Genomic DNA, 286,074 nt, shown 5'->3' with positions numbered 1-286,074 from the left:
ATATCTACCACGGTAGATCTGACCCAAGGTGCAGGCTATGTAAAGAAGCCCCAGAATCAGTCCAGCATGTGGTAGCAGGGTGTAAGATGCTCGCCAGCTCAGCATACATGGAAAGGCACAGCCAAGTAGCTGTGATAGTGTACAGGAACATCTGTACCCAGTATGGACTAGGAGTACCCAAATCCCAATGGGACATACCACCAAAGGTGGTTGAGAACGACAAGGTAAGATCCTGTGGGACGTCAGCTTCCAGACCGACAAACAGCTGCTGGCTAACAAACCGGACATAGTGGTGATGGACAAAGAACAGAAGAGAGCAGTGGTGATAGATGTGGCGATTCCAGCTGACGCCAACATCAGGAAGAAGGAACACGAAAAGATTGAGAAGTACCAAGGGTTGAAAGAACAGGTGGAGCAGATGTGGAAGGTCAAGGTTAATGTGGTCCCCGTGTTAGTAGGAGCACTAGGGGCAGTGACCCCCAAACTGGAAGAGTGGCTCCAGCAGATTCGTGGAACAACATCTGAAGCCTCAGCTAAGATACTGCGCAGAACCCTCAGACTCCCAGGCCTCTGGTAGAGGACCCGAGCTTGAGGATGACACACAGATACCACCCCACAAGGGTGAGAGGGACTCTTTTTTTTAATATATATCACGGCTGCCACGATTAGTCGACTAGTCACGATTATGTCGACTATTAAAATTGTCGACAACTAATTTAATAGTCCACGCGTCGTTTTTTTTTTTTTTTTAAATTGTTTTTCTCTCAAAACTGCTGCGGCACCTCTACGGCCGCGCCTGCCTTTCTGTCCTTGACACACCTGCACAGTAGAGGTAATCGGGGCCAGTCGTGATGTCACTGGAAGTTATACCAGAGGGGCTCTGGTGTCATGGCTACCCGGCGGCACCGGACCTCAAAAGTGTGGGAGCATTTTACGAAAACAAAAGAGAAAAGTGTGAAATGCAATATCTGCAAGATAGAAGTTGCCTTCCACGGCAGCACAACTGCGGTGCACGAGCACCTGAAAAGCAAGCAAGTTGTGGCAACGATGAAGAGGGACCATCGTCTCGGTAAGCTAACTGGGTAGTTAGCGGCTAATATTAGCGTAAACAGAGAGCTAACTTAGTACTTACTCATATAGCTGTAAATGTTAACATTAGCGATGATGATTTGATTTATTAGCCGCCCTTAGCACACATATTTCATGTGTTTTCTGTAACGCTACAACAGTGATGTGTTTGAATAGGAAATGTGGTAACGCTAGTGTTTTCTAACGTTATGTTTCAGTGCTAAAAAAGTACGTTCTACTTATATGGACGGCTTTGTTACAAAGCCAGCTACATGCACACCTCAGCAAGCAAACGTTCTGACTGAGTCCATACTGAACATGCTGGTGACGGACAGCATCGGAGCAGATTTTCTCTGCAGCAGGGAACATCTGCTCTCCAAAGAGAGCAAGCCTTTCTCCAAGACATGTAGAAATGCTAACTTTCCTGGCTATGAAAAAGACCCTTGTGCAGTTTGGGATTGCATAGAGTCAGATTGTAGTAAAATTGAATACAGTTGTGAGCACTGAGCACAAAATGCACTTTTGTTATATTTGAGTCAGTGAGACCAAAACTTTAATAATTCCTTAGTTACAGGTGCCTACCTCATTGTTGCTATATTTGATGCCAAAGACAAATTAAGGAAAGAAAAAAACTAAAAAATAAACCTGAAGTATTTATTTTTGTGTTGCTTAGGCAAGTGCCTTCTCCTTATTTCACTCAGCTGTTTGCACTTTATGCTACACAATTAAACAATTGTTTGTTGATACAAGCATATTTCATTAAGGTTTAATGAACTATCATCTTAATTGTCTTTATTTTGAGTTAGCATATGCCTTGAACACTTAAAGCTGAAAAGTATTGATGGTTATATAAGAGCAGCTTCATGCTGGTGCGATAAGCTGTGTGTTTTACATTCAATTTACCTATGATGTGATTAGTCGACTAATTGAAAAAAAATCAGTGATTAGTCGACTATCAAAATAATCGTTTGTGGCAGCCCTAATATATATATATATATATATATATATATATATATATATATATATATATATATATATATATATATATATATATATATATATATATATATATATATATATATATATATATATATATATATATATATTCTGTTCATATATACAGTATATATATGAACAGGACTGGATGTAGTTACTCAAAGACCGTTTTTGTCGAATGCCTGAGGAGGATTTTGGATACTACATCGATTGTCCCATTCCAAATGGAAACTATAGCTGGACAGACTGTTTGTGCTAGCCAGCTAGTTTCACTCAGAAATCATTGCCGTTTTCTGTGTGGTTCCTGCAGTTTGGACTCTCAGCTCAAAAACATGAAAACTGTTATGACACTCTAAAATTATTGTAGCCAGGAAGACCCTGTATAGTTATTTCTTCTCCTCAAAACTTGTGTTGGAAGACTGATGGTCTCAAATATCTCGGTGTGTACCTGGGAAATGAGACAACAACCAGGAAGAACTGGGAGGGCATCATTGAAAAAATAAAAGGGAAACTTAAGGAATGGAAATGGTTGCTCCCCAGAATGTCGTACAGAGGTTGAGTTTTAGTGATAAACAACCTGGTAGCCTCACAGCTGTGGCACCGCTTGGCCTGTATGGACCCTCCATCAGGGTTTCTAGCCCAAATCCAGACCAAACTTGTTAACTTTTTCTGGGATGGGCTGCATTGGGTGCCTCAAGGAGTGTTGTTTTTATCAAGAGAGGAGGGGGGACAGGGCCTCATCCACCTGGCTAGTAGAACAGCCACGTTCAGATTACAGTTCATCCAGCGGTTTCTGACCAGACCAGCAGATCTGACGTGGAGAGAGGTGGCCAGCTGCATGTTCAAACGTGTGAGTAACTTGGACCTGGATGCTGCACTGTTTTTAATGGACTCTAAGTTTCTAAAGTTTAACGGTTTGCCTCCGTTTTATCATGGTGTTTTTAAGTCATGGGCCCTTTTTAAAAGCAGCCCAGGCAAAAGCTCCGACTCTCTGTTCTGGTTACTGAAGGAACCATTAGTGCATGGAGCCAGGTTGGATGTCTGCAGTGGTGCCACACCTGGGCTGTCTGCAGCGCTTCGCTGAACCGGGACCATGACCCTCCAGCAGCTGGTGGACAACGCCGGGCCTGCATTGGCGGATGCCCAGGCTGTGAGCTCCCTGCTGAACATCCAGTCCACCAGGGTGGCTCAGAGGGTGCTACAACTGTGGAGGCAAAGACTCCGGGAAGGAGAGAAGCCTCCTCCTGGACTATAGTACAGGGACTGTGCCGGACAGCAAAGATCCTTTCCCTGAGGTACACATCAGTCCCCTGTTTGGAGAACTGGAGGGTCCTCTCCTCGGAGATGAACGACAAATCGGCCTGCACATGGCCAACAAAAAAATACTGTACAAACAATGTGTAAAAGTAATCAACAAGAGAAGCCTGTGTGACAGAGCACCCACTACCTGGGCCAACAGGATGACGGGAAATGGGCCTGACCCACAGTGGCGACTTCTATACAAACCTCCCCTCAAGAAAAAGACAGCCGACCTCCAGTGGAGGATTTTCATGGTGCCATCGGTTCCAATGCTTTTATCTCTGTTTTCACCCCTGCGGTGTCCAGTCAGTGTCCCTTCTGTCCCCTTCGTGAAACAGTCTTTCATGCTTTCAGTGAGTGTGGGAGACTTGCAGTGCTCTTCACTCTTCTAACGAATGTTTTTAATTTGTTCAGTGAAAATTTTACTATGGCAGCTTTTAAATTTTATCTCTGGAGAGGCAAAACTCGCAATTTATGTGACCAGGAAGAGGAGAATTGAAAACAATACTCTTTTAGAAGCAGCTACTGTTTTTTGCTGTAACATCAGATGTCGCTTAAAACTAGAATTTGGTTTCTATAAAATGACAATAGACCTGAATAACTAGGAACATCTGGTGTTACAAAAATGTCCTATGCACTTTAGTTGATGACCACCTCACTTTTGCAAACTTCCTATTATAATGCACTAAGTTTTATATTGTATTTCCTTTTGTTAATTGGTGTTTAGTGTTTTTGAGTGTTTAGTGTTTTTGAAGTTTCATCTAATGAAAAATTGTAAAATGTTCTAAATGTTCTGAATGTGATTGAAGTTTTTTTTTTTTAAATCTTCTTCTTCTTCTGAAGCACTTTAGTGCTTTCGTCTAATGTAAAATTGTAAAATGTTTGAATGTGATTAAACTGTTTCTGCAAAAATCAAATCTTCTCCTAAAAGCAGATACCTTCCGCCATATTGTTCACGTGATTTATTCGGCCAGATGCACCGTGATTGGCTGGGCGCCGTGATTGGTTTGGCGCTTGATTGACAGGTAGTGGGTGGAGTTGGTGACACCGTGATACTTTTCAAGTGAGCTAATCCAGATATATAGGTGGGGATATGTTCATGATAAGAATTAAAAGTGTCTTTCTTGAGAAAAAAATTCTCAATTCAGAAAGAAAGGGAAGTGACGTCATAGAAGGCGGGACTAACGCCTTGTCATTTCAACCAATAGCATGCTTTCTAAGCAAAATATGAAAATGGCGGCTCTCTGTAGTGAGTATGGAGATCTGGTACAAATTAAAAAACAACTTATATCAGTAATAACGCTTTGTAAAGAGAGAGGACTTCTACACAGCGCAAAGTGGTGAGACAGACTCTGACTGATATCCTGTAAATTCTTATTTTCCTGTGGCTGTCAGCCCGGTAGAAAATTATTAACGCAAGTTTCTAATGTATTAGCTAGATTAGCAATAAGTACAGTTACAAGTCTGAGGAAACATTTATGGAACACTACTAATGCAGTTTAAATAATATTGATATGAGATGCGATTCCAGCGTTAGCTGGACTCACGTCTCATATCTATATTAGATGATGTTAGTTAGGTGATGCTTCTGTTATGGAGTACTGTAATCAATAACCTGATAACAAAGCGTAATATCAGATCATGATTTGATATGATACGATAGATATCTCTTAATGAAGTTCCTTCAGCCCCGCAGTGTTTCGGTCTCAGGCTACACTCGACTCTATACAAAACCTAAATCTACCATCCTTTTTAAATGCATTTGATATTTTTATCTATTATACAACTGGAGTCAGATTCTCTTAATTGTTGATTGCTGCCAATTACAGTTATGAATTATTCACTAAACTGAAAACAAAATATTCACGCATTTATTGTACCTCGTAATAAATATTTGCTGTGAATGAATGAATGTTATCTGAACCATACAGGTATGTCACTTCTTGTGTTTACATTTTAGGGCTTCTGAATTGGCATTTGCTTTGGTACCCCTCCACAAGGATGAATTACCCCCATCTCCTTCCTTTACTGAGGTCTGTACGTTATGAGGCTTTGAGACTTCTTGACTTAATTAAAATTAATTGTATATATTTTTTGTACCTACCACACAGCTATCACCGGATTCACCTTTCTCTAGTATTGTTTATACTGTGTCGTAATACATATTTTCTGTTTGTAATAAAGTAATGACTTACACAGTTTTGTTTTGTTTTTTAATGTGATCTCTGTCACAGATTAGATTGGATTAATTAGAAACAATTTCATAATTACTTTGGTCATTTTTTAAAATTTGTAGATCATGAGAAAAAACAATATCACTAGGCTTGTAACTTTACATGTTAAAAACAAGCAAAATATTAAATTGTGTATTATGTACCTGCAAATACAAAAGAACCTTTGACTGGTGAGAAGCTTCAACGCATCATTCTTGTGCTGAGCAATTTCAGTTGAGTTTGTGTTCCTCTGGGTAAGGGAAACATTATACTGACCCTCCGTTGACAGTGTTAATATAAACGGCTAAACTGCCTGTTGTAGTTTGGAGTGGCTCTCAAAGTTATTAGTGTTTGAGAGCCAATTGTGTTTTTACCTAAATTGATTGTTTGTTATTTTAGCAGTGATAAACTTTACCTGCTGAAATAAAGATGACTGGAATAATTTCTCTGCTTAAAACATAGGAAGATGCACAAGACCTGGATGCACTTACTTTGGCCAAATCTTACTTTGACCTTAAAGAGTATGATCGTGCTGCTTACTTCCTGAAAGGCTGCTGCAGTCAGAAGGCTTATTTCCTCTATATGTATTCTCGCTATCTGGTAAGAATCTGTAAATGTCAAATATGTTAATTTTGTAACAAGAACCGTTTTAATTTGATCATAAGCATTTTTTTTACCATTTTGAATATGTCCTGTGTTTTCTTCAGTCGGGGGAGAAAAAGAAGGACGATGAGACTGTAGACAGCCTGGGTAAAAAAATTTTCTGCTTGAACATTTTCAAATCTGACTGTAATTTTGTTACACTGTTAAGTCTGTGCTTTTTTTGGGATGATTCTAGGTCCACTGGAGAAGGGACAGGTGCGCAATGAAGCTTTGCGAGAACTGAGGGTGGAGCTGAGTAAGAAGCATTTAACAGGAGAGTTGGATGGGTTTGCCCTGTACTTGTAAGTTTTTCCTCTTCACACAACACACTGTCATCAGATTACATAAAGGATATTTTTTAAAAATTGCGTGTGGGATCACAGGTATGGAGTCGTTTTACGGAAGCTGGATCTCCTGAAAGAGGCGGTGGAGGTATTTGTTGAGGCAATTCATGCATTGCCACTTCACTGGGGAGCCTGGCTGGAGCTTAGTAACCTTATCACCAACATTGAAATGGTAAATAGTTTCGTGTTTATACATGTGCAAACTGTCATTCTCTTCATTTAAGCCAAAGATAAGATAATCTAATATATACTTTGCATCTCAGAAAACAAAAAAGCTTACAAATAAAAACAAATATCAGGCAGTTGTAGGCTCTGAAATTCTTTTTCTTCTCATCTTTCTCCTCAGTTGAAGTCATTGTCTCTGCCAGATTGCTGGATTAAAGACTTCTTCATGGCCCACATGTACACAGAGCTTCAGATGATCACAGAGGCCTTGCAGAAATACCAGAACCTCATTGACGCTGGGTTTTCCAAGAGCACCTACATAATCTCACAGATTGCTGTTGCCTACCACAACATCAGAGGTGTTTTTTCTACCTTTTTCATCACAGTTTTTCTGGTCATACTGTTATTGTGTTAACAGCTTTAGTTTTAAAACACACACTCTTTTCATTCTAGATATTGACAAAGCTTTGTCACTATTCAATGAGCTGAGGGATCAGGATCCGTATCGCATCGATAACATGGACACTTTTTCCAATCTGCTCTATGTCAAAGTGAGTTCACCACTTGTGATTTGATACTTAATTGTTTGGCAGCGAAGAAAAGTGATAGGACTTTTTCACATCTGTGTCTAAATGATAATACACCTAATAATGCATCCAAAATATTGAAAACGGTTTAAGTTTGCTGATGGTCATGAATTTTTCCACAGAGCATGAAACCAGAGTTGAGCTACTTGGCCCACAACCTGGTGGAGATTGACAAGTACAGAGTGGAAACATGTTGCGTTATTGGTATGTGTTGAGCCAAATGGATTAAAATGAATGTTAATGAAAACACAGAAGCAAAGTTATTCAATATGGGGCACACATAACCTCTTAAAAACATTACATTTTAAATTATCATAAATTATTCACAATTTATCAATGATGTGTTTGTCACAATTTCCCACAATTTTGTCAGACACATTACTAAATACTGTTTTTTGTAAAAGGCATTAGAAGCACTAGATGGGGCTGTAGGAGATTTGAGTTTCTTCACAGACTATCCGTCTCATGTTGGAATGTGAGGATGTGTTGTAGAGACAAACACTTTTTATAAATGACTTGATTCCGCTTTCCGTTCGCTCGAAGAAAGAGAAGAGGAACACCAAGAGTATAGGACTAAGAGTAGGGACGTTGAATGTTGGAACTATGACAGGAAAAGGTAGAGAGTTGGTTGGGTTCAAGTTGTTCTATCATGGTATAGATGGGAAGAGAAATGGAGTAGGAGTTATCTTGAAGGAGGAGTTTGTTAGGAATGTCCTGGAGGTAAAGAGAGTGTCGGATAGAGTGATGAGTCTGAAGCTAGAAATAGAAGGTGTGATGTTCAATGTCGTTAGCGGGTATGCTCCACAGGTAGGATGTGAGCTGGAGGAGAAGAATAAATTCTGGTCGGACTTTGATGAAGTGATGCAGAGCATGCCTAGAAGTGAGAGAGTTGTCATTGGAGCAGACTTCAATGGACATGTTGGTGCAGGAAACAGAGGGGATGAGGATGTGATGGGCAGGTTTGGTATCCAGGAGAGGAACGCAGAAGGACAGATAGTAGTTGACTTTGCAAAAAGGATGGAAATGGCTGTAGTTAATACTTCCTTCCAGAAGAGGCAGGAACATAGGCTGACCTATAAGAGTGGAGGTAGGAGCACACAGGTAGACTACATCTTGTGTAGACGGTGTAACCTGAAGGAGATCAGTGACTGTAAAGTAGTGGTAGGCGAGAGTGTGGCCAAACAGCATAGGATAGTGGTGTGTAGGATGACTCTGGTGGTGAGGAAGATGAAGAGGACAAAGGCAGAGCAGAGGACGAAATGGTGGAAGCTGAAAAAGGAAGAGTGTTGCATGACTTTTAGGAAGGAGTTAAGACAGGCTCTGGGTGGTCAGGGGGTGCTTCCAGGTGACTGGACAACTACAGCTAATGTGATCAGGGAGACAGGTAGGAGAGTACTTGGTGTGTCATCTGGAAGGAAAGTAGATAAGGAGACTTGGTGGTGGAATGAGGAGGTACAGGAGTGTATACAGAGAAAGAGGTTAGCTAAGAAGAAGTGGGACACTGAGAGGACTGAGGAGAGTAGACAGGAGTACAGGGAGAGGTAGCGTAAGGTGAAGGTAGAGGTAGCAAAGGCCAAACAAGAAGCTTAGGATGACTTGTATGCTAGGTTGGACAGTAAGGAGGGAGAGACTGATCTATACCGGTTGGCAAGACAGAGAGATAGAGATGGGAAGGACGTGCAGCAGGTAAGGGTGATTAAGGATAGAGATGGAAGTCTATTGACAGGGGCCAGTAGTGTGATGGGAAGATGGAAAGAGTACTTTGAAGAGTTGATGAACGTGGAAAATGAGAGAGAACAAAGACTAGAAGAGGTGACTGTTTTGGACCAGGATGTAGCAAAGATTAGTCAGGATGAAGTGAGGAGGGCATTGAACAGGATGAAGAGTGGAAAGGCAGTCGGTCCTGATGATATACCTGTAGAGGTATGGAAGTGTCTAGGAGAGGTGGCAGTAGAGTTTCTGACTGGGTTGTTCAACAGGATCTTAGATAGTGAGAAGATGCCTGAGGAATGGAGGAGAAGTGTGCTGGTGCCCATTTTTAAGAACAAGGGAGATGTGCAGAGTTGTGACAACTACAGAGGAATAAAGCTGATGAGCCATACGATGAAGTTATGGGAAAAAGTAGTGGAAGCTAGACTAAGGGCAGAAGTGAACATTTGTGAGCAACAGTATGGTTTCATGCCAAAAAAAGAGTACTACAGATGCAGTATTTGCTTTGAGGATGTTGATAGAGAAGTACAGAGAAGGCCAGAGGGAGCTGTTTTTGTAGATCTGGAGAAAGCTTATGACAGGGTGCCCAGAGAGGAACTGTGGTATTGTATGAGGAAGTCTGGAGTGGCAGAGAAGTATGTTAGAGCAGTGCAGGACATGTATGAGGACTGTAAGACAGTGGTGAGGTGTGCTGTAGGTGTGACAGAGGAATTCAAGGTGGAGGTGGGACTGCATCAGGGATCAGCTCTGAGCCCCTTCTTGTTCGCTATGGTGATGGACAGGCTGACATACGAGGTTAGACAGGAATCTCCATGGACTATGATGTTTGCAGATGACATTGTGATCTGTAGTGAGAGCAGGGAACAGGTGGAGGAGAAGCTAGAGAGGTGGAGGTTTGTCCTGGAAAGGAGAGGAATGAAGGTTAGCCGCAGTAAGACAGAGTACATGTGTGTGAATGAGAGGGACCCAAGTGGAAGAGTGAGGTCACAGGGAGAAGAGATCAAGAAGGTGGAGGATTTTAAGTCCAGAGCAATGGAGAGTGTGGAAAAGAGGTGAAGAAGCGTGTACAGGCAGGATGGTACGGGTGGAGAAAAGTGTCAGGTCTGATGTGTGACAGAAGAGTTTCAGCTAAAATGAAAGGAAAGGTAAACAAAACTGTGGTGAGACCAGCGATGTTATTTGGTCTAGAGACAGTGTCACTGAAGAAAAGACAGGAGACAGAGCTGGAGGTAGCAGAGATGAAGATGCTGAGGTTCTCTCTGGGAGTGACCAGGGAGGATAGGATCAGGAATGAGTTCATCAGAGGGACAGCACATGTTAGAGGTTTTGCAGATAAAGTCAGAGACGCCAGACTGAGATGGTTTGGACATGTCCAGAGGAGAGATAGTGAATATATTGGTAGAAGGATGCTGAGTTTTGAACTGCCAGGCAGGAGGCCTAGAGGAAGACCAAAGAGGAGGTTTATGGATGTAATGAGGGAGGACATGAAGGTAGTTGGTGAGAGAAGAGGATTCAAAGGACAGGGCTAGATGGAGGCAATTGATTCGCTGTGGCGACCCCTGAAGGGAAAAGCCGAAAGGAAAAGAAGAAGAAGACTTGATTCCGCTTTAAAATATCCAAATAGTAACTCACATTTACTCAATTTTGTGTTGAGTTGTGTTGTTACTTGAACCCAAATGCTTCCAAGTTTGGAATATTACCTAAACTATTAACAGATAAGACATACAGTATATTTTATCAGCTGTGGTTGTTCAACAGTGAACACAAAAACTTCCATTGTCGCACGTCTGTTATTTTGTTGTTATTTATTGAGTAGTTGATACCTTCTGTTAACATTTTTCACCCTAGCTATGATTTAAAAACCTCTTTGAGTTCAAAATGTTGAATGGTTAAAGTTTAATCTTTTAAATCTCTGTGTTTAATGAAATCACTTGAACTTGTAGGAAAAGGTTGAAGACATTTCGCCTCTCATCCTAAAGGCTTCTTCAGTTCTGTATGACTATTGTTCTGTATGACTCATGTTAACGCTAATGAGAATTGTTGAAAACCAATCATATAGGTTTCACCTCTGGACTGTTGGCCCCCATCTACACAGACGTCTTAATCCGATAAAATTGTCTCCTCTACAGGGAACTATTATAGTTTGCGCTCGCAGCATGAGAAGGCTGCTCTCTACTTCCAGCGTGCCCTCAAACTAAACCCTCGTTGTCTTGGCGCCTGGACACTGATGGGACACGAGTACATGGAAATGAAGAACACTTCAGCTGCCATTCAGGCTTACAGGTCAGCCGGATGATGCGTTAGGTCATCCTTTATGGTTTTAACTAACTGACGTTCCAAACCACACCACAGCAGTATGAAAGATTCTGTCTTTGCTTTACACTCTGGTTTTTAGGCATGCCATTGAAGTAAACAAGCGTGATTACCGTGCTTGGTATGGCTTGGGCCAAACATATGAGATCCTCAAGATGCCTTTTTATTGTTTGTACTACTATCGAAAGGCTCACCAGCTCAGGTATGGACAATAAAAAAAGTGTGTCACACTGATGTTTCAAAGAATAAAAATAAAAATTTCACATCAAAATATGTTAAAATACAAAACAGCCAGAACCTAAATGTGGTGCATTAGATTTGACACATGGTGATGTATTTTTGTAGGCCCAATGACTCTCGCATGTTGGTTGCACTGGGGGAAAGTTATGAAAAACTGTCACAGCAAGTGGAAGCTAAGAAGGTATGTAGCAGCTGTCAGTGAGTCATATTTCACCAGGTTTCTGGATTTTTTTTGGTTTAACACATTCTGTTTTGTTTTGTTCTAGTGTTACTGGAGGGCATACTCTGTCGGAGATGTAGAGAAAATGGCTTTACTCAAACTGGCTAAGTAAGTTTCTGTCACTGTCAAGAGTGGAAATGTAAATCATACTAGAACTACCACAACAGAACTGTGTCTCTACTCACCAGCAGAGCTGCACTTTTTCGTTGTAGTGATAATGAACAGATTTATCTCATGAAAACCAGTGAATTTATGGGTAAATAAAATGGTGTGTCACAGCGTCACCATTCCAGTATCCAGCCAGTGTCACAATTTTCTATTCTGGTCCTGAGTTATGATTTTGAATATTGACTAGAAAGGTTTTTTCCGGAACATTTGATTACAGAGGGTTTGAAATTTTGGATATCAAAGGTCACAATTTCCACCTTTTATCTTACAAAATATTCTGGTTCTGTCCGTCACTTTGACTGAAATGAGTTCTGTGTCCTTCCTTCAACCACCACAATCTATTATATATGGTGAAAAGAGAGTGACTGCATAATAGATACTCAGTTTAACAAAGGCCAATGATGCTCAAGGAAATGATGCTCAAATCAGTTAGACAGCTGCAGAGGCATAAATGATTTTTTTTCAGAACTAGAAAAATATCACACATCTTTTCACTGTCTGATCTTTTTCAGAATTCTTTATCATTGTAGATCCTTTAGAGGAGTTATGACGTAGTTACAACTTGATTTTATTGCGATATATTAATCCTTTAGTACTTACCGGTATTTGCTTTCATGTGGGGGTGGATTTTCTGTCTAACCACATTCCTCCACCTTAGGCACCATTTGTCCTCTCTGCCTTTCCTTGGGGGCTTTTTAAGCCTAGTCGTTTGACAGCATTTCTTGAGTGTAGGCTCCAGGCATGCTTCTCCTGTTTTACCACGTTCACATGTTTTCTTTTACCAGGTATTGGTATTGGTCTATCAAATAGTCTTGAGAAATTATTGCTAAGTCTTTTTTGCTTGAAGTGCACATCACTAGCCATTACCTTTGGTGATTCCGTTTCTTGGATCCAAAACAATCTGTATGTCGGTGCTGATGGGCTTAAACACCTGTTCAGCAGGACCAACCGTGTGATGATGTGAGACCAATCCGTGTAACAGGTCCGGACAGTTAGTTGCAATTCTTTTGTTCAGTGTGTTTTACTCCATTTCAATTATGTTAGTATGTCAGAGATGCACTGTGAAAATCCTTAAAGACATTTATCTGCCTCTCTTTGACAGTTCCACCAAAATTCAGTTACACAAGTTGTATAGATTAGTCTGAGTAAAGCTGGGAAAAATTTCAGGTAGAGATCTTGAAATGAACCAGAATGAGACAGATGACACCCCAAAGACACAATACGTCTGACCACGGCTACACACAACACATCTTAGGGCTGAACAAAACATGTTTCCAACAAATCTTGACTTTGAAACACCAAACAAATATGTGAACTGCAGCTTTATTTTTTATTCTTTGTCATGATGTTATTTGCGTCGCCCAGGATTAGTGGCTGAACGTTAATCCTTGCTTCTTTTCTAGGCTCCATGAACAGCTGAATGAGTCTGATGATGCTGCCCAGTGTTACATGCGTTACAGCCAAGACATTTTCTCCTGTGGGGTAAGAATTCTACAGGCTCTGAACATCCACATTTTTTACATCAGTGTCTGTTGGAAACCCTTTAGATACAGCCAGAAACAGCTTTAATACAACAGCAGATGCTTTTACATGAATTTATTGATTCAGTTGATGAATAAAACTTCACAGGAACAACTGGAGCATGCTGAGGTGAGTACAGCCCTGCGCTACCTGGGTCAGTATTATTTCAAGAACAAGCTGTATGACGAGGCGTCCCTCTGCGCCCAGCGCTGTTGTGACTACAATGATGTAAGTGTGCCTTCATAATCTGAGCGCAGTGTTACAATATAGCGCTGTAATAAACTAACATGCTAACTGGATGTCCTTTTGCAGGCTCGCGAAGAGGGAAAGGCCCTGTTGAGGCAGATCTCACAGGTCAGAGATCAGATCGAGACGCCGTCAGCGGATCTGTTTGCTCCGCTCTCAAACAACAACACTCCTGTTAGGAGGGTGTCGCCACTGAACCTCATCTCTTTTACACCCTGACACCCACCCTCCCATTCAATCTACATGGACAGTTCTTGAACCCTTTGACTGGACACTGGTGGTTTGTATTGTTAGAATTTGCTTGACACATTGAATTGTTGATGGCAATGAAATGTACTTGCAAGACATCTGTTTTTGCCCAGGACAATTTGTGTCCTAAAGGTGAAAACAAGGAAGATATTCACTGTAAGGTTTTTGAATAGGTTTATATAAATACATGCTACAGTGTGAAATAGATCAACCAAAAACATCTTGAACTATTTCTATAAATGTAAAAACTTGTTTGGTTTACATTCATAAGTTTTGCTTCATTGATGCTGCATATGTTATTTGCAAATAAAGCATGCCTGCTATGCGAATCCTGTCTTTATTTGTATTTTTCATTTTGTCACATACACAAAAACTTAAATGTAGTTATTAGAAGGAGAAAAATGTGAAATGCATTTTCTATTCTATTATACTTGATTTAAGGTTTTTACAGATTTTATTGTGGAAACAAAAATTCATATAGCGAACGCATGTGACCAAAGGCAGGTAGTTACAAACACACACTTCTCCCAGCAATACAGTCTAGAAGTGGACACATAAGCCTTAATAGAGCTCTGCAATATTGTAACCATATTTAAAATACAAGTTTTTTTGTATGTCTTTGGGATGATAACAGTTTAACCACACAAGTGTATATACAGAACAATATAAAATATAAAGTTGACCGCAAATATAACTTTCTCTTTGCATAGCATCTAAATCTGCCCACTGAATCTTAGTACTTCCCTCTGAGAACACGAGGGGTGAGAGAGGGGCTTGGCAATGGAGATGGCTGGCGAGACCGCAAGATCCGTGAAGAAGGAGTTTCTTTCGCTTCTTCAGCAGCGCGACTGTTGTATTTACGTGTTGGAGTACGTGTCGGGAACAGAGAGGTGAAAAAGGGACGTTTTGGTGGGGGCCGGTTCTCGTGGTCACTTGGTGGCACACAGCCCCTTTTCTTGCAGGAACCAGGTGTGGCAGTGGAGCCTGAGTGGGGTGGCTGAGGCTGGCCAGCATGCGCCTGGGCTTTTCGCCTTAGATCAGCTTTTACAAGAGTCAAGCCATTCTGGAGCTCCACCAGGATCTGGTCCTAAGAACAAGTCAGTTGACAGGGTTAGACACAGCCATGGAGGGGGCGGTGAAATGAATTAGGTGGGAGGTTGAGTGCAAAAGCAAAGAGGCTGTACTAAAAATCTGAATCATGCTTTTGCAGCCATCCCCCCTGTGCAGTGATTAGAAATCTAGATATACAGTGAGCCCTCTTTGCGGTCAATGCGTTCCAGGAACCAAACACGATTGAGGAATCCGCGATCAAGATTGCGATCTATTTATCTTATTTTTTACAGTAATTTTAACCCTTAATAACCCTCCCCATACTGATATTAAACCACCTTCTATGTATATTACCTTTTTCCAAACTGGACTGTTTAAAGCACTTTTGTGTCTCACGAAAGTCAGAGACTGACGGAACGTCGCACATCCGGATGCTGTCAGCCAATAGAATGCGCGTACAGTATCACGTGACTGGCAACCAAAAATCCGCGATGAGGTGGAGTCGCAATCTTTGATGTGCGATCGCGCGAGGGCGCACTGTAGTTCAAAAGCTGGTTGTTAGTGAAAAGAAGAGGGAGAGAAAAACGATTTTAAAATCAAATGGTGCTTTGAAAATACCAATAACTGCTGCTTGTGTAAAATTTAGAGCATTTTTACCAAGCATCAATGTGTGAAGAAATAATAGTTGTAATTATTGTTGCTGAAATGAACTTTTTACAGAGATGCTCCAGACTTAGCAGTATCTGGGCTTGTGCTAGCCATTTGCCACTTCGCCATAGGGGAAGAGATTCCAGATTGGCTACAAGTTTTTTATACTGTGTAGCCACAGTGGCGTTCTTATTTTTACGGAAAAAAGGCTAAAACTTTCAACTTTGTCGCTTGCTAGCGGCGCTCGCTATTTCCGTTAGGCTACTGCCGCTAGCGAACGGCGCTAGCGCCGCTACTTCCGCTAGCGAACGGCGCTAGCGCCGCTACTTCCGCTAGCGAACGGCGCTAGCGCCTGTACTTCTGCTAGCGCCGTTCGCTAGCGAAAATAGTGACGCTATTTCCGCATGCCGACGGAATTTAGCCGAAGCATGCCAACGGAAATAGCCGAAGTGACTGGAACGCTCCCGATCATTAAATATGCACTCGGGTCATGACCTCCTTTCGTCCAATAAAAAACACAAATATCGTTTTTTTACAAACTGAACCCGCGAATTGGTGTAAGACAATGCGAGGACGATCGATCAAAAGAATCCAGTGTTTTATAGTAGAGTTTGTGTTGAAGTCCTCATTAATAAACAAATGGTGAATGCTGAGAGGGGGTAGGAGTGACGACAGACCGATCAGAAGGTAAATGAAAGATATTATCAATACTTGTTTGTAGTCTTAGGCCCCGTCCACACGATAACGGATATTTTAAAAACTCAACTTTTTTGTTGCGTTTACGCCTTCCGTCCACACGACAACGCAGATATCCAGAACGAAAATGCAACTTTTTAAAAAACGCTTGCCGAGGTGGATTTTTTAAAAAAACGCTGGGTCCGCATTGTCGTGTGGACGGCGTATCCGCGACTTTTTAAAAACGCTGACTTCTTGCCTGCGATGAAAATCGCGGTGGCGTCATATTTATGGGCCCGTGTGTTGTGATAACAAAACACGGAGGATTCCTATTGGATAAAATTTGACTCAATACTGCCATCACATGGTTTGGCATGCTTTTAGCAGTCTTCGAAAACGCACTGCTGCGTTTACGTGTGGATGGAGATTTTTTTAAAAACGATGTCGTGTGGACGGGAATCGTTTTCGATGCGTATTTAAAAAGTTCCGTTTTTAAAAAAATCTGTTATCGTGTGGACGGGGCGTTAGACTTTTGTTCCCTATGACCGGCAGGAATAACCAGCAATGCATGTAAATATTTATTCACCTCGCTTGCTATTTTTCATGCCCTTTTAAATCGAAATGAAAAATCATGTTATTGAATTTAAAAAAATCAAATAAAAAAACTATGGCATACCAATGGTGTTGGTGGTGGTCAAAGTTGAAATGTCTTCTAGTCTAAGTAAAACTTACAAGTAAACATTGAGTAATATTTTGTTTGACTATCTTCACATAGTGAATGGAAGCTTTCAATTGTTGAATCTCACAGTCATACCTGCATAAAGTAGGATAGAAATAAAGATAGTTCAGCTTGAACTGTTGACTTTAGTGTATTTTTGTAGGTGAACTGAACAGAAGATTTTGCCCTCAGAATGCAGGAAAAAAACCCATTTTCTAAAAAATTTCCCAGGGGAGGCCCCCCGGACCCTCCCCCGCGATGAGCATTGGTCGTCCGCCCGTGCGCCACTGCCTCGGACACTGAGTGTGGCTTTTTGTGGCTTGCTCAATTCTTTTACACTGAGCCACAGTGGCTTAGTCATACTGGCTCCTAGTGCAAGCCCAGAGTATGTTTGGGCCTTGACTTGGTTCAATAATTTTTTACTAAGTGTCAGTTACTTTACTTTCGCATTCCGAGAAAAGAGCAAAAGCTTTCATTTCTACTGGTTTAATGTAACAAAAATCTTAATGATTTATTCTTTTCCAGTCTGCAGCATCTTAACTGTTTAAACGACAGGTAAAGGAAAGTCAGCTTAACAGCTACAGTATATTACTTAAAGGGTTCTTATTCTGAAAATCACACTCTTTCAAGTCTCTACATGTATATAGTGGTCCTCCCTAACCCGACAAACTCCTAGAATCTGGTAAATAAACGCTTCCTGGATCATGGCCTGGTCCGAATCAAAACGATCAGATTTTGCTGGAGTGTATTCGTTACGTCACAAATCCGCTCTGTGATTGGACAGAATGATTGACGATATTGATTGGTTGACATGCCTAAGTGCGTGGCCATCCCCGAGGAGGGAGGTCGTTCAGGCTATGGTAGCATTGTGCGGTATTGTCCTAGCTCAGAGCTACACACTGAAAGTTCCTCACAAGCTGTTGAAGTCAGTTAGAATTTGGCTTACTAGTTATGTCCACTTCAGTAGTGTGTGTGTGTGTGTGTGTGTGTGTGTGTGTGTGTGTGTGTGTGTGTGTGTGTGTGTGTGTGTGTGTGTGTGTGCGTGCAAGTGTGTGTGGTTCGTGATCAGGCTACGTAGCAGTGTGTGGTAATGACCTCATTGCTACACAGTGAAAGTTCCTCACAAGCTGTGAATTCAGTTAACATTTGGCTAACTAGTTAACGCTGCTTCAGTCAGGTGTTTCAGGTGTGTATGTGTGTGTGTGTCCGCCTGCGGCTATCCCCAGCATCACAGCGACCACATAACCAGTTGCAAATTATTAGTTCAGAACAATTGTCTCTTTTTTGGTGAATGAAAGCAGCTTTAGCTTTTCTAAGTGATTGGAGAGCTGCGTGTATCCACACACACATGCACGCATACGAGAATACAAGAGAAAAACTTGGTCTTAACGGTAAGATCCCATTTTTCATTAGTTTGCGCTCGCTTAGCTCCCGTGTTATCCACAATCTGTCATTGTCCATGACGATTTCCGGAAAACACAGCTTTAACTATCACAATACATCACCGCTTTGAAGCGGGATGTAATTATTTCACCAGCCAGTCTCATCATGTTTAAACAATGAGCCATGAGTCTTTGTTCAGCAAAGACTCAGAAAGCAGGTCCAGGCTTCAACCATTATACCATGAAAATCAACCATTATACCATGAAAAACAATAGTGGAAAACACGTAGCAGCGAAGTTACTGAAAGTAACTAAAAGTTCCACAGTATAGCGATCGATCGATCTGTAATGCAGGCGCGTTCGAGTGGCGCAAGTAAACAAACGCATGTGAACGCATGGGGGAGGGCAGTGTTGATTGGTCAGCTCATAGGGGAGAGGGAGATAGGGAAGGCTCAGAGGGGGGAGGGGTGGAGATAGGGAGCTGAGAGCTACGCCCCAGTAAAACAGACCTTTAGAGAGAGGAAATGGATTTGCCAATATTCAGTCAAAGATATTGAGGACCAGGGATCACTTTGGGAAAGAAATTTCAAATACAGTGTACTTGGACATCTGGCAGCTGAATGACATGAATTAAAAAAAAGCATAATATGGGGCTTTTAAACAAATTAGGTTTCTCACATGCAGTAATTTATACCAATCACCTTACCTTTTTCAATCATTTCTGAAAAAGCTCAGTTTACAATATGATGGCAGCACAATCTTAGGGTCTTGTTAAGGTATGTGTGGTCGTACCTGTTTGGCCAGTGTCTCATCCGCCGACATTAACGCCTGCCGCAGCCTTTCCCCTCCTGTGTTGCGACAGCAGGCTCGTTCACCAGACTGCAGGCCCGCCCCAAGCTTTTGCAGATCCAGGCGCAGTTGGCGCAGATTCTGTTAAAAAAAAAAAATAGAAAACTGAAATCTTTCTGACAACGTAGGGACAGTTTCACAGCGTTTAATTAGGTATAACAGTAAACTGACCCGTTGACCCTCCTCCAGCTTCCGATCAGCAGCATTCGTGAGGGTTCCTGTAGAACCTTGGAGGTTCAGCTGCATATTCAGGTTTGTCAGCTCTGAACAGGTAAGCAGAACTAGACAGTCAGAGCAAACTGAGGACATTCTAATATCAAATTTAAAATCCGAGCAGTGGTTAAGTCACCTTGTTACGTACCTTGCGTTTTGGCGAGCAGCTCAGAGCGACACTGAGTGAGCTCAGTGTGCAGTTTGCTTTCATCTGATTGAGTCATGAGGCGCTGAGACCGGCGAGGGCCTACAGAGTCTCGCTGTGGTACAGCTGCAGGCACCAATCCCACCTCTGTCTTTTTGTCAAGCTCTGCAGATAAAGCTTCAATCTCCTGATCTCGCTCCTAAATGAAAGAATATAAAGAAAAATGATCAGTGTCTGTTTATAGCACATCAATTCAAACACAAATGGAACATTACAAATATAACTTGAATGTAGAACATGGCATGCTGTTTTATTATTTATTGAGTGGCAGTAATAACAAATGTGGATATCAATGAATCAATTCAACAGATGATTCTGAACTGAAGAAATCCAGTTGACTTCATTTAACACATAATCAGGTCACGTCATTTTTCATCACAAGTCCCTTTGTTAATTCAACAAGTCAGTTCTAACTAAACATCGAGAATTTACATTTATGTTATAAAATAAAGCATCTCTGATGAAAGGACGTAAATAAAAATGATCAGTGGCTATTTATAGCGCCTCGATTCATCAAACACAAATATTCTATTTGTGTTTGAATGCTTCTGAAAATTATCTTCCCGAGTAAATTTATCTTGCATTAAAATCATCATTGTAAATACAATAAGTAAAACATTTACCAGTCATGTATGGTACAGGTTGAAGATTTTTCTCTCACCTTCAGCTGCAGACTGTAGAAATTCTTCAGATGTTTCTGAATGTTATTTATCTTGTCTTCATACCTCTCTTCAATGAGAGTCCGCTCTGCCTCCAACGTGTCTCTGTAGAGTCAAATAATACAGCTCTGTATCATTTTAAATTCGACAATGTTCTTGTTAACTTTATGTTAGCCAGTCTGTTCAAGAAGAATGTCAAAGAAACTGAAATACCTGAAGCCATCCTGCATCTCTGTGATGACCTCCATCATCTCAGACACCACCTGCTCTCTCACATTTGCTTCAAGAACACCCCTCTCTTCCCGCTGGCGCTGCACCTCCTTCTTCAGGACATCGATGGCCTGCAGCAATGCCTTAATGAAGAATAATTCATCATTAGGAACAGGCTGGTGGCCATGAATCGTTAGAAATGCTGGTGAAAAAGTACTTCTTGTATACATACTACACTGACCATAACCGGTTTCCTCTGCCAAGGAGATAATTTTTCATACATAAAATACATTGCCATAGGGGCCATAGGGGTCGGGTGCATTGTGAGCTGGGCGGTGGCCGAAGGCAGGGACCTTGGTGATCCGATCCCCGGCTACAGAAGCTGGCTCTTGGGACGTAGAATGTCGCCTCTCTGGCAGGGAAGGAGCCTGAGCTGGTGTGTGAGGTCGAGAAGTTCCGACTAGATATAGTCGGGCTCACCTCCACACACAGCTTGGGCTCTGGTACCAATCCTCTCGAGAGGGGTTGGACTCTCTTCCACTCTGGAGTTGCCCATGGTGAGAGACGCCGAGCAGGTGTGGGTATACTTATAGCCCCCCGGCTTGGCGCCTGTACATTGGGGTTCACCCCGGTGGACGAGAGGGTAGCCTCCCTCCGCCTTCGGGTGGGGGGACGGGTCCTGACTGTTGTTTGTGCGTATGCACCAAACAGCAGTTCAGAGTACCCACCCTTTTTGGAGTCCTTGGAGGGGGTGCTGGAGAGCGCTCCCACTGGGAACTCCATCGTTCTGCTGGGGGATTTCAATGCTCACGTGGGCAATGACAGTGAGACCTGGAAGGGTGTGATTGGGAGGAACGGCCCCCCCGATCAGAACCCGAGTGGTGTTCAGTTATTGGACTTCTGTGCTTGTCACGGACTGTCCATAACGAACACCATGTTCGGACATAAGGGTGTCCATATGTGCACTTGGCACCAGGACACCATAGGCCGCAGTTCGATGATCGACTTTGTGGTCATGTCATCGGACTTGCGGCCGCATGTCTTGGACACTCGGGTGAAGAGAGGGGCGGAGCTGTCAACTGATCACCACCTGGTGGTGTGTTGGCTCTGATGGTGGGGGAAGATGCCGGTCCGACCTGGCAGACCCAAACGTATTGCGAAGGTCTGCTGGGAACGCCAAGCGGAATCCCCTGTCAGAAGGAGTTTCAACTCCCACCTCCGGCAGAACTTCACTCACGTTCCGGGGGAGGCTGGGGACATTGAGTCTGAGTGGACCATGTTCCGCGCCTCCATTGTAGTGGCGGCCGACCGCAGCTGTGGCCGTAAGGTGGTCGGTGCCTGTCGTGGCGGCAAGCTGAAGAAGGAGTCCTATTAGGCCTTTTTGGCCTTTGGGACTCCTGAAGCAGCTGATAGGTACCGGCTGAGCAAGCGGAATGCGGCTTTGGTGGTTGCTGAGGCAAAAACTCGGGCGTGGGAGGAGTTCGGTGAGGCCTTGGAGGACGACTTCCAGACGGCTTCGAAGAAATTCTGGTCCACCATCAGGCGTCTCAGGAGGGGGAAGCAGTGCAGCATCCACACTGTATATAGTGTGGATGGGGCACTGCTGACCTCAACTCGGGACGTTGTGACTCGGTGGGGAGAATACTTGGAAGACCTCCTCAATCCCGCAGACACGCCTTCCCATGAGGAAGCAGAGTCTGGGTTCTCTGAGGCGGGCTCTCCCATCTCTGGGGTTGAGGTCACCGAGGTAGTTAAAAAGCTCCTCGATGGCAGGGCCCCGGGGGTGGATGAGATCCGCCCGGAGTTCCTAAAGGCTCTGGATGTTGTGAGGCTGTCCTGGTTGACACGCCTCTGCAACATCGCGTGGACATCGGGGACAGTGCCTCTGGATTGGCAGACTGGAGTGGTGGTCCCCTTCTTTAAGAAGGGGGACAGGAGGGTGTGCTCCAACTACAGGGGGATCACACTCCTCAGCCTCCCTGGCAAGGTCTATTCCGGGGTTCTGGAGAGGAGGGTCCGTCGGGAAGTCGAATCTCGGATTCAGGAGGAGCAGTGTGGTTTTCGTCCTGGCCGTGGAACAGTGGACCAGCTCTACACCCGCCGCAGGGTCCTTGAGGGGGCATGGGAGTTCGCCCAACCAGTCTACATGTGTTTGTGGACTTGGAGAAGGCGTTTGACCGTGTTCCTCTGGGGGTTCTGTGGGGGGTGCTTCAGGAGTATGGGGTACCGAACCCCTTGATAAGGGCTGTTCAGTCCCTGTACGACCAATGTCAGAGTTTGGTCCGCATTGCCGGCAGTAAGTTGGATTCGTTTCCAGTGAGGGTTGGACTCCGCCAAGGCTGCCCTTTGTCACCAATTCTGTTCATAACTTTTATGGACAGAATTTCTAGGCGCAGCCAAGGCGTTGAGGGTGTCCGGTTTGGTGGCCTCAGTATTGCGTCTCTGCTTTTTGCAGATGACGTGGTGCTGTTAGCTTCATCAAGCCATGATCTCCAACTCTCACTGGAGCGGTTCACAGCCGAGTGTGAAGCGGTTGGGATGAGAATCAGCACCTCCAAATCTGAGACCTTGGTCCTCAGTTGGAAAAGGGTGGAGTGCCCTCTCCAGGTTGGGGATGAGATCCTGCCCCAAGTGGAGGAGTTCAAGTATCTCGGGGTCTCATTCACGAATGAGGGTGCAATGGAACGGGAGATCGACAGGCGGGTCAGTGCAGCGTCTGCAGTGATGTGGACTCTATATTGGTCCGTCGTGGTGAAGAAGGAGCTGATCTGAAAGGCAAAGCTCTCGATTTATCGGTCGATCTACGTTCCTGCCCTCACCTATGGTCATGAGCTGTGGGTCGTGACCGAAAGAACGAGATCCCGGATACAAGCGGCCAAAATGAGTTTCCTCCGCAGGGTGTCCGGGCTCTCCCTTAGAGATAGGGTGAGAAATTCGGTCATCCGGGAGGGAGTCGGAGTCGAGCCGCTGCTCCTCCGCATCGAGAGGAGCCAGATGAGGTGGCTCGGGCATCTGGTCAGGATGCCTCCTGGACGCCTCCCTGGTGAGGTGTTCCGGGCACGTCCTACCGGGAGGAGGCCCTGGGGAAAACCCAGGACACGCTGGAGAGACTATGTCTCCCGGCTGGCCTGGGAACGCCTTGGGATTCTCCCGGAGGAACTGGACGAAGTGGCTAGGGAGAGGGAAGTCTGGGCTTCCCTGCTTAAGCTGCTGCCCCCGCGACCCGAACCCGGATAAGCGGAAGAGAATGGATGGGTGGATGAAAATAATTTAGTTGGCTCTAAACAGATTTAAAGTGTGGTACTGTCAGAATGCTCTTCTAATTTCAGTTATTTTTCATCATCATCTCTCTCACACACACACACACACAGGTATGAAAAAGTTTGGGCACCCCTGAGACTTTTGCAGATTTTCCTCTATAAATTACTGGTTGTTTGGATCAACAATTCCAGTTAAATATATCATATAGCAGACAGTGTTGTTTAAGAAGTGAAATGAAGTTTATAGGATTTACCAAAAGTGTGCAATAACTATGGCAGGATGGAACGGGTGGAGGAAAGTGTCAGGTGTGATGTGTGATAGAAGAGTTTCAGCTAAAATGAAAGGAAAGGTGTACAAAACTGTGGTGAGACCAGCGATGTTGTTTGGTCTAGAGACAGTGTCACTGAAGAAAAGACAGGAGACAGAGCTGGAGGTAGCAGAGATGAAGATGCTGAGGTTCTCTCTGGGAGTGACCAGGAAGGATAGGATCAGGAATAGGTACATCAGAGGGACAGCACATGTTAGAGGTTTTGGAGATAAAGTCAGAGAGGCCAGACTGAGATGGTTTGGACATGTCCAGAGGAGAGATAGTGAATATATTGGTAGAAGGATGCTGAGTTTTGAACTGCCAGGCAGCAGGCCTAGAGGAAGACCAAAGAGGAGGTTTATGGATGTAATGAGGGAAGACATGAAGGTAGTTGGTGTGAGAGAAGAGGATTCAAAGGACAGGGCTAGATGGAGGAAATTGATTCGCTGTGGCGACCCCTGAAGGGAAAAGCCGAAAGGAAAAGAAGAAGAAGAAGAAGAAGTGCAATAACTATTTAAACAAAAGTAAGCAAGACAAAAATTATGTCAATATTTAGTAGAGCCTGTTTTTTCAGAAATAATAGTCTCTAAATGCTTTCTATAGCATTTAGAGGGTCTAAATATTAGTTGAAAGTATTTTTGACGATTGGTTTTCACAACACTTCTCCAGTTCAGTTGGTTTGATGGGTTTCAGCATGTTCAGCCTGCTTTAAATCACACCAAAATTTTTTGACAATATTCAGGTCCAGGAGTGAGATGGCTAATCCAGAACATTGTACTTGTTCCTTTGCATGAATGCTTTAGTAGAATTTGAACAGCGTTTAAGGTCGATGTCCTCTTGACGTATCCAGCCCCGGTGTAACTTCCAACTTTGTCTCTGATTCTTAAACATTGTTTGCAAGAATCTGCTGATACAGACTGGAATCCATGCAACCTTCAATTTTAAAAGCATTGCCAGTACCTGCCCTGGACATGCAGTCCCACAGCATGATGGAACCACCACCAAATTTTACTGTGGGCAGCGAGTGATTGTTGTGGAACGCTGTTTTTGTCATCTGCCATGCCCCTTGTTATGTCCAAATAACTCAATTTTAGTTCAATCAGTCCAGAGCATTTCATTCCAAAATGAAGCTGGCTTGTCCAAATGTGCTTTGGAATTCCCCAAGTAAATCTGTTTGTGGCATGTGCGCAGACAAAGCTTCTTCCGCATCACTCTTCCATAGAGCATCCCTTTGTGGAAAGTGTGTTGAATAGTTGAACGATAGTGACATCATCTGCAGCAAGATGATGTTGTAGGTCTTTGGAGCTGGTCTGTGGGATGACTTTGACTGTTCTCACCATCTGTCGCCTCAGCTTATCTGACATTTTTCTTGGCTTGCCACTCCAGGCCCTACCTATAACTATGCCTGTGTTCTTATATTTCCTCACTGCGTTGCTTGCAGTGGAAACTGACAGCTGAAATCTTCGAGATAGCTTTTTGCATCCTTCCCCTAAACCATGATGATGAACAATCTTTGTTTTCAGGTCATTTGAGAGTTGTTTTGAGATTCCCCTGTTGCCACTCTTCGTAGAAAATGCAAATGGGACAACTTACAATTGGCCACCGTAAATACCCTTTCTCGGGATTGACTTCACCTTTGTATGGAGGTCAAGGGTCAACGAGCTTCATAAACAAATTTTGTGTTTCTTTAATTAGTGCTTAAATTGTTCAAATCAATAAAACAACAAGGGTGCCCAAATTTATGCACCTGCCTACTTTTGCTTGATTATTGCACACTTTTTGTAATTCCTATAAACCTTCATTTCACTTCTCGAACACCACTGTGCTTGTCTGCTATATGATACATTTAACTGAAATTTGCTCGACCGATAACAACATCTCCACCACCTTACACTCGACCCTCACCCAGACTCATACACCAGAAAATCTCCTGCCACCTTTCCTTGACTCTTCCATAACTGCAGGTATATCATCAGGACTGACTGACTTTCCACTCTTCATCCTCTTCAATGCCCCCCTCACTTCATCCTGGCTAATCTTTGTTACTTCCTGATCCACAACAACCACCTCTTCTGGTCTTTGTTCTCTCTCATTTTCCACGTTGATCAACTCTTCAAAGTACTATTTCCATCTTCCCGTCACACTACTGGCACCTGTCAATAGACTTCCATCCCTATCCTTAATCACCCTAACCTGCTGCACATCCTTCCCATCTGTCTTGCCAACCTGTATTGATCAGTCTCTCCCCCCTTACTATGTGATCTTGCATACATGTCATCATAAGCCCCTTGTTTGGCCTTTGCTACCTCTACCTTCACCTTACGCTGCATCTCCCTGTACTCCTGTCTGCTCTCCTCAGTCCTCTCAGTGTTCCACTTCTGCTTAGCTAACCTCTTGCTCTGTATACACTCCTGTACCTCCTCATTCCATCAACAAGTCTCCTTATCTACTTTCTTTCCAGATGACACACCAAGTACTCTCCTACCTGTCTCCCTGATCACATTAGCTGTAGTTGTCCAATCATCTGGAAGCACCTCCTGACCACCCAGAGCCTGTCTTAACACCTTCCTAAAAGTCATGCAACACTCTTCCTTTCTCAGCTACCATTTTGTCCTCTGCTCTGCCTTCTTCATCTTCCTCACCACAAGAGTCATCCTACACACCACCATCCTATATTTGGCTACACTCTCGCCTGTACTTCTCAGTCACTGATCTCCTTCAGGTTACACCGTCTACACAAGATGTAGTCTACCTGTGTGCTCATACCTCCACCCTTATAGGTCACCCTATGTTCCTGCCTCTTCTGGAAGAAAGTATTCACTATAGCCATTTCCATCCTTTTTGCAAAGTCGACCGCCATCTGTCTTTCTGCATTCCTCTCCTGCATACCAAACATGCCTATCACCTCCTCATCACCTGTTTCCTGCACCAACATGTCCATTGAAGTCTGCTCCAATGACAACTCTCACTTCCAGGTATGCTCTGCATCACTTCATCAAAGTCCAACCAGAATTTCTCTTTCTCCTCCAGCTCACATCCTACCTGTGAAGCATACCCACTAATAACATTGAACATCACACCTTCCATTTCTAGCTTCAGGCTCATCACTCTACCCGACACTCTTTTTATGTCCAGGACATTCCTAACAAACTCCTCCTTCAAGATAACTCCTACTCCACTTCTCTTCCTATCTACACCATGATAAAACAAAATTGAACTCTGCTCCTAAACTTCTAGCCTTGCTACCTTTCTACCTGGTCTCCTGGACACACAATATGTCAACCTTCCTCCTCTGCATCATGTCAACCAACTCTACCTTTTCCTGTCATAGTTCCAAAATTCAATGTCCCTACTCTCAGTAATATCCTCTTGGAGTTCCTCTTCTCTCTTCTTAGGGGCACAATTTCCTCTTCTCCTTCTTCAACCAACAGGGGTCCAATTTCGACCGGCACCCTGTAGGTCAACAGCGTCGATGGCGGTCGCTGTTAACCCGGGCCTCGACCCATCCGGTACGGAAGTCATAGGTTTGATTCACACGTTTGATTTAGCAAAAGTTTTACGCCAGATGCCTTCCTAACACTACCCTCTGTATTTATCCGGGCTTTGGACCAGCAAAAAGACACTGGCTTGTGCCCTCTTGCGGCTACATATATATACAGTATACATTGGACCCTCATTTAACACGGGGGTTACGTTCCAAAAAGTACCCGTGCTAAATGAAATCTGTGAAGTGGTCCGCTTTATTTTTTAGTTATTATACAATACTGAACTAGGTATACAATAAAATCAAAGACCAAAACCTGTTTTCAGGCCCAAGCATTAAAAAATAAAAACAAACGTTTTCAACAAATAACTATGATAGTTTTTACTGTAAAATAATATTTTTAATAGTCAGTATGAGGTTGGCCACATGGTGATTCACGCGTTTTCGCCGTTCCTCTTGGCGTCTTCCTCACTCCGCTCCTCTGTAGCGTCTTTTTCTGCTGAAGGCTGTGATGAAGGTGTCTTTTTCCGACAGAAAAACTTAGTCATGGGTAATTGTTTGCACTCTTTTTTCTTCTAGACAAGAAGATTTTTATAAACAGACATGCCAGCTTTGATTATATTTCAGACTATCCCTACAATGGTCTTGTTGAGGACAGTTACAACCCTTTTTGCATCCTTCTTAAAACTTATTGCTGCTGTCCTCCTTAGGTTATCTTCCTCCTTTTTTATGCAACGAACCAAAGATTCATTTATTCCGTAACAGCGCCCGGCAGCCGCATAGCTTCTACCTTCCTTCAGCATGTCCACAAGTTTAATTTTTCCGGCGATATTTAGCATCTTTCTCTGCTTTCTGGGCGCATAGAGTCAGGTGCTTTTGCTGATGCAGAACGTTTCTTTGACATTGTGGGTTTTGTCATGGAGTAAATTTGCAAACTTAAATTTGGCAAGCTGTGCAGAGACGAGGCACCAAGGCTGTTCCTGTTGGTCAGTCCTTTAGCCAATCAGGATGCAGAACACAACGCACTGCATTAAAAAACTGCTCTAAAAAAATCTGTGAAACAGCTCCGTAAGTTGAACCGTGTTATAGTGAGGGTCCACTGTATATATATATATATATATATATATATATATATAAATGTCCCTCTTACCCTTTCAGGGTGGTATCTGTGTGTCATCCTCAAGCTCGGGTCCTCTACCAGAGGCCTGGGAGTCTGAGGGTTCTGCGCAATATCTTAGCTGTTCCTAGGACTGCGCTCTTCTAGATTGAGGCTTCAGATGTTGTTCCACGAATCTGCTGGAGTCACTCTTCCAGTTTGGGGGTCACTGCCCCAAGTGCTCCTACTACCACAGGGGCCACATTAACCTTGACCTTCCACATCTGTTACAGCTGTTCTTTCAACCCTTGATACATCTCAATCTTTTTGTGTTCCTTCTTCCTGATGTTGGCATCAGCTGGAATCGCCACATCTATCACCACTGCTCTCTTCTTTGTTTGTTAGCCCGCAGCTGTTTTTCAGTCTGGAAGCTGAAGTCCCACAGGATCTTAGCCTTGTTGTTCTCAACCACCTTCGGTGGTATGTCCCATTGGGATTTGGGTACTTCTAGTCCATACTGGGTACAGATGTTCCTGTACACTATCACAGCTACTTGGTTGTGCCTTTCCATGTATGCTGAGCTGGCCAGCATCTTGCACCCTGCTACCACATGCTGGACTGACTCTGGGGCTTCTTTACATAGCCTGCACCTTGGGTCAGATCTACTGTGTTAGATATTGGCCTCTATTGCCCTTGTACTTAGGGCCTGTTCTTGTGTTGCCATGATCAGTGCCTCTGTGCTGTCTGTCAGTCCAGCTTTATTCAGCCATTGGTAGGTCTTCTTGATATCAGCCACTTCCTCTATCTGACGGTGGTACATGCCGTGTAGGGGCTTGTCCCTCCATGTTTTCTCTTCCTCTTCCTCTTCCTCCTCAGGTTTCTGCTGTCTAAGGCATTCACTGAGCAGTTCATCTGTTGGGGCCATCTTCCTGATGTACTCTTGGATTTTTGATGTCTCACCCTGGACAGTGGCCCTGATGCTCACTAGTCCTCGGCCTTCCTCTTTCCAGTTAAGTGTACAGCCTCAGGGTGCTGGACCTGGGGTGAAACCCTCCATGCATGGTGAGGAGCTTTCTAGTCTTGGTATCTGTGGCTTCTCTCTCCTCCTTTGGCCAGCTTATGATCCCAGCAGGGTATCTGATGACCGGCAGTGCATACATTTTGATGGCTAGGACCTTGTTCTTGCCATTCAGCTGACTTCTAAGGACTTGCCTTACTCTCTGGAGGTATTTGGCTGTGGATGACTTCCTTGCGGCCTCCTCGTTACTGCCATTAGCCTGTGGGATTCCGTTTAGCTCAATACTAACATAATATGGACAATTTTTCTATTTTTCATGATGATGAAAAACATACTGTATATGTCACTTAAAACTAACTTTACTGTCCCTTCAAATGCAAAACACATCCGGACAAGTTCCACTTCTACAGCTGCCACTGCTAGTGCGACAGTGAGCTCACTCCGCCAACCCACACTTACTGAGTTTTGTAAACGAATGAGCAAAGCCACGACAAACTGACTAACTCAATCGCAAAGTGGGTTGCTGCTGATTGCCGACCAATTTCAATCGTGGAAGACGAGGGTCTAAAGGAGGCGTTTCAGATAGCGTCATCAGACTCTAATTTCCAGCTACCGTTGAGAACTACGGTGATGAAAAAATTCACCAGCTGTACAGTGAAAAGAGGACCGCAAAAGAACAATTATTGGCAGGGGCCTGTCATGTCGCCCTAACGGGTGATCACTGGATGTACGGTGGAAACTCAAGTCTTTTGCATTAACTGAGAAAAACTGACCCGCCATTATGCCAATGCATGCGCCGATCAGTTTGATGCTGTGACAAAGGAATGGGAGATAGAAAACAAAGTGACACCGATAGGAACCGATAGTGCAAGAAACATGGTTGCAGCAGCACGTCACCTGCCTTTCGAGCACATTCCATGTGCTGCACACATGCTGCAAAGAACCATCATATTCTGCCTTGAGGACGGCAGCTTTGACACCGCCCTGGCAAAGTGCTGCAAAATAGTCGGGCACTTCAAGCATAGCCCTGCCAGTATGGAAGAACTGCACCTGCAGCAGACAGCCCTCGGACAAGCCAGAGAGCCCCTGGTTCAGGACGTATCCACAAGGTGAGACTGTTTACTATCTATTGGGGTAATTGATTCTGGAGTTTTCTTGCTTCTGGCGTGTGTGAGGGTGTGTATGTTTGGTTCAGTGCAACTTCTGTATGTACAGCACGCTCCTCAAAACTTACAGGCCCCCTGCAGAATTAATGCAGTTTTTGTTTTATATTATTGAAAGATGGAATTCAACGCTCTCTATGATCTCACAGTACCTGAGGAACCACGAGGCTGTGAATGCCACTTTGGCCACACAGAAGCACAAACTGGCCACACTGATCAACCTAGAGTGTGAGACTACAGAAGCTGGAGGTCGTTCTTGAACCCTGCAAGTATATCCCTCTCTCGCACACACATTCCACACTCTCACTTGCTCACATACACACACACAAACCTCAGTTTGCCTCACCTCTCATTCTCTCCCCCTTCATACACTCACCTCTCCCTCCCGCCCTCCCATACACCACTGTCTCTCATTCACTCACACACACAAACACACACGTCAGTAATGATGTGAGAACATTATTGCCATATTTTTGTCCCACTGCAGATATGTGACAGAGCTGCTTGGAGGTGAGAGCTATGTTTCATGCTCTGTGTTGCTCCCTGCACTCGCCATCTCAACCGGGTCATGGATCCTACTGATGAGGATCCGGCCTACATGATAAAGTACAAGACCACCTCTAAAAAGGACATAGGCGCACGCACGGCCAACATCAACAACAGATGGCTGAAGGTGGCTACAGCCCTCGACCCGCGATTCAAGGACTTGAAGAACATACACAGAAAAGAGAGGGTTATGAGGTATGTGTGTGACTGGGAAAACCAGTGTTTTGCGAGTGCTTTGGTTAGAAAGTCCTATGCAACAAATTAATATTACCTCTTTTAAGGTGTGGACCTGGATTGAGGAGATGCTGCAAGGATCAGAAGCGGGAGCTGTTGCCCCTCAACCCACAAAGGACGAGCCAGCAGCAAAGAAGATCCTCCTCCTGCTGTTTTCAGACTCTGACTCAGAGGAGAAGCAGGGGCCTCTGGCCCGCTACAAAGCTGAGCCGTGCAATGTCCTCTCTTGCACGCAAATACCTGGCTACCCCTGACACGTCTGTATCATGTGAGAGGTAACATCACATGATTTTGAATGATGTTACTCACAGGTAACATTCAAAAGAGGGCAGCCTTACACTCAATGTAAAAAAGCTTGTTTGTCTGAGCAACTGGCTATAGGACACATATAGTTGTCTGTTGTCAATTACTTATTTTATTTAACTGTATTTGTATTGCATTTTTCACCTTTTTTCTTTTGAATTTCATTTATAAAGCACACTTAAACCAATAAACCAATAAAAATGTGGATTTCAAATCTTCTCTTCTTGGTGTATTCTATTGATTAGTCATGCACTTCAATTTTGTAATGTCCTAGAATTCAAATTCTTTATTTGGGGCCTGTAGCAGGTATGAGATTAAAATGTGATCAGTTAGATTAATCCTGTAATTAATTTTATTTTAATTAAATAAATTAAAAAAAAATTTTAATCACCTGACAGCACTATATACATATACAGTATATGTGTGTGTTTGTGTGTGTGTGTGTGTGTGTGTATACTGTAAATATGGATATAAACATATACTACATACAGTGTGTATATCTTAATATGCAGGATTCACTAAATGCTTTCAAAGATAAGCATGTTTTGTTACGTTAAAAAAAAAAAAAGGTCTTGCCTATGATGGCAGCAGATGTTACCTCATTATCTAACATGGTCATATCTCCGTCTTCCATATCAGTCTCATCTTCTTCCATCACCGTGCTCTCATTACCATTCCCTGCTGGCTGGTGCAGCAGCGACAGGATGTAGGCCACTCTTGTCTTTGTGGAAGGACCATGGATGAGCTGAAATAATGTGAGGAATATTATCTCTCCCTTGTTTCTCATCTCTACATGCTAAACCAAGTCTAGTCTTGATGACAGAGCGGTACAGTGGATGTATAGTATAATACCAGGACCATTGCATCTTACTTGAGTGGCGATAGCTGAGAACTTGAGAGCTTGGAGCGTCTCATCATAGACGGAAGCACATGGAGTGATATTGACCACCATGCTAGAGGTTCCTCGGCCACAGAAGAAACCCTGCAGGACCCGAGTCAGTTTGCTGTCCCTGAAGGGCACCACCTGGGGGGGTCGTGTCCTTTGGATACACCAGAAAGTTTTTAGAACTCCTTCAAAGATGATTTACTACCACAGATGTTTAAGTTCACAGAAGAGCTGAACATTAAAGTTTAGTCTAGACTTTAAATTGCTTAAGAGAAGTTAAAGTCAGATTTAGTTCCTGCATTACAACAGAAACACACCAACTCTTCAAAAAAGCAGTCACCAATGGGATTCTCCTCACTTAATATGATGGGTAAATACTACGCACTTATTGTTCTGGTTGTGCCTCAGAGCAGCAATACAGCGCCCCAGCGTTAGAAGGGAGGTGTTGATGTTGTTGGCCTCCTTCATCCTTTCACCGCTCTGCTGGTCTTTGCAACGTTCAGACCCAGCCAAATCACAGACAGTCAGTCTAAAGAGGACAGAGTTAGAACACAGCCTTGGTTTATCATTTGTACAAAATTATACAATGCCAAGATTTAAAGGTCCCATATTATGTTTTTTTTAATTCATGTCATTCAGCTGCCAGATGTCCAAGTACACTGTATTTGAAATGTCTTGCCTCAAAGTGATCCATGGTCTTCAATATCTTTTATTGAATATTGGTAAATTTTCTTTGCTCTGTGAAGGTCTGTTTTAATGGGACGTAGCTCTTAGCTCCCTCTCCTCCCCCCTCTGAGCCTTCACTATCTCCCACCCCCTCTGAGCTGACTAATCAACACTGCCGTCCCTTGCGCGTTCACATACGTTTGTTTACTCTAACGCTCCTGCAATACAGATCAGTTCGATTGCCATTGTCTGCAACTTTTTTAACTTTAAGTAACTTCACAGGTACATATATTTCGCTCTAATTCTTCTCGTTTTTCATGATGTAACGGTTGATTTTTCGGCACTAAGCGTGGACCTGCTTACTCAGTCTGCTGAACAAAGACTTGTGGCTCATTGTGTAAACATGATCAGACCGGCTGGTGAGATAATTTCACTGTTTTCTGAAAATCGTTATGGACAATGAGATCTTGTGGATAACAAGGGAGCTAAGCTAACGCAAACCAATGACAAATGGGATTTTAAGACCAAGTTTTTCTCTTGTATTCTCGCACGCATGTGTATTTGTGTGTGTGTGTGTGTGTGTGTGTGTGTGTGTGTGTGTGTGTGTGTGTGTGTGTGTGTGTGTGTGGATACACGCAGCTCTCCGATCACTTAGAAGAGCTAAAGCTGCTTTCAATCACCAAAACACAGACAATTGTTCTGAATTAGTAATTAATATGTAACTAGTTATGTGTTCGCTGTGAAGCTGGGGATAGCCTCCGGCGGACACACAGACACACCGACTGCTAACTAGCTAGCCAAATGCTAGCTGAATTCAGTGTGTAGCTCTGATCCAGGTCGTTACCACACACTGCTACCATAACCTGATCACAAACCACACATGCGCGCCCGCAGACGCGCGCACACACGCTCACACACATGACTGAACTGGACCTCTAACTAGTTAGCCAAATGCTAACTGTGTTCAACAGCTTGTCAGCGTGTAGGTCTGAGCTAGGACATTACCACACAATGCTACCGTAGCCTGAACGAACTCCCCTTTCAGGGATTGCCATGCCCCTGGGGCATGTCAACCAATCAATATCGTCAATCACAGAGGGCAGTCTGTGACGTAAATTATGTCACAAAATGAAAATTACGTCACAAACTGTATTCTAGCAAAATCCGGGCCATGAATTCCTAAAACTCCAAATATCTATTGATGTGGGAAGCGTTTGTTTACCAGATTCTAGGAGTTGGTCAGGTTAGGGAGGACCACTATGAAAATGTAGAGACCGGAAAAAGTGTGATTTTCATAATAAGACCCCTTTAAATAAACAACGCCAATAGTAGAGTAGGAAACAAAAAGATCACTTACTCACTGATGCGTATGACTGGGAATGCATTTGTCTCTGGGCAGATGTGCAGGACACGGATGGAGAAAATGCTGTGGCTGCGTGGTGATGAATGTATGTTCAGAGATGCAATAAGTTTTATTAAATAAATGGCTTTAAATTTTTCATTTGCTCCTACCTGCGGCTGGAGTTTTGGTTGAGATGTGTGCTGGCAAAGCTCTGATTACGACGACCAGCCCTCACAATCCTCCAGGCTTCCTCGGCACTGCGGACCTGGATCCATGCAAGGTCTGAAGAAACAATACATTATGCTCTTACAAAACAAAGCAACAGCAGCAACAAGAATTATTCAATTATCCAGTGTAGAGGCGGTACCCTGACTTGAAAAAAAAAGTGAAATGATAGCAGGAAGCACTTTAATATGTTTCAAGTCTTTATATAAAAGAAAATCTAAATATACCAGGTTCATACAGTATATCTTACTATAAATTCTGTGAATTAGTTGTGTTACCTTTCACGTAGGGGTTGCCCTGCTTGTCATCGCTCAGCCGCAGTGTTATCCTTTTTCTGGGATTCACTGAGGGCGAAGCATCCAGCAGATCATACAGGAACTCATTGTAAATCTCATAAAAGGACACCCAGACAGAAAACTGCACCCCTTCCTCCAGCTGATCTCCTCCGCTGTTTGAGAGACTGTCAGGCTCCAGAAACATGATGTCAGTATCTGCATGGACACAATCATGAGATAAAACATAGAACATGATGCATGACCAGAAAAGGGCTTCTAAACAGGTAGTAAGCACAAGCATATGCGTCTTTTTAACCACATTTATACCATATTTGAACAGTGCTGTACAACACAGCATTCATATCCTCCTCACCTTCAAGTTGGGTTGGTATGTTACTCGTGGAAGAGAGTCCTCCGATTCCACTGTCCCAGACAGTTGTAGTACCTCCCCGGCGACAATTCAGATTCTCCTCCTGTAACAAAAGGGAGGTATATGTCAACTCATACCGTTATACAAGAAGGCTTTCCAGCACCTTGTAAGTGTAGTTAACAAGGTTGTAAGACAAAGTGCATAACATTTGCTGAATGATTTTTATTTGAGAGGCCAAACCTTGGTGGCACAAATGGATAAAAAGCATTATATTCAAAAGTGGTAATTAGCCATCTCACCCTTTACTCACATACAAACTATGAAATCATCCGACACTACTTCCTTGGTAGTCAACATTTTTGGTTTTTGATTGAAAGAAACAGACAGCTATTTGGAGACGAGGACATCCCTTTATATTTTTGTCATTGCTTAAAAAAATTGTGTGAAAAACTTGTTTGTTTGTTTTTAAACTGGAGGAATCAATAGATGAATAGTTGATTAAAATTCAAGTTGAGTATGCGATAAAATATGGCCTTTGTGGAACAGAAATACTGTATACAAGAGCACATTACTGACATACTTAGAAACAATAGACACTGGTACATGCCGGTACACGAAGAAATGACATTTTTCAATGTCAACACCTTTGAATGTTTCTTCTCTGTATACCTCTTTCAGCAGAGAATTTCTGCGGATTTCCTCAACTCTGATCTCACTGGCATCAAGCTGCCTCACATCCCGGTACATGACGGGCTTGAGGTCCATAGGTCCATGGAGACGACTTTCCAGTTTCCTGAACAGGGTCACCAATGCCCGGGGTAGGAGGCCTGCCTCTTGACTACTGCCTGCAGGCCAATATTTTTAAATGAATGGAGCAGTAAACATGATCAAAGTTGGACTTTTTACATGCTTGTCCAATAAACACAATTGTAAGACAGAAAAAAATCCTCACCATGAATTGTGTAAGTCTTTCCAGAATTGGTGACACCGTAAGTGTACAGGAGTCTGTTTTCACCTTGAAGCACTTCATTTACCATCTTCTTCATTGTGTACTCATACACCTGTTGCTGTGTGGTTTCAGGCCTAAAAATCTAACAAGGACAGGTGATGAAAAAACATTGGTGGATTTTAATGAAACTTTTCAGACACACGCCAAGTAATGAAAAACATGTTTGGGATATTAGGTACCGCTGTGTGGCTATCACCATAGTTTTTCTTCAAGGAGTTTTTTTTTTTTGTTTGTTTAAATTGCCTCAAGTTGGGTTTAACATTGTTAACCAATTTCATGCATGCATGTGCACAGCATGTCAACTCTAATTTAACACCAGACACTTATGTGATCCTCCTACCTTCGAGAAAATGAACTTGTGCATGCTGTGGGTAACGCCCCTCTCTGCAGTCCTCATGTTCTGCGAGTCTTTCGGAGCTTTGAGCAGCAGAGTCTCTTCATCTTGAACAGCCACACAGCCCTGAAAGATTAATTACGCTTGAGCAATGAGGACAGCGAGCAAATGTTCCAAAAGCAACAAATGCACATATCTACTGAGAGGGAAAACACAAATCCTAGTCTTGATACTTGATAGTCGCACCTGCTCTTCTCCCTTTCCTCTCTCTGCTTCAGTGAGTGGTCTGACACGCAGAAAAACCTTCACCCTTTCTGTGTTTGTTTCATCACAGCTCCCGCGTGTCATGAGTCCAGGTTTAACAAGATGCTTCTACAAATAGAAAAAAACTGTAAAATGTTCTGCTCACACAGATCTTTTCTTTTTACCATGTCAAAAACACACACAAGCATGCATATGTTTAATAGCATTTGGATATGTTTTAATCAGCAATATTGAACGTAAACATAATTTCTTTACAATGAAAGCTTAACAAAGTACAACACAAACATAACATTATTGTCAACTCTCACCTGCTCCATTACGGAGTTGCGGATGTCAAGGCCAGGGGAAATTACAGATATCTCAGGCATGCATGGTCTCGCTGAGCCTCCATGCTCCGCTACCGTGGACTCAAACACAGCTCTTTCTTCATCCTCGTCATACGTATATCCAGACGGGGAGGACAAAGACAGTGCCATGCTTGTCTGTGGAGAATATAATATTCATGATTATTAAGTAACAAAATGTTTCAAACATACCCAGAAACTGGATTTAATAATAACATAATCTAAACCTCAATACACAAATGTGAATGTGTTTCTAACTCAAAGATAAGCCTGAAAGAAGGCTCAGGCCATCACTGGAGAATAAGGACAGGACTCTCTTGACATTACGTGGTCCTCAGGCAGCATCTCAGTACTGTATTGTTATCCCTCCCAAAATTCAGGGAGGGTTTCAGTTTTTATTCATTTCATCCATTACATTTTCTTTTCTTTTTTTCTAAAAAACTGCCCCGTTTGTAACATCCTGCGAAGAGATTATGTAATTGTCAGTGTTTGTGAGTTTGTCGTCCATCAGTCCACCAAATATCTTCACAACCGTTGCAGATAGAAAGTAGAAAGAAAAAGCACATTACTCGGGCGGCAGGGGATGAAAATGAGATGATGATCTAGATCTTGAGAAAAGTTGGTCAAGGTCAAATTTCAACTTTTGTACACTCAGGAACCGGATAAGGTTCCTAAGAAGAGGGAGAAGGCCAGTGTGAGTAAGACCATAGATCAAAGCACTAGCACCCTGACATATGAAAGTAGGTCAGGGATGTCACGGGATGTTGCAGTCTCTGACTGCCTTGTTGGATCTGTGAATCACAAATGCAAAGATGACTTGAATAACTTCTGACTTTAACGCTTTGATCCTGAATATTTAATCCTTTACTAAATAAATAAAGGTGTGTCATGAGACAAAACACCAAAATACACGTTAAGCAGGATAAAGCCTGCCTTGCCCAAACACAAGCAACAAATCTCAAGCTTATTGTAGTAGTTTATTTCCTGTATTGATAATTTTAATATTGCTTGAGAAGAATGACATAATTTAAATCAAATTAAATGAAAACCTTCTACTTGCACATGGCTTCTATTTTGACTACCTGTGTGGGTATCACCGCCACATCTTGGTAGCATTACTGCCAGTAGCAGGTCAAAACAAGGGAAGACATGTTTACGATACAAAGACAGGCTCTTACACAAGTAAAACGAGTTTACTTTAACAAAAACTTTTGGGGATAACCTTTTAACTACACATCTTGAACGGGGAGTGACATTTAACAGTAGAGTGCTAATTATTAGATTAGAGTAATAATTATTTTTGAAACATGAATGTAACTGCTTTAAGTTTTGTTTTTTTACAAATTATGTAGTACTTAAAACCATACTGTACAGATTTGATAGTCCATGAGACATATAACACACTAATGTTAATAGTAAATCAATGCTACCGAGACAATTATCTCCCCTTCATATCAGTCTGAATTTTAATAGGACTATTTTTCAGCATGCAGTGAGTGGGTGCTCCCCAGAGTGGGAAAAAAAAGGTCCACCATTATTCAGAAAAGTGACTTAACATCACTGAACTCTCACTCACTTAACTAAATTTAACAAGAATACCAACGTTGTGGTTTTTTGTGTTTAAATGCTAAGAAATATTTCTTTCAGCTGAGCCGAAACATCACCCGATTGATAACTATCAGGTTTTATGGCGGGGTATCGATTAAGCCCCCTAAAAGCAAACATCACATCTACTTACCTCGAATGTCGAATGTTGTTTTTTTTTTTATTCAGTCAAATCCTCGATAAAAAGGGAAGCTACTGATAGAAAATTATACCAGTTGAGCCTGAAACTAGCTGACACGAAAGTCTCGTTTCCTCTCGATTTCGAAATGCAGTACTCTCAGACCTCCTATAAAATATTTTACCCGACCTGCGTTTCGGTTTTGAACAATGCGCCTCCTCTTTAGTGCGAGTCGCTGATTGGTTTGAAGTTTTTGCCGTTACGCTCAAAACGCGAGCTTCCCGCATTCTGATTGGATGACATCGGTGCACCAGTTAAAAATGATCGGTGCACCAGTTAAATGTTCCGCCAGAAACATGAAGTTCTTACATGTTGCAGGGGGAGGGAGAAAGAAAGAGAGAGGGGGAAACACAGACAGACAGACGCTTATAAAATAAAATCGTACACCTTCTTTCCTCCCGAATGTTCAGTATGAATGGAAAAAAGGGTCACATTTCATGATATGTATTTATTCACATTGTTTTTATTGTTGTACTGTTATAAATGTCGCACTTCAACACTGATATAAAGTCCTGACTATAACAGACATTTCTGAGCAGTAGAATTTTCCCAAAGAAAATTGCTCTTTTCTCTGTAAAATATGTGATTATAAATAGACTGAAATAAGAAAGAATAATTATTATTAAAATTATTATTTAGAAAATGTAAGTAATGAAATGTACACAAATCATTCAGGGATCTTCAACGGCAATCACTATCAAGATATCTACAGAAATGCATAATACACATTTTGACTAAAATAAAATAATTCAGCATCAAAATGTTCATATTTGTAAATCAATCATGTCGCATTGTTCATCCATTTAAATCTTGACCAGGTTCAAAGTTTTGCTCCAGAGCGACGACGATGCTGTGAATGCTGACTTGATTGTGAGAATTTTGGAGTTTTTATTTCTGCACACTGTGCTGAACACCATAACAGAAATAGATGATTAAACCTGTTAAAAGAAAACTCACAATTCTTACATGGTCTTTTTTTTATTCATTGTTTTTGCATACTCTGTTGAGTGAACATATGTAGGTCACAGCTTTCTTGTTCACATACCTACTGCCATCCATACTGCATAGCGAATCCATGTGTGTGATCCAAGTTGCACCATTAGATATACATTAACAAAGGTGCTGACAATGGGAAGCAATGGCACAAAAGGAACCTGAAATGGTAGATCGAAGTTAAAAACATACACACACACACACACGCACACACGCACACGCACACGCACACACACACACACACACACACACACTCCAATATATATGACATGTTACTGGGTGGACAATCTTCTTTGTTGCGTATTTTTACGACACTTTGAGTGTATAAATGGAGTTATGCATTTTGACAGATTGAAATAAATATTACATTATATCATTAAATGTGCAGAAAAATAGCACAAATGATATACGTATATGAGGGATACCATGAAAACAGCTTTGGTTTTACTCTGTGGTTGTCTCCAGATGACCAAGGTGATGAAGACCAGCATTAATACGATTACAGTAACACAAAGTAAACTCCACCAAACAAGGCAATGTAGGGACTCCACAGCCAAAGATATGAAGAGGCTCAGGAGTATAGCTAAAAAGACTGAGGAGATAATTATCAGTGGAAATCATCACATGCAGAATAGTGATTGAAGATGTTTAGATTTATCACTTACTCATAAAAGCAGACAACACAGACACATTTTTCGATGTCCGTGTGGTGGCGTGTGAAGGAGGACATAATACTCCACTGACTGTAAAGGGTTCTGGTTTGTTGACACGTGAATCCTCACTGATATCTGCTTGGTATCTATAAAAGATGGGAAATATAGATCTCAATTGAATCAGTCATTAATAGGTATTACTATAATTTATTTATTATATCCATGGAAAATTTAAATCTTAATTCCACACTTTTAAATCATGTTTGAGCAGTTTTTCTTAGCACTTCTTGCTGACGTAAAACTGCTGTTTGCTTTCATTATGTTCTGTGAGATTTTGTCTACTTGCAAAATGTCGGCAATGTGTTTTTGAGTGTGTGGGTACTCTGGCCTATATCTGTAAAGCAAAACTGGAGTGTAAAAGTTCATTTCCTCATCGGGAAAAAGGTCCTGTAATAAAATTTAAAAACTAAAATAGCAATGTGTCATAATACGTAATACGTAGCATTACTGTCCTGTGAGAAACATGTTACACTAATTTTCTTTTGATGTCATTCTTCAACTTTAAATTTCTGCAGTATTAAGACTAAGGAAATAATAATTTTTTTCCTTACTGTGAGTAGCTTTGATAAGTCATACCTTAAAATGAGGATACATACGGCAACAAGTGTGTAGGCAAAGAGAGTGCCAATTGACATCATGTCAACCAGAGCCTTCAAGTCAAACAATAACGCCATGATAGCTAAAAAAAAAAAAAAAAAGATCAAAACTTCTGTTTACATTCATTTGAAAAGGTCAAATTATTTGTTTTCCTCATGGATGATTAGATTAGAATTTTTAATCAAACATTTAACGCATTAGTGTTTTTCAACATTATATAGTTATAGAACCTAACTATTCCAAAATTGTTGTAGACAAAACAACTCAAGACTGGGGTCACAATGGGACAAAATGTTCCAATATCACTGACAGGTAAATATGAACCATTTGGCAAATACTGTCAGTCAAACAAATACTGGTAATTACATTTAGACTTTTGAAATGTGGTGTGCATGATCCATTTTCATAGAATGAATAGGGAAAACACTGATTAGGAGAATTTTTACCTGCTACAACCCCTGAAGCCAAGGTTGCTATGACAGGACTTTGTCTTTTGCTCATTTTACTGAAAGGCTTGAACAGAAGTCCGTCTCTGGCCATAGCAAACAGAACACGAGGCATCGGGAACATCGATCCTAACAGACTGACACACCAATAATCCATTATTAAACGTAGTTTTGAGCATTGTTTATTTCTGTGTCAATTTGGAACAGCCACTACACGGATCGTCATTTACATCTGCATGCTGCATGCTAGCCAAGTTAAAGAATAAAATCTAAATACTGTGGAATAAATTAAAGTGAATCCAAGGAAAATATGTGCAATTTTCTATGTGCCGTAAAGTTGGGTTGTGCTTCTTACCTTGTTGACAGAGCACAGAGGGATCCCACAGCCACAGCATACTTTGCAGGCTCCCAACCCACATATGTAAAGGCTGCAGGCAGTGGGCTGTGAACACTCAACAAATAATACGGCATCATGAGAGTCAGAGCAGCAGACACACCAAAATATGCCAGGAAGCAGATGAGGAGTGATGCCACAATGCCAAGTGGGATTGACTTCTGAGGGTTTTGAACCTCCTCTCCTGGAGAAAAAAAACCACTACACATTATCATCTACTCTTTGCCATGCTGATGCATCCTTTTTACATTTGGTAGTATGTACTCATTTACCTGTTGTGGCAATACAGTCAAATCCAACAAATGCATAAAAACATGTGGCTGCCCCTGCTAATGTTCCCTCGAATCCAAACGGGAAAAATCCTCCTTTGCCATAGTTGGTGGTGTCATTTAGTGATGTGTTGTTTCTGTGAACAGACACACTAACACCAGGTCATTGGATAATCAGCAATGTTGATAGATACATAATTCTCATGTATATGAAACAGCTGAGCTTTCTTGTTCACTGCATACTGAAATGAAAACAAACAAACAAACAAACAAACAAGCAACAACAACCCATACTGTTCTCTTGGAAGAGAATCTTCACCAGTGTACCAGTTGGTGATGTCACCTTTGATGGCTCCACAGAGAATAACAAACAGCAACACCAGAATGTTAACTGTTGTAAAAACCTTGTTTAAAATGGCCGACTCTTTAACACCGAATGCAAGAAACGCTGGAAAGGAAACACACAAAAAATATAAAACTGATTATTGCTGTGAAATCAAATGGGAAATTTGTTGTAAATAGTACTAAAAAAAAGGTAAAAAGTACTAGAACAGTGTTTTAGTAACTTTTCCCCCTCAATTACAATAATGAATTCTTATATTTAGTTGGAATTTCCAAGAGGTGAGATCAAGTTACTTGCCTGCCAAGAGCATTATAAGAGTAGCAGCAAAGAAGTCCGGATAAGGACTAAACCCAGGTAAATCCATCCCAGCGTATTTGCCCAGTGTGTTGGCAATGACATTTCCAATGAGATCATCAAAAGTCCCACTCCAAGCTCTAGCAACACTTGATGTCCCTTAAACGCAGACACAAAAAGGCATATCACAGGTACATTACTGATGTAACCATCTTTTCCCAACCAATCATTTTAAATAATTTCATCAATTAAAGATTGCTCATACAAAGTCCACACATACAGTATGATCTTACCTATGACATAAGACAGCAGCAAGTTCCAGCCAGTGATAAAACCCCATATCTCTCCTACAGTCACATAGCTGTAGAGATAAGCAGAGCCAGTCCTGGGAACACGAGCTCCAAATTCAGCGTAACATAGTCCTGCAAATATGGAGGCAACCGCCGCTATCAGGAAGGCAATGATGATGCTAGGCCCAGCCACAGTCCTCGCCACTTCCCCTGACAGCACATATACACCGGCCCCAAGAGTGCTGCCGACCCCTAGGGCCACCAGGTCAAGGGTGGTGAGGCATCGCAGAAAGCTGGAATCCTCCCCTTCAGGCTCTAGAGGTTTTCTTCGGGACAAGCTCTGCAGGAGCATAGCGACTTTTGACCCAGACATCCTATCAAAACAAAACAACACTGAAAATAGAAGTGTTGACTCCAACACACAAACCATGTTATTTGTATGGTTTCAAAGATTACATGATCAAAGAAAAAAAAATCTCCAGCAGTAGTTAAATGTTTGTTTCTAAATCAAAAGTCATTCATCTAAATGTTAGTTGTAAAATAAATGTATTTAAAACAAATATTATATCTTAAGATCAGTAAATTTCATTAAATGTGTTAAACTGACCAGGTGTCAGATGTACAGTACATATAGGAGCTAAACATTTCACTTAGTTTGTTAAGTGTTTGTGATGTAAAGTAAATGTACGGAAGTTTTCCAGCTGAGCGGCATAAAGGAAAGAAAACTGTTTACAAGACAAGACGTAAATAACAAGCACACATATGTACATGTCCTTTATCCACCATTAGTGGTATTTATACAGTATACCTTACTGTATAAAACAAAGAATTCGTTCAGGGGAAGCACCGTGTTCTACTCGTAGACAGTAATAATTACTGTATATTAATCCATCCATATGTCATCAGTGGGTCTTTTTAACTATGAATATCTGTTTTTACAAAAAAAGAAATTTATGAAGGGAAATAAGAAGCATAATAATACATATTTTTTCTTATGTTTTCATTATAGATCAGCTATTCTTCTCTGAAATGAAATGAATATTTAAGTAATAACATCTTGTTGATCCAAATTTTTAGAAATTAAAAAAGGGTTATCAAATTAACAGCTAAACTAAGCTCCTATCCAAAAGACAACAGACTCATCATCACAGGGAGCTCCTTACCTTCTCGGTTGAATCCTGCTCTGATGTGTGTTGATCTTGAACCAGACCTCACCATTTGTGAACTGCGGACTGTTCACATCTCGCATTTTTGACACATTATGTTACATTTCAGACGTATGTGTGATTTCTGAAAAACACTGCTATAGAAATATTTTGTTTGAGGGTGCTTCAGACATGCCAGGCAATAGTCTGTTGTAAAACACGTTTCTCCACGGATCTATACGTGATGGACCATCAGAGGTTGTTTGGTCACGTGGCATCATGTCAGTCTCAGCCCTTCTTGTTGTGTCTGTCAGTGTCTGCTCCAGGACGTGGTTGGCACTTCCGATGTTTTGCGCTCCACTTTCTTCTCCTTTGCACACCTGACGCTCATCCTTCCAGCTGCGCCTGTGGTATAAATCATCAAGATTCATGAACTTGCTCTCAGAAGCCTGATGTGTTTTTGTGATACACTTGTTCCGGATCTCTTTTCCAGGATCAGTCCTGACGTGGTCCTTGTGTTATTGTTCACTTTCTTTTCTGAAAAATCTTTTATTAAACTTTTGTTCAGTAGTTTTGCCTCCTGTCTTGTCCGAGCTAACCTCTCTGACTTAACAAAGATATTTATTGTATTAAACAAATGAAAATTATACACAAGAACAAATCTGTAAAGAACAAAAACATGCAGCATACATCCAAAAATATATTATTTGCTGTCATTTAAGCAATTCATATTTAACCTAACATTATATGTAAAAACAATTATTTCAGTCCAACCTTTTCCCAGGTAACCTAAAATTTGTAACTCTCACTTTTGGGTTAAAAATTAGTATAGCAAAAAAAAAACACAAAAAAAACTTAACAGTAAATGTCAACAAAGATGATAATTTCTGTCGGATTTAACTTTTCCCTTTTTACATAGATTAATAATAATTTTCAGTTAGTCACACTTTCTAAATAAAGGTATTTTACACACTAGTTGCTCAGAACCCAAATGATAATCTGGTGTCACATGAATCTGGGAAAACAGTCTTTCCTTTTCTGTGACACCGGAAAAAGCACGGCAACTTAAATGTAAATGCTCTTCACAATAATTTTGACAATATGTAACAAGAGCATGAACATTTAATTATTTGACAATTTCTTAACCAGTTTTACCAACACATCTAACCCATTGTACAAATCAGAACCACAATCAAACACCAAAAATGTTAAATATCTGTGATAGAGGAGGAGAATTACAGTAATCATCCGAAAAATCATCATCATCCAGTAGGTGACTGTGGAAATTAAGCTGTGCATAACTGAAGTGAAGTTGTCTAAATCTAGAGGAGTAGATTTATACATTGATTAAAAAATAAACGGTGGTATTCATAAGCAGTAATTTCTATTAAAGGGGTCAGTCATTTTTTTCCAGTTCCCTATCAGTCTGTTAAACTCTTTGAAAAACAAAAAAAGACTTTCAACATTTTACAGACCTTTTTGTACACTACTCTAAACATTCCTTTATATTTATCTACTGTTGATTGATATGTTTGTCAATACTTGCCTCGCCCCAGTACAGCTTTCACAGTGTTGGCTCTGCAATAGATGCGACAGCTCTGCTCTCATACTTGCAGCATTCAATGGTTTTAATCTTTCTAAATTTTTTATTGAAGGAGAGGGAGATTACTTACCCTCAGTGGTAAAGAATAAGAAATATTCAAGTGAATTTATACTGCTGTCTTTTCAGCCATTATCTTTAAGGATGCCCTGCCTGATGTCTGAATAGCACAGTGTTGCTTGAGTCTCAGATAAGTCAACATGTTGTAAACAGACTTTTTTTTCACTGGAGACATCTGCTTGGCAACAAATTGAAGACTAGATCATTAGAGCATAAGCATTCATCTAATTGTTTGAGGAACATCATGGTGCAATCCACTGCTCCTAGGCTTGGAGGGTTCCTGGTATCATGCTGCTGCCCCTCTGGCAAATACATTAAGCAAAGATTAAACCTGCCTAAAGGCCGATCAGCCAGCGCTATTTACTTATAAGATACATACTGTATAAGCCCCAGCAGATATAAGAATCCATTATAATTTGTAGGTCCCAAATGTACCGAGGAAAACGTTTTTTGTCAATTAAGTTTAAAAAAAAGCCCTCATAAAAATGTGCTGGAAGAAGAAATCCACTGAAAACAGCTAGAAATACACATTAATGAAGGTTGCACACAAACATAAGGTTTTCTAATTATATATCATACATGATAATCTTCCTGCAATACTGACTGCAGTGAATAACTACAAAATAAAGTCATCTTCCCAACTCTTTCTTAACACAAAAGGATGTGATGACTTCAACATAAGAGGAGTGAGTGAACTTCATTAACTGAAGGAAATGGACTGCCCCTCTCTCTGTTAATGATTCATCTGCAGAAACAGGTTCAAAAAGCACCAGTGAATTCATTCATCACACTGGACATTTTGGGAAAAGGCTTTAAAATCTGTGTATAGCTGTCCATTAACTCCTTCAGCTAAATACTGTATATCTCACTCACAGGAGTTTAGAAGGTGAGTTTGACTTTAGATTATTTCTTAACATTTGGTGTTGCAGTTATCAATATGATCTTTCTTAGCTCAAAGACATTTACGTCCTTCTTTTTCTATCTGTTTTTTTTTACCAGCCTGCAACAGGATGGCGTGTTATGTATTTGATAGTATGGTAAAGTTCATTGGGTAATTATAATTATAATCTTATATAAATTATTTATTTTGAATAAATAGTCGTGGTAATAAATTAAAATAAGTTTTACATGGTTATACATGGAACTGCTCTTGATATTAGTAAGTATGGCAAAAGGCGGCTCTTACAGCTGTCAGCTCCTTGATTATTGGGACTATCTTCAGGCATTTTTCCAGCAGCATTTGCCAGAGGCAATGGGCTTTTCTCCATGGTGACGGGGTTCTGTGGCCACAGCACAAGGAAGGAAAGAAGGTCATTAGAGTGTGACTTCAATCTCAGCTCATGTAAATCCTGCATCTATTTGGGCTCCGAAGGGTATTTTAAGCAACGTGACTCCAATGTTAGTTAGGAGAGAGACGTTAACATTATTCTTACTTCAGAAAGAATAATGAGTTGAGTGGAGTCAACTCATTAAAAAATGCAAACTCTTAAAAATGTATGTCACTGCCCAGTCCTGCTTGAGTGGGCAATAATAGGTCTCCAACATCATTCTCCACTGTGCTCTGTACTGTACTGATATGGGGGCTCAGTGTCAGTTCATTGGGTGGTCTAATGCTCAATTTAAAAAAATTATGCTTTCATCTTGCTGAGTTATTTAAAACAATGCATAAATTATTGATATGGTTGTAGCTTGTTTGACAACCCAAATAAATTTATAGTATTTTTTCCCCTTTTTTCCTCCAGTCTGATCATCGTCAATATGGGCAATATGAAGCAGTGCATACAGCAGATTGACGAGAGTAGATAATATTGACAATACCTTCACTTTAAGAATAGGAAATAATATATTCCATACAAGGAAAGATGAGACTGGCTCTGTCTTACGTGATACTGCTGGGATCTGGTTGTGTCATTTCAACTTACGGTCCACAGCAGAGAGCACAAATGACTGGTGATATTTTGCTTGGAGGTCTTTTCCCCATACACTTCGGTGTTGCCTCAAAAGACCAAGACCTTGCAGCCCGGCCTGAATCCACACAGTGTGTTGGGTAATATTTTTACTTTTTTTTTTTTAAATGAGTCAATCTAAACAATATACAACCACATGTGTACACAAAACTCACTAACATTTATGCTTTGCTTGCCTCTGCAGGTTTAATTTCCGTGGCTTCCGTTGGCTCCAGGCCATGATTTTTGCCATTGATGAGATAAATAACAGCAGTGCCCTCCTGCCAAACATCACCTTGGGCTACAGGATCTTTGACACATGCAACACAGTATCAAAAGCCCTGGAGGCTACACTTAGTTTTGTGGCCCAAAATAAGATTGACTCCCTGAATTTAGATGAATTTTGTAACTGTACTGATCACATCCCTGCTACCATTGCAGTAGTTGGAGCTGCAGGATCTGCAGTCTCTACAGCAGTCGCAAACCTACTGGGTCTTTTTTATATTCCTCAGGTGAGTGATATCTGTATAACAATACTTCACTTCAACCCTTGTCCTTCAAGCTGAGCAACGCAATATAGCAAAATGGTTACATCCCACTTCAAAGCGGTGATGTATCGTAATTGTCAGCGTTTGTGTGTTCGTCCATTCGTTGGTTAGTCTGTTCGTCCGTCTGTCCACCCGTTAGTTAGTCCACTACATATCTTTGCAACAGTTGCCGATAGAAAGATGAAACAAAAAGCACATTACTCAGGCGGTAACTTTGGTACACTCAGGAACCGGATAAGATAGGAAGATGAGGGAGAAGGCCAGTGTGAGTAAGACCATAGATCAAAGCTACTGCTCTGACCTCTGACAGAAGGTCAGAGCGCTAGCTTTGATATTTGACCTATGCAAGTAGGTCAGGGTAAAATTTTGAATTCAGGGGTGTCGTGGGATGTTGCAGTCTGTGACAACATTGGTTCTTGTTTCATTCTGAAAATGATCATTAGGGTACATGCAAATAATTTGCTGCAATACCTTACATGGGGAAATGAAATAAAGATCATTTACAGCTATAAATAGACTAAAAAATAAATTGCCTGAAATCTTTCTCATTTCAGATCAGCTATGCCTCATCTAGTCGCTTACTGAGCAACAAGAATCAGTATAAATCCTTCATGAGAACCATTCCCACGGATGAACACCAGGCCACAGCCATGGCAGACATCATCGAGTATTTCCAATGGAACTGGGTCATCGCTGTAGCCTCAGATGATGACTATGGACGGCCAGGGATTGAAAAATTTGAAAAGGAGATGGAAGAGCGAGATATCTGCATACATCTAAATGAACTTATTTCTCAGTACTTTGAAGATCATGAAATCCAAGCTTTGGCTGACAGGATTGAGAACTCCACAGCTAAAGTGATAGTGGCATTTGCCAGTGGACCAGATATTGAGCCTTTAATCAAAGAGATAGTCAGGAGAAACATTACAGATCGGATCTGGATTGCCAGCGAAGCATGGGCGAGCTCATCTCTTGTGGCCAAACCAGAATATCTTGATGTTGTGGCTGGGACTATTGGCTTTGCTCTAAAGGCAGGGAAAATACCTGGGTTGAGGGAGTTATTGCAACAAGTTCAACCAAAGAAAGACAGTCAGAATGAATTTGTCAGGGAGTTTTGGGAAGAAACCTTCAATTGTTATCTGGAAGACAGTCCTAGACTGCAAGAAATTGAGAATGGCAGCACCAATTTCAGGCCTTTGTGTAGTGGTGAGGAAGACATCACAAGTGTTGAGACCCCATACCTGGACTACACACACCTTCGTATTTCCTATAATGTATATGTTGCAGTCTATTCCATAGCAGAGGCTCTACAGGACATCCTCACCTGTACTCCTGGACAAGGACTTTTTGCCAACAATTCTTGTGCAGATATAAAGAAAATGGAGGCATGGCAGGTAAAATTTGGGATATTTACCAAAAACTAAAGCAGCTGAATACCTAATAATGTACTTAGAATCATGTAAATGTTTGATTCTACTTCACAGGTCCTGAAGCAGCTCAGACATTTAAATTACACCAACAGTATGGGGGAAAAGATGTACTTTGATGAAAATGCAGATCAGGCAGCAAACTACACCATCTTAAACTGGCAGAGGTCTGCAGAAGATGGCTCTGTGGTGTTTGAGGAAGTCGGATACTACAATATACATGCAAAGAGAGATGCCAAACTGTTCATTGACAAGACAAAGATTCTGTGGAATGGACTCAGTTCTGAGGTCAGCAGGTTTTCTGGAGGATGTGATTCCCTTTGTTCAGACATTTCTCCTCATTCTCGTGAGATAATCTGCTTGGAACTATAAATATGTAATTACAACGAGAATGTGATGTAATGAATCTAGCTGCAAGTATAACATACTATTACAATACTATATATTATAAGAGCCCTTTCACGTAAGAGAAGATGCATTGAAAACAAAGTGGAAAGAAATTTTGGTTTCCAACATCTTCTGACAAATATAACCAGTGAAAATTACTTCACTGTTGGTCATTAGCTAATCATTAACTCGTCATCATCTTAGTAGTCATTCAGTGGGTTTGAGGGTCTGTTTGCACAATAACTGTTTTTTCCAATCCACTTCAAAGAACAGATGGGCTGATACTGCAAACGGGCCCCAGAGTGGAAATGTTTCAAAACGCAACCATAATGTCGAATGCAGAAGGTTTTGAAAAGGAAAAGTAACTTCTCATAAATGTGGCTACCTCAGCGATATGTGATTTAAAATACTACACCAAGTACAGTTGAGCACACATTTCTAAGTGTATTTGTTTTTTATGCAATTTCTCTGTGTTGATATCCTTCAGGTACCATTTTCCAACTGCAGTGAGGATTGTGAACCTGGTAGAAGAAAGGGGATCATAGACAGTATGCCCACATGCTGCTTTGAGTGCACTGAGTGCTCAGATGGAGAATACAGTACTCAAAGAGGTATTAAGTAACCAAGCCTCTGCAATCTCATGTTGACTACACTTTACTTTGTGTTGCCTGCTCTGACACAGATTATTTTTATGCACACAGATGCCAGTGTTTGCACAAAATGTCCAAATGACTCATGGTCTGATGGGAACCACACATTCTGCTTCCTGAAGGAAATTGAGTTTCTCTCCTGGACAGAACCATTTGGGATAGCACTAGCCATATGTGCAGTATTGGGTGTTGTTTTGACAGCTTTTGTGATGACAGTGTTTGTCAGATTTCGTAATACTCCAATAGTGAAGGCCACAAACCGAGAATTGTCCTATGTTCTCTTGTTGTCACTTATCTGTTGCTTTTCCAGCTCCCTCATTTTTATCGGAGAGCCACAGGATTGGACATGTCGATTACGCCAACCTGCCTTTGGGATCAGTTTTGTTCTCTGTATTTCTTGCATTCTTGTGAAAACTAACCGGGTGCTATTGGTATTTGAAGCCAAGATTCCAACAAGCCTCCACCGTAAATGGTGGGGACTGAACCTGCAGTTCCTATTGGTGTTTCTGTGTACTTTTGTTCAGGTCATGATTTGTGTGGTTTGGCTTTATAACGCCCCACCTTCCAGCTACAGGAATCATGATATTGATGAAATCATTTTCATCACTTGCAATGAGGGCTCTGTGATGGCTCTAGGATTTCTTATTGGCTACACGTGCCTCCTGGCAGCTATATGTTTCTTCTTTGCTTTTAAATCACGGAAACTTCCTGAAAACTTTACAGAGGCAAAGTTCATCACTTTCAGCATGCTTATATTCTTCATCGTTTGGATTTCTTTTATCCCTGCATACTTTAGTACTTATGGTAAGTTTGTTTCAGCTGTGGAGGTCATTGCTATATTGGCATCGAGCTTTGGGATGCTGGCTTGTATCTTCCTGAACAAGGTCTACATCATCCTCTTCAAACCCTCCAGGAACACCATAGAGGAAGTACGGTGCAGCACTGCAGCTCATGCTTTCAAAGTGGCTGCCAAAGCTACACTCAAACACAGCACAAATGCCAGAAGAAAGACCAGTAGCATTGATGCATCTTCTTCCTCATCTCCATCCTCATCCATCAGCCTGAAGACCAACAGCAAGGAATGTGATGTTACGTCAGAAAAGCATAAGCCAAGATTGAGCTTTGGTAGTGGAACTGTTACTCTCTCCTTGAGTTTTGACGAGCGAAGGAGGAGTTCTTTGATGTAACGGTTTACGTGTTTAAAGCTGTGATTTCATTGACTTCCACTTATAGTATGTAATTTGGACTTTAATTTTCAATTCAGTCACAAATAAATGTTTTCTCTTCTGTAAAATTTTGTCAGAAAGATTTTCACTTGAGGAAAACCATGTCAGATCGACTAATACACTCTAGTAAATAACCGCAATGTACACTGCTTATAATAAAATGTTTTGTACAGTTAAAATGATACTAGGAGGAACCCATGGCAACTCCACGATAAAACAATAATACCAGACTTCATACCAAACATATGAAAAGAATAAATAGCTACCTTGTTCTATGGAGCAAGATAGATAGTAAATAGAAATAGTGAAATGCTTATTGGTTGATAGGATTTAACCCACTGAAGTATAGCATACTTTTTGTATACCCCACCTTTCTTTTTCTTGGTGATTTTCCTTTTGTGCTTGGCATTCATTTGCTCTGGCTAAGTGCTACTTCTCTTTCCTCTCTTTCAGTCGGAATTTCACTCAGAAATCGTTGCTGCTTTCTGTGTCGTTACTACTTTTTGGACTCTGCTCAAAAACATGAAAATTGTTGGAACAGTTATGACACTCTAAAATTATGTTAACTGGGAAGTCCGTGTATAGTTATGTCTTCTCCTAACATAGCAAATGCCTTATTCCATATTGTTCATGTGATTCCTTCTGGCAAATGCGACGTGATTGGTTGGGCGCCGTGATTGGTTGGGCACTTGATTTGACAGGTAGTGGGTGGAGCTGGTGACAGCATGACAGCGTGACAGCGTGAGAGTTTTTCAAGTGAGCTTATTCAAATATACAGTATAGGTGGGGAGATTACATTGTTATCTGTCTATCTGTCTTTTTATCAACATGTACTGCTCTCTCTCTCTCTCTTTCTCTCTCTCTCTCTCTCTCCCTCTGTGTGTGTATGTGTATGTGTGTGTGTGTGTGTGTGTGTGTGTGTGTGTGTGTGTGTGTGTGTGTGTGCATGTGTGTTTTTTTAAGGTATAAGATTCTATAGTTTAGACAAACTTACTGATTTTAAGAGTCCTCCAAAATTAACATCTGAGTTAAAAATAAAATAAAACTAAAGCTGTTTAAAACTTGAACACTATTTGACATTCAGGAAACATGACAGTTCAATCATGCATCTCCCTTCAGATCTAGTTTCACTGGAAATTCTTTACTGAAGTACAAAATACATCAGAGGTATAGGTTCCATGTTGGTATAAATACTTTGTGTCTAGCATGATGAAAAGTTGTCAAGAAGACATTAATTACTTGATTAAATACCATTCCTTTTAAGTAATAAGCTATGAATCACCTGTAGTTTTATGTACATTCATTCACCTACGGCTGAGTTTAAACCTGATAATACAGTCGGTAACTCCAGTCTGTCCCAAACCAAAAATGGATTTAGAACACAATCAATCGGTGTGTTATGCGGCTGGTTAATGTACTTTGTCCCTATCAGCAAATAAATAAAAAGCCAATAAACTAACAAATGAATAGATCAGTTGTGAAACATCTATTGACACCACAGAAGTCTGTCTGATACAACCAGATTCAAGCAGAGTATCCGTTCTTCAACATTTCTGCCTGAGCATTTGAATGTGATGAACTGAGTTGTCTACAGGTTCTACTGCTTTCAGGTTTGTATAGGTGTTTGAAAGAACAATATAGATGTACGTCCCGCTATGCGCTGATGATGTGGTCAGGGTGTACCCTGCCTCTCCCTGTAGCCAGCTGAGATAGGCTCCAGCGATACGTATGACACGCTTCAAGATCATCGATGGATGGATGGATGGATGGATGGATGGATAGATGGATGGATGGATGGATGGATGGATGGATGGATGGATGGATGGATGGATGGATGGACGGATGGTTGGACGGATGGTTGGACGGATGGATGGGGGCGGCAGTGGCTTAGGGGGCAGCAGTGGCTCAGTGGTAAAGCCGTCCCCCTTTACAAGTTGCTCAATTGAGGCGCACCAAGAAGGAGCTGCCTGCCACTCTACCTCCCTTAAATGCCTACAGGCCCCCTTGTGTGTGTGTGCTACAGGGGCCTGTATACAGTAATATATATATATATATATATATATATATATATATATATATATATATATATATATATATATATATATATATATATATATGTATGCATGCGTTTTACGTTTTAATCATTAGCTAGAGTGTGCATTCTTAATTTCCCTTCGGGGATCAAAACAGTATATTAAATTAAATTAAAAATGGATGGATGGATGGATGGGTAGAGGTGTAGGAGCAGCAGATGATAGGGACAGTCCAGAATCAGACTCAGTCACTACATGTGTACCACATGCCACATGTGTCAAACTCAAGGCCCGGGGGCAAAATGTGGCCCGCCACATCATTTTATGTGGCCCACGAGAGCATAAAAGGTCAGAGTGTGCTTTGACCAAAACTGCATTCCCCACAATGCAGTAATTAAGCTCATTTTAACATTTATGAAAAACCTTTAGACAAAGTTAATGTCTTAACTTGTGTTTGATGTTATTTTTCTTTATTCACTTGGATAGTTTGATCCTTGATTGATGGATTTATGTGGGTTTCATAATCTGACAAATTAAAAGAATTTCTGTTATGATAGAGCAACAAGCAAACATATTCTTTCTGTGGAACTGTAATGTTTTTAACTTGAATAGGTAATAAATTCAGAGTTATTTAACATTAAGGAGTAGTTACATTTATTTTACATTTACTTTACATTACACTGGGTTACATTTATAAGTTACATCTGGCCCTTTGAGTTTGACAAGCTTGCACTATACTGACAGTGTTTTCCGTAGAAGTTTCTGTTGTTTCTATTTCAAAGGTGTTGAAGAGACGTCCACGTGCAGCCAGTCACATTGCACTGTGTTAAAGAGAACAGCAGCCATTAATGGCCTCTAATGGTCAAAGCTGCGCATATTGAACGCCTCAGATGCCACCGTTTTGTGATGTTGTGCGTCATTACGTTTCGAGGAAACCGGATCTCCCGCCACAGTCACTGTTTTCCTTGAACATCCTTGCGTTTAGTTTGTTGAGAACTACATGTTTGAAAGCCAGCATTTAGTTTGTTGAGAACTACATGTTAGAAAGAGTTGTCTGAGTCATGCAGTTGCCTATATTGTACAAAAATTGCTACAGGCGTTATCAAATTCAGTCGTACACGACAAGCTGGAATGCTGTAAAGCTTGACTGTTGACTCTGAAAGTACCGGTATAAAGATTAGGAGGAGTGCTGACACACAGCAGATAGCTCTCCCGCTGGTTCATCCATTTAAGATTTCTTGCATCAGGACTGACATCCACGAAAGAAGGAGCAATTGCTGGATCTTTCCCATTCAGGTAAATCTCTAGAGTGTTATTTGTAATATTTAAAGTACCAATACACTGACTCTTTTGTCATTGTGAGTGAAAACATTGACAAAAGGGGCCAATGTGTTTCTCACAGAAAAAGGAACAGACAAATGTTTGATCGAGATAAAATGTTTTTGTTTTGTTTTTTTGTTTTTTTATTTAAATACAGTGGTATGAAAAAGTTTGGCACCCCTCATAATTTCCCAGATTTTCCTTTATAAATCACTGTTTGTTTCGTTCAACAATTTCAGTTACATATATCATATGGCAGATGAACACAGTGGTGTTTTAAGTTGAAATTAAGTTTATAGGATTTACCAAGAGTGTGCAATAACTATTTAAATATTATTTAAATTGTTTAAATAATTAATTCACAGTTTCTCTAAATCCTATAAGCTTCATTTCACTTCTCAAATATTTCTCTGTCTGCTATATCATATATTTAACTGAAATTGTTGATCTGAACGACTAGTGATTATTAACGGAAAATCTGGAAAATTATCAGATGTGCCCAAACCTTTTCATACCAATTTATGTATATGTGGCTTAAAATATATAACTAATAGAAATATGTATTTGCTAAATTTCCCAGTCGAAGATGAATAAATCTTATCATATCTCTTTTTGATAGTAAAAAATTATTTGCCCAAAACAAATAATGCACACGCTGAAGGAAGTCTATGGGCATTTGGTGCACAGCTTTCAGAAAACGGCTGGCAGAACATTTGTGTCAAGACTCTGACATCTACAAGCAGATGTGTTGTTACACAATAGGCTCACATCGCACAATCATGCCGTCAATGTGTGGAGAATATATAGAAAGGATGGAGGAGAATCTTGCAGATAGTGGTATTTATTCTAATCTACACTGATCATTCATTCAAAAAATATGAAAAATAGATTTCTGTGCACAGCATGTTCTGCTGAAAATAGTTGAATTAAAAGCTAGTTTTATTACACACACAACTTGTGTGTAGGTAAAAGAAACTACACAAAAGTCTCACGTATACAAGAAACGAGTTAGCATACTTTAGGCCTTTGAGATCTTTTGTTTTGATGGAATTTTCCTAAAGGAAAACCACGGCTTGGATATTAATTTTTAGATACCACCACTGTGAGATCTCCACCTCAAAGTCGTTGATAGCCTGGAATGAAATGAGGGTGAATAAGCCATGATTATTCAGGCATACAGTAACCCAAAAAATTAAGAGCAATTAGAAGTTATTAAGGTTAGGTTCATTAATCGCAGTAAATACAAGAACCAATGCAGTCAGACACTGCAACATCCCGCGACATCCTTGAATTCAAAATTTTACCCTGACCTACTTGCATAGGTCAAAGATCACATCTAGTGCTCTGACCAACTTTCATAGATCAAAGCTGTAGGTTTGATCTATGGTCTTACTCACACTGGCCTTCTTCCTCATCTTTCTATGTTATCCAGTTCCTGAGTGTACAAAAGTTCAAATTTGACCTTGACCTAGTTTTCTCAAGGTCAAGGTCATCATCTCTTTTTGTCCCCTTTGCCACCTGAGTAATGTGTTTTCATTTCATCTTTCTATCAGCAACAGTTGCGAAGATATTTGATGGACTGATGGACGGACTAACACACAAACGCCGACAATTACAATACATCACCGCTTTAAAGCGGGATGTAACAAGAACCAATGCAGTCAGAGATTGCAACATCCCGCGACACCCCTGAATTCAAAATTTATCCTGACCTACTTTCATAGGTCAAAGTTCAAAGCCAAAAATGCTATATTACAAAATAATGGAACGTCAACAGAGACAAGAACAGTGAATAATTGTGATTTATATCATGCAGATTTTTTTTCATTCATTAAACTTTAAAGAAAGCTGCTAAATTTGGCAAAAGTCTGTTTGAGGACGTGCCACATTCTGACCTGACCTGACAGGGGACAAGGAGCAGCTGGACAGCCACATCCTGTGTGTGCAGCAGAAAAAATGCTGTATTCTCAATGTTGCTCAGCGTGTTGTCACAGAGTGATCTGAGGCGAGGTGGCGCAAATAATGAACAAAGTGACTGGAGATATCTGCAAGATGGACGTTTGTAACAGACGTGAGAGCACACAGCACAGCGCTCTCTAACTCCTTTGTCAAATACAACGAATTCAAAGTAAATCCAATTGTAAACAGACTTTATTCAGAGGACTACGTACAAAACAGAGGACGAACGTCATCGATTGAACTACGTTAAGCTAAATAATAAAAAGTACAACTTCCTGTCTGCGGTTCTGCCTTCAAAATGAAAGTACTTTTTACGTGAAGTGTTAATTGCATAAAATTAGTGTTCACAGTCATGCAGATGTAACAAGAACCAATGTTTAAAACCGTTCGTAGAAATACTGAATCTTTTTAACAATGGTATGCTGACAATTATCAGGGCTAAACGCAAAATTGTTGCCAATGTGACTGAATAATTTGTCAAGAAATATGACGTACTTCTTTATATCACGAGATATTTTCTCAGTAAATAATTACAAGTAAATGGGAAGAAACATATTTCGGGCGATAGTTTCACTAAAAAGAGGGTTTTCCCCATCTATACACTCTTTACAAACCTATCGTTTTACTGAGACTTTTATTGTGAAATACATCCATCACCTTCATATTGGTTCGGCATCCGGTGGTAATGTGCTTGATAATCTGAAGCAGGTAAGGAATGCTGTCTGACTTGACAACCCGTACCTGTAGGATAACATTTGATTGGTTTGGATCCTGTTGTTCCATGATGAAATTGCCAGCGCTAATATGTCATTTAAAAACCGTTCGTAGCTGAACAATAGCGTTTCCATGACAGCTAGCTCGCTAATGTTAGGGGAACTCTGTGAGGGGTCTGTGGGCACAGCTAAAATCGCTGCAGATGCGGGACTACGATCGAGCGTTTTTCTCCTTCATAGCATGAACAGTAATCACGGTTAGAAGCAGCAGCAAGTGAGGTAAAAACAAAACGTACTTTTCCTTTAGTGTTCCAAGAATAATAGCTGATGGTTATCATGGTAATGTTTCGAGCCAGCCTGCTAGCTTGGCTGTCACTCCCCAAAATGAAGACAGGGGAGTTGGTGTGAAATAAAGCATTAAAAAATGTAAGAGCTTTCTTTAACTTTCCAGCTGGCGGTGGATTAGGTTTTTATTGTTTTTGTTGTTGTTTTCTACTTAAGTGTACAGAATCTAGAATGTGCTCAAAAGTGTAATCCTGAAAAACGAGAGAACATTGATACCATACCCTTTCATCGTGGTTGAATTTCTTGCATGTATTTAATGTCTGGTTCGAATTTCCATGTGTTTCACATCTGTTGAGCAGTAACAAAAAAGAGCCTGTTTAGAAAATCTCAGAAGAATTACTACTTTTTATTCCCCCGTTTTATGGCATTTATCCCTTGATAGTTTGACCCTCATATGGTGAAAAAACGGATTTAATTCCCAACTGAAGCATCAGTCCAGCTTGAGTCATGCTTTTAAGTCTGATGCATCATTATTTGTTGTTCAATAGCAAATTCTCTGTGAGCCAAATAAAGTTAAAGATTCTGGATCACCAGATTTAGAATGCTATTTGGTTCCAGATCATACTTTGTGTTGGTACTCAGTGCTTGTGAGTGCTTGTTTCCTCAGAAACGCAATACCTTTTGCTGTTATATTAAAACGAAAAGTGTTTTTTTTATTTCATGACCAGCCAATTTTATGTTTTATGTGATTTTCACACAGACACTCGTATTTTTTTCTGTAATAACATGTTTTCTCTTGTAACTTGCAGTTGCTGGAGAGCTTGGGTTTTTGGTCTCACCCTGAAGATGGATTTTGTGAATTAAGCAACTTTGCCAGTGACTTTTCTATATATCACAGAGATCATATGAATCATAATATTTGCCAGTTTTTTCATATTGCTTATTAATGTTGTTGATCCCCATGGGACTATGGGTCAGCAACATCTTTAGGAAACAGTGTTTTTATTGAAAATCCTGCAACAAAGAAAGTTCCAGTTAACATCTTCAGTTGCCATATTCGCCATCTGAAATGAGCACAATAGCCATGAGGTTCTGTATGCCTGCATTCAAGATTTTGTGGAAAGCCAGATATGTTTTAGTTATCTTTGTTTCCCTCTCGGTGCTCGCATGGCTTGCAACATTTTCAAGAGAGGAAGTTAAATCCTTAGATGATTCCTCTATTTTGACTCAAGCGGAAGAAAGTGAAGATAACCAAGTGGATGAACTCCAGCCTGGGACAGTGGTGTTCACTCCCTCAGCTCCATTTATCCCTAAAACAAAAGGCCCGTGCCCTCTGGAGTCGCCACTGCTACGTAAGTATATGCTGATGCAGATTAAAGAGATGACAATCTTTTAATCCTGATTATGCCCAGTCTGGTTATGAATGATTAGAAATGAACAATAATTGAGTGCATCACATCTTATGGCAACCAGCTGCACGCCCCTCGTCTTGCCCCTCATTATTTTGGCTGTTAAAAATATCTCCTAAGGTAGTATCCAGTTTTTAGGCAGATGACTGTGCAACATAGTGGACTTGATGGAATGGAGCCTGGTCTTTTTCAAGATAGTGTAAAAGGCTCATTCTAAAATAATGACGTTAGTCACCCTGGTTTCAGTAGATTTTGTGCTCATGACTACAGGTGAAAGTGTTTGCTTCTAAATGACCTTATTCATTCATACTTCATATCAAACAAGAGGAAAACTTTAAAATATTTATTTTAATTATGTAATCAAAGTTTTTATTTATTTTGTATGTGAACCTACAAATCAGGGATTTATGATCATCACTTCTTTACAGGTGCACGTAACAAGAGAAAATGCTTTGTGTAGTATTCTAATACTGTCACAAGTTGTTTTATTGAGGTTTTTATTTGTTACTTTTTATAGAGGGCATTCTTAAGCTGTCCTTTGACTCCTCGCTGACAATGGAGGATGTCCAGAAGGAGAACCAAGAGGTGAACGAAGGTGTCTACGAGCCCACAGACTGCACAGCTAGGCAGAGTGTAGCCATCCTCATCCCCCATCGCAAAAGAGAGAAACACCTCCTCTACCTCCTGCACCACCTGCTCCCCTTTCTGGAGCGCCAGCAGTTACACTTTGGCATTTATGTAATCCATCAGGTACCCTTCAGCTCACACACTGCCGTGTTAGTTTCCAGATAAAATCACTTATTGTAGTGACAGTATGGGACAGTAAAATAAAACTTAAAGACTTCCTGCTTAACTGCACTGTACTGGCACTGGTCAGGATGTCTGACCTTTGAAATTGATAAGATAAAAGGAGGTTTAACAATTCCACTGATTTGTTAGTATTTGTATTTGGTTGAGGTACAGTAGTTGATATTCCAGCCAACAACTATAATTGTTTGCTCGTATCTTTTTCAAAAATCTTCCAGCACCAGTTTAACTAAAAAAAAATCCTGTGTTTGTTTTTAAATGTAATGTTTGCTCATTACACATTATCTACTCAAACAAAAACATTTCAAGCCGGTGAAACATGAACCGCAGAAAAACCAAAGATTGGCCTGAGGCCAAGTCTTCTGCATTGAGTCATCGAGCAGGTTCCTTATCACATACCTGGGAAGAAAAACCTGTTGGACTGTAAACGTCAAGCACTTCATGCAATACATCATACTGAGTTTCCCACAGATGTCAGTCAAGTTACAAAGAAAAGTGAAACACTGAACCAGCACTGGTTCAAATTACTGGTTTGTAATTTTAAAAAAATTCTGCATGTGTTTGTAAAACCATGTGTATCCAGAAGAGTTACTTTTTTAAAATCTTATTAACTATATACTATATGTTGAAGACTTTATAAAATTTACCTCATCTATTTGGACATTTGATCACAAAGCATTTTAAACCCATTCAAATTCACTTTGTAAATATTTGTCAATATTTTCTTCTTCCTGAAGGCTGGTGATAAAACTTTTAACCGTGCAAAGTTACTAAATGTTGGGTATCTGGAGGCACTGAAGGACTACCAATGGGATTGTTTCATCTTCCACGATGTTGACCTGATTCCTGAGAACGACTTCAATTTATACGTCTGTGAAAACGATCCCAAACACTTAGTGGTTGGACGGAATGTCACAGGATACGTGTAAGTGTATGACTTGGGATTAAAATTTCAGATCATCATGAATCAGTTTGAAAATTGTTGTATCTGCTTACTAAACAGTGCAGTGTTAACATGTATCTTCTCAAGCTTGATGATGCCTAAAAACAGTGACATAATGGTCGGTCACAGATGTGTTCTATTCCTTTCTCAGTCTGCGTTACCAAGGGTACTTTGGAGGAGTTACAGCCCTAAGCAGAGAACAATTTCTACGAGTGAACGGATTTTCAAACGAGTACTGGGGTTGGGGTGGAGAAGATGACGATATTCGTGTGAGGTGGGCCAAACACAAATGGAAACAGTTTTAAGAATTATTTTTTCTTTTCGTATTTGGAGTAAATCATTCATTCATTTGTTCATTCATTCATTCATTCATTCACTAATATGTGTGTTCTGCTTTCTCATTCAGGGTTACCCTGCAGAAAATGCAGATTTTGAGGCCACCTGCTGATATAGCTCGTTATACCATGGTGTTTCATGAAAGGGACAGTGGAAATGAAATAAATGAAAATAGGTTAGTGAATGTAGAGATAAAGAATAATGTCTTTTACTGGGTGAAGCATGCAGTTGGGTCAGTTAAATGCATTCATCCTGATTTATGCAGCAAATGATTGATACAGAAACTTCTTTGTTGTTTCTAGGATGAAGTTGTTAGCAAAAGCCCCTCTGGTATGGAGACACGATGGACTCAACACCTGCTCATATCAGACATTGTCAGTGGAGAGGCACCCTCTTTATATTAATGTCACTGTGGACATTGGTGAGCCGCAGAGCTGAGGTTCCAAACAGGGAATCTGCTGTTACCAAAAATGAACATCTCCTATATTTTACACAAAATGTTACACGCCACTGCAGGCAAGCTGCTTGATGTATACAGGTCACACATATGAAACGCAGAATGCACATTGTCCATTTTAGTTTGTACATTAAAGTTACGTTTAGCTTACAGCGTGCACCTTTGACCATACAATGTGGCCTTTTTACATTTTTCATTACCAGCCAGCAAAAATCAAATCTCATTCAGGCAGTAAAACTACTGGCTGGCCTCAAAATAGACTTGTTTTTTTACTTTGTTGTGTAAATCATAAATGTTGGGACGGTGCGTGATTTGATTTGATGTTAAGGGAATATTTGATCAGCTGTGATGGAGGGTAATGTGCATTATTTCTTTTAAACAATTTTTTATGCAGTAGATGGTAGAAAGACAAAGTGCGGACAACAAAGCCTTGACATACGAATAAACATAATGCATTTTTAGTTAAGTTATTTAAATCTTCAAGCATAAAATACTCAGGACTCCATGGGTACAAAATGCTTCATTTCACTCCTTGATTGTTGAGGGCAGAAAGTTCTGTTAGATATGAAACAGTTACACTCCAGAAACAACTGATGGAAGGAATTCCTGTATCATCTTTGTCACTTTGTTCATGGTGGCAGAGAATCTCTATCTTGAGGTCTTCCTCAGCTGTTACAGACTTTTATGTGAAAGCAGGAGCTCTTTTACCTTGTGTATCGAATGTCTTTGCATCAATATGAAATACAACCTGCTGAAGAGCAATAATGTATGGAGAGCCGATCATATCAAACTCTGTTCTACTGAAAGATGTTACTGATAATAGTGATCAGTTGTGAGACACTGAAACTGGGTCACATGAAATGATGCCTTGTTAAAATTATTAACTATATTGGTGCATTTCCTGGTATTGTGTCAATTTCTCTGCTGTGAAGAGGTATGTTAATACATAGTTGGTTCTATTTCCCTTATGTAGGCACTAAAAACCTCTAGTCTCTAGTTTATCTGATATTATTACTGTTTTATAGGATTTGTTAGTGTTACATGCAAAAGCCTTGGGCTGTTTTGGACCAAATCACTTGATTTTACAGTTTTTTTCAGATGAAGGGTGTTTTATCTTTTTAATAAGATGATTTAATAAGATGATTTCATGACATGTTTTTCTTTAATGTTACTTAAGAAGGAATGACTGGGTAATGGGTTATTTTCTTTTGTGGTGTGTTACAAGGGAGTTTACGTTACAAATTAATATTTTTCTTGTATGTGAAGACGTTTTAGTCAAACAATCTGCATACTTTTGATTCCAGCATGTTGCTTATACATTCTTGTCTTATTTAGGATTTATTGGTGGTACTAATCAGTACAATAAAATGTTTGTTAAATACCTCTGCATACTTGTGACCTATTTTATTTCTGGCTTCCTCACATTTCATGTTCCAAATTGAAATCATAATTAGGTGCCTTGCAGTGCCTGTAATACTGTTCTTGGCATTTCCATTCCCAGGAATGGCCTTTAAATTGAATTAATTTCATTTTTATTTGTAACACCATATTTAAATTATACAGTATGCAAGTAATGGTACTTAAAATTTGTTACATCCACGCATAGCCAGACTTCCGTCCGTCCGTCCGTCCGTCCGTCCGTCCATCTATCCATCCATCCATCTATCTATCCATCCATCTATCTATCCATCTATCCATCTATCCATCTATCTATCTATCTATCTATCTATCTATCTATCTATCTATCTATCTATCTATCTATCACTGACCTGACCACAGGGGAGCACTATAGAGCTAAATATCCCTTGCTGGATGGTTGAGTGAAATGAATGAAGACTTTTGTCCTCAGTTCCTCAAAGATTTTCTTTTACGCACTAGCAGCCTTCATAAATGGATGATGATGATAACAACTTCAACTGTTATTTTGGTGTAATGTTGGAAAATATCCCACGCAGCACAAACGAGGATCATATGACGAATTCTTACTGTGATTGACATATTTTTAACTTAGAAAACCATTAACGAGCTATTACTTGAAAATGTAAGTTATTTTGTTCTCTGGCCATAAATGCTCACAGCCATGACAACAGAAATTTTTGAGATGAGTTAAGCTGGTTTGATTGAGCCTCTTGTGCTTTTTTATATAGATATTTGTTTACAAAAATGAAAGTTCTTATTTACCTGTATCTCAGTGAGTAAAATGTATGATATGTAATATCTTCACCTTCTTTTACAGTGGTTCATCACTGATTTCTTATATTTTTGTCTATTCAAAGAAAGTAAAAGAAATAATATGATTGAATCAAAAATACTGTTAAAGTATTATATAACTACTTGTTAAGTAAGAAATTTTATGCTATACATATATGAATGTAAGAGTCTTTAATACCACTGAACTTCATAATTTTTAGGAACAATGACTACAACCAAACCTTTCTGATAACTGGAGCTCAGTCTCTGACATCACTGTGGTGGAATTTTGCCCTTCTTTTCTTTGCGCGCTGTTTTAGTGCAACCATAGTGGAGGATTGTGCACATGTACTCTCCTCTTCAGGTCCCACAACAACTTCTCAACGGAGTTCAGGCACAGACTTTGATATAACTGCTCAAAATTTGTATGTTACTTCTTCTGAGGCATTATGGGGTGGACTTATTCTTATATTTGGGATTGTTGTCTTACTGCATGACCCAGTTGTCATGGTGTTTTTGTTGAAGGCAAATCAACAGGCTATGCTGCCCTGGTCGGCCAAACGTAATAACACAGAGAAAAAAGGACCTAACCTTCTACAGCAGAAAAAGACCATCGGCAGTCATTATAGGCCAGTAGATACCAAACTAACAAACCATAATCTGAGGTATGAGAAACTTTCAACCTGTTGACCTAATAGGCTGTGCTGACAAGAAGTCACAGCCAGGACTGTGCCCAGTGTAAGGACCGTAATGACAGCCAGACGACCAGCAATATAAGCTTAAACCTCATTGTGATGTTTAGCTGAGGAGGATAATTACTGCTGTAATCAATGTGGAAGCGGGGGTACACTAATAACCAACTGTGTGAAATGTTACATACTTCTTTTGCGTTACTTGGCCTCTCTGAGTATGGATTACATCAAGGTAATCATTGAAAGTTAACAAAGACCAAATTTTTCTTTCATTCAATACAAACTACAAATTTTATATTAAACATTGGTGTATTTTTATCAGTTTCCCTATTTCAACTACGGTATTTCACGCTGACATTTAGCACAAGCTCAATTTTACTGCAGAACTGCCAAGACATTACGGACATGAAGGACTACAAGTAAGAACAATAACAACCATTTATTATTCAGATACAATGAAATGTTGTCTTCTTGATAGCAAGCTGTATTCTCAACCAGCACAGGGAAAGAGAGAGATGTCTGAGGCTTTGTATGGACAACATGATGTCATCTCCTCTTCCTATGGTGCAGAAAGACAGCATTGTCTTTTGGAGGCCAGGCCTGGTCATGTAGAGCACATGTCACATTCACCAGACACGTTTAACACAAAAATACCACCTCTTCAAGCCAGAACAATATGATCTACACCATAAATAAGTCCAGTCAGTCATGTTAAAAGTGTGTGTGTGTGTGTGTGTGTGTGTGTGTGTGTGTGTGTGTGTGTGTGTGTGTGTGTGTGTGTGTGTGTGTGTGTGTGTGTGTGTGTGTGTGTGTGTGTGTGTGTGTGTGTGTGTGTGTGTGTGTGTGTGTGTGTGTGTGTGTGTGTGTGTGTGTGTTTGTGTGTATGCTCTAAATGTCAGTGGTGCCTGCTGGTGAACTGTGTCATTTCTGCCTGTGAGCATGGGAACACTCTTCAGGTGTTAGAGTTCACTTGTGTGATTTTTATTCTTATTCACAACTTTATTTACTATTGTAACAAGTTAGATTAAAGAATGCTACAGTACTTTGAATTGACTATAAAATCTACATATTGTGATTAGTTTAAAAAAGTTCTTAAAAGACAAAAGAATCTAAGAGTGAGAAATGTTCCAGTCCTGATTTAAATGGCGGCACAGTGGGTAGCACTGATGCTAGACAATCAGAAGGTTCAGGGTTCCAGCCCCCCTGAAGACCTGAGAGTTTCCATCATCTCCTCACGTCTGCACCAGTTTCTTTCTCTCAGTCACACCATTCAACGTCGGTGAATTGGTGACTCTAATCGTCTATAAGCAGGAATGTGAGTGTGACTGGTTGTTTGTCCTTTGTGGTGTGATGAACTGGAGACTTGTCCAGGATGAGCCCTGCCTCTTACACCATGTCAGCTGCGATAAGCATCAGCCCGACCCCGACTCTGAACTGGATGAGTGGCTTCGGGAAATGGATGGATGATTTAAATCCTGTAAATTTCAATGGATCGGATTGGATCACAATTGAATTGAATTGATTGGATACAAACAAATTGTGTGTGTGTGTGTGTGTGTGTGTGCGTGCGTGCGTGCGTGCGTGCGTGCGTGCATGTGCATGGGTACTCCGCGTGTATGCATGGGATCTCTCCAGGTTCTCCGGCTTCTTCCCACCTCCAAAGACATGCAACAGATGTTAACTGGTCACTACATTGACCATAGGTCTGACTGGGCGTCTGTCTTTCTATGCAGTCCTGTGATAATCTGGTGAGTTATCCAGGGTGTACCCAGCCTCCACACCGAGGGTGGGTAAACCCTGGATAGGCTCCAGCGTGAAACCCACGTCTGAGATCTGGAGATGTGGCTGAAGATGAGACGATTCCTAATTGTCTCGTTCCAGGAAAAAAGAATGAATGAAATGTAGCTAATCACGTCTAGTTAGGCCACTTGAGGTCACGTGACTACTATTAGAAGGATTGTTTGCAGTGAAGAATTCAGATTGAATTACAGCTTAACGGCAGTTTAAGGTGTCTTTACCTGTTAGCTCATTGTTTTCGTTTGGTGGAAGGCACTGTTTTGCAGGCTCAGGTTCACCGTATGACGGCTTCACAAGCAGATATTTCCCCAAGGAGTTGGTGAAGAAAACAAAATTGCAGAGTAAGAGTGTCTAGCTGGATTCCAGTCTTCAGGTGGACTGAAACACAACCCTTATAATGCGCCTCCATATTTTGTGGAGTTGTAAATTTCCAGCTGTTGAGGTTGCCCTATCAACACAGAGCAGTTTTATAAAGCTGGAATCCTTCTGGAAAAACCAACTTGTTATGCACAACTAGTTGCCATGACAGTTTTTATTGGACATATGATATCAATAACATGAAAGAACAACTGGCTTTCACATCAGTGGGGAAAGAAAAGCTTTGGACTGCACTTACAAGAGGCTGTGATGATGGAAACATTATTTATGAATCACTGTTTTGTTTTGTATACTCAAAGTATAATAATTAGATATCAAGATACGTCTTCAGGGTCAGTTTGGTATTTTATTTTAAAGCTTTATTTATAGGATTTAAATTGAAAGGGGTGTAAAAAGGAGAAACACATCACCACCTTGTTGGGAGCTTTTCACTGTATTTCACAAGTGAATGCAGGGATATAATTGGATCACATGTTCTTGATACAGGAAGTGGCGGGGGTATGTGAGCTACTGTATGTAAACATTTAATGCTGTCAATGACTGCGTATTTATGATAAAGCCGCCACCTGGTTTGAAAACGTGAAACATGGAATGCATAGCAGAAAGTAAGAAGAGCCGTATGTGGTTCATCTAACCCCCACTCACCCCCCACGCCCCCATCCCCCCATTTCCCATCTGTGCCCTTCAGGCCCTCACTTTAGTCACCTCCCACTTCCCTCTTCCTTCTTAGTCCGTCTGTTTTTGTTTTCCAGCCCGGGCTCTTTGCACAGGAAATTGTACACATTGGAAGCATTCAGGAAGGCAGAGAGAAGTTTTCCCGTTAGCTTGGAGTTTTGGCACAAGGGGAAAGAATGGATTGAAGAGGTCAGTAAATTCTGAACCAGGAGAGACACAGAAGTCAGCTGTTCTCCTCCCTTCACTTCCCTCCCCTTTACGCACACTGAACATTTAAAAAATCCCTGGTACACCACTGCCACGGGTTAAGGACTAAACATAGAATCTCTGAAGAAACACAGAGCGGGAAGTTAGATTAAAAATGCAAACTAACTTTTCTGATGGAATGTTACCGCTCTTGACACATGTATATGCTTCTTTAGCTACAGAGTGTTCAGTGAAAAGGGGAGACTGTGTGGAATGAAAGAAAAGAGGAGGAGATAAAAAGTAGCAGAGGGAGAGAGAGAGAGAGAGAGAGAGAGAGAGAGGGAGAGAGAGAGAGAGAGAGAGAGAGAGAGAGAGAGAGAGAGAGAGAGAGAGAGAGAGAGAGAGGGAGAGAGAGACTCACTGGGGGTTACAAAAAAAAAGAACAACAGGAAACCAACTGATTCTGAGGCTGTTTCTGCAAACCCTTCAGAGATAAAGCAGTCATCTCTGGTGTCCCTGTGAAGCAGCAGCCTCAACGTGTATTCTCCTTGATAGTGGCTGAAGTTGTGATTATTTAATGGACTTCAGAATGACCAAGACTTGACGTCACCTCTGCTCTCAGCTTCCTACAGTGTGGTTACTCAGAATGTGAGCGGATGCAAACTTTTGGGAGCTGATTGCTGCGATTTCTATGTGTCGGCTTTTTTAACCCACAAACTCAACCTTTTCTGGGGGTCATATGGATCGTTTGCCACACTTCCAAGGATCTGTTTGCTGCGATCATTCAGACTACTAACTGGAACCACATGAAGAATAAAAGCACTAAGAATAAGTCCAAAAAGAGAGGAAGTGAGAATGCGTTCGGCTGTGACCTGATAGAACATCTACAGAACTCAGGACAGGATGGTAAATATCTAATGTTGCTTTTTTCTAATATCTAACTCTCCTTACCAGCAGCTCATCATCAAGGTACAAACTACTTCTTTCAACAGTAACTTGTATTACATATAGAAAAGTGTACGTATTCTAAAACGAAATTATGATTTAATAATTTTTTTATATAAAAGTTGTTTTCACCTTTTAATTCATATTATTTGTTGAAATTCAAACAGAAAGGGCAGTCATGTGAAAAATAAAGTTTTGTTTAAAGTTTATTAATCAGAAGTGTGTATGAGTTTAAAATATAACAATGCCAGTCATACAACCGGGTACTGTGTTAAATTTGTGACTTTTGGGTGTGGCTCTAACATTTTTCGTATATTTCTTACTGTGACTATGGCTCCTATGACTGGGCTAATGTCTGACAAAAGACTGGGTGGTTCTGCTGCCTGTGGATGAGAGGAAATAATGTGCAAGGAAAAAAAGTGGTAAAAGAAACTGTCATTAAATATTCAAATGTGTAGTCAGGCTTGTCAGAGCAGCTTACTTTATTTTATCCATTGTCTTTCTTCCAATCATATACCCTGCTCTTTTTTTCTTCTTCTCGACAATCATCATTTTTTTCGTTGCTTTTGGGGGTGGGGGTGTAGGAGCGCCACCATGATTTGTCATACAATGAGCAGCTAGAGCTCTCACATGTGCAAAGGCATAAGAATAGTTGGGTTGAGATCACTTTAAGGAGGACCTTTTGGAATAGACACTCTGTAAGGAGGGGCGATCAAGTCAGGAAGTGAGGAGGGACGATTGGATTGTACCCCTCTGTGAGCAGACATATTTTGTTTTAAGATTGTGAGTACATCATGTTATTGTTGTTTGTTTCTTCTAAAACAAGCATGAAATACTCTGATTCTCCTCAAAGGATTTAATTTAATTGTTAAACACAGAAAAAGGGATTTATTCAAGATGTCCCTGTTAGTTGCACTTCTAGAAAACTGTAAATCTTGGACAACATGTCATTTTCAAAGCAAAAAGAGCATATTGGCCATTCTGAAGTTGTCCCCCTGAAAGTATCACATGAGATAAAGACTACTCTAGAATGAACCAGAATTCAATTTGTAACAACTCATATGAAAAGTTGCTCAATAGAAAGGCACCATTGTTTGTTGTGTGTGGAACATTTTGTGACATACAGATGGATGAAGAAAAGTCATTACTATACCGCCTCCTCACACTGTTTATAATTATGGGTGGAAGCCATGACAAATTAAGAGAAGCCAAACGTTGATTTCATGATAACACAAATTAACCTTGAAGTGTTTTATTTTGAAATATGTGTCAGCACACACACTGATTTTTCAGTGTGTCTAATGTACTCATGGTTCCTGCTAAGAAACGCTGACACGTTCATTTGATTTTCTATTTTTTACCCAACTTTCACAAATGAAAACATTTCGGATACAGGATTTTTTAAAACTTTTTTTTGGTGTCCTCAGATATTGGTCTTGGCAAAGTCTTCTAGTTTCAAAAAAGCAAATAGGCTGATGACCAAACATTTTGTCGCTTTTGTCACAGGGTTTTGTCAGCCTGGCCTGAGACCTTTAAAGTCAACAAACTGCAGCACTGCCATAAACCTGGTGTTTAAAACCTGCCAGAAAGAGATTGTTAAGGTTCACTGTAAGGCCGACTCCTGAGCAGCAGCTATAATTTAAAACAAATAACTCACATCTGTTAATGTAAATGAGCCAAACCTTAACTTGAAATCTTAGCACATGTCATGCATCGCTGTGTTTCATGTGGGTTTTTTTTTAGAGTGTCTTTAAATCAGTCAAAATCAGACGTGATTTGTTTGTTAGTCTACAAAATGCAGTTACTGCATGATTCACTCAGTTCAGAGACTCAGACGCACCAAAGGCTTCATTGTAGTTTATCTTCCAACTTATGTCACTGAAAGGTCAACAGGTGAGAAAGTAAATGTCAGGTTCACAGAGGGAATTCTGACAACTGAGAATTCTGCTGATAATAAATTTTTGTTGCATGATTAGTTTCGGATTTACCAAAAAGAGATGTGGAAATACTACTGGACTATATGATATCACTGTACAACCAGCTGGCCAATTAAATGTCAGGACATCATGGGGAAAATTTTTGATTTTCATTTATACGGTCTAATGCTCTGTGATTGATTCAACATATGGAAGCCACACTCTAAACATTTGGTTGATGGACAATTTTGACATATTAACTGTTAAATTCCATACATGGATATGCTGTATCTGGTTTTGAGCTCCAAACATAATCAATTATTCATCACAGCTTACAAGTTAAAAATCAGTTTGTTGGTCCATGTTAAAGTAAAAATTAAGGTAAATTATGAAACACTATGAAAATATATTTGATCTTAATAGAAGACATAGAATATCTTCTACAGAATAGAAGATAAATAGCTGTTTATATTTGAAATAGCTCCTCTGCTATTTCACAATAGTTTAATCAACACTGAATCTGATCTTGTCGGTCTGTCTAAAAAATAATAAAATGCATTAAGTCTTTAAGTTTTTGTTTCCTCATGTAAACTGTGAACCTGGCATTTACTTTCATGTTCACTTGTGATTCAGCTCAGAGCCACAGTCCAATCTGCTGGTATTTTTTAATGGTGCGGTCAAATGCTGCTGAGCACAGATGGTTATGCTCTGTTCAGTACTGCAGGTCACTGGTAACATTTCAAAAGCCGTTTTCTATTAGAGGAAATGTCGTAAGTAATACCATCTACAAGGATTGGGTGTGTCAACCTTCCTCTGAAACAAACAAACCATTTTTAACTTCCTGCCAAAGTCCACCTACAATCAGCGGCCCTGAGGAATACAGACCACAGTGGAACAACCCCTATAGCTTGATGGCAAACTTAGGTGCATTGTTATCACCGAAAAATTATATTTACACTTGTGTCCTTCTCATGGTTTCAATTTATATTGAGATCATATCTAGTATGCAGATATATGTAAAAGAGCTATAACAGGACATCATATGTGACATGGTTATTAAACAACATATGATTAACATGGTTTCTAAACTTCAGTTCCTCAGGTTCTGATAAAATGTGCAGAATTTATTGAGGAACATGGGATTGTGGACGGGATCTACAGGCTGTCAGGGGTCACCTCAAATATCCAGCGTCTCAGGTACCCGTATCTCGTACTGGTAACACTGATGTACCTGAAATGATAGTCCTTTAAGTCTTAGTGTCAATATTTAGAATGTCAGAAATAGAATGTTACTGAAATTTACACAAGTACTGTGTGAGACTGTTTGGCTTCTTTATTTTCTCTCTTGTATATTTTGATCACACACAACCGGTCTACTCCACTACATTTGTTTTATTAGATGCTGGTTTGGAAACAATTATTTAGTGGTCAAGGGCAGGATGTTTCATCAATCAGAAAGTGTTGTGTAGGGTGGGATGCTGGCTCAGAGCCAAATAAATCAATGCATTTTCTAATCAATGCATTATGTAAGGAATTAGTCAAGTAAAAGCATTCAGATATTGATAGTCCCATAAATTGTGGATATTTCAGATAAGATAAGGTAAGCCTTTATTTGCCCCACAGAAGGAAAATTTCCAAATTCCAATCTCCAATTTGATCTGATAATTGGGCTTCAATTAGGGCATTAAAAAAACAGGTCATAGAAATTATTACACAGTAATTAATAACAAAACCAAACAGGGTTTTATTTTAGTGTGATTGTTTGAATTTTAGTATATACTTTATATCAACTCTATACACTCAACAGACACTCAGACACTGTTTGAGGCTGTAATTATTAAAGCTGTTATCCAAAGCTGGATAAGCAGCTTTGGATAACCATAACTGAGAACCTACACAGACATCAGTTAAAGCTGTTAATGTCACAAATCAAATTTTTAGCTATATGTGATCTAATAGCTATTATTTTGTATTACATTTAAGTTCAAACAACATTGTGCTAAAGTCGGACTTCAATCCAACAATGTTACATAAGTGTAGCTACCTCAAATGTGTATTAAACAATTAAAGCATTCAACTAACTCTGTTTGTGTGTGCCTGTGTGTGTTTGTGTGTGTGTGTGTGTGTGTGTGTGTGTGTGTGTGTGTGTGTGTGTGTGTGTGTGTGTGTGTGTGTGTGTGTGTGTTGTGTGTGTGTGTGTGTGTGTGTGTGTGTGTGTGTGTGTGTGTGTGTGTGTGTGTGTGTGTGTGTGTGTGTGTGTGTGTATATGTGTGTGTGTGTGTGTGTGTGTGTGTGTGTGTGTGTGTGTGTGTAGGCAGGAATTTAGTTCTGAGGCATGCCCTGACCTTACGAAGGAAGTGTACCTCCAGGACATCCACTGTGTGGGTTCCTTATGTAAGCTGTACTTCAGGGAGCTACCCAATCCACTACTCACTTACGAGCTATACAGCAAATTCACTGTGAGTACATTCAAATCCCATTTACGGGTTTTCCTTGGTCAAAGAGACTTTAGAGGGGAGCAGGAGAGAAGGGAACAGAAAACAAACCTGGCTCATGCTTTCGTTGTACCTTGATAAACTATTCACATACTTTGGCATTTATACGTGTTGAGCTGCCTGAATGCCCAAGTACTTCATCATTCTGGGAAAAGTTGGCACATGTATCGTATAATAAATACCAGACCCGAGAACATTTTCTCCCCAAGTTGCTTTAAGAGGAATGAACTCATGGATACAGAAACAGATTCCATACATTTTTACATCAATATTTTCTATTTTATTGAAGAAAAATCTACATTTCCAAATAAATTTTTGTAGTTATCAATCAGGGATGTGATGTTATTTTGACATGTATACTTTGTGTTTTACATCCAGGAAGTGGTCAAGGTCCAGGGAGATCACGAGAGGCTTCTATATATTCAAAGGGTTGTCAGAGAACTGCCAACACCTCACATGAGGTGAAACTCTGCTTTATTTTATTTTATTTTATTTTATTTTCATTCACTCATTCATTTTCATGTACCACCGCTGTATCCGCTGTAGCGGGTCATGGGGAGCTGGAGCCTATCCCAGCTGGCATAGGGCGTGAGGCGGGGGACACTCCAGGCACGACGCCAGAGCACCACAGAGCCACATACAAAGACATACAAACACGCACACACACTCAAAATGGGCAATTTGGGACGGGCCAATCAACCTGACGCACATGCTTTTGGAGGTGGGAGGAAGCCGGAGAACCCGGAGAGAACCCATGCGGACATGGGGAGAGCATGCGAACTCCGCACAGAGCAGGACTCGAACCCGGACCCGCCATGTTGTGAGGCAACAGTGCTAACCACTGCGCCACTGTGCCGCCCTTTATTTTATTTTATTTTATTTTATTTTATTTTATTTTATTTTATTTTATTTTATTTTATTTTATTTTATTTTATTTCACAAATAATGCAGTAATAAATTTAACAAGCTGTGTTTGCTGACTCTCCTCAGGACTCTGGAGTACCTCACTAAACATTTGGCCCACCTTGCCACTTTAAGTGCCCAGACAAACATGCATACTCGAAACCTGGCCCTGGTTTGGGCTCCAAATCTGTTAAGGTGAGCTGACCGTTCTCTTGTGTACTTGAAACTTAATTCAAAAATACACATAAATAAAAATTATTTTCAGTTAATGCAGAAGGACATGTGTGCATTAATAAGGAAGTATTCTTACATTATCTTTTATTTTCTCAGATCCAAAGACATAGAGGAATCCTCGGGTAATGGAGACATGGCTTTTCAGGCGGTGCGGATACAACAGTCAGTGGTGGAGTTCATTCTAAACCACACAGAGCAGATCTTCAGCAGTGAATCTGTGCAGATCAAACCCAGAGAAGGTGATATTTATAAACTATAAGCAGATTACTTGGAAGGAGATCTATAAGGTTAAAGTACGTGTTCGTATCTATTTAAAAATGAGTTGCTTTGCTTCTCCAGGTTTGACTTTGAAGTGTGGGGAGAAGTATGCAACACTCCCCATCAGTGGTCAGTGTGGGCCAATGAAACTGATGAGCCTGGAAGAAGCCCAGGCTCGCTCCTTAAGTCCAAACCATCCTGTGCATAAAGAACGCCAGCGGGAGAACAGTCTGCCTGATACCAGCACCGCCGCCCTCTATCACACAGTCATAGACATATCAGACAGCAAGTGCGACAGATCTGGCTTCAGTGTCTGAAGCATGCATGATTATTACATTTTGTGTGTATTCTTTTCTAACTGTCAGATCAATCTGTGCTTAATAATGTATATTAATCTGTTAGGAGAAAGTTTTCTGGAAAATCAAAGAAGTGGAGGTCCATATTCAACCTGGGTCGGTCCATGGACTCAAAGGGAAAACTGAGCCGAAATGGTAGCGTCTTCATACGAGCACCAGGGCTAACAGGTAGAGTGGAAAACCATGAATGACTCACTGTCAAAGCCGAAGAGGGAAACAAACGTGCAGCTTTATTGTGTATGAAGAGAACAGGTTTCATGACAGAACAATGAGGAGCTGTAAACAAGTGGATCTTTGTGTCACCAGAATGTGAACTGCTGACCCGTCATGTACCAATGGCAACTGGGATAGGCCCCAGTCCTCACTGTAATCAGCCAAAAAAAAGTTGTAGAAAATTGGTCCTGTTATAAATATTCCTAGATGTGTTCTTTTACACCCTCCAAATGTTTTGTAAAGTTGTGAACATATATTTTCCACAGAGAAAACAGCTCTTCGTCCATCTCGGAGTATGGAGTCCTTGTGCTCCTTGCCAACAGGTGGGGCTAAACCTTCATATGGTGATTTAAATATAAACTAAATTAATATAATAGTGTAATATTTGTGAATTTTAATTTCTTAAACGTGTGGTACTGTTCCTGCAGATGATGACCGAACAGGAAGCAGTCCTTCTAGTGGCATTTATGTTCCAGATGTGAAATCCAGAACACTGGGATCTGACTCGCTGTACGATCTGAGTGAACATGATCAGAACGCTGGGTTTAAGGGCAATAAGGCAGGAGGGGCGACAGGTGGCTGGAGCACTAGCCCAAACCAGAAGGCGTCACCAGGTGCCTCTGCACCTCCACAAAAAACTCTGCCGGAACAACTGAAAGTATATAAAAGTGATGAACTCACTGGCTACAAACCCACCTCTCCAAAAAACAGGAGGATGCTGTACTCGGGCTCCTCCAACAGCTCCTCTCGGCCATCCTTCCCAGGAAGCTTCTTCCCACTGGAATCCTCACCGAGGCATCAACGTAGAGCAGTCAACATATCTGAGCCATTTGCTGTATCTGTACCCCTGCGTGTGTCAGCCGTTATCAGCTCCAATAGCATGCCATGCAGGGGACACGCAAAGGATAAAGCAGCGACTCTGAAACCCTGCAAAGAGACGTCAGAGCAGAGCAGTGGAAAAAGCAACACGTTCCACCAAGTGGAAGCGAACAAAGAGGAAGGAACAGAGAAGAAAAACACAGAGGAACCGACTGCTAGAGTCCTGCCAGAAGGTAAGGACAGCTTCCTTTATCACATTCCATTTATATACTGGACATATTTTATTTTTCAAGTGAATATGAAGGTCTGGCTAGATTCTAGGCTGGTATTTTATCACTTTATGTACAACAAGCATGTAGTAAAAAATAACTTTTTCATTCAGATGCAATTAAAGAAGTGGTGCAAAAACCTCAAAGGGAGATGGACACTTCTGAATTGGAATCATCATGTTATACACTTACAACAGAAAATGACTTAGCTCAGTCTCCAGGGGAACAACTGCACAACCGGACCATAGCACCACAAACGGTAAGTGAAGTTAGAACAGAACTACACATGTTTTTTTCTATTCCTCAATCTTCTTGAATGATGATGTGAGGGATTCTTATATCTTGTTTCAACCTTTTATCTTTGCTTTAATTTATATGTTTCCAGGGCAAGAGATCTTCCACTGTAACAGAGTTGTGGTCTGACCTCCATCAAGAACTGAAGATAGTTGAACCTGAATTTGACCTCCTACATGAGACTTTTGAACCTGTTTTCAGCTCCAAGAGCACCTGTAAGGTCAAAAATTTAACAATGGACATTAATTCCAAATGGAGTCGCAGCTCTCCGTCTCTTTCTTTGTTATTTAGCGAGCAGTCTTCAAACACATCTCTGAGTAATCATAGAATTGCTACCGGATCAACTTCTGCAAAGAAACAACCCTCAGAGTCGGACATCTCATTTTTTCTTGACAAAAACAGGGAAAAGTCACAACCTGCTGCCATGAAGACTGAAAAAGAGGAGATGCTGCATCAAAAAATCAAATCATTAAACAAAGATGACTCGTTTCCAAGTGAACAGTGCCAGCTTCCGCTAGGGGAAACCTGTTCAGAAAAAGAGGTGATGGCTTTGACGATAGAAGATCCTCCAGTATCAGACGAAATCGACAAAAAAACAGAAACACACTTAATTCCTCCTGGAGAAACAAATGGCTCCTCTAATGGAGAGAAGGAGACGATGATTCCTGAGTTGGAAGTCATTCAAAGGCTGTCGGTGTGTTTGGAGGAGAAACGCAACACTTTGATGCTACCGCACCTCGACCATGAGGAGAGATGCGGTTGCAGCTCGGAAGATCTGGACTTGGTGGAGCCTTGGGAGGATCTCAGCTTCACCAAGCAGTGGGTTACGAGTCCTCTCCACTCACCGGACGTAGAGGAGCTGTTCAACCAGCTGTCACCCTTCCACCCTTGTAGGGAAACGCTTTCCTCTGAGGGGACCTCAGAGGAAAGGAAGACGTCGCCTCCTCCAGTTGAAAATATCAAACCATCTCTCATTAAATCCACTGAACGCATCTCAGGAAACATTACTCAGACCAAACCAAAAACTAACTGGACGAATGTGCCATCAATAATGACACGTGTCACTGTAAATAGCAACAATGGAGCACAACTTCATTCAGGAAAATCCAGCACAACCAAACAGAAGACTACGGCATCATCTCAGGGGTTTCACCGACAGATGTCTCATGATGGAACTGTTTCAGGAAGAAGAGAGGAAAATGTCTTTTCTAAACACAGGCCTTATTCTCTTAATTTGGACATGGGGCATCGATACATCAGAGACATTTCAAATCAGCAAAATTGTAATTCGTCAGAGTTTTCATCTTGTCTAAGGGGATCTCTGACCACATCTGGGACCCCAAACAATGGGTTTCCCTCTGAACTGGACTTGTTTCTCAGCGATCGACAGGCGCCTTTACGCAGGAATTCAGCCCCGGTCAGCGTGTCGTCCGTTCGAACAGCCTTCATGATCAAAACGTGCCAAGCCAAAGCTGTTCCTGTCATCCCCCCAAGGGTGCAATACAGTCAGATACCTCATTCCAGATATGATAATGATTTGGATGCAAGAGATCAAGAGAAGGTGTATCCTAAAATGAGCGCAGAGAAACACGACGCTGCACCTCCTGTGATTATGTCCAATCTGAAGGAGGAGCTGGAGAATAAAGAACCTGCACCCAAACCTCCAAACGCTGAGAAATACATGGAGAATGTAATGACCACATCTACTCCAGAGCTGCCAGTAATAACAAGGAGACACACACCCACTCTGGATGTCTTTATGGACTGTCCCAGGCTCAGCAGAGGGAACCTCTTACAGAAATCATCCTTCAGGAACAGACAGAGACCTCAAAGTCTTATCCTGCTCAGCCCTCCTTTCCCCATCATGGACTACCCACCTCCAGGAGATGATGGCAAGCTTCTCTCATCCATCAAGAGCCTGAATGACACATCAGTGGGTAATGTCTTTCCTAAGGAGATGGCAGAGAACGTCAGAGCGCCAGACGTTATTACGCTTCAAAATAAAATGACTATTCCTAAAAGCGGACAGAGACTGGAAACCTCAACCAGCTGCTTCTACCAGCCACAGAGGAGGTCAATGATATTTGACAGCAGGAGCCACAGGCAGATTGAGTGATTTGGGGATACAGTCAGTGACTATGAGACTGGGGGGTTTGTAAATAGATAAAGTCTACATAACACCTGGGTATTTTTTCTGGTAAAGCCATGAAGTATTTGTAGGTGAGCTGCGGTAGTCATGAGGTATGTGAAAGCCATTTATTGCTGACTGATTTCTAGAACTGCGAGTAATGATTTTTTTTCATTACTCATTAATCTGCTGATTATTTTCTTGATTTAATGAATAACAGTTTGATATATGAAGGACCAAAAATGGTGAAAAAATGAAGAAAAAAATTTTTCATCACAGTTTTACAGAAGCCAAGTTAATTTCTTCAGACAGCAGATATTCAGTTTACTGTCAGACTTTACATGCTTAAAAGGAACCGGTGACAGTGATATTTTTGCTTCATATATAAACAACTGACTAATAACAATTAACTTGCTGTCAGCTGATGAATCTATGATTTGACAAACATTCCGCTTAACTCCAAGTAATTAAAAAGATTAACTCATGTCGAGTTGCAGTAAATCTCAGTCTACCCTTTAACAGTATGCGTGGTGCTAAACTCACACTGCCAGGAAGGATCGCAAGTAATTATCAAGGAAAAACTAGATTAATTTGTTATGAAATACTGTAGGTGGAAGCAGTCTGACCAGTCAATCTGCATTCTTCCTAATGGCCAGCAGGGGGAGACTCGACCGATTACAGGTTAATTACTTTATTAAGAAGTTTTCTAAGGAGTTGACGTCAGCCAGTAATTTCGTTTTAGTTAATTGTGATGCCATTTAGAACAAAGAGATATTGTTTAACTTTTGCTTTCCCTTTCAGTGAAAAGTGAGTCCAGATAGAGGCATGTGGTGCAAATCCACGTTTACTGCTCAGAGGTCACCAGGCCATCAGTGAGTCACTGGGGGTGTTGAGCGCAACTCATGTCAGTTCATAGGCTTCTTATGCTTACATCTTTATAACATTTTGATGTGACTGCTTCTGCAGGACTCTCTGTTCTCTCAGGATCTGGATAAAATTGAAACTAATTAAAACTTTATCTAGAATTGAGCTTCATTCTTTAGAGAAATAGTTAGATTATTTGAAAGTAAAGACCAAAGAAGAGCCAGAGTTCATACTACAACATGTTATACAGTATATCTGAAATGAAGCTAAATGAATGAATGATAATGAATGGTAAACTGTTAAAAAAAATATATGGTTAACTAGAGTATTGATAATAAAACTGTTAAACAGCCTTTAATTAGATGAAATAGATGAGTTTATTTAGATTAATTTATTTATTTCTTAAACTGCATACACTCAGTGTAGCTATTAGCTCTGTGATAAGCTGATGTTAATGTGATTTTTTTAAGGGAATGTCATTTTCATTTTTAAATATACCACAAACGTAATCAACAGTATTTACCTGAGGAAGAACTTTAATCCATGCGTATCTATTTCCTGTGGTTACATTGTTTTTATGCAATGTTTTCTTCTGTTTTTTACCAATGACGAGTGGAAGAATAAAGAGCCGTCCCACCTGATGTTCTGCAAAGTCAACTGCAGTCTGAGTGTGTGCACACTGGCTGTATTTTTCACATGTTTGAGTTTGATGGGGCCTTCAATCAAAGTTAGATGATGGTCTCTCCAGGTTTTTGTTTCTTCTCTGTGAGTTTTACAAACACAGAATCTATCGTTTCTACCCTCTGCTCCTGAGCAGAACATGGTTTGGATGATGAAGGAAGTTCTGGTATATCTTTTAAAGATGCAGATGTGACTGTAGCATGAGGCGGAGTGTGTTTATATTGTAGTTTAGATGAATATCATCACTGATAAGTTTTTTTATATAAAATTATGAGATATTTTTGCTTGTTTGTTTTGTATACATACTGATACTGGACACGATTGACTGGACAGTATTCATAGTAAAAAAAAAAGAAGAGACATTCTGAATTTAGAGTTGTGCCTTAATCATCTGATGAAGTCATATCAAGTAATGTATATAAGACACTTGATGAGTTTACAACAGAAAACTATGAGAATAAAAAGATCCGAAAGTCACACAATTTGTCATTGGCTGTATTAACACATGGCTTTCAATGAAACACACACCATCACAAATCAACTCTAACTATGAATTAGTTTTATTTTGTTGAATGCTGCTTGAGGTCTCCACTGTGACAAACAGATGTTGCTCTCCAGTGTGTGGGTGTTACCAGCAGGTTTAATACACACACTGAACTCGCCCTTTCTCCCTCTGGTGTATTTGAGCTCATACCTATGGAAACACTTTCACAGGATTTGCAAATATTTAATGATGTTTGACCAAATAGTGCTTATGTGGAGGTCTGGCTTGTTGGGTCAGGTTGAATGACACTCAACTGACAACATTTAATTATGGAAATGCCTCAGTTTCCCCTCAAATTCCAAAGGAGGTTGTTACTTTCATACAGTCCTTCATAAGCACCTCATTGAGTGGGGCAATATAAAAGATTCTGTGGTGAATGAGGAGAATTAAAGGGGGCCCCGAGACTGATGGGGCCCTTTGCAGATCATTTGTGAGTCTGCATCAAGTTGCATGAGGTAGATTTGAAGCCTTTTGGCCAACAGCACACTGGTATTTGAAGTCATATGTTGACTTTACATGCATCTAGGGTATAATTGTGTTAGTTGCATAGTAACCACTTTACATAAAGGATGTTTTTGTCAAAATTCACCAGAGCATGTTCATACAATTTGACGGTCATCGGCAGGCTCAAGTCTTAGCCAGCAGATGACGCTCCTGCTCCACACGGCACATCTGAACAAACCACTGAGCCGCAAGCCGGAGACGCTGAGAGGACAGTCTCTGATCAGATACCGAAGAACTACCAACACACCACAAGCACCGCGGCTGAGAAGCCCCTCGTCTTCACCGATCTGTGAACCTTGCTCCAACTTTAGCGTGTGTACGTGGAAGAGAGGGTCGATATTACGCGCGACATTGTCTGTCATCCTTTGAAAAATAAATTCAAACCTTATAATGGAGCGCGTAAAAGCGATGTCATTCGGAAAACTTTATCACATCTGACTTTGAAATGCAGTTTTATGATGGATTCGATTTTAACAGCTGTCAGGTCATGGTGTGCAGACAAAAAGACGATGAATCCTATTGGAGAAATTGATCAGTTGAGCTTCTCCTCACCACTTTCCTCGTTTTAGACTCTAATTATGATAGTATATATTATATGTGCTCGTCATTTAAGGTGGCGTGTCAAGAAATGTCAGGAAAAAACTGTAATTTTATCTAAATGTCACATGTTATAGTTTGACGAAAATCCCATTCAGGATCATTCAATTTGATGGCGCTGACAGAGGTCACTTCCATGTTCTGCGCAGTTCATTATTTCCCGACCTTTGACACAGCTTGTGTATGGGCCGAGCATTAAAAAGGCGCATTCTTAGCACACTGAAAAAGGCCAGCAGAGTGCGGTGCGCGCGTTGAATATTCAATTAGGCAGGGGGGAACTGAGTAAAAGTGAAGCTGCGTACCAGCCCTTCATCTTACATTACTGATTGGCTGTTAAACAGATTATATACAGCTGAATGGGTTCAAATGTTGCAGGTGAAAACAGTCGGAGTTCAAGGCAATGGCGAGCGCTTTCCTCCACTGCCACTTCAGGAGGCTAAGCACGCTTTGACAGCTCTAACAGCTCCATAATTTAACATGTTGCTGCTCCACTTTATCTACCTTAATCACAGTCACCAAAAAATAAAAAATCATCAAGTGCATCTGAAAGTGTTTCCAGTCTATCACTGCAGGTGGAGTTGATAGGTTGAAGCTTAACAGAAAATTACTTTTAAAGGGAATCAAATGTTTGGTACATTCACCACGTTAAAAGTAAAATCTTAACTGTACTTAACATAAACAGGATTATATTTCTATATTTAAATATCATATATATATTGTTTTCATTAAGAAAACAACAAAAACAACAGAAACATAAATTAATGAGACACGAAAATAAACAACTGAACCATTAAATTCTCATTCAAAAGTGTCCTGGTGAACATAAACTTCCTTCCTCCAACGATAACTCACTTTTCTGCAGTCTCAAGGGAGATGGGAAGCTTGGAGAGCAGGTATTGGCCCTTTAAAAGTGAGTAAACAAACACGTTACGAATGCATTCAACTTTTTAAAAGTTTATTTTGTTGAAAATAACAAGTTAAAATCTTACGTTTACTGCATCTATTGACCAAGCTGGATAAGTTGAGAGTACTGTATTTGAATGTGCAGTGCCACAGCAAGCCACGCGGGTCCAAAAGAGCTCTCATTGAGAAGCCACGTGTCCGTTTCCAAAGCCTCTCCAACTTAACCACCTCCTTTGTACGACTAACCCACATCGGCAGCGTCCCTCCACATAAAGGGATTTGCAATTTCAAGATATTTCAGCTTAAATGTTTTTGACAGTTCCCTCGCTTTTACCTCGGCTTGGTTATTTTAACTGTGCCAAATGGGTCACCTTGGGTTGCTGTCTGCGCGCAAAGGGCTTTTGCGCGCATTCAGTCTGAATTTTTTCCAACTTTCCTTGACGGGGAAACCAGCTGCTGGTCGTGAAAAGACGGCTTATTAATTGTCCTTTGTCATGCAGAATTGCTTGATTTCTAAAGAAACGTACAAAGGCTCTTTTTCAGGATTCAAGTATTTTGTTTCGTGCGTATTTTCAAACCATCGAATCAGCTGCAGCGCCGCGCCGTCTACCAGACTCTCAGGTACTGACTGCCTGCTCCCTTTGTCCCTTTTTAATGCTGTTGTAAATCGTGCAGACTGATTTGTTACAAGCTGTTCTTTTAATCTGATAGATAAGAGACATGTCAAAGAAAAGCCGTAAATAAAAAATTAGCCAGAATAAAGACAAGGGCGAGTCTGCTAGATAGGCGCCTGTTGACTCAAGCGGCTCTCCAGCGTCAGGGGAGCCCTCTCTCAGCTCCGTCAAGGTTACGTCCACAATTCCCTTTTATTTCTTTACAAAAGACACCGTAGTCCTTTTTGCTTCAATGAATTGATCGGCACAAAATTAAGAATAAATAAATTGAGCATTTGGAGCACCGAGGGTATAAGCTCCCCCAGGGCGCGTACCCCCGGGCTATTGAATGGATAAAGGGCGCTTTGCAGAGGACGATGTGAGCAAAATGGGGCTCTTTGGTGCAATTAACAAAATAGTCTAATCCCATATCTTAACAAATGCAAATATTAGAGTTTAGTTAAAATGGATAAGTGAACAATTAAATGAAAGTTTACAAGAGAAGCTTTACGTCCAAGAAGGCACACCGGTGCGGATAACGAACTGTAAGCAATTTAACAACAGTTTTCACTCCCCTTAAAAAGTCTGAATATACGCATACAAGGGGGAAAATAAAATTTAAAGCCTATCCAGTATAATAAATGTAATTCTAATAGCCAGAGGTTTAGTTGGGGAGCAGCTGTAGTGGTGCGTAAAGGACCAAACGTGGAACTGTACACTAAACTCCATTAGCTCTAATGTCAGAAATCAGTTGCAATGCTATTAATTTTAGAATATCACACATTTTTTTGATATAAATTTTAACCAGAATGGCAAAAAACTCAAATTAAGGTTGAGGACACTGCGTTGCGCATGGCACATTATTTCTCTTTGTAGAAATAACGATTTGCAATCAAATTCTATTATACGCTAATTGGTAATTATGTTTTATTTAAAAATAATATTATCCGAGTTGAAGAGTCTGTTAGTGGCTCAATAACTCACCAGGAGCTCAGTAAACCTAAACCTTAACAATAACAAGAATATGGGTCATTGACACCAGACTGTGTCTTTTCCTCATTAATTTTCATGTTTGATCGATATCTTAAGATATGCACATTGCTAATGCACAATTATACACCCAGAGTGATTATTTACTCAGTTGCACGAGACAGATCGTTTCGGGATGAAACCTGAATGGGGCTCCATTTTAGACGCAGTGAGGTTGAGTGTCCCCTTGGGAAAAATATAAAGGGACCCCACACCAATGTATGTATCACCTGTACTGATAAAGACTACTGAGTATTTGATTCACTCCTCCACGGTGGAGTCAGCTCATGTGATCTAATGTGCTCCTCCAAGATACAGTTTATCTGCAGTGTTTGTTACTGTCTGAAAAACATTACTTTTATCATTGTTGTCACTTTTGGACCTTCCAGCAAAATATACAAACCATATGAGTGACTTCTGTGTTCCAACATCAAGCACATCTTGGTCAATTTCCTTTAATTTAAAACGATCAAACCCTGTTTTCGCATTGGAAAGAAGCGTATAGTCCTGCACCCGAATTAGTGCACTGCATCCAGTGCAGCCACGGCAAATTTATTTATGTGGAGATGTGATCCATTATCATTTTGGTCAAATACTAACACACGGTATTTTTATCATTATCAGATAATGTCATTACAAAATCGTGTTAACATGAAACTTCAATTAAACGTCCAAATTTACTATATCAATCTGAGATTACACGCGTCCCCGTGCGCACCCAGTGGTGCGCAAACATAAAAACATGTAAACCACAGGACAACTTCTGCCGCTCAGAAATATTTTTATTTACGTATCAACATTTTTAAATAAATAAATATTTTTCAATTACATTGAAGATAGAATTTCAGAGTGAATTCATTGAGGGATTTTCTCGGTATCTTTTCATATTTTAAGTCACAGTTCCATCCACATAGACTGAATAACCAGTATACAATCAATAACCACATATACAAAATACTTTCTTCCCCAAATTATTAACATTGTTTGCTATTATTTTTGTCATTTGGGTTTGTTTTAGCAAATATGCCTACCATAGTCATCAGATTGGCAACAACAAATTGACCGTTTTCAGAAAAAACTACATACAAAACGTACAACATGTATACAGCTATACAATAATCAGGGAAACTCCCTGATTAAATATTCTCTTCTATTTACAGACGACTGAACACAAGTGGATCAGTCTCTCTTTTTTGGCTGCATCAAAAACAAGAAATTCAAATCTTGCAAAGAGGAGGCAGGGCAGAGTTCAGGGGGAGACGGACAGGTCCACGTCCTCCTTTTCGGACGAGGAGGGCGAGATGGGAATGTCATCCTCCTCTTCCTCTGAGCATCTCGCGGTTGACAGAGACGAGCATTTGCAGCTATGTGATCCAGTCCTTTGGCCGCTGCTCTTGCCCTCCTTTTTGTGCTTCACTCTGCGGTTCTGAAACCAGATTTTCACCTGTTTCTCAGACAAGTTCAGGTATGTGGCGATCTCGATGCGCCTCAGTCTGGAGAGATACATATTGGAAGTGAACTCTCGTTCCAGCTCCAAAAGTTGCGTGCTGGTGAACGCTGTGCGCATGCGCTTGCTGCTCTGAAGTTTTCCGTTGGTGTTTTCTGAGAGAAATAAAAGAGATTAGCGTCATGTCAGTTATGGTTTGTATTGTGAAAAAAGGCGAGATTTGTCTTCTATCACTTGATGAAAGCCAAAAGCGGCTGCGTCTACTCACCAATGGAGATGCAGTGGAACTGTCGCGGATCAGGGACCGAGTACGCAGCCTGATATATCGCAGGTGCGTGGCTGAGGTTGACACTATTGGATGAAGAGTGTTGCCTCGACAGGGCCGAGTGGCAGTACTGTGAGCTGAAGGGAGGAAAGGACGCCTTTAGAAGTGGCAGCGTCGGTGGTGACGGATGGAGCTGGGATGCGGCCATGCAAAGCGGACAGAAGCACAGCAGCCCAGCTTTCCTGGAGTGGCAGGAGCCCGGTATCCCATTGTGCGGCGAATGCATGGCGTAAGGGAATAAAGGTGGGTTGTTCTCGTTCCCTTTGTCGCTGGTCTCCCTTAAAATTAAGGAATCCACGAGAAAAGACCTCGGCATGTTCGCAAACTTGTTGATCAGCGTGGTTAAAGTCGAAGCGCGTCGTTGTGGCACCCTGCTCTCCTCGAGATGGTGGACAGCGAAGTGGTGCTGAAGACTCGCCGACGCTCCTTAAATAGTCGCCGTGGACTCGGTTCGGCCATGTGACGGTTACGCTGTAAGCGGCCAAGAGCTCTCAATAGGGTTTTGTGCCTTTCTCTCGGCATTCCCACTGCACGCTTCCCCATTATTTCACTTGTTAACTAAATGAACTGCATAATGTAGTCTATTCTTGTCAGCCCCACCCACGCCGCAAGAGGCGGCACTGCCCATTCTCCCTTTTATCATCATTCTCATTTTATCATCGAGCAGAGCTTAAATTTCAGAGAGAAAACGTTTCTGTCACATACAGAAAGCTCATGCGTATTCAAGTTTTGTCTTAACCATCAAGTAGCACAAGTCAAAGTCGGGACAGATTGCCTGCGTGAAAACTTCAGAAATATTTGCACACGTTTAAGTAGATTCATTATCCACCATATCAGGTAAATTAAAAACTGATTTCCTGTCGTTTATTTTCACAAACATGCTTTTGTTTGATGGAGTGTCTCTTCACAAACAAGTGTGCGCACACATTTTTAAAACTACCATTCTTATACTGATTTTTGCAAAGTTGTTAATTATTTATCTATCTGCGTGTTACAAAGTCCTTTTCACTCGTGTGGCTACTTCACTCACAGTTGTACGCAAACACAAATGGAACAGCTGAATGTAAAGTTTATGCATACCCATTTTAAGGTTAATGTGTCATTTCTGGGCACAAAAAAAAGGACAAGTCATTGCCTGAAGGCAGTGCTGTTAAAGAGCACTGATTAATTCCTTTGCTCGGGCCCCTGCCGAGTTGGGGGAAAGAATATGTAAAAATAACCAGGTTTTCACTCTGCGGCCCTTATTGAATGTCATTGTGGAGGGGTTTCAATGAGAGAGAAAGAGAGTCGAATTAAAGTGTGTGACAGCGGCGGATAGACGCAACAAAGGCGACTCTGTCATAGAGAAGCCCAATGTGCAGCGCGTCAAGCCCCCGCCTCGCGTTCTGATTGAATTAAGTAATAAGAAAACATTTTCTTTCACTTTAATGCTCTCTGAACAAGACCTTCAAAGGAACTGGACCCTAATGTGTAAGTAAATATTGGGATATGATTTCTGTTCTTCCATGTATAGTCCTCTGACAAAAATGAACATAAAATCCAGGGCACGAACTACAAAACAATAATGACGACAATCAAGATCCTACAAAGTTATCACAGCTTCAGGTTGGAGTTTATTTATGTGCTTTCTTTTTAAGTCATCTTGATTATGGGAATAAACTAATCGGGATCCTTTGTGGTCTGTGGATTCATTATCTACGTGTCGCCTGTTTGACAGCTCGTTCTCTTTCCGGTAAACATCCAGGTTCTGAGGTGAGCTCCTCAGCCTCACACACACGGTCTGCGTGTGAGGCGGTGTGAGGTGATCTGTGTCCTCATGAGAGGCCTAGTGTGTCCGTTCACACCACTAATCCTCCATTAGAGCTGGACCTGTAATGAGGCTGCGTCATTAAACTACTGTTGGTACAAATTAGGAGTAGTTAAACCCTTGAACGAGATTATATATATATATATATATATATATATATATATATATATATATATATATATATATATATATATATATATATATATATATATAAACATCATATATATATCATATATATCATATATATCATATATATACATAAACATATATATATATATATATATATATATATATATATATATATATATATATATATATATTCCACTAACTAGTCCCTTGTTTAACGCTCTGAAAAGCTGTTAATGCAAATATATTGCTTTCATTTCGATTTTATTTAAGCAGTTATTCAACATGTTTTCATCACGAGTTTAAAAAAGAGTTTGCCAAATAGCTTGTTCTCGGCTGAAAATAAAATAGACAAAATGTTCTGTTGTTTTGAATCTTGGCCACTAAAGAATTGTACTGTATCTCACGATGCAGGTAGCCTGGATGGTAGTGGCAGCTTGATGCATTGCTTAACATAAAGATGTTATCAAAGGTCCTAATTTTCAAATTATGTTTAGCAGTCACCCTGTGGATAGGAATAGAGGTTTCGTGGGTCGTCACGGAGGGAGGCTCATCCTAATTTGCAATCCCAACTGGAGACTGACAAATAGTTTTGACCTCCCTCTGGAGGCGCGGGCCAGAAGTGCAAAGAATCTCGTTCTCCATAATCACTTGTTACTGAGATATGGAGGGAAATGGCACACTCACATTACAAAAACTCTGTCACAGTTTTGCACCGTTCCAAAGCAAAAAGAAAATATACATTTATAGCCGCTTGATAAGGTGTACTATCACATTCCTATCTGTTTTCCTTCACAGATCAAATGATTCAACTGGATGTGATCAGTGACTAATATACAGCTGGGGCTTGGTAAAGCTTCTTAACATTCATGTTTGATATGGGGATGCTCCCGAAATAGTAAATTATTTATAAGATATTAAGTTGGAACAATTGCCATCACTCAAGTTCGCCCCGATGATAACACTGACCAGCGCCTGCTGTGCTGCCGGAGAAGCACATTTTCAGGGGCTTTTATGCAATTATACCCAAAGATCTCGTGCCTGATGACATAAAGAGAGCAGTCTGTTTATGGAGATGTAGTCAATATCTCCTTTTCTTTTTGGTATGAATAATTCATAGTTTAAGACACTATGCCCCCTTACTTAATATGTACACACACTTAAACACCCACACATCTCTAATACCAATGATGGTTTTAGCTGACAGTGTAACAGGATTTAAAGTCCCAGTGGGGTTTGGCCCAGCCGTGGATGGGCGCTGTGACTGTCGACGTGACACAGAGGGTCGGCTGCCCCTCCTAATCTCCCCCTGAGGCAACATCACAGACTGCAGATCTTGCTGCACCTCTATGAGCACACAAAGGGCTGATTATCATTCATATGCTCAGCACAAACACCAGTTCAATAGATAACAGATGACACATAAGTACCAGCTGAATACTACAATATGTTTAGCCTACTGGAGTCTATAGGGACTAATGAATCCTTAAGCTTGAGGGGGACTGGCAAAGAGAGGCAGTCAGTTGAGGTGCTATAATGTGAAAGATATAAGGCTCTACAGGTGAAAATGGAGTGGTTCACCAGAGGAATCAAACTTTCTTTTTGTTTCACGTATAAAAAGAAAAGTAGGAATGAACTAACGTATGAAATAACAGATATATGTTTTTAAGGTAATTGTTAACTTATTACAACCAAGGAGCGTTTCAGTGAAAATATCTGTGTTGAGAAGATGTTTGTTACCATTTTAAGATGCTAATTGTGTAACAGTGATGCTTAACACAGCATGGATTCCCAATGAAACAGATATGATGTGAAAATGATGTTTGATGAATGAATGCTTTTTTTCAAACATGTGTAAATAACAACAATAATCAAGATAGCAATAATAATAATAATACACAAAACATGTCCGAAAAGGCGTAGGAGGAAGCATAAGCTTATTTAATCCTACCCCTTCTTCACTTTTCCATTAACATGAATTCACAACTTATATTAATAGAGTGCATAATACAAAAAAATAAATAAATGACGTACTAAACATATTCATACAGTATATACAAGAAAAGAGAATAAACAGTTAGAAAAGTAAGTAACAAATAGAATTAATAAAGTTATACTTAACAAGAAAAAGTAATGTACACAAATCAAATTAAATTCTTTTTGTAACAAACAATTCAGATGTTACCATTGTTACTTATATTTGATGGACTGTTTTTCCAAAAGAAATTTATTTCAGTTTTATGAGTTCCCAGAAATGCAGTGGTTGAACAATAGCGCAATAAAATAAAATAAAATAAAACTCAGGAAAAGAACTCAGGAAGAGACTTGTTCAATAGCAGAATCTTTTTGAAATGGGATTTGCCAGTTTTAATGAGTCACTAAATAACAACACGAAATGAGATTTATAACTCTGACATTGACATATAAAGTCTGTCTACTTTTGTATTTATTTTGCTGACTTTTGATTATTGATTTTTATCTAGAATTTCAGGAATAGCTGCAAAAATCTGTGCCGTAGCTCTAAATCACAATAGACCAGCTGTTTCAGATAATTTGGATGAGGAGGTCACAGGTGCAAAACCTGTTTTGAGACAATAGTTTTAGACACGTTTGATATTTCTCTTTTTGATTCAGCGTGTTTATTTTCAGTCCATGAGACCATCAGGTGACAAAAAAGGGAGGGCAGAATAGAACAATGACTTCCATTAATGACAGTAAAATAAGTGTGTAGGAGGTAGTTTACACCATGGTGAGCAAACACATTATGTTTGAGAAAGGTCACAAAAGTTTCCTCAGAATATGAAGAATTTCTTTTTTCTTAAGTTTTAGGTACACGTCTCTTCCAGGTTCTCCAGTGTTGACATACAAGCCAAGATAATGTAAATAAAGATAATATAATTATGAAATTGATGTAACACAACTCTATCTTTTTCTTCACAGTATTCCCCTATATAGTTATATACTGTATGTGTTCTAATGATGTTAACGTTGGCTAAAATTAGAAATAGAAACACACTGACAATATGAAGCAGGGCCTTCCAGAAATTCCCCTTATAACCATAAGCTAATAAATTGTTCTTTGTTTTGCTCTATTTATTGTATAATTTTGTTGTAATACAACGTTACATTTGAAGCACTCAGGACATCTAATAAAAAAACGACATGCTGTTGGCCTCAAACCCTTTCCACTGCAAAGCAACTTAAAACATCTATGTATATGTGACTATGCAGAAGGATCATGGAGGTCGCTCTGAGAGAAAAAGACAAACACCGCTATCGGGACAAAAACCCACTGGACCTCATTTAACCCAACAAATGGGTGTTCTTTGATTCCAGAAATGGCACAAGAGGAAAGTTTCAGAGCTCAGTGAATTAAGAGGTTTGTTGAACAGACAGAATGAGATATTGTCTCTGCTCTGGTCAATGATGAGTCTTTGTCATAACTAACTGGAACAGACTATCAGACTTTATCTCCTGAGATGATTTGACTCCTTTTTATTACATGCTTGACAAAGCTTGATTATATAGAAGGCATGAGATATATGATAGCACAGCAGTGAGAATTTACCAGCACAACATGATGGAATTAAATGACAACTTCATTTTATTTGTTTTCTAGCAAAACAATTTACGAACTTAAAAACATGGTTGTAATGTGTATAAAGTGAGTGTATGATCAAGTGATTATATTAACACTACCTATAAAATTCCATAATTCAAAGCCTTCTGGTTAGAGTCAAGTAGAGTGATCCCTGCTTTCTGCAGTGTGCAATTCATAATGGACAAGATACCCAAAACAAACCCTAGACAACTCCACTGTATGGATAAATGAGTTTTACAGTATAAAGCACTGCTCATGGTTGGGAGAAGAGGAATATGTTTTTTTAATGCATTTGTTTTATATTTAACTACCCATTATTATATGTAGAATTGGTCACATAACATACAGACACCCTGAATTCATAGATATGTTTCAAAATCTGCACATTATACTATTAGTGATTTATTATTTTTTTTAAAAACAGGAACAACTACAGACAATTATGTTACAAGGACAAACAATATTTCCCCCAAAGAAAGAAAAATACACAACACACCTGTTGTTTAGATTCTTCTGCTCTATGTTGGTCAGTACTTTCTCTTGTCCTGCAGTATGAACTTGATCCTCCCAAACAGCAGGTGGCACTGTGATTAAATATGAAATTGTTATTCACAAACTAATTTCACAAATACACCACCTTTACCAGATTACAATTTTTTTTTTAAAATTCAGTGAATCACTTAAACTTTACAACTGGAAGCAGGACAGCCAGACATTGTTGGTTAAACCTGTTCCTCCAGACAGAAAGGATCAGAATCCACTCTCCCTGAGCCCAGCCATCATCTACAGCAGCCTTTTGGGGGCTTTTGCATGTTGTTGACACAAGTTTTGAGTCTGTATGACCAAATTTACTACTCACTGGAGAAAATCCCGCACATTGGCGATGCAACAGCATTACTTGTGCGACAGAGAAGTTAATTTCCCTGATGGAACCTCAGGGAAATAAAGTGCTACTCTACTCTCTCTACTCTCTACTTATTTAATCCTGTGTCACAGGGGTTTCATTATTGCTTTTCATTATTGCTTTGTACTCCTGACCACAGAGTAAAAAAATTTTTAATTGTAAGACAATCTAAATTTTTTTCAAGTCCTGCTGTGCGGAGTTTGCATGTTCTCCTCGTGTCTGTGTGGGTTCTCCCCAGGTTCTCCGGCTTTCTCCCACCTCCAAAGACATGCAGTTCAGGTGAATTGCTTATTCCAAAATGCCCCTAGGTGTAAGTGTGTGCCTGAGTAGTTATTTGTATTACGTGTGGCTCCAAAGTGCACTGGCATCGTGCTCAGAGTGTCACCTGCATCTCGCCCGCAAACCTGCTGGGTTAGGCTCCAGCAACCCCCGTGATCCGCCATATGTGGAACAAGTGATAGATGAATGAATGATGAATCAATATGTCGTCGATGCGGTGTCTGTTTGCTTGATGTATTTTCCATCTGTGTAAAAATAACAGTCTGTTTGGTTGGATAATTCAGAAACTACTGGACATATTTCCATGAGGTTTTGCTGGTGGATGGCTTGTGGACCAGAGTAGAACTCATTAAAGTTTGATTTAGCTCTGGATGAAGGAGATGATCCAGGATTTCTTTAACTTTGAAGCAAAGCTTGATGTTTCATGTGAATCTTGAGAGAAAAGGGACCAGGCGTATTTTGTCCATCTACAGTTATGTCCAAGTCAGTACACATAAAAGTCTTGATCAATTAGAGTTTATCGTTATAAATCCTGTTGAGCGTGTGTTTGTACAAGGTACGTTTAAATTAAATCTGTTGCAGTCCTCAGTGCATTTTTACTGTATGTTGTTTGTTTTTGACAGGCAACTAACGCCACAGAGAAGAAAAAAATGAGAGGTTTGTGGTGAAATTCTTCGAAATTTGATCCCTTCTGTAATTCTCAATTTCCCACAGCATGTGCTTCGTCTCTCTCATTTAATATTTGCTATATTTATGCCTCAGTCTGCTGTGTAGAGCATCTCTGATGGAGTTGCGTCCAGGTGAAGTCGAGTTGCTAGGTGCAACCTGGCAGCTATAGCTTCAGCTTCACTGGCTCTCAAGTCCGACATCTGACTGAACAACAACAATGAACATCTGGTAATCAGTGAAAAGGTCTTTACTGTTAATGGATGACGGTCCAATCATGACAAAAATCAATATCTGAAGAGCGGAGATATTGTTTTTTGAAATAATGTCAAGCCATTTTGACTGGATGTTACGTCAAACACTTTTTGGTTGAAATTTTTTTGTTCAACATTTCTTGTCATAATTTCAACATCAAATTTAACAAAGTAATGCACGTTTAGGATTAAAATCATCTGATTTCATGTTATACGTATTTTAATGATATGACATCTTTGGACTGAATAGTAAGCCAAATGAAATAAATGTGAGTAAAGAACAAAAAATGTCAAACAATAATACTTTACCTATGTGATAATAATAAATTTTGTTTGATTATTAATTTTTATGCATTGTTAAAAATTGAGCATTTTCAATTGGCAAAAATTGAGATTGGTTTACAAAAGATTTCGATTGTAGAAGAAAAGAGATAAAAGAGTTGCTATGGGCCTGCTCTTGTCTTGACAATGAGAAATGAGGAATAGATGGAAAGCTGGCAGTCGGGCTTTTCGAACTATCCCATTAACATCTAAATGTAACGCTGTTGTGGGAACTAAAACGACCACGTTTGTCGTCCTTTTTTTTTCAACTTCAGAATAACACAAATAATAAAAGCCGGTACTATTATACTCTTTGCCATCAGCTGTCCTTCACACTATAGTATATTTGATTCAAGTAGCTTCAATCCTTTCTGTTTTCCTATGAATGAAATTATTGAAAAGTTAGAAGTTTGTGTTGGCTCAATAAACTGTTGGAAAAACTTCACAGAGCCATTAGAGGTCTAAATATCTTTGGATGATTTGAAATTCCCTTTTGATGTAAATCCATTGGTTCTGCTATAGATATGTGTTTAACTTCCCCTTTGACCCTATTCATATAAAAGCCTTGAAATGCTCTTCAAAAGGGTTTGTTACCCTGCTGAGGTCAGTTGCCGATTACGTATGACTGACTCACATTTTTCTAAATCAGCAGACTTTTGGCCTAGAAATAACAGGTCAAACCAATGAATTTAATGAACTCTCAAAGACACAAAGAATGCTCTTGCCATTGGAAGCCCAATAAAGGGATATGGGCAGGTCAGCCAGCCCTTTCATGGGGTTTGTACACAAATGTGACAGAATGCAGTTGCTTCAGTGTCTGCGCTGACAAGTTGTTCAAAGTGTTGGGGATGTCAGTGATGTTGCCTTCATCCACACTGCCCTCCTTTGTTCCTTATTTTGTGTCTGTTGCTCTTTCAGAATCAGTCTCACAAATACAAAAGCGAAAGAATGCAAAGCGGCTATTGCGATGTTCTGTTTGCCTCATTTCTCTCCACAGAGTGTTATGCTGTAGGCGAACAAGACGGAGACCTTATTGTGGAGAAAACAAAGCGGAATTACAGCCAAGAACAACTTCTAACAGTGACTTGCTACTCCTCCCTTTTCACCACTTGGCTTTTCTGATCCTCCCCTCTTTCCCTCTCTTCTTTCATTTTAATTTAATTTATTGTCTCGTTCTTCTCACAACATTTTTATTTTTGATTTTCAGATGTTTCCAGTAGGTTTCCCTCAAGGACATTTTGATCATGAAGAGGTAAGGAGACAGAGAGAAAGAGAGTGAGTGAATTGCCTCATGTTCAGAAACGTCTCCATGAAGGATGTTTCCACAAAGCAGCTGCCACGTTGTTGTGTGCCCGGCCAAGAAAAAAACATTTTTGAACATATGGTTTGTGTGTTCGCTTAATTGAGTCAATTGGACACCCATGGGAAACTACCCAGGGGGTGAGGGTTAAGGAGGAGGGAGGTCAGAGTTTTAGTTTAGAGCAGGACGGAGGAGGATAAAAAAAAGGAAAACGATTGATGTCATCATTTCTGACAAATTTCAAGCTCAACACTTCATTCCCACCTCATGCTCACTGTGTCTCAACGACAGGGTGATGATGAGCTTCAGGAGAACGTGAGTGGTTTATGGTTTTTTCATTCATGACCTCCTGCGGTCAGCTCATTTCCTCCCCATTCATCTCACATTAGCCTCCTTTCACACATCACTGCTGAATGGAGATTGTTTTAATTTTCTCAGGGATACAAATATTTGAATGTTAACACAAAGTTCCCAGTATTTAAACATGTCAAAGTTAAACCAAAGATATCTGACAAGATAATCTAAGGAGGAAACTTCACATTAATTCATGAGGGGGAGAAGGAAGGAATAAATGTTTCCTGGGTTACAGCAATAAAACCAGCCAATGAAGGAAAAATTTAGGAACATTTGCATAAGTAGGACTAGACTCCCTGTATGATTTTCATAAACAATATCCCCTTTTCTTCTCAACTTTCTATTGCTGGCATTGTGTTTTGAAGTCAGGCTTTGTTTGGTTTCCCCCCACTTTGTGGTTGTAGCATTTTCCTCCTCCTCGCGGTCATCCCCTGTCTCACATACTGCTTTTCACCACACAGGGAATATATGGCTCAGCCTCAACTTTCACTCAAGAATTATGACGTAAGCAGTGTGAAAAAGAGGTTTCAGGTTAATTCAGTGTGTATCTATGACCGTATATGTGAGTTGCTGCGATGACGGGTCACTGCCCATCTCATGGGGTCCCCTGGTTTTCTGCAGATGCGTTCTATTCAGAAGGCAACACGCGGCGGGACGCTGCTGGGAGGTAGTTACTATTTATCCATTGCCATAGAAACCAACACACTGGTCTGGGCCAGGGGTCCACTGACACCAACTTTCACACTACTTTAAGTCCTGACATCACCCAAAATGGATTTCAACACACTGAATGATGCCCATTTCTATGCTATGACGGAAAAAAATAAAGAGGCCTCCTTTTTTGAACTCTTGTTAATATGAACACATGATCGAACATTTGTGCACTAATACAGACCAAAGCATTCAAATACAAACTACATTGGTTTATATTTTACAGTTTGTCTTGTCCAGAGCCGTGTAGCATGTTCAACCTGTCTTAATGTTGTTTGGTTATGAACATTAGAAAATGTGCAATGTTTTCCAACCTTAAAGGAGTAGTTTGACATTCAAGAAATACATTTACTAACTCCTGCCAAAATCTGGAGAATGAAACCAGGTAAAAGTAACAATGGGGGTTATGTGGGGGGTTACGCTAAGCTGCAACTTCTTTTTCCCCATGTTTCCAGTCTCTGTGCTAAGCTAAGCTAACTGGCTTCAGATAGTTGTCATCTACTCTATAGATTATATCAGGATCAACCTGTTGGGTAACAGGTTGATCGGGTGACAAGTTTTGTTTGAGACAGTTTAATTGCTCTTTTTATCCCTGATGTCTGCTGCGACAGTCTCTTCTATGTGAGTTTAATGGAAGATGATTTATTTTCCAATAAACCCTTCATGCTTTTGTGTGTCTGGAATACAGTAGGTAATAGGAACACTGAAAAAAACTAACAGTAATAAAGAACGTAGTGAAAACTACTGAACCTAATAATTAATTATTGTCTGACTTTGAAACATGTTAATTTAAGTCTTTCTGCTGTAAATAGATGTTTAAATTGTCCAGTGGAGGCAATGGCGTGGGTTGTGGTCACTTTAGATTACTTTTTCACTTTTCACTATTTGTTTCTGCAGTTGCACAACTGCAAGGTGTAAATGCCAGACATATAATTTCTAATGAATGATGTATATTTTACATGGTATGGGTAATAATTGGGCATTGTTGAAGGTACAAGGTCAGAGTTCACAATTGATCCTCTCACCCCTGGCAGGTGCAGCTCACAGGAGTGAGAGGAGGCGGCCCCTCATCTCTCCCACCTCTTCACGCTGCTCAACGAGAGAAAGGGAGGAGTGTAAATGAGTGCACTCCAGAAAGCCATCACCTGCTCCCTCCACCCTAACATACCCACTGACTCTGCCAGGCAGAGATACGCTAGAACCTCAGCTAAGAGTTCTCCAACTCTGATTCATGAAAAAGATTGACCGAGTTTTGGGGCTTAAGAATTTAAACTATTAGCATCCATGCAGAGATTTTGTTTTGTGTGTTCTTGTTGTTTTGAGTATTACCACATTCATCTGCAGTAAAATGTACATTTGTCATGCCTATAGAGGGACCTGAATTGAAATGGAAGGGGTATTGAGTTTGTGCGCACAGACAGCCCGGGAGTGAGGCTGTATATGGATGGGTGTCCCTCCCAGCTTCTCCCAGATTCCCCCTCTATTGTGACTTTGAGTGAATGTATCCTCTTCCTAAGGGCACTGGAATGTGTCTTCTCAACTCATGTGATGGATGGGGCCTTGTTTTGCACTCCTCCGCCCCTCCCTCTGAATCCGTCTTTCTCCCCCTCTGCCTTTGACTCTTTCATTACATCCTTTTATTCTGCACCAATAAAAGTCAGTGATTCTTCACCAGCCGTTGTGCAGATCTGAGGGCCGCTGTTATTTTTCATCAGGAGTGTGTCACACATCACCATTCAGCCCCTCCGTCACACAAATTCAAACACTGGCACAGAGGCCCAAGCAGGTGGAGATACACCATCAATGAATTAGTCAAATGAGACACTCACTGGGCATATCCTTTAAATTTAATTTAAATGCTTGGTTAATGTTGTTTAGTGCATCTCTATTGCCATTTGTGCAGATGGGTGATACACTGGTTAGCTGGTATAAAACAATTTCTACCGCAAATGATAGTAGTGTTATTTTTCAATACAAAAACAACAACAACAACAATAATAATAATAATAATAATAATAATAATAATAATAATAATAATAAACACATGTTGTTTCTTCTAACTGACATTAGTACAGCATTTTCTAATATTTCATCACCAGGGTTTCATGAGTCCTTCCTTCAGTCTTATGGAGAACTGACTGAAATAATCATTGGGAAGTTTTATTTATGAAGTGTTCCAAACAACATCGTCAATAAAACTGAAATCTCACTTACTGTACATAGAGTGACAGAGTGAGAACTCTCTCTCTCTCTCTCTCTCTCTCTCTCTCTCTCTCTCTCTCTCTCTCTCTCTCTCTCTCTCTCTCTCTCTCTCTCTGTGTCTCTCCCTCTCTCTCATTTTCTATTACTGTAATAAAAACGCAAAAATACAAATTAGACATAAATTAAAATTTCATAACTGCTCACATCTGTTGTCGACATGAATATTTCAATACAATATCACTCTAAGATTCTGCAAAAAACAAAAAACCATTACTGATGAAGTCTAGTGAAGTCTAGACCATTCACCAGAACGTGCCACAGCTCACAATGAACTAGTCTAACATTATAACATGTTTGTGAACAGAAGACAAAGATGCTGTGTGTTTGTAACACTTAGCATGGAAGTCCGATGACAATAAAACCATCATTTTTGTTCTCATGACAAAGCCTTCGTGATCAGTGTTCACGTCTGCAGGTCCCTTGAATGGAACATGACCCAAACTTCCATTAGAATTCATCCAATTATTACTAGTGACCATGCACTGATATCCCTCAGCCTACAAACAGGTAATTACCACAAACCTCCACAGACTTGGCGCTTCAACATTTCTCTGCTTAAAGATCCAGAATTTGAAATAATAAGGCAAGAATGGGCCGAATTTTTAAATCCTGATTCCTCTCTTTTCTTACTTTGGGAAACTGGGAAGGCTGTAATCAGGAGTAAGATAATATCATACTCCTCATACAAAAAAAAACACAAAAAAAAGAACAACAAATGCAAACAGAAATTGAAGAAAAACTCAAACGTCTAACCAAGGATTATGCAATAAATCCAGATGAAAAATTATGGTCTGAACTACAAAATGAAAAACTAAATCTTGACAATACCCTGTCAAAGAAAACAGAATTCTTACAACAACAACTGAGATATAACGATTATGAACATAACAATAAATCAGGCAAATTTCTTGCGAACCAACTCCAATGCAACAGAGACAAATCTTTCATAACAACAATCCAGGATCCCTCTGGTAAGTGTTCCCAATCACTTCTAGAAATGAATGACATCTTTTATAGATATGACCATAACTTACGTTCAACTACTGTAAAGCCAAACAAAGAAGATATTCACAATTACCTCACCAATTTATACCTACCCAAACTAAAATCTGAAGACAGAGACATCTTAGACGCTCTGCTGATTATCAACGAATTACAGTGTGTTAAATAGTATGCCAGCAGGCAAGGGACTTTGTCCAGATGGTTTCGCTGCTGATTTCCTCAAATATTTCTGGTCAGCATTAGCCCCTCCTTTCTACAGAGTAGTAATCTCTTTCACAAATCAACACCGACATTAAAATAATATGTAAAGCACTTGCCTCCAGATTGGAGAAAGTTATTCCATCAATAGTTCACAAAGATCAAACAGGAGTTATTAAGGGTCGACAGTCTACCAACAATGTCAGAAGACTACTGAATCTGATTAGCTTGACGTAACGCTGCAACAGGATAGAGTAGAGTAAAAAGTAGAGTAGAGTAGGATTTTATTCATCCCTTCAGGAGGTTCCATCAGGGAAATTAATTTCTCTGTCACATGACACACAGCACAGTACGTACACAGAAAGAAAAGACACACAGAAAGTAATGCCAACATCAAATAGAAAGAGGAATAAATAATAACCCACCAGACAGAGAGAATAATAAATAATGAATAACCCAATAAATAAAGGAATATACAAATACAGAGACCTAAATGGGCTTAGGAATAAAGGGCCTGAATGAATAAACCTGGATAGGCATGGACTGAATATTATATTATATTACTGTGTATATTGTTTATTTTTTACATTGTTTGGTGCATTGTTTCCGTCATCCCTCCGCTCTCGTGTGAACTCCCTTCTTCTTCATCTCCCCTAGAGAGAAGTTGAGCAGTTTAATGGCACCAGTAACACCAGTCAACAAAGTCCTTCACTACACATCTATACTCCTCCTACTCATTATCCCTGATACATCCCACAATGGCTGTGTCATCTGCGAACTTCTGGATGTGACACAGTTCTGTGTTGTAGCAGAAGTCCGCCGTGTGCAGGGTGAAGAGGATTGGGGACAAAACAGGATAGCAATTGCAATGTCACTTGATGCTGAAAAAGCCTTCGACAAAGTTAATTGGACCTTTCTTTTCTCACTGCTTCATAAATTTGGCTTTGGCGAGTCATTTATCCAGTGGGTATCAACCCTCTATAACTCACCTAAGGCCACCACTGATGGGATAATTTCCCAAAATTTCACTTTAGAAAAGGGAACCAGACAAGGATGCCATGTCTCCCCTATTTCTTGCAATATTTATTGAGCAACTGGCAGTAGCAATAAGTCAAAACCCAAATATCAACGGCATCTACTGTCAGTTGTCGGAACATAAAATTAACTTAAATGTGGACGACATTTTACTTTATCTAGAAAACCCCAAAACATCAGTAAAGGGAGTATGTAAACCACTTACAACCTTCTCGGGTCTCTCAGATTATTCCATTAACTGGTCAAAGTCAATCATACTTCCATTCACAGAGAACTCGTGGAATCCTGCAGTCCAAAACTCACTTTATTTTTTTCCCATGGGTAATATTAGATATCTGGGTATTAATATTTCTAATAAACTCTTAGAACTAGTGCACTTGAACTTCACCCCACTTTTGGAGAAAGTCTGGTGATCTAAGGCATTGGAATAACCTTCCCATTCCTGGGACGAATAACTTCTGTTAAAATGAAAATATTACCTCAAATCAACTACCTTTTTTCCATGATCCCATTTAAACCAACATCAAAGTGGTTCCAATCCTTAGACTCTGCCATTGGTAAATTCTATTCAAAAAATAAAACAGCAAAAAGTAGCCTGACAACTCTTCAGAAAAATAAATCTGAAAGTGGTCTAGAGACGCCCAACTTCATGCAGTATTACTTAGCGAACCAATTACAATATCTGATCAAGTGGATCCATCCACATGAGGATTATAACTCCTGGTTGGAACTAGAACAGAGAGATTGTAATCACATCAATATCTCTGATCTTCCCTTTATAACCTCAACCCGTAAACAGCATCTGTGTTTCAAGAATCCTTTGATTGCCTCCACTCCAGCATTCCGAAGCTTCAGCCAACCTCATCAAGACCTGATTTACAGCTACCTGAATTCATCAATACATTATAAAGCTGTCCCCAAAACTTAAGAAAAATCTCTCAAAGATATATAGATTACTCTCAAAAACTGGCTCGATAAATCTACCAACTGCAAAATCAGTCAAGTTCAATCAAGTTTTATTTATATAGCGCTTAATCATGACAGCGGACATTTCAAAGCGCTTTAACAGACAGAAACCCAACTGAACCCTCCAGAGCAAGCATAAGCGACAGTGACGGGGAAAAACTCCCTCGATGAGGAAGAAACTCCGGGCAGGACCCAGACTCTTTTGGGAAGCCATCCGCCTCGACCGGTTGGGTGGAAAAGAAATCAAAGGAAGATAAGAACAGCATCAGAGAGAGAGACAGAGAGAGAGTGACAGATAGGCCAGATAGAGGCAGTATCAATATGGTTAAGGTTGCTAAAGTCAAGGCACAATTACAGCTGTGTGGATGACTATATGGCGGCACGGAGGATCAAAGGAAGCAGGACCCCAGCCGATGGATAGTTGAGGGGTGGTACTGGTGGGCTTGGAGGATAAGGTGCACAGCACATGGAGAGATGGGGGTGATACTGGTGGGCTCGGAGGTGCAGGTTCACGGCGGCTGGGCGGATGAGGGGTGGAAAAGTAAGATGACACCAAGGAAGAGAGGCAGCAGGACCCCAGTCGATGGTTAGGTGAGTGGTGATACTGTTGTTTGGGAGGTGTAGGTCCACAACAGATGGTCCACAGCGGATGGGTGGATGAGGGGTGGAACAGTATGGTGGCGCGGAGGAAAAAGGAAGCCGGACCCTAGCCGATAATTAGGTTAGGGGTGGTACTGGTGGGATGGGAAGAGCAGGTCCATAGCAGATGGGCGGATGAGGGGTGAACCTGAGAAAAACCTGGGAGAACATAGAGCAGAGACTCCAGGGAAGAAGTTGGGAATGGGAAAAAGATTTAACCGTATCTGTGGACTATGACTCTTGGACCCAGATTTGTGGAAATACATTTAACATGACAAAGAATACTAACTTAAAACTAATTCAATTTAAGGTACTTCATAGAGCACATGTAACGCAACATAAATTATGTAAAATGTTTTTTTCTAAATCAAATATACAGTATGTACCCAATGTACATAGAACACAATCGACACTTTCTTTCATGCGCGTTGGCTGGGTTCACCCGTCCATCAGTTTTGGGTATCAATTACTCAGAAACCTAAGTAATTGGCGATCTAACAGAAATGGACTTACCTCATGCATAATTACAGCGCACACTTGTTGCTCTTGCTATTGCCAAAAAAACAATTTTGGTCAATTGTAAAGATAAAAGACCCCTAAACATCACCCATTGGCTGAATCTCCTCATTGATCACATTTCACTTGAGAAAATATCTGCTACCCGAAAAAAAACAATTGGCATAGTTTACAGATAAATGGTCTCCATTTATTAGATCTTTAAATATAAATCTTTAGTTTTCTCTTGTATGTCAGCGTATGCCTCCACTCTTACATATCTGAGATGTTCCTGAACATATTCTTGCTGTCTGTGCTTGTGATCTGATCACTAACTAATGTGTCTTTTGCCACCTTATAATTGAATGATGGATCTGGGGACACCATGGCTGTGTGCATGCACTAGGGGACCCCTTTCCATCTTACGCCTAGGTTTGCTCTCTGGATCTCCGGGGCCTGCCTAGCTCTGGTGCCTATCCCGGCCGCTATTGTATCTGTTGTCTCACTTTTTGGGCCCTGGGGGTGCTGAGTTCCTGTGGTCTCCGGGGATCTCGGGGGTGGCTGCGCCTGTCCACTCTGGGGCGCTTTGGGTTGGCCTTTGGGGTCTTGGGTGGGTTGGCCCTCTCGTTGCTCCCTTCTCCCCTCTCTGCTCTGCTTCCTCCCCGTCTCTCCTCTCCTTTCTGCCCTCCCCTTCTCGTCCCTCTCCTTCCCTCGGGTGTCTCGGGGCCCTCCGCTTCCTGGGGATTGGCTGGGGGGCTTGGTGTTCCCTTTTGGGGTGAGGGGTGGTGTGGTGGTGGTGGGGCGCTCTGGAATTTTGAGTCTGAAGTCAGGCCGAGTCAGGCCGGGTTAGGCTTGGACTTGGGCTCGGTAGTAAGATCTTACCTCTACTTTCAGTGCGTACGAACGGAAAGGTAAAGTGACAGAAGAAGATACGGCTAACGCACAGAGGGAACTGAGCAGGTATTGTAGATGGACGTTTCTCATCCAGCACCTTCTCTGTTTTACCTAAATTATTTATTTTATAAGGTTATTCCTTAGTTTAATATCCATTGATCGTTTGAGATACATAACATATAAATATATATTTATTAAAAAAGGTCGGGCCACGTCGGGCTTGGATCTTAAGATCTTAATCAGAATCAGAATTTTACCTCCAAATCAGAGTTTTACCTCCCACCGCCTTACGGTGTAGGGAGGCGACCCTCTCATCCACAGGGGTAAACTCCAACACAGCGGCGCTCAGCCAGGGGCTTGTGAGTATCCCCACACCCGCCTGCACCTCACTCCTGATGCAACTCCGGAGTAGAACAAAGTCCAACCCCTATCCAGGAATTTGGATCCAGAACCGAGGCTATGCGTGGAGGTAAGCCCCACCAGATCCAACTGGTGACGCTCCACCCCCCAACACAAGCTCCTGCTCCTTCCCCGCCAGTGAGGTGACATTCCACGTCCCCAAAGCCAGCTTCTGCCGCCTGGGTCTGGTCCGTCATGACCCCCTGTCGTCACAGCCACCGAAGCGCACCCAACCCCATTGGTCTGCCCTGCGGGTGGTGGGTCCACAGGGGTTAATAATAATAATAATAATAATAATAATAATAATAATAATAATAATAATAATAATAATAATAAACACATACTGTTTCTTCTAACTCACATTAGTGCCACATGTTCTAATATTTCATCACCAGCGCTTCATGGGTCCTTCCTTCACTCTTATGAAGAACTGACTGATGATATACCTGAAATAATCAATGAGAGGTTTTATTTACGATTTATGAAGTGTTCCAAACAACAACGTCATAAAATTGAAATCTCACTTACATAGAGTGAAAGAGTGAGAACTCTCTCTCTCTGTGTGTCTCTCTCTGTCTCTCCCTCTCTCTGGCTCTGTCATTATGTATTACTGTAAAAAAAACACAAAAATACAAGTTAAACACAAATTAAAATTTTATAACAGCTCACATCTGTTGTCTACGTGAATATTTCGATACAATATCACCCTAAGATTCTGCAAAAAACAAAAGCCATTACTGATGAAGTCTAGTGAAGTCTAGTCCATTCACCAGAACGTGCCACAGCTAGTCCAACACCATGACATTTTTGTCAACAGAGGACAAAGATGCTGTGTGATTATACCACTTAACATGGAAATGTGATGACAATAAAAGTATCATTTTTGTTCTCGTGACAAAGCTTTCATGATCAGTGTTCACGTCTGCAGGTCCCTTAAATGGAACATGACATAAAATGTAAATGATTAATGCATCAAAGTAATTATCAGAGTGAAATAGCAGCATTATGATACATCACACCACAGTGAGGCGACACCTGTATCCTCATGATGAATTTATGCTCTGCTTTTCATCCTTAAGAAGGACCAGATTTTCCTCTTAACCAGTATCCATTACAAAGTATATGCTTCCATATTGTTCATACTCATCATTTTTTCACTGTTTGCTGAGTACTATCCCAATATATCCACTCTGCTCAGATACCTCATACTCATACATCACCAGGGGCCTCAGGCAAAACAAAAAGTTTAAAAGTATTAACCAACAGAGTGTCACATAATAGAGAGTTAAGTTGTAAAAAAAAAATTATAATAATAATCAGCTCAGCCATGTCAAACAACAATACCCTGGAACTCACAGTACATCATGACATTTTACTCAATCTAGAAAGATTCACACACCAAAATACAGACAAATGTATCACTTAGATGGACATTAACACATTTCACTCTCAGCTTTATGTACGGACACATGGTTTGGGCAAAAATCTTACTAATGATTGCAAGTATGCCATTGCTGTTATTATTTTTGATTCAGTTGGGATAGATTTACCTTGATAATATTTAACATTTAATATGAGAAACACTGAAATAAGGTTCATAATTAAAGTCAAAAAATGAATGAGCCGAAAATTGGTTGTGCTACTGACCTTTAAATAATCTGATACAGATAGTAGAATAATTATCAATTATTATTAAATACATAATTATATATTCAATATTTAAAACATTTGAATTATTTATATCTAATGCTGTCATATATAAATGTCTTAGTCAGAGGAGCCAAACCAACACTTAGTGAAACACTCTTACCTATATTTATATCCTACCACTAAATTACTAAATTACATAAAATATAATATATTAATGATTCTACTTCTACTAAAGAACCTAATACTGTTTTTGGGATGTTTGGATGCAAGAAAAAAAGATATTAAAGTGAAGAAAAAGTAGAGCCAGCATGAGAACAGATGCAGTAATGTACCTTTTATTCTAGCCCTTAATGGCATGTTAAACTCATAGGTAAATAAAGAAAAGCTGCACACGTTAAGCATGAAGTCATCATCGAGATGAAAAATGTAAATTCAATTTTTCATCAAGAGTGACTTTAATTGATTTCAACAATTGGATAACCTGCACAGACAGGAAATAATCATAGTGGAGAAGACTTACATTTAAATCAAAATGCATTACAATACACTTAAGTCATTTTTTAATCACCAAAGATAAAACATACTGATTAAGAGTTGATATGAGGGGAGTTCATGACTCATGTTCTCCATCCATGTCCCATCAGTATAGGTGTATATTCACAGTTTGAGAGTTTCTCCTCAGATTATTTCACCACATGGATGATCATTTCATGCTATACAGAGGTTAAAATGTATTGATATTTTTTTTAAATGTAGATTTGGCTGAGAAACATGCCCAGTACTTTATTATAGGTAATCATTCTTTTTATGACATAGTCAAACGGTTCAGATTTAAACATTAATTTGAACAACAACCACTAAAATCTGGTTTGTCATATTAGAATTAGTCTTCAAGAAAATATTGGAAATTTAAAACACCATAGAATATAATGCCTGGTATTTTTATATTAACTGTTAATTTTCTCTCAATCACATTTATTAAGTCTACAAAATGCAAAATCGAAATATTTCTATATTCCTTAGGCCATTTTCTGGAATAAAAAAACACAACTTACTGAACCTATTCGAACATATCATGCTCTAATATTTAGAATATTAAATTTAGATCAGTGGCCTCTCTGCTTTTAACAGCGCCCCTTGCAGGTGGTAAAAATCACATCGGGAAACTTCCGACCAGGAAAATCTCCTCGCAACATCACCTGAGGGCGAACGGGACCTCTGAGCGTTTAACAACACTCATCAAACTGTCTCCACACATTTATTAAGCAATAACAAATACAGATATTTTTGTTAATATTGTTCAGAAAAATTTAAGAGAAGTCGAAGTACTCTTCATCATGAGAAGCATTTTAATTTCTGATTTTTTACAATACGGAGAATAAAAGCATATATAAAACAACTTGACACCAACGTTTTGGTCATCAGATTGATTATATTTTCATATTAGTTAAATAAATGTAAGCGTTTCTAACGCGGACAAATGCTCTTCTATGTGACATTTAATTTATTCACGTTGCGTCCTCGAATCAATGAGGCTCGATTAAAGTAAAGTATTTGAATTTATAAATGTGTGGTTCACTAAAATTATCTCATGTTTTATCACTGTGATGCTGGGAGTGTCACCCTGAGGCAGAAGTCATTAGGGGCAGATTTACTGCCCGGCAGCTGCCTCTGGCCTCCAGCCTCAACGGTCAGTTCTCACTTTTCTTTTGTGTTCGATTCAAACGTTTTAATAATTTTAAAGTGCATCCGGTAAACAATGCGTAATTACTATGCATAATTTTCTTTCTTTTAAATATGTGATTTTAGAGGTAAAACAGGATTTACCACTTTGTTCTTTATGTGTTCTGGTATTGTTCACCTTCTCCTGTATTTGTTTTACAATTCTTGCTGTAGAGTTGAATGTATTGCCCTGATTTTATAATCAATATTTTTTTCATTTGGTTCTTTGCTGTTACTGGGTTTTAACTTACTTTCCAATAGTATTTTAAGTACTTTAAATTATCATGATTCATATTGATAATTACAGATGTTTTTTCAAATGCCCCGTTTATTGGTATAAATCTTTGTGTGAATATTTTTAAAAACAATATTTTTATTTAAATATCTGGCAATTTCAATGCAGTATAATTTATAAAGATTTTTTTTGTAATCTTTTAATCTTCAAATGTTTCATAATCTTATCTTTCAAAAACTGAGATATGCATTTAGCGGAATATCATTAATGTGACCAGCTGTTTTAAAAAAATCCTCTACAATTTTGCTTAAAAGCTGATTAATTCTTTGAATGAAATCATCTGGCATGTTGACTTTTGAGTTGAGAACGAGGAGTGATAGTCATATTTTACAGATCTTCTAAATGCTGTGCCTGTTTATGTAAAGCAAAAGTCTAAATGTGCCTGTTTTTATCATTCCTGATATTGTCGCTTGAAGCACAGAAAAACAGCAAAGGCATTAAAATATAAAAGGGAAAAGGGCAGTAATGAATTTAGAGGAAAATGGACATTAATGGTATTAGCATTACTCATGTTCCATGTAACAAATTATTGGAAATTTGACAAGCACAGCAAATTATCTCCTCATGGCTGGCGAGAGTGTGGTGAAGTCCTCTCTACCTGCTGAGGAAAGACAATTTCTGCTCATTTTACTATTTTTAACAATAGAACCAACCCATTAAGACAAATTAATGTCATTATCAAGTCTCTATGAAAATGACAAATACCACCATTTCGAGCAGCTTTAGAGGCTATTGACAATAATGAAATTCGCTGTACAGGTGCTGAAAAGAAACACTCCAAGTAATTATTTTCTAGTAGCTTGTTTGTCTGCCATCCGTTCATTTGCTTTCAGCTCAATTATCTGACTCTGTGAGCATGTGGAGGCGCATAGTGCTCTGCGGCCCACAGAGCGAGGGCCCTAATTGGGCAATTACCGTTCTGTTTCGGGGCTTTTAGCTCCAGTTGAGAGTGGAGGGAGACCGTGGTGTATAAAACCATGAGGACCTTACATGCACAAAACCACACATATACACTGTTTAAACAAAAACAAAACCCATGTCCTCTATACACATAACACAGAGCTATACACGGCAGTTTTAGTGCATCTCGTGCAGCAAACAATAAAAACATGAAAAGTGACAGGAGTTACGGGCCAAAACAGTCCTTTCAGCAACACATAATGCAGATGCAGGCTGAATTATGTGTAACTTTTGGAACATGTGATTATGTCACTTCATAGCAAGCTGGTGCACACAGACATACACATGCATTCTTCCAGGTTCCCCCTTTCAGCAACATCTCATCTGAGCAATAGCAGCCGAAAATAGCTGAGCTGCAGTTGATGGACGGAGAAGTCAGGGTCAACAGTAGGTACAAGTAAAAAATGTTGTGTATCATGAGAGAGTCAGCAACTACAAGACTGAACTGATTGTAAGGTTTGCAGTCATTTCAATTGAAGGAAAAAAAATAGTCAATTATTTCCACAATGGATTTTCCAGTAATCATGTCTTTACATTACAGACATCATGGACATGTGAAAAAACTTAGGGAGAAACCTGAGCTAAAATGAAGGTGGAAATTGTAGAATGAGAATGCAAACGAGTGTGTTTACAAGCCTGAGAGTCACCAGAGCTCAACTTCATCATAAACATTTCATCCACCTGCATTTGGATCTTGAAGTTATCCATTGAAACATTTATCTGGGGTTCCAATAAGTTTGTGATTGTGCTTGTTTTCTCAATTACAAGAAAAACCGAAAAGGTCAGGAGTCAGTTTGCAGGCTGAAGCTCTTCATGGACCTGACTCAATGCTACTTGTTGGGTCTTTGAACCTGTAAATTGTAAATTATGAAGTTACTTTAGGAACAACTGCTGCTGCCTCCATGTCGACTGAACGTTACATCCATGAGATCATTACGCACAAAATCTGATCTTGACCTTATTGTAAAATATAATAAGGATATGAAACTTAACATTGTCAAAGTAAACTGCACTCTGGTTGGAAGCTTCACGGACATAGTACATCCTCAGCTTATACAGATACTGGTGATGTTTGCCCCTCAACCAACTGAGCATTGTGAAAAAACAGGAATATTTTCGACTTTAAACCTGCGAAATAAAAGTTGCCACCACCACCCACACACACACACACACACACACCTCCAGCCTCCTTCCTCTCCATCTCACCCTCCTCCTCACTAATTTTCATATTATGCCTGTTCTATGTGCACTTTAACATTCGCTCATACGCTCCCTGGATCATGTAGCTTGTGTTAATTAAACCCTCTTTCAGATCATTTTCTTGCTCAAGTGGCCTCAGTGTAGCACCCATTAGGCAGAAAGCTCTGTTATCTGAATTTCCAAATGTAGCTCAACATTTATTAAAGTGAAATTCATCCAGTAATTGCCCGCCTCTGTATGCCCCATGTCTCCCTCTTACCTCTGGGGCCACCTGCTCAGAGACACCTCCAACTATTTACCAGCATGACGCAGGGTAATTAGACCCCTCTGACCCCGGCCACTAAGAGCCCAGTAATTGCTCTAATAAAAAAATTAACAGCAGCAGTATGAGGATCATTATGTAAAAATACCCAGTAATGAAGCATTAGCCTTGATTATATTTGGATTAAAAACAGCTATAGGTATTTAAAGGTGACAGTGTCTACTAAAACAATATTGTTTCATTAAATCCATGCGTAACGAAGGAGCAGTCGAGGTGAGATTTCAAGTAAAAGTCTTGTTTTTCCAGAATCTCAGCAGACACATGACCAAGATGTAGTTACTCTGCTGGAATGCTTGATTTTCCGTAGAGTACATGGTATAAGTCATGACATATACAAAAACATGTCAACTCCCCTCTTTCATGGCTGATCTACAGCATTTTAGCAAAAAAAATGAGGTGACGTACAAGACAAAGAAGAAACCATAATTATTCGTCTCCGTAAAAGAAATTATTTTTCCACACTAGTCACCGTTTTTTATTCTAATGATCACATGCTTATATACAGTATAAGGGTACAGGCCCAAATACACACACGGGGCATGTAGGCATGCACGTAAATGTTGAGAGGTAAAGCAGCAGGCAATGAGCAACTTACAGAGTGGACAGTGCCTTTCTCAAGGCCTCAGCAATGCTTACAAAGTGAACTGGTACCTCTCCAGGGCCAGTTTACACTCCAAACTTTCTGGTCCACGTGAGTCTTGAACCAGTCACCCTCTAGTCCACAGCCCAAAACCGAGTGAACTGACCTACTGCCGCTAACTCTATCGTCTCTCAGGAATGAAGCAGCATCAGCTGACAAAGACATTCAGTAATATCGGATGTAGATGAAGGCAACTTGTCAATCAAAGTTTCCAACTTTCCTCTTATGGCACTGGTTGCAATGCCTTTGCTTAAAACGGCTGCTGGGTTGCAAGACAAATTTCAGCACTTGCTGACAAATAAAATTCATGTTCATCCTCATGTTATTAATATATCTAAATATTATTTAACTTAAATCAGTGAACTTTTATCAAAGTGATATGTTGCACCAAAGTATTTTTGAAAAGCACAATGTTCCAGAAATCCCCACGACCCCCTGCAGGTGGAATTAGCGGTAGGAAATGAATGAAAGAATGAATGAATGAATGAATGAACGAATGAACGAATGAATGAAGGAATGAAGGAATGAATGAGAAATGTGGTGCATTCTGAATTTTCCTCTGAGCATCAGTGCATACTTAAACTTGCTACCTTTAATGTACTCCTAACACATGTCAGAACTATTATATATATCACCGCAGGAACAATATTAGTGTGGGATACTGTGGTTTTAATCAGTTTTCCAGTGATTGGGCCGCACAAGGAACTTTTACACGTTCAGAGACAATTGGACAACCCTCTATATAGTGCCACCCAATGGACAAAAGGTGGAACTGCAGCCAGCTGACACCCGCCTGTCTGAGAATGAGGACCAGTATCTCCTCTGTGTTGTCTCACCATCTCACAGCTCCATTTGTGTAAAAAAAATTGCAAAATAGAAAGGAAGTTCTAAAAATTCTGTGAGATATATTTTTAAAAGCGATTCATTCTAGCCTGGACGATTCCCAGAACGAGCAGTTTGTCAGTTACATGTGGTTTCATCAACATGTAGCAGAAGTCTCTCTTACAGCTCACAGCGTTGAACTAGGACCAAGCGACATGTTGTCCTGGTTAAATCCTGTTGTGTGTATGACCATCTCTGAGAGGCGCTGCTGAGACGGTGAACAGGGAGGTGCACTTGAGGTACATTTGAATAGCTGATAAAGTCAAGGTTAATGTTTTATCTTTCAATTTTTTAAAAATTTAGTATACTTTCGTAATCCCCGAAGGGAAATTAAGAGCACACTCTAGTTTGAATAAACACATGCATATATACTGTATGTTAGTATGTACAGGCTGCTGTAGCACACAAAAGGAGGCCTGTAGGCATGCAGGGGAAGGTAGCGTGGCGGGCAGCTCCTACGTGGTACATGGTGCGCCCAAAAGCGCAACCTTGTAAGGGGGTACAGCGCCTTCCTTAGGGGCGCCTCAGCAGTGCTCTGGAGTTGAGCTGACGCCTTCCACTGTCAGCTCACACTCCAGGATGCAGGGCGGAAGCAGAAATCAAATCGCCGATCTTTGGAACATTGGACGACCCGCTCTACTGCTCCTCCACTTTACTGCTGAGCCACTGAGGCCCCCCACATAAACCACATAATTAATATATCAGTGTTGGCTCACAGTGGTCCTCACACCTCATTTAAAATCAATCTGACGTCTGACAGACCTATCTGGGTCACCTGTGGCATTTCACATAAAACTGAAGCTCCAGAGCTCTATTGTCTGAACCAGGACCACGTCTTATTGTCCATCGTTCCAGCCCCAGATAATAATACAAAAACTTTAAGCACACATTTCCCTATCATATTCACTTTCTCTTTAAAGATTTTGTAAAACACTATAAACCAGAAAATAAACGAGATAAATACGAGATCAATAACAATTAGCCTCTCATTTTGCCTTTTGAAAGCACATCTCTTTTTCTGTGCATCTTTGTTCAGGAGGAACACTGCTCCCTGTTCTGTTTCTTTGGTTAAATGGCTGAATAGAGCGCTGGTCGTGGCCTCGCTCATTTCCAAATGGTCCTGTTAGTATTAACAGCATCATGACAGGTTGACCTCACAGCATTCATAGCTTTACACCTCACACCCATTCACTGCCAGAAAATAAAAACAGGCTGCACCAAAAAGAATTGTTTCCTCTAAAAAGATACAGACAGTTTAGTTGGTTTGTTGCAACAACGTGGGATGTTGCACATGGGCGCAGGGTCCAAACACTAATTAGGAAATGCAGAACACCGTGTTTCCCATCTTGAATGCTCTTTCGGGCATCTTTTTATTTGTGGCCGCTGGACCATGTACAATTATCCACCTGCTACCACTGAATGCGGAGGTTTCCTGAATGTTGATTCAAATCCTTCTAAAAGAAATTAAATGGCTTTTCAAAAATGTGGACTTTGCACTCACCAACATAGAGGTACAACCGGCCCACGAAGTTTCTGTTGTGTTTTTGCGGCACACAAAAACAGTTTAATGGTATGTTCTTCGTCAAAAAGTTACTTTGTTCACCAAATGAAAAGCTGGTAGAATCTGAATATCTATCCGAATATCTATCCGAATAAGTCTAGATACTTAAAGGGGTCCCCCAGTCTTAGCTGAACAAAGACTCGTGGCTCATTGTGTAAATATGATCAGACTGGCCGGTGAGATAATTACATCTCGCTTCAAAGTGGTGTATTGTGATTGTTAAAGCTTGTTTTTCTGAAAATCGTCATCAGATCATGGATAATGCGAGAGCTAAGCTTACGCAAACGAATGAAACATTGGATTTTACCGGTCTGTAATGCAGGCGCGTTCGAGTGGTGCAAGTACAACTAACGCATGTGAACGCGCGGGGGAGGGAGGTGTTGATTGGTCAGCTGAGAGGGGGGAGGGTGATAAGGAAGGCTCAGAGGGGGGAGGGTTGTGGATAGGGAGCTGAGAACTACACCCCATTTTAACAGAGTGTTTAGGGGCAGAGGAGAATGTATCAATAGTCAATCGAAGATATTGAGGACCACGGATCACTTTGAGGCAAGGCATTTCAAATACAGTTTAGTTGAACATCTGGCAGGTGAATGACATGAATTAAAAAAGCATAATATGGGACTTTTCACAGATACAGAAGTGGACTTTGATGAAGTAATGCAGGGCATGTCTAGAAGTGAGAGAGTTGTCATTGGTCCAGACTTCAATGGACATGTTGGTGCAGGAAGCAGAGGTGAGGAGGAGGTGATGGGCAGGTTTGGCATCCAGGAGAGGAACGCAGAAGGACAGATGGTGGTTGACTTTGCAAAAAGGATGGAAATGGCTGTAGTGAATACTTTCTTCCAGAAGAGGCAGGAACATAGGGTGACCTATAAGGGTGGAGATAGGAGCACACAGGTAGACTACATCTTGTGTATACAGTGTAATCTGAAGGACATCAGTGACTGCCAAGTAGTGGTAGGTGAGAGTGTAGCCAAATAGCATAGGATGGTGGTATGTAGGATGACTCTGGTGGTGAGGAAGATGAAGAGGGCAAAGGCAGAGCAGAGGACAAAATGGTTGAAGCTGAAAAAGGAAGAGTGTTGCATGTGTAGCAAGTTTCCAGGCTACATTATTTAAAGATATTAGCGTTTGGACTAGTCAATCAGAAGACCGATTCGGCTCATGGGGGTAGTGGTGCAATGAACCACACAAACACAGTACTTTAAGTGCAAATAGTACGTTGTATTAATTTGTGGAAAAAATATATATATATACAGTGAACCCCAATATTTACACTCTGCAGAAGGAATAAAATAAACTAACTGAAGTAAAGTACATTTCAGATGCATCATGATAAAACCCACACACAATATTTATCAACACACACTGATTGTCCAAAATAATCCAGTGACAAGATCCAAGCCGTAAATTGTCTGTTGGCAAATGCGTGTGTGTGTGTGCATGTGTGTATGTGGGTGTGTCCAGAGGTGACGTGGGGGACCGGCTTCCAGAGCCTCCTACCAGACCAGGTGAAGTTCTCTGCAACCGGTTGTCTCTGCTTCGAATCAGAGTCCTTGCTCGCCATCGTTTAGTCGAGTCCTCACCAGCACTCCGACCAAATCCATAAAAATGTTCAATGTGACCAACTCATCGTTCCCGGTGTTGGTTATAGTTTGTATAGCTCCTCCACGTATTTCTGTTCCGTTAGCCTGCGGCTAATCAGGTAAATCTAATGTCGGCTGCGCTCGGCGTTTCCGGATCTCTCTCTCTCTCTCTCTTGCGGACACACACACACACCCACTGCCGTCTTCTCACTGGCTTTTTACTGCGGGTGACATCATTAGCCACCCGCAGCCCCACAGGTGAATGCGTGATGTCATACACCATGTGACAAGAAGTTCCACACTAGTGTGGAACCTGATGTTCTTCCAGTCGTAACTTCAGCCCTTGAACATATTGTGAATGACTTTTGTACTTGGTCCCCAGCAGTGGTAGTCCAAAAACCATATCGACAGGAAGATGGGCTGTTCGGCCAAACATTAACTCATAAGGTGAGTAACCAGTAACATCGTTCTTAGTACAGTTGTATGCATGAACTAATGGTTTCACATACTCCTTCCATTTTGACTTTTGCTTCTCTTCCAGTGTTCCAAGCATGTTCAAAAGTGTCTGGTTAAATCGCTCCACGGGATTGCCTCTGGGATGATACGGTGTAGTTCGACTCTTCTGGATTCCTGCAATTTCACACAATTCTTTGATCAATTTGGATTCAAAATCTGTTCCTTGATCCGTGTGGATACGCTCGGGGATGCCATAATAAAAAACAAGAAGGTCCTTGGCATTACTAGAGTCAGGCTCGAGGCTCAGGAAATCCATACAGAGTAACTCGAGGGGACGTGAGGTGGTTATATTGACAAGTGGTGCACTCTTCTCAGGAAGGGTTTTCCTTCGCACACAGCGGCCATAGGTCTTAATCTTTTGTTCGACGTCCCTAGCCATTTTAGGCCAATAGAACCTTGTACGAACAAGATCAAGGGTGCGATCGATTCCAAGGTGACCCATATCATCATGAAGGTTCTTCAGTACAAAAGGGCGGAGTTCATCAGGGAGAACAAGTTGGTATTACAAGACTGCATTGTTGTGACATTTGCGGTACAAGATACCATCTATGAGCTCTAACCTTGTCCATTCTCGCAACATGAGAGGGAGTTCGGGCAATTCCACCCTAGCTGTTGGTGCGACCTTCTCTCCTGTCTCCATCTGATGAATGAGTTCTCTCATGCTTGGGTCTGCCCTCTGTTTTTCTTTCAAGCTGGACAGCGCTGGAACAACAGATAAGTGATCTTCAGAGATGTACCATAGTAACATTCATCCCAGTTACACATGACTTTCAGGAAGGAGTTAAGACAGGCTCTGGGTGGTCAGGAGGTGCTTCCAGACAACTGGACAACTGTGTGATCAGGGAGACAGGTAGGAGAGTACTTGGTGTGTCATCTGGAAGGAAAGTAGATAAGGAGACTTGGTGGTGGAATGTGGAGGTACAGGAGTGTATACAGAGAAAGAGGTTAGCTAAGAAGAAGTGGGACACTGTGAGGACTGAGGAGAGTAGACAGGAGTACAGGGAGATGCAGCGTAAGGTGAAGGTAGAGGTAGCAAAGGCCAAACAAGGGGCTTATGGTGACTTGTATGCTAGGTTAGACAGTAAGGAGGGAGAGACTGATCTATACAGGTTGGCAAGACAGAGAGACAGAGATGGAAAGGACATGTAGTAGGTTAGGGTGATTACGGATAGGGAGGGAAGTGTATTGACAGGTGCCAGTAGTGTGATTGGAAGATGGAAAGAGTACTTTGAAGAGTTGATGAACGTGGAAAATGAGAGAGAACAAAGACTAGAAGAGGTGACTGTTGTGGACCAGGATGTAGCAAAGATTAGTCAGGATGAAGTGAGGAGGACATTGAAGAAGGTTAAAGTGGAAAGGCACCCTGTCCTGATGATATACCTATGGAGGTATGGAAGTGTCAAGGAGAGGTGGCAGTAGAGTTTCTGACTGGGTTGTTCAACAAGATCTTGGATAGTGAGAAAATGCCTGAGGAATTGAAGAGAAGTGTGCTGGTGCCCATTTTTAAGAACATGGGAGATGTGCAGAGTTGTGGCAACTACAGAGGAATAAAGCCGATGACCCATGCAATGAAGTAATGGAAAGAGTAGTTGAAGCTAGACTAAGGGCAGAAGTGAGCATTTGTGAGCAGCAGTATGGTTTCATGCCAAAGAAGAGTACTAAAGATGCAGTATTTGCTTTGAGGATGTTGATAGAGAAGTACAGAGAAGGCCAGAGGGAGCTGCATTTTGTTTTTGTATATCTGGAGAAAGCTTATGACAGGGTGCCCAGAGAGGAACTAAGAGGAAGTCTGGAGTGGCAGAGAAGTATATTAGAGCTGTGCAGGACATGTATGAGGACTGTAAGACAGTGGTGAGGTGTGCTGTAGGTGTGACAGAGGACTTCAAGGTGGAGGTGGGACCTCATCAGGGATCAGCTCTGAGCCCCTTCTTGTTCGCTATGGTGATGGACAGGCTGACAGACGAGGTTAGACAGGAATCTCCATGGACTATGATGTTTGAAGATGACATTGTGATCTGTAGTGACTGCAGGGAATGGGTGGAGGAGAAGCTAGAGAGGAGGAGGTTTGTCCTGGAAAGGATAGGAATGAAGGTTAGCTGCAGTACGACAGAGTACATGTGTGTGAATGAGAGGGGACCAAGTGGAAGAGTGAGGTTACAGGGAGAAGAGATCAAGAAGGTGGAGGATTTTAAGAACTTATGGTCAACAGTCCTGAGCAATGGAGAATGTGGAAAAGAGGTGAAGTAGCATCCTGTACAGGCAGGATGGAACAGCTGGAGAAAAGTGTCAGGTGTGATGTGTGATAGAAGAGTTTCAGCTAAAATGAAAGGAAAGGTGTACAAAACTGTGGTGAGACCAGCGATGTTGTTTGGTCTAGACTAGAGACAGTGTCAACGAGGAAAAGACAGGAGACAGAGCTGGAGGTAGCAGAGATGAAGATGCTGAAGTTCTTTTTGGGAGTGAACGAGATGGATAGGATCAGGAATGAGTACATCAGAGGGACAGCACACGTTAAAGGTTTTGGAGATAAAGTCAGAGAGGCCAGAGTGAGATGGTTTGGACATGTCCAGAGGAGAGATAGTGAATAGATGCAGAGTTTTGAACTGCTAGGCAGGAGGCCTAGAGGAAGACCAAAGAAGAGGTTCATAGATGTAGTGAAAGTGGACATGAAAGTAGTTGGTGTGAGAGAAGAGAATGCAGAAGACAGTCTCTCCTGAAGGGAGAAGCCGAAAGGAGAAGAAGACTTAACAGATACAGAAGATGGAACAAATCTATAATTGTTTACTTTTTAACTCAAGGATTTAAGTATCCATTATCCTATTTCAAAAAACATAGAATGCTGTGTACAGAATGAAAATTTGCAATTGAATTGTCAGACTATGATGTTCTCAAACCCATGACAATATGTGTTATAAAAAGGGTTTTGAGTAAACATTTTGTTTCTGAATGAGTTTTCTGAGGATCTTGTGTACGTCATGATATTATCACCCATTTTTACAGATTACATGATTACATGTGGAATGTTTTAAACAAGTGCTCACCTCTTTCTGTCTTTTATTGTCCTGTCCTAGTTTGCTTGGAACATGTTGTAATGAAATAAAAAATGAGCGCATATTTACAAAAAAATCAATGACGAACTCAAACAGGAGTTATCTGAAGATGAAACATTATGAGAACTTTGCCGTATATATTTGAGGATATATGCTAAGAAGATTATCTCCAAAATTAACTCAATATCATCTTTCAACAGCAAACTAAAAAAAGATTGGTAGAAAAATGTCCACATAAACACGTAACACATAAACATATGTGAAGGTAGTGGTAACAGTTTGTGAGCTAAATAGATGTAATGAAGTCGATTTTGAGCTTTACTTAAACTGAAACAAGACAGTGACCCTCAAACACAAGCTGGACTCTGTTCTTCTAGACATGTTCTTCTAGACATAGGCTTGAAGATGTTGTTTAAAACACACTAAATATTAAAGCCACAGAAGAGAGCAAAGACGAAACTACCCTTACTGACGAGCCGCTTTTAACACACACATCTTTTGTGTCTTTTGTTGTTCATTTGACTGTTAAATCTGAGCAACTAGTCAAGGTAACATTTAATCTGCCTCAGGAAAACTTCACTTTCAGAGTTCAGAAACAGGAACACAGCTCAGCGTTTTACTGTCACCTTTTATTTATTAAATAAGATACGTTTTTAAATGTTTGTATTTCAGAACATCTAAGTTAAGCTAACAACAATAGTCTCTTTATCCAAGGATCGAAAGGGGCTCTTCCTTTGAAGGCCAGCCAAGAGAAACAATTCTGTAAGACCCTCAGCCTCAGAAAAGCCTGATTCCAAAAGGGCAAGGAGTACTGGGAAATAATAGAAAAGCAAATGTTGAGAAATGAGAGCTTAGAAGACTGGAAACTTTGCACGAATCTGTGAGGATAGTATTGAGTACAATTCCCAGGAGAGAACCTGAAAACAAAGGGCAGCAGAGAGGGGTATCAGCTGAGGTCAAATTGTGTCAACCTGAGTTACGTTCAGATGAGCGCACTGAAGTTGACCTGTGTTCCAAGTGTAAGCTTGCACCGGTCTATTTAAAAGGCTTGTTTTCATTCCCCTTCCTTGATGCCATTATATCTCCAGTGGGCCATGTGCCGATAGTTGACAGCCTCCTGGTTTTGGTGACATTATTTTTTCACAACCGCCCATCAACGAAAGCATCAAGAACCCTGTGGCAACAAATTAGACCATTCAGTCCGAACAATGACAAGAATTCCAGTGTCTGAACGATCACTTTCAAAGGCCTGCTCCAGAGAAAGAGCTCAGATCTGCATCTGAATTTCCTCAATAATGAAGTGTTGTGAAATAAAGGAGTTTCTCCATATGATTAAATGAAGAAGTTGAAGTTGCAAGAGATTTCATGGTAAATTATTATCCACATTAAAAAAAAATGTTCTACTAATATTACTTCCTCTCCTTTATTGCATGTACTGTACTTACAATCAATCAATCAAGATCCCTATTAACTTTCTGTCAAACTTTACAATATGACTTCCCTGTGTTACATTAGACTTTTGACCAAGGATAGATTTAAGTACCAATAATAACAAAGGCCTGTTGGGAAAACTGACATATAGACATCGCTTGATAATTAGACTGTTAACATCTAATTATTCTAGTACTCATTGGTAAAAATAACTACATACACTGTCAGATTGTCAGCTGCTGTTTTTCATTGCCACCTTCAGACATGAGACCATGAGACCAGACATGAGGTGTTACACACCTGTGCAGTAACACACTATGAACATGTGTACCGTGATTCACATGATCCTTCCACGGGGCGTGTGCCCATCTAACCCAACTGAAACACCAAAGTGCTGCGTAGATGCTGTTTATTCCACTAAAAGTCATCATCATTATAATCATGATTTCAGGAAGAGTACAGCGTCCTCCATAGTGAAGAACCAAAAGATAAAGCAAAATTAATATGGAAAGCAAATGCTGTTCAAAAATCACCCCAAATGAAATAGTTTCAGAGATTTCTTACAAAGAAGTGTAAATAAAATGTTATTGAAAGACTGAAAAGCAACAAAAGAATTGAATAAAAGCTAAAAGTGGCTGCATAGAAAAACCCCAACCTCACAATGATGCCAGTTTATTTAGTCAGATATCCACCTTGTGGGCAGAAAGCAGTACTACACCTTCTGTTGACACGTCTCACTGTTCAGTTTATTGGTCAACTGATCATCACTAACTAACTAACTAACTAACTAACTAACTAACTAACTAACAACAAAATCCTTTGTGAACTACTGACAACAACGAGCCCTTATGCTTCAAAAAATATCTCGACTTTATCCTTGAGCATAAAGCATCAAAAGCTCAGAAACAATCTCTATAGAAGTTGATGTTGTCTCCTGCTCTCACATATGGCCTCAAAACAAGACAAGAAGTGGAGACTCAAACAGGAAACGGTTGTGCAGATGATGTGATGCTGTATACTATTTACAATTTGTGAAGTAAAACCCAAATGCAGTGATTAATTTTTATCTTTGCCTGTAGGAAGCCTCTGACTGTCGCTTCAATATTTAATTTGCTTGCTTTTCAACACAAAGTTGCAGCAAAATTGGGGCAGTCATCATCTTGTCTTTATATCTCCATCAGACGTGAACTTCTCAGAGGCCTCACGTGCCTCCTGATATCTGCAGGGATGTCAGTGGAGGTCTTTTTCTCCTTAGGCTGCACTTTATGGCCTCGTCTGCTCTGCACAGATATTGTCTTTTCTTCCTAGCACCCAGCACACACGATGAGATTCCTCAGCGCACACAGTCACACAGGCTTTTAGACACTCATTAGCTCCTACTAATACAATAAGTGTCACCTTCCATTACATGGTGCTGGGATGGATATCAGGATTGGAAACTCACCAAATCTCCACACAAGGGGCGCAACCCTCTCCTGCACTGCATTGTTTTTCAGCAACAATGTCGAATTGTTTTTTTCTTTGAGATTTCATGCCTGAAATATAAATATAGATATTTAATATATATAAATACCTGAAAAGTTTTCACTGACGTCAAAACAAATCACCAATCAGATAAATTTGTAGTATTTCTTCACTGTTTTGATCTTTGTGTTAACGTTGGGGTTCGTTTCATAGCAGGCAGCTGTTTACGGATCCTCCGCACCCCTCCCCATTCAAGCCCGTTGTCTCACATATGAACAGCACATGCAGACTTGTAAAAAATCTTAATTAATACTCTTAATTCTCCATGCCGTCGCCTGACTAAAGGCTGTGCCCTCACGTGAAGCGCTGCTGCTGATCACAGCATGAGGGAAGTCGGTGTTGGACAACGGCTGTTGATGTTCTGGCTGTCAAATTCAAAACAGAGCAGGAAGGAGTTCTTCATTGGCCGTTCAGACTGTAGACTTTAATTGCATCGAGAGCTGTTTCTGAGCAATAAAACGTTTTTCCTTTTCAAAAAAAGCATAGAATTTGAGTAAACATGATTATTGTAATCTTTTTTAACTAATTCAAAAGAATGACCTTTCACTTCAGGTGTTTATGGAATCATTGGATTCTGGAGATTAATAGTTCATATGCACATGTTAATGCATTTCCCTTTTTGTGTATGCAAATATACAGTACGCTTTCCATCACCACACATGCAACGATATGAAGTGACAAGTGTTTGACACTGTAAATGTCCTTCCATCCCTGGGTTTTGTATGCAGCCCTTTGGTTTGGGAGGCTTCTCCCTGTGAGCAGTGGCAAAGGGCATGTGATACTCTGCAGAGCAGCAGATGCCCCTGAAGAAGACTTGCAAAAGATGAGTTGAAAATTGGCGTGACATGTGTTAAACAGGCGAAGCACCACAACACTGACGTTTGACAAGATGATGGGTGTAGGCAATCATTATTGTCTCTACTTAAGCAAGCGGTAAATATTCAGGGCTGATGTCTGTGAAAGCAAAAGCCATAATACAAATCAGCTTGAACAGACTTTCATTAATGAGTGAGGGATCTGAATAGATTGTGAACACGGCGGGATGGTGGAAAGTAATCGAAATAAGAATTCCCCATAAATGATAACTTGATTTTGATGATAATTTTAATTTACACTATGAATATCGGAGTCGATCAGTTCTTTCCTCAGCCACTTGTCCTCATAATTGACCTTTGACCGTGGCCCTTCCTTCCTGACAAACGTGCCAACGATGGCAAGTTAGGCATGAGGAGGAACATGGCAAGGAGATGCCGTCCTCCACCCCCTCCCCACGACACCACCACCACCCCACCCCCCTTCCAGAACCATTTGGACCACAGGGAATGGGTTAATCACATTAGAGGCCCAGAAGAGAGATGGGAAGTAGACAGTACCGTGACAGCCGGGGTAGCACTGGCACGACTAATCCCGTTAGACCGAGGAAAAAGGGGGACGCCATCGCGCCTACAAGGCTGAGAAAGAAAAAAACATTTTCCCAGGAATGAGTTCACCTGTATGGTAACACAGACAAGTCGGCCCGTTGATGCCTATTAGAAGAAACAATCACACTTGGCACATAGAATTGTTTTTTTCATGCTGGGCACCAACTTATTGTCAGTGCACTAAGAAAAAAAAATTAGCAGGAGACAGTGGCATTGCATGAGATCCTCTTTCATACCACGGTGAAACAGCCCCTTTCAAGCCAGCGCTATCAGCCTCCCAAACAGTGAGAAGATGGGGAGGGGGTGCTGTAAGGAGGACAGAGCTTATTTCATACGCTATTGTAAGTGCACCCGAGTTCAACCGTAATGTAAACCTTTGCAGGCAGGATATGAAAAGGATGCTCTCTATAAAAATATATCCTGCTGGGTAATCCGGCAGATGGCCCCAGCAGTGGACACTAAAGCGCGGCTGGCCACTGCAGGGGTAACAGGGAATGTCCGATCAGCGGCTACTGTTCAGCCTGGGAGATGTGCTATCAAGATTCTTAACTCCCTTTAGCAACAGAGCCGTCACTTTAGATCCATCAAGTTTCCACTTAATCTCACCCACCACTTTTTTCTCTTTTTTCTCTTTTTTTTGTATCCTCCGCTTTTGTTGTGGGGATTAAGCCAAGTGGTAAAACAGTGATTTAATGATCTTTCCATGGCTATGTGCACCACTTAAACCATGAGACAAACAAGCTGAGGCATTCTAAGAGTCACCCCCTCTAGAGGCTCAGGAACTGTGAGGCTTTTGATACGGCGTTAAGCTCCGACTGATTATTTTTCCCACTGTCGTGTGGTGTGGTGAGCTCAGCTATGGGAAAATTTTGTGTTTTGTAAAGGCCTTTTGTAAACAAGATGAGAGAAGAACAGTTGATAATTATTTAATTGTGGGTTTATAATGATAAGGTATGGTGGATTGCGATGATTTGCTCATGACAATGAGAAGCAGTCAATTTATCACTATTAACAGATAATTTGAAAATTTGACAAACATTTTTTACAGCTGTTCGTGTGTTTTTCTTCAAAAAACAGTCGATTATGCTTCACTTTTACACACACACACACACACACACACACACACACACACACACACACACACACACACACACACACACACACACACACACACACACACACACACACACACACACACACACACACACACACACACATCATATGTTTAAGCAAATGTTTTGACTGCTTTCCTCCTGCAAGTGAAACAAGTTTTTAAAAAGGAGCTAAAATTTGTTTCAACTGACAAGTTTAAAGTGACTATTATGAAGAACATTGTTGTTTTACTGTGGATTTTTGTTGCATGCTGTTACGGATCTCCAACGTAAAAGATGTTTATTTCTTTTGGTTATATAAGAATAAAATAAATAATCAATATAAATGTGGACCTTCATTTGGGTTTCTATCATTATCTTAAATGTCTTACAATGAGCTTGATTGAAATGAACAAAGTTTGCCACATGGATCACAAGTCCTAACTGCTAAAAATGGAAGGGTAGAAGTGGTCTCCATGACGACCGAGGCACAGTCTGACCAGGACCGCAGAACCACTACTGCCAAACGCTCAAACTAAACCTGTTAAACTGTCTTTGTCATATCCTAAATACTTGTGTTTTAATTACATCATATTACATCGATTACAAGTAATTGTGTTTCGTGTGTCTACAAGGGAGAATATGAATCATCTATACATTTAGGTTTCTGCTCAGTCTGATATCAATTTCCATTTCATCGTTCACACAACTGATCTGTTTAATGGAACAATTATTAATCTGAATATAATTTTCCAAATAATTATCACAGATTACAACAAATTCTTAGATTCATCGAAATGAACAGAAAACACACGTTAACCACGGGTGAAATGATTTTTCACATGTACTACCAGCAACAACCAACAGGTGACACTAAGTGAAAACTGACAGAGAAAGAAAGGAAGAGAAAATTGGAGGGATAAACTCTAAACTTTCATTTTAAAAAATGGTGTCAAAGACTTGTTGCCATTGTGAATATAAACACAATAATTTATATAATTAATGAGTGAAACTGAAGTAACAACACTGACACAACTGTGGTTTTTATAAAATTTCCAGGCAGTTCATTTTCATTGAAAATTGTAATGGTCGTACTAAGTTTGTTTTCCATGAAGTTGTGAAGCTCATAAGAGACACGTTAAATTTGCCAAAGTCAGTGCAGAAAGGAACAAATACCAGAAGAGAGGTAATCTGGATGTCTGTGTGTGAAGTAAAGTAGAGGTGTTGGTGTGTGCAGTAAGAAGACCGACTGTTGTTTGTCCATACAGTGTGAATCCATTATGGACACTGATAGTGATAATGGGAAGGGTAAGTGCCGTATTGGGGTTAATTCTTCTGAGCTGGCCATAAGATTATAGCACTGTCTAAAATATGGGAGACCCCTCACTGTTAGTTAACTATTGGGCGGAATAGCAAACTAACACCCATCAGCAGTAAATGTATATGTACTCTCAGTGTCAACTTACCTTCTTCATGTTTCACACAAACTACAGTATGTCTCTGTGTCTTTCTAGTGTCTCTTTGTCAAGTCTCTTCCCCACGAAAGCAGACTTAACTCTATATTTTAATAGAAGCATACAGTATATACAGTGATTGATTGTTTGGCAGCAACAGTTTCACTCTCTGAATTTATGCAAAAAGGCAAATCATATGGAAATATCTTGATAAAATAATATCTCAGTGGAATGAGTAATACTCTCAGAAGAACTATGAGTTATAGAATGGTGGTGTGCTGCTCACAAAGATTTAAGCCCTCATATCTGGGTTACGCCTGTCCATCCAGATGATGCCATCTGGGAGGAAAGAGCAGAGTTTGTGTGTGTGTGTGTGTGTGTGTGTGTGTGTGTGTGTGTGTGCGCGCGCGCACGCGCATGCGTGCGTGCGTGCGTTCGTGCGTGTGTGTGTGTGGCTTTCAAATTGAATGTTGTCTCATTTCATGATTAATGCAGGTCGTCCTGCTGAGATGTTAACAGAACCTCTTGGACAGGCAGGCTGCTGTTGATGACAACTAGGTGGTTAAAATCAAAAGTCTCATAAAAGAGAAATAAAATTAAAAACACACATCTTTTGATTAACTGCAAAACATGAGGAATCTTCCTCATGTTTTGAACAGAACATCATGTACTTCTGTAATGTTATACATAATAAAAATGTGTTAATGGACATACTACATGATAACAGATGCATTCATTAGTTGCATTTAATTAGTTATCAGTTTAATATCTAAATCACAGAAAGCAGCTAATGAGTTTTTGCTGAAATACAACATTGGAGTTCAAGCCACCGGCATGAAGATTGTGATTGGATGACGCCTGTAAATCTGGTGACCTAATCCCCTCATAGCTCAAGCTGTGATTCAGACCAAAGACATTTGTTTTCACTGTCCTGCAGCTGACCGGTGTTCCTGTCCCAACTGGCTATTGAGAATGAAATGACAAGAAAACACAAGGTAGGACATCTACTGGTTATAATGTTGTTAAGGAGGTTTGTTAGGGTTTGCAATAAATTCCATGTTTCCTGTGCTTGTGTGGCAAGATCCCTGATATTAGATTAAAACTGAATTAATATCAAACTATGCAACAGTAGAAAAAATGCATTTTGTTTCTGTCATTGATAACCTTCACCATCACCACTGTAGTTATTGCAGTTAATTTATTTTTTTCATAATTTCTTCATTTGACACAACTGGAGTAAACAACACTTTATGCAACACATAGATTACAGTAGTAGTCCTCCTGCTGAGGGGCTGACACAGCCCCCACATGATGTCAACCTGTAGGTGTATGGAGCTACTGATGAGTCTGGAGGATGTTCAGGTCATATCATCTACACAACCAACCACACAAGTTTAGGAACAGAGCAGAACAACAAAAGCACCTTCTGTGTCAGTGACACAATGATATTACTCCGTGTCTCGTTTTTGAGGATGTCTGTTCTCCCTAGCCTCCATATGTTTTTAAAAGTGTGGGTTTGCTGTTGTTAAAATCTACTGTAGGTATTTCTGTGAAAGTGTTATCAGACTCCAAAACATCAGTCAAGCACAACAAAATAAATGTTAAACCAATTAAAACAATAGAGATTTTTCATAAAAGCACAAGATGTGAGATACACTAAAATGCAGGATCAAATAGGAAGTCTATTGGCGCTGTCACGGAAGAATGCAGGTCTATGTGGGCCTCTTGCCCCTTGAAAGCGAGGGCTCATGGGATACTTTCTAAGTTGTTTGTTATCATACTCAGTCAGAAAATGAAAACACAGTAATTGATGTTATTATTACTAACATAATGATTCAGCCCAACCCGTAATCATTGGCAATTAATCAAACTTTTGTTGCAAGTTCATTGATTTCAATGATAATAAAAGTGTTAAGTGACTTACAAGTTCACTTGATTTGTGTTCTCTTCACACCTCCTCCATCACAATGACATTTCTGAATAAAACAGATGTTGCTGAGAGTGTTTTAGTCTTTGGACACATGCCCAGCAACAATTCCTGTACCAATTTGTCAGGTAGTGATAAAGTGTGTCAATCAAAAGCAAGTGGCCCAATACTGAGTACAGAAAACATAACAGGTCTAACTATGATTATAATGCTGTCCATTACATTCTGTATTATCCACTACAACACCTAAACAATACAGGAAGTCACATATTAAAAATTCAGTTTTGATCATATCTGTAAAAATAACTAGTGGAAGTTTTTAAAAAATTTATTATTGGTAAGAGGTAATAGGTGCCTGCTTTATAGAATTAGACAATTACCGTAATGGAAACTATGACAAAAATAAATCTATAAAATTAACTCGGACACTGTGCTTCACCTATAAATCCAAATCATTAAGATATTTCTTAATGAATCTATGCGTTACAGTGCTCTGCAGGTTGTGTTTTCCAAGAAGTTGTCACAGCTGTCCTGTGTCTCTCAGCAGATGCTGTAGCTGAAATGTGAGGAGAGGTCATGCCTTTGGTCAAGAGGAACATTGAGCCTCGCCACCTGTGTCATGGTACCGTGCCTGATGGGATTGGCAATGAGCTGGAATGTGTAACCAACAACACACTGTCTGCCATCATCCGTCAGCTCAGCTGTTTGAGTAAGATCACAGTCACGTAAATTTAGCTGTTTGTTTTCCCAATGGAGTCACTAGTAATGTAACATGATTCTAAATAATCGACAATCTTTTGTGCAAAATCACCACAAAATTGATCAAAAAACAAGTCACGGAGGGCGGCGCGGTGGCACAGTGGGTAGCGATGTCGTCGCACAACAGCAAGAATGTTCTGGGTTTGCGTCCCTCTCTGTCTCTTTGCATGTTCTCCCTGTGTCTGCATGGGTTCTCTCTGGGTTCTCCGGCTTCCTCCCACCTCCAAAAACATGCACTTCAGTTTAACACATTGACTGCCAAAGACCCCATATGGCATCTTTCCGTTCAGTGACATAACACATGGCTGGCAGCCATGAAGGAGTGAGTGTGTGTTTGTGTGTCTCTGTGTAGTTCCGCGGTGCACTGGCGTTGCGCCTGGAGTGTCCCCCGCCTCACGCCCTAAGAAAAGCTGGGATAGGCTCCAGCTCCCCGTGACCCAGCGAGCAGATTAAGCGGTTTGAGAAAATGGATGGATGGAATGGAAGTCATGGAAAAGTTGATGTACGATCTGTTTTCACAATGGAGTCACTTGTAATGTAACATGATTCTAAATAAGCGACAATGTTTTGTGAAAAATCACCACAAAATTGATTCTAAACGGTGGAAGTCAAGACAAGTAGGAACAACACAGTACATACAGTTAAGATTTCTACGGCATTTATTTATTCTTACTGTGTAATTTCAGACAGAAGCGAAACATTATTTAGTCATCGGAATGTATTCTTAAGTTAACTCAAGCTTCTTCTTTTCCTTTTGGCTTTTCCCTTCAGGGGTCGGCACAGCGAATCAATTGCCTCCATCTAGCCCTGTTCTTTGCATCCGATTCTCTCATACCATCTACCTTAATGTCCTCTTTCACTACATCCATAAACCTCCTCTTTGGTCTTCCTCTAGGCCTCCTGCCTGGCAGTTCAAAACTCATCATCCTTCTGCCAATATATTCACTATCTCTCCTCTGGACATGTCCAAACCATCTCAGGCTGGCTTCTCTGACTTTATCTCCAAAACCTCTAACATGTGCTGTCCCTCTGATGTACTCATTCCTGATCCTATCCTTCCTGGTCACTCCCAGAGAGAACCTCAGCATCTTCATCTCTGCTACCTCCAGCTCTGTCTCCTGTCTTTTCTTCAGTGACACTGTCTCTAGACCAGGGATTCCCAAAGTGTGGTGTGCGCACCCCGTGTGGTGCGCGAGCTGCCGCTAGGGGGTGCGCGAGTGTAATGGCAGCTGAGCACCTTGAAATACATAAATAATTAAATAAATAAGTTAAACACTTTTTAATGGAGGATTAACAGTTTAAATATTTAAATTCATCCACAGAAATCATTTGCAATTTTCAAGTAAAAAATGTTTTGGGAAAAATTTAAATTTAAAAAAAAACAACCCCAAAATGCACTTGGCTTTCTCCTAGCTACGTGCTAGCTTGTTACGATAGCAACAACAATAATATGCCGAAATGCATTACTGGTTAAAAACGGGCAGTCTGTCCGGTATTAAATCTGGGAGAAATGAAAGAGGACAGGATACATTGGCCACAACTGAGAGCTGTGCAGTCTACCAGGCTGAAGAAATCGAGCAGGAAAAAGAGAGTGATGATGACGAGACAGGGGAAACTGAGAATGAGGTGCACAGAACACAGAAAACTCACCCGGACACTTCATCGGGAGAAGGGGGTAAAGAACACAATGAGACTCGTACTCGAAAGAGAAAACATGATGTTGAACTTGGGCCTGTGTTATTTTGATTCTTTGTGGCGGAGTAGCATGTTTGTTACCATTTAGTAACTGTTACAGTTTGTTAAATAGGCCCATTTGTTACATAGCAGGGCTCCGAATTGCGCCCATTTTGGTCGCATATGCGCCCAGATTTTTATCAGTGTGACTATTAAATATATTTGGGAGCATCGGTGCGACTAGGGAAAAAAATCTGGTGCGCCTTTTTTTGTGAGACCGCGCTCCTGCGGTTCTGCCTGGAACCAATGAGAGCGCAGCTGCGGCTGCTCTCCTGGGGGAGAGAGGAGGAACGGAGATGGACGGAGCGTCTCTATCGCTCCGTCACTGCCTTGCTTTTGAGGGGGTGCTCCTGAAGTCTTTGCTGGTGCTACTAACTTCTACATTTGGGAGCACCAGTGCTACCAAGAAAAAAAGTTAATTTCGAGCCCTGCATAGTAATAACTGCTGTTCATCAGTCATCTGTAGTCGGCTCGATATTATTAAACTTGATACCTATATGTGTCACGGTTCGGCGTGGCAGTGCTGCTGTGTGGCAGGGAGAGGCCAAGCTGGTGGGTGGAGCCACGGCTCCACACCTGAGACTCATCCACACACCATGGTGATCATCTCACCTGAACTTGTTTTGAGCTAATGACTCTAAGGCTTTTTAAGCCTGGCTCAATGAGAGCTGAGAGCTGGTTCATTGCTCATGTTTGGTTCCTGGTAGTCTGTCCTGATTCTTAGTTTCTTGTCTGTCTGGAGAATTTTTACGTTTGTTAATAAATCATGGAAGGAAGATTTGCTTTTGGCGTCCTGCACTTGGGTCCATATTCCGCCGCACGTGACAATATGGCTATAAAGACTACGCCTTTTCTTTTTTTTCATGTTTTGGGCATGGGGGGTGCGTCAGTTAAGTCGGGAGGTAGAAGGGGGTGCGCGGACTGAAAAGTTTGGGAACCGCTGCTCTAGACCAAACAACATCGCTGGTCTCACCACAGTTTTGTACACCTTTCATTTTAGCTGAAACTCTTCTATCACACGTGACACTTTTCTCCACCCGTACCATCCTGCCTGTACACGCTTCTTCACCTCTTTTCCAGACTCTCCATTGCTCTGGACTGTTCACCTTAAGTACTTAAAATCCTCCACCTTCTTGATCTCTTCTCCCTGTAACCTCTCTCTTCCACTTGGGTCCCTCTCATTCACACACATGTACTCTGTCTTACTGCGGCTAACCTTCATTCCTCTCCTTTCAAGGACAAACCTCCACCTCTCTAGCTTCTCCTCCACCTCTTCCCTGCTCTCACTGCAGGTCACAATGTCATCTGCAAACATCATAGTCCATGGAGATTCCTGTCTAACCTCATTTGTCAGCCTGTCCATCACCATAGCGAACAAGAAGGGGCTCAGAGCTGATCCCTGATGCAGTCCCACCTCCACCTTGAACTCCTCTGTCCCACCTCCACCTTGAACTCCTCTGTCACACCTACAGCACATCTCACCACTGTCTACAGTCCTCATACATGTCCTGCACCGCTCTAACATACTTCTCTCCCACTCCAGACTTCCTCATACAATACCACAGTTCCTCTCTGGGTACCCTGTCATAAGCTTTCTCCAGATCTACAAAAAAACAATTCAGTTCCGTTTGACCTTCTCTGTACTTCTCTATCAACATCCTCAAAGCAAATACTGCATCTGTAGTACTCTTTTTTGGCATGAAACCATACTGCTGCTCACAAATGTTCACTTCTGCCCTCAGTCTAGCTTCCACTACTCTTTCCCATAACTTCATTGTATGGCTCATCAGCTTTATTCCTCTGTAGTTGCCACAACTCTGCACATCGCCCGTGTTCTTAAAATTGGGCACCAGCACACTTCTCCTCCATTCCTCAGGCATCTTCTCACTATCTAAGATCCTGTTGAACAACCCAGTCAGAAACTCTACTGCCACCTCTCCTAGACACTTCCAAACCTCTACAGGTATATCATCAGAACCGAGTGCCTTTCCACTCTTCATCCTCTTCAGTGCCCTCCTCACTTCATCCTGACTAATCTTTGCTACATCCTGGTCCACAACAGTCACCTCTTCTAGTCTTTGTTCTCTCTCATTTTCCACATTCATCAACTCTTCAAAGTACTCTTTCCATCTTCCCATCACACTACTGGCACCTGTCAATAGACTTCCATCCCTATCCTTAATCACCCTAACCTGCTGCACATCCTTCCCATCTCTGTCTATCTGTCTTGCCAAACGGTATAGATCAGTCTCTCCCTCCTTACTGTCCAATCTAGCATACAAGTCATCATAAGCTTCTTGTTTGGCCTTTGCTACCTCTACCTTCACCTTACGCTGCATCTCCCTGTACTCCTGTCTACTCTCCTCAGTCCTCTCAGTGTCCCACTTCCTCTTAGCTAACCTCTTTCTCTGTTTACACTCCTGTACCTCCTCATTCCACCACCAAGTCTCCTTATCTACTTTCCTTCCAGATGACACACCAAGTACTCTCCTACCTGTCTCCCTGATCACATTAGCTATAGTTGTCCAGTCATCTGGAAACACCTCCTTGCCACCCAGAGCCTGTCTTAACTCCTTCCTTTCTTAGCTTCCACCATTTCGTCTTCTGCTCTGTCTTTGACCTCTTCATCTTCCTCACCACTAGAGTTATCCTACACACCAGCCTTCCTATGCTGTTTGGCTACACTATCGCCTACCACTACTTTGCAGTCACTGATCTCCTTCAGGTTACACCGTCTACACAAGATGTAGTCTACCTGTGTGCTCCTACCACCACTCTTATAGGTCACCCAATGTTCCTGCCTCTTCTGGAAGAAAGTATTCACTACAACCATTTCCATCCTTTTTGCAAAGTCAACTACCATCTGTCCTTCTGGGTTCCTCTCCTGGATCCCAAACCTGCCCATCACTCCCTCATCACCTGTTACCTGCACCAACATGTCCATTGAAGTCTGCACCAACGACAACTCTCTCACTTCTAGACATGCTCTGCATCACTTCATCAAAGTCCAACCAGAATTTCTCCTTCTCCTCCAGCTCACACCTACCTGTGGAGCATACCCACTAACAACATTGAACATCACACTTCTATTTCTAGCTTCAGACTCATCACTCTATCCAACACTCTTTTTACCTCCAGGACATTCCTAACAAACTCCTCCTTCAAGGTAACTCCTACTCCATTTCTCTTCCTATGTACACCATGATAGAACAACTTGAACCCTGCTCCTAAACTTCTAGCCTTGCTACCTTTTCACCTGGTCTCCTGGACACACAGTATGTCTACCTTCCTCCTCTGCATCATGTCAACCAACTCTCTACCTTTTCCTGTCATAGTTCCAACATTCAACGTCCCTACTTAGTCCTATACTCTTGGCGCTCCTCTTCTCTTTCTTCGTGCAAACGCACTTTCCTCCTCTCCTTCTTCGACCAACAGTAATCCAATTTCCACCGGCGCCCTGTAGGTCAACAGCGCCAATGGCGGTCGTTGTTAACCCGGGCCTCGACCGATCCGGTATGGAAGTCATAGGTTTGATTCGCATCTTTGATTTGGCAAAAGTTTTACGCCGGATGCCCTTCCTGACGCAACCCTCTGTATTTATCCGAGCTTGGGACCGGCACAATATGACACGGGCTTGTGCCCTCTTGCTGCTACATTCTGAAGTTAACTCAATAACAGATCAAAATGTCTTGGGAGGCTCTCACAGGATTCATCAGTGGCACATTGACCTACATTTACCTTATGTCAGAAGTGCTTAAATTTTGTTAATCCTTGCAGCATGATCATATGAACAATGGTCATATAACAAGACAAAGAACAATCATCAGTTGTTGATTTACTGTAAGCTCAAATAAGCAACTTTTGTGCAAGTAAACTGGTTTGAATGCTTATTCAAGGATTGGGATACATGTGAGAGTTTGCTTTTGAGGTGGGACTGAAAAACGTTTGAGACAGGGAAAACACTGGTGAGGAAAATACTATTCTGGAAAGGAAATCTACCTCTGGACATCTGGCTCATGGATAGTCTAATGTGTGTGTGTGTGTGTGTGTGTGTCTGTGTGTGTGTGTGTGTGTGTGTGTGTGTGTGTGTGTGTGTGTGTGTGTCTGTGTGTGTGTGTGTGTGTGTGTGTGTGTGTGTGTGTGTGTGTGTGTGTGTGTGTGTGTGTGTATTCAGTGAAGTTACAGGAGCTTACAGCTTACCGTAAAGCTTTGTGTCACAGGCAGATAAGACAGAGTGGGTGGGCGGAGACATTCTAATGATAGCTTCAACATTAACTGGATTTCAGCTCTCCGACGTGTGAAATTCATGCTAACATATAAGGACAGTAAACACTCATGTTAGTGTGTAATCCACACAAATGTAATGGATTTGGAGCAGTGGTTCTTAACCTGGGTTCAATTGAACCTTAGGGGTTCGGTGAGTCGGTCTCGGGGGGTTCAGAGGAGATGGAGGTCAAGACAACAGACTTCACACATCGTGTCGGATCTTTTATCTTGACCTCTGCCGAACACATACGAATGAATGTTTGTAATATGAAGAAAGAATGGTGACTGAGTGAAGTGGGTGAAAGAACTAGTGAATACCTAAGAACTAGGTATTACAACTACCTCAAAATATTTACAGATGGATCTAAGAACACAAAGGAGTGTGTGGGAGCAGCGGTGCACATACCATTATTTGGAGTGAGCATTTCAAAACACATGTCAGACCACTTGTCAGTTTTCACAGTAGAAATGGTGGCTGCAATTGTCAGTCTACAGTGGGTGGAGGAGGTCAGACCAGATAGGGTGGTGATATGTACAGATTCAGTTGCTATTTTGGAAAGCCTACTGTCAAAAAGCATAATCAGGGAAGAATTGTTCATTGAAGTACAGCACAGTTTGTTCAGACTTCACAGGGGTGAATTGAGGTACATTTCTGCTGGGTGCCAGCTCATACAGGGGTGAAGGGAAATGAGGTAGCTGATAACCTAGCTGAAAGGGCTCTGGAAAAGAACATGACAATCACAATACAGGTAGTCGCCGACTTACGACCTGTGCAACTTACGACCGACCGACTTTACGACCACAATGTCCGGGCAACGCGGGCATTCCCTCCAGCCACAGTACTCACGCTCTGAGGCTCCCGCGCTCTCTTCAGTCCCCACGCCACACACACGCTGTTCAGTCACACCGTGAGATCAATAGCCCAGCCCACTACTGATGGGCTGGGCTGCTTAGGAGGCTGTGACGGAGAAATGTATGAATGGCGTATGGAAAATCTGTCAAGCGTTACGTGAACTCTTCTGCTGGATTTGAAAGTGACTAAGAACTTGATCAGGTTCGGGAGAAAATAGTGAAACTTGCAAAAAACCTCTCCTTGGAGAACTCACGAATGATCGCGCTGTATGAGGAACTGATCGCGCTGGAAGAAGAAAGAGTGGAAGAAGAAGAGAGAAGAGAAGCAGAGAAAGAAGAGGAGGAAACAGAAAAAATGTTCACCACCAAAGGCTTGTCAGAAGGCTTTTCCCTGTTAAATAAACTCCGTGCACACTTTGAAGAAATGGACATAGAACATAGAAACATTTGCAAGGATTGAACGGATGGCAAACGACGCTTTCCGTCCATATCGTGAAATTTATGAGGAGAAAAAGAAACGAACAATTCAGACAAAGCTCACAGTGATTATGAAAAGATCGTCTCCCACTCCCACCAACCCACACGCTGCCCCAGCTGACGATCTGGACGACCCCCAGCCAAGAACCAGCGCTGCTGGATTGAATTTTTACGTAAGAGTCAATTTACGACCAAGTCGAGTTACGACCGATCTGTCGGTCCCAATCGCGGTCGTAAGTCGGCGACTACCTGTACCTTATGGAAATGGAGAGTGCAAAACAATGATAAGGGCAATGGGCAAGGAAGTTTGGCAGAAAAGATGGGAAGATGATCAGAAAGGAAGAAAATATCACAACATACAAAAATCGGTTATAACAAAAATCTTTAAAGAAAGGAACAGAAGAGAAGAAAAATCATCATGATGAGGCTTCGAGTTGGGCATACTGGTCTGAATGACGTAATAAATTTAATTGGGAAAAAGAATACTGACAAGTGGGAGAGATGTGGTGTTAAGGAAAATGTGGAAGATATTTTAATGCAATGTCACTCACTGAAAGCATGAAAGACTGTTTCACGAAGGGGACAGAAGGGACACTGTCTGGACACCGCAGGGGTAAAAACAGAGATAAAAGCATTGGAACCGATGGCACCATGTAAAATCCTCCACTGGAGGTCTGCTGTTTTTTTCTTGAGGGGAGGTTTCTATAGAAGTCTCCACTGTGGGTCAGGTCCATTTCCCGTCATCCTGTTGGACCAGGTGGTGGGTGCTCTGTCACACAGGTTTTTCTTGTTAATTACTTTTACACATTGTTTGTACAGTATTTTTTTGTTGGCAGTGTGCAGGCTGATTTGTCGTTCATCTCCGAGGAGAGGACCCTCCAGTTCTCCAAACAAGGGACTGATGTGGACCTCAGGGAAAGGATCTTTGCTGTCTGGCACAGTCCCTGTACTATAGTCCAGGAGGAGGCTTCTCTCCTTCCCGGAAAGTCTTTGCCTCCACAGTTGTAGCACCCTCTGAGCCACCCTGGTGGACTGGATGTTCAGCAGGGAGCTCACAGCCTGGGCATCCGCCAATGCAGGCCCGGCGTTGTCCACCAGCTGCTGGAGGGTCATGGTCCTGGTTCTGCAAAGCACTGCAGACAGCCCAGGTGTGGCTCCACTGCAGACATCCAGCCTGGCTCCATGCACTAGTGTTTTTTTCCTGGGGTGCTTTTAAATAGGGCCCATGACTTAAAAACACCATGATAAAACGGAGGCAAACCGTTTAACTTTAAAAACTTGGAGTCCATTAAAAACAGTTCAGCATCTAGGTCCAAGTTACTCACACGTTTGAATATGCAGCTGGCCACCTCTCTCCACGTCAGATCCGCTGGTCCGGTCAGAAACCGCTGGATTAACTGTAATCTGAATGTGGCTGTTCTGCTAGCCAGGTGGATGAGGCCCTCTCCCCCCTCCTCTCTTGATAAAAACAATACTCCTTGAGGAACCCAATGCAGCCCATCCCAAAAAAAGTTAACAAGTTTGGTCTGGATTTGGACTAGAAACCCTGATGGGGGGTCCATACAGGCCAAGCTGTGCCACAGCTGTGAGGCCACCAGGTTGTTTGTCACTAAAACTCCACCTCTGTACGACATTCTGGGGAGCAACCATTTCCATTTTTTAAGTTTCCCTTCTATTTTTTCAATGACGCCCTCCCAGTTCTTGCTGGTTGTTGTCTCATTTCCCAGGTACACACCGAGATATTTGAGACCATCAGTCTTCCAACACAAGTTTTGAGGAAGAACCGGGAGGTTGCCATGCCACTCACCAACAGCAAGGGCTTCACTTTTGTTCCAGTTTACTTTTGCAGCAGTTAAAACATTGAATGACTTTGTCAAACCCACCAAAACATCAACATCCCTTTGGTTTTTGATAAGAACAACAACATCATCAGCATAGGCAGATAAAAGAATGTTCTAACACCAGGTAAAATCAAACCGTCGATGCTTTTGTGGATTTTACAGAGGGGTTCCAGAGAGAGTGCATAGAGCATCCCAGACAGGGTACAGCCCTGCCGGATGCCCCGATGCACCCTGAAGGGGGCACACAAACTGCCATTAAACTTCAGAATACTCTCAACGTCACTGTACAACATCTTGATCTTGGCAATAAACTCGGTGCTGAACCCAAATCTCTCCATAGTTGTCTAGAGGAAGCTGTGCTCAACACGGTCAAATGCCTTTTCCTGATCTAATGAAATGAGACCAGCGTTTATACCCAACGATCTGGAAACCTCCAAAACATCACGAATTAGGTAGACATTGTCTGCCATGGACCTGCCGAGCACACAGTAGGTTTGATCCCGGTGGATGACCTGCTTCATAGCTTCCCTCAGCCTGGTAGCCAAAGCCTTGGACAGAATCTTGTAATAGGTGCAGAGCAGTGACACAGGGCGCCAGTTCTTGATGTCCTGTAGATTGCCTTTTTTAGGCAGGAGGGCAACGACCGCCCTCCGGCAGGACAGTGGCAGAGAGCCTGAGGATAGACTTTCGGTGAACACTTCCAGCATATCACATGCTAGAATGTCCCAGAAGGCTGTATAGAATTTGACCGTCAGACCATCTATACCCGGAGATAGTCGTCCCTGCATGTTCTCCAGGGCAGTGTGGAGTTCCTCTAACTCCAGTGGCCGGTCGAGTTGTGAATTTGTCTCCGTGGAGACCTGAGGTAGCTCTGCACGGAACTCCTCTAACAGTGGCTGGTTTTCTCGGTATTCAGTGTCATACAAAGATGAATAAAAACTCACACCTCGCCTTCTGATCTGTCCGTGCTCTGTTAGCTCCTGTCCTGTGTCAGACAGCAGGGAGTGGATCACGTTGGTCTGTCCATGCTTTTTTTCCAGGCCGAAGAAGAAGCTAGAGGGAGCATCCATCTCTGTGATGTTATGTACCCTGGATCGGACCAGTGCACCCTGTACTTTAGTATCCAACAGGTCGGCTAAAGCCATTCTTTTGGACTTGAGGATTTCAGTACACCTCTGATTTTCTGTTTTTTTGTGAAAAACTTTAATAAATAGGTTCGTAGGAGGTGGGTACACAGAAAACTCACTCACACAATGAATCAAACCACTCCTCTAGGGCTATAATGAATGTGTGATTTATTACACGCAGAGAATAGAAATACTAAGAAACAATAAGTACAAACAAACAAACAAACAATATGTCAAAAGACCTCTATGATGCTAGACTAAATGTGTCGTTTAGTCCCCGCAGCGCATAGCACTGCAAACAAACAATTCTATGATGCTAGAATAAACTGGTAGTTTAATTCCCCACAGAGCACAGAAACAATTCTATGATGCTAGAATAAACTGGTAGTTTCATTCCCCACAGAGCATAGTAATAAACAAACAAATATTTGGTTGAGCTAAGGCAATATATGGTGGCATTCCAAATATGCTTCGCCTCTTACCTTGACACATGGAAGGAGAGCCCACAACCCAGGCAGAGTAGCTTCAACCGGCTGGGTAGGTAACCCGCAGCTGACTCTCCCTGGAGTATGAAACTCCTCACCTTTTATACCTTTTAAGAAGAAAGGCCTGCATGCGAGCAGGAATGGCCAGTTCCAGCTCTCAGGCAGCCCTCCTTTTGGTGGTACCCCCAGCTGAGGAATAAACATCACCACCCTCGAGAATGCAGTGTAGGAGGCTTTCACGCGCTCCTAAACCATCTTTATCAGGAGACCTTACACCTTTGGAATGCACCAAACCTATCACACCAAAACTAAGAAACCTAAGAAATCTTTATTACACCTTGGAATGCAATTTAAAGGCTTTCATGCACCCATAAAACATCTTACACCTTGACTGAAAACAGGTCTCCATCTCCTCTCCATCGGTTCTCCTTTGAGACAGGTACTGGGTCTGCTGCATCTGGTTTAATGGGCTGTGACCTGCTGTGACCTCTTTGTCCAAACAAACTACGATGTGACTTAGCCCAGCGGTTCCATGGAGAGGTTTTGAAGCAAGTTCTCAGTAATGACATGATAAGAGTCAAATCAGGACACACACAATACAAATTTCCATTACACCTGTGGATGCGCTTGTCTCTAACTCCACAATCTCAGCCTCCAGGTATTCATAGACCGGCAGGTGTCACGTGTGACGTTCAGAGTATACTGTCGGCACAGGACTTTTATCTCTGTTTTGCCATAGTCCCACCACTGGCTAAGAGAGGTAAAATCAGCTTTTCTAAGTCTAAAAGTGCTCCAAAAATAACTGAAGATCTCTCTAAAGCCTCTGTCCAAAGCTAAAGTAGAATTAAAATGCCAGTATGCACTCCTAGGTAAAATATTTCTCATCACAACGCGACATAAAACCAGAGAACGACCAGTATAAGCAGCTGGCATTATTTTACAGTCTTTGAAAGCATTGAAATGGTGTTTAAAACAGTAAAAGTGATCCAGCCTGGCTAAAGACACCCTATCTTCTGTCAGGTGGGACCAAGTGTACTGTCGGCAGTCTGGATGCATCCTCCTCCACACATCCACTAGGCCATGAGAAGAGACCAGCCGTTTCAGAGTGTGTTGGGATGCTGGTTAAGGCTCTGTGTGGTTACGGTCTAACATCCCGTCCTCAGTACAGTTAAAATCCCCACCCAAAATTAAAAAGTCTTCCGAGCCACAGCAATCCAGCTTAGCTTGTATTTTTTCTAGAAAGCTCTTCCTCTCTGCACCGTTTGTTGGAGCATAAATATTTACAAAAACCAGGGTGCGGTGTTCAAAATGTGCCTTCACTAAAAGACACCTCCCCTTTATGACATGCTTGATTTCTAGAGATGTTGGGTTAATAGTTCTAGAGAACAGGAAGCCCACTCAACCACTCAGCGTGGTGTTATGGCTCAGGATCACCTGTCTTTCCCACTCCTTCATCCAGTCCACCGCATTGTTCTCATCACTGTGTGTTTCTTGTAAAAACAGAACATCAATAGTTTTCCTCCTTGCTATGTCAAAAATTATTGCTCTTTTCCTTTCTTCTCTGGCTCCATGTACGTTTAATTTCCCCACTCTAAAATAATCCATGATAAGGGAAAAAGTTAAAAGCACCTTAAAGTAACTACATACAGACAGCCCCATCAAACCTCAGTTGTTTACAGACTTTACTCATTTTCTTTTTGAGTCGGTATACAGTATCTCTTGGTCACTGAGTTCTGATGTTGCTCTGTTTTGAATAAGTTGTTTTGCCGAATTATAAAAAAATAATTTATCAGGAAAAAACTGTTCCAGATTCAGACCTTTCATGCCTTTAGTTTGTTTTAAAAACAATTTAAACATTTTTTCAGGGTATAAATCGTGGTTTTGACTGGCAGTGACTGGAGTGTGAGATAGGTCACTGCAGTCAGACATACATTCATCACTGTCACTACTGTCTGGAACACTCGGTGTGCTCTCTAGTCGACCAGCTTTCCGTCCGTCAGGAACAGTTCAAACATTCTTCCACTTACCGCGGCGCCTGGCAGAAGCAGGAATCCATTCAGACTCACGCTCGTCTGTGATATCTTCAGGACCTGTCTGGCTTCCTGTGTCAACATTCTCATTTTTATCACCAGTCCCCTTTCCTATTGTCACCTACTGCACTTGTCACCACCTTGGTCTCACCCAATGTACTTTCCTCACCCAGTAAACCTACCACCTCCATACTCTCACCCATTTCGCTCACTACCTCTCCAGTCTCCCCCTGTTCACTTGTCAGCCCCCCATTGTCACCCACCGCAAGTGTCGCGTCACCCATCTCGCTGGGCGCCGCCCCACTCTCACCCATCTCTCCACCTGCTCTCTCAGCTACCCTGCCACCATCCTCACTTGTCCCACCTTCACTCTGCCCCCTCACGACATTACTGGTTATCACTGCTCCTACCTGCATCTGACTCTCAGCATTCCACTGATCCGCGTCCCCGATGCTTCGGCGCCGCGGAGACGGAACGGGACGCCACGGAGCGGCGGTGGGAGCCGCCGTGTCACCGGGACCCGGAGCATCGCTGACGCGTTTCGGACAGACGCTAACAATGTGTCCCTCCTCTCCACAGCCAAAGCATTTCATCCGAGAGGAGGTGGCCTACCATGGGTAGTCGTAGTTGTCCACTCTAACAACAAAACTGTAGTTAAATTCTTCCGTCCTGTTGTTCAGGATCATGGATCCTGCCATCACTGGCTGCAGGTGATCACGCTGCATCAATTAGCTTACCTGTGCTACAGTGGTTTTTGCGCACTCAGTAGTCGATTTATGCCTGCCGTGATGGTACATCATCGGATTTCTTTCTTCGTATTTTAATCCAGAGTAACCATGTCAAGCAAAAAAAAAGAAAGAAAGTGGTCAGACGAATATGTGCAACATGGATTTACACGTATAACGGAACGCGATGGGAGTCAGCGTCCTATCTGCATAATTTGCAATGTCAATCAATCAATCAAATTTTATTTATATAGCGCTTAATCATGGCAGCAGACATTTCAAAGCGCTTTAACAGACAGAGAAACCCAACTGAACCCTCCAGAGCAAGCATAAGCGACAGTGGCGGGGAAGAACTCCCTCGATGAGGAAGAAACTCCGGGCAGGACCCAGACTCTTTTGGGTGGCCATCCGCCTCGACCGGTTGGGTGGAAAAGAAATCAAAGGAAGATAAGAACAGCATCAGAGAGAGAGAGAAAGTGACAGATAGGCCAGATAGAGACAGTATCAATATGGTTAAGGTTGCTAAAGTCAAGGCACAATTACAGCTGCGTGGATGACTGTATGGCGGCACGGAGGAAGAAAGGAAGCAGGACCCCAGCCGATGGATAGTTGAGGGGCGGTACTGGTGGGCTTGGAGGAGAAGGTCCACAGCACATGGAGAGATGGAGGTGATACTGGTGGGCTCGGAGGTGCAGGTCCACAGAGGAAGGTCCACGGCGGCTGGGCGGATGAGGGGTGGAACAGTAAGATGACACCAAGGAAGAGAGGCAGCAGGACCCCAGTCGATGGTTAGGTGAGGGGTGATACTGTTGTTTGGGAGGTGTAGGTCCACAGCAGATGGTCCACAGCGGATGGGTGGATGAGGGGTGGAACAGTTTGGTGGCGCGGAGGTAAAAGGAAGCCGGACCCCAGCCGATAATTAGGTTAGGGGTGGTACCCCCAGGGATGGGAAGAGCAGGTCCATAGCAGATGGGTGGATGAGGGGTGAACCTGAGAAAAACTTGGGAGGACATAGAGCACAGAGACTCCAGGGAACATGTCAAGTTGAGCAACTCTAGTCTCGCACCAAAAACACAACACTTCCTGAATTCAAGGTGAAGAGAGCCAGATACGACGAAAAGGCTACGCTGCCTGTTCTTGCCTTCGTATCCATCAACAAGCCAATCGTCACAGCATCCTTACGAAGTTCCTTACCTGATCGCAAAGCAGGGCAAGTGCATACTATTGTTAAAACACTCGTAAAACCTGCTGAGTTAAAGAGGGCAAATCTGATCCTCGGAGCAACGGCTGAAGGTAAATTATCGCAAATTCCTCTTTCAAATGACAACATCAGTGACAGAATAGAGCACATGAGTAAAGACATCTTGGCTCAAGTAGTTACGGTTCTGATTTCAAGCCCGGCAAAATTCAACCTTAAACTCAACAAGATAGACGTTTCTAATCTAAGCCAGTTTGTTGTTTTTGTGCGCTATGTGACAGACGACATAATTTTTTTTTGCTTTTTGATTTTGCAAGCCTCTTACAACAACTGAGGCAGCTGATGTGAGTTCATGCACTGTCTTGGTTTTGTTCTTTGAAAAGGTGACATTAATGCAGAACTCATTAAATGTACCAATAAAACATATACTTGTGTCTTAAATTTGAAAATATATACATATATATACAGTATATATTTTATTTTAATTTTTTTTCACTAAAGAAGGGTTCGGCATATGAAACTGCTGGGTTTCAGTACCTTCAACAAGGTTAAGAAACAGTGATTTAGAGATATTGTAGAGTATCTTTTTTTTGTTAGTCTTTGTTTTCTGAGGTATAATAATACTTTAACACATTTATGGTATCTTCTATCAGACAGCCACCCAGTAAACACTGGTTAGCTGATCGTTTGTATTCAATACCATCTAAGCTTAAGGAGAAAACCACCTCTCTGGAGTCATGGCACCAGTTTGTTAGGGTTTTGCTCTGAACAAACCCTCTTCGGTTCTTTAGCTCGGTTGAGAGGTGTATCTTCAATGATGAGACAAATTGTATTCAAAGAAAATTTACTGAAAAGTTGAGCAGTTTACAAGTTGGTGAGAATACAGCGCTGGGCTCTCCAACAGACGCAGCAACAAACCTCTGGAGAAGAGCCCCGACTGTTCGTTGAACACTGATCTTTATAGTGTTTGGGTTAGACTCTCCTTGAAGGATGAGCTCACCATCAGAATGTTCATTGACCATGATCTTTATGGTGTCTGGGTAAGGTTCTCCTTGAGGGATGAGACTCATCATCAAAATGTTCATTGACCATGATCTTGATTAGTTCTCCTTGACAACTTAGGAGCTCACCAGCCGCCTGACTCAGCCTCTTGTGTATCAGTTATCTATGTGTTGTGCATGCTCTGTACTTCTATGTTTAGAAAATTATGTGGTAGACAAGGACCAAGTGTTATGCTATCTGTAAGCAGAGGCATTTTGTGGTCATTTCCATTGTTAAATGGAAATTCCCAACAGAACAGGTTAAATGTAGTGTCTCCCCCAGAGAGTGCTTGTCACAAATTGTTTATCATATTAATATTATTTCAAGACAAAAAATATTCTGGAGAGTCATTGTGATTAGCCTCTATATGATATGAGCAGGATACGGGTCTTCTGCTCCACATATGAGCTGATAATTAAGAGTTTTCTTGTCCCCGTCTCTCTTTATGGTTCTGTGTTCTGGCTGCAGGTAAACAAGCAGAAAATGTTTTTGGGGAACTTTTTAATGAGGCCAATACCTTTTATGGACGTGCTAACTCTCTCCAGGACCGTATCGATCGCCTGGCCATCAAGGTCACACAGCTGGACTCCAGTGTGGAGGAAGGTTAGTTCACTGGACTCCCTGTTTGTTGATTGAATGATCCATGTTCATTGTCACACACAGTATATTCAACTTAATACCTTTGTTTTACTGTGTTTTTTTAGTATCCCTCCAGGACATAAACATGAGGAAGGCGTTCAAAAGCTCTACTTTACAGGACCAGCAAGTTTTGTCTAAAGACAGCATCCCAAACTCGGTGTCTGAGATGCACAGCAGCAGCGACGTTCCTCCTCCCCTCAGCACTCTCACTGCCTTCAGGTATTGCACTGTGTAAAACATCTCAACAGGATACAGGTCCAGTAAACATGGATGATTCATTGAATGATTGTCGTTGGGGGTTTTTTTTGTATGTAGAGAGGATTCCACTGATGCTATGAAATTCTACTCAGACCCATCATACTTTTTTGATTTGTGGAAGGAGAAAATGCTTCAGGACACTGAGGATAAAAGAAAAGAAAGGCGGAGGCAGAGAGTGAGAGCACACTCCACTATGGCTTTAATTTTAAAGTATTTATTCTGCAAGTGGGTTTCTCACCTTTTCTGTTCTACCATCTTCCAGGAACAGAAGCGATGCATGGAAAGCGCCACCCTTCAGCGTGAGGTTAAGAAGGTGAGAAAGGCTCGGAACCGCAGGCAAGAGTGGAACGTGATGGCGTTGGATAAAGAGCTTCGCCCAGATCACCGACATCCACAGACTCTCCGGCGAGGGGCGTCATCCGAGGGTTCATTCTCCCCAGACGGCAGGTTGGTGCTCATTCCGGAACACAGCAGAAATGTGGCTTTCATGTTGAATCAACATGTGAAAGACACACTGTAGAGTTAGGGATTATTAGCAGTAATGACAACTGTTGCATTGCTGTAAGACTTCACTGTTCAGTAGAAGGTTAATGAAAATTTGGTGAAGAAAACTATTTTTCTGATGAAAAAAAAAACTCTTTCAATCTCAATTTGTCAGACGTGTTTTTGTGTTGTGTACTTTGACAACTATTCTACCTTTTGGATGTCAGAAAGCATCAGAATGAGAAGTTCTTTTTCTTGTCACTGAACATCTAGGCCTGACCTACCAGACTATCCCCTCCCACCGGTGCCTACCCACGCTGCTTATAATTATGTGTCAGGAAACACTCACTCTTCATCACCCGTGGAGCACGAATACCACAGCATTGATGTCAACTACAAGAGAGTGGCTTACGCCACAGCAGAGACTCACGCCACAGACAGAATCAATGGTCCCAGATGTCCACTTGTAGATTACAAGTATGTTCAGTTAAAATTTGGACACTGGCAGAATGATAATTAAATCGTTACTGAGACACAATCTTTTTCTTTTGCTGTCAACCAGCTCTTGCTCCCCGTTACCAGGTTCAGGCCCACCAATCCCATCAGCCCAGACAGTCTTTGGTTTTCCTCTGGATACCCTACCACCTGCACCGCATAATGGAGGGGGTCCAGGCTACCCAATGACCCCTGTGCCTCCTTCAGGTTCAGGACCACGCACACTGCCTCCTCCCCCAGGCCCCCCACCTCCACTCCTCCCTCCTCCAGCTGTGCCCTCACACCCAGGAGGTGGCAAATCTGAAACCAATCCTGTCAGGGATGCCAGAAGTGACCTGCTGTCCGCCATCCGCATAGGTGAGGAGACTCTATTTGTTTGACATTGTTTTCTGCAGGTGAAATGAAAGCATAAATTTTAAGCTCTGCCTTCGACAAATGTGCAGTTGCTTTTTAACATACCCAATTTGTGCACCTGTCAGGGATCCAACTAAGGAAAGTCCAAGAGCAGCAGGAGCAGCAGAACAAGCAGGAGCCAGTGGGGAATGACGTGGCCACCATCCTGTCTCGACGTATTGCAGTGGAGTACAGCGACTCTGAAGACGACTCTGAACTGGATGAAAATGAGTGGTCAGACTGAGCACCTGGATGATATACAGTATTACTCTATTTGATATTTGATAGCGCCACCTGGTGGTATTTATTCACTATCCCAGTCCTGTCACAGCAGATTCTTGTCTTCATCTTGTTGACTCCACCAAGGAGGTTCTGTTATGCTGGTTTGCTTGTCTGCAGCAAGGAAAACTATAAGATACTGGACTGGACCTAAATGACAGGGCAGATGCACAAACTGCATTTTGCATCTGCAGAAAAATACTCAGTCGCAGGTTGGCTTTTGCTCCCACTTCATGAAGAGTTCATGATATAAGCTCACTACTTCAGGGCTGATGCCAGTAAGATTCCCCCCCCCAAAAAATAACTACAATAATAATAATAATAAATCAGAAGAAGCACATAATGCCTGACCCTTCTAGCAGATCATATGTGATTATGGGAACATGGAGCAAAAGTTACAGACAACCATAATTTGCCATAATTCTCCTTGTACGGTAGTTCTGTGAATATAGTCACACATAGAAGATTCGTGCAGAAAAGAGTTTCAACAAAACAAAAAACATAAGTTCGTTGGGTTCAAAAGTATTCTAATATTAAACTGGCACCTTAACAACAACACACATATCACTCCATTGAACAGCTGAGCTCTAGACATTCAAGCCTCAGCTGTCAAATTCAAGTCAATATGTAGTGTACTTTTCTGAAATTACTGTATTTTAAATTACATGTAACCCTCTCTGTTGTATGTGCTTGGCTAGTATTTCAGTCTTTAGACATTTTATTATTGCTACCTCAATTTGTTACGGCAGCGTAGAGCTGCCAGACCAAGAAAATAAAAACCGGGAGGACTTTTTCACGTTATTTCGTGAATAAGATGTTAACCCTGGGTTAAAGTACATGCGCCGCGTTGGGCGATTTCTCCGTCTCTGTTCAACACCACGGGGGTCGAGAAACTTTAACAAATGCCTCACTGCACTTTGGGTGACAACATATCCAGCTTGGATGCAGTTGACATGATTGGAGCTTGTATCCATGCAGCCGGCCGCGTCCCTCCAGCTCATCAATGAGGAACGACGCTACCTCAAGAGGGTCCGACTCGTTTTTCCTCCGGTATAGCCCCATGTTTTTCAAATTTCTTCTTATGGTACGCATGCTTATATAAATCTCATCCACGGAGCCCAATAACTGCAAAATCTCACCATGTCTCAAGCCAAGCATGAAATATAATTCAATGGCATCATGTAAAGGAGCCATGATTTACTGATGGCCAGCAGACAGTAAATAAAACCACTTTTCTTTTCACGTTCTCGTCTTATCATGAAATTACGTGATACTTTCACGTTATAATGTGAAAAGGTCCTATCACGAAATAACGTGATACATCCCGGTTTTTATTTTCTTGGTCTGGCAGCTCTACGCTTCCGTAATTTGTGACCATTGTGAGAGTCACATGGTATTTCCACCAGGGTTTCACAATGTGATGTGGTTCAGAAAATACTGATAAATCCTTCAGTTTGAGGAATTGTGTTGTGACTGTCTCTTTATTGTCTTCCTTTAAAAACAGCTCTATCATTTTAGTAATAAAGCGGCATAATAAACTGCAGCTGTTCACAGGAGTGCATGAAGCCACTGAAGCATGAGCGTCACATTTACTGTTCATCCACTAGGGGTCAGTAACGCGTCCGGATGAATGTGAGCAGAAAGCCCGAGGAAATGATTGAGCACCGGACGCCATTTCAGCTCTGGAGATAGCGAACTGAGTCAGAGCATAGGAAGCAGGTTGAGCCACAATGGAGGTGTGTGGTTTGTTTTCCTTCACCTGACTCGTTAGCTGCCACGTGACTAGCACAGGGAAGATCATCTACTAGAGACAAACCTGGAGGGCTGTATTTGACGCCGAGGTGAGGAGAAACCAGTAACAACACCGAAGTTTGCCTGTAGAATTGTTTGACATTCGCCTGCAGTGTTACACCAAATATCGCGTAAATAGTCGTGAATCGAGATACGTTTGTCGTGATGATACACGTCAAGATAAAACGGCTGTTTGCTAGCTAGCGCGCGCGCAGACACGAGCTCCCAGCGACGCGCGTGAGTATTAACGCAATTTAGCTGTCAGCAGACCTTCAGAAACAAAAGCTCTTGTCCTATTTTACCTCATTTTGTTCTTCACTGAAATACAGTCACGGCTTTTATGCTTCGAGTTAGCTAGAGAGCGGTTATCCTAGCTCATTAATTTCACAGAAAGCCCTGTGCCGGCGTTCATTAAATCTCACCGTGGCGTGTAAAAGTCCTCTTCCACCTTCTGACACGAAGCCCGGTAATCAGAAGCTAACAGGAGGCGCTGTGATTGTGTGTTAGAGTCATGTCTGTCTAACGAGTTCAGTCGGTTAGATCGATTTGTCTTATCCAGTGAGATTTTGTTTATTTAAATAGTTGGCCACATCTTTTGTCTAATGTTAGTACCTCAGGAATTCTACTGGACATAAACTATAATAGGATGGACACCTCAAACCTTCCTAAGATCCGGGATGAGGAGCGAGAAAGCCAGTTTGGATATGTACACGGAGTCTCCGGTCCAGGTCTGGTTTGTTGCCCTTTTTTCTTTAAATGATAAGTTTTCACTGTTTAATAATGTACATTCAAAAGCCTTCTACTGGATATATGCAATTTCCTCCGGGATTAATAAAGTATCTATCTATCTATCTATCTACTGTAAGGCATGTGTAGCTAGAACCATAATGAAAAAAACGTTAAATTTTCATGTCACACAACTGCAGTGTACGGCATTTTATTTTGTAAAGACTGATTGTAGTGTCGCCATGCATTTGTTGTGGTGATTAGGGCTTTATATTAAATATGTATGAGACTAGTTGGTGTTGCTCTTTCAGTATCATTTTTTCTGATAGTCTACTTGCCTTCACTCATTTGTAATGCATCCATTTTACAGATGATTATCAAAGATCTCATTGTCTTAGTGTTGTTTTTTTCACAACATATTATCTTTCTCAAAATCAATATTGTGGTACTTGTTTACGCATAATGAGATGCTGAATTTTGCTGACATTTCACATCTGTAGTTAGCAACGTTTTTTGTACAAGTGTAAGTGAGAAAAATAGGTGCAAACTTTTTTCAGTAGTCCTGAGGTGAACGATTTTTTTAATTTGGTTCTTTGGTTTTTCTTTTTTTTTCTCACAGTGGTTACGGCTTCATCCATGGCCGGAGCGGCAATGTACGAGCTGGTTCGTGTGGGTCACAGCGAGCTGGTGGGAGAAATAATCCGTTTAGAGGGAGACATGGCAACCGTCCAGGTCTATGAGGAGACCTGTATCCTTTCTGATGGCATGCTAACTTTACCTGTATTTACAAATCATGTCAGTCTTTCTGAAAGTCATGTTAAAATCCACAATTCTTAGAGCAATTAAAAAAACTGGAATCTGACTGATGTGCTTGCTCTTTGTATTGTTTCCTTAACTTGATGCTTCAGCTGGTGTTTCTGTCGGTGACCCTGTCCTTAGGACAGGGAAACCCCTCTCTGTGGAGCTGGGACCTGGAATAATGGGCTCCATCTTTGACGGTATCCAACGTCCACTAAAAGACATCAATGACCTCACTCAGAGTATCTATATTCCAAGAGGAGTAAACATTGGTGCTCTTAACAGAGACCTCAAGTGGGAATTCACCCCCAGCCAGAGTCTAAGGGTATGAATTATACCAGTTATCGTTTTCTGGTGATGAACACTTGGATTGTCTCTTTTGCAGCCCATCTGACTGATTTCATGTGATCTTTTCCCCTCCAGGTTGGCAGTCATGTGACAGGAGGCGATATCTATGGCATGGTATTTGAAAACTCTTTAATAAAGCACAAACTGATGCTTCCACCACGAAACAGAGGCACCGTCACCTACGTAGCAGCGCCAGGACACTATGACATTTCTGTCAGTGACTTTCTTAGAGCAAAATTTTCTACTTTTGGGTAATAATTTTGTGTCATACATAATTCTATATCTTGTTGCATTCAGGATGTGGTTCTGGAGCTTGAGTTTGAAGGCGTGAAGGAGAAGTTCACCATGGTGCAGGTATGGCCAGTACGGCAGGTCCGCCCTGTCACAGAGAAGCTACCTGCTAACCATCCGCTGCTGACTGGCCAGAGAGTTCTGGATGCACTTTTTCCGTGAGTTGGAACACCAAACAAAATCTTCTGTAGCTCCTTTGTCAACCTGACCAAAGATATTATGTGCAACCCTGAAAATGTCACTTTTTTCTCTTTTGTCACCGTTTTTACTGAATGAGTTACTTAATCACGTGTGGTTCGATGTAGTTATAGTATACAGTGAAATGTTTAAGCTGCATATGAAAGTGCATGATGTCTGTGCTAAATAGTTGTGTGCAGGGAGGCACCACTGCTATACCAGGCGCCTTTGGATGTGGAAAGACTGTGATCTCACAGTCCTTGTCCAAATACTCCAACAGCGATGTCATCATTTATGTTGGATGTGGTGAGCGTGGAAATGAAATGTCTGAAGTGCTGAGAGATTTCCCTGAGGTTGGTAGAAGAATGAACCAAGTTTTTGGGTGGTCACTTTCAAATCCCAAGAAAATTTAATGAGAAAAATGTATTATGTCTTGTTATATTCTTAAAATGTCCCATACATTTATTTACGGTATGCATAAAGGTAATGCTTCTTTTTCCAAACAGCTTACTATGGAGGTTGATGGAAAGGTGGAGAGCATCATGAAGAGAACAGCACTGGTTGCTAACACGTCCAACATGCCTGTAGCTGCAAGAGAGGCCTCAATTTATACAGGTAACAACCGTTCACACTACATCCTTTTATTTATTCCTGTTTCTCTGTAAGTCATGGGAAAACCTAAAATGCCCTTAAATCCTCCTCTACTTGATGCTGACTTGATGCAGATGTCTTTTTATTTTTCAACTGCACAGATAATCCAATAAAAGCATTTTAATGCCTTTGTAATCTGAATATGATTGCCTTTGCAGGTATCACCCTGTCTGAATACTTCAGAGATATGGGTTATAATGTGAGTATGATGGCTGACTCGACATCTCGATGGGCTGAAGCCCTAAGAGAAATCTCTGGAAGGTTGGCGGAAATGCCTGCTGGTAGGTTGAAGATGGATCTGATTGTTTGGAGATACATGGAAAAAAATGCAGGTTCCCCTCTCTAAAACAACTGGAAACTGTCAAAAAATATAATAAAAATGTATTTGAAATTTACCAATGAAAATTAGACATTGCTTTTGAATTGTGGTTGAACACATTAAAATAATACACTAATGAAACAGGCCCAGACAACAATGATGGTATCCTTTGGAGCAAAGCAGCTCCAAAACATAAACAAGTTTAAAGCCTTTACCCAGACAGCCTTTTTCTGGGTAAAGAGAGACATGCTTGTCTTTCTTTTTTTTTCTAATCTGAGACAACCCTCTCCTTCGATTTGTCTTTTGTTAAGAGAAGGCTACTGGCAAGTTTGTCCACATGTGTAGAGGTATTTGTGAAGAGGCTTTGAGACCACTTAAAGTTGTGTCTGTTATCGTCCAGACAGTGGGTATCCCGCTTACCTGGGCGCAAGGCTTGCGTCATTCTATGAGCGTGCCGGACGAGTGAAATGTCTGGGCAATCCAGAGAGAGAGGGCAGCGTCAGCATCGTTGGGGCGTAAGTTGGAAGTTTTTCATGTTTTAGAATATAAATTCCTGCATTTAAAACTACTACTGCCACAACTGACACTGCTTTCTTACATATTTCCATTTTCTTCAAGAAAGGATTCCTTGTAATATCTGTCAGTAACAACCATAACAAGGACTTACCTTTCCAACAATACCTATATGATGTTTGTGATGGAACCAGAGATATCATCTAATGGATGCATAATATGCTGTGCCATTCTGACAAACAAAACAAACTCACCAATACAGCCAGTAAAAACTTATGTTTGACTTGTAACTGTGGGTGTGCTAGCCATCTCATCTAAGGGAGCGGTCATTCTGATTGGAGCACTCAGGAGCGCAAAGGCTCATGGGACATTTAAAGTTCAGGTTAGCCAGTGATGTTTAGGGCTGTTGTGTTAAAGCTTTAAGTGTGACATGGGTTGTTGAAGCCAATAATACAATAAAAGCAGATAATATGACAAATTTGCCATTTTTTAAATGTAATTAGCCAATATCACAATAATTTTTGGCTAATGGTTAGGGTTGGGGGGTTTTTCCAGGCCAATAACGCAATAACCAGCCAATAACCTAATAAATTATCACGTTATTTACCTTTTATAGGCCTTAGAGAAAAAAGACTTACCATTTGGGAATTAAGAAAACTTAAATAGGACTGAGCCATAGACAGGGTTAATATTGTTGTGTCTGCATACGCCCCAACTTTATTAGCTAAGTTTTCTTGCAATTTTCTTTCTTTTGTGCACAAACACTTAATCTAAAGTGTTAATAATAGAACTCATGATCAACTTCACATATGTTCTTTCAAGGCATGTTGATGTTGTTGATTTGTTACTCTAAATTCTTGTTAGTGTTTCACCCCCTGGTGGAGATTTCTCTGACCCCGTCACTTCAGCTACATTGGGAATTGTTCAGGTCAGTGACTAGCAGCCACCATCTTGAGATTTGGCCTCATTCACCTTATTCACCTGAACGGATTTTTCACATGCCAAATTGAGTAAGGCATTTTTCTTTTCCATTTGTAGGTGTTCTGGGGATTGGACAAGAAGCTGGCTCAGAGAAAGCACTTCCCTTCTGTAAACTGGCTGATTAGTTACAGCAAGTACACACGAGCTCTGGATGAATATTATGACAAACATTTCCCTGAATTTGTTCCCCTCCGCACAAAAGCAAAGGAGATTCTGCAGGAGGAAGAAGACCTGGCTGAAATTGTGCAGCTTGTTGGCAAGGTGAAGCCAGTTAAGATTTTAAAACATGTTTTTATAAGAACTGTGGCCTCGAGATGTTCTAAATAATGAGTAATCTTTTAATAGCATTATCTGATGTCAAAAAATCCTGCACACCATTGGCCACTATTGTGCTCTCTGTGGCAACGATGATCAGAGGGTTAAAATGTCTCTAAAGTTTTTCCTTTTTTTTATTTACAGGCTTCTCTGGCTGAGACGGACAAAATCACTCTAGAAGTTGCTAAACTCATCAAGGATGACTTTCTGCAGCAGAATGGTTATACACCCTACGACCGGTAACGACAAAACTTCTTACAATAATTAGCACATCTTTTCTCTATTATTATTTATCATAATGAAAATAAAAGACTTGATAAAAGACCATTCAAAGATTGAAATTCCTACTTTAAACATCTGTTTAACACATTTTTTGAGAATTTGAAGAAGTAGCTCACATGAACAGCAAGCAGGAAATATGATTTACGAACTATTACTATGATCTACAGACAGGTAGGAGACATCAAGAGATTCGTGTGGTAAAGTAGAAAAACTAACGTGCACAGTAGTACAAATAAAGAACCACCTAATCGTCAGTGGATGTAGAGATCTTTGGACATTTTTCACCATCACTTCATTTTTACAGAAACTGAACTCTATAAATCAATCAATTACATTGGTTTATCCCTATATGCAGGTTCTGCCCTTTCTATAAAACTGTTGGCATCCTCTCAAACATGATTGCGTTTTACGACATGGCCCGGCATGCCGTGGAGTCCACAGCACAGAGCGACAACAAAATCACCTGGGCCATCATCAGGGAGCACATGGGAGAAACCCTCTACAAAATCAGCTCAATGAAGTTCAAGGTACCTGATTCCTCTTGGGGATGTTTCATTTTCATCAGTCACCATGATTGACTTGTTTTCTGATGTAATATAACTTCTTTAATGCTCGTTATTCTGCAGGATCCTGTTAAAGATGGTGAAGCTAAGATCAAGGCAGACTTGGCCCAGCTGCTGGAGGACATGCAGAACTCCTTCCGTACCCTGGAGGAATGAGTTTCTGGCCATTGTACCTCTACACAACATCCGAAGGCCAGTGAAACACCACACCAAACAGATTGATTAACCTGTGTTCCTTGTCTTCCTTAGTTATGTTAATTCCTTATTCCACAGTGTTAACGCTCCCTTAAACATTCCACAACCTGTACAAATGTCCAGTTTCCTTCGGTTGATTTACTTAAAATTGATCCACTTCAGAAACACAATTCTGCGATCCCTTAAGACTCCTGCAATTATGGTTTATGTTTATGGTTCTGTAGATTTAGCAGCACCATCAGCTCACTGAGTAGCACTTAATGATCACTGCACAATAATGTCGTGATCACAATGAGTGGGCCTGAATCAGGTGCTGTACTTGCATTAAAAATAATACCTGGAACAAGGGTGGAAATTTTCTTTTCCCCCCCATACATGGCTGCGAACAATACAAACTGTTATTGAAATGGAAACATGGGTAACGAGTAGATGCACTGGGTATAACGGGGATAAAGGCGTTTTTCCACTTCTTACCTCTTCAGTGTGATTGTGGTGATGTGGAATATATACTTGATATTATGTGTAAAAATGTGAATAAATTAGTGTTTGTGTTGTAACGGATATCTTACAATTATATTCATGGTACATCACTGTGTCCTAAAATAAATGTAAAGAAACAAATGAAGCTCATTGTATTGAAGTCTGCCCAATAAAACAAAAAAATGGCTGTTTGATTGTGTACGGCAGCATTTTTGGTGAATCATGAAACGAACATCTTTGCAGCTCTTATTTTTAAAGAACAAGTTTGGGTTCTCCACCCCTGATGACGTTGATTGTAAGAATCACCTGTTGGTGGCGCAAGTGTCACTTCAATGTTGAAGACCCAGAGGCGGACCTAGGACTTGCTGGAGAAATTCTACCTCCCGGGTGGCGTGGGGGTGCCTTGCCTCAGAGGAATTGGGATGTGCCTGGGAAGAGTACAGTCTGGGCTTCCCTGCTCCAACCGCTGGTCATTACAGAAAAAATTTGTTCATGAGTTAGATTGCTAATATGATCATCATGTTTAGCCCATTATTTTCGACTCCCAGCATTAAGCTGAGCCTGTGTCTCAGCTCCTTGGCTCCACGATGACTAATGGAACCATAACCTACTTGAGCAATAGCAGCATCTTTTCCTCTGCATTGATTCAGTCCATCCTGAGTCACATGAGTGTGGACATTAAGAGGTCTGAAAATATAGCAGCCTATAACTTATAATGCACCTGCTATTCTTTCAGTATTCAGTTTGATGTGACTGGTGATGTCTTGAGATTCTTCATCACTCCCTCTGAGAAGATACTGTATGTCAAGGTGTTGGAGCCTTTGTGTAGCAAATGTAGGAAACCATTACTGCCTGATCTGCCCTAAAGTCACATTCCTACTGGCTGGAAATTTATTAATGCTTGGGAAAAGTATCTCAAATCAATTTTAAATTTGAGGCACTGTAATATAGACAAAGACAGATAAACACCTAATGAGATTACTAATTGGAGGAAAATAAAATCCTTGATTCAAGGGAAGCTGTAACCAGATTGGTAAAAAGTTATTCAAGAAAATTTACATAATAGAATAAAATTTTCTCTAAAAATGGAAACATTTAGGGAAATGTGGTCAAAATGGATTAGGAGACCTGACATGATTTAGTGGAAATTGCCATTTCCAATGAACTACTGCAGAGCTGTGATATAAGGAGAGGATTTCCATTAATTGTTGGTACATATGTTCATACACAGTAAAATGAAAGAGAATAACAGCAGGAAGATTTTCCTCATTTCCTTCCAAGGAAATGAAATTTATGAAAAAAATATTAATGTCCTGAGCGATTTCAGACTGTAGGGTAAACGTTGGTGAGCTCCTCCCTGAGAAATCTTTATCATCACCAACATGAAGTAAACACAATGTAGAGAAATTTCTTCCGTGATTGCCTTAACAGTATTACCTGAAGAATCCTCATCCTCTTTTCGTTACATCTCCCAGACACTCATCATCATCCAGATGATAAATGCCATCATTATGAGGTCAAGTTTTCACAAACACACTGCAGTCGTTCTCTTTTCGATGTTCAGTATCTTTCTTTTCACTGATGTTCCATGCTCCATGGTGGACATCAACGGGAAAGCTTCAAATTCTGCTTTTTGCCACCAATGTGTCATCTTTGGTTACACTGGTCAACAGTAGTGAGATCTGCCTGATCACCCAGATGTCTGATGCTGGTGCCTGATCACCATCATGTCGTTATCTTCCAGATGTTTATCGTGCTATGTTTATTGTGCCAATTCAGTTCCGCTGCAGATAGTCTGCAGTTATCTTCTGGATGTTCAACTTCTATCTTCTCCAAAGTCTCTTCAGTGACTTACTTTGCCATGTTGTCTGAAGAGTGTAGTTTCCTGCATGTTTCAGCAAATCAGATGGAAGAGTTGGACATGCTCCACTGTGGTATCCATTGTGATACTCAACCTCTATGTGGAATGTTTCACAGATCTTTGGTCAGAATGTGTTGCGATGTGCTCCCATATTTGACAGGATAGTGTGTCTGACAAGATTCCTACACTTGTGTTATGTTCTATGTTATATGTTTAGGCTTTGATCTCTTCTTATAGATCTTTCAGTGCCCTTTTTTTGTAACAAAGTTATGAAGGCATCCTGTGAGGGAAACTTTGCCACGGGCAGACCATTTATAGAGATCATGATGCAGGCTGTCTCCGTGCAGGCGATTCCTTTAAGTCAAACAGATTTAATCAACACTCAATAGTGGCAAAAACTTGTAGCATTCATGTAAGAAAATTGAAACATTAAAAATCACAAACAGCTAAAAACATCAGGGTAGAGAAAGCCAGATATTTACCAGAGACATGCTTGCACAATAAAATTTATACTAATTATTCAAAAATACTTGACATCACAAATATTTAATGTTTAAAGTCATTGACAGAATACTGTGAAGAATTCCATGTTAATATTAAATACACACAGGAACTCCTGCAGAGATCACTAGTGGGAGGTAATATGATCCCAGAGGGTGGGGCTGCCCTATGTATCATCACTCCCTCTCTCATCCATGAGTGCCTGTCATGCTTCTCGTACTCACTCTCGTCCAGCTCAGTGTGGATTGTCAGAGCTGCTCAACACCTCGATATGGCCTATGGATCCAGATATGAACCGTTCCTGGCTCTCTGAGTCCCCACGACACAAGGTAGAGTCTATATTTACCAAGCATAGCTTTAACACTTCAAACTGTAACTGATAGAGGGTCTGGGACAGAAGTTGGCTGTGTTTGAGAATGATTTGTGAACTATTTAATGACATTTGATACATACAATATCAAACCACTTGTCAGTTGCGTTCTGTTGGGTCACTCACTGCAGAATCCTAGAACTGACAACTATCCCACTGCACTGATGTTGCCAGCTAATTGTGTCGCTGCAGGATCAAAATAGGATTTCTTTTTTCAACACGTATGAGAAAGCAGGTGTTTAACTTCTGACAGAATGTGGAGATCTGAACCGTTTTGAACTTCATCACACTGATGTTCACCAAACGTTTACCTGGAGGGTAAATCTGAAAGTTCAGCACATTTAGAGACAGTTTTGTTTTTTTATTTATTTTTTGTAAAAGGATAAGGTAAGTTAACAGGTAAAATTTTTATTGATCTTAGACAGGTGGATTTTCCTGTTAACACAACCATAACAAATTAATTAGTAGTAAACTGTTGGAGTGTAATACTGGGGGTTATGATTATCTAAACAGCTAAATTGGGAAATCTGATCAGAAAAGCTTACTGAAACATCTGTTTTATCTTGTTTAATAATTCTCATGACAACACCATAACCAACTTTAGAAACCAGACTTAAACGATATGTCACATGGACAATAACTCAAATACGTCTGAGAATTGAGAGGTTGGTTCTGCTGGCCTAGATAGTCTGTCCCTGTAGACATAATGGCCTTGTTTCAACAAATTACATAATGATCCATTGGGAAATTACAATCTTCTATCCATCCATCCATCTTCCACCGCTTATCCGTAGTCGGGTCGCGGGGGCAGCAGCTTCAACAGGGAGCCCCAAACTTCCCTTTCCCCAGCCATATCCACCAGCTCTGACTGGGGGATCCCAAGGCATTCCCAGGCCAATGTTGAGATGTAACCCCGCCACCTGGTCTTGGGTCTGCCCCAAGGCCTCCTCCAAGCTGGACATTCCAGGAACACCTCCCTAGGAAGGCGCCCCGGAGGCATCCGCACCAGATGCCCAAGCCACCTCAGCTGACTCCTTTCCACTCAAAGGAGGAGCGGCTGTACTCTGAGCCCATCGTGAATAGCAGTGTTTCTCACCCTATCTCTAAGGGAGACACCAGCTATCTGCCTGAGAAAGCCCATTTCCGCCGCTTGTATCCTCGATGTAGTTCTTTCGGTCATGACCCATCACTCACGACCATAGGTGAGGGTAGGAGACTGAGCGGTAGATAGAGAGCTCTGCCTCTCGGCTTAGCTCCCTCTATGTTACAACAGCACGGTAAAGCGACTGCAATACCGCTCCTGCTGCCCCAATTCTCCGTCCAATCTCGCGCTCCATTGTTCCCTCACTCGACCCCAAGATACTTAAACTTCTTCACTTGTGGAAGGACCTCATTTCCCACTCGGAGAAGGCATTCCACCGGTTTCCTGTTAAGGACCATGGCCTCAGATTTGGAGGTGCTGATCCTCATCCCCGGTACTTCACACTCGGCCGTAAACTGGACCAGTGAGTGCTGCAGGTCACAGACCAGTGACACAAACAGGACCACATCATCTGCAAAAAGCAGCGATGCATTCCACAGACTACCAAACTATAAAACCTCCTAAACACGACCACACCTCGATATCCTTTCAATGAAAATCACGAACAAAATTGGTGACAAAGCGCAGCCCTGGCGAAGGCCAACAGCTACTCCGAACAAGTCTGACTTACGGCCCCCTCACCCCATACTTCTGCAGTATCTCCCACAGTATATCTCTGGGGACCCTATCGTGCGCCTTCTCCAAGTCCACAAAAAACATGTAGACTGGATTGGCATACTCCCAAGCCCCTTCTAGAATCCCTGCGAGAGTAAAAAGCTGGTCCGTTGTTCCACGACTAGGATGGAACCCACATGGTTCTTCCTCAATCTGAGGTTTGACAATCGGGCTGGACCCTCCTTTCCAGCACCTTGGAGTAAACTTTCCCCGGGGAGGCTGAGGAGTGTGATGCCCGTGTAGTTTGCACACACCCTCTGGTCTCCCTTTTTAAAAAAAGGAACCACCACCCCAGTCTGCCACTCTTAGCACTGTCCCAGACTTCCACGGAATGTAGAAGAGGAGTGACATCCATGACAACCCCTTAACACTCAGAGCCCTCAAGATTTCTGGGCCAATCTCATCAACACCCAGGACTTTGCCACCGTGAAGTTGTTTGACTACCTCGGTGACTTAGCCCAGAGAAATTGACACAAATCCCCCATCATCCTACAGCTCTGCCGCTGCAACAGAGGACCGGTCAGTTGGGGTGGTTGGATTCAGGAGTTCCTCAAAGTGTTCCTTCCACCGACCGACAAACTCCTCAGTCGAGGTCAACAGTGTCCCATCCTTGCCGTGTACAGCTTGGAGGGCCCCCCATTCCCCCCTCAGGAGGTGTCGGACAGTCCTCCAGAACAACTTTGGCGCCATCCAGTAGTCCTTCTCCATGGCCTCTCCGAACTCCTCCCACACCCTCTGTTTTGCCTCCATCACAGCCGAGGATGCAGTCCTTTTGCCTGTCGGTACCCTGCAACTGCTTCAGGAGTCCACAGGGACAACATGCCTGTGAAGGCCTCCTTCTTCAGTTGGACGGCATCCCGACCACCGAGGTACATCACGTTGTTTGAAGGTTACCGCCCCTTGAGGCACCCAAGACCTTGAGACCACAGCTCTCAGCTGCAGCTTCAGCAATGGAAGCTTTGAACATCATGGCCCCATCCTCCACAGGGATGCACAAGAAGCTCCTTCAGAAGTGTGAATTGAAAGCATTGTGGACAGAGTCCTCCAGACATTCCCAGTTCACCCGTACTACTCGTTTGGGCTTACCAGGTGTATCCAAAGGTTTCCTCTGCCAATGGACGCAATTCACCAGTGGTGATCAGTTGACAGCTCTGCCCCTCTCCTCACCCGAGTGTCCAAAACACATGGTCAAAGGTCAGTAGATATGATCACAAGATCAATCATTGACATCCGACCCAGGATGCTCTGGTACCAGGTACACTTATAAGCATCCTTGTGTTCGAACATGGTGTTAGTTATGAATAATCCGTGACTAGCACAGAAGTCCAACAACATAACAACACTCAGGTTTAGATCAGGGAGGCCATTCCTCCAAATCAAGCCCCTCCAGGTGTCTCCATCATTGCCAACATGTGCATTGAAGTCCCCCAGGAGAACAATGGAGTCTCCTACCAGCATCCCGTCTAGGACCCTATTTAGGGACCCTCAAGAAGGCCGAATACTCTGAGCTGCTATTTGGTGCATATGCACAAATAACAGTTTTCCCTCCCACAGCCTTAAGGCGCAGGGAAGCGACCCGCTCATCCACCGGGGTAAATTCCAAACAGCGGCGCTCAGCCGGGGGCTTGTGAGTATCCCCCCACCGCCCTGCGCCTCACGCCAGACGCAACTCTAGAGTAAAACAAGGTCCATCCCTTATCCAGGAGTTTGGATCCAGAACCGAGGTTATGCGTGGAGGTAAGCCCCATCCCATCCAACTGGTAACACTCCACCTCCAACACAAGCTCTGGCTCCTTCCCTGCCAGAGAGGTGACATTCCACGTCCCCAAAGTCAGCTTTTGCTGTCCAGGTGTGGTCCGTCGTGACCCCCAGTCATCACTGCCACCCATATAGCAGCGCACTTGACTCCATCGATCTGCCCTGCAGGTGGTGGCTCCACAGTAGTGGGAAGAATCCATGTTGCCTTTTCGGGATGAGCCCCGCCGGGCCCCGTGGCAGACCCGGCCACCGGGCACTCGCTGACGGGCCCTCCATCCAGGCCTGGCTCCAGATGTGGGCCCTGGGTTTCTTCAGGGCAGGGTCACGTGTTTCCCTTTTCGTTCTTTCATGGGATCTTCTGAACCATTCTTTGCCTGGCCCTTCACCTGAGACCTTTTTGCCTTGGGTGAACCAACAAAGTATTTCCCAGGATCCTTAGGGCACATAACCCTTTCCACCACAATAAGGTGATGGTTCCTTGGAGAGGGACACTCTTCTAATTTTGAATTAATTTCATGACATAAGTCTTGTGGTAGGTTATATGCAAAAGTTGAGTCCAGGATGACATCCTGTAATGTAACTCTGTGTTGTTTTTCTATGGCATGACAAATCAAAGGAAAAGTGTTTTTATCTGAGAGGACAACAGATATTTAATACCACTGTAGGCACTAAAAATAGCAGCTTTATTTCTATCCATTTGACCATGCCCATTGTGAATTGTCATCTTTTAAGACAGACCTGACACAAGACATTTCATCACAGCCAATGCCTCTCTGATACAGAGTAACAATTAAAGGGGAAGATTAGTGAATTTTTGTCTGATTAAGTAAAAGTAGTCTGTAAAATTAATAAATAAAATGGACTTTTAAAAAAAATAAATCTAGGAAGATGAATCCAGATACGTAACATAAAATAGAATGTTAATTGCTTTGACTGAAATTACATGACATGTTAACATTTTCGATAACCATATATGCAATTTCTGATTGAAGATTAAAAACATGTCAAACAACAGCTGTTACTTCTACTATTATCCACAGCCAGCCGTTATGCAATGGGAGAAGTTAAAGCCCCCAGAGCCAGATGATAGTATGTGTTGCTGTGAGTGTGACGGCTACTGCTGTGGATATAGCTGTGACTGTGAAGATCTGGATGAAGCCTTTAACAGGTACGAAGAAAGTATGTACTGCAAAACTGTACTGCAGTATTTTTGATAGTGTCATTAATGGAAAAAATATACAGTATGATTAATACATGAGCATGACATAACTAAAATGACACCTGTCTGACAAAAATAGTCCCCTCATTGTAATTCAAATTCTAATCTTTACATTTAGTTTTCTGCTACATATTTTTACAGCCAGCTACCACCTCCTGATTATAATAGTTTACCGAAAAACAGGTGTGAATCTATTTTAACTAAAGAAAGTTTAAAGTAGTTTAAAGTAAATATGTGAATATCTCAACATTATTCTGTTAGTATGACATCAATATATTCCCATTTTAAAAAAAACAATAATTACCTGTGACATTATTTAACCATTTGGACTGATTATAAGCTAATGTGTAAGATGTCGGCTTTCCCCCAAACACAATGGAAATAGATGGCGCTCCACTAATGATGGGCAGGATGCCATAAATATCTGTATCTTGCTTTACCACCAACATGATTCCCAAGTGGATTTATAGTTGCCTTCTGATGATGCAGTGTCCTTAGGAAGAAAAAAAATATTCACAAATGAATGTGATTTCTTGATATTGAAAGAGAGATAAACTCCTGATGAGTTTGTCTAATATAACAACTAACATATTTTGTGTTTTGAGCACTGGAAGTGAAGTGCCATCTAGATCCATTATGTTTGAAAGAAGGCAAACATTTCACCAGCTGATATTTCCAAAGCTCTGAATCAACAATAAAGGTAAGACAGAAAATATGTTCATTGATTTTTGTTGCCCTATATAAACCACAATAATCAATTAATGGCCGCTGTTCTCAGCAGGTGGCTGAAGAGTAGACAAATAAGAAGTGGATGCCAGCCGGCTGCACTTGGAGCCATGATTGATCACCTAGAAATCTCCATGATCCCAGTTCTGGTGTTGCTGCCTCTGCTACTGCAGGTTGCAGCACTGCACTATCTGCTGGCCATCATCATCCTGACATCTCTGCCTGGCCTGGTGCTGTGGTACTACTACGCTACACACCGGAAGAAGAGACGAACCCTCTTCTTCCTCACTCTTTCTCTCTACTCCCTGTTCTACATGTATTACCTCTTCATCACAGAGATTTTACCACGTGGGGACATTAGTCAGGGGCAGGTATGCGCTGTAACGGCTGGTATGATTTTCACCATCATTTCTCTAATACACACCAAGAGAGGCCCAGGACTGGTGGTGACCTCCCCGAATGAAGCACAGAATCACAGTCAGGAAGCCAACAAGGATCCCACATACGTTTATGGATCTGTCCAATCAGAAGCCTCTTCACTGGGGACTGTAACAGAGTTGCAGGTGACAAAAGAGGCCCTGGCAGCAAAATGGAGCAGATGTCCTGTTTGCAACATAATGAGACCCCCGCGGGCTGGACACTGTAGAACCTGTGGATCCTGTGTCCTGCGTATGGACCATCACTGTATCTGGTGGGCTGATTTGACTTACATGTTTTTTGTATATTGTGTCTCTGGTGTTGTCATTTGTAGATCTGCCATACTTTAATGAAGTTTTCAGTCGCACATTTTGAAAATAAATATAGGTCCATGATAGTTTAAACAACTGAAGCGTCTCTAAAATTGATAATAGATCCACAAAATAAAAGAGCATGTTTACCTTTGTAATGATGCCAGCATTATCTTTCTACTAGTCTTTCTAATACATTAAAAATACATAGTGTCCTCCTGGCAGACAAAAAAAACTCGACCCTAACAGAAATATGAAATACTGTCTTGTGATCACAGACTTGGGTTTTGCAGCTCATCTTGTAAGGAAGTGGCCACTCTGATTGGTAGCAGTTTTGAGTTCGGAACACAAAGACTGATGGGACATTTAAAGTTCACATTAAAAATCATATGTTAATGTTTTAAGTGTGGCATGTGGGTTTCTAGGTATTTGTTGCTGGAACTGTATTAGGTTTTATTAATCATATAGTGAGTACAACTGAGACACACTTGCACTTGGGAATTTGACCAACTTTTACACAGTTTTGGTTTTTCCTGACGTTAAGTATAAAATATTACCTGTCATCAAATGAGGACAGAGGTGTTGATCAAAATTAACAGCTATGCAAACTTGGTTCCAAATTTAAAATTGGTTGGTCAATTGTTGGACTTCCTCCTTCAAAATAAAACCATAGTTACAGTGGTATGAAAAAGTTTAGGCACCCCTGATAATTTCTAAGATTTTCCTTTATAAATAATTGGTGTTCGGATCAGCAATTTTAGTTTAATACATCATTTAGCAGACAAACACAGTAATGTTTGAGAAGTGAAATGAAGTTTATAGGATTAACAGAAAGTGTGCAGTGATTAAACAAAAGTAGGCAGGTGCTATAAATTTGGGCACCACAATAGAAAAATTACATCAGTATTTAGTAGATCCTCCTTTTGCAGAAACAGCCTCTAAACACTTCCCATAGCTTCCAATGAAGGTCTGGATTCTGGTTGAAGGTATTTTTGACCATTCTTCATTACAAAATATCTCCAGTTCAGTCAGTTTGATGGTTTCCGAGCATGGTCAGCCCACTTTAAATCACACCACAGATTTTAAATAATATCCAGGTGTTGGGACTGAGATGTTCCTCTGCGTGAATGCCTAAGTAGAGTTTGAGCTGTGTTACTGATACTGACTGGAATCCACATACCCTTCAACTTTAACAAGATTGCCAGTACCTGCACTGGCCATACAGCCCCACAGCATGATGGAACCGCCACTAAATTGTACTGTGGGTAGCAAGTGTTTGTCTTGGAATGCTGTGCTGTTCTCCTGTCATGCATACCGCCCCTTGTTATGTCCAAATAACTAAATTTTACATTCATCAGTCCACAGCACTTTATTCTAAATTGAAGCTGGCTTGTCCAAATGTGCTTTAGCATACCTCAAGCAACTCTGTTTGTGGCATGTGCGTAGAAAAGGCTTCTGCCACATTAAACTCCCATACGTCATCTCCTTGTGCAAAGTGCATTGAATAATTGAAAGATGCATAGTGACACCATCTGCAGCAAGTTCATGTTGTAGGTCTTTGGAGCTGGTCTGTGTGTTGGGTTTGACCATGCTCACCATCCTTTGCCTCTGCTTATCAGATATTTCTCTTGGCCTGCCACTCTGGGTGTTAACTACAACTGTTCCTGTGGTCTTCCATTTCCTCACTATGTTCCTCACAGTGGAAACTGACAGCTTAAATATCTGAGCTAGCTTCTTGTATCCTTCCCCTAAACCATGATATTGAACAATCTTTGTTTTTAGGCCATTTGAGAGTTGTTTTGAGGCACCCATGTTGCCACTCTTCAGAGAAGATGCAAAAAGGAGAACAACTTGCAAGTGGCCCCCTGAAATACCCTTTCTCCTGATTGGCTTCAACTTTGTATGTAGGTCAACGGTCAATGAGCTTACCAAACAAACTGTGTTCCAATAATTAGTGCTAAAGGTACTCAAATCAATAAAACCTATCTTTCTATCTATCTATCTATCTATCTATCTATCTATCTATCTATCTATCTATCTATCTATCTATCTATCTATCTATCTATCTATCTATCTATCTATCTATCTATCTATCTGCCTAATTTTGTTCAAGTAATTATTGCACATTTTCTGTTAATCCTATAAACTTCATTTCACTTCTCAGACATCACTGTGTTTGTCTGCTATATGATATATTTAACTGAAATTGTTGATCGGAACAGCTAATGATTTATAAAGAAAATCTTGAATATGATCAGGGGTGCCAAAACTTTTTCATACCACTGTATATATAAAGTCACATATAAAGTCAATGTCAACAAAGTCCTTCATCTATTCCCCCCAGAGCATAAGACATTAAATGTAGGAAATGGTGTAACCTGAAAATATGAAAAGTAAATGAAACTTTAAATGAAACTTTGAAATGTTGGTGTTGGATCGTTTAAGATGAAGCTGAGTGTCTTTGCTTTAGTGTCCTCTAACAGACACTGTTTCTGTTTTTGTAGGATTAACAGTTGTGTTGGACAAGCAAACCATCGCAGTTTCCTGTTGACTATTTGTGTGTTTGTGGTGACCTCTATGTATGGGATCAGTTTGGTGCTTTGCAGTCTCTGTCCTCGACAGTATCTGATGACAGCTCTCTTCTACTGCCCCACCGTCTACAGTCAGTCAAGGTACATCACTACTTCGTAATGTCTCTCAACCACAGGCTGCAAGTGACTACAGAATTTAATTAATAGAATGGACAGAATTCAATGAAATTTCACACGTGATTTGTAGGGGTCCTAAATGTGAGCATCTCTCCTTTTTAAAAAAAACATTTTAAGGCACAATAACCTGGAACTTGGGCTATCAGTTGCTCAGTAGTTTTTCAAATTGCCTCCATAAATTTCAGTTCTATTAAATTAAATTTCAAATGTTATACCATACTGCATATGAAATACACTTTTTTCTCTCTGTCTACAGCACGGCGTTGTGCTTCACATGTGCCTGGTATAGCAGCATTGTCACAGGTGGTTTGCTTTATCTTCTGGGGGTGCAAGTTCTGAATATCAGCTTCAACGTGACAGAGCGAGAATCTCTGCTGGCTCTGAGGAACAAAACGGGCCAGAGCCGCCTTTGGGGACTCGTCATTGATACTGGAGAGTATTCACGTGGCTTCTTTCAGAACTGGATCGAGTTCCTCACCATGCCAGATGCCCCAGTTACACATCCCTCCACCCTCACTGACCTGGTGTAGTGTCATGTAAACACTCTGCAGTAACATTCAAATAGCAGAACAAATATAACAATTGAGAAGATATTTATGCATTTTGATGTCAGCTGATTACCTGCAATGTTTTGTTCTGGGGGTTTGTTGCATAATATTTTTATTCTTGTTGTGACCTAATCATTGCAGTTCATAATGAAGCAGACAAGAACTTGGCATTACACTGTTTTCAACCGCAGCAGTTTGAGAATAGGGAAAGTTCCTGTTTCACAGAGTCTCAATCTCACATCTTTAATTGTTCTAACGAATAAATCAGATTTTTATACATGCGTTAGATGTTAATGGACAATTTTGGAGTGACCACTCAACCTAAGCTGAAGTTTTGGAAGTGAGCAGAAGCAAACATGGGAAGTAATGCACATGCAGAGTCTGCAAAGAAAGGCCCCAGGTGGAATTGAACCTAAGACCTTCTTACTGTGAGGCAACGGCGCTACCCACTGCACCATTATGCTGCCCTCAATCACATATTGTCAAATATGAATCAATATATTCTAATTTCTCACACCTAGATCTGGATCCGCTTGCAGACAATGGTGGAACATCATGAGATGTCCGTGCCTGAATATTCTTAATTTGACTGGCAAAATAATTTCAATAATAGTAAATAAAACAATGGACCCCGTGAGTTAGTGACAGGCGTATGATCACAATACTGCTGCAGCTTTATGTCGTTTTATGAGTGATATGATCTCGTTTTTCCTGTATTACAGTTTTTTTCAGTCGCTAGCAAGCGCCTACCCACACTTCTAATACTTTTTCTAAATTCTCAACTCCCACCTAGAGAGCACAATTGACCAAATTGTTAATTTTCTTCTCAAAAACACATTTTGTTCAATAAACACTAACTCTTCATTTAAAAATAGAATACATCTTTTTCTATACACACACTTTACTAAACACTGGAAATTTGACTCAAAATGAAATTACTATGTCAAACAATAATTCTTGTTTTCACTTCATAAGGTATATGCAGTCAATCAAAGTACACCTTTCAAAATACTAGGTACTGTTGACATTATAAAAATTGCACAGACTTTTATGTTTCAGTTTTACTGGTATTTGCATGCAAAATGTACACAAAGTTTATTGGTTGGGAACTTTATGTCCAAATGTAATTTTCACATTCAAAAGCATTTCAGCAAAGAGCAAATCAGTTTTTTTCCTTTACAGTTTATTACAGGAGGTACAGTAAAAATACTGTTTACAATATGATAGAACAGAAAAAGATTACAGTCAACAAAATAGCCATGAAACACACAAGAGCATTCTGACAAAAAAAGACAACAGCCCAGAAAAAAAAGAGGGCGGGGGGCCTACGTAAAAAAGCACAAGCTGTGTGTCAATGGGGCGGCAGTGACTCAGCGGTAGAGCGGGTCGTCCAATGTTCCAAGATCGGCGGTTTGATTTCCGCTCCCACCCAAAAATACTAAAACACAACAGTGAGAGCTGATAGTGGGAGGTGTCAGCTCACCTCCAGAGCACTGCCGAGGCGCCCTTGAGCGAGACGCCTTTGAGCAAGGCGCCCTTGAGCGAGGTGCCTCTTGAGCGAGGCACCCCTTGAGCGAGCACCGTCACCCTTTACAAGTTGCTCATTTGGGCGCACCATAAAGGAGCTTCCTGCCACTTTACCTAAATAAATAATAAATTAAATAATAAAAAAAACAATCCATAATTTTGTTGGGAGGTATAGCTTGTCTGTTAAGAAAATGAAAGTATTGTGGTAATATGTTCACTGACTGCATATTGAGTGAAAGCAACATGAAATGTCTGAATGGTATGGCCACAAAAGACCGATGCTGTGCTAATTCTGTTTAGAGTTTTGAAAATGTGACTGTTGTTTGGACAAACGCTTGTTAGCGACTGAAAAAAACTGTAATAGTCCTCTCTGCAGTGCTCCATTACAGGTTTTTGTTTTTATTAGTTTTTTTATTTTATCTCATAGTACCAGTGATAACCCTATTACATCACCCAGGGCTACATATTTTTAGATATACCGGTACTGGAAAATGTCTTGATTGATTAGTACAGATAATATTGATTTGGAGGCCACAGTCCTGTCCATTGTTGGAAAGTACTGCATTTAAAGTACAAGTGTACCTTTTTACCATTATATAGAATAAAAAAGCTAACTAAACAATTTGCACACTGTAATGTCTCCAGTGTTTCACTCAGCCCACCATTACTTCCCATTATCAGTTCTTATAATGTACATCTTGGGTGGAGCCATTGATCAGACTGTTTAAATCGATACCTATTGTCCACTTAAATCACTCTGCATCAACTGATAACCCTTGTGGTGTCTTCATCCTCCTTACCTCCATGCCATCCGCTCTGGAGACAGCCTCAAGGCATTACCACCTACACTGACTGGCTCCAAGGCTCATATTTGCCATAAATATAGTTTTACATCATTTAAATTATATTTTAAAATGTTTTAACCCGAGAGGACCCATATTGACACCGGTGTCACACGCGCTTTGAATGCCCGTCTCTTCATTATAAAGCTTTTTGTCTGATTTTAACTTGTTAAGTCCCTAAGTGATGTATACTCAACATCCTGGTATCATGACCATGTGACAGTCGCGTCTGTGACAGAAAGTGATCTCTCCAAAATAGTAATAAAATGATAATAAAATAATAATAAAATTAAGTTTTATTGTTCTGAAAAAACTTTAAAAATGTGTTCTATATGGTCCACTTGGTCTGTGGTATAACCCACATAATTTTCCTGTAAGGATAAATGGGTGTGGGTTCTCTAGGGTTAAAGTAGAACTGAGTGTGTGGTTTTACTCTTCTTCTTCTTTTCCTTTCGGCTTTTCCCTTCAGGGGTAGCCACAGCGAATCAATTGCCTCCATCTAGCCCTGTCCTTTGAATCCTCTTCTCTCACACCAACTACCTTCATGTCTTCCCTCATTACATCCATAAACCTCCTCTTTGGTCTTCCTCTAGGCCTCCTGCCTGGCAGTTCAAAACTCAGCATCCTTCTACCAATATATTCACTCTGGACATGTCCAAACCATCTCAGTCTGGCCTCTCTGGCTTTATCTCCAAAACCTTTAACATGTGCTGTCCCTCTGATGTACTCATTCCTGATCCTATCCTTCCTGGTCACTCCCAAAGAGAAGCTCAGCATCTTCATCTCTGCTACCTCCAGCTCTGTCTCCTGTCTTTTCCTCAGTGACACTGTCTCTAGACCAAATAACATCGCTGGTCTCACCACAGTTTTGTACCACCTTTCCTTTCATTTTAGCTGAAACTCTTCTGTCACACATCACACCTGACACTTTCCTCCGCCCGTTCCATCCTGCCTGGACACGCTTCTTCACCTCTTTTCCACACTCTCCATTGCTCTGGACTGTTGAGCCCAAGTACTTAAAATCCTCCACCTTCTTGATCTCTTCTCCCTGTAACCTCTCTCTTCCACTTGGGTCCCTCTCATTCACACACATGTACTCTGTCTTACTGCGGCTAACCTTCATTCCTCTCCTTTCCAGGACAAACCTCCACCTCTCTAGCTTCTCCTCCACCTGTTCCCTGCTCTCACTACAGATGACAATGTCATCTGCAAACATCGTAGTCCATGGGGATTCCTGTCTAACCTCGTCTGTCAGCCTGTCCATCACCATAGCGAACAAGAAGGGGCTCAGAGCTACATACTTCTCTGCCACTCCAGACTTCCTCATACAATACCACAGTTCCTCTCTGGGCACCCTGTCATAAGCTTTCTCCAGATCTACAAAAACACATTGGAGCTCCCTCTGGCCTTATCTTTTTTGGCATGAAACCATACTGTTGCTCACAAACGTTCACTTCTGCCCTTAGTCTAGCTTCAACTACTCTTTCCCATAACTTCATTGTATGGCTCATCAGCTTTATTCCTCTGTAGTTGCCACAACTCTGCACATCTCCCTTGTTCTTAAAAATGGGTACCAGCACACTTCTCCTCCATTCCTCAGGCATCTTCTCACTATCTAAGATCCTGTTGAACAACCCAGTCAGAAACACTACTGCCACCTCTCCTAGACACTTCCATACCTCTACAGGTATATCATCAGGACCAACTGCCTTTCCACTCTTCATCCTCTTCAATGGCCTCCTCACTTCATCCTGACTAATCTTTGCTACGTCCTGGTCCACAACAGTCACCTCTTCTAGTCTTTGTTCTCTCTCATTTTCCACGTTCATCAACTCTTCAAAGTACTCTTTCCATCTTCCCATCACACTACTGCCACCTGTCAATAGACTTCCATCCCTATCCTTAATCACCCTAACCTGCTGCACGTCCTTCCCATCTCTATCTCTCTGTCTTGCCAACCGGTATAGATCAGTCTCTCCTTCCTTACTGTCCAACCTAGCATACAAGTCATCATAAGCTTCTTGTTTGGCCTTTGCTACCTCTACCTTCACCTTACGCTGCATCTCCCTGTACTCCTGTCTACTCTCCTCAGTCCTCTCAGTGTCCCACTTCTTCTTAGCTAACCTCTTTCTCTGTATACACTCCTGTACCTCCTCATTCCACCACCAAGTAACCTTATCTACTTTCCTTCCAGATGACACCAAGTACTCTCTTACCTGTCTCCCCCGAATCGGTCTTCTGATTGACTAGTCCAAACGCTAATATCTTTAAATAATGTAGCCTGGAAACTTGCTACACATGCAACACTCTTCCTTTTTCAGCTTCCACCATTTCGTCCTCTGCTCTGCCTTTGTCCTCTTCATCGTCCTCACCACCAGAGTCATCCTACACACCACCATTCTATGCTGTTTGGCTACACTCTCACCTACCACTACTTTACAGTCACTCATCTCCTTCAGGTTACACCGTCTACACAAGATGTAGTCTACCTGTGTGCTCCTACCGCCACTCTTATAGGTCAGTCTATGTTCCTGCCTCTTCTGGAAGAAAGTATTCACTACAGCCATTTCCATCCTTTTTGCAAAGTCAACTACCATCTGTCCTTCTGCGTTCCTCTCCTGGATACCAAACCTGCCCATCACATCCTCATCACCTCTGTTTCCTGCACCAACATGTCCATTGAAGTCTGCTCCAATGACAACTCTCTCACTTCTAGGCATGCTCTGCATCACTTCATCAAAGTCCGACCAGAATTTATTCTTCTCCTCCAGCTCACATCCTACCTGTGGAGCATACCCGCTAACGACATTGAACATCACACCTTCTATTTCTAGCTTCAGACTCATCACTCTATCCAACACTCTTTTTACCTCCAGGACATTCCTAACAAACTCCTCCTTCAAGATAACTCCTACTCCATTTCTCTTCCCATCTACACCATGATAGAACAACTTGAACCCTGCTCCTAAACTTCTAGCCTTGCTACCTTTCCACCTGGTCTCCTGTACACATAGTATGTCTACCTTCCTCCTCTGCATCATGTCAACCAACTCTCTACCTTTTCCTGTCATAGTTCCAACATTCAACATCCCTACTCTTAGTCCTATACTCTTGGTGTTCCTCTTCTCTTTCTTCGAGTGAACGCACTTTCCTCCTCTCCTTCTTCGGTGTGGTTTAACAATGTCAAAAATATGTACTGTTCAGCTATATCTATTCAGCTATATCTTCAGCTATATCTTCAGCTATATCTCTTCATCCAAATATGCTGTAAACATGTTATTGAATATCATTTTAATCAGTAAGAAAAACCATTGACATACTTTTACATATGCTAGCTGCTGACAAACGCCTGACACATGCAGCCCATCCTGACTGCTGTATGTAAGTAAATGATCTGTTTCAGAATAAACTAGTAGGATCACATCATGCTATCAAAACGTGTAGTTACTGCGCTCATTACAAACTGTATGTTATGCTGGAATTCTATCTGTAGATTTTTATTTCTATCTGTGATTTCTCGCTTTTCTCCTGAAAATACCAAAAACGCTCAGGAATTTTTTTCTAGCGTCCAAAAAAGATTCTGTCATGATTTGCGTGGACAGCAGTGGCTCAGTGGTAGAGCGGGTCGTCTAATGTTCCAAAGATCAGCCCAAAAAGATCCCGCCCAAAAAAAAACAAGGCAGTCAGAGACTGCAACATCCCTCGACACCCCTGAATTCAAAATTTTACCCTGACCTACACATTTTTGTCCTCTGGCTTCCTGAAAATGTTGCTTCTTGTTTACTGATTATTTCTCATCCGCTTTCAGAAATGTGTACCTATACAGGTATAAAAGTCAAAATTTGAACTTGACCTAGTTTTTCAAGGTCAAAATTGTGATCTAATTTTCATCCCCTTTCCTCCCTGAATATAACGCCTTTTGTTACGTCTTTCTATCTTATCTGTTTCCCAAGATATGTGCAAAAAAATGTACAAAAGTTGAAATTTGACCTTAATCTAGTTTTCTCAAGGTCATCATCTCATTTTCATCCCCTTTGCCACCAAGTAATGGGCTTTTTCTTTCATCTTTCTATCTGCAACAGTTGTGAAGATATTTGGTGGACAGACAGACGAACACACAAACACTGACAATTACAATATATCACCGCTTTGCGGTATGTAAAAAACAGCCAGAGTATGAACTGATATTGGGAAGTGTCAGCTCACCTCCAGAGCACTGTCAAGGCACCCTTGAGGAAGGTGCCGTCCCCCTTTACAAGTTGCTCATTTGAGGCGCTCCACAAAGGCGCTGCTCGCCACTCTACCTCCTTCTGCATGCTTACATATCCCCTTGTGTGTGTGTGTGTGCACGTGCTACGGGGTACAAACTAACATGTATGCATGTCAGTCAGTCATTTTTAGATTACCACCACTGTATACACTGCAGTGGGTCATGGGGAGCCGGAGCCTATCTCGGCGGCATAGGGCGTGAGGCAGGGGACACTCTGGGCACGACACCAGTGTACCGCGGAGCCACATACAAAGACATTAAACCATGCACACACACACTCATTCCTACGGGCAATTTGGAACGGCTAATCAACCTGAAGTGCATGCTTTTGGAGGTGGAAAGAAGCCGGAGAACCCGGAGAGAACCCACGCAGACACGGGGAGAGCATGCGAACTCCGCACAGAGCGGGACTCGAACCCGGGTCCGCAGTGTTGTGAGGCGCTAACCACTGCGCCACCGTGCCGCATGTATGCATGTGTTCGAAGTATTTACTGACTAGATTGTGCTCTTAATTACCCTTTGGGGATCAGATCAGATCAGTATTTTTTTTTCTTTTTTTAATTTTTTTAAATTAATCAGGGAATTCATCACGCTTCTGTTTAGTTTAATTCTATACCTACCCTCTACTACCACAGGGAGGCCAAATACCATTTGCACTTTAAAATTAATGCCTCAATAAGGATTGATGAATATGTTATCGTTACAGTTTTTTTCAGTCACTTACAAGCGTTTGTCCAAACAGTAGCCACATTTTCAAAACTCTAAACACAATTAGCACAGCATCGGTCTTTTGTGGCCATACCATTCACACATGCTTTCATTTTCTTAACTGACAAGTTATACCTCCCAACAAAATTATGGATTGTTTTTTTATTATTTACGAATGTCAACACACAACATCCCACAATAGTAAAAACAACATTCCAAACCTTAGATACAGTATAAAAACCTCTGATTCTGCAATGATATCAGTTCAAAAACAATATATCGCAGCTGATAAACAAACAATTGAATATTTTATTTTTTTATTTTTTTTATTTTACATAATTAATCTCCAAAGGGAAATTAGTGGCACACTGTAGTTAGTCAAATCAAATCACATGCATATGTTAGTGTGTACAGGCCCTGAACACACACTCACACACACAGGGGTCCTGTACGCATGCAGGAGGATGTAGAGTGGTGGGCAGCCCCTTTATGGTGCGCCCAAATGAGCAACTTGTAAGGGTGACAGCGCCTTGCTCAAGGGCGCCTTTACAGCGCTCCAGAGGTGAGCTGACACCTCCCACTGTCAGCTCACACTCCGGGTATTTGTGGGCGGGGATTGGGAATCGAACAGCCAATCTTGGAACATTGGACGACCCGCTCTACCGCTGAGTCACTGTCGCCTCATTGACACACAGCTCATCATTGCCAAGGGTGGATCCGGCGTACTAAGCGGTTCTATCCCAGGTGCATCGCCTTGGATGAGATTAGAGATAGTAATTTTGTGTTTTTTTACGTAAGCCCCCTCCCCCCCGCCCCCCATTTTTTCTTGGATTTTTGCTGTTATGTTTTGTTTTTGTTCATAACGCTCTTGTGTGTTTCATGAATATTTTGTTCACTGTAAGCTTTTTCTGTTCTATCATATTGTAAACAGCATTTTTACTGTACCTCCTGTAATAAATTGTAAAGGAAAAAAACTGATTTGCTCTTTACTGGAATGCTTTTGATTGTGAACATTGCATGTGGACATAGTTCCCAACCAAAAAACTTTTTGTACATTTACATGCAAATACCAGTGGAACTGAAACATGAAAGTCTGTGCAATTTTTACCACTATTTTGAATCCTGGTGTACTTTGATTGACTGCATGCACCTTATGAAGTGAAAACAAGAATCATTGTTTGACATAGTAATTTCATTTTGAGTCGAATTTCCAATGTTTTGGTAAAGTGTGTGTGCAGAGAAAGATGTGTTCTATTTTGAAATGAAGAGTTAGTATATATTTAACAAATTGTGTTTTTGAGAAGAGAATGAACCATTTGGTCAATTGTTCTTTGTAGGTGTTAGTCTGTGTTAAGAGTTTAGAAAAAGTATTTGAAGTATGGGTAAGCGCTTGCTAGCGTCTGAAGAAAACAAATATTTCATTCTGATCGAGACGTCTGACTGCCGACATGCAACCAGGGTGATAGCGCCACCTGCTGGCTTGCAGCAGGTCTTGTGCAAAACGTTTGATGACGATTTTCATCGTTTGGACTTCAGATCATTTACTGGTAAAGAATGTCTAAATCAGAGGTGACCAAACTTTTTGAAAATGTGCAAATGAGACACACACATATTTCTTTCATAGTCTTGAAAATATCCTCCCAATTCATTGTGAGAGTGGTGAGTTTCTTTCTTTTTTCTGCCATGTTTTCGGACTAAGAAAATGCATTCAGCGCCAATCAGTGCCTGCTAGCTTACTCTCCACAAGCACAGGTTTTGACTCACGCACAGTATTGACCTTTGAACTACAGTAGGTGAAAGTTCACCTAAATTTATCTAAACTTCACGTTGAATAAACATTTTTAAGATATCGTCATTTTTTATATTTAAATTTAAAAAAGAGTAACAACTGAATAAAACTAAATTCTCTATTTTTAGAACAGGCCCTGCCCACTGGGACCGTGTTGGTCACCTCTGGTCTAAATAGTGTGTGCTGTGTAGCACTAACTGGTGGACATAGTGTGTGTCACTGTAATAGTGTGTAACAGTGAGTAGGTACTAGTATGTAATAGCGTATACTGTAATAGATGATAATAGGGTGTAATAGCTTGTAGCTGAATATTGAAATGCTAAAGTAAATATCACAACATGGTCAGGCAAAATGGGTTAGATAAAGCAGAATTTAGATAAAGATGAGATAGGATTTGGGTTAAGAAAAAGCAAAACAGATAGCAATAGTCCAAGACTTTAGAACTGCTGTTATAGTACAAATGGTACAAATGGTAAAGGATACATGTGCATATGTGTTTATTGATGTACATTAGGAATATTGAACTGTTTAATTGATGATATGGTCGTTGTTTGAATAAGGAGAATTGAACAAACATGATAGAAATGTTTATTACTTTAACTGATTTTGGGATTTATCACAGTGTAAGGACATGGTAATGATGATTGATGTTTATTTCATTGTTTTTATTTGTTATTTGAAAACAAAACAATGTTGTTTTGATTGTTAATTCATTCCAGGAGTTTTGTTTATTGTAATATGACAACCTGTTTGTATGCAATAATATCTGTCTAGATTGAGAATGTCTAGATCTGTACATGCAAAAATGGATTGGTTTGGTCTGCAACCACACTGGAGAGTTTCACAGGGTTTGGTAAAAAAAAAAAAAAGAGGAAGGAGAGCGAAAGAGAGACGAAGAAGTTGGCGAGCGTCATATGGACGGATGGAAAATTAATAAACTATACACCTGGATTAAGAAAACGGCATTGCTCGTTGGTGATTTTAATCACCCCCTTTTTCCGGAGTGTAATATCACCTCAGACTGAAGTTCATTTATTCCTTCATTCATTCACTGCAATACCACTCCTGCTGCCCCAGTTCTCCATCCAATCTGATGCTCCATTGTTCTCTCACTCGTGAACAAGGACCCTAAGATACTTAAACTTCTTCACTTGTGGAAGGACTTCATCCCCCACTTGGAAAAGGCAGTCCACCGGTTTCCTACTGAGGACCATGGCCTCAGATTTGGAGGCACTAATCCTAATCCCCGCTTCTTCACACTCGGCTGAAAACCAGACCAGTGAGTGCTGCAGGTAATAGGCCGATGACGCAAACAGGACCACATCATCTGCAGAAAGCAGCAACGCAATCCTCAGGTCACCAAACTGTAACCCCTCCTCACCGCGACTACACCTCGATATCATGTCCATGAAAATCACAAATAGAATTGGTGATAAAGCGCAGCCCTGGTGAAGGCCAACAGCTACTCGGAACAAGTCCAACTTACTGCCGAGAACCCAAACGCAGCTCTCACTTTAGGCGAACAGGGATTGGATGGCCCTGAGGAGAGGCCCCCTCACCCCATACCCCCGCAGTACCTCCCACAGTGTATCCCTGGGGACCCGATCATACGCCTTCTCCACAAAATCACATGTAGATTGTATTGGCATACTCCCAAGCCCCCTCTAGGATCCCTGCGAGAGTAAAAAGCTGGTCTGTTGTTCCACGACCAGGACGGAACCCATATTGTTCCTCCTCAATCTGAGGTTCGACAATCGGTCGGATCCTCCTTTCCAGCACCTTGGAGTAAACTGTGTGATGTGTGATGCCCCTGTAGTTGGCACACACCCTCTGGTCCCCCTTTTTAAAAAGGAACCACCACCCCAGTCTGCCACTCTTAGCACTGTCCCAGACTTCCACGCAATCTTAAAGAGGCGTGTCATCCATGACAGCCCTTCAACACCCAGAGCCTTCAGCATTTTTGGGCGGATCTCATCAACACCGTGGGCTTTGCCACCGTGCAGTTGTTTAACTACCTCAGTGACTTCGCCTCGAGAGATTGACTCAAATCCCCCATCATCCTCCAGCTCTGCCTCTGCAACAGAAGATGGTTCAGTTGGGTTAGTTGGATTCAGGAGTTCCTCAAAGTGTTCGTTCCACCGACCGACAACCGCCTCAGTCGAGGTCAACAGTGTCCCATCCTTTCTGTATACAGCTTGGATGGTCCCCCGTTTCCCCCTACTGAGGTGTCGGACAGTCCTCCAGAACAACTTTGATGCCGTCTGATAGTATTTCTCCATGGCCTCTCTGAACTCCTCCCACACCTCTGAACTCCTCTGTTTTGCCTCCAACACATCCGAGGCTGCAGTCCTTTTGGCCTGTCAGTACCCTACAACTGCAGGGTACCAGGTCTATCCCAAGGTTTCCTCCGCCAACAGCCCCAACTCACCACCAGATGGTGATCAGTTGACAGCTCTGCCCCTCTCTTCACCCGAGTGTCCAAAACACACGGTCGAAGGTCAGATGAAACGATCACAAGATCAATCACTGACATCTGACCCAGGGTGCTCTGGTACTAGGTACACTTATGAGCATCCTTGTGTTCGAACATGGTGTTAGTATGAACAATCCGTGACTAGCACAGAAGTCCAACAGCATAACAACACTTGGGTTTAGATCAGGGGGGGCATTCCTCCCAATCACGCGTACTCTGAACTGATATTTGGTGCATATGCACAAAAAACAATTAGTTTTCCGTCCCACAGCCTTAAGGCGTGGGGAAGCGACCCTCTCAACCACCGGGGTAAACTCCAACACAGCGGCGCTCAGCCGGGGGCTTGTGAGTCTCCCCACACCCGCCCTGCACCTCACACCTGATGCAACTCCAGAGTAAAACAAGGTTCAACCCCTATCCAGGAGTTTGGATCCACAACCGAGGTTATACGTGGAGGTAAGCCCTTCCATTTCCAACTGGTAACACTCCACTTCCAACACAAGCTCCAGCTCCTTCCCAGCCAGTTAGGTGACATTCTACGTCCCCAAAGTCAGCTTTTGCCGCCCGGGTCAGGTCCGTCGTGACACCCTGTCGTCACTGCCACCCATATGGCAGCGCACCCGACCCCATCGGTCTGCCCTGCGGGTGGTAGGTCCACAGGGGTGGGAAGAATCCATGTTGACTTTTCGAGCTGAGACTGGCACGTGGCAGACCCAGTCACCAGGCGCTCGCTAACTGGCCCTCCATCCAGGCCTGGCTCCAGATGTGGGCCCTGGGTTTCTTCAGGGCACGGTCACTTGTTTCCCTTTTCGTTCTTTCATGGGATCTTCTGAACCATACTTTGTCTGGCTCTTCACCTGTGACCAGTATGCCTTGGGTGACCCTAAGGTTCCGGGTTCAAGTCCCGCTCTGTGGGGAGTTCTCATGCTCTCCCCGTGTCTGCTTGGGTTTTCTCTGGGTTCTCCGGCTTCCTCCCACCTCCAAAAGCATGCGCTTCAGGTTGATTGGCTGGTCCCAAATTGCCCATAGGAGTGAGTGTGTGTGCATGGTTGTCTGTGTGACTCCGCGGTGCACTGGCATCATGCCCAGAGTGTCCCCTGCCTCACGTCCTATGCCAACTAAGATAGGCTCCAGCTCCCCGTGACTCGCTACGGCGGATGAAGCAGCAGAAAATGAATGAAGAAGGACCCTACCAGGAGTACAAGACTCCCGACAACATAGCTCCCAGGATCCTTTGGGCACACAAACCTCTCCACCACGATAAGGTGATGGTTCCTTGGAGAGGAACATTCAGATATATCATATAAAAGATGAGGACCCCATGATAAACAACACTTCCATCGGTAAGCAAATGCACATAGCAAGAGAAGATCAACACAATCGTTTGGTAGAACTAGTATCTCATCAGAATCCAGATAACACGTATTTGGCTTTGGCCTGGTTTCATGAATTACAAAGTATTTCTAACTCATTTGTTGATCATTTGTGATAATTAGTGAAGATCAACCCTTTTTTTGTACGACTCCTTCTTAATGGTGTTCAAATTTCACAGTTTGGGATGAATTAATACCTGATCTTATTTTGTATTTCTAATCATTTTTTCTCTTGCTTGTGTGTGAGTGTGTGTGTGTGTGTGCGTGTTCGTGTGCGTGTGCGTGTGCATGTGCGTGTGCATGTGGGTGTGGGTGTGTTTGCTTGCTGTGATGTTCCTTGACACTATGGATTTATATGATGGAGACAGTGACTGCCTCAAGCCATTAGCTGCTAACAAAATATGCAACCTTCTACTCTGATGATTTACAAGCTTCCTTATTGGCTGAAGATATTACTCCAAACATGTTTAGCTATTTTATAATTTTTTCGCATAATCAATAGACAATGCATAATTTTCAATAATGTGCCAAAGTCACATTTAAGATTAATGATGTGTTTAAAGGAGAAAACCTGATTGGTGAAACTTGATGTGAAAATTCTACAGGAGTGTGTACAAACTGAAGGATAGCGTCAGCAGCTTCACTAAAATTAAATCCAAAATGAAAAACTAAACAAATTTTAGCCTATAGGTCTCTTGCCGATCTACTCGTAGCTCCTCGACAACAATTTTAATTCAAAAATGTGTTTTCTATCAGCAAAGGACATGCCTGGTTAAAATGTCATGGTAGTTGGCCAGAGGACTTTTGAACAGTAGCATGTCTTTGCCTGCAATGCAACAGGCTTCAGTCTCCAACTTATCACGCAACACATAACTCATCACCGTGCCTGGATTCTTATCTGTGCAGCAAATAAAGGATTCTTCAGTAGTTCACAGGATCAACCTCATTTCCATCCTATGATAATACTGTGAGTTTTAGACCAGCCCTTACAATGAAAATACTGATTCCAAATTTGTCTACAGTATTGAAAAAATATTAATATAAAATATACTGGAAGTACAGTACAGAAAATGCAAAATAGCCCATTTTAGAGTAATGAACATTTTAATCTGAGACTGAATATTGTACTTCAATTGATGGACATATAGTTTTCTTGTTGGAAACTGTAAAGATGGTGTTAATTCTGATACATTATGTAATGGGTTATAGGTGAATGTACAATAAAAGCTTTTATTTATTGATCATAGTTTGAATCAGTAATCTGAGTCTACAAAGACATTAAGAACAGTACAGTACACTAATGTTGTACTTAATGAAGAGGAAGTACACTTTAATGATCCCCGTAGGGAAATTATGTTTTCACTCGTGGTTAGTGTATTAGTTAACATGTATATATATATATATATATGTTTTTGTACAGGCCCCTGAAACAACCAAGCACACACAAGGGGCCTGTAGGCATGCAGTAAACACAGGGAGACCGAGTAACACACAGCCCCATCTTTGGAGCGCCTCGAATGAGCAGCTTGTGGAGGTGACGGGCATCTCAGCAGTGCTCTGGAGGTGAGCTGGCACCTCCCACTGCCAGCCCACACTCCAAGAGTGAATGGTCAGGAGCGGGACTCGAACCGCCTATCTTGAATTATTGGACGACGCACTCTACCGACTGAGCTACTGCCGCTGCTTATTTGTTACTGCCATCCATTTATTTAGATTTCCTGTTGTTTCATAGTCTTATGTCAATGTTACAATTCCACCTTTTTTTTCCTGGAGCATGGCAAATTAAAAAATTGTTAGGTTCACAGTTAAACAAAGAGATTGAAGAGATTTTTTCACTCACTTAATACTTTGGATTGGCTTTTTCTTATCTCACTATCCTTTTACTATAGAAATCCAAAGGCATTCAGATACTTTCTACACACCTACAATGTAGTCTGTCATTTTTCAGACAGACGACGAGGGGTCATTATTTGTAGATCTTTAACCCATGAAAAAGAGACTAGTTTCCCACAGAAGCATTTCAATTCACCGAACGTTGATGCATGCATTAGCAATCCAATCAGCAGCAACCTTTTTTTTGTTGCTGTGTTTTGCTATTGCAACTGCTGATGGATGAATTTCATTGTGTGGCCTCTGTGATAGAAAGCCCTGGCAGGCAGCCTTTGTTTGGTTTACCACTCTTGGTAACTTTGTTTTTTTACAGCTTAAACTCCTGAACTGGATGCTGAAGTGTGAACCTACACTATCAAACATGTTGCTCGCCAACTCTTGCTACTTATGTATGGTTTGTTAGTCAGGTTGTTGTTGTTTCTTGGCATTTTCTCCCTGCTTCCTGTCCCCTGTCAAGCATTCAACTGTGCCTGGCAGGACTAAAAGCTCCTCTTGTTGTTGTGAAACTTTATTTCTCTGAAGCTTCACAGGTTGGAAACCATCCCAGCTCCAGTGTGTGTGTGTGTGTGTGTGTGTGTGTGTGTGTGTGTGTGTGTGTGTGTGTGTGTGTGTGTGTGCGTGTGTGTGTTGGCTAGGAGGGAGGGGAATAGGTAATCTCCCTCTCCACTATATAAAGGGTTGGTCAGGCAGAAGCAGGCAGTCGACTGCCAGACCTTCATCTGAACGTTTCTCCATCTTTGTTTCTACAACAGATCAGTCAGGAGCTATGACTTTCCTGCCGATGGTTCTGGGAGCTTTGTTCTGCTCTTTGGGGTTTTCTTCTGATTTCCATCCCCAGACAGACTTCAATTTAGAGGCGGTAAGACACACAACAGAGAGAACTACCGTCAGTTGCTATTTGTTGTAAATACTGAGTTTAGTTTGCGGTTGCATCTACAAAAACTTGGCTTATGGTGTTTTATGATGTTTGATGAGACACATCATTAAATCAGAAATACAAGTATTGTAGAGTGATATGTTTTAATCCCTACACATTTCAGAAAATAATTTTAACAGTCGTGCTCCTGAATTAGATTTCTATTTGCCATATCTTTGGAAGAACTATCAAGTAGTCAGGGGGAAAATTTTAACATTTTTTGAGCATCAGTGGACAATTGGAAGTAAGAATACCTGGAGGAACACATTTGAAACTAGTAGTCGCTAGTTTAGATACTTCCTCCAAGGTCCAGCAGTCTCTTTTATTTCAGTTGAGGTCAAAGCACTGTAAATATAATTTAAAGTTGACAGATTTTTAACAGCGACTATTTAAATATAGTAGATCTATATTTATTTAGATTTTTTTAGACCTTGATACCCAATAAATTAGTAGGAATTTTCTTGTAAACACCTATACATTTTTTCCTAAGTAATTTAGGAAAATAGAAAAAGACTTTCTTTCTTTATATTAAAGGCAATCTTGATCTGCACGTAAGCTATCTTCTAGCCTAAGACCCATCCACCCACTGAGGATATGCATCGTGCTTTTGTTTTACTTCTGCTGTTTACTTGTTTCTGAAGATGGCAGGGAAGTGGTACCTGATTGGATTTGCCAGTAATGCCCACTGGTTTGTGTCCCGCAAAACCAATATGAAGATGGGAACGACCATGTTGACCCCAACTGCAGATGGGGATCTGGACCTGGCCTACAGCAGCCTAAGGTGAGAGAGACAGCAGACAGCTGATGTTTAAAACCAGTGGTGATGCTGACATTTTTCAATGGATCCCTTGCAGCTCTGATGGCTCCTGTTGGAGACTAAACAACCTGGCTAAGAGGACTGATGTGGCTGGAAAGTTCTCCTACACGAGTCAGCGTGAGTGCACGCTCATTCACAAACCACTTGTTTGCTCTGCTGTCACATGACCTGTTCTGCCTTCCTCCGTCCATAAGGCTTGGGGAATGAGAACAATATGGTGGTGGTCGATGTGAAGTACGATGAGTATGCCCTGGTTCACATCGTTACGGCTAATGGAGATGACCCCACAATTGTCAACAAACTCTACGGTGAGTTCATCATCAACCATCATCATCAGAACAGCCATAGTACAGCAGACTAATGTCGTGTTTTTTCAGGCCGCAGCACTGACCTCAGCCCCGATGTGCTGGAGAAGTTCAGGCAGTTCTCCTTGAGGGCTGGCATCCTGCCTGAAAACATTGCTTTTCTTCCCAAAAATGGTAAGTTTTATATCAGTGGTGACTATTTTATGTGAGTTAAGGATGCGCTCTAACCTCATTGTTTTTCTCCTCACCAGCGGAGTGTCCCATTGCCTGAAATTCCAGTCATCATGTTAGTGATGCTGTCTGAAGATCTTATCGTCGGTTGCAAATGTTGACACAATAAGAAGTGAAAAAAGGATGTATTTACTCTGCTCTGTCAGGCTAGCTACTAGCAAAACTGCAATTATCTATTTGTAGTGGTGAGTGAACAAAGCCAATAAATATCCACTTTGAAAGTTTTGAAACAAAGTTCTACTTCTAATTATCTAATTGGATCTCATAATTTTCTACACACATTACATTTTAAAATTCACAAAAATGTCCCTCACAGCTGAATTTGAAGTTTTCACATTTAATTGTTGGACTCAATGCGTCCTACTCCAGTAACGGGCTTCTGATGTCAACATCTACAGACCCTTTCCAAAAAATTAGAATGTCATGGAAAAGTTGTATAATTTCCATAATTCCATTCAGAAAGTTAAACTTTCATATATTATAGATTCATGGCCCACAATTTAAACAATTTCAGGTATTTATTTGTTTATTTTTACATAATTTTGGCTTACAGCTCATAAAACCCATGAAAACAGGATTTCAAAAAATTAGAATACTGTGAAGAAATCATCAGGGGATGAATGTTTTAGACTGAGTGTCACACACTAGTCATCTACAAAACTCAAAGCACATGCACTAGTTTCCCAAGGTGTTACTTAATTGCTTTGGTTTGGTTCAATTGTCTCAGTGCGGTTCAATATGGGGAAGACTGCAGACATGACAGCTGCCCAGAAGACCATCATTGATACCCTCCATAGGATGGGTAAACCTCAAAAGTTCATTGCTAAGGAGGCTGACTGTTCACAGAGTGTTATATCCAAGCATATCAATGGAAAGTCTAGTGGAAGGGAAATATGGGGCAGGAGAAGATGCTCTAGCAAAAGAGATGACTGTGGGCGTCAGCGGATTCTCAGAGAAAATTCAATAATCTGGCAGAGATCCAGAAAGAGTGGACTGAGGCAGGAGTCACTTCTTCAAAAACTACCACGTTCAGATGTAAACTCTGCTTTCTTAAATCCAAGGTCACCGCAACAGTCTACCAGAATACTTTGGAGGACTTCATGATTCCTTCTGCTGAGGATCTGTATGGAGATGTAGATTTCATCTTCCAGCAGGACCTGGCCCCTGCCCATACTGCCAGAAGCACCAAAACCTGGTTTGATGCTCATGCCATCGCAGTGCTTGACTGGCCAGCCAACTCACCGGACCTAAACCCCATTGAAAATCTATGGGGTATTCTCAAGAGGAAAATGAGGGGCACCAAACCCAACAACAAAGAAGAACTGGTGGCAAGCATCAAAGAAATCTGGCCTTCCATAACTCCTATGCAATGCCACAGGCTGATTGGCTCAATGCCATGTCGCATCAAGGCAGTGATTAAGGCAAAGGGATTCCCTAAAAAGTATTGATGATTGATATATTGTTTTAAAAGTACCATATTTTGATTTCTTACTTTCTTTTCTACAAAAACTGAGAAATGGTGATTTCTTCACAGTATAATTTTTTGAAATTCTGTTTTCGTGGGTTTTATGAGCTGGAAGCCAAAATTATGTAAAGTACCTGAAATTATTTAAATTGTGGGCCATAAATCTCTATGAAAGTTTAACTTTCTGAATGGAATTATGGAAATTAAACAACTTTTCCACGACATTCAAATTTTTTGGAAAGGGTCTGTATATGTGGCACAGTGGTCCGGGATTAGAAGGCACTGGTACTATGTTCCAAGTGGATTTTTAGACCTGCTGTAATTCATGAAAAAGTTTCATAAAAGACAGCACATTTCTGCTGACCATCCACCTTACCTTTAAATGATAATGTCCCAATAAATGCATGCATATGAATGGAAATAAGACAGACTTCAAATTATATAACAGCTTTCAAATTGTATTTTTGGGAAGCAAATGAGTCAATACCTTTGACACACTCTGCAACTGCAAATATGGACCCTTTTGCAAAAGGTAACAATAAGCAACAGACATTCACCTGCAGAAGAAGTGTAAATACTAGAACAAATAAAAGCAACACAGGTAAAATACTTTGTTTTTATTAGGTTTTTTAACAAATACATTGAGGTACATCCATAACAGCACAGTTCTGATTTCCTTTTTATCAAGTGTTTACATCTACACGCTTTGTACAGATTGTATACAAAACAATAATTTACGTCCCATAGAAGTCTAGTTACACTTAACTATACAACTTATAATGAAATAAATATAAAAACAGAAGTAATCACTGGTGATAACAAAAAAGTGTAAAAAGCCCAAGTACAAGTACACCACCAGAACCTGTTTTCTGGAGTAGCATCTAAAGAGACAGTTTCCCTTTCTACTGGTAAAAGAACATCAGTGTGTGGGAGAATGGATTCACCACAGCAGCTCCAGATGACCTGTGTGATCCCCATGTCGACCAAACAGTCTGGTTAGGATAGTGATGCTTAACTCAGCCTATCGGAGTCACACTGATACTAAGAGATCAGGTTTTTCTAAGATTTAATGAGCATTGTGTCAATATATTTAACAAACAAGTTTGTTTTTTGGAAAACAAGCGATCTATTCAAATAAATCAGTGATTTTGGAAACATTTTCCTCTTCACAAATTTTTTTCTTTTTTCAAATATGGCATGTCACCCCTTCAGCAACATACTAACCTTAAAAGCAGTTGGCTAGGATTTCATCTCTGCTGCTTTATGTGCTAGTTTGGAACAACTTACAGCACACATGCTTATCTGGTTCTTAAATAATGGACAGGTGTATGCCAGTCTAGCTATGGGGTAATGATGTTATGGAGATATAGCTGCTTATGAACCTCAATTCACCATCTCGTGAGAAAGACCTCTTTTCTTTACAAAGCCAGCCTTGTGTTTTGTGTTAACACAACAAAAGTTCACTATTTTACAGAGTGGTGAGGTCAGAGGACCAGATGCTTTTGTCCGTCACTCTCTGTCACACACACACACACACACACACACACACACACACACACACGTTTTTTGCCAAGTTTGCAAGTGCTACTGGGGACAGGCTGTTCATTCAAACAGTTAAGTACATTTCAACAAAATGATGCAAGCTTTCTGGAAATGACACTTGAGTTTTAAGATACATAATTGTGGCCGTTGAGAGAACAGATTGCTGCCTGCAAAAGTAAAAATGTTTATCTACAAAGAGACATCTGCACTATCTGTCATGCACAGTCACCAGGAAGGGACATGCAGTTTAAAGTGCAAGTCTACGGAGAGGTTCTGCTGCTAGCTCTGACAAAGGCATTAACGTTATGTACATGTGTATACATTTCTGAAGAAACATGTGACTGAGGATAAAAAAAAACACCAAAACAGAACAGACCGAGTGCAGCACACACAGTTAGGATGATTTCAGTGTTAACGGTGCTGTGCTGAGACAGCAGTGACTGGGAAGTGACGGCTGCTTTAGAATTGTCCTTTCTTTGTGGCACAGTACTTGTCTCTGTCAGAGTCACTCTGCCTGCACCACGTCCTTGTGGTGGCGCATGATATGCTGGTTCTTCTCCGATGGTCGCCTGAAGCCTTTCGAACATATCTCACAGCGATGCGGGTAGTCTTTTGTGTGAATGGAAATCACGTGCCGCTTGAAACCCGAAGCGTCTCCGGTGCTATAGTCACAGTACTGGCACTGGTAAATTCTCCTCTCTTTTTGTCCTTTGCCAATCACTACAGTCACACTACTCGCTAAGCTGGCTGCGCTGACTCTGCCGGGTGGGCCGGTGCCGCCAGACCCACTGGGTGCTGACTTTTTAGGCGTGGCAACGGGAGTGTGTGTTTCTATCCTCTTGGCCTCACTCTTCTCAGGAGAGGCCTGTTGCTCTTTTGTGTGGACAGACAAGATATGACGACTGAGGACAAAAGGGTCTGCAATTTTGTAGTTGCAGTGTCTGCACTGATGAAGTTTCTTGGTACGGTGGGATACAGAGTGCTTCTTGAGTTCAGACGGTCGGTGGAAGCCTTTTCCACAGATGGCACATTTGTGTGGGTAGTCCTTCGTGTGAACAGATATGATATGACGTTTCAAGTCACTGGAGTTGGAACTTTTGTGATCACAGTGGGCACAATGGTGGGTCTTATTCTCCTCATGAGATAGTCCATGCTGCATTAACTCCTCTTCTTCTGCGAACGTCTGGAAACATCGCTCACACTTGTAGGGCATCTCTTTACTATGCTTCGTCTTGATGTGTGTCTTGAGATTAGAGGAATCGGCCGACTTGTAGTCGCAGTAGAGGCAGGAGTAAGGCTTCTCCCCCGTGTGTGTGCGCATATGTTTCTTCAACTCTGACGGGTGTCGAAAACCCTTTCCACATTCCACACAGATGTGAGGGAAGCTTTTGCTGTGAACAGCCAACAGGTGGCGATTGAGCAGCCCCTGCTCAGCAGTTTCATAGTCACAGAACTTGCATTTATGCATCTTGGTGGGCGGTGGAGGCAGCTGATTCTTGGGCTCTCGATGGTGGTGCTGCAGTCTGTGAGAGAACAGCGCCGCCTGCTGGTGGAACTCCTTGCCACACATTTCACACTCGAAAGGGGCCTTGCTGCTCAGAGCGTGCACCTCCATGTGGTTGTGGAGGCTGACTTTCTTGTTGGTAGTGAAGTCACAGTCTGTGCATTGGTACTTCTTCCTCGTCAGGACGTCCTGGTGATGATTTTTGGTGTGACGTTTCAGGAAACCTCGTGATTTGAACTTTTTGCCACAAAGCATGCAGGGGTAAACCGTCAAGGGCTGACCATAAGGACCGATGATTATGGCTGGAAAGAATAATGACAAGAGAGAAAAAATAAATAAGTAGGAGCATTTACAGTAATGACACAGTAGCAACTACATCTGGAATAATTTCTTAAAAGGTCAGCTTAGCATGCACAACTGCACTTTCTCCTGTTACTGGCCAAGCATTCTCCTTCCAGGAAGACAACCTGTCTGCATGTAACCTGTGTAGGAGTTGTAATCAAAGTTTAGTAAGTTTGTCTCAGATTGCAAAATAATATTTATATAAAAAGTTGGTGCATTGTGCCACAGTAACGAAGAATACACACCGTTCAAGCAATGTTAATCTGTTGTTTTCCTGCTTTCTTGAAAGCTGAGTTACTTTCATTGGCAGATTAAATCCAGTCTAAACTCCGGTCCATGAAGGTAAGTTCAATATCCAATGCCTCTACGTTGCTCGTACCTGTCTGTACCTGGCGAGGTTCCGACCGTCTCCTGCTTTTGTTGTGCTGCCTGCTGATTTCATCCACCCCATCGGATTCATCTATGTGCAGCAGTGCACTGGCCGCACCGTTCCGGTTTTCACAACTTTCGCTGTCCTCTGCACCTGTGAGACCAGAAAACATGGCCTTAATATAAAAATTAAAATTGACCCACAAGCAAACAAACAAAAAGCAAAAAAAAAAAACCTTCTTTAGATAAGGCTCTCAGAGATGTGGTGGATGCACAGGCTTCCAGTGTCGTTTTGAAAAGCAATTTAATAGACAGGGGTGCTGACCATACGCAGCTGCCCAGGCCACAGGCATGAAGTCCTTGCTTAGAGACACGCTGTCATACGAGCGGTCGTGAGTTACTGGCTCTTCACCTCCTACCACCACCTCCATATAAACCTCATCAGTCACCTTGGACCCACCTGTAGATGAGCCCAACATGTACAAACCAAAACTTGTGGCGTTTACTGTCATTCCAGTCGTCCCTATGTTCGATCCAAGTGGCTCACCATGTGTTCCTTGATTGTGATGTGAATCCCCGACCGACATGTAAACCAACTTCTCTCTGAGTGTTTGGCCTGAAGACTCGTTCAATGCCACGCTTTCTGTGTCTCCATCACTGATGTCGACCGATTCTCCTGCAGAATGAGATCATCTTTGAAATATCCGATGTTTTTTTTTTGTCTGTCATTGTTATTGTTCAATTGTTGGGAAAATGAACCCTCAAACCCTTTTTCAGAGATGTTAGAGGATTCATCAAATCACATACAAGACTCCACATACCGAAGGTGTTTTTACCCAAGGATAGAATGACGCATATGATATACAATGGAGCAAAGAAAGCATTAATTTAGCCAATGATTGTCGAAGTTCTCCTACTTAGAAAGATGAGGTCTGTAATTTTCATCATAGGTACAATTCAACTGTGAAAGACAAAATGGGAAATAATCCAGAAAATCACTATGCAGGATTTTTAAATAATTTGTACATTATGGTGGAAAATAAACATTTGTTGGCTCACGAATGAACAAGATTTCTGGTTTTCACAGACCTGCGATTTGCTTTCAGAAGCTTTTTTGTCCTCTACTCGCCATCTAAATTTGATATCTGTATGAAAGACACCTGCCAACAGCCTCAAACAGTCAGACTCCAAACTCAAACATTGCCAAGACAAAACATCTGTTGAAGGACACCAGGAAGAAAACTGTAGGCCTGCACCAAGCTGGAAGGGTGAATCTACAACAGGCAAGCAGGCTGGTGTGAATAAATCAACTGTGGGAGAAATTGTAAGAAAACGGAAGACATACAAGAACCCTCTCCCTCAATCTGCGGTCCCATGCAAAATCTCATCCCGTGGGGTCAAAACGATCATGGGAACAGTGGAGGAATGTGCCAAAATACCAGCTACAGTGTGTGCAAACCTGGTGAAGACTTACAGGAAACATTTGGCCTGTCATTGCCAACAAAGTTTATGTTACAAAGTATTGAGTTGAACTTTTGTTATTGACCAAATAATTATTTGCTACCATAATAATTACATGAAATGACTAAATTCTGTAATTCACTTGCACCACCTACAGACATCAATTACATTTTTAAACAAGGAGAGCTGTGGGGATGGTTTGGCGGAGCTTGTCAGTAAAAATCAAGCATCTAATCATGGAATGTAGCGTAATGACGACTGGTCCAGCTATGGAACAGAGGATGGCGAATCAGAGAAAGACGGGGAAGTTGCAGCAGCTTACAATGCAACAAAATTGCCCTATGTCAGAGCTCACCCAGGAGTGGACGGTGTCACACTGAGCAAAATATCTTGCGATCGGTCAAGAACAGAAAGAAACACCAATAAATATCTGGAGCTTCAGAGAAATTCTGCCCAAGGAGATCAATTACTACAAAGCACTGGCTGCAGATAAGTTAACATTCCTGCAATGTGATTTTCTGGATTTTTTTTGGCATTTTGTCTTTCATAGTTGAAGTGTACCTATTACGAAAATTACCGACCTCATCTTTCTAAGTAGGAGAACTTGCACAATCAGTGGCTGACTAAATACTTTTCTGCCCCACTATAATTAAGTATTATTCTTTCCCTGTAATGCGATGCCAAAATAAAAGACCTGAATACCTTTCCAAGCACAATTAATTAAGCAACCTGTGACCCGTAAAAGCCTAACTGTTACTCACCCATGTCGTCTTCCCCCGAATCAGCCTTGAAGATGTACACCTTTATCACCTCTTGCCCATCTTCATCCTTCTCCACTTCCTGGTCCTCCACAGCTCCCTCCACTGTCACCTCTGTCCCATCCTCAGACACCATTTTTCCAGCTTCATCCACTGGCAGGTAGACACACAAATTATGTTCCATTAAAGAAAAGACATGTATGTAATTGAGGAAGCATTTATTTTATTCTACCATTTCAAGATGTTTATTAATTCTATACAGATGATTTGCTTGTGTTTTTTTGTATTTTGTTTGTGTTTTTTTGCTTGTGCTTGTGTTTTTGCTTCTCTGAATCAATTTTAAGATAGGGTGCCGTTAATTATCTGTAAATAAATGGTTTAAGAGTAGTGCCAGGGAAAAAATACCAAAGCTAATCCAATCTGAGTTTAACAAATTAACTCCAACACCCATTAGTAATTTATGTATATAAAAACACTTTATTCAGGCCAATAAAAAAATCTTAAAACATTACTGCCCATCCAAAAGCCAGATTAAGTTATAACACCAGGCGGTAATGGAATTCTACTTCATATCTATCTTCAAATGATTTACCATGTACCACTGTTACTACTGCTGTTATTTGACAGGGTAAATATAGAATGGTGCAGTCAGCACTGCAGAACTGCGGCAGAACTGAATAAACCTCTTTGATCAGAGGTAAAACATCTTCGAGTCCAATTGATTCTTTTCTGCTTTGCTTGATTTGCTGATATTATTGCATAATAAAAGGAATCTGGTACCTCATGAGAATGATACAGGTATGTACCAGAGATACTTAAAAAACTTGTCACTACTAAAAATCATTACACACAGTACGAGTAACATGTGTTATATAATACTCAAGAATACTTCATACCAGAAATAAAAAAGCAGTTTATAAATGAGAAGTAAAAGTTCACCAAATCCTAATCTAATCTACACTGTAAAGATATCATTCAAAAACCAATGCTAAATACACATGAATACCTTCTGTCACTTCAGCAATATTCTTAATCCTACTTTTGGAAAAAAAGAGCTGATAAACACTTGAAGTTCATTTAGATAAAGCCATGTACACAACATGTGTCTTTGTTTTCCTGGATCTCAAATTGGATTTCCAGCCTGGCTCCAAACAAATCAGAGCCTGGCCTCCTGTAGTCAACAGAGGGATGAAAACACACTACTCTGCAGCAACCAACGATAAGGAAGGAATAACATCAGCACTATAGCAGTAGTTTAGTTTCAACACTAACTTTAGTACAAGCAAATAACTTGATGAAACACAAAAACACAAATTAACTGGATGATTTAAGTGTAACTTTAGATGGGTGTATTCTGAACAGTGAATTGAAAGACAGACTGCTCATTGACATACAAGAAGACAGTATAACCACATCTGCACCGTTTAACATTCTGAATGAATGTGTCCCAAAACTGAAATTGAGCCTATTTTTGAAATGTTTTGCTAAACTTTGTATTCAGATTTTGATGGTCCTGACACAGATAAAGTGAAATAATGTCAGTGGTAATCATCAGCTGTTCAGAGGAACAACAGCAAACTTCAATGCAGTCAAAACTGTTCACTTACATGATATCATCAGATAATCCCCACAGCCGTCCTGCTCATCCTCTTGCTGTTCGGGGTCCAACCCATCTTCTGGGATGTCTCCCATGGCAACACCTTCCTCCTCGCCCTCCAGAGCCATCACACAGGTTTCTACAGCGACGTCTTCATCTTCATCGCAGTGCACATACTCAGAAACCACATCCTCAACAGCGTCCTGTATGACCAGCTCATCTGGGGCAAACCTGTGCACCGCCATGCCTTCCCCCTCACCTTCTGACACCAACACAGTCTCTTGAAGCTCCACAACAAACTCCTGCCCGCTGGCACCACCCTCATCTAGAAGAAGCAAGGTGACTCAGTTAAGCAGAGAGAAGTCAAGAGCAATGATTTATTGTATATTTTTAATTGCAAATTAAACATTAGCACAGTACAAGTTTCTTATTGACATGTATATGATATGCTATTGAACTAAACAGACATAACATCTGATTTAAGGGAAATGAAACAGTTCCACTTTGTTAAATATGCCATCATTATCAGTCATTTCATACTTTATTAATACAAAAACCACTTCAATATATTTAAGTCTTATTACCGGATCCGTGTAATATTATTTTAGGCTCTTCAGAATGTATTGCAAGCCTGGTAACATCCTCATCCATTGTCTTCGCACTGCATTTGTTACTTGAAAGCTGAAAACAAATCAAATAAAACAATTCAGCAATCTCACGGGTGATAGATCAGTTTTTGTTTATCATGCAGTAACTTATCAACATAATTAAAAGTTAGAGTTAAATCAGGCTGATATTCTTTGATGTATTAAAAGAAACATGTTACGTGTGCTGTTAAATGTGTGTTAATAAAGTGATTCCGATTGATAAAGGTCACACTCTTCAGGTCGCACAAATGCAGCAGCTCACTCAAACCAACATGCTCTATGTTTACTGTAAATACTGAATGAATCAGATACTTTATTAATCCCAGAGGAAATTGTATGAATTGAATCAATTAAGAGGCTTCATAATGAATATATTGTTCACATTTAACATCTACAGTCAATAGGGTCAGGAAGGAGTGATCAGGAAGTGCAAAACATATAGGAAACTATCAAAAAAAAGATGTACTGTTTTATTACATTTCCCCTCCAGCACCCAGCACAAAAAGGCATATTTATGAATAATAATTAACAGCAAACTGCTATTTTGCTTTTTTATACTACATGTTAGGTTGAATTCCTCTGCCTCGGTGAATACGTTTGTATTCAGAGCTTTCTATTCACACATATATTAGAGAAATAAGGTGACTTGATACGAACAATATCACCTTATTAGCCACCGGAATGCCTGTTGTGTGAATCTATTAAAATTCCTATTATATTTATTGCAGTATTTGCGTCCATCTGCGAAAACTGACAGTTCATGTAACAACATTTAAGGTCAATTGGCACAAGCTTGGTCGTTTGTCTGTCATCTATACTATAGATGACAGACAATGTGCGATAAGATTCTCCCCGACACACACACACACACACACACACACACGCGCGCGCGCATCACAGATGTAAACAGTGATGTGAACGGTGCAGTCGGGGTGCCATTAAAAACACCCTGGATGTACCATCCCCCACACTCCCAGTAGAAACAGATGACAACTGAGCGGAGATGTGTTCAACAGACAGCATCAATCTGCTGCTAACCGCAGCAAAGGCGTTAAAACCCGCAGGGCTGATCTGACCAACTGAAGACAAACGCCGCGTAAACCCTGATAAGATGGTGATAACAGTAGTGTCTCCAACTGACCACTGGAGTAGCATTAGCGCCGAAACAACGCTGCCAAAGCGCACATTTTACAAACAGCTGTTTGCAACAACATACATGCAAAATAATGCAATCACACAAGTAAAAAAAATACTTCACCTTTGGCATATACTGTAGTAAGGAAAAAGCTACAGGAGGCTAAACGCGCATTTTCTCTAATCAATTTTAGTCACACTAGCGGCCGCCATTTTGTTAGCTTGGTGTCTGGACAATGCTAATTTTAACGCTACAAAATACCCCACTTTCTTTGGAAAATACCGATTGTATCTCTATTGAAAGCAAAAAAGAGGCCTTATTCCAGATAGTTACTGATTATTATGAACAGTTACAGCTGGTGTTCGCCATTGCAATAAACGGGCACAAAACCCCGCTCCTTTCAGTGGGTAGGCTAGCTAGCTAACCGGATAGGCCGTGTTACCCATTAGGGCCTCTATAGAGGCCTGGGCCCGAGAAGAAAAGGCCCATCCCTCTGCGGCCTCTCGGTGTGAATAAAGAAATATATTCAGCTACAGCATGCATTCAAAAACAAAGACACACGAACAATCACAAGACAGTCAGAGTTCTTCAAATGCGCGCCCTGGAAACAAAATGCCCCGCATACCAGATTTATGCTGCAGGGATTGCTTCAGTCCGTTGCTTGGCTTCCCAGGCCGCCTGGTTCCCCCAGACTCGGGCTGGATTCAGTCGGGAATTTTGTGTTATTTGGGCGGGCCGGAGAAGAGCAGAGAAGGAGGGGTTAGGGGTTGATTCTGGAGCTCTGCAGACAGCAAAGCAGTACGTCTAAAGCCAGTTCTTGTCATGCTATAGCCCCCTGCTCCTCCAGCTCCGAGGCCGCCGTCAGCACGACACGTCACAGCCTGAGAGCAGCAGGAAAATGCGGAAGGGTTATGGTGGAAATCACACCGAGAGGCACCAAACAGGCCATAATCTGAGGACCAAAGCACACATGGGCTCTGGCAGAACAGTGTTAGTTCATATTCCAAGTGTGATGGAGCTGGAAATGAACTTCAGATCCTCATAATAACAGAACCATATGGCCCAGTTTATATAATTATACCTTTTTAATATATATATATAAATATATATATATATATATATATATATATATATATATATATATATATATATATATATATATATATATATATATATATATATATATATATATATATATATATATAAATATAATGTGTGTGTGCGTGCGTGTGACTGTGTATGTAGTGTTGGCTGTGATGTGGAAGATGACCTGATTAGGCTTCAGGAACATGGATAAGGGCCGATCACGCCAGGATGGAAAGAGGATTAAGTCTAATGTGAACAGTGTGTAAAATGTAACATTAACACCCTACAGATTAAGATTTCACATCACATCAAAATAACTCAGAAAATGTTCAGCAGAACCATTATGCTTCTTTATTAGTACTGTAAGGCTTTAAATTCAGTTACGGTGACTTCTAGATCTGAAAACTTTCTAAACTGATTCAAAGCTAATGGTGCATTAGAAGTGACATTGTATTATTACTTGGCATTAGTAACAGTGCAAATAAAAATTCATTCAGGGGTCCACCTTTTCTTTAGTTTATTAGTTATTGTCAAGTTAATAGAACAACATATATAAATACAGAATAGAAGCAGTCCCTCTGCAAATTATGACAGCTTTCTTATCAATGGTGTCACAACATTAAGAAACAAATTCGAAAAAAATACACATCTATCAATCAAATCTTTAAATTCTAGAAGTTTAGATTTACAGGTCTATAATAAATCAAAAATAACAATCAGAAAAATCCATAAACTCTAGATTTTTAATGAATATTTATTTAGTGCCAAATCAGTGACCAAACAAAACAGACTTTTTGTAAAGCCAGTAAATAAAAGTACAATTAAATTCACAGTAAACTTAATCTGGAAGTCATCTTCTCGAGTCCTTTCTTTTCGATTTCAAAGAGACGCCAGCCCTCCTCGGATGAGAGGTCAGCTGCTCCTCTCCGCTTGTAAAACTCAATGGACTTTGTGTTGTTTTCTGCTACTATGAAGTGCATGCCGCTACAGCGAGTCTTCAACGCAGTCTTAAAAAAGAATAAAAATTAAACATGAAACACAAGGCATATACGGTGTGGGATGAAGCTGTAATTGAGTGTAATCTGTCACAAAGAATAAGTGCACATAGGTAACTGTACCTCACTCAGAACCTTCAGGATTTCTGAACCAATGCCAAGACCTGATGAAAGATTAAGTATACGAAGTATAGTTAAAACTGCTGGTGCAGGACTGTCCATGTAAAAATTAATTCAAGATTATTGATTAACTTTGACAATCATTATTTACAGCTTGTAAAGAACCTCACCTCGGAACTCCTGCATGACATAAAAGTCTTCCAGGTAGAGAAGCTTTCCAGTCCAAGGGTCATACGTGAAGTAATACATAGCAAAGCCAACCACAGTGTGGTCTAGAGGAAAAGACCACAAGGGCACAGTTTATTTTAAGTAGGCCTGTTTTTGAGAGATACAATAACTAAAATAAAAAATGTTCATTGAGATACGCTTACTGTCTGAGCTCTGCTCCTTGGGGACTTCAGCAACCAGACAATGGTAGAATGGATGATCTCCAAAGCCGTCTTCAAGTAGATCTACAAAGGAGACATTGCTTTCATGAAAACTTAGAAAAACAGACAATATCTTGAATATCTGGGCAGATATGTCTTCAAATTGGCAATAGGCTTATTTCTGAGCACTATTGTTCAAAGTTCAGGACAAACCTTTCTCACTGAGCATAACCTTCTCCTCCATCTCTTCAAATTTCGCAAGTTCCTGAATGGAAAAAACAAAGGAAGGAGAGTGACAGCTGTCAAATGACTTCAATGGGCCACTGATAGTGAAAATATTATGTTCTAAACATTTGGCTCACCTTTATGAGTCGCAGGATATCTGATACGTCGTTGGGTTTAGCTTTCCGTAATATAAAACCTGCCATTTCCTCTTTTTACTCTTTTTGCCTTTACTTAGGAGTCCTCTGAATGTGAACAAAAGCAAAATGTGTTTCTTCATCCGCTCCTCAGGAGATCACCCCCCGGATATGAATTCAGAAAACTGCATAAAGGTTTTCAGCAAAAGTTTCACATGGAATGGTCCTACAGCTTCAGGGCTGGTGCTTTTATGGGAACCTGGAGGAGGTCAAAGATCATGCTTGTTCTTTCGCACTTGCCTTATCTTTAAGTTGATACCTTCCTGGAATTTGAATGTAATTTAAATGGTAAATATTAACCAGAGTGAAAAGTAACAGCTGCAAAAATCTATACTGAAAATCAAACATATTTTTCTTCTGTGGAAAAGTTATTTCTCATCTTCCAAGACTGGTTTATTTTAATGAATTGCATTGCTGGTGTCTGCATGGGTTCTCTCTACAAAACCCTACACCCTACAAAAGCATGCGCTTCAGGTTGTTTGGCCATTCTAAATTGCCCGTAGGAATTAGTGTGTGTGTGCATGGTTGTGTGTCTTGTGTCTTGTGTGTGGCTCCGCGGTGCACTAGCGTCGTGCCCGGAGTGTCCCCCGCCTCACGCCCTATGCCGCCGAGATAGGCTCCAGCTCCCCGTGGATATAGCGGTGGTACTCTGAAAATGACTGACTGACAAACAAAAACAAAATAACAATAACAAACAATAATAAATATACCAGAATGGTGTGAACACTATCCGAAAAGGAGTAGGAAGAAGTGTAAACTTATTAAACTCCTACCCCCTTATTCTCCAAAAAAAAAAAAAATACTCATTACAAAATACTAGCTGATAATATTAACAGAAGTAAATCAATCATTTAAACTGCATAGTCATAGAAAGATTAAAATAAAACAAACAAAGTAAGTAAAACAGAAGGAGAAAAAACAAACAAATAAAACAGTATAGTGATCAAATGAGGAAGATAATCATTAAAGACAAAGAGTAGACCTTCAACTAAAAATGTCTTAACTGTCAAGTGGGCTGCAACAAAAGGGCCTTCCTCTTTCAAATACCCCCTAAATATAATCTTTTTGTATGACCTCTTAAACTGGTTGATGTTTGGACTGAGTTGAACCTCCACACTCAGTCTGTTCCACAGTTTCACTCCATGTACAGAGATACACATGCTTTTCAGTGTTGTTTTAACTGGTCGTACTTTAAAGTTGAGCTCACTTCATAAGTTGTAATGCCCTTCTCTATCACTGAACATTTTTTGGATGTTAAGTGGCAATGAATTGTTTCTTGCTCCAAATATTATTATCGCAGTTTTATATTCAACAAGTTCCATAAACTTCATGGCAAATGATTTTAGAAACAGTCTGTTGGTGTGCTCCAGATAGCCTTCCTTGTTAACTATTCCAATAACTCTTTTTTGTAAAATGCACAATGGTTTCGAGTTGCTTTTATAGGTGTTACCCCAAATCTCTGCACAATAATTTAGATAGGGTAGTACAAGTGAACAATATAAGATGTATAGTGATTTATGGTCCAATATGGGCTTTGTTTTACCCAGAACTGCAATACTACGTGCAAGCTTTGTTCTTATGTGACTTATATGGGGTTTCCAGCAGACTTTGTGGTTCAGTAGTACGCCCAGAAATTTGTTTTCATAAACTCTTTCGATTTTAACATCATCTACCATGATTTGTACTTGTACATCTATTGTGCGGTTTTACCAAATAACATGATCTTGGTTTTACTCAGATTCAAAGACAATTTATTTACGTCAAACCAGTGTTTTAATTTACTCATTTCTGCAGTGGTGACCTCTAAAAGCTGCTGAAGGTTTTCCCCTGAACAAAAGCATTGTGTCATCGGCATATGAAATAAATTTCAACATATTTGACACATTACAAATATCATTGGCGGCACGGTGGCGCAGTGGTTAGCGCTGCCGCCTCACAACATGGCGGACCCGGGTTCGAGTCCCGCTCTGTGCTCTCTCCGGGTTCTCCGGCTTCCTCCCACCTCCAAAAGCATGCGCTTCAGGTTGATTGGCAGGTCCCAAATTGACTGTACGAGTGAATGTGTGTGAATGATTGTTTGTCTCTATGTGGCTCCGCGGTACACTGGCGTTGTGCCCGGAGTGTCTCCCGCCTCACACCATGAGATTGCCGGGATAGGCACAGGCTCCCCCGCGACCTGTGTTAGCGGATTAAGCGGGTTAGAAAATGACTGACAAATATCATTGATATACAGAATGAATAGTATCGGGCCTAACACTGACCCCTGTGGGACTCCACAGGTTGATTTGTAATCACCTATTTGTACAAATTCCTGTCTGTGTTGCATGCAACTCTTCAGCCAACTTAATGCCACCCCCCTTATACCATACCTATCTAGTTTTTTTAAACAATATGTCGTGATTTATGGTGTCAAAAGCCTTCTTTAGATCAATAAATATTCCCAGTGCATATTTCTGGCTATCAATACAGTCAGTGATCTCCTCTGTCAATTCCATTAGTGTCATCGCTGTTGACCTGTTTGACCTGAACCCGTACTGACTGTCAAAATGTTATTATTTTCAATGAAATTATCTAACCTTGCAATAAATAATTTTTCTAATATTTTAGAGAACTGACAGAGTAATGATATTGGCATATAATTAGGGAAATGATGTTTCTCTCCGGCTTTATAAACTGGGATAACTTTGACAACTTTCATTTTCTGTGGAAATGTACCAGTTTTCAGTTTTTTCAAACCGTAGATGTAGGTCAGTGGATCTATAATACAATCAATCACTTTCTTGATTATCGTCATGTCAATTCCATTCCAATCCATAGATGATTTATTCTTGCACTTATTGACAATATCAAGGATTTCTCTTTTTCCTACAGCCTTTAAATAGAAGAAGTTGAGATTTCTTGTGATGCTCCCTTCGGCATCCCTATCACTACAAGTAGCTTTTTTTTTTTTGCCTATATTCACAAAGAAATTGTTGAAGCCATTAACAACATCATTCATGTTATGTAAGGACCTATCATTATCAATACAATATTCAGGGTTTCCTATCATTTGAGCCATTTCTAATAATATTGTGTAGTATGTTCCATACACCTTTAATGTTGTTTTTACTATTCTCTAATAGTTTGGTATAATATTCCTTCTTACATTTCCTCATCATATTAGTGAATTTGTTTTTATATTTCTTGTATTTAAGTTCGCCATCGTCTGTTCTTTTTTTCAGAAATTGACATTTCAGAAATCATGGTATGTTGATGGTTTGGTTTTCCCTGTCATTGATTTGTTTAATTGGACAATTTTGTTGTATAACAACTTAAAAGTTTCAAGAAATTTTTCATAAACTTTGTCAATATCCTTTTCTTCATAGAGGTTATTCCAATTTTGAATCTGTAAATCATTTCTGAATGCATTAATGTTTTGTTCTGTTCTCATTCTCCTGTACTTAAATGTATGGGTTTTTTTTTAAATCTTTGACATAGTCACAGTCATGGATAACAAAAACGGGAAGATGGTCACTGATGTCATTCTTGAACAGCCCACACACTAACCTGTTCTCCATGTCATTTGTAAATATGTTATCTATTACCGTTGCACTTTTTACTGTTATTCTACTTGGTTTGGTGATCAGTGGATATAAACTCAAACTGTACATAGAGTTAATAAATTCTTCAGTCAGTCCATGTTTATTGGGGTTTAATAGGTCGATATTGTAGTCCCCACAGATATATATAACCTTCTGATTGTCAGTAGAAAACAACTCCTCCATGTTATCCTTGAATTTTTCAATGCTTCAAACTGGTGTTCTATACACACAACTACAAATGATATTTTTTTTGTCTTTCCAAACGAATCTCAACTGTGATACATTCCATCAGGTCAACAATAGATGTTGTCACATTTTTCATTACTTTGTATTTTAGGCTATTTTCAATGTATAGAGCCACACCTCCTCCTTTTCCCCCTTCTATTCATATAATTGAGCTCATATCCACTCAGCTCAAGGTCAAATCCATTCTCAGGACAGAGCCAAGTTTCAGACAATGCAATGATATTGAATGGCTTTTTAAAATTGACTTAAGTAATCTTCGATGCTGTTGTAATTGGCATACAGACTTCTACAATTAAAGTGAATTATTGATATTCCATGGTCTTGTTTAACATTCAGGTTATTGTATTGTTCATCTGTGTAGTAACAACATGTGTTGTTCAGGTGGTCAAAGAAGTTACTGTCCGGATCAATGTCTTGTTCAATTGCCTTCATGTTGAGTTAGGTGATTTTTTTAGTGCATACGCTACCATTGTCTATGGGTTATAGTTACCTTGGTGGGGTCCCTTGTATTTGTCCAGCTCACCCAGGTCTCCGATGACCAAAACCCTGGCCTCCTCTGGTGATCCATTCATCTTAATATACACCTTACAGTTTCCAGTCCATGTTGAGTGAATTCTCCCCTGCTTTCTCAGAAAGTGAGCTTTCCTGGCAATATTTGCATTTTTCTTAGTTAAGTGCTCGTTCACATAGACATCTGACCCCTTTAGCTTTCTTCCTTGTTTGAGCAGTGCATCCTTGTGCTTCCTGTTGGTGAAGCGAATAACTATAGCTGGCTTGTCCGTTTTATTTCTCCGAAGGAGAGGATGGCACGCCTCAGTGTCAATGTCATTTACCGGAATGCCTTTGCTGTTGAAAAATGTAATCACCTGTTGCCCGATGGAATCCTGGTCAGAGACGGTGGGTCCACTGCTGACTGCTGGTGAAGCCACCTGGGCATATGTCCAAGGTTTGGTCTGCAGCCCGTTGACAACAATGTCATTCATGCGGGAGTACTGCTCCAGGTCTGCTACACGGCGTTCCAGAAAGGTCACCATCTTATCCTTCTCAGCACATTGCATCCTGAGTTCTTTAATTTCACCCATCATCTCCAGAATCAGTTTTTGGTGTTTTGAGATAGTTGCTATTTCACCTGACATAAAGTCCAGTGATTTCTTTATCTCCTCAATCTCCTCCTACAAGGCTGCGTTATTCCTTGATTTTGGTGGCATCTGGTTTGCTCTAGCAGCCGGGAAGCTGCTTTTAGATCGGGTGGAGCCTGGTGTTGGCCTGGGACTGGTCCAGCAGCTTCTGCTCACCTCCTGTGGCTCCTGTTCCGAGAGCTGTCGATGTTAGCGGGCTGTGGAGGGGTGGCGGTCCGACAGCGATCCGGCAGTCCAAACGGGAAACGTCAAATTGGTTCGAATCCCGGTCAGAAACACAACACCCGGCGGCGTCGTGTTTCTCAAGTTCAGCTCTCACAAAATTCCCTGACTGGGAATTTTGGACTGGCCTAGATGAGTAAAAATCAGTTTAAAAAAAACGCAAAGCGACGGCCGTCGCCGTCGTTGCTTTATCCCAACCTCTCTTCCAACATGTACTAGTCTATCTCAGAAACTGCTGATCTTCTGGGATTTTCACACAAAACAATATGTAAGGTTTACAGATTTTGGTCCAAAAAAGAAACTATCCAGTGAGCAGCAGTTCTGTTGGGCAAAATGCCTTGTTGATGCCAGAGGTCAGAGGACAATGGCAAGACGGGTTCGATTTGATAGGTTAGTGACTCAAATAACCCATCATTACAACAGAGGTATGCAAAAAAGCATATCTGAATGCACAACACATCCAACTTTGAGGCAGATGGGCCACAGGAGCAGAAGACCACACCGGGTGCCTCTCCTGTCAGCTAGGAACAGAAAACTGAGGCTACAGTTCAGATAGGCTCACCAGAATTAGACAACAGAAGATTGGAAAAACAACCCTAATGAAGTGGCAGGTGACTGTAAAAAGAAGAAGACCAATGTTGGGCTGCATCATAGCTTTGGAAAAACAAAGTACAAACAACTGTTTAGGAAAACAGACTTTATTTGTTTTTTCAGTAAGTACTAGATTTCACAGGCTGGGACGACAAAAGAAGATTAGTTCAGTTTATCAAAGTACTTCAGCTTGCCTGAAGGGTCCGGAATGATCTGTGGAAAAAATCAAATCGCAGTTTGATTAGAATTTTTTATGCAATGAAATACACAAGGCAATAGTCACGTCAATAATGATCTAAAAACTACACTATGATTAAAGTAGCTCCCTTACAAAAAAACAGTTCCCATTGTGCAATTTATTGTTCAGTATCCCAACATGATTGATCAGACAAACTGATTTACATGTGTACCCTTTTATTCTACCACAGTAGTTAGAGTGAACGAATCAGAATCAGTCATGGCTCTGGTGATACTCACTGTCTCACTGCCTGGTTTCCATCCTGCTGGGCACACTAAAAAATGAGACCGTCCAGTCAGTACAAAGACTACAGCTACTAATATCCAGGTAAAGCTGCATTACTCCAGAAAAATTACTGCATTACAGACTTTCAAAATAAGAAATGTGAAAATTTTAGTAAGTCTGGCTTAAAGCAGCTTCTCTTACCTTCTCCATGTTTGTCAGTGTACTGGAAAGCCTGCACCAGACGGAGAGTCTCATCCACAGACCTTCCCACTGGAAGATCATTCATGGTGATCTGCCTCAGGATGCCTTTGTCATCAATGATGAAGAGTCCTCTATAAGTGATTCCACACAACTTTGTGTTAGCTGCTTACTGTTAACGTCTACTGGTTGTGAATGTGTAAATGTGTATCAAATGTGCACAACATAACTAGGTATCAATGCATGTTGTATTTGACAATGGCTTGGATGTAAATGTGAACCTGCACCTCAGTGTATGTCCCTGGTCCTCCAGATAGACACCATAGTCTTTTGAAATCTGGTGAGTGAGGTCAGATAAGAGAGGAATTTTCATTGGTCCAAGTCCACCCTGTTTCCTGGGTGTATTGATCCTGCGGTTAACAAGACATGTGAAGAAAATCTAAAAGGGGAGCAGTGGTGTAAACAACTTTAACAATCAATGAAGCTACAGCATTAAAAAAAAGCACCAACTCAAGAGTTCATTTTACCTCAAGAAACTAGTGCATCCCTGGGATACGTTCAAGAAAAATTTGTGCATCCCAACATGACGTTTATGCATCCCAAAAGTAATAACAGAATACACAGTAGAATATTATATATATATATATACACACACACACACACATACATACATACATACACACACACACACACACACACACACACACACACACACATACATATATACACAGACACACATACATATATACACACACACACATACATACATACATACATACATACATACATACATACATACTGTACATATATACAGGTTAGGGTGATTAAGGATAGGGATGGAAGTCTATTAACAGGTGCCAGTAGTGTGATGGGAAGATGGAAAGAGTACTTTGAAGACTTGAACGAGGAAAATGAGAGAGAACAAAGACTAGAAGAGGTGACTGTTGTGGACCAGGATGTAGCAAAGATTAGTCAGGATGAAGTGAGGAGGCCATTGAAGAGGATGAAGAGTGGAAAGGCAGTCGGTCCTGATGATATACCTGTAGAGGTATGGAAGTGTCTAGGAGAGGTGGCAGTAGAGTTTCTGACTGGGTTGTTCAACAGGATCTTAGATAGTGAGAAGATGCATGAGGAATGGAGGAGAAGTGTGCTGGTGCCCATTTTTAAGAACAAGGGAGATGTGCAGAGTTGTGGCAACTACAGAGGAATAAAGCTGATGAGCCATACAATGAAGTTATGGGAAAGAGCAGTGGAAGCTAGACTAAGGGCAGAAGTATGGTTTCATACCAAAAAAGAGTACTACAGATGCAGTATTTGCTTTGAGGATGTTGATAGAGAAGTACAGAGAAGGCCAGAGGGAGCTGCATTGTGTTTTTGTAGATCTGGAGAAAGCTTATGACAGGGTGCCCAGAGAGGAACTGTGGTATTGTATGAGGAAGTCTGGAGTGGCAGAGAAGTATGTTAGAACAGTGCAGGACATGTATGAGGACTGTAAGACAGTGGTGAGGTGTGCTGTAGGTGTGACAGAGGAGTTCAAGCTGGAGGTGGGACTGCATCAGGGATCAGCTCTGAGCCCCTTCTTGTTCGCTATGGTGTTGGACAGGCTGACAGATGAGGTTAGACAGGAATCTCCATGGACTATGATGTTTGCAGATGACATTGTGATCTGCAGGGAGAGCAGGGAACAGGTGGAGAAAAAGCTAGAGAGGTGGAGGTTTGTCCTAGAAAGGAGAGGAATGAAGGTTAGCCGCAGTAAGACAGAGTACATGTGTGTGAATGAGAGGGACCCAATCGGAAGAGTGAAGTTACAGGGAGAAGAGATCAAGAAGGTGGAGGATTTTAAGTACTTAGGGTCAACAGTCCAGAGCAATGGAGAGTGTGGAAAAGAGGTGAAGAAGCGTGTACAGGCAGGATGGAACGGGCGGAGGAAAGTGTCAGGTGTGATGTGTGATAGAAGAGTTTCAGCTAAAATGAAAGGAAAGGTGTACAAAACTGTGGTGAGACCAGCGACGTTGTTTGGTCTAGAGACAGTGTCACTGAGGAAAAGACAGGAGACAGAGCTGGAGGTGGCAGAGATGAAAATGCTGAGGTTCTCTCTGGGAGTGACCAGGAAGGATAGGATCAGGAATGAGTACATCAGAGGGGCAGCCCATATTAGAGGTTTTGGAGATAAAGTCAGAGAGGCCAGACTGAGATGGTTTGGACATGTCCAGAGGAGAGATAGTGAATATATTGGTAGAAGGATGCTGAGTTTTGAACTGCCAGGCAGGAGGCCTAGAGGAAGACCAAAGAGGAGGTTTATGGATGTAATGAGGGAAGACATGAAGGTAGTTGGTGTGAGAGAAGAGGATTCAAAGGACAGAGCTAGATGGAGGAAATTGATTCGCTGTGGCGACCCCTGAAGGGAAAAGCCGAAAGGAAAAGAAGAAGACATACATACATATATACACACATACATACACACACATATATATATATACATATATATATATATATATACACATTTTATATTTATATATATATATACACATTTTATATATATATACACATTTTATATATATACATACACATACATATACAGGTAGTCGCCGACTTACGACCGCGATTGGGACCGACAGATCTGTCGTAACTCGACTTGGTCGTAAATCGACTCTTAAGTAAAAATTAAATCCAGCAGCGCTGGTTCTTGGCTGGGGGTCGTCCAGATCGTCAGCTGGGGCAGCGTGTGGGTTGGTGGGAGCGGGAGACGATCTTTTCATAATCATTGTGAGCTTTGTCTGAATTGTTCGTTTCTTTTTCTCCTCATAAATTTCACGATATGGACGGAAAGCGTCGTTTGCCATCCGTTCAATCCTTGCAAATGTTTCTATGTTCTATGTCCATTTCTTCAAAGTGTGCACGGAGTTTATTTAACAGGGAAAAGCCTTCTGACAAGCCTTTGGTGGTGAACATTTTTTCTGTTTCCTCCTCTTCTTTCTCTGCTTCTCTTCTCCTTCCACTCTTTCTTCTTCCAGCGCGATCAGTTCTTCATACAGCGCGATCATTCGTGAGTTCTCCAAGGAGAAGTTTTTTTGCCAGTTTCACTATTTTCTCTCGAATCTGATCAAGTTCTTCGTCACTTTCAAATCCAGCAGAAGAGTTCACGTAACGCTTGACAGTTTTTCCATACGCCATTCATACATTTCTCCGTCACAGCCTCCTAAGCAGCCCAGCCCATCAGTAGTGGGCTGGGCTATTGATCTCACGGTGTGACTGAACAGCGTGTGTGCGCCGTGGTGACTGAAGAGAGCGCGGGAGCCTCAGAGCGTGAGTACTGTGGCAGGAGGGAATGCCAGCGTTACCCGGACATTGTGGTCGTAAAGTCGATCGGTCGTAAGTTGCATAGGTCGTAAGTCGGCAACTACCTGTATACATACACACATATATATATACATACACACACACATATAATATATATATATATATACACATACATATCTTCTTCTTTTCCTTTCAGCTTTTCCCTTCAGGGTTCGCCACAGTGAATCAGTTGCCTCCATCTAACCCTGTCTACTGCATCCTCTTCTCTCACACCAACTACCCTCCATGTCCTCTTTCACTACATCCATAAACCTCCTCTTTGGTCTTCCTCAAGGTCTCCTGCTTGGCAGTTCAAAACTCAGCATCCTTCTACCAATATAATCACTCTCTCTCCTCTGGACATGTCCAAACCATTTCAGTCTGGCCTCTCCGACTTTATCTCCAAAACTTCTAACATGTACTGTCCCTCTGATGTACTCCTTCCTGATCCTATCCATCCTGGTCACTCCCAAAGAGAACCTCAGTATCTTCATCTCTGCTAGCTCCAGCATTGTCTCCTGTCTTTTCCTCAGTGACACTGTCTCTAGACCAAACAACATATATATAGTATATGTTATTAATTAAGAATATTAAAAATTATTAATAAAAACAGTTTGTGTATATATATATATATATATATATATATATATATATTAGGGCTGTCGCTTAAACGCGTTAATTAGATTAATTATGCTGCAAATTAACGCACTATAAAAATTAACGCAATGAATCGTGCATGGTAAGTCAATGCGCAAGCATTTTAAATTTGGCCCATTGAGTGACCCGTGGGCTGCAGTGACGTCACTTCCTACCTGTGCCACTAGTCAAAAGCAGAGTGACGACAACAGAGATGGACGCGACACAGGAAAGCAAGGCAAGCCCACTCGGACCTTTGGGCGGAAAGTTTATTTATAAACAAAGACGGGACTATCAACAAAAATGCAGTGATTCTGCGCTGTAGACGCGTCCGTCAGTCTGCCCCAGGGCAGACTTATTCCTGTGTCGCGTCCAACTCTGTTGTCAGTCACCCTGCTTTTGACTAGTGGCGCAGGTAGGAAGTGACACTCCACAGCAGCCTACGGGTCACTCAATGGGCCAAATTTAAAATGCTTGCGCATTGACTTGCCACTCGCTATTAATTGCGTTAATTTTTATAGCGCTTTAATTTGCAGCGTAATTAATCTAATTATCGTGTTAAAGTGACAGCCCCTATATACAGTATATAAATATAACTAAACAAACTGTTAATTTTAATGTTTTTATTAATATTTTTTTAATATTTTTTATTAATAACATCATAACTTCAAGTAAAAAGACAAAAAAGAGAAAAATGTTAAAGCCTGGTAGTCATTTAAATAAAAAACACTTTTTGAAATAAAGATGTAATACATTTTGGTTTTTTTCACTTTTGCTTTTCACTCAATGGTTTTCTTTGCTTAATCACATCAGCAGACATTTCAAAGCGCTTTAGACCCCCCAGACCCTTGCTCTTGGGGGTCTAACTAACTCCTCGCTCTTACCGCAGCGTGTAAAATGACCAGATGTCTGTTGCTGTTTGGTCAATTTTTATAAGGCAGAATCACACAGGTGAATCTCTTCACGAGAATGCTCGATCAAAACATAATGGCGATTTCCGGGTTTGAAATTTCAGTGGAGGATGGAAAATTTTTTGAATATTTTTGTTGAATAGAAGTGCATTTTAAAGCTTGTGTCCTAGGGATGCACGCTGTTTGACGATCGTGCATCCCTGTCAAAAAATGTGCGTCAAAGACACAAACGAGAACACTGCCAACTCTACAACAGAGAGTTCCAAAGCCTCTAGCTCATTATCCTACATAGGGAGTGCAATCTTACCAGGCCAGGTGGGTAAACTGGGAGTCCACAGAACAGGCGACGACGTCTGCATTGATGGCATGAAACTCGTGTACACGATCGCTGAATGCAATGATCTCAGTAGGACAGACGAACGTACTGTAAAAGACAGACAAGCTTAAATAAGAACACACTCTGGTGCAAACACCCCAGCAACACAAACGATGTGACACTCACAAGTCCAAGGGATAGAAGAAAAAGACAACATATTTGTCTTTGTAGTCTGAGAGCTTCAGCTCCTTGAATTCTCCGTTAATGACGGCTGTTCCTTCCCAGTTTGGCGCAGGCTTGGAAACTGAAGGTAGAAAAAAATCATAAATTGACATTTTTTATACAAACCGCATAATTTGATAATACAACTAAATGTTTGATGTATTTCATAAATGTGTGAGCGTTAACATATTACAGTTACTGTAACAATTTAGGTTGTAAAAGACAGACTGAGACTGAATGACTGAGACTGAATCTGTGTCTAATTTAATTCCGTGCAAAAACATTTTGAAGAAATTCATTGTTAAATGTCTCAACGTAAAACTGTATAGCACAGATCTAATACCCTAAAATCCTATTTAATGACTTGGCTTTTACTTATTACTACATTTGACAGTTCATGTTCCTGAAAAGGAACAGCAGTTACTGGACGAATGATCAACTCAACAGTGCATGTGACAGGGACTTAAATATTTCGCCAGCCCTTACTTACAGTAAGGTTTTCTATTATTCATGTTAAATATACTGTATCAGTTGTGTATAATAACCTAATAAATGAACAGTTCAAAACCCTTTTCCCCCAACCTTCTAGACAAAATAAGACTTAACCATGCAGTAGAGTCACAAGGATTGTTTTTTCAATTCTAGCCTAAATTTAAATATGATTTAATAAATACAATGAGGAAGTAAAAAAATATGCCCAAAAAAGTTAGAAGACTTTATTACTGCCTTGCACTAGCAAACAACGATAAGAAATTGCAGCCAGAAGCACAGATAACAAGTCCAATTTAATAGGTATAATGAGGACACTACCGAGTCATGTCACAAACAACAAGTAGTCAATACCCATGACTGGTTTCCTGATGGGGTCGGGAGACAGACAGACAGATCCCTCAAGTGACTGCAAAAGACCCACAGCAAGATGTGTAGGATGAAGTTTGAAATTCAACTTTTAGGAATATAGATCAGAGTATGTCTTGAGGAGGATTGGTAATGTGTATGCACAAAAGATGAGCCTTCATGCAGTGAAACATGACAGTGAAGGCAAAATGTATTCTATCACGTATCAAGAATAAAGAATAAATCAGAATAAAACATCTCAATGCCTGTCAGGATCATGAAGCTTGTCCATCAATGGAAATTCTAACAGGACATGCAGAGGAAACACCAGGATCCACCGAGGCTTTGTCGCAGTAGAAGTTCTGGAACATTCGAAGATGGCTGACTAGCTAGAACTGACTAGAACTGACAACTTGAGTCCCATATACAGTGCACAGCAATATTGAGTACACCCCCTCTGAAAAAAGATGTTTTTCACAGTATTAAAATGAACACAAACAACATATCCTAAACAGTTCCTTGATGATGTTTATTGCACTATGTTCTTACATAACAACTCAAACAGAAAGGTGAAAAGACAACTGAAATTTCTCTTTTTCTGTTTCCGTGAAAATGTGGTGGAGCAAAAATGAGTACACCTCACAACAAACACAACTACATCCAATACATTTAGTACTTTGTATGGCCTCCATTACTTGCAATGACAGCCCCAAGTCTCCTTGGCATGGAGCGCACAAGTTGACAACATTTGGCCGCATCAATCTTTCTCCATTCTTCAAGGATGACCTCTTTTAGAGACTGGATGTTGGATGGAGAGTGATGCTCAACCTGCCTCTTTAGTATTCCCCAAAGATGCTCTATAGGGTTCAGATCAGGTGACATAGTTGGCCATGCAATCACTCTTACCCTGTTCCTCTTCAGAAAGTCAGCAGTGGCCTTAGATGTGTGTTTTGGGTCATTGTCATGTTTAAAACTGGCACGACGACCAACGGCCCAAAGTGATGGAAGCATCTTAGCCTTCAGTATAGAGCAGTACATTTGAGAATTCATGATGCCATCAATGAAATGCAGTTCTCCAACACCTGCAGCACTCCTGCAACCCCACATAAGAATACTACCCCCTCCATGTTTCACAGTGGGCACCATGCACTTTTCCTTGTACTCCTCAACCTTGTGACGCCAGACCGTTTTGAAGCCATCAGTTCCAAAAAGATTGATTATAGTCTCATCACTCCAGAGTATAGAGTCCCAGTAGTCTTCATCCTTTTCAGCATGGGCCCTGGCAAACTCTAGTCAGGCTTTTTTGTGACTGGGATTTAGGAGAGGCTTCCTTCGGGGACAATACCCCATGCATGCCATTCCGCTGCACTGTATGGCATATTGTGTCACGTGATACAATCACTCCAATTTCAGCCTCTACCTCCTTAGCCAACTGTTGTGCACTTGCATGCTGATTTTCCTCAACGTTCCTCAAAGACGCTCCCGCCTGGGTGTTAATTTTCTTGGCCGGCCTGTACGTCTCTGTACTTTGGTTCCAGTTCAATCTCCCTTGAATCTTTGGATCACTTTTGGGACCGTGTTCTTACTAATAAGTAAGGCTTTACTGGTCTTCTTGTAGCCCTCACCTCTCTTGTGTAAAGCAATAATCCGCTTTCTCAGATCCAGAGACATTTCCTTGCCATGGGATGCCATTGCTGACAGCAGGAAATGGGAAAGGGCAGTTTGCTTTAGGTAACAGCCTTTTGTAGCCAACTGCCTAATTAACACATGTAACGAGTATCAAGACTCACCTGTAGTTAATTGTTTGTTCAGGTCCACATTGGGAGCCTAAAAGGTTGCTTTACTCAAAGACCTTCAGTGTGGTGTACTCATTTCTGCACCACACTACTTTTACTAAAACAGAAAAAAAGTAACGTAAGTTATATTATTAACCTTAGTTCTAAGTTCAAAAGCTCAACAGATCCTGTGTTTAACTTAGTCTGTGAACATTTTGGAAATATATTTTTGTGTTCCTTGTCATATTGTATGAAATGTTGCTTTTCAAAGAGGATGTACTCACTATTGCTGTGCACTGTAAAACCTCTGATCAGACTTGATGATACCTGCACCAGGTAATGCAGGAATATTAAATACTGTAACTGAAAGTCTTTTCCTATTAGGAATGGGTGAAGATTCCTCAACAACTACAAGCTGGTCTGTGGTTATGCATCCAGTTTGCAGTGGGTCACAGCAGCAAAGATGCCTGTCACGAAGGGGGCGAATAATTCTGAGACTGTTACCGTTAAAAGAGTAAGCGTTTTGCTGTATATGCGTAAAATACGTGTAATACCTGTTGTATCGTGCTATTTAAACTTTTTGTTCGACATTCTTGTTTTGATCTTTGTTGTTAAAGCTTATAAATCAAATATTTTCGCCATGAAACATAACCATGTACATTGAGGGTTGTATCATTTCCCTTCCACCAGACTGTCCTGCCTAACAAGAGGCAGTAGCGATTCGATCATGTGTTGATGGGGCGGGGAGAGCAACACAATCCACTGACTTTCATAGACTGACGTGTCCTTAAAAGCATTACACTGGATTGCCAAAGGAGAATAAAACCACGTCAGAAATCAAATATGACCCCTGGCTGCGCGCAGACACTGGTTCGACTCGTCACGTCCTGCAGCATCGGGCGCGTCTTAACGACACCTGTGGCTGAGAACAAGACGGTAACTCACTCTTAGCTTTGCTGAGGTGCAGGGAATGGTCGGACACGGGCACCCGTGACGCCTCTCCGGGATAGACGTGTCCCGCCGCGTAGTTGTGACACTGGGAGTTTTTCACCTGAGTGCTTTCCTCTGTAGACGCGACTGCGCTGAGGATGAGGAGAGCGGCGCACAACACGGAGAACAGCTCTCTGCTTAGATTCGCGTGGAAAAGACACTCCATCATCGTTTAGACGGCACGTAGCAACCGACTAACTATGGCTTCAGTCTTTTGAATTGGACACCTTCTTCCTTTCTCCTCTTCTTCTTCATCTGCGGTTTGCTGCGGTGGGTGTCGTTCCTGTCGCATTACTGCCATCTGCTGATTGATTTGGCGCCTCGCATCCCCGCGTTGTTCCTTCTTGAAGCCACCGGATGTGTACTGTAGTTTGTCAGTAAATGAAGGCATAAATACATATCCCATATTCTTCGTATTCCCACTTGCATCCGCACAGGATTTAGCTTAACCATTGTTGTATTTGTTTAAATGCTTACGTTGTTATTTGTTCGCATGTATCTGTTTTACTGACACTTTTTTTTCCTCTAATTTGGGATCTGATTCAAATCTGAAATTCAAATGTAAATTGGCCTATTTTTGGTGTTTAAAAGTATACAAAGCCAAAAAAAACTTTGTTGTAAACTACAATTTTACATTGTTGAAGTGGAGCCAAATAATATGGTCCTAAAGACCCTTGGTCCTCCAGCTTCGTGTTCGTTTTCTCTTGGTTGTGGACAATTTCTGAACAGAGTTAAATAAACAAAACACTCAGTGAAATGTCGAAGCTTCAAAGTTTATTTTTCAATTGCAAAGAGAATATTCTCGGCACTTTGTCTCATGGAAGATTACTTCCTGCAGAGTGCGAGGATGCACTTGCAGCACATGGATTTTATGCACATCAGAAGGCGGGGTTCACCTGGTATCACAACAGCTGCAAGATAGCAGGCAAGACAGTGGGTTACATTCAGGTGATGTCATGGTGCGCCAATTATCTGAGAAGAGGAAGACGGCCTTGCAGACGGCCTGGCAAGAGGTGATAAGCAGACGGGTCATGAAAACTATCGTAGCTATACGCCAATTATCTAAGAAGATATACGCCAGTTATCAGAGAAGAAAGCGGAAGACGGCCTTGCAAGAGTTTCTGCTCGACTAGCTGTGCAATTATCTAAGAAGATATACGCCAATTATCAGAGAAGAAAGCGGAAGACGGCCTTGCAAGAGTTTCTGCTCGACTAGCTGTGCAAGCAATTTAGCATAAGTCAGCAGTTCTAACTGTCACGTGATGTGACCTAAGATGAACTTTAAGCTCAGCAACTTTCCACATAAAAAGATATAATTCCAACATAACATAAAAAGATATAATTATAAAAAGATATAATTCCAACAACTTCTATAAAGTTCTAACCAGTACAAAAGAGCAATGAGACTATTCTGTGTGTGATCTTCCTTGCAAAGAGGCCATTGTGTATTCCATAGTTTGTTGAATGCAGAAAGATTAGCAAGTTGATATTCTTTTAAGAGGATGATATTTCCGTTTTAAATATAACTTATTTTAAATTCAGATTTGACAAGTCAGTCCATCCAAATTATCCTATAAAGAGCAGAACCATGTGGCCTCATGAGTCTTCTTTTCCTTTCGGCTTTTCCCATCAGGGGTCGCCACAGTGAATCAGTTGCCTCCGTCTAACCCTGTCTTTTGCATCCTCTTCTCTCACACCAACTACTTTCATGTCCTCCTTCACTACATCCATAAACCTCCTCTTTGGTCTTCCTCTAGGCCTCCTGCCTGGCAGTTCAAAGCTCAGCATCCTTCTACCAATATATTCACTATCTCTCCTCTGGACATGTCCAAACCATCTCAGTCTGGCCTCTCTGACTTTATCTCCAAAACCTCTAACCTGTGCTGTTCCTCTGATGTTTTCATTCCTGATCCTATCCTTCCTGGTCACTCCCAAAGAGAACCTCAGCATCTTCATCTCTGCTACCTCCAGCTCTGTCTCCTGTCTTTTCCTCAGTGACACTGTCTCTAGACCAAACAACATCGCTGGTCTCACCACAGTTTTCTACACCTTTCCATTCATTGTAGCTAAAACTCTTCTATCACACATCACACCTGACACTTTTCTCCACCCGTTCCATCCTGCCTGTACACGCTTCTTCACCTCTTTTCCACACTCTCCATTGCTCTGGACTGTTGACCCTAAGTACTTAAAATCCTCCATCTTCTTGATCTCTTCTCCCTGTAACTTCACTCTTCCGATTGGGTCCCTCTCATTCACACACATGTACTATGTCTTACTGCGACTTACCTTCATTCCTCTCCTTTCCAGAACAAACCTCCACCTCTCTAGCTTCTCCTCCACCTGTTCCCTGCTCTCACTGCAGATCATAATGTCATCTGCAAACATCATAGTCCATGGAGATTCCTGTCTAACCTCGTCTGTCAGCCTGTCCATCACCATAGCGAACAAGAAGGGGCTCAGAACTGATCCCTGATGCAGTCCCACCTCCACCTTGAACTCGTCTGTCACACCTACAGCACAGCTCACCACTGTCTTACAGTCGTCATACGTGTCCTGCACCGCACTCACATACTTCTCTGCCACTCCAGACTTCCTCATACAAAACCACAGTTCCTGAAACATGACCATGCAAACACTTAAAAACCAATTTGATAGTAAAAAAGAATACAAAATTTTCTAAGGTAAGAAGGTTGTGTTTTACCACAAAGGTGCCCTCTCATCGGTTTTTGATCCATGATTTTTATTGCCTGTTTGTATAATGATGTTACTGGTTTTAATCACCCTAACCTGCTGCACGTCCTTCCCATCTCTGACTCTCTGTCTTGCCAACCTGTATAAATCAGTCTCTCCCTCCTTACTGTCCGACCTAGCATACAAGTCATCATAAGCCCCTTGTTTGGCCTTTGCTACCTCTACTTTCACCTTACACTGCATCTCCCTGTACTCCAATCTCCTCAGTCCTCTCAGTGTCCCACTTCTTCTTAGCTAACCTCTTTCTCTGTATACACTCCTGTACCTCCTTATTCCACCACCAAGTCTCCTTATCTACTGTCCTTCCAGATGACACACCAAGTACTCTCCTACCTGTCTCCCTGATCACATTAGCTGTTGTTGTCCAGTCAGCTGGAAGCACCTCCTGACCACCCAGAGTCTGTCTTAACTCCTTCCTAAAAGTCATGCAACAATCTTCCTTTTTCAGCTTTCACCATTTCATCCTCTGCCCTGCCTTTCCCTCTTCATCTTCCTCACCACCAGGGTCATCCTACACACCACCATCCTATGCTGTTTGGCTACACTCTCGCCTACTACCACTTCGCAGTCACTGATCACTTTCAGGTTACATCGTCTAAACAATATCAATCAATCAATCAACTTTTATTTATATAGCGCTGAATCATATCAGAAAGATAAAAATAAAAAATGTAGTCTACCTGAGTGCTCCTACCTCTGTTCTTATAGGTCACCCTATGTTCCTGCCTCTTCTGGAAGAAAGTATTCACTATAGCCCTTTCCATCCTTTTTGCATAGTCAACTACCATCTGTCCTTCTGCATTCCTCTCCTTGATACCAAACCTGCCCATCACCTCCTCATCACCTCTATTTCCTGCACCAACATGTCCACTGAAGTCCGCACCAATGACAACTCTCTAACTTCTAGGTATGTTCTGCATCACTTCTGCATCAAAGTCCAACCAGAAATTCTCCTTCTCCTCCAGCTCACATCCTACCTGTGGAGCATACCCACTAACAACATTGAACATCACACCTTCAATTTCTAGTTTCAGACTCATCACTCTATCTGACACTATTTTTACCTCCAGGACATTTCTAACAAATTCCCACTTCAAGATAACTCCTACTCCTTTTCTCTTCCTATCTACAACATGATAGAACAACTTGAACACTGCTCCTAAACTTCAAGCCTTGCTACCTTCCCACCTAGTCTCCTGGACACACAGTATGTCAACCTTCCTCCTCTGCATCATGTCAACCAACTATCTACCTTTTCCTGTCATAGTTCCAACCTTCAACATCCCTACTCTCAGTCGTATACCCTTAGCGTTCCTCTTCTCCCTCTTCCTACGAACACACTTTCTTCCTCCTTCGACCAACAGTAGTCCAATTTCCAAGGGCACCCTGTAGGTCAACAGCACCGATGGCGGTAGTTGTTAACCCGGGCCTCGACCAATCCGTAATCGAAGTTATAGGTTTGATTCGTATGTTTGATTTGGCAAAAGTTTTACGTTGGATGTCCTTCCTGATGCAACACTCTGTATTTATCCGGGCTTGCGGCACAATAAGACACTGGCTTGTGTCCTCTTGCGGTTACATTCATGTGGCCTCATGAGTGTTACTACAAAACCTTCTAATACTTATTTTACTTATTATGCAGCAATATATTAGCATGCCCATAACTCATTTACCAGAGTTATGAGAATGAGTTACCTTCAAACATTTAGAGGTAAACAGAAAATAGTTGCTACCTCAAGCTCCGCTCCGCTGGTCAGGTTTTTGCTGAGCATGCGTTCACGCAGCGTGGCGATAGGATCGCTCACTCTGCAGACTTCGTCTATCTCCTCCTGCGAGCGATAACTGAGGCAGGACATTTTTAAGCATGACTGAGTGACCTTTATCTTTTTTTTTAGCTGTTTTAAACCCATTTATGATGATGAATTTAGTCCCAATTTAGTGGTTCAGATTCAAAACTTTAAATGTAACAAATTAAGGTAAAAATGTAAACTAATATTTGTTAGGCAAGTATACGTAAACTCCAACATATAGCGGCTGAGTTGCCTCTCACCCTGGGCAACACCAGAAAAGTGGAAATGAATTTTAACATGAAGAAATGAAATGATGAATGTCAATTGGTCTTACCTTAGGTGAGCATCACCCTCTTGATGTCCAAGATAGCGGTAAGTCTTAAGCTCCAGGACAATGGGACCCTGAGTCCAAATACAGTCAAAGTACAAGAACAAGAGAGATAAGACAAAAGTTCCTCAAATCTGTATAGTTTCTTTAGTAAATAATCACTCAAATTTAAAAGGACGGTTGCTGACTCACCTTCCCTGATCGGCAGTGATCAACTGCAAACCTGGTTGCCTCACGGACACACAGAATGTCCATCCCACTCACCTAAACACACATGTTTACACCAAAAGGAATCCATCTGGGGTATTAGGATTTGCTGGAAAGGTATTTCAAATTACAGTCTGATAAGATTACAATAACTGATGGCACCGTCTCCACTGTCTCTGGCTTTAGCCTAGAAGGGTGAACTGCTGTGACATTGCAGAGTGTGTAAGTGATCGAGAGAGGGTGGAAGGCTGTGTGAGGCAGAATGAACAGGAGCTTCTTGGAGCATTTTCATGAAAGTGTTGGGCTGTTGGATGAATCCCAACTAATTTATTTTAATGTTAAGGGCTTTTATTTTGTACAAATGAACTGTCCTTGAAGTGTAAATTGATCTAATTGAGAAATGAGTTGGTGTGCCATCACAACTATGTCACAAGTGAAGCTGTGACATACTGTAAATGACCCCATATGTATCGCATGCACTATTTCAAAAACACAATGAAAGTTGTCAATAATTGTTCCCCATAAACATATTAGGCTTCAGTCGTCTTCTTCTCCTTTTGGCTTTTCCCTTCAGGGTTCACCACAGCGAATCAGTTGCCTCCATCTAACCCTGTCTTCTTCATCCTCTTCTCTCACAACAACTACCTCCATGTCCCCCTTCGCTACATCCATAAACCTCCCCTTTGGTCTTCCTCTTGGCCTCCTGCCTGGCAGTTCAAATCTCAGCATCCTTCTACCAATGTAATCACTATCTCTCCTCTGGACATGTCCAAACCATCTCAGTCTGGCCTCTCTGACTTTATCTCCAAAACCTCTAACATGTGCTGTCCCTCTGATGTACTCATTCCTGATCCTATCCTTCCTGGTCAATCCCAAAGAGAACCTCAGCATCTTCATCTCTGCTACCTCAAGCTCTGTCTCCTGTCTTTTCCTCAGTGACACTGTCTCTAGACCAGTGGTTCTTAACCTGGGTTCGATCGAACGCTAGGGGTTTACTGAGTCAGTCTCAGGGGTTCGGCGAAGACGGAGATCAAGACGAAATACCTGACACATCGTGTCGGATGTTTTTGCCAAACTTACACAAATCACTGTGTACGTTTGAAAAAGAAAGTGGGAGGATGTATATGTGCAACGTGAATTTACATGTACTGTATAATGGAACGTGATGGGAGTCAGCGTTCTGCATGATTTGCAAAAATAAAGGAACCCTTCCTTAAGCTGCATGGAAAACAAAAGAAACAGACTTTTGCTGTGAAAAATGACACAAGAGTAGCCCTTGCCAAGGTGAAGCCACTCATATCTAAACTGGTCTCTCAATAACAACAGCACAAGTCACACTCATTTGCAGGTAGATAATTTCTTATGAGTTCATGCACTGTCTTGGTTTTGTCCTTTGAGAAAGGCGACATTAATGCACAATTCATTAAATTCACCAGTAAAATATATACATCTGTCTTAAATTTGAAAACATTTTTAAAATTTGTTCTTTTTTTAACTAAAGAAGGGTTCAGTGAGTGAGCATATGAAACTGGCAGATTTCGGTACCTCCAACAAGGTTTCAAACCACTGCTCTGGACCAAACAACATCGCTGGTTTCACCACAGTTTTGTACATCTTTCCTTTGCCAGATAGGGCATCTAACGTAAAACTTTTGCCAAATCAAACATGTGAAGCAAACCTATGACTTCCATACCGGATCGGTCAAGGCCCGGGTCAACAACGACTGCAATCGGTGCTGTTGACCTACAGGGTGCCCTTGGAAATTGGACTACTGTTGGTCGAAGAAGGAGAGGAGGAAAATGTGTTTGTAGTAAGAGAGAGAAAAGGAACACCAAGAGTGCAGGACTGAGAGTAGGGACGTTGAATGTTGGAACTATGACAGGAAAAGGTAGAGAGTTGGTTGACATGACGCAGAGGAGGAGGTAGACATACTGTGTCCAGGAAACCAGGTGCATAGGTAGCAAGGCTAGAAGTTTAGGAGCAGGATTCAAGTTGTTTTATCATGGTGTACATAGGAAGAGAAATTGAGTAGGAGTTATCTTGAAGGAGGAGTTTGTTAGAAATGTCCTGGAGGTAAAAACAGCGTCAGCTAGACTGATGAGCCTGAAGCTAGAAATCGAAGGTGTGATGTTCAGTGTTGTTAGTGGGTATGCTCCACAGGTAGGATGTGAGCTGGAGGAGAAGGAGAAATTCTGGTTGGAATTTGATGGAGTGAAGCAGAGCAGACCTAGAAGTGAGAGTTGTCATTAGTGCAGATTTAAATAGACATGTTGGCACAGGAAACAGAGGTGATGAGGAGGTGATGGGCAGGTTTGGAATCCAGGAGAGGAATGCAGAAGGACAGATGATGGTAGACTTTGCAAAAAGGATGGAAAGGGCTATAGTGAATACTTTCTTCCAGAAGAGGCGGGAACATAGGGTGACCTATAAGAGTGGAGGTAGGAGCACACAGGTAGACTACATATGGTGTAGACTGTGTGATCTGAAAGAGATCAGTGACTGAAAAGAATTGGTAGGGGAGAGTGTAACCAAACAGCATAGGATGGTGGTGTGTAAGATGACCCTGGTGGTGAGGAAGATTAAGAGGGCAAAGGCAGGGCAGAGGCCAAAATGGTGGAAGCTGAAAAAGGAAGAGTGTTGCATGACTTTTAGGAAGGAGTTAAGAGAGGCTCTGGGTGGTCAGGAGGTGCTTCCAGATGACTGGACAACTTCAGCTAATGTGATCAGGGAGACAGGTAGGAGAGTACTTGGTGTGTCATCTGGAGGGATGACGCACCAAGTACTCAGGAATGAGGAGGTACAGGAGTGTATACAGAGAAAGAGGTTGGATAAGAAGTGAGACAGAGAGAGGACTGAGGAGAGTAGACAGGAGTACAGGGAGATGCAGCGTAAGGTGAAAGTAGAGGTAGCAAAGGTCAAACAAGGGTCTTATGATGACTTTTGTGCTAGGTTGGACAGGAAGGAGGGAGAGACTGATCTGTACAGGTTGGGAAGACAGAGAGTCAGAGATGGGAAGGACGTGCAGCAGGTTAGGGTGATTAAGGATAGGGATGGAAGTCTATTGACAGGTACCAGTAGGGTGATAGGAAGATGAAAAGAGTGCTTTGAAGAGTTCATGAACGAGGAAAAAGAGAGAGAAAAAAGACGAGAAGAGATTATTGTTATGGACCTGGAAGTTGCAAAAATTAGTCAGGATGAAGTGAGGAAGGCATTGAAGAAGATGAAGAATGGAAAGGCACTCGGTCTTGATGATATACCTGTGGAGGTATGGAAGTGTGTTGGAAAGGTGGCAGTAGAGTTTCTTACCGAGTTGTTCAACAGCATCTTAGATAGTGAGAAGATGCCTGAGGAATGGAGGAGAAGTGTGCTGGTGCCCATTTTTAAGAACAAGGGAGATGTGCAGAGTTGTAGCAGCTACAGAGGAATAAAGCTGATGAACCATACAATGAAGTTATGGAAAGAATAGTTGAAGCTAGATTAAGGGCAGAAGTGAGCATTTGTGAGCAGCAGTATGGTTTCATGCCAAAAAAGAGTATTACAGATCCAGTATTTGCTTTGAGGATGTTGATAGAGAAATACAGAGAAGGCCAGAGGGAGTTGCATTATATTTTTGTAGATCTGAAGAACGCTTATGACAGGGTGCCCAGAGAGGAAATGTGGTATTGTATGAGGAAGTCTGGATTGGCAGAGAAGTATGTTAGAGCGGTGCAGGTGAGGTGTACTGTAGGCTCGACAGAGGAGATCAAGGTGGAAGTGGGACTGCATCAGGGATCAGCTCTGAGCCCCTACTTGTTTGCTATGGTGATGGACAGGCTGACAGACGAGGTTAGACAAGAATCTCCATGGACTATGATGTTTGCAGATAACATTGTGATCTGCAGTGAGAGCAGTGAACGGGTGGAGAAAAAGCTAAAGAGGTCGAGATTTGTCCTGTATAGAAGAGGAATGAAGGTTAGCCAGAGTAAGGCAGAGTACATGTGTGTGAATGAGAGGGACCCAAGTGGAAGAGTGAGGTTACAGGGAGAAGAGATCAAGAAGGTGGAGGATTTTAAGTACTTAGGGTCAACAGTCCATTGGGTTTCAGTAGAGTCCAATTTACTTCCCCACCACCACTATAAATTATCTATTCAGCAAGAGAGGAACAACTTCTGAAAAAGAAAGAACTGAAAACAATACCCTGATACCAGGAACGGAGTCTCCTTTTGTGTAGAAGTCTGTGTTTGCAGACGCTTTCCACGTTGGTGTACCTTTGGCATATTTGTTGTTTTCACAAACAAAAATGATCGGTAACTTCCAAAGAGCAGCCATGTTGAAGGTTTCAAAAATCTGACCCTGTGGAAATATAATTTGTTTGTTTTACAGAGAAAAAATCTCCTTGTTACTCAAACAATGATTTCCTTTACCTGGTTGGCTGCACCATCACCATAGATACACACGACTACTTGACTTTTGTTCTGATACTTGCACGCTAGAGCAATACCAGCACCCAAGGGAACCTCAGGAGAAGCCAGTGATTAGTAAAGTTAGATTGAATCATTTTCGATTGTGAATCTTATGCAATAATTCATTTGGAATGAAACACTTTATTGTTTTACCGTAACAGGAGTCAACATTTCAAAATGTCTAATTCTCATATTACTGAATGTCACCACATGAACTAATTATAGAAGTTGAAAAGTTCTACAAATGTAATTCACTGATATTTTTTTCATAAGACTTGACTGAGGTACTCCTCTTCAGTCAGGCCTTTACCGATGATGAAATTATTGGCCATTACCTGTGATCCAACGATACCATTTCCTCCATAGAAGGTTTTGGTGAACAAATGCATGGATCCTCCTTTGCCTTTGCACATACCTGCTCCTCGACCTGAAAATCAAGAAATGGGAAGAGTAACATAAAAGAAAAACTGGATTTGAGGTAATCAACGGTATTTCAAAACTTACCAGCAAGCTCAGCTATGATTTCCCTCGGGGTCCCACCTCTGGTGTAAGCAAAGCCGTGAGTACGATACGCAGTGATTAGGTGGTCAGTTAAGTTAATTATAGCTTCAATACCAACTGCACAGGCCTCCTAGAGAAAAGAACAAAATGATTTTACTTTGTCTGCTCAGGACCTTAACTACAGTGTTACGGTTCTGAGTGTGTGTGTGTGTGTGTGTGTGTGTGTGTGTGTGTGTGTGTGTGTGTGTGTGTGTGTGTGTGCGTGTGTGTGTCACACACAGATATAAATAAATACATAAGTGTGCATATATTTATATACAGTACTGCACATAAAGTATACAGTATTTACATGTACGTGCATATATACATATACCTATATATACGCACATACAATACATGTAAATACTGTATGTATGTATGTACATATGCACATATATACATAGACACATTACAGGAAATTCAATTGTACTTCACCTGGCCTACATATAAATGGCAGGGACCCCTGATTATCTTCTGTTTGAAGAGCCATTCAGCCTTCAGTTCTAGATTCCTGATTGTTTTCATGGTGTGATAGTACCTCAAACCATCGCTACGAGTCAGAACCACCTGAGTGGCCGGGGCCTCTTTCAACTTGTGGACATCACATTTCTAAAAGGAACAACAGTCAATTACAGTGTGCGCTGTACATTTGTCTGATGAATTTAACCAAGCAAGTGTGCTCCACCTCTATGTCAAAGGTTGCCTTGGGTGTGAAATCAGCATATGAATGTGCTGAAAACAGCACAGCAGCTCTCTGCAAAAAAGAGACACAAAAAGACTTTTACTCTAAGTAGGTTTGCTGCTTTTAGCCTCTTCTTTTATTCATGGTTTATCTTCAAATCCCCTGTATGCCTGCATTGTTATTTAGTTTTCTGTAAAGAATGTACACAGTAAGATGAATTGATAACATTCGCTGATAATCATTATGGCAACTTAGAAAACAGAACAATGTTTGGAATATCAAATCCATGTCCACAACAACTTGGCTTGGGGCCTGGATCAAGACCAGTGTGGACCAAAAAGTATGGAATGTGAACTGATAGCTGGAGTTCATCAGCTATTAGTTCACCTCCTGAGCACTGCCACGGTGCCCTTGAGCAAGGCACCGAACCCCTCAAGCTGTTGCTATGAGGCTACGTGGCTGCGTGGCTGTGTGTGTGTGTGTGTGTGTGTGTGTGTTTGTGTGTGTGTGTGTGTGTGCGCGCGCGCGTCTATATATTCATGAAATATACAGTATATCTAGTGAAAAGAATTTCTCTACTGTGGGACTGTTACACCCAGTCTAGGAGTGACTGAGCCATAACACGAACAGGCCCCATCTTCCCCAAGTCCCACGGAGTCACCACACGAATAGCTGAAGTATATAATGAAAATCAGGGTTTTATTTACAATAGCTATATATATATCAAATAATATGTTGAATTAACTTCAGGTTGGACTAATGCCAAAATAACAAACCAAACGACCCTATCTGCAAAATAATAAGCTAATCTAACAGAAAACAAATGACAGGATCTGACCTTCCTAATTAAATAAACAGGAGAAAAGAATGAAACAAATTGGTGTCCAACCCTACTGCACAAATGAGACTAAACAGTTCACACAAAATAGCATGTGGCTTGTTGGTAGATGGAGAGGATGAGGACCGCTGCTTGCATTGTGATCTGTAGTGAGAGCAGGGAACAGGTGGAGGAGTAGCTAGAGAGGTGGAGGTTTGTCCTGGAAAGGAGAGGAATGAAGGTTAGCCACAGTAAGACAGAGTACGTATGTGAATGAGAGGGACCCAAGTGGAATAATGAGGTTACAGGGAGAAGAGATCAAGAAGGTGGAGGATTTTAAGTACTTAGGGTCAAAAGTCCAGAACAATGAAGAATATTGAAAAGAGGTGAAGAAGCGCAGGCAGGATGGAACGGATGGAGAAAAGGGTCAGGTGTGATTTGTGATAGAAGAGTTTCAGGTAAAATGAAAGGAAAGGTGTACAAAACTGTGGTGAGACCAGCGATGTTGTTTGGTCTAGAGACAGTGTCAATGAGGAAAAGACAGGAGACAGAGCTGGAGGTAGCAGAGATGAAGATGCTGAGGTTCTCTCTGGAAGTGACCAGGAAGGATAGGATCAGGAACGAGTACATCAGAGGGACAGTACATTTTAGAGGTTTTGGAGATTAAGTCAGAGAGGCCAGACTGAGATGGTTCGGACATGTTCAGAGGAGAGATAGTGAATATATTGGTAGAAGGATGCTGAGTTTTGAACTGCCAGGCAAGAGGCCAAATAGGAGGTTTATGGATGCAGTGAAAGGTACTGTAATTTGTGTGAGAGAAGAGGATGGAGAAGACAGGGTTAGATGGAGGCAATTGATTCGCTGTGTCAACCCCTGAGGGGAAAAGAAGAAGACAATGAGGATACAGAGCAAGGGAACAAACAACACCCACACGACACTAGTCGTCACAACCCCACATCTAAGAATTAAACATTCCCCTATAATGTATAATTCCAAACAAAATTTTTTTTAAAAAATAGGCTCACCAGATCTGTGAGAGGAGCCACCACATCGGAAAAGTTTCTGCAAAAAACCACGATAATAATCACACTACCAAAAAAGCGCCGCAAAGCTCTCTTGGACTGTGATACCGGGAAATCAATCGCAGCATTGACTTTTCGGAAATCATTACAGACACAACACACACACGACGCTAGTCATCAAAGGGACTAATAAAGTAACCCTCTATCTTTCTTTAAATATAGAAAGTTATTCTTCCAGTAACCACAGAACATAATACATCTGGCCTGAGAGTCCAAACAAAGCACAAAGGTCTTTTTTTCAGCTGCATCTATTATAGTCGGAATGACTTAAATCTTACTATTCTCTGAGCATTTGTCCTCAGCGTGTTGAAAGAAGCACCCAGCATGATGACAACAATCCAAACGATAGTGTTGTCTCGTTCAAAGACCTCACATATATTACACTTTTCTGGCTGAACCAGTTCGTGCCGCCTTTAAAGTACGCAGTTCAGACTGCGATGCATCCAGCCTCTGGACACTTTGAATGGATACCAATACCCAGGGCAAAACTTGTTAAACTGGTCCCTCATTAAACTCATGTTCCATTCTAAAGATAACCCCGAATATGCAAAATCCATGAAGTAATTGGCTTCATTTTTAAACAATTATTATAGACGCTTTTAGGCTGTAAAACACCTCACTGTACATTTTATACACTTTTTTCAGACAGACATGAACATTTTCACACTTTTCTCTCTTGTTTAAACGCAGAGGACTCAGAACACGATGTGCTAATCAGGATGCAGACACAATGCACTGCCAAAAAAAAAAAGCATGAAAAATTGCGCCAAAAAATCTGCAAAACTACAAGGCTACAAAAGGAGAAACGTGATATAGCGAGGAACCACTTAATCTTCAGTATTCAGCATTTCATCAAGCTCATCATTGGTATAGCACTGTGTTACGGCCGCAGCTCATGGCTATTGTTTATATTGTATATCCCTCTGCGCCCCTGCCTTAGGTGCTGGCACCGCAATGCTCCAGGATGCTCCGCCCTCCCTCGTCAGTGCCAGGTGTGATGTCTCTGGGACTCTGGCCACGCCCGTCCATCATCCCCATCTCCTGATTGGTGTGCCGTCTTCCTGACTGGCCCAAGCCCCGCCTCGTTACCTGGCATGGACAGTTTAAAACACTCTGCAAGCCATTCATCGGGGCGACTGTCTGACTGTGGTACACGCTGCACGACTTCCAGCCGTCGAACTTGTGACTTTGTGACCTTGTGTATTTTGAATTGGTGTCTACCCTTTTGTTAAGAACTGGTAGAGTTTTGTGTTCCTATTGAATATTTTAGTGAAGTTTTGAAAGTTTGTGAGTCCTTTGTTGCACCTTAGTTATCTTTGTACAGCGCCCATTGGCCTCGATCCTTAGTTTTTAGAGAATGACATATCTTAGTTAAACACTTGTTTTAGAGCGAGAATTTGAATACATGTTTTATGTTCCCCCTTTTAAAATCTGGTTATTTCCCCCAGTCCTCTAGCTGGGTCGCAACACACTGTAAACAATACAGAAAGATATGGTCAATCTCTGGATTCGTACAAGCAGCTATAATTAAACAGAATTTAGCCCCTTCAGTTCTAAATACCCAATTGTCTGTATGGTGTGATTGTTCATCAAGCTATTGCTACCAGTCAAAAATATCTGAGTGGCTTACAACTTGTGGACATCACATTTTTAACAGAAGGGAAATAACAATCATTTACAGTGTGCACTGTACATTTTTATTTCTGATGAATTTAACCAAACAAGTGTGCTCCACCTCTATGTCAAAGGTTGCCCTAGGTGTGAAATCAGCATATGAATGTGCAGCACAGCAGCTCCCTGCAAAAGAAACACAAAAAGACTTTTACTTTAAGTAGGTTTGCTGCTTTTAGCCTCTTTATTTTATTCATGGTTTATCTGCATATTACCTGAAGGCCTGAATTGTTATTTCATTTTCTGTAAAGAATGTTAACAGTAAGACAAATTGATGGCATTCGTTGATAATCATGACAAAATAGAAAATAGATCAATGTTTGGAATATCAGCTAAAAATGTGCCATTTTCTGATTAGCTCTTCCAATAACATCAGAACATAATACATCTGGCCTGAGAGCCCAAACAAAGCACATAGCACTTCTTCATTGTGTCTATTATAGTTGAAATGAGTTAAACCTTAACTTTCTGCATTTATCCTCAGTGTGTTGGAGATAGCACTCGCGACTAACCAAATGATTGTGTTGTGTCGTTCAAAATCCTTAAACCCCACAGATGCTAAACCCAAGTGCAAAAAAAAGAACAAGTACTGTATAGCAAACAGAACACAGGTACAAGAAACGAGTAAAATATATATTTACGAGCCAACAATAATGTGAGAATGTGATGTGCACCAGAGAGCTCAATAGCAACAGTCGCAGGAAACACATTGCACAGAGGACATAACTGGAAACGTTTCAGAGAACAGCATATAGCCAGGTGTGAACGGTCACCGGTGATGCTTGTGGCCCTGCGCAGACGTCTGGTTTTGTAGATATCTGACAGAGGACAGCTGTACTCCCTTGATGCTCTGTGCTGACTTCCTGAACCTTTCCAGAGCCTTCTTGTTAGTTGAAAGCTGCCCCTGAATCCCACCAGGATATTGGTTCCACAGAACACCTATATGACAGCAGCAGGTCCAAGGACATGTTCACCCTTCTCAGTGACCTTAGGCAGTATTGGCACAGATGTGGTTTTTACACAAGGGCATTGGTGTTGGTACAACATTTAAGGTCCTGTGAAATGTACGTGTTCCAAGGAAGAATTCATTGAGTACGAAGAGTAGCCGGGCGTGGACGCCAGCTCACCAGCCCTGCCCCCTCCCTTGCTTGGTCCCGGGGATGGTGAACCAAAGGTTGCTTGTGGGTCGTGCCATTTCCAGTGGAATGTTATCATTAAAACTCCAACCGGAGTTGGACTTTACATCATGCGTTCTGATTCGGAGTAGTTTCTTTCTGCTGTACTTCATAGTGTTCAACGAGGTGGAGTGAAAAGGTGACTATCAAAGTAAAGATGAGTTAAAGAGAGATAGGTACACATATATATATATATATACACAGTATATTCAGAGATATATACTTTATTAATCCCAAAAGACATGATGTACCAGCTATTACATTTATTATCCATTAACTATTTTACAGAAAAGATTCATTGTTTTGACTACTGTTCACTGAAGATCAAATACAAACTTTTGGACATTCCACCCAGCAGCTGAGCATACATACATAGAAGAGTACACAATACAGTACCTCAAATTCCTTTATTACAATTTATGCACACATAAAACCAAACCTTCCATGGAGCACTTCCTTCCATCATTTGCCATTATAGAGTAACAATGAAGTACAAATCCTGTTATTAACAAAAAGCCTCCCTTAATAGGTGTCATTAAATGTCACCCAGTGAGCGGAGGCTACTTTTGTCTACAGCTGAACATCGACAGTAACACTTGGCTTACAAATCCATATTATATTCTGATTGCATTTGATTCTAATTGCAATATTCTGATTGCATTTGACATGAATGCTTCAGCTCGGTTGTTTTGACTGTAAATACTTGGGATAAATGTTTTAACATGTAGATCATGTGTAGAGGGAAAAACTGAAAAATTAATAGTTGATGTTTGTGATACTACCACCTGTGCATCTGTAAGCATCTCATAAGCATGCCTATAAACGTCTAACTTTGGATGCGCTGACTTACATACAGTACTTGGCTTGGAGTGTGACACATTAGGCTATTTGGGGAAACTTTCATCCTCTAAACATTTAATGATCTGCCAGGGTCGGCAAACTGAATGAAAAATGTTTCCCATAACACCCATCATGCTTTTCCATACAGAAATTTTTTTTTTTTTTTAATTATTAATGTTGAGGGTTGGGTTGGGATGAGAATCAGCACCTCCAAATCTGAGACCATGGTCCTCAGTCAGAAAAGGGTGGAGTGCCCTCTCCAGGTTGGGGATGAGATCCTACCCCAAGTGGAGGAGTTCAAGTATCTCGGGGTCTCGTTCACGAGTGAGGGTACAATGGAACGGGAGATCGACAGGCGGATCGGTGCAGCGTCTGCAGTGATGCGGACTCTGTATCGGTCCGTCGTGGTGAAGAAGGAGCTGAGCTGAAAGGCAAAGCTCTCGATTTACCGGTCGATCTACGTTCCTGCCCTCACCTATGGTCATGAGCTGTGGGTCGTGACCGAAAGAACGAGATCCCGGATACAAGCGGCCAAAATGAGTTTCCTCCGCAGGGTGTCCAGGCTCTCCCTTAGAGATAGGGTGAAAAGTTCGGTCATCCGGGAGGGACTCAGAGTCGAGCCGCTGCTCCTCCGCATCGAGAGGAGCCAGATGAGGTGGCTCGGGCATCTGGTCAGGATGCCTCCTGGACGCCTCCCTGGTGAGGTGTTCCGGGCACGTCCTACCGGCCCCGGGGACGACCCAGGACACGCTGGAGAGACTATGTCTCCCGGCTGGCCTGGGAACGCCTTGGGATTCTCCCGGAGGAGCTGGACGAAGTGGCTAGGGAGAGGGAAGTCTGGGCTTCCCTGCTTAAGCTGCTGCCCCCGCGACCCGACCCCGGATTAGTGGAAGAGAATGGATGAATCGATGGATGGATGTTGAGGGTAACAGGTGTTGTGGTAATAAGGGATTTGATTAAAAAATAAAACTAACACTAGTTAACTCCAAACAGAACAGTTTATCAGGTGTAATATATTGATTACAATGTCCTCTTTTTTACAAGTTCATAAGTTTCATCTGATTGAATGTTAGTTTTATTACACCTCAAATGAACAGAGAAGAGAATCAAACAAGCAAATTTAGAATCAAATATTTTCACATTGTGCAAAATATACTAATTTTATATATTATTTAATAGTTGTATCTGAAATGGATCACAATGCATGGCAAGAGTGTAAATTCAGTAACAAAGCTAGTGATTTTGGCTAATGAATATTCAAAATGAAGCATGGCCAATAGGTCAATATTGTTTTATGAAAGTTAAAAATACGTATGGTACAAAGCTTCAGGAGACGTTGGCCATGTTACAATAAAGAAATGTACCTGAGGACTTTTCAGACACTGGAAGTATTGTGGAAACTGTTTTTTTTTAACATTTCAGGAGTTTAATGAAGATCGTCAAATATATCAGGGCTAACTATTCTGAGTCTGCAGACATGAGAAATGTCTCAGTACTGACTTTGCTTTAAAAAGTAAAGGATTGGAATAAATTTACTTGCTGATTCTTCAAGCTCCGAGTTTGAGGCACAAGCATATGGTACATAATGTGGTGGTGTGTGTGTGTGTGTGTGTGTGTGTGTGTGTGTGTGTGTGTGTGCGTGTGTGAAGGTATAGCAGGGTGGGCAGTCTGATGAAAATTTTTAACTGACAGACTTGAGCTTGGACCAGGGGTTTACACCGCGCACCTCCAGGGGTGGGTCGTTGTAAAAGAGGTGGGTGCACAATTCTTCCAGTTGAGGTTCAGGATCATTGGTGGCAAACTGAGCGGCGTCTTCTATTTCTTTCCTCACCTCCACGTCAATCTCCTACAGACACATCACAGGTAAGACAATTATGGTCATTTTCTATCTAACGTTCACAGCCAACCTAGAAAACAACTGTAAAAAATGACCTTTATAATTTAATTTTAAAAGATTATCATTAGAATAAGTTTGGCATTATTGTTAATAATGCTGATCACTGAGATAATGCAGTGGAACCCGTGTGAAGTGGACATATCAAACAAGGTGGAAAGACAAGATTGCTGTTTACTTTTCTTTCTTGGTGAGCTCTTGTGCACACTGACCTTTTAGTAACGGTACATACCTGAACATTTAATTTTCACACATGGAAGTTTTTCTAAAATTTTATTTTAAGCTTCAAGTTGTGTATTTTTAAAATTACTTTTGTTTAATATATAAAGTATTATTTTTTTCTTCAGATGAATTATATCAGCATTACTTTGCTCTTACATCTAATTAAGGTAGTTAGCTGCATTCATGACCATCAGAATGCTGCTTTTATCAGTCAAACACCAACAGAAAAGAAACAACAATAAAAAAAAATTTTTTTTAAATGTAAAATATGTGGTTTTAATTTTTGATTATTTTCTTAACAAATACCTTCAGCTCCTCCACACTGGCCATGTTGTTACTAAGAATGCGGTCCTTAAGCAGGGAGATGGGGTCGCTCTTACCGCGGACCTCCTGGATCTCTTCACGTGTTCGATAGCTGAAATGGAAGACAGTGTTGCTAGGATGTTGTAGGGATGCACCTACATGCTTTAAGGCTGATATCACATACAAGAACTACAAATTCAGAATTCTAGTAACAATTCACTGCTCTCAGTAAACACTTAAAATGACCTTTAAAACCTTTAAAATTTAAAAAATAAATTGTAAGTGGATGTATTCGGGGTACCGAAAGGCCTCTGTAGTGGAATGAATACAAAGACCCCTGTGATAAAGTATCAGAAGCCATGGATAGCATCACAGTGAGGAGATACACAGTTATTAATTGAATACTTCATTACTGAACAAAAGGTAAACTGCTTTAAAGACAATAAATGTAATGATCAGACACAGCAACTATTGGAATAAAATTATCAACTGACAAATTACCTGACACCAGGATCACTCATACTGTGGCCATGATAGCGGTAGGTCATCAGTTCCATAAGAATGGGACCCTAATGAAGAAACAGTAGAGAAAATAATAAAATCACATTTGTTGATATATTTTTTAATAATATTATTCAACTCACTTTGCCAGATCTGCAGTAATCAGCTGCAAACTTGGTGGCTTCCCGGACACAGAGAACATCCATCCCATCCACCTAGGCACATTAAAATGTATAATATCCCAAATGTTAGTAGATTACTGGACCAACAAGAGAACACAATAATATACACAAAACTAGTCAGTTTTAATGGACAAGCATGTCTGATTGCATGAGTATGAACAGTACCCGCAGACCAGGAATGAAGTCTCCCCTCTTGTAGTAGTCTGTGCTGGCTGCAGCTCGCTCCACTGATGTGCCCATACCATACCTGTTGTTCTCACAGACAAAGATGGCTGGCAGCTTCCAAAGTGCTGCCATATTGTAGGTTTCAAAAATCTGACCCTGTGAAATGCAAAAAAAAAAGTTACGCTGTGATGAAGACACGATCAGAAAAAGCTCTATTACAAACTTTTCAGACAAATTAAGGCTGATGTAACTTAAGTTTATTATAATTTTTTACTCAAAAGTTTAATATTCAAAGGCAAATTTGGGAGAAGACAGCACTTTCAAAAGATGCGTTATGGAACTACATCATCAGTAAACAAATGAAAAAATGTTAATAAGGTCCATGAGTGGTGTTGATCCTTCATGAACATTTTGTCCCCTTCTTATGAACAAAGCTGCTATGGATTCCCCTCTGTAACACAATTAGAGATTAAACCCCACATTCATTTCCAGACATACCTGGTTTGCAGCACCGTCGCCGTAGAGACAGACACACAACTCATCGGTGTCCTTATACTTGCAGGCAAGAGCCACACCAGCACCGAGAGGAACCTTAAGGGAATTCAGAGATGTTTGAGATCACATTCTATCTATATTAATACAGAACAATCATTTAAAGGAAGTTACAAGTTGTGTGACAATATATAATCTATTGTTGATAGATGCATTTTCCAGTGGGTCCATCATCAATACCTTAAAATTTAAATCATGGAATTCAGAAAAATATTACTGCTACAGCGTAAGTCAATCGGCTTTAAATGAATCCAAAGACACCATAAATTGCTAGTTCAGTAGTGTTTGCTAAAATTATATGCATTGTGTTTCTTCATTTCACCATACTCACTTTTCAAATTTGTTTGGCACCAACACAATGCCATCATTATGGACGGTGCCTTAATGGCGTCAAGATTTAAGAACCAAAGAAATTAGGAAGACATTCGCTTTTTTTTCACTTTTATCCAAAAGCTGTTGAGTCGATCCACTGGACTTTTATATTTTTAGCAGGAACACAAGTCTAGTTGGCTCTTCATAGAATACATCAAGTACACAGACATATGCAGGTTTATGACTAATGTCAATTTTTGTTTCACAATATTTCTACAATATCAGAAGACAATATAAAAAAAAAGGCTTTGATTCTATTTATAATTAACATAAAATTAATCATAACTGTATCACACTGACAGGTGACTTTGCTGATGTACCTGTGCTCCAACAATTCCATTTCCTCCATAGAAGTTTTTAGAATACATGTGCATAGAGCCTCCTTTGCCCTTTGCTATACCTCCTTTTCTGCCTATGAATTGAAAGTAAAAACATTCAAGTTAGAGAAATAGAAAAAAAAACTTCAATATCAAAATCAATTAGAAATTACAATGTTTCAATCACCAGTGAGCTCAGCCATGATCTCCCTCACAGTCCCTCCTCTTGTGTAAGTGTAAGCATGGGCACGGTAAGCAGTGATCAGGTGGTCTGACAAATTAATTGCTGCTTCAATACCAACTGCGCAAGCTTCCTAAAAGGAGACAACACATAACTTGAAATAATTTCTCTGAAGACTGATGGCCTAAGTCCAAAAGGGTTACTAACCACCAGTTTAGATTATACATGGTATCTGGTTGTCTTTCACCAATTTCAATACATTTTGCTCTCACTTCATCAAATATCACTCTTCAGTTAAATGCTTCCCACATGTTGTATGATTCATAAAAATTATAGCACACTCAACCTGGCCATCGTACAAATGACAAAATCCTCTGATGATCTTCTGTTTATACAGCTGATCGGCCTTCAACTCCATGCGCCTAATGGTCTGCATGATGCGATAGTATTGCAGACCCTCATCACGAGTCATAACCACCTCTGTGCCTGGGCCCACATCCAAATTGTGGAGGTCGCATTTCTGGAGAGAAGAAAATAACCATAAGAACTCAAAAACTTACCTGTAATGATCGATTAATTAAAATACAACTTCGTGTTTACTGACCTTTATTTCAAAGGTAGCCTGGTTGGTGAAGTCAGCATATGTACGTGCTGACATAAGGGCTGCAGCTCCCTACAAATGGAGATATGTAGTTACAGAAAACATTCAAATAAACCCTTTTACATATACTGTACTACAATTTTAATAATAGAAAATTAAGGTCATAACATTCACAATTACCGTAATCATCATCGTCATTTGATGTCTGCATTAGACAACAGCATCACTCTGATAAATCATACATTTTATTCAACAACCATTTATTCATTCCACCATTCACTTGAGTATCTCAGCAAATCCACAAAATCTCCCACATTTGCACAAGTTCTTTAAACTGTTTTTGTTTGGTTTTTTTAAGAAACAAGAATCACACCTTCAGAAAAGTCTAACTGTAGCATAAATGGTTGAAAACATTCAATGTCTGAGTTGGTTGACAACATATTGCAATGAGAGAGGTGTTTGTTAACTCTGGGGGAGGAAAATTTCACAAGCCTCATGGCTTCTACCCTCAGTCCTTTTTTTCAGATGCTGTTGATGTAGCAAATTTGATGAAGGTGTGAAGTCTGTTGTAATAACATGTCCGAAAAAAATAAACGTAATAAATAAGTAAAAATAACAAACAAGTCTTCTTTTCAATGTTGTCTTATCCAGCACCTGACAAAATCAACTCAAGTTAGTTTTATACTTAGCCTACGTGCTGCTCACTTTAATAAAGTAGCAGCCGCTTTGCTAACATAGCCCTGACTCCATAATGACAAATTAAAATGTAACTAAGTTAAACACGTCCATATTTGTTGCAGGACTGTGCTCAGACTAACAACAACACGGAAGCTGTCATGAAGAGTAACGTGAGATTCCAAGCATACATCAGCTATGTTAGCCAAACCGGCTATCATTTGGCCTCACAAGGTCAGAACAGCATTGACAGTCTTGTTTAAAGTGCACATCAGAGGATCAAAGGTTAACGTGTTCAGATAAGACTGCCTTTCGTGGAAACATTGTGCACTTACATTTCTCTGAGCGCCAGCCCTCAGCACATTACAAATTTTCACCAGCATTTTCTCCGAGCTCCTCACTGCGGCCGCTGGCAGGGAAAAGCTCCGTCCTTCTGTCAAGCTTTGTCCTTCCGGCGCAGCGGTTCTTCTTCGCTGCCTGTAATAACGGAAGCAAAAAGGACGACTGTGAGGCCACACCCCTTCTGGACCGGAAGTGACTGTGCAGTACAGTTTTGGGACGCTGCCACTGTGGTGACCGAAGTGAGACGGGCAGTGAGAACGAAGTGTTATTAACTGTTATTAACCGTTATTCTGACCAATTTAAAATACCATTTGCATCAGAGGCAGTTTTGAAGAGGTGCCTTTTTTTTCATCGCAACACAGTCGTACCATAAAGGCTTGTTGTGGGGATGCCAATTTTATAACATTGCAGCTGGGGTCAGACTACTGTATGTGAAAATCATGGTTATTGTAAAGTGTAACAAAATCAACAAGCATCATAAAGTTCTGAAATGAGAAAACAATACCAGTGGTTTTTTTTAAGTTAGCGCCAGTGGTCTCAGGACTCCAACTTAACTTAAACATCACTCAGGGGCCTCCATTACTACAGTAAAGTTTTTGGGTTTTATATAATTATTTATTTTTACCATGGTCAGTAATTGACCATAGCTATTAACTACAAAGGTTATGGGTGCAAACCGTGTTTGGATTTTCACCAGAGGCACTGATTGTATAATTTACGATGACGTTTTCCCCAGTAGTGAGCTGCTATGCTCCAGTTAAAGCTCTTCTCTAATTGGCTCAGATCTATTGGCTCAATCTCCTGTGCATGGTTTTGCCACCTCATACCTCTGTTTTTACTTTCCTTTTCATTTGGAGAAGTACAGAACAAAATATATAAGACAGGATTTTATTTCCAGTCACCAAAAGTTGGCAACGCTTTCTTTCATACAGTTTACCGCAGCAACAATAACAATAAACTAATAATACGCACTGTGTGCGCACTGAACTGTATGTTGTCCTTCATTTCGCCATTGTAATCAAACCCTCAGTAAAGCCAGTTAATTGTGTTCTGGACCCGGCTGCGCTGTGTGCAACGAGGAAATCTCCTCCATCTGCTGGTAAAGCGTTAATAGTCTAAGGCGGGCTTAGGCTGCGACCAATCGATAGCGAACTCGATTTTGTGCGCATCATCTCGATCCAGCCCCAGCATCTCTCTCCTCCATCTACACCAATCTGCCTTCTCCTGCCCGCCATCCCCAGCCTTTATAATGACTGTCGGTCCGTTTGGTTGAGAGGCGACCGGCTGGTTTTTCCTTGGCCGTCTCTGTGTAAGGAGACCTGCGCTGCGTCGACCTGCGTCGCTGAGGAGTATTTTGGGTAAACGCGCATCCATTCGGGTGACGGCCATGGCGAAAACAATCGCATCGTGTCGAGCAGTAACAGGTAAGCTCGGTGTTAGGTGTGTAGGGCTGGAACCATCACGCCGTGGTTCTGTTCCGTTTGCAACAACGCGATCTAAAGCGACGCATGAATGACGCAACTGATTTTTCTAGTAGTGTGTGTGCATGATGTCGTTGTTATGTGCAATGACGATCCGGTTTCAGCGTGTTTGTTGGCCAAGTGCGAGTTATTCCATCAGTAAGTCGCATTATAATACAGAGAGACACTGTTTTTTTTTTTCAATGAAACCATTTCTTCGCAATGAGCCTGGTTCTGTTGCCCTCTGTCCGGTTTTGTGTTGTCATTGGATGATTTCTATTCTCTCATTGGAAAATGCACCATTGTAAGTTAAGGGTCATTCAAAATAAAATCAGGCTGTATGCATAAGCGCGTCTCGTAATGGCACTTTCTTAACGAATTATTTAATTCAAACTGTGGGAGATTAAACAATTGGCTATCATTAGCTTCATAATGTCCAAACCATTGACTTATATTTTGTGGAATGAGACTTTAATTACGGTCTGAGCCTTGGAAGAAGAGAAAATGTCCCCACACGTCAGTAATGACATTTTGTACGAAAGAGGAAAGACCTCACACCTAGAATATCTCAGAAAAGATGTATAGTGTTGGAACTGTTACATGAAATGCCCTAAAACTCTTACATTTGCTGAATTAAAATTTCTTCCAGCCAAAGGTACAATCTTATGCACATAGTTGACTTCAGTGCCTTTGATATTTTATATTTTTAATGTTGATGAAAAACATAAATTAACATATATCGGTAAAAGAGTGTAGAAGGATGGTGAGGATTGATCCACCAGGCAAGAGGGCATCTGAGCTGGTCTCCAACACAGAAATAACATGAGTGTGCTGTTCCCCTTAAAACCAGAAAACTACAATAAGCACACCCCAGGTCTTTAGAGGAAGACCTTGTGGCCACCGAATAACCAATAATTCAATGGAACATGTTACAGACTAAGCAGGATGACAGTGTAGACTATGACAATATGTTTATGTCAGCTGAGTGTGAAGGTTGATGTCAAAGACAAATACAGCCAGCACATCTCCTGTGTGATATCAGACAGGAGATCTAATGTGTGTTTGAATTTCCAAAATTTATTCTGAGCAGCTCCTTATTCATCAAGAATCCACAATATTATATTACAAATGAATCTAGAAGACAAGACACGAGACATTTCATAATATCTCATTTGTTTCCTGCTTCAAATTACACACACACACACACACGCTGTGACTGGGCAGTTTCTGTCCTGCGCCTCGACCACTCTGGTTTATGATACTGAATGTTGATCTATTGGAGATCATTAATCTGCATCCTGATCTCTGTATTTTATTATTTGTGTGTTAGAGGAGAAGATGGCGTCACCATCCATCGCTCTACATCCTGACAAGAGATCTTCGACAAATTGTCATAGCTCTCCAGCCCGAACTGGAAGAACAAGTGAGTAATTCTCTTCAGCTTCAGGCACATGACTCACACATCACTAAATTAACTTCAATGTGGTTCCCTGTGGAAATAACAACAACATGGATTACCGCTCAAATACAGACATTACAAAGAGAGTTCAATGACCTGTGCATATTAGGTAAGTGTGTTCCAGTTCTATTCTCTTATCAGTGACTGAAAATAGCTTGTCAACAACAAGAACAACAACAAGCACACAGCATGTGTGGGCAGTTTCTGCTGCTTTCCTGCAGTGTGCCCTTGATATGGGCTTGTGTGGTGTTTGGCTCAGCGATGCACTGAACAGACGGCCTCAAACTTCATTGAAGAAATGTTTCCCTCTGTTGATAACAAAGCAGCACTGCAGGTCATCAGTGTGGTGCTGATGCCATTCCTCTGGAGACAAAGCCCTATGCGCTCGCTCTCTCTGTCTCACCCTCTCTCTCTCTCTCTGTCTCTCTGTCTCTGTCTCTCTCTCTCTGTCTCTGTCTCTCTCTCTCTCTCTGTCTCTCTCACTCTCTGTCTCGCTCTCGCTCTCTTTCTCTCTCCCTCTCTGTCTCTACCACACTTTTATCTGACAGGTGTTTTAAAAATGCCATTATTGCTCTTTAGGATGAATTTACAAAAAAAAAAAAAAGTCACTATAGCTCTTTGCAGCAATGGTGGGACGTAGGCAAATACCTAATAAAAAAATCTATGCTTGCAGTACACTCGAAATGCCTCTGGTGACTTGGTCAGATCTAGCATAGATCTAGAGAAAAAAGTGGCCGAACGACATACAATAGCAGAGACCACACCAGACAAATGGCATATTAAGGCCTTCAAGGTCCAAAAATGAACTTTAGCTGATCTTTTTTTAAAGGAACCTGTTATCAAAGGAGGACTTTTCAATGTAAGAACTTTTGCAGGAACACCAGTGGAGTCCAAATTTATCGCGGCTAAAATCTCCACGTTTGGACATGTGGTGGACGTTTGTGGACCCACCCTGGATGGTGCTGCTGCTTTATCCTCTACTGTGGGTGTGACCTCAGTGAGACTCATTGGAAGACTGTTGAGGAGCTGGAAGAGCCAACTCATCCCACAGCAACCGACTTTGATAAATTCTTATTGTAGAGGCCTATCAGGCCTATTCGTCTCTTTGCTCTAAGCACTCCATGTCAGACCCGATCAGCGTCAGTGACAGTAATGGTAAAAACGTATAAATTGATGGTAAAGGTTCTAAACAATGATAAACTTAAACATAGGGTTGACACATCATGGAGGGTTCACCTTGGGCAGACAGCGAATATGAACCGTTCTTGGGAGTCTTTCTACAAGCAGCCGTTAATAAAGAGGGTTGGAGATCTCCAATGGAGGATTTTACATGGCGCTGTAGCTGTCAACAGTTTTATTGCAGTTTTGAATCCAAATATGTTGGAAAACTGTCCGTTCTGTTATCACAACGAAACTATTTTTCACTGCTTCCTACACTGTCAGAGACTCAACAAAGAGGGAATCTTTCTCTCATTCTGTGTTGTTTTTGACAAACAGATATACATTACAGGTTTGATCAAAAAAAGGATTGGCAGATTCTAAATTTTCTTCTGGGCCAAGCAAAGATGGCGATTTATCTATGCAGGAAGTAAAAGGTGGAAGGTTCGTCTGACTACAGTGCAGAAGCCATTTTAAGAAGAATGTGTCAAACAAGAATCAGAATCAATTTTAACTATTTCAGAGCTATGAATGATTTAGACACTTTTACTAACCTACTGTGTGTCTAAGGTGTCTTATGTTCCGTGTTAAATGAGGAACTCATGTTCAGTCAGTGTTTGGTTTAATGCAAGTTTATTTTGCCCACATTTCATATGATAGGTTTTCTTTAAGTCTGTGTGCATGTTTTAGTGAATCTCTCCTGGATGTTGTTAACGTAACTATCTTGTCATGAATAAATGTGAGTTTAAATATCAAATCTCTCTGTGTGTGTCTCTCTGTCTGTCTCTGTCTGTCTCTCTCTGTCTCTGTCTCTCTCTCTCTCTCTCTCTCTCTCTCTCTCTCTCTCTCCTTTCCTATTCGTCTGTCATAATGGTTCCAGCTCCTTTGAGCATGGAGAAGAAGTCACAGATCAACGGTCATGCATCGCCATCGCACACAGCCGTCAACATCAATAACAACCACGCAGGTAAACAAAGTGAGTCTCAGAGTTTGATTCTATTATATATATTTTACGCTACTTCAATTTCTTGTCTGACGTCTTTATTCATTGATTCATTTTTAAGTTTTAGAAGGTTATATGAAGACGGATGACAGGATGCGATTAGCCAAAGAGAGACGGGAGGAGAGGGAGAGAAGCCTGGGTATTTATGTTTCTGTTCTTCTACAAAATGTTTTTGTCCTGACGTTTTGTCTGTCTACAGTTTAATTTTTAATGCAACCACTTCACTAGCCAGGAGAGTTGTCATGAGTTCACTGAGCTTTTGATTGGATGAGGTAGGTCAGTTGAGAGAATATGGAACACAGAATAATCCATAAAAGTAGGTTTTCCACTGGCAGTTAGTCACACTGCTTCTGCACTCACCTTGTGATGACAAATCCACAAACTTGTGTTGCTCAAATTCGTTTAACAAAATGTTCAAATGTCAGAGGACTTTATTTCTTCTTTGGCTGAATATATCCTGAGACATTATCAGCAGATGAAAAGTTAAAAAAACAAAAAACCCATCAACAAGAAGAACGCACTGTTGGTTTGTGCATTGTTTTTATTTATAGGACCTGAAGCACAGTGGGTCTTGTCTCTTTCAGCGGCCAGGGAACAACTGATCCGGGAGAAGGAGCGCAGAGCTCGTCTGCAGTACGAACGCACAGTGGAGGAGCGCTGGAGGCGCCTGGAAGAGCAAAGGCAGAAGGAGGAGCTCCGCAGAGCTGCGGTGGAGGAGAAGAGGAGGCAGCAGCTCGAGGAGGAGAAGGTCAGTTGTGTTTAAACAAAAAAATCATAATCAAAATAAGTGTCATCCAAAAATGCACAACTTGCACACTTTTTTAAATATAATTTGTGGTTGTATATGTGGAACCTCCATGTGATTTATTTAGTTTAGTATACTGTAATGAAGTAGACATGAATCCAGCAGTCAGGCGTGATGGTGGTGAGATTAAGGTCAACTCTCCTACATTTAGGAGCGCTTCGAGGCCCTGATGAAACGCTCTCTAGAACGAAGCCTCCAGCTGGAGCAGAGGGCCAAACGCTGGAGCAGAGGCTGCCCTGCCGGAGCAGGTAGGAGCCTAAATGCTAACAGCTCAATTACAAATAGATAATATTTAGGATGCAGCAGACAGAGAATAAAATGTTCAAATGTGAATGCTATAAAACTGGGAGGTGAAATCAGAAAAAAAGATTTTGCTGTTTCTGTCAGACTCCATTCCACATTGTGCTCTGCTGTATCTTTAGGTTTCCCACGTGGACAGGATGGAGTTACACGTCTGCAAACACTAAACAGTGTTAAAACTTTTGGACCGATTAAAGTAATGTAATTGAGACACCTTAATGGACGGTTTTTTACCACAGCCACTTATTTTCTACACTAAATCGGTTACGTTACGCCACAGCATCCTTGCTGGTTTGTTAACCCGCGTCCACATCTCTGCATGTGGTTGAGGATTTACTCAGACAAACTGTTCCAAATGCTCTGACTGCTTGCTTCTGCTCTTCCCTGCCTGCTGCCTATAGGTGACAGTGAGAATGCCACGCTCCCTCCCTCTGCTGCTTCTGCCTTTCCCCATGGTATTGCCTCCCCTCTTCCTGCTGTCAGCGAATCTGGTAAAGTTAAGTCCCCATTGCCCACAGAGTGTATCCCCTCCTTCTCCAAAAGTTACCATGTCTGTATTCATTTGGCTTTAGAAGTTAAAATTATTGCCTTGTTCCTGTGATGTATGGATGCTAAGATCCTCTGCATCTGAACCTTCATTGCATGTTAATGGCAAATTATTAGTTCTGCATGTACCCTGGGCTTTGGTATGAATGACTCGGCTGCAGTAGCTTTATTATTACAGTGAAAAGCAACATACAGTACTCTGGTAGCAAGTTGCACAGATGAGAAGTAGCAGGCTTGGTGGTTAGTGCTGGAGGTTATAACTACATATACAGTATGTCCACATCAGGTAGAATTTCAGGGAGAAATGAGGTGAAACATCTTTTTACTCTCTTTGAGGGGCTGTCATTTTTACCCCCACCATACAGAAGAAAAAGGACAGTAAAAAAATTCTGCTATCTCACAGGATTTTTTTTTCCTTTTAGTAATCACATACATGCAGAATGTGTAACTCTCTGAACTATCCCTAGAAGTCACCCTCTGGATTAGTTTGCCCAGATTAGTAAACTCTTAGTAATTACAGGCCAAAGGGGACTGGATCAGATTGACTTGAGTAAAATCAATGATCACAGGCACTGGGCAGCTATTTTTACAGCTCATGAATGTATTTGTCTGACTTCTAGTTTCATTACATGGCGTCATTGTGTCAAATTGAAAGCATCTAAATGGTGCTGACTCTGTGTCCCAGTAGAGGACAGTTTTGGAGCTTAATCTCACATGACCTAGAATAGCAACTGAGCACTAAAATAGACACAGATACGTCCCACTGAGAGAGCTGCACTCTGTGGAGATTACTTTTTACAGATGGTGAGAGACAGATGAGCAATTAGAAGAAAACTGCTTTGACTGTTCTAGTTGTTATTCCGTGTTTTGTATACTTCGCTCTTGTGATTGTGACTGTGTTTCATTGGCTGATATTTTTTAGATGACTAACAATATCAGCTACTATCAGCTATCACCTAATCATGCATTCTATTTTTCTGCAAAAAAAGTGGTAGAAAAATTACATTTACAAGATAAACTTCTGATGCTGTGAAGTACTTTCTATAATTTAACAGTAAATAAATTGAATAAATTCATGAATCATTTCATATTTTGCTGAATTATGCAAATATTTGATGTCAAAAGTAAGTCTGTAGACTTTATTTGACTATACTGGCACCCCAAGGTGCTGCTTTTATGTACCCTTTGTGACTTGTTGTTTGCCATCATTTAATTTAGTAATAACTGCGTTTGTTGTCATGCAGCACCCTGCAGTCCTCACAGGTCACCTTTCTGTAGTTCCCTGAACCCCGCTGATCACAGCAGACCGGTGCACCAAGGAGGCTCTCAGTCCACTCCCAATACCCCTAAGGTCAGACCTTACCCACATCTCTATGTTGTCCCAAGATCATTATGTAACCACTGTGAGATTGAAGTCAGTGGTGAATGCACAATCTTTTGTTTTAAATCACACCTGACATTCAGAGAGAACGACTGCGTAAAGAAAGAAGGACTGCATCCCCTGGTTGTGCGTCCCCTGTCAGAAGATCTGATTCTCCCGCTAATGTCTCCAAGCACTTGCCTTCCCCTACTACCTCCAAGTAAAAACATATTTGTTTAGTTTAGACTTGAATTTGTCAGCCTAAATTATTTCCTTAATTGCATTTCATTGTCTTGATCTGTCTTAAGGCTGGCATTTAAGATGCGCACCCAGTCTCCCAGCAATACACATCAGTACCATCACTCTCCTACCAAACATCAACCAACCCCATGGACTGGTGGCAGGAAAGCAGAAGACAAGAAGGAGGAGAAACACAGAGAACACTCGAAACAAGAGATGGCAGTGAAAAAGAATATCAAAAACAACAGCATGGATCCAACTTCACAAACTGAGAAGAACATGGGCAATGTTGAAGTCACTAAATCCAAATTATGTAAAGGTGAAAGTCATAACGTACATCCTAAACGTGACAATCAGTTTTCGGACAGAAAGGAGGTTATGACTCCCAAAGTGGACTTCTCTGAGAGGAAGATAGAGGGGGGGGCTCAGGCTGGAGACAAGAAGAAAGGTGAGGTTCATACCAACTCTATAACATATTGTCACACACTCATTTAAGCTTTAGGATAGGCTTACACAAGTCTTTGTGTTTGACAGATTCAGCTCTCTGCACATCCTCTGTGAAGATGGCTTCTGGCACAGCAAATGCAGAAGAAGCTGCTAAGGTTCTGGCTGAGCGCAGACGTCAGGCGAGAGCTCAGAAGGAGCTAGAAGACAAAAGACAAGAGCTAAAGGAAGACGAGAAGTGGGTTTGATAAAGTTACTAACCAAAAACATCTCTTAAAAGTTGCAAAATGATTTGTAGTAAGTAAATAATAAGTGTACACACCTGACCATCAGACAAAGGGAAGAACAGCTAATGAAGCAACTCGAACAGGAGCAGCGGCAGCAGCAGGGAAAAGTTCAACAGGGGAAGGAAACAGGGAAAATTGAGGAAGATCCTCACGGAATGAAGCAGGAAGAGGAGAGACGAAAGAAGGATGAGCAAGTGAAGGAACTGCAGACCCAGCTTGACAAAGAGGTGCAAGATAGTTTTTTTGAATTGTTTATTTATCTGAGTGAGAATTTTTTTATTCATAAATTATCGTAAGCAGTCAAATTCAACAAATCTACAGATAGAATTTTTTTTGATGGAAAAGAGACGAAAAGCCATAATGATAAAATATTTAATGTCTGAATGTGGAAGACAAATATATAAAACTATTCTGTCACCATCTTCAAGCTACGAACTTTATTTTGCAGAGAGAAAAAGCTAAACTCCTGGCTCAAGAGGAGGTAAAGCGCCAGCAGCATAGCAGAGAACTGCAGACTCAGCAAGAGGAGGAGGAGAGGCAGCTTAGGAAAAAGGTTGTTTTAAAGAAAAAGCAGACACTCATACTGAATAAATTTTGTACTGGCAGTCCTGGAAAGTTCACTCAGTGTTGATGTTTTCACAGAGAATCGAGGAGATCATGAAGAGAACTAGGAAGGGTGATGTTGACTTGAAGGTACTGTGAAAGGCACCCGTTGTTCTTATGCAGCAGTCCCCGTTGGCTTTGTGATCAAGACCTTTTTTTTAAAGCGTTATTTATTGAGAACTTTCTGTTGCCATTGCTTTTATTATTAAATCCTTTTGTTGCTGATACTTGGGTTCTGTGTCCTGATTATCTCAAACATTGACTCCATCGTCTCTGTTCTGCATTGAATCGGAAGGAGGACCAGGTGGAGACAAGGTCCGTCTCCCCTCCAGGTTAGTATGCCATTCAGTTTGCTTGCCGTCCACTCCTTCCTTACTTGTTCTGCCTTGTAGCGTTTAAAATACAAACAGGGCATGTGTGGTGTATGATTTGATTCATTTGTTTGCCTATTCTGCGCATGCGCTGCAGCAGTCCTTGCGTTGGCTTGAGTGACATCTCTCTCAGGGATGGATGCCGGTATTCTTTAGCCTTCTGGCTTTTGTCTATAATAATTCTGATGCTTTACCTTTGGTTATTCAAAACAAAGAACGACAAAGATGATTGTCGATCGATTTTTTTGTCATTATTGTGCATTTTGACATTTATCCAAGGTATTCGCTGGTTAAAAACTATTTTTCAGAAAGGAAGCATCAGAGAAGGACTCTCCTCTCTGTGCTGACATGGCATCTTTTACTGGAGAGTAGTATCCTGGGAGATGACGGTAGTAAATTAGCTTCTCTCACAAAAGTCGTAGGAAGATTTATTTAAGGAGTGCTCTCCATAGTGTGAGTTCACACTCTGTGTTAATTCCACATAAATAAATTTAATTATTATGGTTAAGCACAGTTTACAGGGTACATTATGTTTACACGAGTGCTTCAATTTACTTTGCATTTCGATTCCACTGTATTATCAATACCAATGTTAGATTATATTTCCACCATTATTTTTGTCTTCCAGCTTTAATTATTAGAACACAGGAAAGTATTCAGGGTGGAAGTCTGGAAAATGAGGAATCAAACTGGTATCATTATTGGTATGATAGTTATCAAGAATTCATTTTCACCAGTAGTAGTTATTATTATATTGAATCTCTCTTAACTGACTCAGCACCATTTGAGCTACAATTTGATCTTCACGACTCCATCGTCAATATTTTATACCTTACGGTAGTTAAATTTTTAGTCATATACAGTAAATAATCTGGATAACCAGATGTTGAATATTTCATGAAACCACATCAGACTTTGATGTGAGTTAAATCTTTTGGGTATGTCTTCATGTCATTTTTGTTCAATATAGGCACAGGCATTATCCATGAAGTTAGAGGTAAATTGCTTTTTTCTCATTAGATAACAGTAAATATTTTTTTTTAATATTCTGGATTGGGATTATAATCAGTATTGTTCTGTTATTTTTTGTTGTTGTTTTTTTATTACATCCCGCTTCAATGCGGTGATGTATTGTAATTGTCAGTGTTCGTTCGTCCATTTGTATATCCATAAAATATCTTCACAACCGTTGCAGATAGAAACATGAAACAAAAAGCACATTACTCTGGCAGAAAAGGGGATGAGAATGAGATGCTGACCTTGACCTTGAGACAAGTAGGTCAAAGTCAAATTTCAACATTCGTACACTCAGGAACCAAATAAGATAGAAAGACGAGGAAGAAGACCAGTGTGAGTAAGGCCATCAATGAAAGCTAGTGCTTTGATCAATGACAGTAGGGCAGAGCACTATCTTTGATCTTTGACCTACTTGCATACCCTGACTATGCAAGTAGGTCAAAGTAAAATTTTTAATTCGGGGGTGTCACAGGATGTTGAAGTCTCTGACTGCATTGGTCCTTGTTAAATCTGCTACCGACAGATAGCAACCACAATCTCCTTGTCAGGATGAATATAAATAATCTAATGAATAATGATGCATTATAAAAGGTCAAATCAAATAACAGCATATAGATTAAGATTTGCCCTGCATTTAACACCTGCACTGTTGGGTCAGAGCGAGAAGGTTCTAGGTTTAAATATAGATCTTGGTTAAGTCAAGGTGGAGTTGTACGTTCTCCCTGTGACAGTATGGGTTCCCTCTGGGTACTGTAGTTTCCTTCCACACTATAGAGATCAAATATTGATTAATACATTTGACAATAAAGTTGACTATGACTATGTGAGATAAACTGACAATCTATGCAGGGTGTATGATAATCCTGCAAAGGCTTGTAGACAATGCATGGATAGATGATTTTCTTCCAGTGCTATGCATCCTTTAGGAATGGACTATTTTGTATGGATTAATTTTACTCTTTGGTACTTGAGTATATTTTGATGACAATGCTTTTAATACTGATAATATTGATGATAATAATAATGATAGCAAAACTAATACCTTGATGTAAGTAAGATTGTTTACTTACTTTATCCTCCACAGGCGAAGAAAAGACTGTTCAGACTAATGCTCAGGTGAAAGAACAAGCAATAAAAAAAGTTGAGTTTCAGGTTAAAGAGGAGTTCCCTGTCCAGGTAAAAGTGAAGGAAAGTTCCCTGGTGAAGAAAGAAGCACCAGGAGCAAAAGCACAGATGGAGAGTCAGGGTTTGTCTGTCAAAAACAACAGTCATCAAGTGACAACAACTCATAGTATTCCTGACAAGAAACCTGGCACCAAACAAATTAGTGAAGAGAACAGCATCCAACTTAACAAAGAGGCCAAAGCCAGTGTACTTAAACAACAGGGAAGAGAAGTGGAGAAGAATGCAAACAAACAGCACAGAGAAAATGTTAAGGTTTCAGACTACCTAAGCAAGAATGGGACGAAGCAAGCAGTGGATGCCAATGTCGCAAAAAGGGAGGCTGGTATGTCGAATGGGGCAACGAAGGGGAACGGTGCCTCGATGAGCATCCATCCAGCTGCTGAGGTAAGCAGACAACAAAGCCTGCCTGTGTCAGCAGCAGGAGGGTCCCAGGTGGAGGTAATTACACCCTCCCTGACACCCCTGCTGATGGGACACCCATCCCCACCAATCATAAAGCTGGAGCCACTTGATGTAAAGGATGGGGCATTTCGTGATGAAGTGCAGTCCATGGAGGTCAGGTGAGTCATTAGGTGTCATTTTAAGCACCGTTCCAACATTAAATGCTGAGATTTCAAGGATTTTGACACCCAAAGTAATTGATTTGTTATATTTCAGTCCAGCTTCAAAGGAGGATCTGATTTCAATCCCAGAGTTCTCACCAGTTCACGAAATCCAACACAGCAGCATGAGCAACACGCAAGCTCTTGAAGAACTGCTGGATTTGACGGGCAGCATCACTTACACCAAACTGTCTTCTGCAGACAACATTGACGACTGCAACAAGAACCTCATTGAGGGCGTTGTTAGTCCCATGTCAGACTCAAAACTTGTTGGGATGCTGCCTGCGCCCTCAAATAAACTTAGCATTAAATAAGCCATTCATATGCCTTTTCTCCTTCTCCCCTCAGTGTCACAGCATTTATTGGAACAGATCCATAAAGGGTGACTGCCCACCGTGATCTGCATTACAAACCCAACATCTACAGTATATTGCATTGACATACCCACTGACTGCTGGAATGTTATACCAAAAATTTGGCTTTATGTACTTTGTATGACATACAGTAATGAGCCAGAAAAAGAAAATGTTTTTGGATATGAAATAGCAAAAAAAAAAGGTTTAATAATCTTAGTTTTGAAATTTCCTCTTGAATATTGACATTCCATTAGAATATATCGATCCCCGTTGCCAAATTCTTTAAAGCGGTCCCAGCGTTCTCATCACTGGTGTAGTATGAACTACTCAGAGCACTGATGACTGGATTTGTACTTTTGCCATTACATACATACCCTCTTTAGTAGAAATGTAATTGAGTGCTTGGACAAATATATCACCATTTCATTTTAATGAGAGCCTTACTTATAATACTTGTTCTTACTAGTTAATAAGCGTCCTGCATGTTTTCTGACTCTCAGGTCCAGTGCAATTCTTAGCTCTTCCTAATCCACTAACATCCAGTCATTGGCTTGTTCATGGCAGTAGATGATTCCCTTACTTCTGCTCTTCTTATCTTAATATTAGACTTTCCACATCCTCTGTGAAGACGATGATGACAAAGCTGTCAAGATGAATGTATTGCACATTTGAAAGCATTATATTATTAGCTCAAATGATAGAGCACATAAAGTTGCATCAGTATTGCATTCAAGAGAGCAAAAGCAAGAGTCCACATGTTTCAACAACACCATAATTAATTGATTACCTGTTATGAAAATACAGGAAGGTGTCTGTATGTGTGCTTTGCTACTCCAGAGGTTTGAAAGTCTCAGCCCTAGCAGACAGCTCTGTTAGTTAATATGCAGTAACATATTATGACTCCAATAAATCTATTTTTGGCTATTGATTAAAAAGACTTGCGCTGGGTAGGAATGTTTAATAAAACAATCAATATAAATGTGCCCCGCAGTGATAAAGATGCAGTTTTTCTCACATTGTGCTGTAATGCTCTGTGTGAATTAGGCGGTGTCAGTTAAATGTCCATTTGGTCGGGATGTTGATCAGTGACTTCACTCCACTGTGTGTCTTCTGGCTGCATATGAGAATCCTCCATGTTTTGCTACTGGATTTGTTGTATGTCACCTATTATACTTGAACATTAGTTTGAAATTAATCTCTGCTGCAAATGAGCTTTACACAGTGTTACGTCGCTGATGATGTAACATTTAGTTGTGTGTGCTTCTGACAATGAACAGTCTGACACAGATCTTAAATCTCTTGAATTGTATTAAGTAGCATTTATTGTATAGGTTACACCCTGGACTAAATTAGTTTAAATTTGCTTGTATGGCTTGCAAATTTAAACACTGTTGTTTCACATTGAATAAAAAATGGGTTTTTTTTTGCCAAATAGAACGACAATAAAAAAAAAGTAGTATGTAAAGAAACAGTCTATCACAATCATCTATACTTGTGTTACTATTGTGGACATTGTGCATGGTTAGCATGATCATAACATTCAAAACAATAAAATAAGAAACTTGAAATTCTTCCTTTTGTGCATTTGTTTAATCTGACAGTTTACTTACTATCTATCCTATCCATCCAGCCATCCAGCCATTCATCTATCTATAAGTCAGTAAGTCAGACCTGTTCCAGGTGCATGTTGGACTTCGGCAGGGCTGCCCTTTTTCGCCAGTTTTGTTCATAATCTTTATGGACTGAATTTCTGGGTGCAGCCAGGGTTGGTCTGGTTTGGGAACCTAAGGATTTCATCTCTGATTCTTCTAGATGATGTTGTCTTATTGGCACCGTCTACACCATATGTAGTCTACCTGTGTGCTCCTACCTCCACTCTTATAGGTCACCCTATGTTCCCGCCTCTTCTGGAAGAAAGTATTCACTATAGCCCTTTCCATCCTTTTTGCAAAGTCTACCATCATCTGTCCTTCTGCATTCCTCTCCTGGATTCCAAACCTGCCCATCACCTCCTCATCACCTCTGTTTCCTGTGCCAACATGTCCATTGAAATCTGCACTAATGACAACTCTCACTTCTAGGTCTGTTCTGCTACACTCCATCAAATTCCAACCAGAATTTCTCCTTCTCCTCCAGCTCACATCCTACCTGTGGAGCATACCCACTAACAACATTGAACATCACACCTTCAATTTCTAGCTTCAGACTCATCACTCTATCTGACACTCTTTTTACCTCCAGGACATTCCTAACAAACTCCCCCTTCAAGATAACTCCTACTCCATTTCTCTTCCTATCTTCACCATGATAGAACAACTTGAACCCTGCTCCTAAACTTCTACCCTTGCTACCTTTCCACCTGGTCTCCTGGACAGACAGTATGTCTACCGTCCGCATCTGCATCATGTCAACTCTCTACCTTTTCCTGTCATAGTCCCAACAGTCAACGTCCCTACTCTCAGTCCTATACTCTTGGCGTTCCTCTTCTCTCTCTTCCTACGGGCACACTTTCCTCCTCTCCTTCGACCAAAAGTAGTCTGCCGATGGTGGTCGTCGTTAACCCGGGCCTCGACCGATCCGGTATGAAAGTCGTAGGTTTGATTCGTATGTTTCATTTGGCAAAAGTTTTACGTCGGATGCCCTTACTGACACAACCCACTGTATTTATCCGGGCTTGGGACCGGCACAATTAGACACTGGCTTGTGTCCTCTTGCGGCTACATTTGTCCTTTTGCGGCTACATTGATGAAGGCAGTCCTAACGTACCTTAATGATGGTGCTCTGCTATCTAAGCATTGTGGTCTTTGCATGGCAAATAATCTCCTTTCATTTCCCATATTGCTGTAATGATATGATGGAAATGTGACTCACTGGGAATCAAGTGTTTTGACTTGCCAAGCTGTCCAGCCTGTCAACAGTTTTACCATAATCGCTGGCAAGACTGCCAAGAACAAGGTTGGTGTTGACACATAGTATAGTTATTATCATAGTTTTCACTCTCAATGGAGGAGATGTAAACAAGACAACTTGGTTGACTGAGATGATATGTCAAAAGATGCACAGCAGGGATTTATAATCACACTGGTATTATTATTATTATTAGTTTGTCAGTTATTTCAGATAAATAATAGTTCCCTAATAGAGGTTTTCCTCTGGCTATAAAGATAAGAATCAGGAAGATAATTCAATTCAATATAATGATATACAGTAATTGCAATGGTGCAATGAAAGATTGTTGTTTCCATCTATGGGTATCAGAATAAATTGCATATTAATGATAGCTTCCATTTATTGGTTAATCATAATAATAAGATTAATTTGAGTGATATTCACTAAAATGGCTGGTAAGTTCCAGAAAATTTCAAGATGCCCAAGGTGACCCATGTAAAAAATGATCAGATAAACTGCATGAGAGGAAAGAATATTTACAGTATTTACTGCTGCATTGCTTTTAATGACAAGATCAGCAGCATTCAGTTCATATCCTGACTCAACATTTATTCATTTATGAGGAAAATGAACAGCTAATAGCCAGATAAATCACCACTCACTTTTTGGAAACATTTGCAGAAACTCAAATTTATAATGATTCCCTATGTCCGTAGAAAAACTTGCTCACCATCGTCCTTATTAAGTTTATTGACCAATAACTCAGGACCAGCCTGTAATTCCATTAAAAGTAGAACTGCAGCTCAGAATGACGATTAGTGTAGCAGAAAGAGCTAGAGATGATTTCCTGGCCATTAGAATTTCATTTTTTGTGTAACAACAACAAAGAAACAAAAGAAACAGCAACAACAAACACTGAACAGAAATGAGAATGCACTTGTTTTCAGCACTGAGTGTAATTGACTTTATTACTTATTAATTGACTTTGTAATGTAATTACACTTGTACTTACTTGAATGTCAGATAGTGTTCTCCCTCTGCAGCAGTGGGAGGTGGTGTGTGTCGAACTGATAGGGTGGGTGGAAGGTTTAAACTGTTCTTGCGACAAGCTAAAGGTGTCACACTGAAATATGTAATACCAGGAATAAATGAGTAATGATCCTGGATCTAAATAGTGTAGTCTGTTTTTGTGTGTGCACATACTATTGAGGAAGAATAGAAAAAGACAGAAAAAAGGGGGTCTATTGCTATTTCAGACTCTTGTCTCTTCATGAAACTGTCAGCACTTCTAATTGTTTGAGTACATGCCAAACATTTAAATACAATTATTTAGGCGATTTCAAAATTTAATTCAGCAATTAGAAACCTAGAATGACTACATGATGTGAGCTACAGTCAGAGAGCCATCCCATCCTGTCAATGCACAGAAAAGCAATATCCCCTCACAAAATGTTTCCATGATGAAAGCTCAGTCGAACTCTCATCTGCATCTACTCCATTATATTTTGCCAGTTAGTTGTCAGATTCAAATGTTTAATTTAAATCAGCAATACATTATAATGTATATTAAGCTTTTTAAAGTAGTCAACTAACCCAGCCAATAACACGAGTCCAGGTAAAGTAGACAGGACCATATGGTTGCCTGAATTCACTTGGAGAGGAGTCAGAAGAAAAAGCTTGAGCAGCAGACTCAGGTGGGCGACCACGGGATAGAAATCTAGCGGCTGGATATTCTAACACAACAGTTGAAGGGACATCTGGGCAGCAGGAGAGACTGGAATGGGATCAAGAGGAGAAGCCTAGAGGCAGAAAAACCAAAGGATGGCAGGATGGAGCAGGTAAGAGAAGAATGATGGAGGACAGGGATCTGATGAGGAACTGCACTATTGCTGCTGAGAATTAGGAAAGGAATGGATCAATGAGGCAAAGGAGCATGCTTACTATGTGAAGGAGGAGGAAACAGACAAGAAAATTGGAAAAATGAAGGAGTGCTAGAGATAGAGACTACGGTTGAAATAAGAAAACTGGTGCAGAAAACTGTATACAGCCTATTTATTGGCGTTACAACTCATACATAATATAATGATAAAGTAACCCAAAAAATATTTTATAGTACAAATAAAGAACACTGCACATTTTATTATTGCACACGGGAATACTAACAATACCAATACATCAGCGCTGATCCCTGGAATACAGTGAGTTGTTCTTTTAAGGTCCCTTATTATACTTTTTTAAATTCATGTCATTCAGCTGTCAGATGTCCAGCTACACTGTTTTTGAAATGTCTTGCAAAGCGATCCGTGGTCCTCAATATCTTTGATTGAGTATTGATAAATCCATTTCCAATCTCAAAACGTCCGTTGTAATGGGTCGTAGCTCTTAGTTCCTGGTTTTCATGATATGACGGTTGATTTTTCGGGGCTAAGCGTGGACCTGCTTCCTCGTGTTCCCCAGTCTTCGCTGAACAACGACTCGTGGCTCATTGTGTAAACATGATCAGACCAGCTGCTGAGATAATTAAAGCTGTGTTCTCCGAGAATCGTCATGGACAATGACAGATCGTGGATATCACGGGAGCTAAGCTAACGCAAACTAATTAAACATGGGATTTTACCGGTAAGATACACGCAGTTCTCCGATCACTCAGAAGAACTAAAGCTGCTTTCATTCACCAAAAAAACAGACAATTGTTCTGAATTATTAATTGATGTGTAACTGGTTATGTGTTCGCTGTGATGCTGGGGATAGCCTCGAGCGGACACACACACCTGACTGCTAACTAGTTAGCCAAATGCAAGCTGAATTCAAAAGCTTGTGAGGAAAGTTCAGTGTGTAGCTCTGATCCAGGTCGTTACCACACACTGGTACCTTAGCCTGATCACGAACCACACACACACACACACACACACACACACACACACACACACACACACACACACACACACACACACACACACACACACACACACACACACACACACACACACGACTGAAGTGGACCTAGTTAGCCAAATACGAACTGAGTTCAACAGCTTGTGAGGAAATTTCAGTGTCTAGCTTTGAGCTAAGACATTACCACACAATGTTACCATAGCATGAACAAACTCCGTCCTCGGAGAATCAATATCGTCAATTGGGGCTGCAGTGGCCCAGTGGTAGAGCGGGTTGTCCAATGTTCTGAGATCGGTGTTCGATTACCGCTCCCGCCCAAAAAAACACTTGGAGGCGAGCTGACAGTGGTAGGTGTCAGCTCACCTCCGGAGCGCTGCCAAGGTGCCCTTGAGCAAGGCGCCGTCCCCCTTACAAGTAGCTCATTTGGGGCGCACCAAGCAGGAGCTGCCCGCCAGCCTACCTCCTTCTGCGTACAATGAGTACAGGTCCCTACGTGTACTCACTGTGTTATGCGTTTGTTTGTTCAGGCCCTGTACACACTAACATATGCATGTGATTTGATTTGACTAACTAGAGCAGTGGTTCTTAACCTTGTTTGAGGTACCGAACCCCGCCGGTTTCATATGCTCACTCACCGAAACCTTCTTTAGTAAAAAAATTAAAAACTTTTTTTTTTTTAAATTTAAGACGTAAGTATATGTTTTACTAGTGTATTTAATGAATTGTGCATTAATGTCACCTTTTTCAAAGAACAAAACCAAGACAGTGCATGAACTCACATGAAATTACCTACCTACAACTCACTGTGACTTCTGTTGTTATTGAGAGACCAGTTCAGATATATGTGGCTTCACCTTGGCAAGTGCTGCTCTAATGTCATTTTCACAGCAAAGTCTATTTCTTTTGCTTTCCATGCAGCCGAAGGAAGTGTTCCTTTATTTTTGATAGTGCGAGACTAGAGTTGCTCAACTTGACATTGCAAGTCATGCAGAACGCTGACTCCCATCACGTTCCGTTATACAGTACATGTAAATTCAAGTTGCACATATTCGTCCAACCACTTTCTTATTTTTCTCAACATAGTTACTATAAATTAAAATATTAAGAAAGCAATCAGATGACGTACCATCATGACAGGCATAAATCAACTGCTGAGTGCGCCAAAGCCCATGTAGCACAGGTAGGCTAATCAATGTAGCGTGATCATCTGCAGCCAGTGATGGCTAAGGGGGGCGTGTCATCACGAAATTACACAATATGTCAAATGTACACATTGATTCATGCATGTTCGGCAAAAACACCTGACACATCGTGTGTGTGTGTGTGTCTTGACCTCCATCTCTACCAAACTCCTGAGACCGACTCACCGAACCCCTAGGGTTCGATTGCACCCAGGTTAAGAACCACTGAACTAGAGTCTTCTTCTTTTCCTTTAGGCTTGTCCCTTCAGGGGCCACCACAGCGAATCTCTTGCCTCCATCTAACCCTAAAATAAAAAAAATAAAAAATTACTGTCCAATCAGAGTGGCTTTGTGACGTTACAAATACATCCTCTTTTCTCATACCAACTACTTTCATGTCCTCTTTCACTACATCCATAAACCTCTTCTTTGGTCTTCCCGTAGGTCTCCTGCCTGGCAGTTCAAAACTCAGCATCCTTCTACCAATATATTCACTATCTCTCCTCTGGACATGTCCAAACCATCTCAGTCTGGCCTCTCTGACTTCATCTCCAAAACCTCTAACTTGTGCTGTCCCTCTGATGTACTCAGTCTTGATCCTATCCATTCCTGGTCACTCCCAAAGAGAACCTCAGCATCTTCATCTCTGCTACCTCCAGCTCTGTCTCCTGTCTTTTCCTCAGTGACACTGTCTCTAGACCAAACAACATTGCTGGTCTCACCACAGTTTTGTACACCTTTCCTTTCATTTTAGCCAAAACTCTTCTATCACACATCACACATGGCACTTTCCTCCACCCGTTTCATCCTGCCTGTACACGCTTCTTTGCTTCCTTTCCACACTCTCCATTGCTCTGGACTGTTGACCCTAAGTACTTAAAATCCTCCACCTTCTTGATCTCTTCTCCTTGTAACCTCTCTTCCACTTGGGTGCCTCTCATTCACACACACGTACTCTGTCTTCATTCCTCTCCTTTATAGGACAAACTTCCACCTCTCTAATTTGTCCTCCACCTATTCCCTGCTCTTACTATAGGTCACAATGTCATCTGCAAACATCATAGTCCATGGAGATTCCTGTCTAATCTCGTCTGTCAGCCTGTCCATCACCATAAGCGAACAAGAAGGGGCTCAGAGCTGATCCCTGATGCAGTCCCACCTCCACCTTGAACTCGTCTGTCACACCTACAGCACACCTCACCACTGTCTTACAGTCCTCATAAATGTCCTGCACTGCTCTAAATTACTTCTCTGCCAGTCCAGAGAGTGCCACTAATTTCCCTTCGGGAATTGAATATATAAAATAAAAAAAATAAAAAATTACTGTCCAATCAGAGTGGCTTTGTGACGTTACAAATACCACTCCAGCAAAATCTGATCATTTTGATTCAGTCCGGGCCATGAATTCCTAAAACTCCAAATATCTATTGATGAAGGAAGCATTTTTTTTTTTACCAGATTCTAGGAGTTGGTTGGGTTAGAGAGGACCACTATGTATATGTAGAGACCTGAAAAGGTGTGATTTTCGTAATAGGACCCCTTTAAGATCTATGCCAAATCTCCAAATGTTGAATAACAACAAGAGAAATGACCATTTGCACCCATGATTAATCGCCTACAGACTCAGGTTAACGAGAAACTATGTTTTTGCTCCAAAAATTCCAGGACATTCAGTAGTCATCCATGACACAAAGTAGATTGAACTTAGAGAGAGAGAGAGAGAGAGAGAGAGAGAAAGAGAGAGAGGGAGAATATGAAAGGGAGCTGGATGAAAACTATAAAATCTGAAAAGAACCAAAAACACTTTCAGACTTTGAGAAGGAAAAACAAAAAGGATGAGAGATGTGAACCAGATCTAAGAGGGGAAATAAAACAAGCTACAAATAGGAATACAAGAAATGCCAACTCCAGATGAAGAGTCTGAGCTGTTGGGAGTCACATGAAAACAGTCAGAGTTAAAAGCTCTGAGCTATCTAGTTTAGGATTTTGTCATGTCTCAGTTCTGTAGAATCAGGCACATTCAGTATTGCATGCAATTAAGACAAGATGGGGCGAGCTGCAAAGAATTAGACTTGTTTATTTTTTTAAGAAATCCCTGGAATATACAGATGATATGTACACAGGCTTTGCTTCAGCCATTCGTATTCTTGCATGCAATTTCTTTGATTTAAAATACAAAAAGCTGACATACAGTCAATTGGAATTTTCTTGGCAGTGTAGTATTTAGACATGACTGTTTCACTGTTTTCTTTGGATGAGATGACTATACAAACAAAATCATCACAGCCAGTCTGACATGACTGTTTATTACATAAAAACATGCTCCCAGGTTTTAAAAAAATACCTTCCATTAACTGTAACATCAGTGAGATCTGGAGTCACAGATAAGAATCAGATAATAAAAGACACAAGTCTAATCTTTCATTTGAGGTTTTTACACTGGAGGATTTTTACCTGCACCAGACAGAGCTGAAGAATTTATAGGATAGTTTCTTTTATTGAACAGTGATTAAAGGTTACCTTCATGATTTGGCACAAAAAACAAAAGTCACAGTTCTCTACCAACAGTTAAAGTAGAAGTAAAGGGACCTACTCATCCTTTCTAGTGAGGCATCTACTCACATAGAGAAGGGATGGGCAGGGAAGCCCCACAGTTTAATCGGAAGGAGTAACTCCATCATGGTCGTAATTCTTTACAAACAAAACAACTTTACCAAAAAAAAAATTCAGATTGCGGGCAGTAAGTCAGACCTGTTCCAGGTGCATGTTGGACATCGACAGGGCTGCCCTCTATCTATTCATAATCTTTATGCACAGAATTTCTAGTTGCAGCCAGGATCCAGAGGGTCCAGAGTCCAGTTTGGGGACCAAAGGATTTCATCTTTCCATTTGTGGATGATGTTGTCCTGTTGGTCTCATCAAACATAGACCTTCAGCGTGCACTGGGACAGTTTGCAGCTGACTGTGACGCGAGTGGGATGAGGATCAGCACCACTTAAATCTGAGGCCATGGTTCTCGATCAGAAAAAGGTCATGTCTTCCTGGGAGACCTCGAGGAAGACCTAGAGCACGCTGGAGGGATTACTGTATTGGCCCGAATATAAGACAGTGTTTTTTTGCATTGAAATAAGACTGAAAAAGTTATGTCTCTCGGCTGGCCTGGGAACGCCTCAGGATCCCCCTGGAAAAGCTAGATAAGGTGTCTGGGGAGAGGGAAGTATGACCATCCCTGCTTACACTGTTGCCTCTGTGACCAGGCCCAGGATAAACAGTTAAAGATGGATGAATGGGTGGAAGGTTCTGATTGCAAAACAAGCAGATGTTGCATTTCCAGCGAAACAGTTAATTTAAAAACAAAACAGTAAGTGATGAGTCAGCAGTTCAAGTAATGACACTGTGATGAGACTGCCCATTTTTACACCGCGATTCACTCAGAGCCAACATCATGAAAATCCCTTCTCTCTTTCTGCTCATCTAACTTAAAACCATGAACATGAAGTCACTGCTGAACAAAACATGAACATGTACAGTAATGTAAGAGGCAGCAGTGGAATAAAGTAACACATTTTTAGCAACAGTTTTAAACGTTAAGCCTTTGGGACCTCTTGCATCCAAATACCCTGATAAAAAAACAGAATAAAAGTTTGGAAGGTTACACAGCAGTTCAGTTTTATCGTCGACTCTGAATGCAGAGACTGAGACGTTACAATGCTGATAACAGTGATAATGCCTTCACTGTGAGACTCTTCTCAGCTACTGTATTGCTAATTTAGTGCTTCATGCTACAATTTTTAGTTTATTTTTGAAATCAACGTTTCTACGATGCTGATTAAATGTTGCACACTTCATAGCATTATAAATTTCTTGTATGTTTATCTGTCCATCCTTCAAAAAGCCTCCATGGTTGATGTTTGACAAGAAGAAGCATTAGAGATCAACCGTCTGCTGCAGCAGGAGAGCATTTAATGGAGATTTCCAGAGGTAGACTCAAGACCTGGCATTCATAGAAAGTCAGCAGGCTTTTCTGCATAAGGAAAAATCTTAGCGGATCTGTGCATATTTTACTCGTGAGAAACTGGAAGCTCTGAATTATCCTAGATCTTTGTCATCTCTTTTCTTTAGAAAAGGATAACACAAATCTTTTCAACAGCCCATTCAGAGACCGACAGAGCAGGGTGGTGAGAACTCGGTTAATGTCAGTCATGACTGAGTGAAGTCTCTCAGATTGGTTGCTATGTACTACAAACTACTGACTTGTCTGACCTGTTAAGCTCTGTCTTTATTCTCCTCCCATATAGCAGAACATCCAGAGCTGTAGCTCATCAGCAGAAAAGCTAATGTAGAAAAATGTACAAAAAATACAATGGAATGAAAGAAAGAAATTGACTGAATACTAATAAACACACTGCAGGTGCATTTCACAAATTTGGTACAACATTACACTAGACTGAGAAAAAAGAATGACCCTTCTTTAAGGCTGATTTTACATGTTCCAATGCTGTTGAACAGGATGATACTTGTGGACTGAAGCTGAAGCAGCATTAACTCCTCTTGACATTATTTACTGGGCTTTCCTGCAGCACAAAACAGCTTCACTTGTTTCTATTAATCATTTGGGACAGCAGACAACCAGTAAAAGCCATTTGTCTTTAAAGTGAAGAATGCTTTTTAAAAAAAAAACAATTTTATGCCTCTAATTTCTAGAAATCATTCTATTATGAGATCAAACCTTTTTGATTTTTATATCACATATTACCTAATAATTTAAAGTATATTTTTTCCTATGTTGGAGACCTCATTTTAAAGTGTGATTCACTTGTCACACCAGTGTAACAAACAATTTCAAATACTAACTAAAATAGATGATATGTATAGCAGAAACAGCTGTTTGTGTTACACTTCCTGCTTCTTTCAGTCATTTTTTCATCTGGAGTCATTAGTTGATGTAAAACAATGCAAAAAGTTCAGCTGCACCTCTTCAGAATGCACAGTCAGAGTTTGTAGGCAAAAAAATCAACAACGTATAAATATGAAGCACACCAATAAATACATAAATAATTTCCCTGATAATTAATTGTATCAGAATCATGTACAGCAGGGAGGCCTGACCATCCCATGTGTGGAAGGTTTGCAGGAATGCAGCATTGTAGGCCCTCCACTCACAAATACACGTGGTTTGGACATGCTTCTTCTGGGGATTAGGTATAGCAATAAAACACTGCTGAAATGGTCCTTGGCAAAGACTAGGAAGAAATCATAAAAGCTTTAGAAAAGTTTCAATACAGAGTGTGTCAGAAACAGAAAATCTGCATTAACAACAAAAAAAAATGCTACAAAAAAAAAAAAAAGAACCATTAAAGTTTTGGCCACAGCAAAGCACACATTCTGACAGTGGTGAAGTGCCACTTCCTACAAAACTTAGGTAAGTTCATTTTCTGCAGTTGGATGCAATTTGTACAGTAATTTAAATACCTCTAAATCAATTGTACAAAAAAACTAGTGCAGCTTGAATTCTAGTTTTCACACGTTTCGCTCAGAAAGCAGTGGAGCTGTGACTAAATATGTTGCTCTGCAAATCAAATTGAAGCAACTTACAAACCACGTTTTGCTGTGGATTTAGGTGGGATGTGATGATAGATATGTAGGAAAAAAAATAAATGAGTGTGTAAAAAAACAAATTTAAAAATACATTTGTTGGAAAATAATTTCCACACAAAGCAGAGAAAGTCAGTATTTTATGGTGTTGAGGCAAGCATGCAGCTTACGTCTGTTTAATGAAACAGTGAGTTTCATGTCTGTCATCTTCTCAAAACTACTGTCTCCAATACCAGCATAACATTTTGTCAGTGCTGCAGGAGCTGCATGCTCGACAACAACTGACCATGTTGAGTGGTCTTTCTGTAAAATCATCCTTTTGTTCGTCTGTGCAGCTGATACAGGAAACACACAGTCACATTGCTAATCCACACTCACACAGGATGGTCCCGGTAACAAGGAACAGGATGAAAGTGAAAATGCGATGGGCAGGAAGTGAGCGGCAGCTGACATCATATAAGGAGACAGGAGCATTTCTGCCTCCTGACTCCTGCTTCAATCAGACTCCACCGGGTCCTCGCCCAGATGGGCTCTCTGGTCCCTGGCAATGGGAGGTTAGTTTGGACAGGGGAGAAGAGTCAGCCGGACAACGTTAAAGCTTGTGTCAAACAGCCGACAGCTGCGTGGGCTTCAACGGAGACAGATCCAGCAGAGCCTGGACGGTCTCCCCCACCTTCACCAGACCACGCTCCTCTAGGATGTGATGTGGAAGACACAGCTTGTCCTGAGGGGGCGGAAAGATGTCTTTGGTTTACAATCAGCAAATTAGACATAAAAGGTTTGTTGGCTCAAGATGATGATTTTGGTGCTTTGAGCAACATAAATTAAATACCAATAACCTCCTTTATGCTTGGTGAAGACGGAAATGTGTGACAGCATCTTAAACATAACCTTTGTAAATTACATCAGAAAACAAAAAGCAATAAGGATTGAAGTTTACATTACTGGGAAATGTAATGAAATATTAGAACATTTATCTCATTTCCATCAAGTAAAAGTTTGTGAAGACCAGAACAGTGATTAAACATGCCATAACTTGCAGACATTAGTCCATAGTTTGCTGTGTGTTCCAAAGCACACCAGTTAATATCCTTATCAGATCGCAAAATAAATATAAATGAGAAATATAATGTAATATAATGAGAAATAAAAACATGGATGACATGAAAAATACACAAAAAAATTCCCTTAATGAGAATGATGGCCCAAAAATTACCTGCGTGACACCCATCTTCTTGCAGGCATCCAAGAAGTTCTCCACGTTCCTTCGGCATTTAGCCATGCTGAGCTTTGGCTGGAGGCCGGAACGTCAAAGTTATTGAAGACAATTCTGATGAATTTGTTGTGACCTATAATCAATAAGACCGTATTTGGAGTTTTATTGTGCTTACCACTGCGGGAGACGGTACGTGGATACTTGCAACCGACCGCGGGCAAATGTGATTGGCTAAATGGCAAAGAACAACCCCGTCCATCAGAGCAGCGCCAACATCATCTGGGAGCAACACCTTCAGTCTGGATTCAATGTTCTGCAGACACGCAAACAACAACAACCTGATGACACTGTCCTCACACACAGCAACTGAAGTAAGGGGGCACGATTTTACAAACAAGCTATCTCTATGGCAACTAAGAAAATGCCTGTGGGTGCAAGAAACTGGATTAAAGCCTTGGAAAATAGACGAGTTGAAAGGCTCCTAACCTGCCGCAAGAGTCCTATCTGTTCCAATTCCTCCCTCAAGTGCTCCATCTTCCTCCTCATGGTGAAACTGGGATCTGTGGAAGCGTACTCCTGACGATTTCCTCTGATGAAGGCTAGAATAACAAAAGAAGCAGTCAGATAGAAATAAGACAGTGGAAATAGCAACACCTGATCAAAAGGGCAGTGTAATGACAGACACATAAAACACTGGCCTTCCAGGAGATAAGATAAATGAAATGTACCCGATGAGCCCCTTGATATCTGGAGATACAGCACTTTGTGTCCAGATATCAAGGCAAGAAATCTCAATTTCTAAACTAATATTCTAATCTTCATCTTCCTTGCATCTTTGTCTTCATGAATAAATGACCTGCTATTTGCGAGGGGCTCAGAGTAGAGCCGCTGCTCCTAGAAAGGAGTCAGCTGAGGTGGTATGGGCATCTGGTGCAGAGGCCTCCTGGGCAACTCCCTAGGGAAGTGTTCCTGGCATGTCCAGCTGGGAGGAGGCCTAAGGGCAGACCCAGGACCAGGTGGAGAGATTATATCTCAAGACTGGCCTTTGGAACGCCTTGGGATCCCCCAGTCAGAATAGATGAACTCACTGACATCATCCATTATCTTGTATTCTCTTGTAGCAAAAAATAACAACTGTCTAATATAAACTAGTATTATAGTTTATACTGTATCATATAAACTAGTATTTTATGACTTTATTGGTCTGAAAAATACATGTAAGGATTAACTACCCAACTGGGTATTCAAGAAAAGTTGGAATAACAACTGATAAGATTACAACATTTTAGATACTATCTAATCAATGGAAGAATGACTTAAGTTACATTTAATAGTTCTACAGAACCCCCGCCCCCCCACCCCACATTCAGAGGAAAAACCACCTTAAAGAAGGACAAACAAGCTTTCAAGTTGACTCAACTGCAATTCTTTATACTATAACATCAACCCTTAGGCAGCTGTTACGGATGATACATCACCCAACACCAGAAGAAAAACGTGATTCAAAAAATAAAATTACAGTACAATGTAAGTTAGAACAATAACATCATAAAACAAGCTGTAGTGATACCTGATCTGGGCTTTAGTCCAAAAACCGTCAGAGTGGTGCTGAAGTCAGCACATCGCAGCCTATCCTGAAGATGACACATTCATCACAGTCACAATGAGACACGGCACAACTTCTAAAATATACATTTATTTCAACTTTCATCCAGACTAACCTCACAATCATCATTTTCGCTGGAGCTTTTCCGAGCACTCTGACATTTGTACTGTCAGGAGAAGAAAAACATGTTTAGTTCACTTTAAATCTCGTATTTCATTTTATACTCTCGACTCAAATGGAATACAGTATCAAGAAAAACGGAATATGATCGACACACATTCATTAGATGTCGCCTTATATAATGACGGTACCATAAAGTTCAGGAGAAAAACAAATATGAGACGTGTGCCGGCTCATACCTTCAGGTAATCCTTTCTCAGGTACTTGTTCCTCTTGCGATCTTCATTCTGATTAAGAACAGGCGGGACCTCGGGCCATTTTGGCTCTGAATCAATCGGATCCGTCTTGAGGCCGCCATCAAAGGAGCATGAAGAGGAGGGCTGCAAAGGCACGTATTAAAAAAATTAAGATATGTCTCTGCATCACCCTGAGAACATGAAATATTATTTTTATTATTTAAAGTAAATGTCCCTACCTGTCCGCTTAGCACTGATGCGCCACTACTGCCCTCATCCAGAGAAGCACTAGGATGAAGCATCAGATAACATCATGAGTACAGTAGCACAGAACTGCCCTGTCAACTCTTTTTTTTTTTAACAAAGTAAGACTTTTAATTCATTCATTACACAAAAACAGCTTCATTACCTCTAATCTGCATTTACCTCTTTTTTCCAATAGATTTCAGATTTAACATTTGGAACTTCTAAACTGATCAGATAAAGAAATATTAAAGTTTATTTCCTGACAGTTTTTTTTGATACACTAAATGAAATAAAGAATAAAGCATTCAATTTAAAAATAGATTAAGAGGTAAACAGTGAATAGAGTTATTTTAAACCATCCAAAACATCTGCTAACTAGTTCTTCTAGCACCTGATGTAGTCACGTCATATTGCAAGTGAAATATTTCCTAATTTTAAATTTTTTGATAAAACAAGATGAAAATAGGCTTCAGTACATTCTGATAAAAAACCATCCACCTAAAATTTACTACTTTTGTACACATGACCAACTACAGTATGCTAGACTAATGTGTCTGCCCTTGGTTGTCCCTCTCTGTCCAGGTGCCCCTGTGTCTCTCTGGCCAGCCGGACTGGACAGGACGTACCTGCGGACCGTCTGAGGCGGGGGCCTAGGTTTGCTGCTGGAGCTCCCTGAGTGACTCAGGAACCTGCACGATGCAAACAGATGCATGAGTCATTACAGAGCTACACGACTGCGTTGACTCCTGTTACGTGATATATGGGGGGGTCATTTATCTGCACAATGTAAAATTGCTTAAATTAAAAACCAGAGGAGCGTGCTGTCGGTGCATCAACGTGACCAGTGGTTATCTGCTCGGTGAAACGTGCAAAATTCAAGGGGATAAAGAAAGTTCATTGACCTGTGTGCACGGCCAGTCACTCTCCGCCGGTGAATAAGACTCTCTGCTCTGCAAATTAAGGACCGTCGTCTAGAAGCCATTCGTCAAGCGTGCAGCAGCAGAGAGGAGGAAGCAGGGAACAAGAGAGCAAGTGAAGTGATGCTGACTGGGAGAGGTGAACGAGGTCAAAAGGTGATGATGGAGCGATATTTGACTGAGGAACACTCACTGAGGCCTACAAAATCTAAAATACCAGCATCTGTGAAGCAATCTCTGCTCTAAGCCGACTGTCCGACCAATGAGAACACAGCACACAATTTACTGCATGTGATGATGGAGAAACAGAAGACCAGGATGGATTCAAGCAGAATGGAGCTTTGAACCAGTGCAATGTGGTTTCAGTGAGAATGGTGATGTCTTTCTGTTGGGGGGGGGGGTGAGGACCACACACCTATTCTGCTGCTCCTGCTGCAAAAGCTGAACAGCAATCTTCCTCAGATCCAGCACTTCTTTAAGCTCATCATCCTCTTCCTCAACTAGCTGTTCCTTATCAGAACTGGGAAAAGGGTCAGGATCAGATTGATTGCAATTAGATACAATTCTGACTCATATTTAAGCATTACTGTCTTTCCAGCAACATAATACTGCTCCTCATCACCACACAACAGATTCTGAAAGAGTGTGACCTTAATGTCATCCAAACTCATCTTTTCCACCATATTTTGTTGCTGAGACTGTAAAAGCTGCACCAATTTTCGTTATAGCTGCCGACAAATATACAGAATGACATCATTCACAAAGAGCACCAGCTGCACAATAACAATAATAATAAGAACTTTGTGTTTTTCTATCACTACTGTTCCGGGTGACTAGTTGAAATCTGGCATCAGGAAACTCCTGACTTCTACGGTTTTGTTCCAGCCTCTGTACTAAACAGATGGGAGCACATGCCTCCGCAAATCATTTAACCTCCAGCACTTAACAGATTCCAGACTGCAACGAAAGTTTATAATAACTGTTCAGAAAGAACACCATTGCTGTTCAACATTTCTTCACATAGTATAGAATGTGAAAAGACTACACGACACCCAGAGAATCCAAGCTTATGCTTACAACTTTTTCACTCATCACCAACTCTAAATGATTAAGGCTTTAAAAAAAATAAGAAAAAAGCAGGCCTCCACAACAAGTATCTATGTAATGAGATACTTTGAAATCAGTTAATCAATCATGGGTGATCACAAACCTGCATCATCAGAGGAAGAAGAGTAACAGTCATTTGTTTGATGGCTGTATCGACTGATAAACTCACCCTGACTCCTCCTGCCTCATATCTTTTTCTTTGTTTTGGTAAGACATGTTGAGAACTTTCTCCAGTTCCTGGAACACACACATATACACGCGCACACACACACACACACACACACACACAGCATGTAAGGATCCAGTGACTAGAGCAATCGATTTCCTGCGGACCGCCGCCTGATTTTCTTTCAATACGGTTCTTTCATGTCTGCGACCATCCGTTTTCTTAAAAGGGTTTAGTTCATACCTTTATACAAGACACATGACTCTGCTGCCCATCACACTCTGACAGAGCAGGATCCTCGTCCGGGTTGGGCTCTATAAAGTCATAGACATCCTGATCTGATAGAGGGAGGAAGCATCCGCGATCGTCATACACACTGTCATATTTTAGGCACTTCATTCTATAATCCCAGAGTCTCCGTTATTGCTTTCAATGGGAATAAGTGATACTTATTTTCTGTGACCTTTGCAAGAGTCCATTTTGGAGAGGAGTGAAAGGGCGTCGGCCCGGGCCGTCTCTGAAATCTGAGAGTGCAGGCTGACAGTGTCGTCGTCTGACGGCTGCAGAATGAGGAGAAAACGGGGTGTGAATCCCAGGAGTTGAAATCAGAGCTGATTTAGAGTCATATACATGTTGGCTCTGACTCGTTGCAGGTCACTCTGACTTTGACTGTTTCCATCTTTCACTGAGTATCTCGCAGCATTCTGTTGCTCCTCTGGGACAGAAGGAACTCCCACACAGGTGCTTTAATCCTAGACTGTGACTTTCATGTCTCCCTGTCTTCCTCAGAGAGCTTCCCCCAACAGCCAGTGACACATGACCCACCATCTGCCCGCACACCTGCTTTCATTCAGCCTACCTAGCTTGTTAGCTCCGACTTGCTGGCAGATATCCTTCACTCTAGTCACCCTACTTACTTAACCTTTATTTTATCTATGTGCTCTTGTTTTGTTAACTGCGTTGTGTTGTCTGAACACACAACTGTTTCCATGAATGATGAGTTACTACCTTGCTAACAGAATCACTTTGACCACAACAGGTAAGCTGCACAACGTGATAATATAGTCATGATACACTGGCAGTCAGATTATGTTTGATGCCTGGATTCTGACCTCAGTCGTCGACAGCCTCTTGTCACCATTGTCACTACCAATACCAGAGTCAGGGCCATGGTTCTTACTGGGATAAAAATCCTCCATGCTGGAAATGTGCAAAACAAATTGTATATTAGGTGTTGACTATGGAACAGTTTACCACATGTGCACAACATAATGCTGACATCATCCTGTAAATAGATGAGGATCGGTACCTATCTGTAAGTTGCTGTGGGAGGCAGCGTTTGCCAAGGGAGGGGAGGTCCAGGGTATCCGGCTTCTTGTCCGTCCTGCACGCCTGGATGTTCAGGTACTTGAATATGTGCACTTTACCTTTGAGACAGATCTAGAACAGAAAAATGAAAGTGTTATTGTAGCCACTAGTCGTGTGTTGTTTCACCCACTAGATGGCGACACTGCATCAGTTTTATGTTGCCACAACTTGCCACATCAACCATATGCATGCCAGGCAGGTCTCAGTACTAAAGGCCTGCATTCTACACACAAACAGTGATGAGATGAAAGCGCCAACCTGGGCGGGTGGAGACTGCATAGGATTGTTGTCTAGGATGATGTGCTGCAGCTGCCTGAGTTTCCTGTAGGCTGCAGGAATCTCTGTGATCTTATTGCAGGAAAAGTCAAGTCGGATGAGAGGCAGGTCCGCCAGCTCTGCAAGCCCAGACATGAACAGTTTCATCAACAGCTTTTGTGAATATGATGGATACACTGCTTCCACTGGGCAACCAACACAAGACAGGCTTTGATAGCTTAGGTTAGAGCTCATCAGTGCGCTGTAACCTGAAAACCTGACACAAACTCTCCTTTCTGTTTTGAGCTACTGTATATTAAATCCAAGAGAGACCCCTAGGAGTTTGTATCTGCAGGTGAAGTTGAGGAGCTTAATATAAGTTCCAGAAGAGGATGAGGTACAGTGGTTTCTGTCCGTACTACAGTATTCAGTCAAGTTAATGATTCCTGTAATACCGGTCATCTTTAAGGAAAACTCCTTCCATCTGGATAAAACATTCACATCTTCTAATTGAAATGCAATATACATTCTCCATAAAAATATTTCTTTTGTTTCAGATACATACAAAAAATAAGAACGGGTATCTTGTGACCTACACGTGTTAGAATCCCAAAGAGGTTCAGCATCATGATAGTAATTATATTTCAGACTTCATGCTTGATGGGACATTTGACTGACTGACCTTCAGGCAGCATGTGAAGACAATTCTTCCTGATGTTGAGTTCTCGTAAGGCCTGAAGTCGCCCCACCTGAGCTGGGAGTACCTGGATCTCATTACAGCTCACATCCTGCAGGGGGACGCAAAGTGTTGAAAACAGGATTACTCCGGCAGCGGGATCTGTTCATACAGTCCGTACACACCAACACACACACCCACTGCTCACCAGCTCCATCAGCTCTTTGGCCTTGCCAATCTCTTCCGGGATGGCTACAAGCTTGTTGTTGCTCACAAGCAGAACTTTGAGGGGTAGGCTGAACAAGTATTTTGGCAGAACCGACAAGAGATTTCGACTGTAGAAAAAGATAAAACGTTGACCTACATTTAAAAAATGCAACAGTCTCTGGTCACTGGTTTTACACAAAAGAGGAAATGGCTCTACTTCACATAAGAACTAGCCCTGAAATGAGGAACATGCGCTTTCTGAGCGAGAAATGTTCACTTTTGATGAATAGTCACTCACCTGATGTCAAGATAAGTCAGCATCTGCAGGTTGATGATGGCTTCTGGAATACACTTTATGCAGTTGTGGTAGAGGTTGAGTGACTCCAGGGGGGCAAACAGACACACCTCTGGAGGGATTTCTGTGAAGCGATTCTTAGACAAATCTGTAAGGCAGAAGAACAGGTGCTGATAAAATATGCAAAATTTAAAAATAAACACATTTATCCTTTAAAGATCTTGAGACTGTTCAAATGTTAGCTTTAGGACGAGGCCACAGACATTACAGGCTAATCAATACATCTCGGAGTGGTGGGCAGCATGTTCCATCATCTATGCTGGTCTAAGATTACACCTCTCTAATCCCAAAGGTTTATGTGCTATTGGCAGTCTAATATCTGATCATGCCATCGACCTCACCAGAGTGGACACAGAAATGGTTGCACATTTGAAGCAATGGCGAGTATGGGAACTAAAATCAAGTTAAAACTAATGTTTGATGATGTAATGTGACATACGAAACCATATCAATTCTACAGCTTCGCTCACAGCTCTGTGAGGCTGTATGCCATGACAATGATAAACATTATCACAATCACTGTAGTATCAGGCCAATGTTTAACACGTAAGGTCTCCGACCGACTCGGTTTTCTTGTCGACAAATCTTCACAAGTCTGAATGAAAAACTGCAATCAATCATATTTTGTCAGTTACTCAATGTGATAATAAAACCCTGGTTCACTTATGGAAGGTGATTGATGTTGCATGTTTGAAATTAATCAGATGAATCAATTTATTGAAATCCATTATGAGTTACAATTACAACCTGCTGAAAATATTTCACACAAGAGCCAAAAAACAGCAAACTTATGTTGGTGCTAAAGGAACAACCAAGGAATAATACATCCTATTTATCCATGGATTAAATTTCATGGAAATCCATGCAGTGGTTGCTGATTTCAGCCTGGAGCGATGAGGGCGAGCTGCTAATCACAAACTGGTGTCGCCGTCCCAAGAATCACACGGCTAAAAGCCACACCAGATATTTTTTATGTAAATATTCTGATATTGCAAAGATTGTAATATTAGATTATTTCCATGACAAGGCTCAAATTGCTAAATGCTGACACTGGAACAATACATACCGTCATTAGGAGCTGATTGTAACTCACAGACTCTCCTTTATTACTGACGCCATGCGACTGCAAAAATCACTGTCGTACATTAATCAGTGTGGAGCAAGTGGCTCTCTGCTGTGGCGAGGATGTGAATGTAATTTCTGCTGGAGTCGCTGAGTGTGAGCACAGCCTCTCAGCTGTCTTTCATAATAAAATATTTACATACTGATGCTCAGGTTGGACCCCTGCCTCTCTCTGTTCTCTTCCAGCACCTCCCCATACACATGAATGCATCATGTGCTAATTTTTCAGACATCTATAGGTGCACATTTTGCACAGGCCTTTACAAGCAAACCCTCAGTTAAGGCACTTTACCCATCGAGGCTGATAATTCTCTCACGCAGCAGAAGATATTTAGATGCATGTATTCATGCGTGTGCACAAACGCACATCATCTTCCTCTGTCTCTGTTTGTATCTTCAGTTTGAAAGAACGCGGCTCAAATAGAATTAAATCGGACAGGACACATGAGGAGACATGGGAACTTATGAGAAGAACGTGTGCAAACTACTTAACATTGTGTAGACTTTCATTTCAGACATATTGATTCAGTGTGGGTGTGTGTTTGAAATATCCTTGGGTGACGTGATGATTACAGAGCTACACAATGGGCTCCACAGTCACAGATAAAAAAAGCTTTCCAAATCCACACCACTGAAAAAGACCTGCTGCACTGCCTTCACTTTAATGCATGCAACTACAAAACACTAGCACCCATTATCAAACCACTAAGACGTTCAGGCTCTTGTGAAACGCTCACTGACTTACCACCATCGCTGCACCCTGAGGTTATGAGGTGTCATACCAAGCGCATCAGTGCCTTTAAATAGACTCATTTCTGACAGGCACACTTTCATGACTAGCACTGGCAAGTCGCGCCGGCGCTGACAGTAGTCAATAAGCAGAAGTGAGAAGCAGACCGTGAGACAGTCAGAGCACGAGAGGAAAAGAAACCGATGGGGTGGAGAGACTGAAATCACCACATTGGGGGGAGACTATAGCTGAGGTCACAGGGTAAGCCTGCTCCATTAAGGGGAACGTCATCTCTCCCTGAGGTTTCGACCCTGATGCTGCATCACAGCTGAGCATCCCTGTCCCTCCCTCCAGAGAACTGGGGATTCTTCTGATCATGTGGGTCGATGGGAAATGGGGGGAGGCAGAGGCTGCCATTGTGAGCCTGTCTATCTCCCTCCTTCAATCCAAGACCATTCACCATCTGTAGCCTACTGCGGGCTCTTTTTTCCACCTGCCGTCTGGCCCCCCCAGAAAGAGGCCTGCTGCACAGATGAGCCATCCTCCACCAGGGCTCCACGATGTTCCGCTCCTCACACCGAATCATCAATCTATGAAATTATGTCACCCGTGCAGAAAAGGTGACATCTGGATATTTCTTCCCATGACACAGCAAACGCCATCCTATAAAATTCATTCTGCTGTACACCGGAACAACGAAAACACCAGACTCTCTCTACACTTGAAAGGCTGCAGAGAGATTCCAGACGGAACACAGCTATTACACGACTGCAAGTAAACACATATCTACACAAAAATAAAATCCTTTTGAGAAATCTGGACAGCCACAGTCCTGAAATCAAACAGTTTTACTACATGGTTCAATAAATGATAATAAGGGAAATAACATGACAAAAACATGATTAGCTGCTGTTAATTATTTCCTCCTTGGACCAGATGTGACCACAGTGAAGGTTTTGGGTGTGGTCGGAGCACTGCTGGGAGCACAGGGAGAAAAATGATTTGTTGAATTCATTTAATTTTATCGTGTGCAATATTTGCACAAAATAATTTTATCTACATTGTTGGGTGTTTTTTTCTTTAATTCAGGTTCTTCTTGCTGTGGGAGGAGGAGGTGGAGGAGGAGAGAGACAATGCTAACCAGGTTACCAAGCTACCAAATTCTACCAAACCCCCTCACCACCACCCCCCCCCCCCGTCCCCAACAACCTCCATGTCCTGTCCAGAAACATGTGCCAAGAGGACAGTTTGCAAAATTAAACAAAATCTTTTCTAATTCTAATAAACATTACTATCAAGTGAAATTAGTTTGTTTAAATCAAGGAAATTTCAAGGCATTTGCAAAATAACTTGGATTTCAATCATATAAAAATCTGTCACTATAAACCCGATTAAACAAATGAAATAATTGAATTTTCTGAGTAGTACTCATTTCTGCGTTAACGTTCCAAGTATGTTTCCCAGGATGGATGAGGAATAGTATGTCACTGGCGGATGGTGACGGAGCAGTTCGGTCATGCAAATCATTCCCCTAGAGGTTAGATCAGTCCGTGGATCAGCTGTTTGTTCAGCTACTTTATGGGTTAATTATGGGTGCTTTATACATATCTACTCCATACATTTCAAATTAACAGGATGTCTATGTACACTGTGTGACTGAAACACTTCACCAGTCCAGGCCCCACAAACACAGTTGTAGGTATTTACATTAAAGGTATTTCACATTATACTAATGTATGCATCACATGACTGTAGATATTCAGGGTTATGGATCATCTGAGATTTTTTTTGGTCACAAATTTTCCCTGGTGAAAAGCACAAACAGCCATAAAAATATGCTAAAACACAATTACTTTGCTCAAAAAAACATTTTTCCATCAGTCCATGAGTATTTCAACAGCTGAGTGCAAGGAAATTAAAAACAGAAATTAAAAACTGGCCCAGAAAGAGCGTTGTAAATAGAAATAGTTTGTTGCTGATCATCAAAATCACATGTATGAGGCACCTCTAATAATAATCTGACCTAATAGTTCTTTGAACTGTTATTACATGAAACTTAATTAAATCAGACTTCAACTGATATGTCCTCTTTCCAAATGCGGGAGCAGCCACTGAAGACAAAAACCACCTATAGTGTTCAAGCTGCTGCTAACAGATGATAAATCATTACACACCTATGTTTAAAACACGGAACTGAAAAGCAATTCTTCTTTTTACGCAGTGTGTGGTATGAGCTTCATTAAAGTGATCAGACATTGTGTTCCTAGCTGGTATGTGTGAGATTTTCTACAAAACCCTTCAGAAGGAGCCCTGAGGGAAGAAGGAACAATTGGGAATGTTAATTTTTTTTCTCCCAGGCACTCTCTCATGTTGATAGGACCGCTCAGAGACTAGAACTAAACCAGAGAGGTTGTGTGTATACTACCTTCCACTCTGTGTGTTCAAGTAAACATCTGTCTCTGTGTGTTTTCTGGGGAAATGGATATTATGAATTAGCAAAACTTTTCTTGTGAATCAGTTGGATTGCATGAGACACTTCTCCTTGGTATTTACACAAGTTGATTATTAAACCCAAGCACGCTGGTTTGAGACTCGTGTCCTTGCTTTGACTGTCCTTCAAAGAAAGTCTTGAAAAAGTGAACTCCTCAGGAATACAAAGATAAAACGCAGGAAACGCAGGAATCTTTCTGATGCTTCTACTTCACTTGGAACCATGCACAATCGAATAAAATCTGGAATGTACAATGCTCCACATGTTGCGACTGGTTCTCGCTGGTCCACTGTTGACTTTGGGGAATGATACTGAATCTGTAGTGATGTACAAGACGGTGATTGGTCTGTAATGTTACAACAGAATGGGGTTTTTTTGTCGCTAATTCTTAAAACATGGGAATATTAACTAAAATCCCAATCTGTCACATGACCCACTTTTCTCAGTATAATCTAATGAAGTGATTAGGTTTAGGAATCCATGTGTTTATTATGTATCCCCTTGAACTCCCACGCATACAACCCTGTCTGCAGTGTGTGCTTCATCTGTATGGTAAACACACTTCATTATGTCGAAGCAGAGGAAGCTCACTTTCTACTGTCGGTGTATTTGTACCCTTGCAGGCAGCGTAATGGCAGGCAGGGGCCTGCCATTATACCAATCTGACAATCTGTAAACGTTGATGCAATCACCCTCAGCCCTTCCTGAAATGGTCAGGGCAGCGCAGAGACCTTGAGCTTTCTCATGAGAAAACAAGCTGAGTGGAGACAAACTGCCAGTAGCATAACAACAAACAGACACCCTCATGTCAGCAGGCCCTTTTCTCAAGTCTGTCTTCACGCACTGGAGCCTTCTGTCGCCCATTAGTTAGATAGAGGACTCTCATTTAGACCTCTATCTGGATGAAACACAACATTTAACTTTAACAATGGGATGAAACACCCAACTACTGGTCGGGCGTCATGTAGTTTCAATGCAGACTCCAGATGTACATTACAAAAACACACAATCTACACAGATTCCAAAAGGGATTCGCAGACATATTTAAAAATTAAGTAAAAAGACTGCTCATTTCTATTTAAAGTCGTTCAAATATTAAACTGAAAGGAGACTAAAGAACCGGTTCTAATTACCGGATCTCTCTGAAAAAGCTGCTTCTGTTCACGGCTGACGTTGTATTTGAGGGTGGTGCTGCCAGGTGTTGATCTCTCTTTGCACATTTGAAAAAGAGCACATTGAAAGTGAGACTTTCAAATGTGCACACCTTTCATTGGAAGCATCAAAATGCAGGCACCGAAAAAACAACAACAAAATATATTTGAGATAAAGAGCGGCTTCATGCACAGAGACGGGATTCGTGACAAAGCGAGCAAAGACTTGAGAGGAAAAACTCTCATGTCTCCTTTGATTATTGTCAGCGTTATATAACAAGAATCTCTGACAACTTATTTCAAACCCTTCATGCAGCAGCCTTGATAAACTTTGACGTTTTGCTTTAGATAGAGAAAAGCTGGCACTACTAAAGTTTATCCCACACCCCGTGTGCACATTTGGCCCAGCAGTCCATAAATAGTGCACTCTAACTTCCTTCCTATGTTGCCCTGACAGGCAGCAAAATATTTTCACATTGTTCAGACACAAACAGCTTAGGATGTCTTCAATTCATTTGACTCATTAAAATACTGCTTCATGGCAGCTCTGTGATCCATGCACATATTCGGGAGATCAATCTCCTTCCACAACTGGATTACTGACATAAAAGAGCAGTAACCTGTGTTCACATGTGGTTTGTTATGAGCAAACCAATCACCTACATGTGGTCTATCTCCAGGAGCCTGAGCCAAGCTCATTAGTGACTAATGAAAGGGTGAGGATGTACAAAGTTATTTAGATTCTTCATAATTTAAGTTCACAGAAAGTTGGGGATTTTTAAGTTAAGAAAACGTCCAAAAGTATGAAATGACATGTCAGGTATCTCCCGGTTTCTTTCTTCTCCTTTTGAGCACACAGAAAGGTAACACCATATGACATGTGGACTTCTCGGGGCAGGAAATTACCTCTTTAATTTCCATGAAACCATTAAAGCTGCAAGAAGAATAAAACTTTTTGAGCACATTTTGTCCATTAACCTCTCTAAGAAGCCAAATAAAAACACATAACAGATAAATAGCCATCATCTTCCCCAGTCTCCCTCCTTTCTGACAGATTATGGGCTAATATAGTCATATGCACCAAGGCAGGAAGGGGGTGAGGCTCCAACAACACTACATCTTTTGTCTGGTTGAATGGAAATGAAACATTTGCGTGTAACACGGGATTACACCAAAATTATATTCAGGGAGCACGAATCCACAGCTGGTCTCTACATTCATTCATATTCTGCTCCAGCAGCTCCGCTGCGAAATCAACTGCGGCTCAATGTGCAAACCGCTGCACAGCGCCGGACTAGGGTGCGTCTGCGCCTTCATGTGTCCAAAGGGAGCCGCTGGAAGCTGCATGCGTCGACCAAAACAGCCAAACCACAGCAGCAGGGCCCCTTTACGCCTTTACGGAGTAAAGTGGAGTCATACACGAGTCAGCGTTGAGAATAAATCCACCTAGGTGTGAGGATTTACAGAGAGCAGCCAAGTGGAAGGGATATCCCTTTAAAATTGTGTCCCTGACACGTTAATCCGGAAAGTCAGGCAAAATTCGCGCACAAAACGGCCGTGAACGCATCAATCCGCGAAGCCGTTTTGACATGAAACCACACCGGGACTGACCATCCCCACTCGTGACCGTGACCCACCTGCTTGTGTTGTGTCGGTCAGATCATAGCTCATCCCCGGGTACTCCCTCAGCTTCCTACCGCTGAGGTTCAGAATCCCCGAGCAGACGGCATCTTCCAGAGCCCGGTCCAGGCTGCGGGCCGTGTGGTGCTGCTGCTGGTGCTGGTACTGGCTATTTCCCGGACTCCAGTGAGGTCCGCTAGTGTAGTGATGGCTTTGTAGAGCCGTGAGGGCTCCCACACCTCCCTGACTAGACGCCATTTTCGTAAAAAAGATTATTACGCTTACAATAATAACAGCGTACAGAGGCAGTTTCTCCGCCCATGCGCATTGGGTGTCAGTACCCGAGACAGCCGCTAGGGGCGCGTCTCCAGAGGCGCGGCTGCTGCTGGCGGTGATGGTGATCAGGTTATGGTGGCCATTTTAAGCTTTTAGATTTTCTCCTCCCGCAAATACCAAACTCTCAGCAAAGCTGCTGATCAGAACAGGAAGATAAATTATTCAGCTATGTTTTCTATTTGGATTTATTGGCAATATTTAGTGTTTATTTGCTGTTTTCAAGAAGCAAATCAGTGAATGTCAGATCAGACAGCTCAATAATGAAGTTATTTCCAGTATTTTCCCCCTAATCTATCAAAACAAGAACAAAAATACCACTCTCTCACTCTCGCTACTGTTGTCTGGAAATTGTTGTACCCCTTAATAACAAGCATATCCGATACTTCGTAGAGACCTTTTGCTCCTATGACTTGCTGCTAAACCAGTTCCCGGAGAATCTCAGCCCATTTCTCACAAGCAAAGGCCTCCAGGTTTACAATATTCCTTGGGATTTCATCTACAACCACCTTGTTCCCCAATTCCAAGCAGAAATGTTCTGTTGGATATCATTCATATGACTGACAGCCACTCTAGGTCCCACAAAGTTCCAGGACATCTTGTGAAACCAGGCCTTGTTGGACTTTGAGTTATGCTTGGAATTGTCTTTATGGAATGTTCATTGACGCCCAAGCCTCAGCTTCCTCAGACATTTCCTTCAGGATTTCCTGATGGAATTCATTTTAACCTCTATGTGCTGAAGGTTTCCTTCCATTGCTCGACAAAGTGAAGAAGCCTCTCAGTGTCACAATGCTTCACTGCTGGTAGGCAATGCTTCATTCTTCCTGCTCCAGATTGATGCTCAAGCCCCAAGAGTTGCAGTTAAGATTCAAAGCTTCACAGAGCAGCATCCTAAAATAATGTGGGTTACTTGAGCGAACTGAACTGGAATTGTTTTTATCTCCTCTTGGGTAATCAGTGGCATTTCCCTTGATATGTCATATAGGTCTTGGCTATTTTTTAAAACTTTCGGACTCTACCAGTTGGTGCAGTGTTTTAAAAACATATCATTTATAAGCGTTGCTCTAATGAGGAATTCTACTTCTAACATTGATTACATTCTGCTTCAAAGTGGTGATGTTATTGTAATTGTCAGCGTTTGTGTATTCGTCTGTTAGTCCGTTCGGCTGTTGGTTGGTCCACCAAATATCTTTGCAACCGTTGCAGATAAAAAGATGAGACAAAAGGCACATTACTCGGGCGGCAAAGGGGATGAAAATGAGATGATGACCTTGACCTTGAGAAAACTAGGTCAAGGTCAAATTTTAACTTTTGAATACTCAGGAACAGGATAAGATATAAACACGAGGGAGAAGGCTAGTGAGTGTAAAGTTACTGCTTTGATCCATGAAAGTAGGTCAGAGCACTGGCTTTGATCTTTGACCTATCCAAGTAGGTCAGGATAAAATTTTGAATTCAGGGGTGTCGAGGGACGTTGTAGTCTCTAACTGCATTAGTTCTTGTTTATTTTGAGATTGCAGTGGTTATTCAAAGGAACATTGTGCACTGAATGTACGGGAAAAAACTTCACTATCCATTTAACTGTTTTTGGGTTATTTACTCACTAAATCTACCATAGAAATGTCCAAAGCTGTTTAAGTCAATCCACTGGACGTTCTTAATGTCCAGTGGATTGATTTTAAACATCTTTGGATAACCGTGACCTGGATAACTGAGAACCCACACAGACACCATAGAAATGTCTTTTAAGTCGGCTTCCACCTGGAGATGTTATCGACAGATACTTATTTGTTATGGTAAATACAATACCAGATAGAGTTTTTCTGGCAATGGTGGTAATGTCATATAATTTTGAATATCAACGCTACCAAAAATATCATTAGGCACCCATGTATGGCCGTTCACTAAGTATTTTATCTTCTACTGTTACCTGTCCTGGTTTCTAAGCTATTGGTAGACCAGGGGATGGCTCACACCTTCTTCTTTTCCTTTCGGCTTTTCCCTTCAGGGGTCGCCACAGCGAATCAATTGCCTCCATCTATCCCTGTCCTTTGCATCCTCTTCTCTCACACCAACAACTTTCATGTCCTCCCTCATTACATCCATAAACCTCCTCTTTGGTCTTCCTCTAGGCCTCCTGCCTGGCAGTTCAAAACTCAACATCCTTCTACCAATATATTCAATATCTCTCCTCTGGACATGTCCAAACCATCTCAGTCTGGCCTCTCTGACTTTATCTCCAAAACTCATTCCTGATTCTATCCTTCCTGGTCACTCCCAGAGAGAACCTCAGCATCTTCATCTCTGCTACCTCCAGCTCTGTCTCCTGTCTTTTCTTCAGTGACACTGTCTCTAGACCAAACAACATCGCTTGTCTCACCACGGTTTTGTACACCTTTCCTTTCATTTTAGCTGAAACTCTTCTATCACACATCACACCTGACACTTTCCTCCTCCCGTTCCATCCTGCCTGTACACGCTTCTTCACCTCTTTTCCACACTCTCCATTGCTCTGGACTGTTGACCCTAAGTACTTAAAGTCCTCCACCTTCTTGATCTCTTCTCCCTGTAACCTCACTCTTCCACTTGGGTCCCTCTCATTCACACAAATGTACTCTGTCTGCAGCTAACCTTCATTCCTCTCCTTTCCAGGACAAACCTCCACCTCTCTAGCTTCTTCTCCACCTGTTCCCTGCTCTCACTGCAGATCACAATGTCATCTGCAAACATTATAGTTCATGGAGATTCCTGTCTAACCTCGTCTGTCAGCCTGTCCATCACCATAGCGAACAAGAAGGGGCTCAGAGCTGATCCGTGATGCAGTCCCACCTTCACCTTGAACTCCTCAGTCACACCTACAGCACACCTCACCAATGTCTTACAGTCCTCATACATGTCCTATACCGCTCTAACATACTTCTCTGCCACTCCAGACTTCATCATACAATACCATAGTTCCTCTCTGGGCACCCTGTCATAAGCTCTCTCCAGTTCTACAAGAACACAATGCAGCTCCATTTGGCCTTCTCTGTACTTCTCTATCAACATCCTCAAAGCAAATATTGCATCTGTAGTACTCTTTTTTGGCATGAAACCATACTGCTGCTCACAAATGCTCACTTCTGCCCTTAGTCTAGCTTCCATTACTCTTTCCCATAACTTCATTGTATAGCTCATCAGCTTTATTCCTCTGTAGTTGCCACAACTCTGCACATCTCCCTTGTTCTTAAAAATGGGCACCAACACACTTCTCCTCCATTCCTCAGGCATCTTCTCGCTATCTAAGATCCTGTTGAACAACCCACCTCACCCACCAACTGCCACCTCTCTGCCACCTCTCCTAGACACTTCCAAACCTCTGCAGGTATATCATCAGGAACGAATGCCTTTCCACTCTTCATCCTCTTCAGTGCCCTCCTCACTTCGTCCTGACTGGTCTTTGCTACATCCAAATACTAGAAGAGGTGACAACAGTCACCTCTTCTAGTATTTGTTCTCTCTCATTTTCCACGTTCATCAACTCTTCAAAGTACTCTTTCCATCTTCCCATCACTCTACTGGCACCTGTCAATAGACTCCATCCCTATCCTTAATCACCCTAACCTGCTGCACGTCCTTCCCATCTCTGTCTCTCTGTATTGCCAACCTGTATAGATCAGTCTCTCCCTCCTTACTGTCCAACCTAGCATACAAGTCATCATAAGCTTCTTGTTGGCCTTTGCTACCTCTACCTTCACCTACGCTGCATCTCCCTGTACTCCTGTCTATTCTCCTCAGTCCTCTCAGTGTCCCACTTCTTCTTAACCTCTTTTTCTGTATACAATCCTGTACCTCCTCATTCCACCACCAAGTCTCCTTATCTACTTTCCTTCCAGATGACACACCAAGTACTCTGCTACCTGTCTCCCTGATCACACTAGCTGTAGTTGTCCAGTCATCTGGAAGCGCCTCCGGACCACCCAGATTCTGTCTTAACACCTTCCTTAAAGTCCTGCAACACTCTTCCTTTTTCAGCTTCCACCATTTTGACCTCTGCTCTGCCTTTGCTCTCTTCATCTTCCTCACCACCAGAGTCATACTACACACCACCATCCTATGCTTTTTGGCTCCACTTTTTGCTTACAACTACTTTGCAGTCACTGATCTCCTTCAGATTACACCGTCAACACATGATGCAGTCTACCTGTGTGCTCCTACCTCCACTCTTATAGGTCACCCTATGTACCTGCCTCTTCTGGAAGAAAGTATTCACTATAGCCATTTCCATCCTTTTTGCAAAGTCAACTACCGTCTGTTCTTCTGCATTCCTCTCCTGGATACCAAACCTGCCCATCACCTCCTCATCACCTCTGTTACCTGCACCAACATGTCCATTGAAGTCCGCACCAATGACAACTCTCTCACTTCTAGGTATGCTCTGCATCACTTCATCAAAGTCCAGGCAGAATTTCCCCTTCTCCTCCAGCTCACATCCTACCTGTGGAGCATACCCACTAACAACATTGAACATAACACCTTCTATTTCTAGCTTTAGACTCATCACTCTATCTGACACTCTTTTTACCTCCAGGACATTCCTAACAAAGTCCTCCTTCAAGATAACTCCTACTCCATTACTCTTCCCATCTACACCATGATAGAACAACTTGAACCCTGCTCCTAAACTTCTAGCCTTGCTACCTTTCCACCTGGTCTCCTGGACACACTGTATGTCTACCTTCCTTCTCTGCATCATGTCAACCAACTCTCTACCTTTTCCTGTCATAGTTCCAACATTCAACGTCCCTACTCTTAGTCCTATACTCTTGGTGCTCCTCTTCTCTCTCTTCGTGCAAGCACACTTTCCTCCTCTCCTTCTTCGACCAACAGTAGTCCAATTTCCACCGGCGCCCTGTAGGTCAACAGCGCCGATGGCAGTTGTTGTTAACCCGGGCCTCGACCGATCCGGTATGGAAGTCATAGGTTTGATTTGCATCTTTGATTTGGCAAAAGTTTTACGCCTGATGCCCTTCCTGACGCAACCCTATGTATTTATCCGGGCTTGGGACTGGCACAATAAGACACTGGCTTGTGTCCTCTTGTGGCTACATTCGGAGGGGGGGGGGAGGGTTGGCTCACACCAAATGGTTGAAAGGACATACTATGTGGTTCCCAAAGGACCATTTCATTTTCACCTTAATGCCAGACTATTTCACATTGGTGAGATTGATGTAGCCCACAACCCACTCCGGTCACCCACATGGTCTTTAACCACTCAGATCATCAGAGGTCAGGCTGTTTGTCCTCCAGTTGACCCAAACACACCTATTAGAGCACCTCCTCTAGTTGGCCCTATGACAGAACACTGCTGCTGCTTATTCCACCACATTAGTGTCATCAGTTATATATCTATGCGGTTTCATATTTTGATCTCCCAATGCTGCATAACCATTTTTTTCCAAGTATCTGTATGTTCCATCTTATGTAATGGAATAAATACAGTATACCCTGACTTCAGGCTCCCTTTTTTTTTTTGAAGCCTGGATGGTAAAATTGAAAGTAAATCAAAGATATTTGATGCATCACAGTTTTTATATCATCATGAACAATGGAAACAATTTGTTGTACTAACTGTAACTGCACATGGCAGCAAAGAGAGTGGCACAAATATCCATCCATATTTTTTTGTCTATAATGAGACATGTAAAATGAATACAACAAACTTAGATGTATTGCAACTGATTTTTTAAAATTCACTGTTGTAAGATTCACCACATTATTTCTGACACCTGTCAAACGATTGATGAGGAGAGTAATTTCAGATAGTGTTTCACTGGGGCAAAAATCATTACCTTAATCCCCAGTACATCTGGACATAATGGGGTGCAGTCTGTTCACATCTCAAAAATCACTGGACGGAATGCGTTAGCGTGTCGGCCTCAGAGAATTTGCATGAAACAAAAAAATATTGAAAATATTGATGATTTTTTGAAATTTTTATTATCTAAATGAATCCACTGCCAAACATTGGAGATTGATAAAACCCAAATTTGAGTCATCATCAGTCATCGATCACAAGAAACAACCCCAGGAGATCTGAGTGGCGCGTGTGTGTGTGTGTGTGTGTGTGTGTGTGTGTGTGTGTGTGTGTGTGTGTGTGTGTGTGTGTGTATGTGTGCGTGTGTGTGTGGTTTGATTGTTGTTTCCTTTCCCTTACCTGGAGGCTCTTGCATGTAAAAAACTAAGTCAATCTCACAGCCTGCAGCTCAACATCTCGAAAAAACTAAAGAGCAGGTCATTGAGCAGGTCATTGGGGCGGCAGCGGCTCAGCGGTAGAGCAGATGTCCTGTAGACAGATCGCCCCAACCATCGGCGGATCGAATCCCACTCCCGCCAGGACATCTTCGGAGGGAGTGTGAGCTGACGGTGGGAGGTGTCAGCTCACCTCCCAGCCACTGCCGAGGTGCCCTTGAGCAAGGCACCGTCCCCCCTACAAGCTGCTCAATTGGGGCGCGTTCCTGAAGCCGCTGCCCGTCACTCTGCCTCCCTATGTGTGATGTTTGATGTGTGTACTAACGCTAACTGCATGCTTACAGGCCCCCCTGTGTGCTGTGTTTCACGGGGCCTGTGTATACACTGATTGCCATTAAAAACTAACACAAAGAACATGTAAAAATATACCTGAGTGACTGTGTAATTTCCCTGCGGGGATTAATAAAGTGTACTTCTTCTTCTCTTGACTTCAGGAACAATTCTGATAGGAACGGAGGAGGTGGAGGTTGTGCCGACCTATAACTATCTTGGGCTGTGGCTGGACAACAAGCTGGACTGGACAAACAACACAAGGCAG

The 286,074-nt window shown here is 41.3% G+C and overlaps 18 protein-coding genes and 2 long non-coding RNA genes across 29 annotated transcripts; 10 read left to right on the top strand and 10 right to left on the bottom strand.

Moving 5' to 3' along the window:
• The first annotated feature begins 4,590 nt into the window (after positions 1-4,590).
• Positions 4,591-13,961, top strand: cdc23 (CDC23 (cell division cycle 23, yeast, homolog)). Its single transcript, XM_068331331.1, has 16 exons — positions 4,591-4,703; positions 5,324-5,396; positions 6,039-6,176; positions 6,284-6,326; positions 6,415-6,520; positions 6,602-6,734; positions 6,909-7,086; positions 7,181-7,278; positions 7,437-7,518; positions 11,154-11,307; positions 11,420-11,539; positions 11,683-11,758; positions 11,844-11,905; positions 13,369-13,447; positions 13,595-13,714; positions 13,799-13,961. Exons 1-16 carry the CDS (start codon positions 4,591-4,593, stop codon positions 13,949-13,951), a joined length of 1,728 nt encoding a protein of 575 aa, XP_068187432.1. The 3' UTR covers positions 13,952-13,961.
• Positions 13,962-14,698: 737 nt separating this feature from the next.
• kif20a (kinesin family member 20A) lies at positions 14,699-39,590 on the bottom strand. 2 transcript variants are annotated; one of them, XR_011037833.1, is made up of 20 exons: positions 39,456-39,590; positions 37,682-37,855; positions 37,356-37,481; positions 37,116-37,235; positions 36,719-36,857; positions 36,436-36,611; positions 35,770-35,869; positions 35,400-35,612; positions 35,067-35,178; positions 34,912-34,986; positions 33,274-33,417; positions 32,874-33,042; positions 32,601-32,747; positions 20,594-20,733; positions 20,383-20,485; positions 19,665-19,860; positions 19,475-19,566; positions 19,247-19,384; positions 15,386-15,582; positions 14,931-15,068 (listed from the first exon to the last, which is right to left on the bottom strand). XR_011037833.1 is itself a non-coding variant. In XM_068331330.1 (19 exons), the coding sequence occupies exons 2-19, from the start codon at positions 37,847-37,849 to the stop codon at positions 14,715-14,717; spliced, it is 2,712 nt and encodes a 903-aa protein (XP_068187431.1). In that variant the 5' UTR covers positions 37,850-37,855; positions 39,456-39,590; the 3' UTR covers positions 14,699-14,714. The 2 variants fall into 2 exon arrangements, 1 of the variants encoding a protein (XP_068187431.1); XM_068331330.1 differs by lacking the exon at positions 15,386-15,582 and having other exon boundaries at positions 14,699-15,068.
• LOC137606196 (uncharacterized) lies at positions 33,741-36,699 on the top strand. The gene is made up of 3 exons (XR_011037834.1): positions 33,741-33,973; positions 35,079-35,176; positions 36,445-36,699. It is a non-coding gene; the product is annotated as an uncharacterized lncRNA (long non-coding RNA).
• A 741-nt stretch (positions 39,591-40,331) lies between the features above and the next one.
• zgc:175280 (cationic amino acid transporter 2 family protein) lies at positions 40,332-44,212 on the bottom strand. Its single transcript, XM_068331332.1, has 11 exons — positions 43,843-44,212; positions 43,553-43,708; positions 43,201-43,360; positions 42,916-43,049; positions 42,605-42,827; positions 42,250-42,386; positions 41,783-41,885; positions 41,159-41,292; positions 40,919-41,085; positions 40,546-40,654; positions 40,332-40,438 (listed from the first exon to the last, which is right to left on the bottom strand). Exons 1-11 carry the CDS (start codon positions 44,210-44,212, stop codon positions 40,389-40,391), a joined length of 1,743 nt encoding a protein of 580 aa, XP_068187433.1. The 3' UTR covers positions 40,332-40,388.
• Positions 44,213-48,500: 4,288 nt separating this feature from the next.
• Positions 48,501-52,789, top strand: casr (calcium-sensing receptor). The gene is made up of 6 exons (XM_068331975.1): positions 48,501-48,691; positions 48,796-49,102; positions 49,693-50,532; positions 50,623-50,853; positions 51,440-51,563; positions 51,654-52,789. The coding sequence occupies exons 1-6, from the start codon at positions 48,507-48,509 to the stop codon at positions 52,787-52,789; spliced, it is 2,823 nt and encodes a 940-aa protein (XP_068188076.1). The 5' UTR covers positions 48,501-48,506.
• A 6,034-nt stretch (positions 52,790-58,823) lies between these two features.
• On the top strand, positions 58,824-64,453 carry b4galt4 (UDP-Gal:betaGlcNAc beta 1,4- galactosyltransferase, polypeptide 4). 3 transcript variants are annotated; one of them, XM_068331135.1, is made up of 7 exons: positions 58,824-58,848; positions 59,948-60,490; positions 61,065-61,297; positions 62,092-62,279; positions 62,449-62,571; positions 62,704-62,808; positions 62,936-64,453. In XM_068331135.1, exons 2-7 carry the CDS (start codon positions 60,208-60,210, stop codon positions 63,069-63,071), a joined length of 1,068 nt encoding a protein of 355 aa, XP_068187236.1. In that variant the 5' UTR covers positions 58,824-58,848; positions 59,948-60,207; the 3' UTR covers positions 63,072-64,453. The 3 variants fall into 3 exon arrangements, with proteins under 3 accessions (XP_068187236.1, XP_068187235.1, XP_068187237.1); XM_068331134.1 differs by lacking the exon at positions 58,824-58,848 and adding an exon at positions 58,877-59,132; XM_068331136.1 differs by lacking the exon at positions 58,824-58,848 and adding an exon at positions 59,150-59,279.
• A 4,988-nt stretch (positions 64,454-69,441) lies between these two features.
• Positions 69,442-82,824, top strand: arhgap31 (Rho GTPase activating protein 31). Its single transcript, XM_068330986.1, has 12 exons — positions 69,442-69,914; positions 72,964-73,066; positions 74,184-74,328; positions 74,743-74,825; positions 75,355-75,462; positions 75,598-75,740; positions 75,841-76,048; positions 76,162-76,283; positions 76,595-76,651; positions 76,757-77,380; positions 77,530-77,675; positions 77,802-82,824. The coding sequence occupies exons 1-12, from the start codon at positions 69,815-69,817 to the stop codon at positions 79,824-79,826; spliced, it is 3,864 nt and encodes a 1,287-aa protein (XP_068187087.1). The 5' UTR covers positions 69,442-69,814; the 3' UTR covers positions 79,827-82,824.
• Positions 82,825-86,862: 4,038 nt separating this feature from the next.
• gsx1 (GS homeobox 1) lies at positions 86,863-87,701 on the bottom strand. Its single transcript, XM_068332034.1, has 2 exons — positions 87,329-87,701; positions 86,863-87,215 (listed from the first exon to the last, which is right to left on the bottom strand). Exons 1-2 carry the CDS (start codon positions 87,699-87,701, stop codon positions 86,863-86,865), a joined length of 726 nt encoding a protein of 241 aa, XP_068188135.1.
• A 40,117-nt stretch (positions 87,702-127,818) lies between these two features.
• LOC137606051 (actin-binding protein WASF3-like) lies at positions 127,819-147,930 on the top strand. Of its 3 annotated transcripts, none has more exons than XM_068331090.1 (9): positions 127,819-127,898; positions 129,378-129,539; positions 145,834-145,968; positions 146,070-146,223; positions 146,320-146,437; positions 146,525-146,709; positions 147,019-147,222; positions 147,308-147,597; positions 147,720-147,930. In XM_068331090.1, exons 2-9 carry the CDS (start codon positions 129,407-129,409, stop codon positions 147,875-147,877), a joined length of 1,377 nt encoding a protein of 458 aa, XP_068187191.1. In that variant the 5' UTR covers positions 127,819-127,898; positions 129,378-129,406; the 3' UTR covers positions 147,878-147,930. The 3 variants fall into 3 exon arrangements, with proteins under 3 accessions (XP_068187191.1, XP_068187193.1, XP_068187192.1); XM_068331091.1 differs by having other exon boundaries at positions 127,840-127,898; positions 129,375-129,539; XM_068331092.1 differs by lacking the exon at positions 145,834-145,968.
• LOC137606052 (uncharacterized) lies at positions 147,505-148,024 on the bottom strand. The gene is made up of 3 exons (XR_011037821.1): positions 147,928-148,024; positions 147,713-147,850; positions 147,505-147,629 (listed from the first exon to the last, which is right to left on the bottom strand). It is a non-coding gene; the product is annotated as an uncharacterized lncRNA (long non-coding RNA).
• Positions 148,025-149,579: 1,555 nt separating this feature from the next.
• LOC137606049 (V-type proton ATPase catalytic subunit A) lies at positions 149,580-156,556 on the top strand. 3 transcript variants are annotated; one of them, XM_068331089.1, is made up of 15 exons: positions 149,580-149,753; positions 150,321-150,431; positions 151,049-151,177; positions 151,338-151,552; positions 151,651-151,788; positions 151,873-152,024; positions 152,234-152,396; positions 152,550-152,658; positions 152,853-152,975; positions 153,414-153,528; positions 154,391-154,454; positions 154,565-154,768; positions 154,967-155,061; positions 155,460-155,631; positions 155,731-156,556. In XM_068331089.1, the coding sequence occupies exons 2-15, from the start codon at positions 150,350-150,352 to the stop codon at positions 155,821-155,823; spliced, it is 1,854 nt and encodes a 617-aa protein (XP_068187190.1). In that variant the 5' UTR covers positions 149,580-149,753; positions 150,321-150,349; the 3' UTR covers positions 155,824-156,556. The 3 variants fall into 3 exon arrangements, with proteins under 3 accessions (XP_068187190.1, XP_068187188.1, XP_068187189.1); XM_068331087.1 differs by having other exon boundaries at positions 150,313-150,431; XM_068331088.1 differs by lacking the exon at positions 149,580-149,753 and adding an exon at positions 149,762-149,940 and having other exon boundaries at positions 150,313-150,431.
• Positions 156,557-158,959: 2,403 nt separating this feature from the next.
• On the top strand, positions 158,960-170,968 carry LOC137606453 (palmitoyltransferase ZDHHC23-A-like). Its single transcript, XM_068331707.1, has 6 exons — positions 158,960-159,033; positions 163,629-163,756; positions 164,413-164,457; positions 164,589-165,224; positions 167,766-167,933; positions 168,226-170,968. The coding sequence occupies exons 1-6, from the start codon at positions 158,983-158,985 to the stop codon at positions 168,497-168,499; spliced, it is 1,302 nt and encodes a 433-aa protein (XP_068187808.1). The 5' UTR covers positions 158,960-158,982; the 3' UTR covers positions 168,500-170,968.
• A 13,133-nt stretch (positions 170,969-184,101) lies between these two features.
• zgc:153704 (Lipocalin-like) lies at positions 184,102-186,917 on the top strand. 2 transcript variants are annotated; one of them, XR_011037801.1, is made up of 7 exons: positions 184,102-184,248; positions 184,947-185,086; positions 185,160-185,239; positions 185,317-185,430; positions 185,500-185,601; positions 185,679-185,843; positions 186,720-186,917. XR_011037801.1 is itself a non-coding variant. In XM_068330712.1 (6 exons), exons 1-6 carry the CDS (start codon positions 184,156-184,158, stop codon positions 185,696-185,698), a joined length of 549 nt encoding a protein of 182 aa, XP_068186813.1. In that variant the 5' UTR covers positions 184,102-184,155; the 3' UTR covers positions 185,699-185,892. The 2 variants fall into 2 exon arrangements, 1 of the variants encoding a protein (XP_068186813.1); XM_068330712.1 differs by lacking the exon at positions 186,720-186,917 and having other exon boundaries at positions 185,679-185,892.
• An 822-nt stretch (positions 186,918-187,739) lies between these two features.
• On the bottom strand, positions 187,740-197,357 carry LOC137605857 (zinc finger Y-chromosomal protein 1). Of its 2 annotated transcripts, XM_068330710.1 has the most exons (8): positions 197,104-197,357; positions 195,281-195,377; positions 194,707-195,021; positions 193,103-193,252; positions 191,428-191,556; positions 191,206-191,340; positions 190,891-191,034; positions 187,740-190,471 (listed from the first exon to the last, which is right to left on the bottom strand). In XM_068330710.1, the coding sequence occupies exons 2-8, from the start codon at positions 195,345-195,347 to the stop codon at positions 189,171-189,173; spliced, it is 2,241 nt and encodes a 746-aa protein (XP_068186811.1). In that variant the 5' UTR covers positions 195,348-195,377; positions 197,104-197,357; the 3' UTR covers positions 187,740-189,170. The 2 variants fall into 2 exon arrangements, with proteins under 2 accessions (XP_068186811.1, XP_068186812.1); XM_068330711.1 differs by lacking the exon at positions 191,206-191,340 and having other exon boundaries at positions 187,741-190,471.
• Positions 197,358-198,193: 836 nt separating this feature from the next.
• On the bottom strand, positions 198,194-199,609 carry LOC137606348 (diamine acetyltransferase 1-like). Its single transcript, XM_068331579.1, has 6 exons — positions 199,410-199,609; positions 199,261-199,312; positions 199,051-199,131; positions 198,850-198,951; positions 198,683-198,723; positions 198,194-198,571 (listed from the first exon to the last, which is right to left on the bottom strand). Exons 1-6 carry the CDS (start codon positions 199,473-199,475, stop codon positions 198,392-198,394), a joined length of 522 nt encoding a protein of 173 aa, XP_068187680.1. The 5' UTR covers positions 199,476-199,609; the 3' UTR covers positions 198,194-198,391.
• Positions 199,610-205,336: 5,727 nt separating this feature from the next.
• Positions 205,337-215,209, bottom strand: prdx4 (peroxiredoxin 4). Its single transcript, XM_068331490.1, has 7 exons — positions 214,888-215,209; positions 211,295-211,412; positions 211,100-211,216; positions 206,194-206,316; positions 205,910-206,040; positions 205,723-205,757; positions 205,337-205,458 (listed from the first exon to the last, which is right to left on the bottom strand). Exons 1-7 carry the CDS (start codon positions 215,099-215,101, stop codon positions 205,408-205,410), a joined length of 789 nt encoding a protein of 262 aa, XP_068187591.1. The 5' UTR covers positions 215,102-215,209; the 3' UTR covers positions 205,337-205,407.
• Positions 215,208-225,518, bottom strand: LOC137606292 (pyruvate dehydrogenase E1 component subunit alpha, somatic form, mitochondrial-like). The gene is made up of 8 exons (XM_068331491.1): positions 225,429-225,518; positions 224,958-225,084; positions 224,789-224,880; positions 224,415-224,507; positions 224,188-224,343; positions 219,997-220,068; positions 219,811-219,878; positions 215,208-215,296 (listed from the first exon to the last, which is right to left on the bottom strand). The coding sequence occupies exons 1-8, from the start codon at positions 225,516-225,518 to the stop codon at positions 215,224-215,226; spliced, it is 771 nt and encodes a 256-aa protein (XP_068187592.1). The 3' UTR covers positions 215,208-215,223.
• Positions 225,519-230,668: 5,150 nt separating this feature from the next.
• LOC137606359 (pyruvate dehydrogenase E1 component subunit alpha, mitochondrial-like) lies at positions 230,669-237,690 on the bottom strand. The gene is made up of 11 exons (XM_068331595.1): positions 237,561-237,690; positions 236,554-236,622; positions 236,296-236,469; positions 235,956-236,082; positions 235,772-235,863; positions 235,026-235,118; positions 234,528-234,683; positions 234,324-234,395; positions 234,181-234,248; positions 233,683-233,791; positions 230,669-233,106 (listed from the first exon to the last, which is right to left on the bottom strand). The coding sequence occupies exons 1-11, from the start codon at positions 237,606-237,608 to the stop codon at positions 232,942-232,944; spliced, it is 1,173 nt and encodes a 390-aa protein (XP_068187696.1). The 5' UTR covers positions 237,609-237,690; the 3' UTR covers positions 230,669-232,941.
• Positions 237,691-238,698: 1,008 nt separating this feature from the next.
• map7d2a (MAP7 domain containing 2a) lies at positions 238,699-250,826 on the top strand. Its single transcript, XM_068330365.1, has 17 exons — positions 238,699-238,991; positions 240,358-240,450; positions 242,525-242,611; positions 242,709-242,786; positions 243,232-243,395; positions 243,604-243,700; positions 244,154-244,243; positions 245,543-245,649; positions 245,763-245,878; positions 245,967-246,346; positions 246,433-246,580; positions 246,676-246,856; positions 247,078-247,182; positions 247,272-247,322; positions 247,528-247,564; positions 249,705-250,365; positions 250,463-250,826. The coding sequence occupies exons 1-17, from the start codon at positions 238,955-238,957 to the stop codon at positions 250,719-250,721; spliced, it is 2,691 nt and encodes an 896-aa protein (XP_068186466.1). The 5' UTR covers positions 238,699-238,954; the 3' UTR covers positions 250,722-250,826.
• An 8,963-nt stretch (positions 250,827-259,789) lies between these two features.
• Positions 259,790-279,219, bottom strand: lrch2 (leucine-rich repeats and calponin homology (CH) domain containing 2). The gene is made up of 21 exons (XM_068331278.1): positions 278,930-279,219; positions 271,742-271,886; positions 271,445-271,571; positions 271,243-271,348; positions 270,564-270,700; positions 270,247-270,377; positions 270,050-270,137; positions 269,401-269,497; positions 269,181-269,275; positions 268,941-269,008; positions 268,080-268,184; positions 267,650-267,718; positions 267,374-267,436; positions 266,741-266,789; positions 266,505-266,645; positions 266,261-266,311; positions 266,110-266,173; positions 265,026-265,138; positions 264,715-264,852; positions 264,540-264,617; positions 259,790-264,047 (listed from the first exon to the last, which is right to left on the bottom strand). The coding sequence occupies exons 1-21, from the start codon at positions 279,168-279,170 to the stop codon at positions 263,928-263,930; spliced, it is 2,226 nt and encodes a 741-aa protein (XP_068187379.1). The 5' UTR covers positions 279,171-279,219; the 3' UTR covers positions 259,790-263,927.
• Positions 279,220-286,074: the final 6,855 nt, after the last annotated feature.

The sequence above is a fragment of the Antennarius striatus genome, chromosome 13 (genome assembly GCF_040054535.1).
Source record: "Antennarius striatus isolate MH-2024 chromosome 13, ASM4005453v1, whole genome shotgun sequence".
NCBI classification, from domain to species: Eukaryota; Metazoa; Chordata; class Actinopteri; order Lophiiformes; family Antennariidae; genus Antennarius; species Antennarius striatus.
The sequence above is the reverse complement of the archived record's forward strand: the minus strand, read 5'-3'. Positions and strand labels throughout refer to the sequence as shown.

Coding starts and splice junctions, on each gene's coding strand:
- arhgap31 (XM_068330986.1), top strand. CDS start 69,815: ATGAAGAATAAAAGCACTAAGAATAAGTCCAAAAAGAGAGGAAGTGAG. Junction 69,915..72,963: donor ACAGAACTCAGGACAGGATG/GTAAATATCTAA, acceptor TCTAAACTTCAG/TTCCTCAGGTTCTGATAAAA. Junction 77,381..77,529: donor TGCTAGAGTCCTGCCAGAAG/GTAAGGACAGCT, acceptor TTTTTCATTCAG/ATGCAATTAAAGAAGTGGTG.
- casr (XM_068331975.1), top strand. CDS start 48,507: ATGAGACTGGCTCTGTCTTACGTGATACTGCTGGGATCTGGTTGTGTC. Junction 50,854..51,439: donor GGAATGGACTCAGTTCTGAG/GTCAGCAGGTTT, acceptor GATATCCTTCAG/GTACCATTTTCCAACTGCAG. Junction 51,564..51,653: donor AGAATACAGTACTCAAAGAG/GTATTAAGTAAC, acceptor TTATGCACACAG/ATGCCAGTGTTTGCACAAAA.
- map7d2a (XM_068330365.1), top strand. CDS start 238,955: ATGGCGAAAACAATCGCATCGTGTCGAGCAGTAACAG. Junction 243,396..243,603: donor AGCAGCTCGAGGAGGAGAAG/GTCAGTTGTGTT, acceptor TCCTACATTTAG/GAGCGCTTCGAGGCCCTGAT. Junction 247,565..249,704: donor AAGGTCCGTCTCCCCTCCAG/GTTAGTATGCCA, acceptor TATCCTCCACAG/GCGAAGAAAAGACTGTTCAG.
- zgc:153704 (XM_068330712.1), top strand. CDS start 184,156: ATGACTTTCCTGCCGATGGTTCTGGGAGCTTTGTTCTGCTCTTTGGGG. Junction 185,087..185,159: donor CTGGCCTACAGCAGCCTAAG/GTGAGAGAGACA, acceptor GATCCCTTGCAG/CTCTGATGGCTCCTGTTGGA. Junction 185,431..185,499: donor AATTGTCAACAAACTCTACG/GTGAGTTCATCA, acceptor GTGTTTTTTCAG/GCCGCAGCACTGACCTCAGC.
- LOC137606359 (XM_068331595.1), bottom strand. CDS start 237,608: ATGCTGGTGAAAATTTGTAATGTGCTGAGGGCTGGCGCTCAGAGAAAT. Junction 236,083..236,295: donor GTCATTTGTACGATGGCCAG/GTTGAGTGTGCT, acceptor GTCTCCTTTTAG/GAAGCTTGCGCAGTTGGTAT. Junction 233,792..234,180: donor ATGAGTGATCCTGGTGTCAG/GTAATTTGTCAG, acceptor CTTCCATTTCAG/CTATCGAACACGTGAAGAGA.
- gsx1 (XM_068332034.1), bottom strand. CDS start 87,701: ATGCCGAGGTCTTTTCTCGTGGATTCCTTAATTTTAAGGGAGACCAGC. Junction 87,216..87,328: donor GTTCCACTGCATCTCCATTG/GTGAGTAGACGC, acceptor TATTTCTCTCAG/AAAACACCAACGGAAAACTT.
- LOC137606051 (XM_068331090.1), top strand. CDS start 129,407: ATGCCTTTGGTCAAGAGGAACATTGAGCCTCGCCACCTGTGTCATGGT. Junction 146,224..146,319: donor AGCACTCTCACTGCCTTCAG/GTATTGCACTGT, acceptor TTTTGTATGTAG/AGAGGATTCCACTGATGCTA. Junction 147,223..147,307: donor TGTCCACTTGTAGATTACAA/GTATGTTCAGTT, acceptor GCTGTCAACCAG/CTCTTGCTCCCCGTTACCAG.
- zgc:175280 (XM_068331332.1), bottom strand. CDS start 44,212: ATGTCTGGGTCAAAAGTCGCTATGCTCCTGCAGAGCTTGTCCCGAAGA. Junction 43,361..43,552: donor TCTTATAATGCTCTTGGCAG/GCAAGTAACTTG, acceptor TTTCCTTTCCAG/CGTTTCTTGCATTCGGTGTT. Junction 42,387..42,604: donor CTCTGTGCTCTGTCAACAAG/GTAAGAAGCACA, acceptor TTGGTGTGTCAG/TCTGTTAGGATCGATGTTCC.
- cdc23 (XM_068331331.1), top strand. CDS start 4,591: ATGAAAATGGCGGCTCTCTGTAGTGAGTATGGAGATCTGGTACAAATT. Junction 11,759..11,843: donor AGCAAGTGGAAGCTAAGAAG/GTATGTAGCAGC, acceptor GTTTTGTTCTAG/TGTTACTGGAGGGCATACTC. Junction 13,715..13,798: donor GCTGTTGTGACTACAATGAT/GTAAGTGTGCCT, acceptor GTCCTTTTGCAG/GCTCGCGAAGAGGGAAAGGC.
- LOC137606453 (XM_068331707.1), top strand. CDS start 158,983: ATGGATCCAGATATGAACCGTTCCTGGCTCTCTGAGTCCCCACGACAC. Junction 163,757..164,412: donor CTGGATGAAGCCTTTAACAG/GTACGAAGAAAG, acceptor TTGTGTTTTGAG/CACTGGAAGTGAAGTGCCAT. Junction 167,934..168,225: donor ACCGTCTACAGTCAGTCAAG/GTACATCACTAC, acceptor CTCTGTCTACAG/CACGGCGTTGTGCTTCACAT.
- kif20a (XM_068331330.1), bottom strand. CDS start 37,849: ATGGCACTGTCTTTGTCCTCCCCGTCTGGATATACGTATGACGAGGAT. Junction 32,748..32,873: donor TCTCAGCTATCGCCACTCAA/GTAAGATGCAAT, acceptor ACATTATTTCAG/CTCATCCATGGTCCTTCCAC. Junction 20,486..20,593: donor GAGATGCAGGATGGCTTCAG/GTATTTCAGTTT, acceptor TTGACTCTACAG/AGACACGTTGGAGGCAGAGC.
- LOC137606348 (XM_068331579.1), bottom strand. CDS start 199,475: ATGGCAGGTTTTATATTACGGAAAGCTAAACCCAACGACGTATCAGAT. Junction 198,952..199,050: donor CAAGGAGCAGAGCTCAGACA/GTAAGCGTATCT, acceptor CTTTTCCTCTAG/ACCACACTGTGGTTGGCTTT. Junction 198,572..198,682: donor TCCTGAAGGTTCTGAGTGAG/GTACAGTTACCT, acceptor TTCTTTTTTAAG/ACTGCGTTGAAGACTCGCTG.
- prdx4 (XM_068331490.1), bottom strand. CDS start 215,101: ATGATGGAGTGTCTTTTCCACGCGAATCTAAGCAGAGAGCTGTTCTCC. Junction 206,317..211,099: donor CAGTTTACCCACCTGGCCTG/GTAAGATTGCAC, acceptor TGTTAACCGCAG/GATCAATACACCCAGGAAAC. Junction 205,459..205,722: donor GGAAACCAGGCAGTGAGACA/GTGAGTATCACC, acceptor TTTTTTCCACAG/ATCATTCCGGACCCTTCAGG.
- LOC137605857 (XM_068330710.1), bottom strand. CDS start 195,347: ATGGATGAGGATGTTACCAGGCTTGCAATACATTCTGAAGAGCCTAAA. Junction 193,253..194,706: donor GGATTATCTGATGATATCAT/GTAAGTGAACAG, acceptor TCTACCTGCCAG/TGGATGAAGCTGGAAAAATG. Junction 191,557..193,102: donor TTCGGGGGAAGACGACATGG/GTGAGTAACAGT, acceptor CTCATTCTGCAG/GAGAATCGGTCGACATCAGT.
- b4galt4 (XM_068331135.1), top strand. CDS start 60,208: ATGAGCACAATAGCCATGAGGTTCTGTATGCCTGCATTCAAGATTTTG. Junction 61,298..62,091: donor GCATTTATGTAATCCATCAG/GTACCCTTCAGC, acceptor TTCTTCCTGAAG/GCTGGTGATAAAACTTTTAA. Junction 62,572..62,703: donor GATGACGATATTCGTGTGAG/GTGGGCCAAACA, acceptor TTTCTCATTCAG/GGTTACCCTGCAGAAAATGC.
- LOC137606049 (XM_068331089.1), top strand. CDS start 150,350: ATGGACACCTCAAACCTTCCTAAGATCCGGGATGAGGAGCGAGAAAGC. Junction 152,659..152,852: donor AGAGGCCTCAATTTATACAG/GTAACAACCGTT, acceptor TTGCCTTTGCAG/GTATCACCCTGTCTGAATAC. Junction 153,529..154,390: donor AGCGTCAGCATCGTTGGGGC/GTAAGTTGGAAG, acceptor AATTCTTGTTAG/TGTTTCACCCCCTGGTGGAG.
- lrch2 (XM_068331278.1), bottom strand. CDS start 279,170: ATGGCGTCTAGTCAGGGAGGTGTGGGAGCCCTCACGGCTCTACAAAGC. Junction 266,312..266,504: donor TGAGAAAGGATTACCTGAAG/GTATGAGCCGGC, acceptor TTCTCCTGACAG/TACAAATGTCAGAGTGCTCG. Junction 264,048..264,539: donor AGAAGATGGGTGTCACGCAG/GTAATTTTTGGG, acceptor CCGCCCCCTCAG/GACAAGCTGTGTCTTCCACA.
- LOC137606292 (XM_068331491.1), bottom strand. CDS start 225,518: ATGAAAACAATCAGGAATCTAGAACTGAAGGCTGAATGGCTCTTCAAA. Junction 225,085..225,428: donor GCCATTTATATGTAGGCCAG/GTGAAGTACAAT, acceptor TCTTTTCTCTAG/GAGGCCTGTGCAGTTGGTAT. Junction 220,069..224,187: donor ACTCCGTTCCTGGTATCAGG/GTATTGTTTTCA, acceptor ATGTGTGTTTAG/GTGAGTGGGATGGACATTCT.